The sequence below is a fragment of the Sinohyriopsis cumingii genome, chromosome 9, assembly GCF_028554795.1.
Source record: "Sinohyriopsis cumingii isolate HCF-2022 chromosome 9, ASM2855479v2, whole genome shotgun sequence".
Taxonomy (NCBI): Eukaryota; Metazoa; Mollusca; class Bivalvia; order Unionida; family Unionidae; genus Sinohyriopsis; species Sinohyriopsis cumingii.
The window spans coordinates 56023029-56311386 of NC_142969.1; the positions used below are offsets into that span (position 1 = coordinate 56023029).

Genomic DNA, 288358 nt, shown 5'->3' on the forward strand with positions numbered 1-288358 from the left:
TGAGCATCGATTTACCTTTTAAAATACGTAGTTCTTCCCCGTATGATGGATTAATTTCATGATATGATTGTCTATCCGTGACATAATCAGACTTTTTCGGTTCTGGTGGTATCGGTGTTATCGGTGGTGATATTTCAGGCCAACCCAGTACGGATCTTATCGTGGATTGATAAATATCAACGGCATAATCAGGCGAGTTTATTTCAATCGTCGAGGACAGGGTGGGTTCATGAACATTAATTGATATTTTTGATTCTTTTCCCGTTATTGATTTTATTCTACGCGCAAATTCCTCACTGATCTCTTCAATCTCGTAACTGCCGGTTGGTATTCCAACAACAACCCAGTCAGGTGTTCCATCGGGTTTGTTGTTGTTAGCAAATACAAGCGAATTATTTGCTGGTGTACCATTAAATGATTTTGATCTGATATTTGGCCAGCTGTAATATACTCGTAATTGTGCTAGTGCTATTTCTTTTACTGGAATTGCAGTGGGAAAATTAACACTAAATTCAGGATTAATTGAACTTACCGAGATCATCGTTATCTTTGGCGGAGTTGTGTTGGTCACGATCTGCTGGAGTAATTCTGTCATTATTGATACTTGTATCTTTAATACCTTCGTCGTATATTTTGGTTATCATTGAAAATTCGAAATCAGATATAATTCCATCACTGAGACTCGCTGATAACAACGAGGATAATTTCGAGTATGCTACCGTCGCTGTATGTAATTTTATTTTGTAATCGGATAATTTTTCGTTCGTACAAGTACATATTTTTTTTGTGATGATATTAAGCACACCTGCAATAGTTGTTGCTGCTGAAATACAAATAGTTACAGCTACTGGTGCCATCGTTGTCAACGCTGCTAATATGACACCGGTTCCAGCAACAACAGCGGATACTGAATAAGCAATCACATCAACGATAACCAATCGTCGTCGATATTTTTTTACTTTTACTGTATATTGATCGACTTGATCTTTTAGCGCCGCCTGCCATTCACGTGCTTGATTGTATCTGTAGTGTGCACCGTCCATATATATTTTTATGCAGTAACCAATTGAGGTGTTTCAGCTACAAATTCCAAACACCACCAGAAGGATGTTGCGGTTAATTTCTTATCATCTGCATCCAGAATAAATATTTCTTCGGTTCCGCTATTTAATACAACAGATACAACCCCGGAAAACCTGTCTGTGGAATGACGCCATGGAAACGTTGTAAATATTTCAAATTTTGCAGCACTAAACACAGACAGCCTGTACACACCAGTGACTGTTGCGGTATATTTGATAGTATTATTTTGCTGCGACCATGTTGCAAATCCCGATGATACCGTGCATACGATGTTTGTAATGTGCCCGGGAGTTATTCCAGCTGGAATTTTAATCAAATTTGTTTTGTTGACAATCTCAGGAATTCCCGCTACGACGTCTTGCTGTGTTTGTTTGATCGTGTCTAGGTTATTTTTGATATCAACGAGTTTCATGTCAATGGCGCGTGGAGTACCGAAGAATTTATCTATGGCATCATCGATTTTTTGAAAATTTCTTCGAAATCTTCCAAAAGCTCCTGCGTGAACGTCATACTCAGCCCGTAACGTGGATAATTTACCGTCTACGGTGCCATAGTTGACATCGACGTATTTTTTGTTGCTGCGTCTTCGTCAGATGTTGGATCTCTTAAAACTACTATTTTGTTCCCGTTCATGCTAAGTTCACCCATCATTGTGTCACCGGTGTTTCTCACGCGATTAGCAACACTTTTTGCAATTTCATCTCTGATGGTTTTAAGTGACATACTTGAATCTCTGATTCTACCACCGTCAGTAAACACGGGAATATTATCCGTAACTGCACCAAGTACTCGTCGAACTATATCATTCCATTTGATATTGCTGGTTTTTAGTTTACCATATCGATCTTGAAAAATAACAACTTCATCTGGGTCAACTCCAGCCAGGTTCATGATATCAGCGAGGTCATCCTTAGTCACATACTTCGACAGATCAACGTCGCCGAGCTTTTTCTTAACGCGTGAAGAAGATCTTCCGTAAATATCAACCATTATAATAAGACCCGTTGTTTAAAACGCCTTACGCGCAACAAATCGGTTGCTTGTATAATCGTGCACGACTTTATGTGGCGGCCTGGATGATTTTGATATAGCGTCGAGTACATTAATTACTTCACGGCCGCATATTGGCGGATCTGTCATTGTTTGTGTGGGTAGCGTTGAATACCAAACTTTGGAACCTCTGGTTGTTGCGTGGAGTGGTGCGACATACTTGATAAATTCAACAGGTGGAGCTAACCCGTACGAATCAAAATAAACAATTCCACGCGGGTCAACCGCGTATGATACCCAATGAGTACCGGGTCCGGAACGTTTGTCAAGATTAATAATACCTGTTTCTAGTTTGTTTGGTTGTTTCGGTAATTGATCTCGCATAAAAACACCTCTAAAGGCAGATATTTTTAATTTTTTAGCGGCATCAAGTAAATCAAAATTTGATGCTGGAACGTCTAACGAAGTGATCCTGGAAGCCTTAGGCCTCTCCCCCAACGAGATCCTGGCAATCTTAAGCCGCGCCCCTTTTTTTTGTATCCTTGCCCTGTTGCTTTCTTTAGTGCCATTTCAGCGGCTGTTCCAACAGCACCTAACGCGGCCGCTTTTGCTACGGCTGGAGCAGCCGCAGCTATTAATGCCGGAATGGCCGCAAGTAGTGGAAATATACCACCTGTTTTAACCATGTCTTTGATGGCGCTCGGGGAGAGATGAAATTGAACTCCAGTTTTTGATTCTAGAGCTTTATTGAAATGTTTAATCTGATTATTTGTCAACGATAATTTGTTTGGACCACCACTAATATGATCTCGTTTTAGTGATATTTTAGTTCCGCATTTGTTGGCGGTTTTTGATTGAAGCTTTTTTACCTGACCCGGGGTCAGAGTAACATTAACATGACTATACGACATTTTTATATAAATAATATTTTTCTAAATAACACGATTAAATATTTTCCACCGGTGCATCAACGACCCTCATTCGACCACTGCCACCTTCAAGTAACATGGCTTTGTCGCTAAGTATGACCGCGATCGCTCTGTAGAAGCCGGGAACAATTGGTGGACCGGGTATATCAGGAAGAGGGTTAGTAACATGAGCTCGAAAGTGTATATCAACAACAGATTGTTTGCATAAATCAAGATGTTCTAGTGAAAAATAATAAATCGGATATAGACCTGTAAAATCTAGTTGTGATATTTGCAAACCGGTATCTATATTTTGATCACGTCCCATGAATGACATTAAACGATGATATGCGCGCGCTACATGATTTTGAACAAAATTTAGTTGTATATCCTCGGCTGGTTCTTGATGTCCATTTATCCGTAAGGAAACTTCATTAACTCCAAGGTTATCAAATATCATATGTGAACGTTGTTGATCATTTATCCTAGCATTATCTTGTAGTGCAATAAAAATATGTCGTGGTGCAGAAACACCCTGTTGTGATGCTATATGCCATGTAAATAAACCATTAATATTGCTTTGAGCAGCATCTGTGGTTACTGTTAACCATGATAGCAATGATTTACCGCCTTGATCCATAAAAGATAGTAATTTTTGTTCCTCAGTAATAGATGGAGTCATTACTGGCATCCATAGTGAAAGTTTTGATATATTTACTTTACCAGCATCAGCAACACCAGCACCTCGCCAGATTGCATCATTATCATCACCTTTTCTTACGAGCACAATTGTGTGTTTAGCTCCAAAGATGACTTTTCTAACATTTCTGCAGAATCCAAAGATGTGAGATAATGGAATTGCACACGAAAAATTTCTATCATTTCCCGACAGCGCTGATCGGCGTGTTGCAAATCCCAGGTTGTAAGTCGCATTGACACTTTTTATAATATCAAAAGCAGCAGCTGGTCTGGCTGCGTGTTCAAAGTCAACTGTTTGTGGATCAGATGCAGTATTTTGTGGTGTCAGTAATTTAGTATACTGAACATGATCAGCGTTGTCAGTAATATCCTTGGCAAACATCATTGTTGGACCAGCTGATCTTGTAAAGTCGTCAGAATATCTCGCCAGACCAATTATTGTTGTAGCAACGTCGACATCATTCTGAATTGATTCAATATTTTTTCCATCAATCATGTATGTGGCGCCACTAAATAATGCCATAATCCCGTTGTTGACAAAACCAACACGCAAATTAGCAGCATATGCCGTATTAGCTACAACATCCGTTACAAGTCTACCTTCTACTTCAATAAACGCCTCAGCGGGCAAGAAATATCTACTTGTATCATGAACCTGTAATTCGATTCTCCCCCGCTGATTTGGTAGTCTTGCGTCATAAGAATAAAATTGATAATCACGTACCGACTCGTACTTAAGGACAGGTGCCTCCATATCAAATGCTGGGTCTGATTCGCGCCTGAACATTTTTATTATAGTTACCATTTTTCAAATGATGATCATCGTCGACGAAGACCGCTTCCTGCTATTAAATTTGCTGTTATATTTTTTTCTGCTTCTTCAGATATCGCCGCTAGTTTTTGATTTGCAGCCTGATTTATTATTTTACTAACATCTGCGGGCATCACCTCAGGACTTGGTAATTTTACTAGTGGTTGTTGTTTTCGTCGCAATAATCGTGCTAGTCTATCTTTGATCGCCGAGAACGCCTTACCAGCAACATTGACAATTGCACCAGGAGCTTTATCACGAACAATATCAATAGCCTTCATCGATAATTGTTTTGCAACAGGTGCTACTTTTGGAGCTATCCTCGTGAATAATCCCCGAATGACATCACCAAGTCCATTTCCGTAAATAACACTATAGATTGGTAATCGTGAGTTTACCGCTCTAACCTGTGTGGGTTTACGATGATTATCATGCACAATCATCTTATTTTATTTACCATTTATCTAACAACTAGTCATCAACGAGCTCATCAATAAGTTCTCGGTAAACGCCAATATCCATGATACCACCTTGAAATAGTCGCCGACAAATATCAGCTGCTTCATTGGTTATTTCTGGTGAATTATTTCCGGCACGTTTTCCTCCTATGAGAACTTCTAACCGTGATACGTCATTGATGATATTATCAGGACAAACAAAATTATTTTCTCCTGGCACTGCAGTCGGAAAACCACTTCCTACAGCGCCAGCAGGATCATCATCATCCCTTTCTGCCAACATCTGTTCTCTTTTTTCTGTTGGTTTCTTAAATAGTCTTAAGGGTGATCTTTTTGCTGATTTTTTAAGTAGCTCTTCAGCCTTTTTAAGTTCCGACTTCAATATTTGCTGCGACGAAGAAGATTGCTGTTGTTTTATTTGTTGCAGAGGTGGAGGAAGCTGATACTGGGAGGACTCTCCTTGTCCTAGTTGTTCCCGTCTCCCTCTAAGTCTATTTACTTCTTCATTAAATCTTTTAAATTCTTGACCTCTAGCTTGTTTTTTATTGTAATATACGCGATATATCCATTTAATGAAATCATCATTACTTATTTTTTCATGAGAGGGTTTTAAAAAATTAGATTTATTAGATATATTTTTTGATATCATCTCAGGTAATTTCTCTCTTTCAGTTTTTCTAATTTCCTCAACAACTCCTTCGTTAAATCTTGCAATTAATTTTAAGCTCTCTCCTCCTGATTTGGATTTAGATGCAAGTTTTTCTCTCACATCGGCGACTTCAGTACGAAGTTCTCCAATACCTTCAAGTATTTCCTCACCAACAGGTGGAGGTTGAGCCGCAGCTATGTCAGTTGGAAGGTCTCGTAAAATCTTCTTTGCCTGTTTAGTTCTTCTTGCTATTTTTTCTGATACCGGAAGAAGATCTTCTTTGATGACAGTTGCAACTTTCTCAGTGGCTGCAGTGACGGGTTTAAACAGTTTTTTAGTGTCTTCTTCATACTCAACTTTTGCTTCTTGCTGCGCTTGTAAATTTTTTCTAAATGAGTCTTTGACAGGAAGAAATTTTTTAATTGCTTCTAATCGTTCTCGAGCTGTTCTTGCAGTATGAGATTCTGGATGTATCATTTTATTATAACATAATAATTTAATTAATATCAGCAGAAGAGGAGCAGCAGAGAGGGTACCTACCAACGTTGGTCGTCAAAAAAATAAACAAGAAATAAATAAACACGTAGAGTACTTTATTTTTTCAGCTACTATTTCGAACTGAGGTTTCATTAGTACAATCGTCCATTACAGAAATAAAACATCTCAAGGAAAAGTTTATTTGTAAAATCTTGACCTTTCTACGAGATGATTTATTTGTTTGTTTTATTTGTTTTGTCGGAATTTTATGGTCTGTTCACCCTCTCTGCTGCTCTAGTTCAACAATTTTTTCTCTATCCTGTTAAAAAGGATTTGGGTCAGAGAAAAGATGGGCAACATCAAAGAAATATTAATCTTCTTCAGCTATTACAGTAGGATGTATAAGGAAAGCAAGCAAAATCACCATACTTGACTGAATCTTCTTGTCCACTGCTTGTAAATTCTTTGCTAGGAGACACTGCAATTGGTGCTTTCAAAGTGGCTTTAAGTGGGGTACAAGAAACAATTTCCTCCTTAGAATCTGAAATTACATTTCTTTCTTTCTGGAAGGATGAATCCTAGGTTATGCCTCCAAAGTCCTTTGAACTTTATGTTATGTTTGGTATGTTCAATATATTTTATTTTTATAAATAACACTGTCCATCCTACAGGTAGATAAGGCAAAAATGTTTCCTGTTGCCTGACCATCCCTGTTTCTTATTGCTGACCCTAAAACTTTTCCCCCCATGGTGAAAAAAAAACAAAAACAGAAAAATCACATTAGTATATATGTTTGGAGAACATAAAATCACCTCCCTACCCTAATTTTAAAACCAGAACAATAGGAAACACATTTTTGGGGGTCTAATATAGTTGCACAGATATAATGCAATGCACCCAACTAGAACTCACAGTTAACACTGTGATTGGACAAACACTAAGGTAAACCAATATGCACATCTTGATACAATAAAAATAACGTTTAAAGTATGGCAGAGTTCTGTCTGAGAGTGTAATCTTGGGGTTTTGCAGCAAACATGGTAGATGGATGGACATAATGATTCTAATCCACAATCTGGGTTCGAAATCAGTCATCAAATGATGAACTGTATGATATATGGTTTGTCATCACATGTATACAGTAACTGCTATACAAAAACTGAACATACAATATATTGATAACACATCCAATATGATAACTGAAGACTCTTTCCTCTAGTGGTAATGAACATACACTTCCATAATAAAATACATTAAATAATACATGATGATCTTGACAAAATTTTAGCTAAAGACAAATAAAATTGAAAACAAAGTGACAAAAGTACTCTACTAAATACAGTATGTTAAAAAGTACTCTTGGGATGCAGTTAATTAAACTGTTATGCTAAGAATATGTCAGATTAAGTGTCTGCCAAAAAGTGATGTCACTAAAATAATAATAACTGTATTCCCTCTATGAAGTGATGTAACAGAAGTATAAGCTTAACAAAACAATTTTTGTAAAAATTAAAATAAGCAAATAAGTATTTACCTCAAAACACTCATTCCCCTCATGTGCGCATGCACCTTGACTAAAATGATCCAAAAGTTTTCTAAAACATTCTTGTAAGTCACGCCGGCACAACTGCTTAAGTATGTTGACAGCTTAAGCTGATGGTACTGGTACTAAATAAATAAGAAATAATATTAGATTCATGTTGGTAAAACGCGTCCCCAATTATGACTAGAGACAAACAAATTCCAATTTCAAGTGAAAAAGTTTTAAAAGTTTCATAAATATTTGAAACAAATTGTAGGATTTGAAATTTTACAACGATCATATGTGTGTGTGCGTGTGTTTTGTAGAAAGTGGTGTCTTTATTTAACTCCCCCTTAACTGGGGTCTCATCACGCAAAGACAAAAGACCCCAGTTCTGAAAACCAGAAAAATAAAATCTACTATCCCTATTTTATTATAAAAGATAGTTATTAAAACTGAGCCCAATTTCATCTTTTACTTCGCTATGATCTCACACCGACAAAAAAGCGTACCGTCTTCTGACCACACAATTGGAAATCCCATCTTCGCGCATGCGTGTCTTTTGTTTCCGGCACCATGCTATGGGACTAGGCGAGAAGAAAATTTCGGTGCAGGTAAGTGCTTCGAAAGTCTTTTGTTAATACGCCTTCATTAAAAAATAATCTAACTATGTCTGCGTCATTTTTTTAATCAGGCTGATGCTCATTCAAGCCGAAGAAATTATATTTTGATATTGATTTTGAACGGTTCATACTTTTACCGGCTAAAAACATTTGCCGGGCGCAATATTATTTGAATTTGAATAGATTTCGTCGTTTTCGATCTGAAGAATAATAAAACATAATAAAAAAAGTGGTGGTCAGATATTTATTAATATTGCTTTTGCAGCAAAAGAAATGCTATATTATATGTTGTTCATACAAAGAGAACAGTCATAAATAAATTGTGTTTAAGTTTGTCTGTTAATAGCTATGGTGGCGCTCACCAGATAATATGTACTTTTGAGAGAGTGACGTATGTAAGGTGAAGTAGTTCGCATTTAAAACATGCACAGCGGAGAGAATGTTTGCATACCTCTATGCTACATTAATGTAATGTGGATGATATTTCTTTTGGATATTGTACTTTTGGAAATTTTACATGATTTAAGCACACTGCTAACTAAAATGACTGATCCCTTGTGTTAAAAGATCAGTATGAATTAGTCTAAAGTACACTATACATAGCAGCTATTAAAATAGGGAAAATGAATTTTGCCAGACTAGACAATACCAGCTTCTGAAAGTGCAATGAATGAATTACTAAATATATAAAATGTAAAAAAAGTTATTGGCTCTTTTTTTATACAATTTACCTCAGAAGTTGAGGAAGTGAAAATGACCAAGCAGAGCTAGCACTTTTTTGAAAGGTGCACATTTGAAGTAAGGCTAAGCTGTATACTCAATAACCCATAGTACACCCATCAATCATACACCAAAATAAAGGGAATTAAAGGTTCTTTGCATTATACCTAAGATATACAAGGTCTTTTTTAAATAACCAGTATAACCAGTGAGGAAAGCCGGGGACATTCTTTTTCTTTAAAATCCTAACCCTTATGCAAAATGCGAAAATGTATAGCGCCACCTATGCTCAAGCAAGGGGGAGATAACTCTAATATGCTTTTGAAAATTAACATTAGACCCAGAGATCAAAACAGGTCTTTTTTGCACCATACCCTGTGACCACGTGAACAAGTTTCCCATAGAATTCGGGGTATTTATGACATGCATTTTGCTTTTATTGGTGACCCCTTGAGCATATTGTCATTATGAGATTATTGAACTGAGCTTTCTTTTGAATGCTATATTGGTTTCATTGGTGACCCCATCTGCATATTGACATTGTGACATTATTCATGTTAGATTCCTTGTGACTTGTATATTGGTTGCACTTGCGATGCCATGAGGCTATTTTCATTTTGACATATAACTGAAGTCTGCTTACTTATGGTTTATGTACATTTTTATAGTTGACCCCATGAGGTTATTTTCATTTTTACATTACTGAATACTGATTATTTGTATATTTTGACCATTGGTGACACCATAAGCTTGTTTTCATTGTGACAAATTATTCATGTTTGATTCCTTGTGACTTGTATATTATTTTCATTTGTGGCAACATGAGGCTATTTTTTCATTGTGACATAATACTGAAGTCTGCTTACGTATGACTTGTGTATATTATCATTGTTGAGCACAGGAGCCTATTTCCACTGTGACATTTTTCCAACTTGTGCTCACCTGACATGTATATTATTTGTATTGGTGATGCATTGAGCTCATTTTCACTGCAACATATTATTCATGTTTGATTCCTTGTGACTTGTATATTGTTTTATTTGTGGCTACATGGGGCTATTTTAACTTTGACATATAACTGAAGTCAGATTGTGTCTTGTGTATTTTTTCATTTGTGAGCCAAGAGTTAATTTTCATTTTGAGATACTGCTTAAGTCTGGATAATCATGACTTCTGTTTTATTTTCATTGATGAAAGTAATCTTTGTTGGTGTTTTATATATATGTAACCTTTGTAAGGGAGAGGACCCTATGTAAAGTAAAAATTTGATGTTCCAAGCCTAGACTTACTTTGTACATGAAATAATGCCATGAATTGGTGCAGAAAAGAAATGGAAACAAGAAAAATAAAAAGAAAAAAGCAAATAAAAATAAGAAAAAATGTTTTCTTTCTAATTTTTTATGTGTCAGTGAACATGTTTTGTTAATGACACTGCCCTATTGAACATAAACCTATTTTGACTTATGACATTTCTCCAAGTACAAGTATATAAATGTACTGATCATGATCTTTTGGCAATGGATAGTACCGTTCTTAATTGTGCAATGGAACAAGATGAAATGTTTAAAATGCTATTTAGGAACAGTCCAAAGTTTGCTATGATTGACAATTATGTTCCATTCAATTTTAGTGATGTAAACGACACTGGCATTACAATGATGCCCTTTGGGTGTAAACCAGTTTAATTTCTTCTTCGTCTTCTCCTAACATGTCGTCGAAAATGACCAAATGGGTTTGACGGGAGTCAGAGACGATGCCGTCGTCTTTAGGAATGCCTTCCACAAACACGATGGAATCGCCTTGACTTTCTCGCAAGAGGCTGTACACCGATTGCCACTCTTTGTAACACCACACGATCCGCTGAGGTGGTCGATCGATCAAATGATGTTTATGTTCGATCAAACGTTTGACGAATTTGGTTTTGCCTGAACCGCTAGGTCCAGCAATGAGCATGTTAAAGGGATGGCGAAGATACAAAGCCTCCCAACTGGCACGATCTAAGTGTTCCTCGATGGCTTTGACAGTGGAGGAAGAGGGAGCAGAGACAGCAGAAGTAGCCATAGCGTCAGGAATGTCACTTGTGACACGAAAACAAACAAGACGAGAGTTTATATACTTTTTTCAGAACACGTTTATTGAATGTTTTAAACATGAATACGAAAGACAAAAATACATAAAAGCCAAAGGCTTAAGTACAACGATAAAAGGCACATGATAACCATCAACGTGGAATAGAAACAAGTGTCTGTACAACATGTTTTGGGTAAAGTTCTGACCAGTTCTATAGTGGGTAAGGTCACACAAGTGTCCTCCCGAAAGGGTCTTTCAGGGATGTCCACGACAGTCCTGTCCTGGGTGACGGGTTCTTCTGGCACCGTCACTAACACAGGTTGAAAAGCAACTTTTTTCTTTGGACGTTGAAAGGAAGGATCACAACTCTCGAGCATACTGGACCACTTCTTGGGTCCAAGCCTTAAAATCCCATTTTTTCCAGGCACGGACATCTGTCCACTGGGGGTGTAAGTCACAAGCTACACACACATCGTCATACAATTCTTGGGTAGCTAAAAGTTGACAAATCTTTTTTTCCCCGTAGAGGTTGAGAAGTATCCAGATGAAAACTTAAGGCTTTGAGCAAAAGGAGTCTCTCGTGAACATTTAAAGGCACCACTTTCATGTTGAATGGGTGGTAAATACTGTTCGTAAAGAGTCCACAAGGAATCGTCTGGTAAACGAAATCCCAGAAAACAAGTCACTAAGACACACACCACTTGTCGACCCAAATTGAATGGATACAGTTCTTGTAATAATCGATGGTAATGATCCACGGTTTGAATATGGTCATTGAGTTCCTTCCACGGAATCTGTTGGATTACATGCGATAAAAGTCGTGGCATGGCAGCCTGTTTTTATAGTCTCTTTGTTTCGGAAACAATACATGTACTTTCTAGCCAGAGATCTTCGTTCTCCAGTGGGGAATTTAAATGTTGCATCTGTAACTGAAACGTCAGACTTCGTTTAGAAGTTTCCTCTTATGCTAAGTAGATTCCACGTAAAATATGTCGGTAATCCTTTACCTTGTCTTCCTCAGTGTGTTGTACTAGGTGAATCTCGAAGTAACCAAAATGATCAACACGTGGATCATCGGGGGCCTGGAAGTATTGAACAAGGTCTGACCACTGAAACAATTTCTGACGAATAAGTTCTCTTATACCATTCATGTACCAGTGCTTAAAGATCTGATGACGTAACGGATGCAACTGTTCTTTACCTTTGACTTGTATTTTGGCCAGCTCTCGGTAAATGCATTCTCTCAACTCCACAGGCAAAGCACGAATGTTCTCTTGTAAAGTATCCATAAACAGGTCATACTAAATCCTCTTTTGTCTGACAGAAGAAATGTACCGTTTGCACAGACATGGTTTTACTTCAGTGCCAAATTTAAATCGTTTAGTCACTAATTTACACATTACAATTCGTTCAGAAGTTTCCTCTTTCACTAAGTTGACATTTTATAAAAGATGTCGGTAATTCGTTAACTCTTCCTCTGGAATTCGATGCAGTACGTTTACATTGTAGTAGATAGAATAGTCAATAACAGACCAATCCTTTTTAAAACCAGGGAGTTGTTGATCAATGTCTGTCCAATGGAACACTTTCAACTGAATCAGTCCTTTTATAGCATTCAGGTACCAGTGATTAAACATCCGGTGACGCAACGGATGCAATTGTTCTTTACGTTTGACTTGTATTTTGACCAGCTCGCAGTAAATGCGTTCTCTCAACTCCACAGGCAAAGCACGAATGTTCTCGTGTAAAGTATCCATGAACAGATTATGGTAAGTTACTTCAATGTCTCGGTCCCACTAAGGGTAAGTAATGACAGTTTGGTGACCATCGAGCATGTTCTACGTAGGCCGAATTTTGCGGTTCCCAGTGGTGAAGTGACACACCGCAACTGAAGCGCTTGACTTTCTCTCCTTCGCCCAAGTAGAAAAATCCGGCTCTGGCTAATTCTTCGGGGGTCGGGCCTCCCAGATACTCAGGCCATTTTCCTTTGAACGATTGAAGACGATTTTCAAAGTCGCAGTATTCCGACAAACGCACAGGAAACGTATATTTGTCTTTCACAGGTTCGTTTCGATGAGGGTTGAGTGACATGGGCAGGAGTTTGCTCAGGGCTGGATGACATCCGTAGGGGGGTAGACGTGAAGGTGAACATCCACCTTTAAAACAAAACCCAGTAAAATGTCCAAGAGGACGAGTGGCATCGCTTTCGCATCCCTCAGGTTTGATACACACAGCATCACTTTCCATGATAGGGGTAGTGAGAACAAAGTTCCCATGATGCTTTACGGCATCGCTAAGGTCACAACATACAGCATCATATCCATCGCAAGGCTCACAATCGCATTCCACTTCTGAAACCCCACACTTGAATTGTGCCTGTCTAAACTTGTTTTGTGTTTCTCTGAAAGTATTCATCTTGTTTGCTCGGTCTTGGTAGTCCCAATGAACTATTAATCTTGACCATAGCCCCTTTTTATACTAGTCGCAATGCAGTCTCAAGCTTGTACATCGTTCCTTTTTTATGCTTTTTATGTCTTGTTTTGGAAGGTACCGTCTCTAAGGTAACGTCATCATTGTACCGTAATGTCATGGGTGGAAAGGCCATAGAAAGGTAAGGGCAGTGCGGAGACCATCAAGTATGTTCCAGAATAGCTGAATCTTTATAGATACATAGATCCATTTGTAACTTCAGGCCACAAGCGAAACACTGTACTTCATATCCCAATCCTGACTCGGGTCCCAAGTAGACAAATCCTGTTCAAGCTAAAATATGCGAAGAAGGTAATCCTTTCCTATCCGTAGGCCATGCTTGAAACGTGTCCAATCGACGGGCACAATCACAATAGTCAGGCAAGAAAACTGGAAAATGGTAGGGTTTGAACTTGGAGTTCTCATCGGGTTTCTCACTCGATTCTTGCTGTGGCAAAGTCATCCTTCTGGTGGGTGGCTATCCGCTTACAACCAAAGTTTTATACCAACATGTCCATACGGCAAAGTGAAATGATTGGGAAGTCGCACTCGCTTCTGGTACACGATTTGATAGACTTTTTCCAAGGGTCGACTGACGATGTGGTGAGTGGGTAAACGTACAATCTTGTTCGGTTGATAGGTGGTCACTTTAAAATGTTCATCCTCTCCGGATTCCAAGGATTCTTTCAATACCCCAAAGTTGACCACACGACTGGTACGATATTTCAGAGTCAGTCCTTTCACTTTGCACGTCGTGTGCACTTCTCCTTGTGGGTCCCGGTATTCGTAGCCGTAATTTTTGGGACCGCCACTGACGAAACTTAGAATCTTGTCGTCGGGATGCTCGTCTGTCCAGGCTCCTAAACGGTCTCCTTCGATGTCAGGGTGCTGTTGACTCGGGTGATGGATGTAAATGCAACTGTCCATGTCAAAGTACAGGACGCGTTCCCCTAACAGTTCTAAAGCTTCGTACAATTTTAAGCGAGCATGAGCTGTCACGTAAGCCACAAAGATGACATTTCCAAAAGGGTCGTTTTGTACAAAGACCAGATCTTCTTCGTAATTGACCAAGATCAAATCCTCACGAACGATGTCCACGTGTTTCATGAATTTGGTTTTGTCGTGAATCATCTGGAAGTAGCGGGAAGGTTCGGTCAAATACTCCGTCTTGGGTAAACACGGGCGTTGTGCCATTTTACCCCACAAGCAATTTAACATCACTTTGGCAAACAATCGCCTGCCTTCGTTTTTCTCGATGTGGTCTAAAGAGATGCTTTCTTGTTCATAGTATTTCTCTTTGAAATGTATTTGGTCTTCAGGAATGTGACACCAGGAAGGATAGCCACTGGCATCTTGCTTCAGTTTCAAAAAGGCATCTACGTAGTCTGCGAAAGTGCCTTTCTGCGTGGGGTCACCCTTGTGGTATTGTTGTGTCTTGGGAAAGTGGCAAATTTCGTACACTTCTAACAGTTGGTATCCCATGTCCAGAGCTTTGAACAATTCCACGCTGACCCAGGTTCCCGTCAAGGCACGTTCTTCCTGGGTGTGCTGACAAGGCTGATCTTGGTTGCACGTTTCGGCACAAGTACGGCACAAAGGAAACATCAGTTTGCCTTGGCAATGGTTAGGTAACACGGGATGGTACAAGTCCATGGGCGGCAAAACTTTACACTTGATCAGGCCTTCGTATTGTCGAATGTTTTTCAGGTCAATGTGTTCCGTGAACAATTGTGGGTACCCTACAGGAAAGCGACAATATTTGCACACATAGGGATACAGCAAACACACGTCCAAGTATTTCATTTCTTCTCCTTTCTCTTCGTCGGCTTGGTACAGCAAACAGGTGGCATTGGTCCTTCCTCCGTACAAACTATCCCTTGGGTTTAGGGGGTCCACCCACTGGTAACTTTCCACGAGGCGTTTAAACTCGGGATCGGTTTTCAAACGGTGATCGTATTCGTGTTCCCACATTTCCACCACTTGGTATCCTTCCTGTTCTAACTTTAGGCGTCGCTGACAAGTGGCCTAATACAGGTCTTCCATGGTTCGTTGTAAAAACTGATTTTTACTGCCATGGTCAGGATAACAGACGGGACATCCGTGAAATAAGCAACCGTTAAACACGTACACGATCTTGGGGTTTTCTAAGTCCCAGCCATCGACCGAATGCGTTCCGACGGTCTTTTCGCCCCCTCCGTTGCGGGCATGCTGAATCCATTTGTCTTCCTTGTCGCACAAGTAATGTAACCAACGTAGGGCTTTGACCGAGTATTGACGTTTGACATAGTTGGTCGTTTGAGGACTGATGACAGCTACGGTGTTTTCAGGCATGAATCGTTGTCGATACACTAAGGAACACGCTTTGGCAATGATGCAAGCTTCTTTCAAAGGATCGACCCCTCCATGTTCCATGAACAGTTCTCGAAATTTTCCACAGCAATGTCGTAAAATGTCCACGTCGGAACGACTACTTTAACATTTCTTCCTAAAAGTCGAAAGGGTCCGAGGCGTGAGCCTGGTACCAAGCGTAGAAAGCTTCTTGTTGTTAGGTACGCATGTTTTCGGGGTTGTAATAGTGAGCCTCAGGTAAATGGGGTAGAACGCCGTGTTGATTGGCTTCCGTATTGAAAAAGTGTGGAAAGTACCCTTTAGCCATTTCTGTCATTCCAAACGTTTTAGGCATTCGACTCAAAGGCATGGCCAAGTAACTCATCAAATCTTTAAACTGTACTTGTCCCACTTGCATGAAAATGATTTTGGCTCCGTTCAAAGTGACTTTACGATGCTCGGTGCCTTGTTCCATATAGTATCTGAGAAGAAACTGTCCATCGTATCCGGAGAAATTATGAGCCGTCACCGTGGCATGACGATGACAATCTCCATAACGTTCGATGATCTCTTGGCTCCACGTCTTGTCGATGGGGTCTAAGACCCATCGGGCGAAATCGGCTAGCGTGTTCGGTCCCCGAAAGATTTTTTCACGTCCTACAGGAATCTTACTGCAGTGAGGGCAATGACTGAAGATAGGTTCTTGAAGCACTTCTCGCATGCTCGATGAGCCACGCAGAAATTAGGAATGTTAATGCCGGTCTCTTGCATACATTCAAAATCGAAAAAGATGAAATTGCCTTTCTTCTTGTGACCGTCCTCTTTCTCTGGTGGGGGCTGGTATTTTTGCACGTAGCATTGGTGTTCCAAGTCCACGATGTGGTGACAAATGTGACATTTTTTCTTTCCTGAACATACGTGTGCATTGGCCGTATTGGTACATATGCCTTGTCCACACGTAGGGCACAATCTCAGCAGTTGACAAGCACATTTCTGCTGTGAACCTTGCGTCTTCAGATGTTGTTGGTAACAGGCAGGGCTGACAAACATGCGCAGACAAGCAGGACAATGTACTCTTTCTTGTCCTTCGCTCAGACAGGGTGGAGGGGCCAAACATCCTGAGCATTTCAATCTGCAATGTTTGTGTTGCTCTCGATAATTATAACCATAGTCACATTTCTCACAGTAATAACCGTATCCCAGGAATGCAGTGATACTGGTAATGGTATCGAAATGGTCATCGTGATAATAGACATTAATGTATTTTCCATCCTTAAAGTCTTTCCCTCGAAACAACAGAGGTCCGCGCACATCTTGAGGGTGTACTTTCAAGGTGTAGAATGGAGCTAGGACATTTTGCAATGTTTGTATTTCAGGAATGCCACAGGGTGTGTCTTTGGACAGTCCGGCTTGTTGCAAGAGGAGTTCTGCTTCGTTTCGTTGTTTGGCTCGGTCCGATTGTCGAATAGTTTTCCAGGCTCTTTTCCATTCTGCCGTGTCGTTCTTGTTGGCATAGGTTCGTCCCACCACAATGGCTCGGGCTAAACACATCTGGTCTTGAGAATTGTGAATTTGGACGAGACTCTTTTTGGTGCTGCGAAGGTCGTTCACCAATAACACCTTATTGCATTGTCCGGTCCCTTGAGGAGGAGAGACGTGGGTCATGTCCAGTGTGGCTTTTCCATCGGTGATGTCAAACTGGTCATTAGATTGTTGCACGTGTTGAATCTTGTCCATGACTTTGGAAGCAGTCAATTCTGCGGGTCTGCTAAACTCGATCCAAACAGGGGATTTCAAACCGTCATGTTGTATGGAAAGTCTCAAGCGATCATCTTCTTTGGGTTGACATTGTCGCTTGAGTGCGGTGAGCAAAGAATCCCACACCCCAGTGATGAACCCTTCTGCTTTCTCTAACGGTACTTCAGCCTTGAAATCTTTAAACTTCACTGAGTATTTGTAAGCCGTGGTTCTAAATTTTCTAGAGGAGCGCTTTTCTGTCTCTCGAATGGAATAGTACTTTTCAGGGTTGACTAAGGGTGGTGAACTTTGTTTAGAGAGTTCGGATTCTGGTTCACTCATGTCCTCTTCAAAATCACTGGCATGGATTTGTGCCAAGACTTCAGTCCTGGTACGAGGCGATAGGTCACGTTTCTGCCTCTTACTTTCTTCTTCTTTCTTCTCGAATGAATAGGATCGTTTCATCTTGAGTGCAAACGTCAAATGACTCAAGTTTAAACACCATAGGCTAATTTATAGTCATGGCAGACCAGCGTATATAAAAGGGTGTGTGTCTTGTCCTTTCACTATTCATTTCACTCTCAAACCGAGCACAACGATGGAAGTGACTAGCCAAATCGAACGTTTCATCAGAGCTTTGCGAGGGGTCATTAGAAAATTCTCTTCAGACCAGCCGACGGACTACTCTCCTTCCTTTCAAGATAAAAGTCAAGATACTTGCTATATCTGTCAAAAGAAAGGGCATTGGTCTTCGGAGTGTCCAGACCGTCAAAAAAGAAAAACCGGCTAGAAAAGACAAAAGTCAAGATACCTGTTATTATTGTAAAGAAAAAGGACATTGGTCTCCAGATTGCCCAAAAAAGAAACAAGAGGAGTCAGAAGAAAAGAGGGATTCTTCAGAAGAAGAGAGGGATTCTTCGGAGGATGAAAGCAGCCATGTGAAGAAAAAGAAACAGGAGAAGAAAAGAAGGGAAGAAAGTGAGGAGGAAGAAGAGGAAAAGACTGTGACGGTGAAGAAATTGAAAAAACAGAGAGAGTAAACAATGAGATAGAAGAAGTCTATGAACTTTTTAAAGTGTTATGTTGTGAATTGTTAATTGGATTGTAACTATTGAGAAAAGAATACATTAATTATATAAGGTAAGTGTCTTTGAGTTTTGATTTTAAAATAAGAAGCTACACTCATGCACTCATATACACGTACTATAGGGGTTTTTTTTTTTTTTTTTTTTTTTGAGTTATTGGCAATTGAAAGTGTATCTCTTTTCGAGAGACGTGGGTGGCCCTGAAAAGGGCCTTTTTTGGTATAGGGGTGAGTTAAAGCAATCAACTTTAACTGCCTTAAGCCTTTGCCACGGCCAAGGCCTACTTCTGGACTGCGTACTGTTGATGATGATGATTTGGTTGAAATCACTAAGGGTGGTACGGTAGGCTTAGTCACAGGGTTGGCGTGTTTAGCTCGGGAAGGTCGTATTCTCTTCGGTCGTGATAAAGAAGTCTGATACATTTGTTTCAGACTTCTTAACTCCGCTAAAATGTCCAACAGTACCATGAGCATTTGATTTTCACCCTCTTGTTTCTTTGCTGCTGCTACTTCTTGTTTTTTTCTTACCTCTTCTTCTTGCTGCTGTTGCTGTAGGAGAAAAGCTTGTTCTGCTTCCTTTTGTCGTTGTATAAATTTCTCCAATTCTTCTTTCTGTCTCTGTCTAAAATTCTCCACTTGCGGTAATGAAGAAGGTGACGAAGCTTCCAGAACAAATTCTTGCGAGGTAAGAAAATCCACAAAATCCCAATTCACCTCTTCTGAAAGTAAGTCTGGGTTCCCTTGGACGGTCTCCACTGCTGGTGCACCCCAATGAATCGTTTTCTGAGTTTCCGTCATGTTGAATCACTGTCGCATAGATTGATTGCACACAGGCGCTAGCAAATCTATAAAGACCACGTGACGTCACAGACTGCTCTCTTCGGATTGGATGCGGGCTGACTGAATTTTGTAACGCGTGTTTGGATGGTCAATGAACTCAATCCGTTTCAATCCTTCCTCTACCTATAAATAAGTGCAGTTCACTGCATTGATTCACCTGTTCTCGGCGCCTCAAGATGTGAACCGATGTGCAATCTTCTACGCTTGTGTCTTCGATGATGTTCCGGACGGACATACCCATGTATGTCCGGTCCAAGTGGACAATTGTCCACAGGACAGACACCAGTCTGTGGATACATAGGATCTACGTAGAAAGACAAGGATGCCTCGAAAGAATCCTGATTTACGGTCCTACAGTGAGGCGCAGCCTAAGGACAAGAAGAAGACAAATGCGGTGCCCCTTATGTTAATGGATACATTAACATAAACCCAAAGGCCCTTTTCAGGGCCACCCACATTTCTCGAAAAGAGATTGACTTTCCATTGCCTACCCCATTTTTTTTATTTTTATTTATTTTTTTTTTTTTTAAAAAAATAGAGTGACCCAAGACTTTTTTCCCCATTGTTCAATTCCCCTTGAGGCTCAACAGTCATACCCTGTTTATTCCCATATTCCCATGTTCAATTCCCCTTGAGGCTAAACAGTCCCGCGATTTTTCGTCCATGTTAAATTTCCCCTGAGGCTAAACAGTCCCAGGGTAGTTAATGTTAAATTTCCATTGAGGCTAAACAGTCCCAGGGGGGGTCTGTAATGCTAATTCCCATTGAGGCTGAGTCGTCCCTATTCACTACTAAAGCGTGACATGACTGTCAAGGAAGCTTACGAAAACTGCATTATCAGCTAAGTGATATCAATGAAATACAATGGCTGCTCCGAAACTGATGTCATGATGACACTCAAAGACACTCTTTAGAGGTATATTGATACATGTAGACTAAATTTGAATCAGTAATTGTTGAATGTTAACACTTTAAGTCTCCATTTTCTCAGTTGTTGACTGTTCACATAATTTGCATACACTATTAATAACTACATGCACGAGACATATCTAATTAACAATTCCAATGAACTGGACATGGATTACTCTTAAGTTAATTTAAGTGCATGTTAATGTGGTCATGTAAGCTCATTTACTCTTATTAAATTAAATATTGCTTATAATTCTACATATTTAGTACTACTATATTGTAACCAGCCAGGTCTCCTGGGTTAGCTCGAACCAGCCTGAGAATTAAGAAATCTTTGTTTGCCTTTATTTAATTTCATGTTGGAGAAATCCGAAAATACATACATTCCAAATAATAACAAAAAATTCATAGCAGTTTATAACAGTTTATTGATGTGGTTATTGAAAGATTGACCTGTGTCAATCATGACAATTATTTTGTCATGACATTTTTTGTGTCTACAGGTGTTGGGACACTAAAAGTGTTGTTTTTATTTTGTACATGCATGTAATTCATGGGATGCAGAAAAAATACTTGTCTTTTCATGTCTCAAGATTTACAGCCATTATGGTAACCAACCAAAAAAAAGTAACATTTTCAGATATATATACTTTGGCCCATGTATGAGCTGCATAACCCCCAACCCTCTCCAGGCTTTTATTTTTTTCCAAAATTATTCTGCCTATGTACAAGTATATACAGTAGTTTAAATGTACTTTGCGCATTATACAGAGTGCTTGTCGTGAGTTGTGCTGCCAGTAGAAGTCTTGTGGTTCTTGTCATGACGATTCATTGTTCTAGACATAAATGGTTCTTAAACTAATTTTGATTGGCCTTGGAACAATCAATCTCACATAGTTTTGACCTTGCATTCATCAAGGAAGTTTTACAAATGCGTGTTTAAATAAAGGCTACCTAGTAAACTGCAAATGGTTCATCTTCATTGGGGAAAAACTGGATATTGACTGATTTTTAAAGTTTTGAAGTACTTCAGATTATTGGAGCTGGAGAAATGTTCATGGATATACCATTTGAGCCTGAAAATGATGTTGAATTTGAGTTTAATGTACTTTAGATGGACAAGAACAAACAGAATGCTGGTCAGTTCCCGATTCAGGGTGTCTTGAAATTACATGTACATGTAATGTTAGCAGGTTATGTATATTTGTTTGCTTGCTTTTCTTAATGATTATATATCATTGCATATCTGTATTTTGAATTTGTCCAAAATCAAGTTAATGCTGTACCTGACCTGTGACATTTATTTTTTAAACAACATGATACATAGATAATATTTCTCTAAGATCATAGATTAAATGTTCAGATCATTATCGATGGAAGTAGACGTTTTCTTGAATCAGAGTAAAGGACAATAGTTTTCCACTGGGAAATTCCTAAACTTGTGGACAACTTTAAATGTTTTTCTTAAAGAAAACTAGCCTACATCCTGGCTGTATTATTGTCTTAGCTTTTATATATTTTGTTTACTTGAAAAATTGTGCATATTTGCATTAACATCTGAAGCAAAATCGGTCTTATTGCTGTGTTCAGGTTTTAATTTGGTTAGATTTATTTCAAATTATTATTCACTGAAATTAATGCTCAATAATATTCTTGAACTTCAACATTAATTTGGAATTGTAGTGAATTCAGAGAACATTTTGGATTATATTACTGTGAAACATCAAAAGACTATTAGCACATCACCACACTCCAAGCCATAATCCAAGTTTCCTCTGACTTGGCACATCAACACATTCAGTATTGGAATTTATTTGGAATACCACCGGAATTCAATTGGAACTTCATACATTTGGATTTGTTTTAGATACTGTTCGAGATTTAATTCACAATATTGTAAGTTTCAAATTTTTTTGTTTAAATTTTACTTTGTATTCTAGGAAAATGAACTATTTGTTGAATTTGACACAACTTGTTGCTATTCACCTCGCTAGGCGCTCAGCATTAAGAAATCAGTGTTAGGACTGGTCAGCTCGATATAATTATGTGACTGGGTAGGACTGAAAAACTGTTAACCCTTTCATCACTAATTAACTTTGCTGGCATAGAGCCCTATACACATATTAAGTAACTCTGGACTTTTAAAGCAAAATAACCTGTGGATTTTGAAATAAAATAACTTTGCCAATTTTAAAGATATCTGGATGGATTAAGTATCAAAATAAAGGTTAAAAGTCAAATTGTATGACTAGTTCAACAAAATTTGTATATCTGTTATAACTGTTAAAATACAGTTGCAAACAGGTAACACAACAGGTAAAATGCACAAGCATTTTTTTATTTGCCTCATTACATGAACATTATTTTTTAAAACTTCATCTAAATCAAGGATTTGAAAGTATTCCAGAGCTTTTCTGGAGCCATCTGACACTCTGGTGGATCCAACTCTCCCAGAAAACTGAAATAAATCCTGTTGGTTTGTCCAGAACAAAAACGTGGAGTTCACACTGCCCCTGGTTCAAAACCTTCAAAGTCCTCTTCATTGTCATCACTGTCACCCACAAGCACATTCAAATGCCTCTCCAGATATTTTCTCTCATTTTCAATCAACTGTATTAGGTCACAACAGCGAAATATTTTGATAATTCATAATTTGACGCTTCATTCTCATCTTGCTTCAAACACCGCCATTTTGAATATAAATTCACCATTTGGAAAACATGCTCAAAAAGTGTCCTCTTGCTTCAAGATTTCAAGTTGTATTCAAGCTTAACTCATGAGATAATCCAAATATAATATCTCCATTACAGGAAGGAAGTTATTAGAGGCATCCCGAAATATATATAGTCGGGTACTATGACTGTAAAGAAGCACACTGCCCCAGACCAGTAAAGCAGTCCATAGGGTTTATGGACTTACTTCCCCTTGACCAGAAAACCGGTCTGCAGTGATGAAAGGGTTAAAGCTACATTAAAAAACCAAATCACACACACACACTTTTTACTTTTCGCTCTTTTTTATTACATAGTTTAAGACAATAGAGGCATAAGGGGCCATCCATTTAGTACGAACGCAAAAATCTGGCAAAGCTTGACCCCTCCCTGTACACATGCATACTTTTTTACATACCCACCCCTGCGTATGTACACTTGATGCAACCGCAAAACAACCCTCCCCTCCCCTCCCCCCCCGAATTCTATAGAATGGCGTATATTTAGTCCATGCAAAAACGATCAAGGATTAATAATATTAGCGTGTTTAATAAAACAGTCCACAGAATATCTGGCTGCATCAAAGAAATAAGCTGTGTAACTTTAAAACGTTTGTCTAGTGTCGGCTAAAATTCAAACGCCAACTGAACCCAATCGAACAGGTTACATATTAGACAAATCATTATTGAGGTTTCAAAACCACCCCCACCCCACCCCCGTTTCCTATGCGTACGTACATTATCAGTAGACCCCCCATACGCAGGTGTACGCATTTGGGTTAGCACCCCACCCCCACCATGCGTATGTACTAAATGGATGGCCCCTAACAGTAGAAAAAGCAGAATACCATGCATAATTAACCCTTTACCTCATAAGTATGGCTTTGTTGGCAGATAATATACATTTACCAAAGTTATACAGCGAAGTATGCTATAAATAGAACACCTATTATTTTGTAACCTACTTGACTTCATACACATAGGCCTACCAATTAATTTGTTATGACAAACGTTTGCCCAGAATACACATTTAAAGGGGCTGGGGGCATGTGATTTAAAATAAGTTATAGCCCAGTAAGTGCTATAGCCACCAGTTATGAAATCTTTAGAAATGTAGACTAGTCTATTATGCAGATAATTCTGGATTCTGACCATTAGAAGATTTTAAGTCCAGTTTGACTCTTTATTGGACCTTTGTTTTAGGCTGGCATGAGGAACCTTTCACCCAAAGAATGGGTCCGGTACTGGTGTGAAACGAGGCTGAATCAAGATGGGTTCGAAAAAAGATACGTATCCAGTTATGTTGGTGAGTAAATTTAAATTTACCTTGTATGTGACTAAAGACAAAATAATATAAAACTCCATGGGTCATTTAAGGCCGTTTGTGCTTTCAACACTAATAATGTGTCTTATCCATGTTCATGGTGATTGAGGTTTTGTGCAGCTGAGTCACCATTCTGGGGACCCCAGTTTTAAGCATGTGCATACATTATAGGCATTTGGGACCCCAATTATAAGAGTGTTACGGGACCCCATTTTCAGCTTTGTGTGTCTGGGATGATGGGACCCCAATTTCCAGTTTTAAAACTTTTTTATACATTTGGATTTGTGATCGAACTTTCAGCCCTATTCGGGATTTAAATCACAATATTGTACTTTTTTTCAATTTTCATTCTGTATTCTAGGGAAATAAACTATTTGTGCATACACGATATGCATTTGGGACCCCAATTTTAACTGGCGTTTATGGGACCCCAGCTTCAGCTTTGTGTGTCTGGGATGATGGGACCCCAATTTCCAGTTTTAAAACTTTTTTATACATTTGGATTTGTGATCGAACTTTCAGCCCTATTCGGGATTTAAATCACAATATTGTACTTTTTTTCAATTTTCATTCTGTATTCTAGGGAAATAAACTATTTGTGCATACACGATATGCATTTGGGACCCCAATTTTAACTGGCGTTTATGGGACCCCAGCTTCAGCTTTGTGTGTCTGGGATGATGGGACCCCAATTTCCAGTTTTAACACTTTTTTATACATTTGGATTTGTGATCAAACTTTTAGCACTATTCGGGATTTAAATCACAATATTGTACTTTTTTTTTCAATTTTCTTTTGGTATTCTAGGGAAATAAACTATTTGTGCATACACGATATGCATTAGGGACCCCAATTTTAACTGGCGTTTATGGGACCCCAGTTTCAGCTTTGTGCGTCTGGGATGATGAGACCCCAATTTCCAGTTTGAACACTTTTTGTTTTTTCTTTCTTAAATTATTGCTTGTGTTAAAGCAGTTACCTATTAAAAATGTCAACAAATGCCCAGGGCTGGTGACTATAAAATAATCACAAGCCCTGACTAAAATTCCACAAGCCCGGATTACAATTAAATGCCTGTCAAGTACGGATAGTTAATCTTTTAAACAACACAAAGCAACTGTTCAAAAAACAAGCACGTGCATATTATTGTCTGTCAGCCAATCTATTCCATTGATAAAATCATACTGAAAACCATATGTCAATTAACTAATTGGAAGGTTCAATTCAATGTGTCGAATATCTTAACATAAAGATGGTCTCCTATTTGATGGTACACACAGAAATGACATCATGAGCCAATAAATTGTTTGCCATATGTGTCCAGAATCAAATCCTCTCCCCCCCCTCCTTTTTTTTTTGCTGGCATGCTTCACAAAGAAAACTATCAAAGAAAGAGTTCTGAAATTTAGTTTTGCTTGCTTTGCTTCCTAAATAACCTTTGACATTTGGACACTATTCAAGCAACTGTAATAATCATGCTTTTCATTTTATGTATATGGGGTAAAATCTGACTTCAAAAGAAAAGTTGTTGCCATTCACAATGTCACGTTTACCCCGACCCAGAGTAGCCCCAGTTTGAAACATGTATAATCAAGGTAATTCTAACAAGCCATTGTTTGAGTTAAACATTGCCGCAGGCTACCACTAATCCATTACGTAAGATTGCCGTGGCTAGAAGTGGAGAGCCAGACCTAGGAGCTGCAAGGCCGCCAGATAGCCAATTATCACCTAGATGTGGAAACGTTTCTCCAGATCAAAAGAAGTTGCCCGAAGAAGTGGGAGTGTCTTATCTTCTTTTCCCTGCAGACAGACAGCCAGGTTGAACTGGCCACTAAGACGATTGGACAGGGTCACAGCGCCACCCAATCAGAATCGAGATAGGGGAGAGACCCTGATTTGGGTAGAATGATATCTCCATGTCTTCCAGCAAGAATTAGTTCGCTAGAATGTTTGCCCAGAGGAGGTTAGCCTAACTCCGAGTAGCCATTCGTTATTGGCGGGAATATCTTAGAACAGGAAATTCTAATAACAAACAGCTTCAAATAAGGAAGCTTTGAGGGACAGACCAGTTACAGTTTGGTCCCGCAATCTCAGACAGAGAGACGGAGGAAAGGAGAAGAAAGGAGAGAAGTCAGGAGAAGTTGAAGTCTAGGAGGAAAAGGGGAGAGAAGGGAGGAAGAGGAAATTGGAAGCGAAATTGGAGAAGATATTCGAGAGGGAAACGGAGTCGAAGGAGGTGTTGGAGGAACGGAAGGAAAAAAGGAATTAGCAGGAAAGAAAGAGATGAGTAGATGCAAGAACAGGAGGAAAATCGAACTCACACTGTAAATCACGGGATGAATTAGGCTGTCACTTGATCAAGGGAAAGACGGGTGATTGAGAGTTTATCGTTTTAAATTATCGAATTTATTAAATTGTTACTAATTGAATTTTATCTTCCTGTTCTCTATAATTTAGCCATCGGCATTGCTGACTGAGGGCTCAGAGCTGTAAATCTACCTCGTCACTAATTTAACTTTCTAACCCCACGAGCACGGGTGGAACTTTCATCATAATTTAATTAATATATATATTGGAAGAACCCCACCCCAATGCGTGCAAACGTCATACACAAATTAGTCAGTAATCTTTAATACAGTTTGCTTAAGCACCTGTTACCCAAAAAGCAGACCCAGCATTGATGTGAAACTGGGTTCAACCAAGATGTTTTCGAAACAAATATATATCTGGTTATGTTGGTGAGTAATTTAAATTTATCTTATAAGTGGCTGAGACAAAATAATATAAAACTCCAGGAGTCATTTAAGGCCTTGTGTTCTTTCAGCACTAATCATGTGCTTTATCCATTTTCATGGTGATCACTTTTGTTGCACTTGAGGCCTTTCATTCTGGGGACCCCCATTCTAAGTATGTGCAAACACTATATATGCATTTGGGACCCCAATTTTAAGTGTTGATGGGACCTCAGTTTCAGCCTTCTGTGTCTGGGATGATGGGACCCCATTTTCCAGTTGGAACACTTTTCACACGCATCTAGCATCTGTTTGATATACCTTTTTTAGGTTGTTCCATTTTGTGACCTTTTTTGCCTGTGCAAATTAGTACAGTGGGATCACCCACTAGTCTTCAAATGCACCACATTGGCTATTGTGAGCCAGTTAAGTAAATCATGCAATAGTGGTTCATACCTGACCTTTTTGTCTTTTAATTGCCTTATTTATTTAAACTGCCAGAAGGAGCTTTCCGTCAACTTCAGTCATGACTGCTTACCATTTATACATGCTACATGTAATGGGTATATGCTGAAGTATTTATTTTTGTTCTATTTTCGAAGATTACTTAAAATCATATTTTTTTAAACATAAAGTGTCAGGGGTTTTGGGAATAGAAATCCTGGTTTTAGCATGACATGCTATATTATGGCAGGTCAACATCTTAAAAATAAATTTCTACATTTCATCAGCATAATCGGAGCTTTGTCGTAAAATTAGAATTTTTTCAATAAGCCTGACGAGCTCCTCACTTATCTGAAATTAGAGAGGTTCCGGGTGTCAGGCTATCGGAGTTTTGAACTATGTATGACATCCTTACAAAATAATACTTCATTTTATTACACAAGATATATCCTCATAAAATTCTAGTTTTAAGCTTTGATTATTAGGAACACCTTTGCATGCTTATTTTAATTTTTAATTTATTGCTTTTGCCTTTTGCCCATTATAGGTTATGGTGTCTTTGCAAATGTGGCATTCAACAGAGGTGATTTTCTACTTGAGTATGTATGGGGAAAGGATTGACACATTAGAGGCTGAGAGAAGGGAGAAAAGATATAGCAGGAAACAACGAAATCATAAATACAATAGATTTTATCTCTTTGGCTTTAAATATCATCAGAAGACACATTAGTAAGTTTGAGCTAATATAATTATTATATATCTAAGATTTAATACAATTATCAGGGCTGAAACTGCAAGGTTTTGTGGGCTAAAAAGTCTACAATTAAAACCTCATGCAGCGAGTACAGAGAGAAATTCAAATAGAAGAAAATTTCTCATAACATCAAAAAATTCTCCATGTGAGAGTAAATTGTTCCTTGAATCATAACATAGCTTCAACCTTGAAATTGCATGATAATATGAGTGCTATATGTGGGAATATTTTTTTGTATTTATTATTTAGTGTTTAGCATAAAACAGGCTTTTTTTGTCTGTTTTTATGTTGCAAATGAGAAACGAATCAATGTACAAATTCCAATTTCTGCAATTAGTTTAGTGAAAGTTGTATTGCTAGCTGGAAATTTGAATGGAAACGGAACCTATAATCAGCAGTTAAGCTTTGATTCATTAGTGTTTGCTATAAACTGCCACACTGCAGACATTGTAGTGATATGACTGAAAAATTGTTAAAGCTACGTTTAAAATCCAAATCACACACACACACATTAGTGTTTGCTTACATTGAATACACGTTTTCACCAGCAGAGTTGCTCCATTAACCTGTGCAACCAATCAGGTGAAAGTGGCTTCTTCCCTGCATGCCGTTCAAAACATGGTATAGAGTAGAGGTCATATAAGACACAAAAAACAAATCCTTTCAGCCAAGTAAATTGTTTGGGAATTGTGTACTATTTGTTGTATATAACAGTTGCAATCCTTTAATTCAGTCTAAATTAGATTTTTGGGGGCATGTTTAAATTAACTGGCTGTGTGCATGATGTTGAACACCTTTCAAGTTACACTGAAAGTCTTTTTTTTTTTTTTGCAATTTTCTTACAGCTAAAATTTTTTTTACAATTTATTTATACATAATCCCCAAATTTAGCTGAACAAGAGTTACTGTCCTTTTTCACTCCTAGTAGATCTTCAGCACTTAACATTTTGCTCATACTGAGTTTAAAAAAAAAAGGAGAATAGCATCTAGTGGTACATTTGATTTTTAGTCGGAATTCAAAAGAACACTTTTTTCAGGACCGCTTTAATAAAAATGATTGAGTTCACAGACTGATTTCAGTTTATCAGGGATGTGGGTGTTTGCAATAATAGTTGTTGTTGTTGTAGGGTTTAACGCCATTTTTCAGCGTACGATAGGCTATACATGGCGGCCAGTATTAATGGTGGAGGAAGAACCCGGGAAATCCCTGGAAAGAACCACCAACCCTCGAGAAGCTACTGGCAAGCTTTCTCACATACCCACATTGGCCGAATCCGAGACTCGAACCCATGCAGACAGAGGTGAGATGGCAGTGATCCGTAACGGAGAGCGCTTTAGACCACTCGGCCACTCGGGGCCCCAAAATAGACCTCCTTCTCAACCAAATATTCAACTTGGAAGAAGAGATCATGGGCTTATTATCCCTGATGAATATTCAGATTTTCTCTAGATACATGCCATAGACTAAGAAAATTTTGTATTCATTCTGCAGTGTAGAAAATTGCCTATTAACACGGGAAAGGATGATAATGAAGTATTTTTACAGCCCATTCTGCATATATTAGGATTATTTAGGCAAATGCAGATGAAAGTGAGATAAAACTAAATTATAAGGACCATTCAGATGTTCTGAATTCAGTAAACAAACTCATCACCTTGCAGTGGTCCATAGCATCATTGAGGTGTAAAGCCCAACACTCAAAGACTTGCATTGTAAAGACATCTGCACCGAGACATAATTATGCACGTACTAAATTGAACTATTTCAATGCATTAAAGATCAGACAAAAGGCCACTAGTGTCTTGCAAATCTGTCCCTTAAAATTTGATGTAGACATGTGGGCATTGTAATTATAATTTAAGAACTTGTTATATGTCATGGGGTGGCTGGTATTCCCATCATCTCCTATTCAGCTCTAGGATCTAGGTTAATGTGACTTGACAGTTTTGTTTTAGTAGACAGCATGGACAGATCTTTGCTACGATTGTTGATCTATTTAAAGGATTGGAAGTTGCATTTTCTTTTACTTTAGTATAGATGCAACATCTACAAGAGGACACGTGTGCCAATTTGTGAATGATGCTGCAGACCACACAAAATCGTGTAATGCACGAATGAAATTGGAGGTGTACAATTCTTACCCAAGGCTTTGTCTCTTTGCAACAAGAAATATTGACAGTGGTGAGGAGATTAGATAGGACTATGGAGATGGAAAGAACTTGTACTGGCGGAATAAGGTAGCGCATTCATATTTATTTTATCCCCATCCCGCAAATCTTTGATATATATTAGGAAACTTCTTCAAAAGTTCATTATGTCTCTCTATAATTTCTTGATACAATTATGGCATTCCAATGCTGATCCCTTCAGTTATGACCCAGGGCCCTGTGGATGAGATGAGGGAAAGAAATTTAATGGCCGATGGTGGCAGAAATTCTAAAGTTATACTGGCTGCCAAGTATAGCCTATCTTATGCTGAGAAACAGCATTAAACCCCAAAGCAACAACACACCTTTCCTGATTGACTGACCTAAGTTTTACTTTTGTGTTTGCATGAAACAGGAAACATTTTTTAGTCTTATGAACATTACAAAAAGGAAACCAGATGTTTATAAATTAACATAGCTTCTCGGTGAGTGTTGCAGGTAGAATTTAAATTACAATGATCCCCCAGGGGGCTGAGTGGTCTAAAGTGCTCTCCTTTACTGATCCCTGCCACCACACCTCTGTCCACATGGGATCAAGTAACGACCTTGGCCAATGTGAGTCAGTGAGAAAGCTTTTCATTAGCTTCTCATGGGGTATGTGGTTCTTACAGCGGTTTTCCCAGGTTCCTCCTCTGCCAGTTATACTGGCCGCCATGTATAGTTTATCATGTGCTGAAAATGGCACTCACCCCCCCCCCCACCCCCCGATATCAAGAATGGTCCTTATTTTTAAGGTCACCATGGGATGTTTTAATTCATACCAATCATAATTTAATAGTAACAAGAAGAATTAAATAATGCAAGTCTGTCATTTGTATCTTATCTCATGAAAATTGTTTTGTCAGATATTATTGTGCCAGAAGAAGAAAATGGAGATATTGCAAAAGAAGAAATTAAAACAGGAAATGGGCCAACAGAGCAAGGGGAGATCTCAGATGAGCTTAAAGAGAATGCAGAAATTCCAGGTAAAATGTGATGATAATATAAAAATATTGACATTGATAATTTTTTAACTCATTGAATAGGATAGAACTTTGTGATGTCATGGTTAAGGGTTTGGCGATAGACATACTTGAAGATTGATCGGTAAAATCAGATGAGCAAATCATGGATTGCAGTTTTCATAATCTGTTATAAATGATTGTGGTAATATTGTTCCTTGGGATATACTGTTCAGATTTGCCATTATTTTTCAATGTGTACACAGCACAGAAGTGAAATTGATGTTAATTTTTTGCATTAAAAATGTAATTAAAAATATGTAGCTTCTGTCACTAGAATCAAACAATAGATTTGTTAGATATTGTTGACTGGATAAACTTCAAATAACATTAAAAGCTGATGACTTTAATAATGTGTGTAATGTGTTTCTATTTTTGTACACTATTATTTAATGAAATTTCTCCAGGGTATATATGTAGTTAAATACTTTCTCCATTTATCAATTTATGTTTATGTATAATTCAAAGTTACAAAAAGCGGGGCAGATGACATATCCAACAAAACAGCTAGTTTACACTTTATCAGCCCTAATTTCACGATCTATTTTTAAATAAATATGAACTTATAAAATTATTAGGATTTTTGTAATGTACAGCCATTACCAAAGTCTCTGTACTGAGAAGACGTTTGTGAAATGTCACATGCCTCTAATGCATGTATTGTTTTGGTAATGAGGATTGTTTGCTTCCATTCTATTGTACAGATGTTGTTTTGGGTCTAATGCCAATTTTCACTGCATGATACACTATACATGGCAGTCATTATAACTGCTTGAGGAAGAGCCCAAAAAACCCCTGGTAAGAACCACCAACTCACTGGAAGCAATTGACATTGGATGAACTTTAGACTCAAACCCACTCAGGTGAGATGGCAGTGATTGGTAAAGTTGAGTGCTTTAGACCCCAAGCCCCACTTTCATTCTGCATTTTGTTACGTAAAATAGAGAAGCTGCCAGGGTGCATGAGTGTGCAAAAAATTTGTGTGAATTTGAGCCCATAGAAAGCAGTGAAACGCAAGAACTCCCGCAAATTAGCTCAAGGGTCATGTGTATACCCAGCATGGTATAGAATTTTATTCATCTTTTAACCCTTGAAGCATTCCACAAAACATAAGTTGTGCTGCTGGTCAAGATCTTGTATGCATACTACAGTGTTGTTTTTCAGGTAGGTAACTATGGGCCACCTAGACAACCCCACATGGCAGACTATCAACATGGTTCATCATTAGGTGATGATTTACTTTCTGCAAATAGTGGCTGAAGTTGGGGATGATGACAATGATTTTGAAAGTTTGAAAAAAGTATTTCATTACAGAGAATGTGTTACTGGAAATGATGTCGAATACAAGACAAATGTACGTTTGGTTTGGTGTTGTCGGTTTTAACACCATTTCTAGCATATCATAGGCTATACATGGCAGTCAGTATATTTGGTGGAAGAATAACCACCAACCCATGGAAAGCTACTGCCAAGCTTTGTTACACACTCATGTTGGTCAAGCCAAAAGTTGAACCCATGTGGACAGATATAGGTGAGCTGTAAAGAGGAGCATTTAGGTCACTGAGCCATCTGGAGCTCCCAAGTCCATTGTACATGCTGGATGGGCAAAAACAGGTCGAATAATGGCCATTCCCACCTATACCGCAGTAATTGAAATTAAGTGTAGAAATGAATAATACCAAGCCTAGTTAAAATAAGGCAATTTAAAAGTAATGCACAATTTTTACTTCTTTTCTCAAGCAATTTAGCACTGAGTGATCTTGTGCTACATAAATATATAACACTTTAACCTTTTACCTCATAGAATGTATGGCTTTGTAGGCAGTTGATATACATGTACCTGAGTTACGCAGTGCAGTGTGCTATAAATAGAACATCTGTTACCTATTTGACTCCATACGTTCAACATCAGTTTTAACCATTTTCCAGTTTTGGTATACATCTATTATGTATAGAAAGATTTAAGAGTAAAATCTGATTGTTATAGTTGTATAATTATTTTTGACAATAATTTTTTATGTGCTTTTAGAGAACTTATTTACTGTCAAGCTTCTGAAGCCATGTAGCATACTGTACCTGCCATTTCTCATACTCTAAATTTATCTAAATTTATCAGTTCTTTGTCTATGTCTCCATCACTAAATGACCTGAAGCTGATAAATTATAAATACTCATTGATGCGTACATAAACATCAGTTCCCTTACCTGTGTTATTGAAGCTTCAATAGTCGTGATTCTGATTGTGCAAACTCCAGGAAGTACTGAACAAAATCTGAAGCTTCGGTTTTGGAGAGTTGAAAATCTGAGCCAGTTACTTTAAATATCAGATTAGGACTAGAGCTTAAACATCGACTATGTGATCTGACATAATGGTCATTCACATCAATGAATGTTGTATCTAATGGGAGGTTTCCCATGAAGGTGGCACTATGAAAACCAGCCCAAAATGGCTGCTGTTTACAGCAGGCAACCAAATGTGCTTCCATGAGAATGGTGTAGAGGTATCAAAACGGATCTATGTTGGTTGTTGTATTACTTACTGGTATTTTAAAACTCCTATCCAGTATTACTTTAATATTACCTTTTTGAGCAGATTCCCAACACCTGTGATGGTTAAAGTTTAAATAAATTAGTTTGTCCATGTAGTTAAACTTGTCCCCCAATTATCTTCTGCACATATTTGTTGTGGCATGTGTGGCACCAGTTGTAAAGGATATGAATCTTAGTTGCTGTTTCCTCTGGTTAGTAGAGCATCAGTCCCTTAGTGGAATTTTGTTTAAAGTTTTTCCTTAGTCTTATCAACATACTTATTTTGTTATCTCAAAAATCATCTTATATTTTTCAGTTCTTGAATCTAGAAAGATATGTACCAGCAATATACCAGTTGCAGTATCAACAAAGAGACATAAAAGCACCAAATCTAAAACTCTGCAAAGACCTTGGAAAAGTCAAGAAAGGAATGCTGTGCTCCAACACTTGCGTTGTTTCATCAGGCTGCTCAAACTGGCTTGGCAAGAAGATGTACTAAATGTTCTTGCAAAAAAAAAAAACATGCCTTGGATCAAGATGATGGCGAAATATTAAGGACTTTGTTTACTATAAGATACAAAGGGCCAAAATAAATATGAAGTTGTAATGTCATTTGCACAACAAGTAATTATTTGTCTTATAAGTTAAAAATGGCATTGTGCTTAGTTTTCACACATGCACACACATAAAAACTTGTCTTTTTAGCTTTACTTGAGTTTGCCTCAGGTCCATTATAAATTGTACCATACATCCTGTCTTCAAAAGCATTTGCCAAAGCACAGTTACAATTTAGCTCAGTATTATTTAATTCATTTATGCCATACAAATTTCAAACTAAACCTTGTTCTGTCGGCACAAACAGTTTTAATTTGGAAACAAAAAGTCATCAACAGCAAGTGCAATGTTAAAGAAATGCCTTTTTTAGTAGATGGAGTTGTCTCATATGCATGATTTTGATATGGATGCTAGCATAGTAACAAAGTTGGCACATACACGATACCAGCTGCTAAAATTAAGATAAAGGGTATGAGAATACAGTAAAGGAATTATCCGAATCATAAAAATGTAGTGCAGGTAGAATATAGAATTTAGCACCTTTTTTTTACATGCCAAACATTCCAAATTAATGCAGTTTAAACAAAATTATGCTTTGAAAATTCATAACTGCCATTTAAAATATCCATGCCTTGACTATATTTAAAAGAGCAAGCAATTTAGATATTAGTATTATCATCATCATTATTATTGCTATAGAAAAGATGAAGAACAATATGCATATGCATGCGGGAAAAAAATCAAAGTAGTAATTAAAATTTGAAGATTGCAGTAAAAATAATATTAAAATCAATGATGAATACAAAATAAAAATGGAAATAATAGTGTAAAACAATGGCTGATACGTTTATCACAATTTTAAAATTAAGATAATCAGATTTTTTAAAATATAGAAATTTTCAGAATTTATCAGACATTTACACTTGTATTTAGGAATTTGTATTTGCAACAAAAATTATAACAATAATATCTACTCAGATGAGTTTGATAATGAGCAAAATCCACACGTACTAATTAATTGATCTTGCATCTGATTTACTAAACTATTTCTTATCTGACCTTGATCAAACTTTAAACATTATTTATATCATAAAGATGTTTGATGTTGATAATGAGCGAGATGTATGCAACTTAATGAAGTGATTTGAGTTTAATAAATCCTCATTAATAGATGCTCTGCATATTGGCTGTCATAAGAAAACTTCCCAACGAAAATTATCGATTTATTCATCAATTTATAATTTCAAACCTGATTGTAACCAGTAGGTCCCTTCCATTGTTGACAATGTACTGTACTGTTGATACCAAAAAAGCATTCACCTTCATCTTCTGAAGATGACTGGTGGGTCATGTCAGTCAAACATAAAAGGCAGAAATTAACTTGTTGGCCTTATTTGCAGTATCGTATCATATGCGTCTCAGACATTTTATCAATAAAGTATGAAATCTGTGACAACACAAAATCGCTTGATATGGTAAATATTTAACATTGTGAGCAAAGATAAACAGTTGCATCATTTTTAATTATGTGTCATGTATTATTTATAATTTATATTGATTTGATAATTATTACAAATGATCTAAAAATAACATGACATTGTACAATGTTGTAGCTATAATAATGTGGCATGCAATATATGGGACAGTCAACAAGTAGCTAAACACAAACCAACATATATATATATATATATATATATATATATATATATATATATATATATATATATATATATATATCCTTTTCATTTCATGTTGCCGCACACTTTAATAATGGTTTCAATGCTTTACGTGATTTAGTATTTCAGCCTATTGATTCTGTATAGTTAATTCAGGGATGTAACGTCTGTTAAAGGAAACATTGGAATTTCAGTCTTAATGCAATATATCCAGGTCAAAATTGAAAAAAAAAATGTTTGACATTCATTAATAACTACATTCAAAATGTGTTTAGCATTGTCTTCTGTTTATATGTTTGTTTATAATGAGAATTTAACATGTTGATTACACTGTAACCCAAACTATATAATAATTTTTAGTTCCATAATACTGACAGTAATATAAATAAAGAAGTTTTCTTTAAAACATATAATTATGTTAAAATTTAAGTAAATTGCATATCATTTATTTATTAACTATGCTGATAAAAATATTCATATGATGTAGCTTTTATCACTTTTTCGTTTGTTCAAGTTATTCTGTATATTTAAACAATATTGAATTATTGTTAGATGCTTTTATACAAAGTGACATAATTCAAATTTCACTCTTTACATTCACATAGTTTAAAGAATGTAACATATTTGAAACCTACTAATTTGATATTGAGAGATAAATTTAAAATTAAAAAGATGGAACATAAAATATAGTGAACAATCTTCAGTATTGTATAAATCCAAAAGAAATTATAAATAATATTATACATAATAAAAAAGTAATAAAACAGTCGTCTCTATTCATAATGTCTACTTCACTTTTCAGTAGAGATATTTGTATCATTAGGGTCCAGTTTTAAGTACCTAAATCTCATTTATCCACACTATGTTCATTTTTGCAAGACACTTCTGCATTTAAGATTATTACAAGAACGTACGAGAACGATTTTAAGCTATAGCGTAATCTTGTCACGTCGTTTACATCACTGATCGCATAGAAAAAGAATGTACTTAATGACGCAAACAATAGTATTGAATTCAGTCTGAAGAAGCATAAAAATATATATAACAATTCAAACGAAGAGTGAAATGCAGATTTATTGCTGAATGAAGAAAGCTAATTAGTATCATAAACCTACCGCCAACTATGATTATGCTTCCGTGGCACAATTCCTTTCTCACCTTGCCTGGTTTACCCCAGTTCATCTTTACCTTTTTGTTTGCCTCTCCAACCACACTTAAACTTGTATCTTTTTCAAAGAAAATGCACGCAAACATGGTAATTATTTATGCAAAACCAAATTACAGTACGCTGTGTTGAACCAATAATGGCGCCAATGAGTTCAAATAAACAGGATGCTTGATATCGAATCTTCGCGGCTTGATAGGGTACATCATGGGTGACAAAATAATGGGATGTATAATTATAAATGTTATAATTTTTCAAAACACCCATCATTGTCTTTCCTGAGTGAAGGAACAATTGTCAAAATACAATGCATATACAGACCTGAATGAAACACATCTTTGGAAGAAAGAAAAAGGCGCACATGACATTGTCTATCAAAAAAAACCCCCAAAAAACTTGCTTGTTCCCTCTTGAACCCCCAGCAGCATCAACCGGTTATACTAAACACCGTACAGACGCAAATATAAACGGGGCTAAGACTGCACACAGACATATTAAACTGACCATAGTGGAACATATTTACAGTTGATACAAACTTTATAAAATAAATAATTAAGAATTATAAATGTTTGCCTTGTCAATAGATTGATCATTTTTTTTCTTCAAATATATATTTGCACTCAACATTGTAATGAAATATGAACAGTTAACAAATGTCGATTATATTTAAGTTTGTTAATTTGTCATTAGGATGTTTCCCCTTTTGATTCCGTTGCATCCTCAATTCAGTTATGTTTTTATATGTTTAAATACCGAGAAATTTCCAGTTTCAAACATCGCAGTTACACAAATACATGAAAAAGATAGTTATCCAGTTACTTATATACTTGCATTCACACCTCAGGATAGCTATAATTTATTGTAACATTCTTAAAGGCATGCGTCTGTCAAATTAGGTTAGTTAAACGATCGATTTGATACTCATTTGCTTATTACGTCGGCAAAGGAGATGATCGAATGCAATTTCTCCACAACAAAAGTTGTAATTATTTGAAAGTCACGATCAGACATACATTAATTTGTGCTCTTATTTTACTAAAAGGCCCTTTATTTACATACTTTAAAAGGAACATTTTTCAGCCGGTAAATTATTCGAGCTCGTATTTTTTATCAATATATGGGCTATATATGTTTGATATAGTTCTTATATGAATAAAGATCACTACACAAAACAGTCATGCTCAAAGGACTTTGTGCTGTGTTTGCCTAGCTTAGAAGAAGCTGGCATCTTCTGTGCACAACCTGGTGGATATTTTTGCACTGGAATTACACTTGTCTTAAACGGGACACCAACTACAGAAAAAGAGTAAGCTGGTTTGAGGAACTACCGGGGAGTTTGACAGCGATGAAAGGTATTGCCATAGCAGAATACACGGGGATGTAACACAAACTAGAACTAGGTCACGACAACTCCAAAGTGAACACCTAACCTTAAAAACGAACCGATCCGTTTGCATTTTGATCAAGTACAAAAGTTTTTTTAAATTTAATACTAAATCGTTTGAGATTACATTTATCACATAGTTTATATTATAACAGGAAAAGAGAGAAAAAAGAAGAAAATATTGCATTCATTCTGACTCACATGTTGCAAGTTTAATTTGTTGCACATAACAAATAGTCCCAAACTTGTGTCGAATTATTTGGCAGTTTTATAACCAATACAATTTAAAAGATGATTTTCTTTCACAAATTAGAATTTAAATAGCAATTGTCATTCATAATAAATGGAACACTTGACTCAGATAACAGTTTTTCAACACAGAATTTGTATGGAAGTTCAGTGTGTTGTCACATAGTTTGATTCATTTGATTTAGGCAATTGGTATAACAGTGTTGACAGCTAAGGTATGTCTTTTCACTACTGGAAGTTGTTGGATGTTTATGTGAAAGAATTATTACTGGATGAAGAAATTCCATATTTACTGTAATGTATTTGTGACCGGATATTTATTTTAGTTGATTTGGAACAGGATACAGTTGGAATTACTTCACGTAAGAAACATGAGATTGTTGGTGCTATTTTACCTTGTAAAATATTATGGTTTGGTAGGTGTAATATTCTGTCAGTTGGGAGACCAATTTTGTCCATATTCTTCTATGAACATAGTTGAGTTTATTTACTTCTGGAAGTTAATATTCAAACCACTCTTGTATATTTGGTAGATTCCATGTTAATGGAATACCACTACCAACCGACAACCCACACCATCCATGTTATCAATGGACCAGTATCCGTAGTGTTCTTGTCCTTGTTTGGGGTTTAGCACCATTTGTTTCAGTGCACGAGAGGCAATACATGGTGTAAGGAACCCCTGTGGGGCAAATTAATTAAATTCAGAAAGATCTGACGTTTTTTCCTATATTCCTTTGGGCAGTTGCTTAAAAAATGGCCTCCAAAATTTTGATAGTATTAGTAAAAACAAAAATTCCAAAAGTGTGGTTAAGAACATTTTTGCAAACGTGCAGCCAATTAGTAAAGATATTTCTGCCCAATAATTTCCTTGTCTTACTAGGATCAATCAGATTCACATAAAGTGATATGTTAACGTGTTGTAATATCAAAACTATTAAACTGCTCACACTATATACAAGTGTATAGACTGTGTGATATCAGTGCATATCAGAATTACATTTAGTAGATTATTTTTATATGCCTTCATTAAAAAAGCATATTATGTTGTCCTTCCAGTTTGATTTCCACACAACAACTTGAGTTGTGCATGATCTACTGTTAACACACTCAGTGGATGCCTTGCACATGTGACTGAAAAGTTATCGGCTTCTGCACAATAGAGTGAGCTCTACATCACATACCTGGATCAAATATCAGTCGTGGGGCCAAATGTTCAAAGGTCAGGGCCATAATGAGATGACTTTGAAAAGATAAGTGGTTTCTGCACAAACATATCAGGTATAAATCACAATCTTTATGAAATATTTGCTGATGGATTGCACTTTGGATAAGGCAGAAACATATAATTTGGGAATCGGTCAAGATCACTTAAAAGACGAAAAAAAAAAAAAAAGACTTGCACAGAAATTTAAGCCATCAGGCAAGCACCCTTTTTCAAATGTTGTGGACAACTTACATGTTGATTAAGAAAGAACGAATATTTATTGATTCCATAGTCGAAGGTCAAGGACAGTCTGACTGAAAAAGGAAAAATGGTTTTTGCATAATAACTATAGATTTAGACCACATGATTTGAACAAAATTTGTTTTGGGCTTGGATTTAAGGTATGGATGAGGCTTGTTGATATTGTGGTCTAAAGGTCAAAGGTTAAATTTGTTGTGGCTCAAAGAAAAACAAATTTGAAATACATACAGAACATGACACATTTTTAAGAATAAATACCATTTATACTCACTTTCAATCAAATTGCAAAGAACATAAATCCTGATCTGCCATAGCGTAGTGCACCTGCAGATCAGAGCCTGTTATTCTACAGATTACTCCTAACAAACTTAACAGACCCAGATATGCCAGCGCATTATATAGCAGCAGATCTGGGTCTGTACGGCTTGCAGTTGGACATAACTTACAAGTAAATATATATGGCAGGTACCATTTTCTGTATTACGGAACTGATGTACTTTCACTCAAATGCATATCTTTGATTAAATATCTGAAAGCTCGAATGCAAAATCTATCCAATAAAAGCTGGAGTATTCTTTTCCTTTAAGTAAAATTAATTCAGCTTTTTATGTTTAGCTCTAGACCAGAAGAGCTTATATAATTATATGTTATCTGTTGCCCAGCATCTGTCTCTCTGTCCATTAGCACAAGTTTGTTTTTGCCACAAGTCTTAAACTACTAAGAAGATTAACATGAAACTGAAGCAAACACATTCATCCTAAGATCTTGTTGGTCTTACGTGAAATGACGCTGCTCAGATATCCAACATGGGGAAGAGAGCAATCATCATCAAAGTCTTATTACGAATACTTCTCCTCAGTGTATGGTCATATTAGTATGCTTTTATTTCACAAAAAGACGTAGTACAATGTTAACTTGGTTCAAAAAAGAAATGGTGCCAATCTGAATGTCTTCGTGTGATGTTTAACTGGTGCTAATCGAAAATGGTACTGATCTGACATCCAACATGGCCAGAACAGCAGCCATCTTGAAAATCTTGAAAATGCTTCTCTTCCGCAAGGTTAAGTCATACCATCATGGGATTATCATCAGAATAATTGTTATGATGTCCAATTGGTCCTAAAGAACATTGTGCTGCCTGGACATTCAGTATGACCACTACAGTGGTCATCATGAAAATCTTGTTTCTGCTGTTCCACTTGAATAGATGGTGGTATCAACATGGGATTGCTACTTAAGTACTTATTATGATGTTTAGCTAGTACTCAATTAAAATAGCACTAGTCTGGCATCTGATATAGCCACCACATCAGCCATCTTGAAATTCTTGTTTTAGCTACGCCTTCTGAACATAAATCCTATTAGCATGGGGTTTTCATTGTAAGCCTTCTTATGGTGTGTAGCTGGTAGTAAATAATAAATTGTGCTGATCTTGGATCCAATATGGCTGCCACATTTACCACCTTGAAAATCTTGTTGCTTCTCCTCCTAAATGGAAAATCATATCAACATTGGGTTTTCACCAGTAGATTTATTACGATGTCTATTTGGTATTAGGTAAAAATGCTGCTGATCTGACATCCAGCATGGCCATCATGGCTGCCATTTTGTAAAATTTACATTTAAAGTCATATATACATAGGATTTTCACCAGAAAACTATTACGATATCTAGCTGATCCAGTGTGAAAATGGTGTCAATTTTACATCAAATAATGTTGTTACATTGAACATACTGAAAATACTGCCACTAATTGTACTGAATGTATGGTCATATCAACACAGGGTTTTAATCAAACGTTTTTGAAAGGAGTTTCGGAGATTTATCTTCTTTGTCCTGTCTTTGTTGAACAAATGAGAAGAATGAGTAAAAAAGATTAATCTGTACTTCATATCTGATATTCTTTCCGGGTTATTTTAAACTTTTGTTTTATTTTTTCCTACATTAAAAACTATTTATGTTCTTGAAATGTTTCATGGTCTCGGTAGAAAAAAATTCCCACGAAATAATGATGTTGTAAAGAACATTATATACGTGTGTGTGTGTGTGTGTGACATAATAATAGGACTGAAGCCGAAGAGTTCATTTATAGTTATCCAATTTACCATTCAGAATGCTTGTTCCTATCAATTTTCATTGTCTTTCTAATATGCTGTGTGTCCCCCAAATTAGGAGGGAGGGGGACACGATACCCTTGAGATCACATGTGCAACACTGCATGTGTATTTGTATTTAAAATTTATACTTGTTTCCTGGTTAAAAATTATAGGGAGTTATTTAAATATGTGGTCACTTGACTGATCATCTTTTGTAATGAGCCAGTGTAAAAAGTGATAACAGAAAGAAAAATACACATCTTCAAACAAGACTGAGTTTTGGATGATATTTAAAACAATAAGTTAGAATTAATCTAGGTGACTGAATTCAAGATAAAGTTGAATGTGAAACATTTTTATATACCAGGTGTTGTCGACTGAGGAATTAAAACTGCTGCATGTGTGTGGAACAGATGAGTACGGTACGGCTACTGAGACAGATGTCATTGATGAAAGACTGACACCTCAACAGATCTGTGACAAGGACAATGTCATCCATGAGAAAATCTACAGATGGTTTAACATTGACTTCGATTACTTTGTCAGAACCACAACAAAGCAACAAAAAGAGCATGAATCAGATTCTTCAAAGTTATCACTAATGCATCAGCCCATATAAGACACATTCACAAAACCACATACATGCTTTCTTCTGAGTTGGCAGAAAGGACAAAATGGATATGTTGTAGGGATGCACCAAGGCTGTAGATCCCAGACATTAATAAACCACATCAAAAGTGTTCATTCCCCGACTTGGACCAAAACACACAGTTTTGTATTTATCATATACTCCTCTTTTATACTTTCCAACTACAGTAAACTAGCAAATATAACGTCCAAGTGTAGCACGCACATTTGTATTACAAGCAGTTTTATATTGAGTGTGAAAATATATTAGAATACCCGTGGATGTGCACAACCCACATATTCTCGGGAAGACTAATAAACGACCAAAATCAGTGTTGACTTATTTTTGTTATAAATATATAATAAAATACTAGGGTATGGTGAGTCATCCTTTATGTTTACCATTGAATCCCTAAAATGTCTAAATTTCAATCCACATGCTGTGCTTGAGAAAAGGATATACTGCAGCAGAGCCATTTGAGCCAGACTCGTTGAATCAAAAATAGTATCCTCACCTTGAATCATCTCATTCCATGATTATGCCACATGCTTTATTTGTTAAATGTTGGAACAAAGTCATAGGTAGCCATTAATTCAAAATCAATAAAATAATCACCTACCCGTAAATAATCGCCAGCTGGCATGAACTACACACACACACACCCCCCACCCACCCCCCACCCCGATTTTGCAATAAACAATCGAATCAGTTAGGGTATGTCGGCTGGGGAATAACAATATTGGCTACTATTCGCAATCGATTTCATAAATGTGACATTCTTCAGGAAATTTATTCATCTAGCTCTGAAGCCGACTATGACAGCAAATTAGATGCATCATCACTAGTTTCAATTTTTAATGAAACATTCCTAGCTGAAGTTTTGTATATTTTTCAAGACTTCAAGTATGTTGAAATTCTAATTAACCAAATGTTTTACTCATTTTTTATATTATTGACATTGACATACTGCGCTGTAGAAGTTCATATTCTAAAATTATATTTAAGGAAGTTTAAGACTTTATTAAACACAACAACATTGCTGCTCTTCATAAATTAGTAAGTTATTAAATTGAAGATGCTGAATTTATTATGTTGTTATTGTTTTGTTATTATATTGTCTTTAAACTTTTAAAAAATTAGCTGAAACGTAAAACATAACAATATAATCAACTTTAGACTCATTTACTATTTCGAACTTAGTACGTTGTTTGAACTATGAGATGAGTATATTTCGTACTTGGTGCATTGTTTGAAATAGGAGATGAGTCTTTTAAAATAGTAATACAACTGCGTAATTTGAGTAAAACTCAAATGTTACAGGCAGACTTACATACCTATATGCAGGGGATGTTTGATAGGGAAAAACTTGTATAACCCGCTTGTTATATTTGCTAATTTATGGTATTTTTGCTTTGCTGTTTGAATGACGGTCAAAATAAAATGGAATTTATTAAATTCGATTCACTGTATTTTAAAATATATATGCACAAACGTAATAAAAAACAAACAAATAGTGAAAATCTGAACGTGTCTTATGGAAATATGGATTGAACAACACTATTAAATATCGGATCAAGCATGTATACCTTTTTCTCCTGTGTTTTGTCATTATTCTTAAAATTTTAAGTTCAAACCTCACTACAACTTCTTTCCTGTCTAATATTCTTGAAACATTTCAAATTTATGAATGAAGTTCAGACTCATGGCAAATAATTGAGTGGCTTCTTTACAAGTGACATGTGACTTTGTTTTATAGCCTGGTTCCATATTCATCCAATTTTTGAGCACACACTCAAACTCATACTTTGATTTCCAATAGCAAAGAAGCTGATTTACATAAATGGGGGTGGAAATTTGCGATTTATTCCGTTCAATAATAGAGATAAATATTGGTAGTAGTTTAATGAAAATAAGCATGTTGGAATCTAAAGAATCAGAACTTAATTTTCAGTATATATTTAAGGAGCTCAATGATTATGGAAGCAGGTTATATAAATGTGACGATACAGAATTTATTTAAATACATAACTAAAGTACTTACGTGACAATTCGTGTTCACCAGTATTTAGTGTTCATACGGGTTGTTGAAAAACTTTGAAGTGCTTGAATTATTAAGTGGCTACATCAAGGCCTAGAAAGTGCTTGAAGTTTTAGGTGGCAAAGTCAGGGTCTTGAAAGTGCATGAATATTTAGGTGGCAAACTCAAGGCCTTGAAAGAACTTTAATTTTTAGGTAGAAATATGAAGGCCTGAAAAGTGCTTAATTTTTAGTTGGAAACTTGCATCTAACAATTGTTTGAGAATGGTCAAACATCACTAGCATACTGTTCTGAAATGCTTGCAAAATCATGCTGTTTTTCTGCATTTTCTAAATGCACCGCTGCTAAATACATTTTAATTAGAGTGCAGGCAAGGATGATAAGTAATTCATTTATAATTAAGCCCTTGAATATCATTGCATGTATCGTGGAATTCCCTGGATTTCGTAGCTTCCAAGGTTTTATGAACCCCGATATTTGTTATGGTTAAGAACTGCAGTGATAGATAATGTCCATTCCTGTGCATAAAACGCGACCAGATGCAAACATCATAGACCAATATCTGCTAGTAGAGTGGCAGTCCCATTGAAGTCCCTTTGATGTACAATTTGATTAGTCAAGAACTGCAGTGATAAATGCTGTATATACCTGTGCATACGATTCAACCAGCTACATGCAGACTACACCCAGATCTGCCATTGTTTATACAAACAAACAAAAAAATAGTCAACAAATATATCTTCTCCTTTACATATTTTGTGAAGATAGATATTTTTGTATATAATTTAGCCTAAAACTTGAAATGTGCGAGTTTTTTGATTATGGTAATGACATGCAATGAAGTCTGCAATAATTAAAACAGCATCTGATATTTTCATTGAAAAAAATCATGCTATATATATAGACCCTGAAAATAATCATGTTGTATAAAGACCCTGAAAATAATCATACTGTACATAGAGCCTGGAAAAAATCATGATGTATATAGACCAACTAAAAATATGCTGTATATATACCATGGAAAAATCATACTTTATATGGACCCAGAAAAAAGATCATACCATACTCTGAAAATAAGTAATTTTATCAGATCTCTATTCCATTTGTCTTTCATTGTGTTCGTTTGTATGCAATTCATGACTGAATTTCATCTCTAATCTGATTTTTCATCTATGGTCTCGGAAATGCTTCGTCGTTTCTTTTCAGTTTCGCTATGGCAATGCATTTACTGATGTCAGAGTTTTCTTATTTAAAATTCTAAGTGTGCTTAAATGAATCAATTTTGCCAAATTAGTAACATAAATAAACAAATAAACTTCAAAAGGTTTTTTAACCAAATGGTCCATCAGGTAAAGGGTAGTATGGCAACCGAGACCCACTAACAATGAACCATCAGGGGCAGCAAGAGTGGCGATACAGATCAGGCACTAATATAAGTGCACGATCACGCGGGAAAGAAGAAGGCACAAGAAAAGAACTCCAGGAACAGAAAGAAAAACAAAAACAATTAAAGAAAAACAAGACAAGAACATCACAGCTAGATAAGAAACAAAGCAGCAGCAGATGCAAAGAAAATGAGGAGCAGGAAAGACAACGGAAATGTGATATTAAGAACATAAAAGAAGAGAACGAAAAGAAGGAAACAATACAGAGAAAGGAAAGCAGCGGTCATTGAGGGGAAAAGGCAATACAATTTAGGACAGATTAATAATGACAACATTCTGTACCTTGGTTCATTAAGCTACTGCATGATGTGCATATTTTACCCATCAAGAAACATGACTATGCATAATGTACCAAGTTTACCCATGAAGCTACATGTTTATGCATGCTGTACCAAATTTACCCATCAAGAAACAGGACTATGCATAATGTGCCAAGTTTACCCATCAAGCTACGTGATTATGCATGCTGTACCAAATTTACCCATCAAGCTACATGACTATGCATACTGTACCAAATTTACCCGTCGTCATATGACTATGCATGATGTATCAAGGTTAGCCGTTAAGTTGCATGACTATGCTTGATGTACCTTGTCTACTCAGTATGATACATGACTATACGAGCTGTGCATAGTTTACCCATTGTGCTACATGACTATGCGTGTTGAACATTGTCTACACATTAAGTTACATGACTATGCTTGATGTGTCTAGCTTACTGCAGATTTCCTCATTTTGAAGCCCCATTTTACTGAGAGTTAGATCAGGACACTTTTAAATGATTTAGGCATGATACAACATGTCTGTAATTTAAATTCTGAAGAATAAGAAATATATTTGAAAGATGGAAAGAAAGAGCGATGTAGGAAATGGAAGATAATGAACAAGAGATACAAATGTAGGAAATGAACTGCATTTCCAATGAATGTATTGCAACCATGTGTTCTTTTGACCTGCTCTATTTTCATTTATTTTTTTAGTATGTGATTTTAGTATAAAATTCAATTTACTACAATGAAGTTGTTTACAAAAATTGGTAGAGTATTAATTTTTTGTTTCATTAAAGTAAAGACAGTAGCATATGCAAAAGGCTGGTTTATATATATATATATATATATATATATATATATATATATATATATATATATATATATATATGTGTGTGTGTGTGTGTGTGTATGTGTGTGTGTGTGATAGAAACACTTCTGTAAGACCAGATATATGATTGACGACTCTATCTCTTTAACACTAGCCTTAACCCTAACCTCATAGCATACTTGCAATTCCTTGTAGCATTTTACATGTTTTAGATTAGACAAAAATTGCAATAAGGTAAACTTTAAAATAAGTAAGATGTTTTAAATACATGATTTGTGTTTACAATTATACCGTTAATTCTTCTGGTCCTACTTTTGAGCTGAAAGGTTTTTCATAAAGTCAAAACTTCATTGTAAAGGGCAAGGGTAAAATCCAATATGTTAAGGAAGGAAAAAATCATGATTGGCTATGTGCCAAGAGATTCAATTCAGGATTAACTGTACGGCTTCACTCCAAACTCAGACATCCTAATAATGAACTGCACCCTCTTATTTAACTTTTGTGGTTTCAATAAAGCATTTGCACAAGGAGGAAAAGTGTTTCAATAATTTAAGCTCATAATAGGCACAGGGTGAACACAGAGAATACACTGGTCAACAGTGAAATCATTACTGACTTGAAAAGGCCCTAATCTGTAGTATTTTGGTGTGCCGAACACGAATATAACCGTGAAAAATTTGTATTGGCTCTCGTTTTGAAGATATTCATATACCTCATTTTCTATGTTTCACTGTGTAAATTTCTCCAGTAGGACTGCAGCAACATCCGGAATAATGATGTAACATTGCATAATACCATCATGCTCACATCATCCACAGTTGATTGCATCATTTTCTGATGCAATGCAATACTAATGCCATGCGGCTGCTGAAGTAAGTTGACGTCAGCAGTGTACTATACATGTGTAGGCCTATTATACTAATGCCAGCGGCTGCTGAAGCTGACGTAAGCAGTGTACTATATAAAGCCCAATCAGATAGGTTCAGCATTTAAAATATTTTAGACGTTGTGCGAGACAGTTCAAACTACTGTTACATAAAACTTATTATTTTATCCATTTACGTACAATAAAGAACAGTAATGCCTCGAAAGTGTGTTAATACCGCGGACAATTTTTGCTATATTTGTGGGGAAGTGACATTTGCCAACCAGAAGAAAAGTATCAATTCTCAAGTGAAGAAGGCATATCATCTTTAATTCGGATGCAAGGTTGGTGACCAAGACAAGCCTTGGACTCCGCATATATGCTGTGCTACATGTACAACACAGCTTTCACAGTGGTTGAATTGCAAAAGGTCATCAATGCCGTTTGCAGTCCCAATGGTGTGGAGAGAGCCAAGCAACCACCTAAATGACTGTTACTTCTGCTTGGTTCCTCCTCTTTCCGGCGGAATAACGAAGCGAAAGAAGTCGAGAATAGTCTACCCAAACATTCCGTCTGCATTGAGACCAGTTCCACATGGTGAGGGACTTCCTATTCCAGAACCTCCAGCAGAATATTCTCTTGATTCATCTGACGAAGACAAAGGTGAGTCGACCTGTTCTTCTCCTGGTCCATCAGCATGCAGTGATCCAGATTTTCACTGTGGTGCATCATCAACCCCACACAGAATAACACAGGAAGAACTAAATGACCTGATTCGTGATTTGGACTTATCAAAGAACAAGGCAGAATTGCTAGGATCAAGACTCCAACAATGGAATCTTCTAGAAGAAGATGTCACAATTACTGCATATCGAAAGCGCCACCAGCAATTGGAGCCTTTCTTCAGAAAGGAAAGTAATCTGATATTCTGTTCCGATATTGAGGGCCTCATGAATGCTTTAAAAATCACTCATGACCCACAAGAATGGAGACTATTTGTGGACTCTTCGAAACTGAGTCTCAAGGCTGTGCTTTTGCACAATGGAAACATTCTTCCATCTATTCCAGTAGCGTATGCTGTCCACATGAAAGAGACATACGATAACTTAAGGCAGCTACTGAATTCCATTGAGTATAACAAGTACAGCTGGCACCTCTGTGGTGATTTGAAGGTAGTTGCCCTTTTAATGGGACTGCAGCAAGGATATACAAAATACATGTGTTTCTTATGCGAGTGGGATAGCCGAGCAAGGGAAATGCACTACATGAGGAAGGAATGGACTCACAGGCAGAATGTAGCCATTGGAGAGAAGAATATCCAACACCCAGCTCTGGTTGAGGCTCAGAAAATCTTGCTACCACCCCTTCACATCAAACTAGGTTTGATGAAGAACTTCGTGAAAGCCATTGACCGGACTTTGCCAGCATTCCGATACCTGCATGAAAAATTCCCTCGACTCAGCGAAGCAAAGATTAAAGAGGGAGTTTTTGTGGGTCCTCAGATTCGAGAGCTTTTCAAAGATGACCGGTTCAACAACTTGCTGGAAGGTGACGCGAAACAAGCATGGAATGCTTTTCGCCTAGTTTCTACAAACTTCCTCGGAAATGTTAGGGCAGAAAACTATAAGGAACTAGTAGAAGACATGTTGATGAAGTATAAGAAACTTGGCTGCAATATGTCTCTAAAGATTCACTTCCTTCATTCCCATTTGGATTTCTTTCCTAGCAACTGTGGTATTGTTAGTGATGAACACGGCGAACGTTTTCATCAAGATATCGCAACAATGGAACAAAGATACCAGGGAAAATGGTCCACTACAATGCTGGCTGACTACTGCTGGACACTCCTCAGAGATGCTCCCGAACAGCTGTACAAGAGACAGGCGAAGAAATCTAAGATGTAGTCAATGACTTGATTTTTTATAGGTAGGCTATTACAGTTGACCTTTTACTATTGGAATGCATTTCGTTATGTAAACATTAATTTCTTGCAGATTACAAAAAAACTAGAGCCAATTTTGCAATTTGACTGTCATATTCGTGTTCAGCACATAAAAATTGATAAGAATTGACTAATTTTATTTCAGTAACATGACTTTTGTAAAAATTTGTTGTCCAGTGATATTGTAATCATCCTTTATTCATGTGTATCAGCTTATAACATTTGTAAAATGTAGCAATACAAGTGACTGTAGATGTATATTTGATCTTCCTTTACGTCTCTCTTTCCTACTGTTTTTAACTTCTGATGCAATCAGGTGCAGGGGCGTGCCATGATGCCCTGTCCTATTTTGAGCCTCAGATACATTTTCTAAGAGTTTTATATTTACAGATGAAATGACACAACTAGTTTTAGGTAGCAACCGAACTTAAGTGTCATATTGGCAGTGGTGTAGAGAAATCGGTGAGATGGGGGCTGACTAGCAATGAAACCTCATTCCTAAAATTACAGATTGTCAATGATTTTGAATTTTGAAAGTTACATATATTACAAAATTGTTTGGATTGAAATATACAATGCATTAAAATCTGAAATACAGAACTAAAGTGTTATTTATTAATGTGTAGGCTATATTAAATATTAATATTGACAAGACCCCTTAATACCTGGGAAATGACAGGTTACATGAGGTTGTATGGTGAACATGATTCACTGCAAGTATCTTCCTGGTTCTCGTGACCCATACTATTTAGAACAAAGTCAAGGCAGCTAAAATGTGACAGACATACTTGAATGCCATTTTCATATATGACTTTTTTAAAAAACAAAATGGATTTGTAGTTATTTGAAATATATTTAGTTTGTTCAGTAATAATTTTACTTTCCTTGTAGGCTATAATGTATGTTAGATGTTTATGTCAGATAAGGATATAAGATGGAAATATTTCTACAAGGCCAGATATATGACGATGTATTATATTGACAACACACATGAGAGAAGAAAAATTGTAATGCCAATGCATTTTTCAGATACATAAAAATAGAAACGACTTGAACTTAGTAAAGATATTTAGTTTGTTAGCGCTATTTTATCATCGGTTTGAACTTAAAGATATTCAGTGTGTTAGTGCTAATTTAACATTTCCTTTCCAGGACTATTGTGTTAGAAGTTGCAGTCAAGATATGTGGGTATGGGATAGAAATGTTAAGGCCAGACATCTGATACACCAATCAATCTATTATTCTATCTATCTAATCAGACCTCATGCTATAGCATACTTGTAATTCTTTTCCACAATGTAGTATTTCATGCTAGGTTTCAAATTACAATATGACATAATTTAGAGTAAGATAAACATTGTAAATATCTGATCTGGGGTTTTACGATTTCTTCATAGATTATTCTGGTCCTAATCTTGTACTGACACATGTTCTATATTTGGGTCAAAACTTCAATGTAAAGAACAGATGTAAAATCTAATATTAGTACATGCAACTTAACATGTCCTTTGTTACGATAAGGAAGAAATAATGCATGGGTAGATACGTGACCAAAGGCTGAACTCAAAATTGACTATTTGCAATGTATACTGAACTGAGCGTCGACAAAACTAATTATTCAATGGTATTCTTTTAAAGTGGTAAAGTTTGAATATAGATTAATATACAACACCTGAGAAAGCTACATTCTTGAGTTTGACAAGTACCCTTAAGTCTGCCAAACTCGCATTATACAGCCAACAAGTCCCAGCTGTTCTAAGTTTGCACTATCTGGTTTAAACCAACAATAACTGGGTGGTTTGAGCTGAAACACAGACAACCTTGGATTGAATTGCTCACCCTTATCTAACCTTTGTGCAGTCAATAATGCATTGTCACAGGGATATAAAGTGCTTCAGTGATCCGAGCTCATACAAGACTCTTGTAGGTTAAATACTTCCATCCGAACACATGTGTCAGTTTTAAACTATGATCATCATTTCTTCATCTGCATCAAAAATCATAACACTTGTAAAATGCAAAAGAAAAACAAGAGACTGAAGAGAGTGATTAGATCTTCATTCATTTCTGTCTTTCCTAATCATTCTCTCTTCCAAAACAGAAGTGTGCAGGTGTGCACGATGATGATTGACCCTATTTGAAGCCTCTAATAAATTTTCTAAGTATAGAGAAGCACTTGCTAACACCTAACAATTAAAACAACCGCCCCATAAACCTCCCACATAGAAAAGAGAGTGCCATCGCCAAATAAAAAAAAGAAAAACAAAACTTGCCTACCCTTCCCCCACCCCCGCCCCTCGACCACACTATAAACACGTACTCATAGCATACTCCCAGTAAAACACACACGGTACATATACATCTATAAACTGATATACAGCACAATACATACCAAGCTTCCACTCCCACACCCCCTCCCCAAAAATGATAACAATCATAATAATAATAATAATAATACATTATCATGTAGGGCTTTTCATTCTGACTGAAGAAAGCCCGCTTAGAATACAACTTGCATGGTGGCTTTGACAGGACATCGATTGGTGTTGCTACAAACTCATGGCGCTGTAACACCCAGATTAAGGTCGCACAAATCAACAGCTGCTGGTAGCCAATACGATACGGTGAACCCTTGGAAAATCACATGTACGCACAGTACACGAAAACTAGTAACTTTCATAGAGTAGGAAAATTCACAACTCCGGACTATTCAACTTGGATGTGACTCTCAAATGTTTGTCGTTATGTTAGGGAGCGATCCGCGCAAAATAGGAGACTGGACATAGATTCTGAACAAACATATATAACTTAAGTTTCCTACTTGTGTACATTATCAGAGCCTTAGTCAGAAGAAGATAGACGACGACGTTCCGGATGCCCTAGTTTTATGTGGCTTGGTTGGGTGGCATGGAACAGCTGATTATCACAAAAAATTAAACAGCACGCAAATGCATGCAAGCTAACGAGTGGAGCATGCCTAACTGCAATATACAGCTATAATCCAACGAACGAACGAACTATATTCTTAACTACTTTAGTTTATTTGGAACAATAATGGTCACAGAAGGAGACAGTCACAATCGGAACTGATTCGGCTTTTGATGTAGTAATGTACCGGTAAAAGGATCAATAGTGCCCTCCACCAGCATCTTCGCTGAAAAAGGTTCCATTAACCCTACCTACACCTCGTGGATCTAACAGCTATATATGTGCTGTTCCAAGTGACATCTATTGGATTTCATTAATTGCCTCACTTAGTATTTAATGCCAGCTAACCAATAGCGCGATGCATTGTACATCGGCCGAAAAAGGTGGGGGCAATTGACCAAAAAAAGGATACTTTGTAAGTTTAACATCGAAAGTATGACAATTTACCAGAGGAAAACCATTGCAGGTCTATTTTGGTGAACGGTATTTGTGTCAAAACTGGAAAAGCGCTTTTTTAGCAGTCCATTTAAGTTGTGTGCTCCCCTTGTCTCGATCAAGAAGGAACAGTATTCAAATTTGAACAATTTAATTTTGATTGGATTCATTTGCTTGCCGCCGCTACCAATGTAATTCACAGACCCGAAACACATAAATATCTACTCGATATGCGAGGGTGTACATAAGGTTATCGGAAGCTTAGCTAGTGAAGATGCTCCACCAGAGGCGAATGATCAAATACTTTCGAGGTTAGTTGACAATCGAACGAAAATGGCCCGGAGATCGTCTTGCTGCAATGTCAATGGGAACGTCGGTCATTTTAGTTGAGAAAGAAACTGCGGAAGTAATTCGTCGCCATTAAGTGAACTGCTTTTATTCGCATAGAATAATAGGGTAGCGGAAGCAGACAGAATTACAGTCGAAATATTTTCGGCCTTTGGGGTTGTCCATAAAGGACGTCCGCAGATAATATGTTTTTCTACCCCTCCCCCTTGTCCGCTTTTGTCCGTATGAGGCTTACCTCCCATCCCCGGGCTGTGGATGTCCCCATCTAGCATTATACACTGCTTTATACCCTGGCAAAGGAATAGCTGGTGCTCTGAAAATACAACGCTCAATGATCTCATCACAACATGCAGCACAAAACAAAGAAAACAAAAATAAACAGAAAGTCTTTCTTTAAAAGAGTCTTTACTGAGGACATAGAAGTAAAGTTGTCATCTCACAGAAAGCTAAGTTCGATAGACTGTCAATGTCTTACTGCACTTCAACAAACACAGACTGTAGCCAGTCAAATAAGTTGCGAACAACTGGCAGACAATCATCACTGCTTTCACTTGCGGAAGTTCATGATGCAGTTGACATAATAGCGCTAATATATTTAGGCTCCACAGCGCCGACGTCTGCCACTTCAGCTTGTGTGCTCGCTAATGCATGCCTGTGAATACAGACATGACTGCGCTTCGCAGTCTGTGATGGAAAGTACAGGCCACACTGATTACAATCTCGATTCTGATATTAGCTGAAAATGTATAGATATTAAAAACTCTATTAAACAGTACGTTGCCTATGTCACTGATTAACACACACGTGTGCGGAATGCAGCTGGAGTCAATGATTTTAGATATACTGTGCGTAGCAGCAGTGTCTTTGTGGCTACTGCTGCCAGCCGCCTGTTTCAAGGGAGGCTGGCACTATCTCTGCAGTGGCATGGTCAGCCAGGGTCTTCATCACAGGCCAGCTACTACATTGTCTGAATTGAGAGCGTTATACAGGCCGTGGTGCATCTTACTTGGGTATGTGTATACTCGCTCAGATCCGCAGGGCCGATATTTTGGCCATGTAATCAACCTCAGGCACTGAGAGCCAGACCTATGCATTAATGCCAACCCATTCGCATATATTATGTGGCAAGAATCGTACAAATTGAAATTAACAAATAGTTTATACTTAGGGATCACCCATAAAGGACGTCAGCAAAACATACCGAAATACACGCAGAAGGTCTAAAGCAGCTGTTCAGCACAGAATATCTTAACAAAAATACTAGCTTGCGAACGTCCGCAAGGTTCTTTACACCCCCTCCCACCTTGTCCTCATTTGAACAAACCCCCCCTCCCCATCTTTGCAGACGTCCTTTATGAATGATCCCTTTGCTGTTATAGTAATGTAGTGCACTCCACCTGAGGCAAACCACACAAAACATGATACTGATGTGTATTCCTTCGACTACATCCGAAGTAATTTCACGATGTGACGGAAATGGACGAGCGATATTCCTATCGAACAGCACGACTACGTTTCTTATGAAGTTACTTCCCTTAGCTGGAAGTCATTCCGTTCAACTGATGCAACAATTACTGCGATGTCGTAATATTGGGCTCCAACTTGGAATACACCATTTCTCGAGACGTTCCACGCAAACACTTGGAATTCCAAATTGTTGCGCTCTTTCTCAATAAATTGCATGGTCGTTGGCTTCAACTTGAAATAACCGTTTCTAGAGAAATTGCGCGCAACAACTTGGAATTCCAAATTAATCGGTGTGTGTGTCATGGTATGTGTGTGTGTGTCTGTGTGTGTGTGTGTGTGTGTGGGTGGGTGTGTTCTGTACTTTGAAATTACATTTGGTATAAGAATAAAGACTCTTTAATCTTGTAAATTCTAAGTACTAGTCTGCTATCTATTTATTTTATATTAGTTTTCAAACTACTGATTGGTTCATTATATTATGAAACAATTTAATCTACAAGAACCTTTGTAAAAGATAAGTTGACAAAATACAATGAAAAATAATAAATAAAAGTTATGAAGAAGGGGAGTGGCAATGATTGACTTAAAAAGTGTCACTTGTTATCTCAAAATTACAGAAGACAAAATTTAAGTAGAAAATAAGAATTGTAAGGCAGTCTGTGGGATGGCGTTCCAACCAATGACTACCTATGTACGGGAAATATTAAAATAAAAAAAAAATAAAAATAAAATAAAATGATTTGCAATACGACATTGTCTTCGATGGTTGCTACAGCTACTATCAGTAGTGAATTCACTATTACAATTCAACTGTTGCCAATATTTATTTGGGTCGTTTATATTCTCTTCAGCTATGTTATAAAAATAGATTTGTCTCAAATTGCTCTGCACTTGATTTCTAACTTAAAATGTACCTTTGAAGAGCAACATAATTCATACGGTATGCTCACTGCAAGCCACGTATAATGCATTTATTAGATAAATTGATTGATGTTATCTAAACATATTTGTTATTATTATTTATTTGCGTAAATCAAAATGAATTTGATAGGCCTATACATTTTGATTCCAAACATAAAAAGTTAGTTTCAAAGTTTTAATTATTATTCAGCAATTGATTTTTTAATTAGGAAATTTAGAAAATTCATATTAATAGTCATTAATACACTTTATACTATATGTACTTTGATGACATTGTTCACAAGATAATGTCACAAGCTATCTTAAATTTTACTTGAAACTAATGAAAATAAGAAAAATATACTTACTTTATGCTTTAATTTCGCCAATTTTGCCGACGAATTGTTACAGATTCCTACAACATCTTGAAGTTTCCCATCCAGCAGATTAAATACATTATTGACAGAATCTTTGTCACGGATTTATTTGTCGTCTTATTGTTTGCGTAGTTTTCCTTACAGAAAGATACAAAAATATTTCTATCAATGTCTTTCATTGTTAACACTCTAATGAAACTGATGCTAAGTCAGCCGCTCAGCTTATTTATATCGGTTCACACGGTCAGGCAATTTCTCGAGAAAGAGCGCAACAATCGGGATTCAGAAATGTTGCGTTATTCCAAGTTGGATCCAAACAGTAACATCAAGTATTAACTGTTGATAAAAGTTCACATTTATTGATCTGCCTTGTGTGGTGCGGAGTTTGTAAACTGCAGTTCAGACACTGCTTGTCTGTTAGGATACTTAAACTGTGGGCTCTGGTAAAGTAGACCTGACTAGCTGTAAATATTGAGTGTTGGTTGCTGTCTTGGTCATACAAGTAAGTAATAGTTTGCTTCTTCAGTAATTTGTAATCCATTCTTTAAAAATCATAAAATAGCGGGCGTTGGTCATTTCCTATCCTATCTCAAGATTCATTTCAACTAATCCACACAATTAGGTCAGGTCCTATACAAAATCACATTTCTGGTGTTGGGGAACATATCCTAAAACACAATATGATAGTATCCTTGCTAAAACTATTTTCTATATAAAATTGAAGGTATTCTGTTAATCAACGCTTGTTACTCACCAGCAAATCCCACAATGCAACCATAAACGGCAAACATCCGCTTTCCCTTCTGTTTTTGACTTGGTAGATATGATAATTTTAAACATGTTATACCAAATTAGCTTATCTCTTATCACCATTGTCCTCATCATACGCAAAATATTTACCTGGCAGATGACAGAAATAAAGCACAACAAGTACTGATAAGGAATAGTCTAAGATTATTGCTCTCCACCCACCTCATTACCACTCTAAAAATAACTCGTTTTCCTCTATCTATATAGCCTTTTGTTAGCTGAATCATCAGCACCAGAACACATTATGGGCCCAAGAACCATACAGTTTCCTTGCGGTGTCTGAAACAAAGCCTGTAAATGGACAAAACCTTGTGTGAGTTGTGACTCATGCGTAGTATGGTATCAGTAGTGTATGGGTATGCCATATGCCGTGTTCAAAACCCTTCACAATGTAAGATGGGAATGTATTCAGTGTGGTATACCAAACTTATCCACTGGACTATTGGACACTTTTGTATTCGATACCAGTAACAGTTACCAGTGCCTTAGCGACAGTACCCAAGCAGACAGTGAGATAAGCTTTAACAACCCAACTGATACTTCATCTCCGCACAAGCAGAGAAGCACCTCTACAACACATGGTCCCACTGGAATTAGAACTGACTTGCCCATGAGAATCCTTGTCATTAACTGTCAATCTATAAACATGCCTGGAAAGAAGGGACTACTTGCAATATGATCTCCTCTACTAATGCCACCATTGTTATTGGTACGGAATCATGGCTAGATAACAACATAAATTCATGTGAAGTATTCCCAGCAAATTTCAGGTCCTACCGCAAAGATTGTCCAGAGAGATCACATGGTGGTGGGGGGTGGGGGTATTTGTCATAGTATCAGATCAGTATTCCAGCTGCGAGCCAGAAGAACTTAAGGCAGATAATACCTTTGAGTTAGTTTGGGCCAAAACCGAGGTGAAGGGGGCGTCAGACCTATACGTGGGTGACTTCTAAAAACCTCCGTCCTTGACCAAACAAAACTGCCTAGACCAGCTTCGCTCATGCCTTATACGAATCCCATGAGGTGCGCAGATATGGCTAGGAGGAGACTTCAGCCTGGCAGATATTGACTGGTAGAATGAGTGTCCACAAACAATGCCCAATGCCAACCGCTACTAAATATCATAAAGGACTAATTCCTGGATCAGGTTGTAGATGCAGCAAAACGTGTGACTGAATTTATTTCAAACCTTCTTGAACTATTCTTCACAAACAACAAAACACTAACCAGCAAGTGTGAGGTCATACCATGAATAGTTGACCATGAATCAGTTTGTATAGAGTCCAGCCTACAATAAATGAAAGTGAAGAAAGCAGCTCATAAGGTCGTCCAATACAAAAATGCATACTAGGGTCAAGTACTTAAATAATTAAAGTCATCACATGAATCATTCTTACATGAATCAGATAACCTTTCTGCAAATTGTTCAGAGGACATGTTTGAGGAGAACATCAAACGGTTAATGGGTACATTTATAGCTTCTAAGACCCGATCTGGAAACAAAACAATAAAGCCTTGGATAGACAAATCCATTAAAGCCCATCACAGAAAACGGAACGAATTGTTTGCAAGACAGAAAACAACAGGAAAACCAAACAGATTGGAAAGTATACAAAGATGCAAAAACAAGATTACAACACTTAGAACGGCAGGACTACTGAAGATATATTGAAAACTGGATAGAAATTGGAAATCCAAATCAATAATTACACCCAAACAAACAGAAGAGACTTTTGAACTACATTAAAACCTTACGTAGAGACAACTGTGGTGTGGCACCACTCAAAGAGCACGGGAAACTACATTCAGAGGCATCCGACAAGGCTAACATACTGAATCGTCAATACCAGTCAGTCTTCACACAAGAGGATATGAGTGATCTACCAAGCCTACATGGAGATCGTTAACCATCAATGCCTGACATCCAAGTTGCAGCATTCTTGAGGTATATTTATTAGAAGTGTCTCTCAACAGATTATGTTCCTGATGTGTGGAAAACAGCAAACGTTACAGCTATCTTCAAAAATGGCGAAAGATTCAATGCCAGCAATTATATACCTGTCTCCCTTGCACGTATCTGCTGTTAAATACTTGAACACATCATAGTCACCAACATGATGCAACATCTAGATCACTTCAACATTCTAACAGACCGCCAGCATGGTATACGTGTCAGAAGATGCTGTGAAACATAGCTCATAACCCTAGTGGATGAACTCGCCAAATCCTTAGAGTGAAGGAGTATGACCTTGCTATTCTTGATTTAGGTAAGGCTTTCGAGTGTGTCCCCCATGAAAGACTCCTCTGTATGTTGGACCACTATTGCATCAGGGGTAATACCCAGAAATGAATGAGAAATTTCCTGACAGACAGATCACAGAGAGTTATAGTAGATTGAGCGACATCAGACCCACGCACCGGTTGTTAGTGGGGAATCTCAAGAGAGTGTTGTGGTCCCATCCTCTTCATGGTGTTCATCAATGATCTACCTGAGAGTGTCAAATCCAATACAATACATTGTGCAGATGACAGTATAGTCTGCCGGGAAATAAATGCCTCCAAGGACTGTGAAACTCTTCAAGAAGACCTAACCCGACTGTCCCTCTGGGAAAAGAAAACTTGAGGTATGTCGTTCCACCCAGAAAATGCAGCATCCTAAGAGTTTGCAGGAAGAAATCACTAATCGTGTCCGAATATAAACTTAAGTGGCACAAGTTAACCAACGAGCAGGCAACAAAATATATGTGGGTGGAATTATTGATAGACCACTCTTGGAAAATGAACACAGACAAGATAGCGAATAAAGGGTTTCCTGGGTCGCAACCTCCAAATCAATAATGACGAAGTAAAAAGCATATTTCTCTCTGGTTCGACCAGGTCTTAAGTACTGCTCAATTGTGTGGAACCTACATAATAAAGACCTAATACATAAGATAGAGATGGTTCAGAGGAGAGCTGCTAGATTCACCACAAATAATTATTGTAACACTAGCAGTGTCAGTGCAATGTTGAAGGGACGAAAACGTAAACTGACTCTTTTACTTACTTCTGCCTTTCCTATCATTACTCTTCTATCATATCACTTCCGTCTTTACTTTATCTTTGACCATGCACAACCCGTTGCTTAATAGTCGAGTGCGACTTCGTTAACGTATTGATAGATAGATAGATAGATTATCGCTAATGTATGTTTGTGGGATTTTCACTTTTAATGTAGCTTTAACACATTTTCAGTCATATTACTGCAATGTCTGCAGTGTGGCAGTTTATTATGTCTAGTACTGGAGTATCATGATGCAAAATAGTCCTACAAAGTTAGACCTCGACCCTGATATTTATGTTTTGAGCATCGAGTTCTGACTGCCCAAATGACGGCCTGTGTAGCGTGTTCTGATGTCGATTAACATCGGAATGATAAGTCAGATTTTCAAGAAAATCCTACACTTGGCAAACCGTTTCGGCGCTTTTCTATAAATGAAAGTTATAATGTTTTATTCAGATTTTACCTATGCTAATATCTTTTTCCTAATCAATTAAATTCCTACACAAGCAAATGGAACAGTTTTCATGTTCAGTTGGCCTATATTTCAGTTGGCTGGAATGCGTTGGAAGCTGAGAATACCAAAACCGGTTTAAAGGATGGTGAGAATCTTGAATGAAACGAAGCTATCTAAACACTTTCTTCAGTATTAATATATTTGTATTCGTTTTGTTAAAGACGTATACTTCAACTTAACCCGATTAATGCTGAGCACCTGCCAAGGCAGCAGTACTCCCTTATCCGGGGCAGATGCTCTAACCTCATAGAAAACCTATTTGATATTGAGTGCCCTAAAAGTGATATAGTATAAGGATGATGACTAAATAAATACATGATCAGGGTCTACATTGTTTGACTACTGATTACTCCATACAAACTGTAGAAGCCAGATCTTGGCAGTTTGCAGTTGGATTGGTCTTATAAGCGAGTATATACAATATTTATTCCGAAATCAAATTTGAAGGTGAAGGATCCATTGAAACATTCAGGAATGTACAGTAAAACCTGACATTTAGAACATTAATACGTATCCAAGTATACTGCGGTGATCTCATTTGGTAGAGGTGAAAACTCTGTCTTTACCCTTCATAAATTCACTATGCACAAGACATTACTTTTGACATAGTGACTATACGATGTGTTTAAGCAATGTTCCTAAAGTAAAATAAAGTAAATAAACACACTGATTGTTTAAGTGTACTGGTTTAATTTTATTTTGAAATTGAGGTACACCCATCGGAAAAGAGAGATTCATTCACAAGTTTGAATGTGACACCCTTTATACGGGGACAACAAACCAAGCAAACTATAGCTGATCATATCACATTGTAAGGATTTTATACTTGTGTGACCTTATTTTAAATAGTGATATATATCATTAATGTTTATATACCTTTAACTGAACTTCAGCATGATTACCTTCTCTTTTATCTTGTATGACTTAATTTAGGATTATCTAGTAACTTGTTTAAAAGGTTCAATGTGTCATCATTGTTAACTTGTATGTGGTACTGTATAATCATAATAGTGCTGATATGCTGTAAACATACATACATACATACAAGCATGCATGCATGCCTGCATGCATACATACATATGCTTATAAATTATAAAAAATATAAAAAGGTTTTCATTTTTGCTAAGCTGCCCTATAATATTACATGTACATTTGTGGACTTAAACACTCACCTGTACCAATCACTGCTATATCACTGCTATCTGTGTGGGTTCGAGTCTCGGGTTTAGGCAATGTAGTTATATGAGGAAGCTTGCCAATGTGTTAGCTGTTTTCACTGAGGGTTTTCCCCAGTTCTTCCTCCATTAGTTGTATTGTCCGCCATATATAGTCTATCATATGCAGACAAATGTTGTTAAACCATAACATACATATACGAAGACTTAAAATTTAGGGATAAGTGACTAATCCTTTTGGAGAGAATAGGGAGAAGTATGAGATGACCAGGGAGAAGTGGGATAAATCCAATATGTATGTAAATACAATACGGTTGTCTGCTTTTGTTCTCTTATTTGAATCATGTATGTTTCTCCATATGCTTATTTGTATTTAACCTTGGTTTTAAGTAATACTATATGGTCAAGTAGAAAAATATCTTTGTTTATATATATATATATATATATATATATATATATACATTTTGTAAGTTTATACATGTATCTTATCCATATGCAGTGTATTCATACGTGAAAGTGTATATTTGGATATAGAGAGAGATATATGCAGTGTATTTTTGGTCATAATATTTGACATGAGCAAATTAGAAACGTTACATTGTTATTGATTTGAAATGATTTGATTAACTAGATTACACTATTGTAATTGTAAGTTGTAAAAATTCCTAATCAACTACCTTTAAAAAAGATATATTTGTTTATACTTTATAAAACTTGACTATAAAATGATAGTCAAAAAGATTTATATAATATTATTCAACAACCTGTTCATGGGAATTAATGCACAAGCATCTTCACGTCATTGATTCAAACCACATTGATCACTGATGTTATGGATGTGTAAACGTAACATTAACTTATACTTTATTGACATATCGTTCAGTATGCTGAAAGCATTCGTCCTTTGCTTCTGGAACAAATAATATGAGTCTGCTCTTCTATTTTTAGGCTTGCAAGATGAAGCTGTATACAGATGATGGGAATTTCCAGACTCTGAAAATTATAGTGGCTTCAGAGATCAGTGGTGTGGAACTGGAAATAGTCCACACAAAATCTGATGGTAGGATGATATTTCCCTGCTATAATAAGACACCATTTATGGCCAAAAGGGTCTGATAACACTGAGATTTCAAATATTTCAATTTATAATTAATGTCCGCCATTGCTTAATGTACACACTATTGGAAGGCATCTGTATAATATTTTATTGATTTCTAGAAAAGGGGTTGAATTTAAAGAATCTATTCCAGAACACAAATGCATGCTATATTCTAATACTTTGAGGCAGAAAAATCAGCAGGTGCAAAAATTGTGCGTTTTCTTTTGCAAGCAGAGATCGTTTTTTGTTCCGCCATTCCGAACCATTAAATGCTAGACATTACATCCATATACATTAATTAATTGCTTTGGGGATGATTTTGGCGTTATATATATATATATATATATATATATATATATATATATATATATATATATATATATATACAATTATTGCTTTTGGATCTCTTCAATAGTATCTAAGATGAGTTTGAAAGCAGAATAATTTGCAAATACTTGTAAGAAGTGTTGCCTAGAATAGCAGTACAGTAGTATAGGTATTGTTGCATATAGTTTATGTTTCGTTGCTAGGTATGAACTGACGCTGTTTAATACATTTTCTTGTCTTTTCTTAACTTTTAATCTTATCTTGTGTCATAACCAAATACATTCATTGATTTTTCTACATATAAGTTGAATGTGTTCATTACATTGCAAATGGTTTCATCAGTAAAGGCTTTTCTACTTACCCCTTTTTGTTCAATTCTTTACATTTACATTCTCACTGCTCAATTGACCTAAGTGGTTAGAGCGCCCGCCTCGGATGTGGGAGGCCACGGGTTGGAACCCAGGTTGGCTATTAAAGATGGTACTAGCAGCTGCCTTGCTTGGCGCTCAGCACTAAGAGGTTTGTGTTAGGACTGGTCAGCCGTTGTCATTACAATGTGAATGGCTGAGACATGATGCTACATGTCTGTGGCATGATGCTCCAGTGCTAGACATCACTATAAACTGCCACACTGCAGGCATCGTAGTGGTATGTCGGAAAAAATTGTGAAAGGTACATTCATAATCCAAATCACACACACTCACACATTTACATTTGTATTACTTTGCTTTGAATTTCGACCGTATTGTCATTATTGTAACGTTAAGTGCAAATACATACACACCTGATTATAAGTCGGGTTCATTGCAAACCACAAATACTCAGACCTATTATTGCATCAAGCACTAGTCGATGTGGGTCTATATAATTTGTCAAGGGTAATCGGTAGAACTAACAGTATTGACCATTGTCTGCCAGCACATTAGCTGATGGTGGATCTAGGTCTGTGTTATTTGCACTTGGACCAGACTTATAAGCAAGTATATATGGTATATATTGTTTCAACTATATGGTCTTAAACTAAGTAATGGAAAAGGATGAAAACCAGTACATTTTCCTAGAAAGAGAAAAAAATAAAATAAAATTACAGTATTGTGAATTAAATTCCACGTAGTCCTTAAAGTTCTGTTACAGGTCCAAAGCATACAGTATTCTGAATGAATTCCAGTGGTGCTCAGAATGAAGTTTAATCTTGAATGTGATGATGTACCAATAGTGTGGAATAGTGCTGATGTGCTTACAGTCTTGGTGTATGACAATGATATAATCCAAAATGTCTCTAAAAAACTTTACAATAATCTAAAAATTGTGATTTAGTCAAAAAGTATTAACAAGTACTTTGTAATTCCAATGAATAATTTAAATACATCCTCTCAAATTATAACTAAACACAACTAAAATATTGATTCCATTTCATATGTTAAATTATGTATGAATAATTCTAATATAATCAACCTTAATTTAAAAACCTACGACACAATAAGTGGACCAGGATGAGGGGCAAAAGTTCATTTCCAGAACATTCTAATTTATAAAAAGGGTAAGTTATTTAACTTAAAATTTATTAAGGAACATTGAAAATGACAGTTAGACCAGGATATCCTAAGGGGAAAACTAATGTCCTCCATTCAGGTCAAAGTATACAGGTGTACCTACAATTAATAACTTTAATACAGAATCTACAGTCATATACAAATATTAGCTATGTAAAATGTTGTTTTCAAAGAAGACATTAGTCAGGAAGGCTTACACCCCTGCATTCACTTATGGACAAAGGTTAATTACACACTACAATAAAACTAACTATAAATAACAATACATATTGTCACCATTACTTTTTGCAGACAGATTTCATTCAACTTAAATTCAAGTTGCTGTTTTCGTTTTTGCAGGTCATTACTACTTTAGGACTTATCTTTGTTTACTTCCATTCCAGTTCAGTTTTATTTTAAGTTTTAAGTTTGAAAATAAGCAGTCAATAGTTTTGTATTAATAATTTATATTTACACTCAATCCTCTCCCAAAACCTGCATCAAAAGCGCACACTATACAGCGTGTGAAATTTTGTGTATAGTTGCCAATCTCACCGGAATACATTTCTGTATGCAGTATATGTATTGATTCATACCAAATTCCCTCACTATAAGACACTTCATTATTCATGGATATATTCATGGATCCCATTTTATTATTCAGTACCAGAGTTATACATACAATTAAACCCGTTTGAACAATCACCTTCATAAAGCGGTCACCTGTTATCAATGCCCATTTAATATTCCCCCAGCTAATTTCCTATACAGAAGTCATGTGTCTAATAGTCACCTGTTTTCTGTGATCAGCGGTCATGTGTTTCCTTGCCAAATAATGGTTCCTCACCGGCTTGAACAGTCAACATTGATCACTCATTTTTAACATTTACCATATATACTAACGAGTCGAGTCAAACTGCAAACAGCAGAGATACTAATCTGCCAAAGCGTAATGCATCTGCAGATCAGGGTTTGTGTTGTTAATTCTACTGATTACTCTGAACAAACTACACAGACCCAGACCTGCCAGAGCATCATGCAATGGTAGATCTGGGTATGTGCAGTTTGCAGTTGGATTCATAAGTGAGTATATACAGTATTTATTCCGAAAACCATGTTGGGAGATCAGTGTGCATACATAGTTCACCAGTGTGCAATGGTCATTTTATTGTTTGCCAAGGGTGGTTTTAATTGACAGTTTTGACTGTAATTATGTCATTCATTATAAGATAAACTTCCGATAAAGACTTATAATGAGGGAGTGCTAGATAATGAGAAAAACATGGTTTTACTTTGAACAAATGTCAATGATTCGTACACCTTGCTTTAGAAGTGATTAATGCCATATTATTATTCACAGGTGGTGGGATAAATTTCAGAATTTTGATCCATCTCTTTGGTGTGAGCTTGTGGAATGTGGACACTTTGTTTTATATGAGAGAGAAAAGCATGAAAAGAATTTTGCTTTGTGATAAATGACTTGTAATTTCAGTTTAAAGTCTGCAGTGTTGCTGGAAATTTAGTTTTCTTCAGTTGAGGAGGAAGATCAGTTGTTGACATATTGTATGTGCAAATTTCATGTGCATGCTTGAGTTTCCTAATTATAACAAAGAAACAAACGAGAGTCCAACATTATAATGGTTTGACTGAAGTTTAACAGCATTGCATATTGTTCAGAATTTAAAGGAAAGTTCTCCTCGATATTTTCCCCATTGTTGAACCATCTCATAAAATATGAGATTTGTATGCAATAAGGAGGGTCTAAAAGCATTTATTTTTTTTTATTTTGACATCAGTATCACTGGGATTGATTTGTCTTTGAGATTACACAGCTAAATATTCCTTTTGTTTGACATTTCTCTTTCAGGAGATTGCTTGTTCTGCATGGAAATTTTCATTTTCGAAACTTAAGCAGTTGAATATTAAAGACAATAGGTGACATTTTTGTATCAATAAATTAATAGGTAGACCTTACGAACGTATTCCAACCTACTCTGTGACTATTTGTTTCTACCTTTCATTTCAAGAACAGTCAAAGATTGTGTACTTTGCGATATTTTAAGTACATTTGTAAGAGCACACCTAACAAGCAAACAAGTGTATGCTTCAGGCAGAACATGGTTTTCCTATTAGCAGTCAGAAATACATATGAATTCAATACATGTACGTACACTGTCTCTGGAGTTTGAGAATGGTAGAGTGATACACTGCCTTCCCTCCTTTAGAAATGTCCAAAGCCCTGGACAGGAACCTTATGGTAAATGCCAAACAGGTTGTATTTTTGTATGATTTAACGTTGGTGATGTAAATCTCAAGTATCTAAACATTCTCAGCTTTCCGAAACTTCATATTGAATGCATTTCTTCCACAGAACACTCAACAACAGTTCAGTATCTGAAGTTCCCCCAACTATAAATATGTGAAAAGTAATTTAAATGAATTCAAGTGTACATTGCACTTTTTCAACATTGTATCCATAATACTTCCTAGACGTCACTGATAAATTCTTCAGTTTGAACAGGGTTGGAATGTATCAGGGGTCATTGGGGTTAATAGTTACAGGAACTACAAGTTCACCATCCATTATAACCAGTATATGGAAGCCTGTGAAGTATCATCTTCATAACTTTTCTTCAATTATATTTTACTCAAAAATAAATTACAAGAAATTTTGTTTGTTTCATTTAAATCCAGAAGTTTACAAATTTAGGTTGATTGGTATGTGTATCTTGTCATGTTCTCTTGTATGAGGAAGAGAAATATAGGACTATATTTAGCTTACGTTTTTATACAGAACATGAACTTCAATATTGATAAACTATTCCCGCTGCCCAAAAAATCAAACAATATATTATAAATCAGATCATGAAATCAAACTAATATTATTATTTTTTCTTAAAGCTTGTACTTTTGTACAGGATTCAAAATATAAATAAAAGGTTATTATTCCCTACTGGTAATCTTTGTTTTTAAACAGTGTGTACATCATGGGGTTGCTGAACATCGGCAATAAATTATATTTCTAAAATCAAAAATAGTTGTTTACAGTATTTGTTTAGTTTTTTTATATTTTATTTTTCATTAGAGGACACTCACAGAATTGCAGTGCATGTACTGTACAAATTTGTTTCTCTGTATCAAGAACATCAAAGTACTTTGAGTCATTTCAGGTACATTTCCTGAGCATACATTGACATCAATTTTCATTAGATGTCTGCTTCAGACAGCACATGTTTTCCTAATGCTAATAGTGATCAGCAATAAATATCAGGTTAAGATCAGAAATAATTGTCAATCCAAGTAATAGGCGGTAAAAGACATGGGAATATATGTCTGCTGTCAATGAATTGTGAGACTTGTGGAGCAAACAAGTTTACCCTGTGTCTTCCCCTTTAAGCAGTAACCAAATACCTCAGAGAAGAATCACATATCCTAACTGATCGTGAAAGAATTTATATATATATATATATATATATATATATATATATATATATATATATATATATAGTGCAAATGAAAAGTGAATTAAAATCGGAGATTTTAAAATTTTATAAAAGATAAAATAACTTGCCCTTTGGAAATTTGAGCTTGAATCAATCATTTCCAAACAAGAACACAGTAAAGATAAAATGTTGCATATTTTGAGGAAATTATATTTTCCCAAGGTACATTATGATAGTAGAGTCATCTCATGAACTATATATAAATTAATGAAAACTGGATTGTTGGTAATGATTTATTTTGTACACACAATTGAATTATTCCCTAACAATTATTGTATCTTTTACTTAACAGTTGTCATCTAATCACCTTGAAATTGGCAATATCCATCAATATGTTGTTCTCTTTTAATTATCACATTACCAGCAGATCATAAACACTCCTTGTGGATGCTACATTATTGGTAAATTGATTGCACTTTGAGAAAAATCTTGTTGGAGGTTAATTGTTAGGCACATGTGCCCTTTTTTCTCCAAAAACACCTGTCAAAAACATCTCATAAATCATATTATTAACAATTAACACTTACTCACCTTAAAATCAGCAACATGCATCAAAACAATCTTTGACTAGCCGATCGTTTGGAGTCGGCAAACTCAAACTACACCATGCAAGGTTATTACATGGAAGTTGGCGAATCCTGAATATTTACAATTACTAGAATGACCATATAGCATAAGTTTAAGCAAATCCTGGATATGTACAATCACCATAATTACAATTTAGGATAAGTTAAAACAAATATATATTCCTTATTCGACAAAACTTGCTTTAATATAGTAAATATTCACATTGTCATGTATGCACAAGAAAATGCGAGACAGACATTGACAACAACATGGACATGTCGTAAGATAAATGAAAGGAATTGTGTCAAATTACATAAAAGAAGAATGCAGTAAATATAAATAAAAAATAAAGATGCTGATATGTGTACTGTGTAGAGGTTACGGGGTATACAACTCACAGAACATAAGAATTATGAACAGAACACTGCCATTTCCTCATTCTCTCTATCAGTTTTATTACTTGCCATCAGGAAAGTACCCTGGAAAATCTAGCTTGCCTGATCAGAGTTTGAGCTTGTCCAGTGAGTCAGGCAACTGGATTTTTAAATCCCAGTAAATGTTCGGCTAAAATTAGACCCTTGGTCTATTTTTACCCCACCCCTTCCTAAGGATTTAACTCAAGGAGCACATTTATTGATGGTGTTTGAGTTGAATAAAGTAGGATGGGACATGACCATGTGTTATTATTTTGCATGTGAAGATTCCTGCAACAGGTGTTACATGTATGATCTGATAATGTTATATCACCTATAATAACACTTTTATACCTAGCAATGTTAACATTGTGTACAGGCCATTACAGATAGTGTTTCATGAGACAAGGAAGGTGACTAATCTATCTATGTTTTATCAGAAAATAATATTACACCTGATGAACAGCAATTAGCCTCTCATACGTCAAAGAAAAGGAATGGAGATAATTGTTGTACTAGAAAACAACTCTTTTTCACTTTGAGATAATCCACCTGGAGGATGAAATTGATGTTTTGTATGTAATAGCATGTCTGTAATACGCATGTTCTTTCGCATGCAGGGATTTTTAAGAGGCCCTAAATGATTGGAAATTTTTAGGTACAATACAGTTTAAATATGCCCTATTCCAAAATGTTTACAATTCCAGAGTTTTACAGTTTGACATATTTTATTCCCAGGCTAACATACTGTCTATACTTACTTTTTAAGTCAAGTTGAACTTCAAGCAAAATAGACTCTGATCTGATGTCATATAATGTGCAGGTAGATCGATCAGGGTCTATGCTGTTGTTATTCTGATTAATCCAGACAAATTACAATAGACACATATCTGCTGGCACATTACTTATAAGCTAAGTATAAGCTGTATTCTTTTTAAGGGTGATATAGCTATTTCCATTCTCACTTACTAAAGCAAAATCATTGACATACAAGCCCTGATAAACATAATTTGACCGAAATGTTTAACATAAAAAACGTTTGAATGTTTTTATGAAATGATTGGTTCCTGGAAAATTTGTTGGATAAAAACAAATGCTAGATAAAAAAAGACTGGATCTTTCGGTGACCAACATCTTGAGGTTTATGTATATGGATAGAGAAGGAACTGTGAAATCTATTAAAGAGATGTTCAATATAGACATGAGTAAAAGGAAAAAAAAATGAAATTGTTTTATGAGGAAGATGCAAGATTGTGAAGGAAGAAAAGAAGAAAAGTAATTTTGAGTATAATAGATATGTGTAAAATATGATAAATAGAAGGGACATAGAAAGAAAGAACAACGCTGAACGAGTGTGGAGTGTGACATTTGTATGTGAATGTACGTGAAAATAAATATTAGCTGGTATAGATGCTTCAAATGTAATTATTCATTCCCAAAACTTCCATCATTATATGAGTAAAAGGTTTAAAACATTTTCATCTTTGTTTTGTTTAGTGATTTAATGGGCACAAACATTCTTTCTTTCCGTTAAGATATAATATAACTTTAATAGAACAAGAAAACGAAGTGACGTTGTGTAAGTAAATTCGAAAATACTAATGTGCATGCCAAGCAGTGCAATGCCATGGTTCTATTACAAGATGATCCACTCACCACAGTACTTGAGAAAAGAATATAATTTGCATCCATGTGCACAAATTAAAATAGTGTAGTCAGGAATCGAATTTATATCATCCCTTCTTAGACATATAGCTATTTCTTGCAGTTTTGTTTCTTTCCTTTAGTTTGTATTATTTAGGATAGTTTTTTTCTATGCTAAATGTCAAAGTTTTGGTTATGCATGTGTCACATATTTTGCTTATTTTTCTCTTTGAATTTCATTGCCCCCTGCAAAAGACCTTGTTTTTGTTTCTAAATGTAAGCTGATTTTCTTAAACTGTACTTTGGATTACTCAGGCAATAATATAATCCAGATAGTACTGAATGGTTATTATTTTTTATATCATTCAGTTAGTATAACTTTCATTTTCAGAGAAAGTAGTAACCCCTTTGAGCAGTTGCAAGGTGCCAGCATTGGAAGTGCACCCTGGGAAATTTATATTCTCACCCAATGAAGCAGCTAGGTAAGTGACAGTGAATAAAATAAAATCCTTCGTAAGAAATACCCACCCTTGTTTCAAGACCACACTGCTAAATCAATTCCAAATACAAATTTGAAAAAAGATTATTTTGCACATTCAACGTATCGTTTTAAAGACACCCTGGTTATAAGATCATTTATCTCCAGTCCCGTGAGTGGTCTTATTAGAAATGCTCTTTTTAGGAAGATTTTACAAAATATATTCAACTGTGCCATACAGTATTGGATAACATAATTCGTCGTATATTTTTAATATCATTATGAATTTTACAGTTAAAGTTTAAAGGACTATTGAGTTTAAAAAAATGTATAAAGAATGATACACATTACATGGCAAAATTGTCGACATCATCATAAACGGGAAAACATGGGTTATAACAAAATTGTACAATGTTCAACAATTAGAAGGAACTTCACAATTAAAGAATCTGATCAGAACATGTATTATGTTATGTAAATAGTATTGTTTGTTATAAATAAAACTTGAATTTCAGAAAATGTTCTAGAAATTAATCTTTTTTTTTTGAATCCGTGTAGATATTTGACAAATATGAGCTGGAAGGAGACTGACACCTCTGCATTAGACCAATGGTTGGAATGGGAAAGTTCTGTACTGTTGGTGAGGAACACTGGATACATTTGCTTTAAAAATGTTACCTCAACGTTTGGAATTAAATCACCAACTAATACATTTTTTGATAGGAAAAATATAAATGATTTTCCTTCAAGATCAGGGTTTGAGGACCTTTTTCCCATGGTGTCATAATGACAGTTTATCTATATAGCTGTACATATGTTTCATATAAGACTTGGTGCATGTTTGTAGTGGTCCGTCTTCACTAGCCAAGGGACATCGGTCAAGGATCGTCTGCATCACTCCATGTTGATATCTTCTCATCAATGAGAATTGCATATAAATATATTATAACTATACGTCTATTTGTAGTCTACACACTGGAAATACAACCAAGAATGTCAACATACATGAAAGGGCACCACCTACCTTCATAAGATGGAAACACCATCAAGTTCATATGTGTATCGATATGTATCATATTGCAGGTGTATCGTTTCACCCCTATCTAATTAGGTGAGGCCATTTCTTATACCTCCACAATATACTCGTTGTAGGGTGGAACTGCTACAATGCCAGTTTACTACTGGACTTGCAGGCTCAGTGGTATGTGAATCCTTCAAGAGAAGGCTCCTTGTATCAAACTCATAAAAATAAAATTCATTCTCAATGCTTTCCACATTTTGCTGGAAATATTCATGGATACGAACTATATGCATTTCCATGCTGGAAATATTCATGGATACGAACTATATGCATTTCCATTCTGTTCTAATGACACAGCCTGTTTTCATCCTAAAACCATGTTGCTGTCACTAGTCAAGTAACAATAACTATCTGTTCCCTCTCCATGATTGATCTGCCATGAGAAGCAAAGCTGCATTACCCTGCTGGCCTTTGCTACGGCTGAAGGCAGGAATGTAATATATAATCCCACAAACACTGGTCGCTTGCTGAAAAGGATTTATTCAATAGTGTATTTTTGAAATAACACAGGAGCATATAATAAGAGCTACTTAGATGAGCTTGGTCTTGAACGAATTGTCTCAATTGATGAAAGCACAACCTTTGATCCAGTCATGAATTTGCCACTTTCACTTGATTCAACTGGGAAACATTTGATGGTGAGATAAGAATCAAGTGCGAAATCCCTTGGGGGTCTCCTATGCACCTTTAGTAGAACAATGATGCATATACTGGATGATACAGGTAGAAGTAGGATACTCAGCATTTCCTCCTTATCTTACCTATTCTCCTAATAAGATGTGATCAGGTGACATATTAGATGGAAAAAGTAAATCATTTGGTAAATTATGTTTCCCCGATAATACTAACCTGATCAAATTTCAAATAATCTCACCCTCTCTTCTACACAGTGTCCATTAAGGTTTTGCTCAAATGAAAACTAGTTGGGCATAATGGTGACCACCTAGGGGTAGAAAGCAAAGATAACCAGCAAGAGATATTTACCATTGTCTATATAATATATATAGAGAGATAAACATTTATAATTGTTCTGGGAAGGCTGGATTCAGTCAGAAGTGGCAAAGTTTCCCTAATATGATGTAATCAGGTAAGAATTTTCGGAGAAACATAATTTTAAAAATCTGTTCTTTTTCTGAACATAGTGTTGTAATGAGTAAACAAGATAAAATCGGCTATATACGTTTGGTGACTGAAATCGGCTCCATACTTAAAAGGTCACATACAATCATTTTCTTTATATAGTGGAAACTTTTACCTGAGCAATTATGGGGTTTACCATCATCATACTGGTTTAGATTTTTGTTGTTCAGCAAATCACTATCCACATTTTAGAGCAAAATGTTCTGTCATTCTTCCTTCAAGTTTCAAGATGATTATGATATCACTAACTGCTTAGGCTTCTATGCATATATGAGTGGCTGATCAGGCCAGGTTTTGCTCTAAGCTGTTTGTGGCACACTGGATAGGAGATACTGTGCATATTGCCTCTGCAATTCACCTTAATTCAAAGTCTAGCTTTATTATGAACGAGACTTCGTGCCAGGTGGACCGATTCTTTGAAAGATCTTTCCACGTGAAAGTTCATTACCTAGATATGTGAATTTGTCCACTGCACCGAGGGCTTGGCCATTTACTGTGATAGGCTCTACGATATGCTTTTCTGATGCAGACTGGTGCATCACTTTTATCTTTTTCATATTGATTGCGAGAATTAAATTTTCAAAAGCTAAAGAGAAATGGATCCATACTCTATTGAATGTCAGACTCAAATCTGGCATTCAGGGCACAATTGTCGGCAGATAGGTGATCATGAAAAATCACTTCCCGTAACATAGTCTTTGACTGTAGTCTCCTCAGTTTGTAGACCTTAACATTTGTCCGATATATGATGTCAATCCCGGTATCATAGTCAAGGAAGGCGTCAGTAAGTATGGCGGTGAATATCTTGCTGAAGACGGTTGGCATAACACACAGCCTTGCTTGATTCCATTGATGATTGGGAATGGTTCAGATGACTCACCTTCATCCATGATACAAGCTTTCATGCCATCATGAAAATGCCAAATCATTATGATCATTTTTTCTTGGCAATCAAATGTAGCCATGATTTTTCAGTAGCCCCACTACTGACTGTGTGAAAGGATTTTGTCAGGTTAATGAATGTCATGCACTGGTTGAAATTCTGTTCCTGGCACTTGTCCTGAAGTAGTTGAGTTGCCAAACATGACTTTGGTCTTGAAGTCACGCTGACTCAGGCAGGAATCCGTATTCATTTTGATGCGTAAGGCAATTCAGCAGAATTGTGTCGTGGATTTTGACAGCTACAGACAATTGACAGCAATTAGGTGCCACAGTGATTGATGCCGGGTTGTCTATTACCTTATACAAGTTGACAATCGGTGTATCCTTTTACTTCATACGTTTCGTTCCTTGAGTCCAGATTGACTGGAAGAGTTCTGTCAGTTTCTGTGACATGTACAAGCCTATGGCTTTGTATACTTTGCTGGTTTAACATCTTCTTCAGGTGGTTTGCCTTTTGACAGCTGGTCAGTTTTTTTCTCGATATCAGTCAGCTCGGGAGGATCAGCAAGTGATGATTTCTGCATGGGGCATTTGATCAGTTGCCTTCACACTGATATAGGATTGTAGACTGAGGGTGTTATTGATGTGTTCTGCCCATCTTGTAGTATATTTTATTTGTCAGTGAACAGTGTGGTGTCCGCACTCAGTATTGGAGATGTTTCTGATGATGTAGATTGTCTTCAAAGTATCATAGTGGTTCTTCATTTCTTTCCTGTCTGGATAGGACTGAATCTCATCTGCGTTATTGCTGAGTCATGAGTCTTGCAACTTTCTCAATTTGCACTGCATATTACTCTTGATGTTGCAGAAGGCTGCCTTCTTATATGTTGATGTGCTGACTACTCAACAGATATTTAGTAGCTGTTTCACATTCAGTAGTCTTTGTATGACATCACAGTTCTGATCAGTCCAGTCTGGAAAACCTATTGTGGTTGGACCAAGTGTTGCGGATGCAGTTCAGTTTAGAAAACAGAAACCTGGAAGGATGCCCAATTTTCATCAACATTTCTGGAAGATTGCATCAATTTTTTCAAGTTTTCTACTCTTTCAATTTAGATACATTGGGCTTTTTGGGTTCCACTTTGTCTTGCGGTCATCGGCTAGGCCGAATCTAGATATTGAGCTTGGAGACTATGAGACTGTGGTCAGTCCAATGTTCTCACTTCTTATGGTCTTCTTTACTCAGACACGCTGATTATCTGTTCTCCTGACGATGACATAGTCAATGAGATGATTCTGCATGATGATCCTTGTGAACTTTATCATTGACATCACCAAGATTGATGAGCTTGTCTGCTTTTTTGACACTTCTATAATAAGAGACTCCATGTCTTTATTAAATGTGTTCTTCATCTCACCCGTGTTGGTAATGTTGGATGCACTGGCGATGATAATAGTTACATGACTTTTTTCAAAAAATTGGGGGACAATCTTTCCTGAAAGTGGGGATCTTGGATACATTAGTCTGTCATTTAAGCCTTTGGGAGGTTTGTGAGCTTACTGGCTAGCTGTTCTTCCTCAGCTAGGAGACCTTCGCTAGGGTATGGTATGTTCTTCTCTTTAGTCTATCTGCTGCTGTACTGCATATTCCAACGGTGGTGATTTGCCTCACCTTTGTTTTCCTGTTAGGATTTTGTCTGCTAACTTGCAATCCCCATCAGCCACGGTATGCTGACAAGAGCTAAGGTGCAGCAGGTAATGTTTAGGGCGCCTTTACTAGCCCCTTCATCATGCTACAGATGTGAACAATGTGATCGTAGAAAGGGCTGCTCAGTCCGCAAGGGTTGCCATGTTCCACTTCTGCTTTGATTGATTGAAAAATGACCCTAAGCTTGACTGCCAGTTTGCAAGTTTGCACCTACAATTGCTGCTTGCCCAATACCACAGGACTTGCACACAACTGGTGGTGGGAGGGAAGTGATGTCATGACTTGCACGCGAGCTGGATTTAAGAGCGGGAATGTTCTGCAGAGTCACCCTCACTCTTTCATCGAAACCTCTGCAGTGGAACGACAATTTTAAGATGGCCATCAGTTGTTACTGCACCTGAGCCTATACCCTGCAATGTACAAACACCTCTTACCATCTACCTGCACATCAAGATGTATAAATCTACTCTGAGTCAACATACACATATAGTACTGTCTAGCACTATTTACAGTAGCAGGCATAGCCCACCTGACAGCGAGGGCAAAACAAGCTATTTTGCAATTAGTTTGATGTCAGAGTACATACTGCTAGATTATGAAACTCAAAATTGATTTTGTACCATATTAATTCCAATACTGAATTTTCTTTATTGAAGTATATAGTAGTCATATATGTTATACACTTGGCTGTATTGTCTTGGTAAGAACTATGGATGATTTATATTTATATATTTAAGCAGTGTTTCATTGGACCCTGATAGTTAATATGAAACATCTAATGTACAGTCAGATATCTAAGGTGAAAAATCTCAGTATGAATCATCCTTGTATAAGTCTCAGTTGCAGCAAAAATAAGAATGTGCTGAAAATTCTAATTTACAATTTTGCCAATAATATTTTATGTGCAGCTGAAAACTATTAAAACATGTACACATCATAAGACAGTACAGAAAGCAATTGACATTCCTTATGCCTAATTATATCTTTATTCCCCATTTAATACTTTTCTTCAGATTGAAGTGTCCATATTTTAGAGACATACCACAAATTGCTGATTACTTCAGGAAGATATAGTTTAAACCTTGCCTTTATAATTTGACAGCCGACAGTGTTTCCATACTTGGTATCTTTGATTGGACAAGGAAAGAGAGATGAGAACCAGATGACATGTATCTATGGTTACCTGGAACATCTGGATACAGAGCTTAACGGCAGAAAAGTATTTTGTGGGGTGAGATTTCATCATGTTTTCTTTCTCAGTTTTACAATTGGATGTACCAAAGCGTTTGTTGTAAGCAGTGTTTATAGGTTACTGTATTTGTATGGGAAAATATTAATGAGTTTTTCGGATGGGAGTGCAGTACATCAATCCGACAAAACGAGTTCATATTTTCCAGTACAAATGCAGTAACCTTTTTATTATAAGCTCATTTTCTTTTTCTACAAAAGTCTTAATTATATAAACAAAATTACGCTAAAGGGAACAAAGTAACTGAATGTATACCGTGTTCCAAACTAAATATACAAGCGGATATTCATCATTACACAACAACAACATTATTAGTGCTCACAAAATAACTCAGATCACTCTGGTGGCCTAGTGTTTCGAGCATCCGACTCGCATGAGGGTGGTCGTGGGTTCGATCTCCGGCCGAGTCATACCAAAGACTTATAAAAATTGTACTAACAGCTGCCTCGCTTGGCGCTCAGCATTAAGAAGATAGTGATAGGATAATGTGACTGGGTGGGATATTATACTACATGTCTGCAGTATGATGCCCCAGTGTTAGACATCACTATAAACTGCCACACTGAAGACATCCTAGCGATATGACTGAAAAATTGTTAAAGCTACGTTAAAACTACAAATCGCATACACACACATAACTCCTCCAAGATAAATTTGAACTTAGTTGCGCGCTAGACATAACGTTCGAATGAAAATGGTGGATTTTGGATTATTTAAAATTTAAATTTGGAGTCGTATTGTGAATGAATGTGCATTGCAACAACTTTTCCATTTGTTCTGGAATGACCATATTTTGGTATTTTTGTCGATTCTTCGAAGTTTCGTGATTATGGACTAAATTTATCTGTGCCATTTCTACGTGAAGTGCATCGGATTTCAGCAGCGCGTTGACATATGTAAGTTTGTGTTTGTTCTGTCATTGAATGTTTGAAATCCTGATGTTGAAAAAATATGAAGTCTTTCAATTGCAATTATCAAAAAGACGATATGGAATATAATGTTTATTTCATTTTGAGTGCAGTAAGATAGATGTAATTGCACTTGGAATATAGTCGAAATTACAGTACAATTTCGAAATGTGTAATCAAGCTTTGAGAACCCATGACATGGCTCATGTAATTCGGATTTGCAGAACTAAGAAATTACATTTTGAGTAAATTCAGGATGTAAAACTGTAAGAATATTGTTTCCCATTCTTATTTCCAGCAAAACAAGACAGCGTATGCCTTGTCATCTGCGTGTTATTTGTAGGGACACAACAAATTTATGAAATCTGCGTGTATCGCTAGTCTAAATCCGATCCATTCTATCAAGAAAGTTAACACGGAATGTGGCAAAACAGCTAGTATGTGGCAGTCCACGAAACATCTGCTTTAGCTTAAAAATAAATTTAATCAACCAAAACGCAAAGCACCTACTACGTGAGTGTATATGATTTGTTTACAAAGTAGTTCCTAAGACACTGTAGGGCACACGTGAGTGCAATATGAAGTGCACGTGAGTGAAAAATCGTACAATACTGAACGATTCTGACAATGTAAAGTTAAAGACGAAAAAAAAGAGCATATAATAATTACCAATTACATAGTATGGTAATGTTTGGACATTTTCAGTTTAATTGTAGATCTTCTTTCTGTCAAAATATATATAAACATTGCCCTTCTAACTTTCAGGTCAATATTTATTAGAAACTGCTTGAGTTTATATGTCCGAAGTTTTAATATTTTAATTTGTTATACCCCACATCACAATACGTAATGAGAGGATGCAACTTGTTAAGTACTTTACCCACATCACAAAATAGATCATGATGGTGAATGTGATCTAGATTTCCTGATTTACTGGCTCAGGTCATGCTTTTGCAAATAGCTTATGTCCCGTTGTTTACAACCTGTATATGATGTTTGTACTGGGAATCATTAAACTTGATGAAGGAATGCATTATAAGGGGCACCGCACTCTCATCACAGAAGTAGGTAGCTGTGACACATGGTTAACACTTCACTTCACTTTGGTATTTACATGTTTGTGTTAGATTGTTGCGCAGTTCTGGTTATTGTCAGACATATTGGATCATGATACATTTCATGATAATAGATTAGTGATTTTTATATCATGATAATATAATATACATAAATAAACAAGTGGTACCTCGTTTTCAAAATAAACACTGCTTGTTTAATTGCTTAAAGACATTGTTGTATATGATGAATTGCCAAAACTAACAAAGATAGTATTCCTCTTCATTTTGTATTTCTTTTAAGTATTCAGTGACAATTGATCTTATACACTTAAATTACTTAAAACACGGGTATTGTCATCTGAAGAACACCAGGTGAATGACAGTAAGTGTGGAGGGAGCCTCTGCTTAAGAACCCAACATAATGCATTAGTAACATTGAGCAACCTCTGTCTGTTAATACCACATCTGTGCAACAGCAAAACACTCATCATCCTTCCTTTCTTTGCTTCATTTCTGCATTTAGCTCATGACCACATACGTTTTTGGCATTATGTTTGTATACCCTCTTACCTAGAATCATAAAACTCTGATTCATCTTGATAAGTAATGTGCCCTTTGTGCAGAAAGAGGTATCTGCGACCTATAATTAATATTTGAGTGACTTGGATACCTATCTGTTAGTGCGAAACGCTTACCATCAAAGTTAATGTGAGCTATATTTGTATGCTTACCAAAGTAGGTTAATTATTTGTGTTTAGCTTAGGACCAAAAAGCTTTTCGTTGCTGTATACAGTACAACGTAACCTACAGTCTAAGGTCCTTTATGAGAAGTACGGTTGGAAGTAGGAATACATACGTTTATTCAATGGAAAACTTACAGTATTAATGACAGTACACTATGTTTTGGTTCAAGGTCTATTTTAAAATGCTTGATGATGGGATGTGTGCTAATTTCTCAAATATTCCTATGAAATGAATTGACCCTGTTGGTTACCCTTAGCAATTTAATTATATTTATTGTAAATATAAATGACTGTGGGAATGAGATGAAGGGAAAGCATTTATTGCATATGGGTCCTCAGCTGTATGGACTAAACAGAGTGATTGCTGATGCATAAATTCTGCTTCTAGTGGTGTTCCAGCCAGCAAATTCCATCAAGTAAAATGTGGCTCATGGTGTTAAGCAATGATAATCTCTTTTGAAGAAGGTCTTGAAAATGTCACATGGCACAACATTTCATTGTCAAGACTTTAGTCTCAGTTTATGGAATAATAATTGATTCTTAGAATGGTTACTTGAGACTTCTAAAGTACAAGTCAATCTAGTCATGTAGGCACCTTTACTGAACTTAAATAAATACTACTTGTTCTAAATTTTAATACTAAAATAGTTGTAGCAACCTCTGTTCATTCCTGATTGTTGAGTAATATGCACCTTAGTGGTCAACACAAAACTTTCATTTGAAACATATAGATCACTATTGATTAGTATAATAGTAACCAGGCACTAAGCTGGGCCAAGCAAATCAGATATCAGATCGTTACCAGTAAAGGGAGTTCACATTTCATGACATTTCCGTTGCGACATAGAACTTTTGTTTTCAGCATTAGACTGACTCAGCTAAAAAAGTTGGCTCTGTACATTAACACTGAATTTGTCATATACATATCTCATGGCATTTTATAATAATATTCCAAGGAATATTGATTATCGAGTAAAAATAGCATAAATACTCACCCATTAAAGGTTTGTGTTACTGAATTCTCAAAATTACTCCTGTAGCTAAGGCAAGCTGTGTATTTGCCGATTACACCTGTTTATGGATTTTGTGGTTGCTACAAAAGTCAGATGCAGAGACCCATGGAAAAAATGATTACGTATGGAAACAAAAGGACCCTTTACCCAATCCAAAAATGTAATTTTGTCAAAACCATGAAATCTGATACCCAAAAAACTCAATAAATTCACAATAATTTCCTCAATTACCTGTTTTTTGTTTTTTTTTGTTGTTGCTGTAGCTGAGAATATCAATCTCAGGCATAGGAAGAAAAATAAATATTGATATCACGATCCCTCATTGTATCCTTAATGTTTCTAGGAAGAGGCACTTAACATTTGACTGATTAGAAAATGTCTGTGCCTAAGAGAAATGTGTATACTTATAATATATTACCATTGCTACATTTGAACGATACAGTTTATGTTTATAACTCAGTCATACAATATTTTACTTATTGATACTATAGTCATTTAGCAATTCTATGGAAGGAGAGTCAATGGGTCATCCCGCCATTCACTGAGTGGAACTGACTGTCAACATCCCACGTGTATATGAAAGATATTGACACAAATTTAGATTGAATTAATCAAGCTAATGGGTGTATTTTTGCACATACATGTTTAATTTTAAAAGGGAACGTAATTTAGTTATTTAATTGATGTGTTTAGATTGTTAACCTGGATGGACAATTTCAGAGAGTATTTTGACTAAGGTTACATGGTTAAAAATATTGAAAATATATTATGCTCTGTTCAGTTTCCTTCACATAATGGATAATTGTCTGTAAAGGACAAATGCATTATTCCCTCTAATACCCTTTATTGACAGGTGTTACTGTATCTTGAGCAAATTAGCTGTTGTCATCTCCGGACTTCACACGACTTGAATCACAAAAACATAATTAGAAAACTCCCACTTCCCGCCTTCCCAGTAAACCAAATTAGGCAGTATGAAGAACATACAAAATTTTTCTGATTTGAATCTTTTTTTCTTATGATCTCTATATGTATATTTTTATCTTTCATGTATATAAACATTTGGACATGAGTGAATCTCTAACCTGTACAAAAGTTAATATTTTTCCAGTAAACTGAATTAAAAGAATAATTAGAAATTTAAATTGTATTATGCATGATTGTTTTTGCCTGCTGTATTATATGAACAAGAGACTCGAGTAAAGTATAAATTATATCTGTACATGTATGATATATATATTATTTCTGTTTTTGATATTCTTACAGGATCAGGTTACGGCGGCAGATATTGTGCTGTGGTCATCTCTTTATGCAGTTCTAAATGGAAAATATTGTCTCGAAGGTAAAATTGTTTCAGTATTGAGATGGTTTTATTAAGTTTATAAATTAAATTTGCTGAGTCCTTTAAATTATTAACAAATAGTTTGTTTCACACAAACCATATGATAGATACTATTATGATATTGTCCATATGCTCATCAATCCATCCATCTATCCATACATTCCTATATACATATATATTGTGGGGATGGCATGTGCTTGGTGTAAGGAAGAGCCCAATTAATTTTAGAGCAAAATAGTAAAATGTCTAGTTCAGTGTGACTGAAGAAAAAAATAGTTTCCAAGCCAAAACTTAAGTTTTATACCATCTGCATTGACCAAACTTTGTTGATAGCTTGTACTTGTGGGGGAGGTGTGAAGAAGCCATTAGATTTTGCGGTCAAAAGGTCAAAGTTCATGTCACTATCGATGAAGGAATAATAATGGTTTCACAAGAATAACACAGTTCTAGATCACAGACAGAGCAAAACTTTGTTAATAGCTTGTGCTTTGAGCAAAGAAGACCGTTATCACCTTTTGGGTCAAAAGGACAGAGTCCAAGTTTACAGTGTCTCAAGGAAGAATTTTTGTCTCTTCATAATAACATTAGTTCATACCCTGACCATACTTTGTGGATCGCATACACTGGAGGTAAGTAGGACGCTTATTGATTTTAGCATGAAAAGTTAAGGTCACTGTGACTGATTGAAGAAAGGTAGATCCTGTGATAATATTTCAGGTATTTACATATGAAACTATGAAACAGGGTGCGGGCATATACTTTGCCATTCATTGTATGCGTGTTGCTCTTGTTAAATATATATTGTCAGTATTTAAATTACATTCTGTCATGAGAGACAAGCCTTTCTGCCTTTCCTCCATTGTCGCTCATAAACGTTGGTCTCTCAAGGTCATTAGCTATAAAACGAAATTTGACCTCTGCTGGGATAATACATCATGGATATTGTACAACGTCTGAGCTTGAGATTTGTGTTCAGCCAATCACAAGAAGTTTTACTTTCAAAATGACATTTTTCATTGGAAGATAAGTGGCATTTAAAGATGGTTATTTATGCTTACATCATTGCTGTTATAAGTATGTCAGACACTGGCATCATCCAAATATGTACCAACCGAGATGGCAGTAACTGGTAATGACGAGTGCTTTAGAACACTGTCATATCCAGGCCCTGTCATGGTACATTATTTTGTAGATCTAAAATGGCAGTGTGAAAACCATTACACTGCATTACTGTTGAGTGCATTTTACCCAGTCAGTCATTTAGAATTCAGGATAATTTCTTTGAAAATAGTAAGGTAAGTTATTATATTTGCTCCAATATAGTTGTTCTTCTCTGAGAACAGGATAGACCCGGATCTGCCATCCCATGATGAACTTGTGGCTTATGATCTATGCCATTATGCTCATGCTTTTCAGCAAGTTTCACAGACCCTTATCTGGTCAGCAGTTAAGCAGTGGATAATGTGTGGTCTTTGTTGTTAAGGTTGGGTGGGCGTGGATTAGTTATGAGTAAATTTAATAATATTTTTGGCTAGTAGAATTGAGCAGAGCTAGCAGAGTTAAGCTGAAATAATAGGGGCTTATGCTTAAGTTTGTAATGTGCCATATACTTTCAAATGCACAATGTAGGTTGGTGGCTGTTGGTCATGCCCATGTTAGAACAAAAGCAACACATGTCAGTAGCTTTTACCACATTAATGAAGGCGGTTAAAATTTCAGAAAGATTTTCATTAAAGTTGAATAAGTTTAAATTTATTGAACTTTATAAATTTGATGAATAAGTTTGTTCTAAAGATTTTCTTACTATTTATTTTGTATAGATAGTGAAAATGTAACTAGTTGACCCAGTTATTTTGACAAACTCTACTATAACCACCTAAACGTTACTAGACTAAATGTCATTAAGCAACACTTTGCATCTAATTGATAGTCATATTGACCCACTTAAACATCTGCTAAGCCAGAGTTGATCTGCGGACACCAACTGTGGCCAAGTGGGCTGATAAATATGAATATCCCAGGATTTTGATTTCGTTTTTGGTAAAGTGAAATAATATACAGATGTTTAGAAATTTTTGAGCTCGGTTTGCATTTCATGCTGAAAACAATTATGGACTAAAGGCTACTTTTTAATCATACTTATTTATATGTGCTATTTCTTATGTAGGATGGGAAAGTCAATATAAACATCTGCAGGCATGGAATTCCTATCTCACAAACCTTGAACCTTTTAAAGCAGCTGTCAAGTTTGTTTTGGGAGACAAAGATACTTCTGTGCTGAAGGTAAAACAGTATGTGATAAATGTGAATGATTAGTCAATTACTACACTATATGATAAATGTGCGTTATTAATTACTACACTATGGGATAAATGTGCATTGTTATAATACAAGTCACACAGTTCATGCGTGCGGTCTAAGTCACTTTATGCAGCTAAAGGTGTCATTTTGGAGAATTTGATAACACAAACTTTTATATGGCGTCTATTCACTTTATTTTGTGCCTTGTCCATCACAATTCCATTTAAGAATATTGTATAAATTCCTAGAGAAATGCACATTAGCAAACTTTATTGATAACGTATTTCATTTTTAGGCATAGTCAAGCAAGCGGGTTGATCTCATTTAAACTGGTTTTGTGCCTCGCTATGATGTTAGTGGGATCGTGCGTGTAGGTTGGGAAAAATTTGTACTACAAACGTAAATAGAGACGCGATAATGTCGTCATTTCTAAACAGCAGAAATAACAAGTCGGCTCACAAGTCCAATAAATCAGAGGCATTTATGGAACTTCGTATATATCTTCTGTATGGTATAGCATGTCTTTTATTTCAATTCGTACATAATACTTATTTTTCCCCTACAAATATGTTCTTTCATACAATCAAAAGACTAGAGACAAATCTATGAATTCAGATTTAGTTTAGATAAATGTTACATCATTCTAAATTATCAGTCCGAAAAGATGTCAATTGTACATGCAAAGAATAACAGTTATTGTAATTTATTCCTTTCCCGCATTTATAGTTGAACATCCATACAGGGGATGAAGACGCGCACGACTTCTTGCCCACCTAAGCATACATTGATTTCCCCTGCACTAGTAATAATTAAAACCAATATCGACTTTATTAACCCAAGTGTAATGCCGAACTGCCTTTGTACAAGTCTATAGCGATCGATAATTTTAGTCTGGATTTTTTAAAATGACATTTAATTTTTAGATCACTCAAAAATCACAATTGAATAAACTATGTTATAACTTAATTCCGATTAAATTTTTAAAATACAATTATTTTTTCAAACTTATAGCAGTAAATGCTCTTACATGACTCGTTTGACTTGTACTAATATCCGTTACTAAACTATGTGATGGATGTGAATTATTAACGAATTGTTAAAGTGATAAAAATACATTTGTATTCAAGTACTAAACTATGTGATGAATGTGCGTTGTTATTTAATTACTAAACTATGTGTTAAATGTGTATTATTAATCAGTTAGTAAACTATGTGATACATGTGCATTATTATTTAATTAACTAAAGTATGTGATGTGTATCATTAGTTAATGCCTTAGCGTAAATTATGCCATATTGCTGAATATTTCTTATACGCACTCCTTGGTAGGTGTTGCAGACTAGAAACCGAGTGGGTTTTAAGATTAAATGAATAACACAAACACAATGTGTGAAAGATGGAAATTTATGAAATGAATTAATAAAGAAAAATACATGATGTATAAATACAATGATTCTCTCACGCTCTCAACATACGATCGATCCAATCACTCTACACAAACATTCACACATTGAAAATAAACCACAAATATGAATTCAAAATGAAATACAGATCCAAGAAACCTTATTGACTGCAGATACGTTTCAAATAATATTATACACTGTAAGAGAGATTCACATAATCTCGAGTATGGACTACGATTAAGATTCAAATAATCTTAAGGTATTCAAATGTGTTTCAAATAATGTTATACACTGTATGTGAGATTCACACAATCTATTGGAATACAACTAAGATTCAAAATAATCTCATAAACATGAAAATGTACCCAATTGAAACAACAATTGGACCAAACATATGCTTCTTGACCCTTGTACAGTCGTACGATTCATAATCTGATGAACCGCACGGTTTAACCGAGTCCTTGGGTTCACCCACACTTTGATCGGCCGCTCGCACCTTTCACGGATCAACCACATGTACAGTCATACGTATACACACGTACAGACAGCATACATCACCCTTGAATTAGCTACGTCTACGTCCGTGGCTCCACCACATGTACAGACATACGTACATAGATACATATGTATCGACAGAATGCACCCCTAAATACTCTGGAAGCTCCAGACAGCTCTAAACAGATTCAGATAGCTCTAGACAGCTCTAGTCGGCTCTAGTCAGCTCTAATCATAGTCAGCTACAATAACACCAAACTGTCATAATAATGGGTTCTGTAAATATCTCTAGATATATGCTGATGCATTAATCTCTAATAGCAACTTGAAATTCAAAGTTCACAACGTTTCAAATCTGTGTTGTAATAAATACATTATTACACGATATGACATTACAAATTGAATAAGCTTTGCATATCAAATGAAATAAAAATTTAACACTTACCCCTGTGGCTGGAGAACACAATGGAGAGCGTACACTCCTTGAAGATATCCAAAACGACCAGTGCGTCGGTTAGAAATTGATCTTCCTTAAATCCATTGGAGAGTGAGCAATAGCCAGGGTAAAATACCCGTGCATATCATGCTTTTATTGCACCTCGTCGCAAGTAATTTCCGGCGAGATACATGTTGGTAAATATTGTGTGAACTACAGATTTAGATAAAAGTCGGCTGATGCTGTGTGGAAATTGTTTATTCTGGGAAAATGTTTTTTTTTTTTTTTTCAGATAGGAGGTGCATTGGTATCACTAGAGATATGATAGTCTAGTCACATCTTTTATGCCCATTTTCCTTATTTTTTGCAACTACTTTCATCCTATTCTATAAATTAAAGTAGCATGACATTAATCCTATTTGTTCACACGACTGTGCTTGAAAGTCTGAAGTGATGATACATTATTTTACATGATATAAGCATTTACCCTATATGTTTTTCTTCGCCATTGATTGTCTGTATCATTGTGTCCACATTGTAAGTAAGTAGCAAATATTTGCTAGTATAACCAGAAGATAATCACGACTGTTTTGCAAGTTCTTCATATTTTTTTATTTACTAACTATACAATGCCTTAATTTGATCCCTGAAACGTGTATATTTGTAGACTGTATACACTTGAGGAGTTTATGTTCAAGACTTTGTCTACCATTTAGGCCTTAGTAAAGCAATATTTGACAATAAGTTACATTTTTATTTTGACATTAAATCTACAAAAAATAGACATTTTCAACATAGGATTAATTAATAATTTTTGCATGTTATCCTTACGTAAAGGAAAATGAATGATGTATTGTCACTGACATTGTTGGTGGTACTTGCTAATTAAGGAACCAGTTTGATAACGAATGTCCAGATAATGGATAATAATACATTCACACAGAGAAACACTTTCATACTAGTTTTTCAATTTGTTTTCTCAGCTTGAATTTATGTATACTGTGATACATCACCGTCAAGTGCTCAAACATTTGTGTATTGCCATACTCACAATACAGCTTTAATTTTTGATATCCAGGCAATATCTGACATACCCATACAATACAACATCACAGAAAATATCACAATACCAATACATATTAGTGAATCATTACAACTCTGCTTATCTCCAATTATTTTGTTAATCTATGAATTGGAATAAACACTAAATATATGTTCAAACATGCTACAACAGTCACATGAATTTAACAGTCACTTCTGTAGAAATGGCATACACATACGGTCCATATACACATAAACTAATAAATATTAACCTGTTTATAGTGACCACCATTTTATAAGTTTAGTTTACCCTGACCTTTCCTACCCAGTGTCTGAATAAAGAAGATGTCGTGGGAAAGGTTCGGCCTATTTATGCAGGTCTCAGAAGTGGCCTGTTTTATTTGACATGATTTGTTTTTACAGCAATGGTGTGGCAGACTTTGTCATATCAAGATAATACAATTTAGTTGCTTTCTATATCAGGCTTCCCTTCTTGCCCAGCCGGTGCCACAGTTGGCAAAGGACATTGGTCAGTCGCCTATACAACAGGGACAGAAACTAGGAAGTGGGGCAGAAGAAGTACATGTAGGTTGAAATTGGGATATGCTGGAAGAAACTTGCCAAATGTTCTGTATTGAATATGATACTTTGTAAACACTTTAGATATATTGTCTTCCTTTTCTATTTTCTCCAGTACAAATTGCACATTTTGCAAAACTATCAAATACCTGTAGCATTTAGATATTTTATTTTCTTACCATATTTGTTTATTTTTGTTAGCATCATTTGGTTAATAAAGACATATATCCATGCATTCATAATGATTTAATACAACACAGTTAAATGTAGAAAAAAACCCCTAGACAATCATAATAATTGAAGATGCAACAGGTTAATATAGAAACACATATATACATTAATAATAATTGAATACACAACAGGTTAATATAGAAAAACCCACGGCCACCGAGGAGGAAATAGCAGAGGCTACTGCAGCATGGAAGGCTGGAAGAAGTTTATGTCCCAAACCCCGGATACGTAGACATCCTATGTATGTAATCTTTTTTCTTTTTTTAAAAAATACATGTTTACACTGAGATTTCCAATAACTTCTGTCAGTATTTGCTGCCAAGTTGTTGGTGTTGGGGAGAGGAAACTATAAAATAGTAAGGAAACACCAATCTTGCATGGGTAGATATGTGTTGCCTCCAGGAATTGAATCTGGTACCACAATAGTGCAAAACAATTATAATACCACAGCTCTTCTTCCTTTTAAATAAATAGATCGGCACATAGAGTTGAAAAATACATTTTAACTTTGTCAAAGATGTTAAGACATATTGATCAGAAGATTTCTTTTTCTATCATATGTCAATTTTATTTTAGAATGCCTACTATCTGTCTTGCAGTGTCTGATTATGCATAGATGCTGATTTATTCATTATAACTTACTGATCACAACTCAGAAGTTATGATGCTATAAATGACCTTATGTGGAAATTATATTCAGTAGCAGATGTCTTTGACAGAATTGCCTATCTCAGTTGTAAGGCAAATACAACTATAAGTATAAATCTGGTTGTTGGTTGACCATCCCTGTTTTCCCTTGCTTATCACAACACTTTTTTGGTAAAAAATAATTTAAATGTTTTTTTTTATAAAAGCCCTGAAATTGATTTTTACATCTAATTCTAACTGAGCCGCTTTTGACCGTTCTTGAAGCACCTAGTATATTATATATCATAATCGTTATATATATATATATAGTTTAGTTTTAAAACCAGTGCAACACATTTCTATTTGCCTAATCAGTATAAGATATCAAGTTTGGACCTCTTTGTCTGTGGTAAATAAAACGGAAATGAGAAAGTTACAAGAAACTGCTTTTTATACAAGAAGACAGCAGTCTGTTATTATGGACCCACTTGATCATATTACCCATTCATCGGTCTCCGTTTCGTTTTCACAAGACAACTTTCCTTTGTATCGTTGGGGTTTAAATAATTTTGTGTGAAATTTCTGCTTTTAGTCATCATTATCTTGCGTTACATGTGTTATGGACCCTGGTTGCTTATCATGATAGCATTTTGTTTATGCAGCTCATCTTTACGAAAGATTGCTAAATTTAAACCAAGTTTGGCATACAGCTCACCTTTACCAAAGATTGTTCAATTTCAACCACATTTGGCATACAACTTATCTTTAAAGATTATTGTAATTCAACCTAATTTAGCATACAACATTATCGGATGAAACCTTGAATGGCATAAAATGATAGCATTCTTCAAAATCATTTAAAAGAGTTGCGCCTTCCTGATTTCCCATCCATCGTTTAAACTTTTGTTTCTGCAGCTTAACATTATACAAATACTGTTAGAGTTCAACCAAATGTGGCATTTAGCTTTATATTGACTAAAACTTCGATGAGTTAAATTCCCAACATTACACAGCATCATTTATGGGAGTTATGTCTCCGTGTTGCCTGTCCTACTGATGGCGTTAGTTTTAAAAATTATTTTTCATCTTTTTTTTCAGCTTACCAGAAGAAGGTTCTCGAAATATTTTGATAACCAGTGCTCTTCCCTACGTCAATAATGTACCTCATCTTGGTAATATTATAGGTTGTGTTCTTAGCGCAGATGTCTTCTCAAGGTGGGTAACTATATCAACATGTATATAGAATTATATGTTTAAAGAATAATGTACAAATCATTCAGAGAGAATTATCTGGCTTTTAAAAATTGTATTATATTGTTTTTAGTTTATTTCATTTATTTATTACATTATTATTATCATTATTATTTTTTAAAGGGATCACTGCAAGGGACATTAATAGATTGTGATACTTTCTGTTTTTAGAGACATTCTTTACATCATGAAACAATATCAACATTAGAACTGGGTCATATTTATAGATAAGTTTCCAGCAATCATTTAGACTTAGCAAATATAATCACTGACCATTTAATGGTGAAATGTATTATAAAAGTGTCAATTTAAACGAAACACCTTATAATTGATAACATTACATAAATAGAGAATCTCAAATGGGTAGTGATTTAATACTGAATTTATGAAACGAAATGAATAATATCCAGATTTTGTGTGCTTTGGACTTTATCCAACGAGTTTAATACATTTAATATCAAAATCATTAGTCATTTGAGATTCTGTTTATCACACAGTTTTTATTATGAAAGAAAAAGCGATGAAGAAGATATAATTTCATTCCTCGCTTCATGCACATTTCATTTGTTGCACATAAAACGTAGTCCCAAATATTTGTTGATTTATCAGGCAGTTTTATAACCAATAACATTTAAAGCTGTTTTTTTTTACAAATTAAAATGCAAAGAGCAATTGTCTTTTATAATAAATGGGACACTTGACTCAGAGAACATAGTTTTTCAACACAGTATGTGTATGGAAGTACAGTGTGATATCACATAGTTTGATTCATTTGGTTTAGACAATCAGTTTAACACTGCTCAAATCTAAGGCATGTCTTTTTCACTACTGGAAGATGTTGGATGTTTATATGAAAGAATTATTACTGGATGAAGAAATTAAATATTGACTGTAATGTGTTTGTGACCAGATATTTATGTTAGTTGATTTGGTACAGGAGACAGTTGGAATTACATCACGTACGAAGCATGAGATTATTTGAGCTCTTTCACCATGTAAAAATATTGCGGTTTGATAGGTCTAATATTCTGCAGTTGCAATCTAATCTGTGTCCACATCCTTCTATGAACAGAATTGAGTTTATTTATTTCTGGAAGTTAACATTTAAACCACTCTTGTATATAGGGTAGATTCTATGTTACAGGATTGCCACTCTTAACACCCATCCCCCACCCATGCATGATGTCAATGAACCAGTACCCTTAGCTTTTCCTGTTGTTGTTCTTGTTCGTGTTCTCGTTTGGGGTTTAGCACAATTTTTTTCAGTGCATGATAGGCAATACATTGTGTAACGAACCCCTGTGGGGTAATTTCACCATATTCAGAAAGACCTGACTTATTTCCTAATTTCCTTTGGACAGTTGATTAAGAAAATGGCTACCAAAACTATATAGTATTAGTAAAAACAAAAAGTTCCAGAAGGTGTGGTAAAGACAATCTTTCCACAATTCAGTCAATCAGTAAAGAGAATTCTGCCCAAGAATTTCGTTCTTTATTTGGACCAATCAGAATCACATAAAATGATATATTAACACGTTGTAATATCAAAAATATTAAACTGCTCGTACTATATGTAAGTGTACAGATTTTGTGATAACAGTAGATATCAGAATTGCATTTAGTAGATTATTTTTTTATATAATACTTCATTTAGACGGCATATTTTGTTGTCCTTTTGTCTTGGTTTCCATACAATAATTTTAGTTGTCCATGATCTACTGATAAGAATCTTAATGGATGCCTTGCACTTGGGCGAAGGAAAAATCCTCTCAATTTTAGGGTCAGAAGGTCAAGGGTCAAGCTCATTGTGACTGAAAAATGAACGGCTTCCACACAATACCGTCAGCTCTACATCAATACCTGGATCAAATATGAATCTTGGGGTCAAAAGTTCAAAGGTGTTATGGTCATGGTGAGGTGATTTTAAAAAGATAAGTGGTTTCTGCACAAAAATATCAGGTATAAATCTTTTGAAATATTTATGGATGGCTTGCACTTTGGATAAATCAGAAACATGAACATTTTGGGATTTCAAGATCACTTAAAAGAAGAAAAATAGACTTGCACAGAAATGTAAGCCATCAAGCATGCACCTTTTACCAAATGTTGTGGACAGCTTACATGTTGAGTAAGAAAGAACGAATGTTTATTGATTCCATATTCGAAGGTCAAGGACAGTCTGACTGAAAAAAGAAAAATGGTTTTTGCATAATAACTATAGTTTTAGACCACATACCATGATCAAATTTATTTTTGGACTTGCACTTAAGGTATGGAAAAGGCTTGTTGCTTTTGTCTTCTAATGGTCAAAGGTTAAATTTATTGTGGCTCAAATAAAACAAAATTGAATTACATACAGAATATGATAAAGTTTTAAGCATAAATACCATTTATACTCACTTATAATTCGAGTCAGATTGCAAAGAACAAAAATCCTGATCTGCCATAGCATAATGCACCTGCAGATCAGAGCCTGTATTGTTATACAGACTACTCTTAAGAAACTGCACAGACCCCGGTTCGCCAACGCTTTATATAACAGCAGATCTGAGTCTGTACGGTTTGCAGTTGGACATAACTTACAAGGAAATATATATGGCAGGTACCATTTTCTGTATTACGGAATTGGTGGACTTTCAATCAAATGTATATCTTTGATTACATATCTGAAACCTCTAATGAAAAATCTATTTTATTAAAGTTTGAGTATTCTTTTAATTTAAGTAAAAATAATTCAACTTTATATGTTTAGTTCTAGACCAGAAGAGCTTAAGGAATTATATGTTACCAGTTGTCCAGCATATGTCTCTCTATCCATTAGCACAAGTTTGCATTCGCTACAGCTACTACTAAGAAGATTAACATGAACCTAAACAAAGACATTAATCCTAAGATCATGTTGGTCCTACAGGAAATGGTACTGCTCAGATATCCAACATGCGCAAGAGAGCAGTCATAATCAAAGTCTTATGAATTATTCTTCTCAGTGTATGGTCATATCAGTAGGGAGTTTTCACAAAAAGATTTAGTACGATGTTAAGTTGGTTCAATAAGGAAATGATGTCAGTCGGAATGCCAATATGGCCATCAGTGCAGCCATTTTGAAAATCTTGTTATTGCTTATCCTCTTGAATGGAAGGTCATATCATCGTGGGATTATCGCTATAATATTTATTTAGTATGTGCAGTAGTTTGTGCTAAATAGAAATTATGCCACCTGGATATCCACTATGACTGCCATCTTGAAAATCTTGTTATTTCTTCTTCACATGAATGGACGGTCATATCAACATCAAGTTTTTAATGAAAGACTTCTTGTGATGTGTAGTTGGTGCTAAACGAAAATGGTACTGATCAGAAATCCAATAATGCCAGAACGGGAGCCATCTTAGAAATCTTGATAATGCTCCTCTTCACCAAAGGAAAGTCATACCATCATGGGTTTATCACTAGAAGAATTGTTATGATGTCAAATTGTGCTTCCTGGACACCCAGTATGACCACTACAGTGGTCATCTTCAAAATCTTGTTACTGCTGCTCCACCTGAATGGATGGTGATATCAACATGGGAGTTCTATTTAAGGACTTATCATAATGTTTAGCTGGTCCTAAATGAAAATAGTTCCAATTTGACATCTGATATGGCCACAACAACAGCCATCTTGACATTTGTGTTTTAGCTACTCCTTCTGAACATAAATCATATCAGGATGGAGTTTTCATTAGAAGACTTCTTATTTTATCTTGCTGGGCTTAAACAAAAATTGTGCTGTTATTGGATCCAATATGGCAGCCACATTTACCATCTTGAAAATCTTGCTTCTCCTCCTAAATTTAAAATCATATCAACATAGGGTTTTCACCAAAGACTTATGATGTTGGTATTAAGTAACATCGGTGCTAATCTGACATCTGTTATGGCCACCATGGCTGCCATCTTGTATATTTTAATTGGAAAGTCATATAGACATAGGGTTTTCATCGGAAAACTGTTACCATATCTAGCTGATCCTGAGTGAACATGATGTCAGTTTTACATCAATTAATGCTATTACATTGAACGTACGGGAAATCTGGTCACTTATTCCTCTGAATGTATGATCATATCAACACAGGGTTTTACCCAAAAGTCTTTGACTTGTGTCTAGGAGAAATATCTTCTGTGCCCTGTTCTTCTTAAATAAATGAGAAGAATGAGTGAAAAATATTAACCTTTACTTCATATCTGGCATACTTTCAGGATTCTTTTTATACGTGTTTTATTTGATATTTTCTACATTGAAAACTGTTTTTTAGAAATGTTTAATGTTCCCGGTAAAAGTAAAATTCCCACGGAATAATAGTGTTCTTGTAAAGAAAATTTTATACATGTGTGTGTGTGTGTGTGCATGCATGTGTGTGACATAATTATGGTACTGAAGCCGAATAGTCCATTTATTATAATCCAATTTACCATTCAGAATTCTTGTTCCTTTCCAATTTTCAGTGACATTCTAAACTGGTGTATGCTCCCCAAATGTGGAGAGAGTTGTACACTGTGCCCTTGGGATCCTATGTGCAACACTGCATATGTATTTGTACAGAAAATGTATACTTGTTTCCAGGTTAAACATCATCGGGAGTTATTTAAATTTGTGGTCAATTGACTGTTCGTCTTATGTAATGAGCAAGAGCAAACAGATACAAGAAAAAGAAAAACATGCATATCCATGCAAGACTGAGTTTTGGATGATATGTAAAACAATTAACAAGTTAGAATTAAACTAGGTGATTGAGTTGAAGATAAATTTGAATGTGAAATATTTATATATACCAGGTATTGTCGACTGAGGAATTACAACTGCCTGTATGTATGTGGAACAGATGAGTACGGTACAGCTACTGAGACAAAGGCCATTGAGGAAGGACTGACACCTCAACAGATCTGTGACAAGTACAACGTCATCCATGAGGAAATCTACAGATGGTTCAACATTGACTTTGATTACTTTGGCAGAACCACAACAAAACAACAAACAGAGTATGAATCAGATTTTTCAGATGTTATCACTAATGCATCAGCCTATATAAGACACATTCACAAAACCGCATACATGATTTTCTGAGTTGGTAGAAAGAACAAGTTTGATATGTTGTAGTGATACATCAAGGCTATTAGGCCCAAACAAATTCATAAGCCTCACCAAAATAGATCATTCCCCGACTCAAAACAAAACACAACTACAGTTTTGTATTTATCACATACTCCTCTTTTATTCGTTTTAACTACATTAAATTAGCAAATATAACGTGTTAAAGTATAGCATGTACTCGTGTATTACAAGTAGTTTTTTATTGGGTGTGAAAAATATATTTGAGTACCCGTGGATGTACATACCCTCATATGTTCATGAATAATAATAAACGACCAAAATCAAAGTTGACTTCTTTTTGTTATAAATATAGAATATAATAAAATACTAGGAAATGGTGAGTCATCATATATGTTTACCACTGATTCCCTAGAATGTCCGAATTGCAATCCACATGCTTTGCTTGATAAAAGGATATTTTGCAGCAGAGCCATTTCAACCAGACTGGGTCAATTCAGAATTAATTTCCTCATCTTGAGTCGTCTAATTCCAGTAAAATGCCACGTGCTTTATTTGCTAACTGTTGAACAAAGCCATGTGTATCCATTCATTGAAAATCAATATATAATCACCTACCCGTAAATAATCGCCAGATGGCATGAACTACACACTTCCCGATTTTACAATAAACAATCTAATCAGTTAAGGTATGGCAGCTGGGGTAAGAGTAACACTGGCTAATATTTGTAATGGCTTTCATAAATGTGAAATTCTTCTGGAAGTTGACTCATCTAGTTCTGAATCCGACTATGACAGCAAATTAGACGCAGCATCACTAGTTTTAACCTTCAATGAAGCATTCCTAGCTGAAGCTGTGGTTGTTTTTCAAGACAGCAAGTATGTTAATATTCTAATTAACGAAAATGTTTTAACATTTTTCAATATTATTGACATTGACATACTGCGCTATAGAAGTTCATATTCTAAAATTATATTAAAGGAAGTTTAAGACTTTGTTGGTGTTATTGTTGTTGTAGGGTTTAACGCCATTTTTCAGCACAATATAGGCTATACGTGGCGGCCAGTATTAATGGTGGAGGAAGAAACCGGGAAAGCCCCGAAAAGAACCACCGACCCACGATAAGCTACCAACAAGCTTTCTCACATATCCACATTGGCCGAACCCGAGACTCGAACCCACGCAGACAGAGGTGAGATGGCAGTGATCCGTAACGATGAGCTCTTAAGCCCACTTGGCCACTCGGAGGCCCCCCAGTTTAAGACTTTAATAAACACAGCACAAATTGCATCTCTTCATAAATTAGTAAGCTATTATATTGAAGATATCGATTTTATTATGTTGATTTTGTTTGTTATTATATCATCTTTAAACATTGGAAACTTTATGTAACATGTAAAACATAACTATATAATCAACTTTAGACGCATGTACTATTTCGAACTTGGTGCATTGTTTGAAATAGGAGATGAGTATATTTCGTACTTAGTGCATTGTTTGAAATAGGAGATGAGTCTATTAAAATATTAATATAATGTCGTAATATGAGTAAAACTTAAATGATACAGGCATACGTACGTATCTGTATGCGGGGGATGTTTGATAGGGAAAAACTTGTATATATTTTCTTAAAATTTTAAGTTCAAACCTTGGTACCACTTCTTTCCTGTCTTATATTCTTTAAAAATTTCAAATTTATGCATGAAGTTCAGACTCATGGCATATAATTGAGTGGCTTCCTTACAAGTGACATGTGACTTTGTTTCGTAGCCTGGTTCCATATTAATCCAACTTCTGAGTGCATACTCAAACACATGCTTTGGTTTTCAATAGCAAAGAAGCTGATTTAAATAAATTTGATTTGAAAATTGTGATTTATTCGGTTCCATAATAGTGTTAAATATGGATAGTAGTTTAATGAAAATAAGTATCTTGGAATCTAAAGAATCGGAACTTAATTTTCAGTATGCACTTAAGTGAAAAATGAATATGGAAACTGGTTATATAAGGGTGACGATATAGAATTTACTTAAATACGTAACTAAAGTACTTACGTGATAACTCCTGTTCACCAGTACTTAGGGTTCATACAGGTTGTTGAAAACCTTTGAAGTTCTTGAATTATTAGGTGGCAAAATCAAGGCCTTGAAAGTGTTTTAATGTTTAGGTGGAAATATCAAGGCCTTGAAAGTGCTTGAATTTTTAGGTGGAAACATCAAGGCCTTGAAAGTGCTTGAATTATTAGGTGGCAAAATCAAGGCCTTGAAAGTGTTTGGATTTTTAGGTGACGAGGTCAAGTTCTTGAAAGTGCTTTAATGTTTAGGTGGAAATATCAATGCCTTGAATTTGTTCTAATGTTTAAGTGGAAATATCAAGGCCTTGAAAGTGCTTGAATTTTTAGGTGGCAAGGTCAAGTTCTTGAAAGTGCTTTAATGTTTAGGTGGAAATATCAAGAACTTGAAAGTGCTTTAATCTTTATTTAATCTTTAGGTGGAAAAATCAAAGCCTTGAAAGCGGTTTAAAGCCAACATATTAGCTGAAAATTGTTTTAGAACAGTGAAACATCACTTGCCTAATTTTCTGAGATACTTGAAAGCCATGCGGTTTATTTGTATTGATGAAAACAAATATGGAAAATTTTATAAATTCTATGCTAAATATATTTTACTTAGAGTGCAGGCAAGAAGAATGGGAAAATACTCTATAATTGAGCCCATAAAGATCGTTGCATGTGTCGTTTAATTTTCTGGATTTCGTAACTTCCAATGCTTTGTTAACCCTGATATTTGTTTTAGTTATGAACTGCATCGATAGCTAATGTACATTCCTGTGCATAAAACTCGACCATCTGTAAACATTATAGACCATGTCCTGCTAGCAGAGTGGCAGCCCCTTTGAAATCCCTTTGAGGGACAATTTGATTAGTCCAGAACTGCAGTGATATATGCTGCATATACCCGTGCATAAGAAGATTCAACCAGCTGAATGTAGAATACAACCATATCTGCCATTGCTTACATAAAAGTTATATATACAACAAAAAATGTTTTCCTATAAAAAATTTTAAAAAAATATTCATTTTTGTATATAATTAACCTAAAGCTTAAAATATGAGAATTTTTTGATTATCGTAATTACATGTAATGAAGTTGGCAACAATTAAAACACCATCTATTATTTTCATGGAAAAAATCATACTATATATAGACCCTGAAATAATGATACTGTATATATACCCTGCAAATAATCATACTGTATATAGACTCTGAAAAAATCATACTATATATAGACTCTGAAAATAATCATGCTGTATATAGACCCTTGAAAAAATCATACCGTATTTAGACCCTGAAAATAATCATACTGAACACTGACCCTAGTAAAAAGTATACCCTATATAGACCCCTAAAATAACCATACTGTATATAGACTTTGGAATTAATCATGCTGTATACGAATCCAGAAAAAATATGGCACTGTATATAGACCATGTCAAAAAAATCATATTGTATACAGACCCTGAACAAATAATGCAATATGTTGACCTAGCCAAAAAAAAAATCGTACTTTATCTGGACCCAGAAAAAAGCCATACCATGCCTTGAAAATACGTAATTTTACCAGATCTCTATTTCATCTGCCTTTGATTGTGTTCGTTTGTATGCAATTCATGTTTGAATTTCATCTATAATCTCATTTTTTATCGTTGGTCTCGGTAATGCATCCATCAGTTCTTTCCAGTTTCACAATGGCAGTGCATTTACTGACGTCAGAGTTTTCGTAAGAACCAAAAGACACCATTGAATTTATGATCAGTTTTAAATAAAATGTAACTGCAGTTACGGTAAATGTAAAAATAAAATTTGTAGGTTTTGTAGGATTGTTTTTTTTTCTTTCTTAATTTGGTTAGTTTAGAGACTACCACCAGTGATGATGTCATCACATTGTGATGTTTTTTTTTAATGTCCAGCCCAAGTAGAGCAATGTCATGTCATGTAAGGATGAAAAGTTGTCTGTCAGTGTAAAGATTCTGATCTTGGAATATGACGCGAAAGGGCTTTCAACCATGGAAATCTTGGCATTGGTTGAAAATAAAACGAATTCACATTTCATTCCATTTTCAATTATTATTCATCATTCTGCAGTCTGCATTCCATTTTCGTATCACTAATAAAATTACCCACTTCAGGGTGTCTGACAGATATTGCTATGTACTGTTAATTTAACTATTCTTACACCTTGTCCTTATATAAAACATAGTATTTGCAATCTTTTTTTAAAATCTTAATTGCTCCATTAACCCATACAGCATAAAATCGTAAAAGAATAAATTTATTTTTAATACAATTCATTGGATATTACAGCAACAAATATAACATGTTTGGTTGTACGATTTTTGTATGTCCACCATAAGGCAGATTGTAATATGTTGTGAAGTCCATCATTCTGTCTTGACCAATTTCCTCGATGATTCAATTTGTCCATAATCTACAACTATTAGATATTGTGAATGGCTTGGACTTGGGGTAAGGAGGAACCCTATCGATTTTGGAATCAAAAGGTCAATTGTCAGTGTGACTATGACTGAAAGAAGAGAAATCGGTTCTACATAATAACTCGCATTTTCTACCATGTACACTTACCATACGTTTTGGATGGCATCCATTATGGGTAAGAAAGAAGACAATTGATAATAAAGGTAAATGGTGAAGGTCATTGACTGGAACAATACCAATGGTTTCTGCAAAATATTAGTATTTCTACATTGCATACATGGGCAAAACCTGTGGATGGCTACTGCTTGAGGTAAGGAAGATGCCTATTGAAGCTATGGTTACAAGGTCAAGGGGACTGGAAACAGAAAATGGCTTCTGCACAATAACATTAGTTATGCATCACATACCTAGACCAAACCTGATAGATGACTTGCACTTGGGGTAGGAATAAGCCTATTGATTTGGGGGTCAAAAAGTTGGTCAGTCTCACTGACATGCAGAAGAAAATTTGTTTCTAAATTATAGCTTTGGTTCTAGATCACATATCTTGGCAAACGTTTGTGGAAGACTTGTTTAAGGTATAAAATGGTCTGTTGAATTGGGGGTTCAAAGGTCAAGGTCATTGTGGCTGAAAGAAATAAGGATTTCGCATAATAATGTTTATGCAAGAGTAAGTTCCTTGACCAAACCTTATAGTTGACTTGCACATGGGGTAATACAAAATTCAGAGTAAAGATCGTGGTAAGTCAAATAAGAAAATAATGGGTTTTGTTTATTACGTTTAGTTCAAGACGGCATGACCTAAGGGTGAGGTCATTGAGATTTGCTGGTCAGTAATCTCCAGAGTCAACCATACCATATTACAGTACTCTTTTATACAATTTATTAGTTTTCTAGGGTATGTTTTCTAATTTTCACTGCAGAATAGCCCAAGATATCTTCTGGCGACTATACAATCGAGATTTGATTCTTAAAGACAGCATCAATCAGTTACAGTGTGAGGCCTGTGACAGGTTTGTTTCAAAACTCGGTGCAGAGCTATTAATTCTCCTTTTTATTCATAAATGTACCAGTGTCATATAGGTTACTAAATATTGCATTATTTGAAGAATTAGGGACAGTAGTAGAGAGAGTTGGGGAAGAATTTACTCAGAAGAAGGAAAATTGAATTTCAGGAATAGTTTGATTAAATTGGCAGAAAATGCCGTAAATGATATTTTATTTGCAGGAATTGTACATTTTATTCATTCTCTTGAGAAGAATGTTAATATCGGATTCTCATTAATCGATAACCCGTTTTTTGGCAGATTGCACAAAATCAATAAAATGGACATATATAATTTTTGACCTTCTAATTTTTGACAGAAAATAATTGTTTTCAGAAACATATTATATTTATCAGCTGTATTTTAATGTCAAAAACTTAAAAGTTACAAAAGTATTTTTGTCCATGAATGTTGTATAATCTGTAGTAAACTTTTAAAAACGTTTCTGGTCCTCCATAGCACATGAAATTGTTTTGTCAACTTGATGAGAAAATTCTCTGAATCAGACAGGCAGGCTGTAGTTTAAAGAATGGTTATTCTTATACTATTAGTGTCATCTACTTATAAAACTGAGGTGGGATTTCTCTAACGTTTTTATTTTTATTTATGATGATAAACTAGCCATTTCTTATACAATATGCTTTTAGCATCTCAGTTTCCTTTAATATTTCAGATTTCTAGCCGACCGGTTTGTGGAGGGCACCTGTCCATTTTGTGCATTTGATGATGCCCGTGGAGACCAGTGTGATGCTTGTGGAAAACTCATCAATGCCATTGAACTGAAAAATCCCAGGTGCAAATTGTGTAGAAACTCTCCAGTTATCAAATCAACTCAGCACCTCTTCCTTGACCTCCCAAAAGTGAGTTAATTCCTAATGCAGCATTATAAATAATATAAAAATTAGTTGTATCAGAAATCTTTATAACCGCTATTGTTGACATAAACTATACTTAGAGCAGGTTAATATGGCTGAGATTTCATGCTACAGTTACAGAGATGTTTTTGTTAAATTGTAATGTGATCAGGTAATGTATTTTATGGAGAAAGAAATATTTCAATAAATTATGTTTCTCCGAGAATATTTACCTGATCACATCACAAAAACTGACTACCCACTTCTCCACAGTGTGAATATCCTTTAAAGTTTTTTTAAAAGGAAAAACTAGTTTAAACCAGGTATAATGGCAGCCACTAAGCAGACAGAAAGGGGAGTTAATCCGTAAGAGTTTGTGTCCTTTTGCTTCCCTGTGTTGTAATAATGCATAGACTGAAATATATTTTTCCTTCCTTCCAGGACGGAACGATTAGCCTCAGCAGAGAAAGTTATCGTAATGTAATGTATTTGGGCAAGTGTTATCAGAGAAACAAAATTTGTTAAAAACATTCCTTTCTTATTATATTCTTTATCCAAACCCTCACATCAGGTTGATGGTGATATGTTTGGTATGCCCCTGCCATATCTATCGAGTGAGTATACAATGTTACTTATGTCAATCTATTCTATCATAGATTTACGCATATTTATCCGTCTCATCATAAAGAGTTGCATCCAGACTGCACTGTTTCAGGAGTCTTCTATTTTGCAAGCAACTCCAGCAAACAATGCAAGTTTGAATGGAAAGAAATTGCACGAAAGAAATAATATTTATGCAGGTTTGATACGCTGGTACATGATAATTATAATAACAGTTTGTAAGAATGAACAGTCAGTCTCATTCTGTAAGACAGTATCTGGCAGCATTGTTTATATTTAAAACTGGAACACTCCAGAAATTAACCAGTGTACATGTAATTGTGCCAATATGGGTTTTGAAATTGCTACCACAAATCTGGGCCAGTAGCTTTCAAGTCATTAAATGGAGTGGATAGCTTTTTTATGTCAGAGTAATGACAGAGAGGAAAATATAAATTTCCTCTCTATAATGTTGGCAGCTGGTGAAAATGTACTGGACAGAAATGCTCCAGTTTAACTTGAAATGATGAAGAGGGGACTGCTGCTGAAGCAGGTGAACAATGCAGAGGAGATGTTCATGTTACTGTGGAAATGAGGATAATATCTCAATGAAAAAGTGCAGTTACAATACAAAGTTCCAATGAGCATGTACCTAAACAGTTTGATGGTTGAAATTAACCAAATAAAGGTGGTATGACATTCAATATGTAAGAAATCAAGAAAAATAAAACCCTTTACATCGGAGGGAGAAGGGAAAGAGAGAAAAAAGGAAACTGTTTACTCATAAACCCAATTAAATGGTAGGTTAGGAAAAAATAGTAGCAGTTTGATGTGTAACCCCGACCACAGTAAGCTGTTGCACACCCCTTCCCTCTTTGAGGGGGTTAGTGAATTTCCGAGATTTTAGTAAAATCCTTTATAAAAAAATCAGATTAAATTAAACCATTGGATCAGACCAGATTGGTTACATATGCGTGCCTTTGGGCAAGGCACTTTCTGCAATTGCCATGAACACTAAAACTCCTAATTGTAATGCTATGACATAAAACACCAAACCAGTCTAGACCATCATGTCGCATCATGTCACGTCACATAAAATCCCGAGAGAATATGTTTCTGCACAATAACCATTACGGGACTTAGTAGATTCAAAACCGAGTTATGGACTTTTGTTTGACTTGGAACATTGGCCTTAAGTTGCATCGTAATTGTGTTTACTCTAATAACTTTTTAAAGACTTTATGGAAAGAAAACAAATTTGGTACGAGGCTTTACATTATAATGATGTAGGTCACTTTCACTATATTTTCAAACAAATGTAATGGATTCTGTTTTTGACCTTAAGAAACTATACCCTTCAGTTGCATTATATTGCAGGGACATCCATGACATATTGACATATTTATTCTTTACCTTATATACAAAATCAGAAAACTCACCATTTCACTGCAGCACATAAATGCATGTCTTTTACAATGGAATGTAGAATGTAGTGAAAACTATCAATATGATCAGTTTAATTTCCTACATTCTTTGTTATTTCACCCCGTGTCTATATTGTTTCAGGCTGAGCCCACATTACAAGAACATCTGAATCGAGTGTTCAAAGAAGGAACATGGACATCCAATTCTAAACAAATTACCAATTCCTGGATACGTGATGGTCTGAAGCCCCGATGTATCAGCCGAGATCTGAAGTGGGGAACCCCTGTTCCTCTGGAGGGCTATACAGATAAGGTAAGAATTTGAGTTAGCTGTGTTTATGCCTATCATCCTGTTGTGATTACAAAAGATAACATTAAGCAGAACATACAATTCATAAGATATAGTATGTCATAGGTGGGAAATAAGTTACACCTCATAGCATATAGTATGTCATAGGTAGTAAATAAGATACAACTCATAGGATATTATGTCATAGGTAGTAAATAAGATACAACTCATAGGATATAGTATGTCATAGGTGGGAAATAAGATACAACTCATAGGATATAGTATGTCATAGGTAGTAAATAAGATACAACTCATAGGATATATTATGTCATAGGTAGTAAATAAGATACAACTCCTAGGATATATTATGTCATAGGTGGGAAATACGCAATAACTCATAGGATATAGTTTGTCATAGGTGGAAAACAACATTCAACTCATAGGATATAGTTTGTCATAGGTGGAAAACAGGGACTAGGATGCAGGATGATAGCCAGTTTTAGATGGGATAAATATAACTAATAATATATATAAAAATGTGCACAGCTTTAGAATAAGTTATCTTATATATGACTTTAACATATTTATGTAATGTTAATACAATCAGTTTCTTGTAATAGTAATGCAGAATGGATATGTATATTAACATAAAAGTCACACACAGGTATCATCATTTTCATTTGATTTTTTGCAGTCCACAAATAAAAGAATTTGTAAATGTTGTGGTTAAACATTATTTGTCATGTTATTTTTATGATTTTCCATACATTTTCATTTTTCTGTGAACATTCTTGTTGGAGTTACGTTTTTTTTGGTGTTCCATGTAGATGAGAGTAAAGCCTATTTAATTAAGGTTCTTTGAATTTTGAATCTCATGGTCTCTAGGGTCTGAAGAGTGTCCATGGTATCTGCATAACATGAATTACACACTTTTTACCAGCAGGTGTTATGTCTTGTATGTTAATAGCTTATGGGATGGCCTGTTCTCTGTCAGTCATCCGTCCGTACATTAACACAAGTTTGTTATTGCCACTCCTCATAAACTAATTGGAGGATTGCCATTACACTTTACACACATAGTCATCTTATGGTCTTGCTGGTCCTAATTATCACTATTCTTCTTGAATGGATGGTCCTATCAACAACTTCTCATGATGTTTACTTTGTACAAAATGAAAATGGTGCTAATTTGATGTCTAGCATGCCTGCCATGGTAGCCATCTTGAAAATCTTGTTTATTGCTGCTTCTTCTAATTGGAAAGTCATATTGACTTTATATTTTCACCAGAAGACTTCTTGTGATGTCTGATTGGTCTTAAATGAAAATGATGCAGGTCTGAAGTCTAATAGGAGATTCCTGTGAGGCCAAGTGGTCTCAAGCACTTTCTTTTATCGATCACTGCCATCTCACCTCTGTCAGTGTTGGTTCAAATCTCAGGCTTATGCCAATGTGGGAATGTGAGAAAGCTGGTCAGGAGCTCAATGTGGGTAACTGGTTCTTACCAGGTCTTTTCTAGGTTCTTACTCGACCATTCATACTGGCCACCATGTATGGTCGGTCATGTGCTGACAAATGGCATCAAACCAAAAGCAGCAGCATTTTTAATATGAAAATCGTGTTACCGCTACTCCTCCAGGAAGACTTCTTGTAATGTCTAGTTGGTCTTAATGAAAATGGTGCAACTCAAACAACTATTATCTTAAGAATCTTGATGTCACTACTCCTCCTGACTAGATGGATATGCCAGCATGGGATTGTGAAGAAAGACTTCTTATGATGTATAGTTTATCCTAGATGAAAATGGTGCCATTCAGACATCTAGTATATTCACAACAGTGACCATCTTAAAAATGATGCTGTGATTGCTTCTCAAATCAATGGTCATAGGTGAATGGGGTTTTCACTGAAAGATGACTTATGGTGCCTGATTGGTCCTAAATGAAGATAGATCTGATCTGAAATATATCCTCGTAAACTGTAGATGGAAATTCATGAACATTTCTGCTTGTTTCCTATTTACTAATCATTTTCAATAAGGGTGTCATATTTGGTTCGTGCTTTTGGCAGTTTTTCCCATTGCCTAAATGTGTCATGGGCTTGAAGGACCAGCAAACTTAAAAAGACCTAGGTCCTCCAGGACAGTTTGTGTCCCCCAGATTGATTTTTCTAATCCGTTCTTTATTTTAAGCTGGTCAAATGGACTTACTATTTTGATGTTTTTATTCACCCAACCAGAACATTATTGTTATTGGACAGGTAGACAAATGCTTATTTCATAACCTGGGTGGGGTGTGTGGATGGGTGGGTAAAATTTAAGATTTACAACAATTTTAAGTACGACGTTTCCAAACAGTTTTTGACCAAAGTTTACATATGCAGTCATTGCAGGAAGATGTGTTATTTACAGTTTAATCGTCACTAAAGCAAAGGGATGTAATTCATATCTCTTCTTAAAAACGCATTTTTTTTTTTCAGAGATTGATTAGATTCACAGTAAATAAATGAAGATGCTTAATTGTAAACATCACACTGGCACAGAAAGTGACTTACATTTATCCTGCAATAACACAACTATTTGCACAATCCAGAAAATAAATTACTCTAACTTTCAACCCTGGTGATAAAAATGGCCTCACTTTTGAATTTGACATGTTGACACTTTTTGACCCTGTAAGTGGAACTAACTGGAGTTACGAGTACAAGTGTATAAGAAATGATTGCATATCAGTTCACCTGATATTCCTTTATATAAACAATGTCTTTATCATGAAGCAAAGATTCAGTGTACGTAGATTGAACAGTCAGTGTGGAGATTCTCTAGTGACTGCTTTAGGCATGGATAAACCATTGTTTGGTTAGGAAACACCTGGCCAAGGAAGGCAGGTGATTACATACAGGACGGTTGTATAGAAAATTTGCCAGGGGGAAATTAGAATGGTTGTGAACACAGGTGACCGCTGAGTAAAGGTGACCATTAGAACAGGTTTGACTGTATGTGATAGGTGGAATTTTGACCACTGTCTGTGGCTGGGAATTTGTGATGGCAAGTCATCGTAGTTGATCTTTTGTTGTTTTTTTTACAGGTGTTCTATGTGTGGTTTGATGCTCCTATTGGATACATTTCAATCACTGCGAACTACACTGACCATTGGAAGAAATGGTGGAAAAATCCACAACAGGTTTGTAGAAAGTAACTTTTTATGTTTATAAAAATGGTAAGCTCATTCTTATTGTGTGGTGGTACCAAGTTTTCTGGAGCTTGTGGTCGCAGCAAACCACTGATTAAGGGCACAACGAGCAGTAATCGTTTGAAAACAATAGACCATTTACCTAATTCCATGAATGTAGGTACTGCAAAATTGTTATCTTCAACAAAACCACAACAATGCATGAAATAATAATATTGCAGACAGAACAATGAATATCCAGGATCTTTTGTCTGATGGAGCAGTAACTTTCAGTTGACCATCAGACCAGCTGCCAGCATGTATTCAACATCTCAAAACAGTTTTCTTTTTTAAAGTGATCTGAATTGTCTATCTCAAGATTCAGTGGTGAGATTGTAATCATTATGGAAGAATGTCTAATCGTTTTTAAAAGAGGAGCATACATTTTTACATTTTGATAATGTTGTTGCTCATAAAAATTAATTCCTCCACTGTTTTGTGAACTAACAAAAATTGCATTTATTTTTATGTTAATTCCTCTCCAGATTGAATCAATGTTTAAATAAATATTTTCATTTTATCTGGAAGAAGAAAAGTTCTTACACAAAGCATGAAGAACACACTAAGAGTTAAATAAGTTGTGATAATAGGAAATGAACCAGTAGATATTGAAAGGAGTGAAGGGATATATTATAAATTGTATCACATGGGGTTGAGTGCTGGTGAGCACAGTGGTAAGGGAAACATTTATCCATGCATTTGCAATCCCAAATTAAAAGTTAACATGACAACTATTAATTTGCACATGGCTATCTTTTAAAACTCCTCTTTTAATTAATTTAATGATTGTTTGCTTTCATCGAAAATTTATACAGGTGGAGCTGTATAACTTCCTTGGAAAAGACAACGTGCCATTTCACAGTGTTATCTTCCCTTGTACATTGCTGGGAGCAGATGACGGTTACACCATTGTAAAGCACATGATAGCTACAGGTTAGATATGTCTTTCTTAACATGTCCATTTCTCTTTTCTCTGTATCTTAGTCTTGTCCATTTGAATTATATCTCTCCCAGATTAATTGGACATATGTATTCACCATAAATGCAAGAGAGAGTGTGAACAAGTAGATTGCTACAAACATAATGTGTGTGCTAGTACTCATTTTCTGTGAGTACAAGTGAGAGAGAGGTAGAGAGAGTATACAAATAAAGACAGAGAGATATAAAATGCACATTTGTTGTAGAGTGCATGTTAGTTGGATGCAAGACAAAGCACATTTCTGGTGATAGCTGCGTAATCCAATTTGTTCTGTTTTGGGATTTTGTTTGCATATATTTCATAACACTCTTGATGTGTTTTCTTCATGCTTTAGATGAATCATTATGAAACTAAGACAAATCATTTAGCACAATTTTGCTTTTCTCTATGATCTTAGCCGCATTGTTACATTCATATACAATTTGGGTTAAAGTTTGTTTATTTGCTTATATTTTCTAACTCTCTTGATGGAGTTTCATCATGCTTTGAATATATCGTTATGGAGACAATTCATTATTTGCTTTCCCCTTTGGCATTAGAATCAAGGTCACAATATTAAATTGACATTAAGGTTTCTTTAAAGTTTTTTTTTAATGGCCACTTTTTTCTATATGACTAAATTAATTGTCTTCACACTTTGCATGGATCATTATGAATCTGAGAAAATTCATTCTGTAATATGCATGCTTGGCACTTTGACCTTGGGTTATGAGCAGTTCTAAATATTTATGCTGAGAGTGATGTTAAGGTCTTTTTTATATGCTTATATTTTCCAAGTTTGTGAAAGTTGGCGGGGATGCAATTGAACACATCTGACGGCCGTTAGTGTAACATATTTCGAGATTGACGTCCCCCCTCAATGGCCAGGAAGATTTAATTTAATTTGAGGTTGACAGAATGACTAAATTTATGTGAACACAATTTGTCTTGATATTAATGATTGGTTAGTTTGGAAAGAAAAATTATTTAGAAATCATAGGTATTTATTATAATAAATGATAGCAGGTAAATGAGAGAGCAATATCTGGAATGAAATATTCCATGGTAGATCTCATTTCAGGTTAACCAGATAATGTTTTCATGAGTTTTTTAACATGTGATAAAATGTTGATTACTAAATTGTATATTTTCATGTAAATTTTGAAAGGACAGTGCAGACCACAAAGTTGAAATGGCAAAAATGTTGAAACTACAAAGATTATCATTTTTATGGCATATAAGTGCATTATATACTATTATTGTCATTTGTACATTTAAAATGGTGACTGGTCCCCATATATGGACAAAGAAGGATACAGTGTATCCTGCCCTTGGCATCCTGTGTGCAGCACTGCACTGGTCACTTGAACCTTGGGATCTTGGGAGAAAGGCTTTTTTTTATGTCACAGTTGTAGACACATTTTGTTTGTGCTTATATTTCTATAACCCTTGGATGGATTTTCTTCATATTTTGAATCATTATGAAGCTAATACAGTTCCTTCTTTAGCATGCATTCTCATCCTTTTGATCTTGAATTCATGGTCACTTGTTTTACTTTAATATTTTGTCATTGGTTTGACATGTAGGAAATCCAGGTAAAATGTATATCAATATTTTGTTTTTTGTTTGTGATTGAGGGTTGTCCCTACCTGATTTTTGTCTTTAGATGTTTACTTGAATTTAAGTTCAGGACATAACCTTGTTTATGAGTAAGTGAATTTTTTCCTTAGAAATGATCAGTTCTGCAGAACATTCTGTTGTGTAATAGCTCAGGTGACAGTCTGTATAAATAGAGTATATGGGTAAACAAGTATTCATTCCTGTTTTATATCAGTCTTTGGGAATCTGTGATCAGAGTTTATAGTTATCTTCAGATATACTTTGATAGGAATTATTTGTTTAAATTATTGATTGGATTTGCAAAGTGCTTATTAACGTTTTGGACTAAAACACTACTTTGGGATTATTGAGAACTCATTCAAAAACATTCTGGATTGCATCATTGTGGCACATCAGGACATTCAAGATTATTGGCATTCCTTTTAAATATTCTATACTTTTGGACTTGTGTCAGGACATTTAAGAGTATTTGGGATTTAATTCATAATACTGTAAGTGTCTCTTACATTTTCAGTTTGTGACTTAGAGAATTAAGCTATTTGTTGAATTTGACTAATATTTTTTCTTTCTTCTTTTGATGTTACATTGTTTAAGACCTATAGTCATTACACAAAGCTTTCCTGTTTGAATATGAATAATGCAGATAGAGTGAAACCGGTCTTGAGAGGCTAGACACTCATTCAACCAATAAAATGTTTTCTCCTTAGAGAGGTGATCTTTCAATAAGGTTGTTATATTACATAATGCAGTATATCCTAGTATGAAATATCTTATTTTTTGTCAGATTTTACTCATCACAAGGTTAAGGAAACATCTGCAGAGATATCATTTCATCCATGCCAGGGTCAATTTTTTCTCCAAAGTGTGACTGTACCAGACATTTCATGCAAAACATAATTACTCTTCTCATAGAAACCTGATTCGTGCTTTAAAAAAGGCACTTCATGTATTGCATATTTTCAGAGTTCTTGAACTATGAGGATGGGAAGTTTTCCAAGAGCAGGGGCGCAGGTGTGTTTGGTGATCAGGCTAAAGACACAGGAATACCTGCTGATATCTACAGGTTCTACCTGTTGTATATCAGGCCAGAAACACAGGTAAGATTTATTACTATAATTGAATGATTGCTTAAAACAAGACAATTTCATTTGCTCAATGTCGTATTATTTATGTACAGTGAGAGTATTTATTCACCTACTGCAAAGTAAGGGAGCATATTGCTTTGCAGTTATTTGTTGTACATTTGCACATCTGTACTTCCATCCCAATTTTAGTTTAGAACAAAAACTATTGAATTCGGAGCCATTCAAGTTTTCACAGATACAAGATTTCAAATTGTTTAATTATTTTTTGTTTTACTTTTTGCAAATTGTCTTTTTACACAAAACCTTGTTAACATGATTGAGTCAAAACCACTTGAGGTATACAAAGTAAACTTTGCATTTTTATGCATATGTAGATAACCTATTCAGATTTTCATGTCAGTATAACAATTTTTAACACTTTTTCCTTTTTGAAAAACAAAATATTTCACTTATACCTTTTGGGTTTACAGGGTGGGCACACATGTTCTGAAAATTTGAATCTGGTAGTTTTGAAAAATGTCATGAAATAACTAAGCAGAAATTTTATGGGTTTTTTTTGGTGAAAATTTCCGAAATATTGGTAGAGAGATGTAAGTCACAGTGTTTTGATTTTATGCATGGTTAATAGGGTAAAATGCACAGTTGTTAAACCATGCTGGATGATAGGTATATAAATGTAACGGTCCAGAACTCTTTACATAATGATTCATGCTTCAAACATGCAACGGTTGACTTGATCTTTTCAAATTAAATTTCAGGATAGCAGCTTTAGTTGGGATGACTTTTTGTTGAAGAACAACACTGAACTTTTAAACAACCTTGGGAACTTTATCAACAGGTAGATAAGAAGAAATATCCCTAATTACCTTTTTCGATTGTTGTACCTGCCATCTTGTGACCAGATAAGAGGACAATGGTGACACATAGAGGGAGGAAAGGAAATGGAAATCCTTAAATATTATAAATTAAGGAATGAGTCAAAAAAATGTTTATTTCCTTTTTTCATAATCTTCATCACTTGAAGACTTTAGGTTATGTAAATTAGTTGTACATGCATTTAATCAATGTTCAAACAAAGCAGATTATCATATTATATTAAATTATGCTATATTGTAAACCTGTGTAAACATATGCTTCGCTTGGCGTTCAGCATTAAGAAGTTAGTATTATGACTGGTTGGCCTGGTATCATGATAATGTGATTGGGTAGGACATCATGCTACATGTCTGTGGCATGATGTCCCAAAGCCAGACATCACTGTAAACTGCCACACTTAAGATTATTTAAAGCTACGTTAAAAATCTAAATCACACACACACGTATCATATTAGTAAAATTAATTTGTAAAATAAGTAAATTAATAGACTTTTGGCTTCATTCTTCAATCCCAAAATGATTGTCACAGTACTGATATATTTAAGTTTACTTGGCTGAACCCACTTTTGCCATAATATCCCCACACTTAAGAGTTCACAGTGAGGATGTTGTAATTCCTTCAATCCGTCCATCCTTATCTCTGTCCATTGCTAAATCTCCTAAGCTGATAGACTGAGAGATTCTATGTATCTTATTCCTGTGGAAACCATCCATAGAAACGGTCCCATTTTGACTCCAACCCCTTGGAGGTGGTCAGAGGTTAAATGTAAGACATTACAATGACATTTCAGATGTTTTCATTTGCAATCATAAGAGAAAGACCTGCACGTGATGCATTTTGTTTTTCGGTCAAAACAGGAATACATGGATGTGATGGATTTTGTTTTTCGGTCAAAACAGGAATACATGCATGTAATGGATTTTGTGTCTGGGTCATAGCAGAAATACATGCATGTGATGGATTTTGTGTCTGGGTCAAAACAAGAAGACATGCATGTGGGATTTTGTGTGTGAGCATAACAGGCAGACAATAATATGATGGATTTTGTGTTTGTCATAGCAGGAAGACCTGCATGTGATGGCTTTAGTGTTTGGGTCAAAACAGGAAGACATGTATGTGATGGATTTTGTGTTTGGATCATAGCGGGAAGAGATGCATGTGGGCTTTTGTGTGGGTCTTAGCAGGAAGACATGCATGCGCAAGATTTTGTGTTTGGGTCAAAACAGGAAGACGTGCATGTGTTGGACCTTGTATTTCAGTCATAACAGGAAGACATGCATGTGATGGATTTTGTGTCATGGAAATAACAGGAAGATTTGCATGTGATGGATTTTGTGTCATGGAAATAACAGGAAGACATGCATGTGACGGATTTTGTGTCATGGAAATAACAGGAAGATTTGCATGTGATGGATTTTGTGTCATGGAAATAACAGGAAGACATGCAAGTGATGGATTTTGTGCCATGGAAATAACAGGAAGATTTGCATGTGATGGATTTTGTGTCATGGAAATAACAGGAAGATTTGCATGTGATGGATTTTGTGTCATGGAAATAACAGGAAGATTTGCATGTGATGGATTTTGTGTCATGGAAATAACAGGAAGATTTGCATGTGATGGATTTTGTGTCATGGAAATAACAGGAAGATTTGCATGTGATGGATTTTGTATTTGGGTCGAAACAGAAGACATGAATGTGGCACATTTTATGTGGTCATAACTGGAAGACATGTGATCGATTTTGTGTTTTTAGTCAAAACAGAAAAACATTCATGTGATGGATTTAGTCTATGGTTCATAGCATAAAGACCTGAATATAATGAATTTTGTATTTGGTTCAAAACAGGAAGACATGTATGTGATGAGATTTTGTATTTCGGTCATAACAGGAAGGGATACATGTGATGGATTTTGTGTTTTGGTCATAACAGGAAGACGTATATGTAATCTTGTGTTTTGGTCAAAAGAGGAAGACATGCATGTGATGGATTCTGTGCGTGGGTCATAACATGAAGACATGCATGTGATTGATTTTGTGTTTGGGTAACAGATGGTAGATACACATGTAATGGATTGTTTGTTTTTGTAAGGAAGACTTGCATGTGATGGATTTAGACTTGCATGGGATGGATGTTTTGTTTTTGTCAAAACTTGAAGACTTCCATGTGATGGATTTTGTGTTTGGGTCATAATAGGAAGATTTACATGTGATAGATTTTGTGTTTTGGTCAAAACAGGAAGGCATACATGGGGTGTATTTTGTGTGTGGGTCAGGTCAGGAAGGCTTAGATGTGTGATTTTGTGTGTGGTTCATGGCAGGAAGACCTGCATGTATTGGATTGTGTGTTTGGGTCATAGCAGGAAGACATACATATTGGAATTTGTACTTGGGTCATAGCAGGAAGACATGCATTTGGGATTTTGTGTCTGGGTCATAGCAGGAAGACTTGAATGTGATGGATTTAATGTGCGGGTCATAGCATGAAGACATTTTGTGTTTGGAAGATATACATCTGATGGATTTTGTGTTTGGATCAAAACAGGAAGACTGTCATGTGATGGATATAGTGTTTTGGTCATAACAGGAAGACTTGCATATGATGAATTTTGTGTTTGGATCATAACAGGAAGACCTGCATATGATGGATTTTGCGTTTTGGCCAAAACAGTAAGACATACATGTGATGGATTTAGTGTGTGGGTCAGTGCAGGCAGTCATTTTGTGTTTGTGTTTTATCAGGAAAACACATATTGAATGGATTTTGTGTTTGAGTCATAGCAGGAAGACATGCATATGATGGATTTAGTGTTTGGGTCATAACATGAAGACGTGAATGTGGGATTTTCTGTTTTGGTCATAACAGGAAGAATTGCATGTGATGGATTTTGTGTTTGTGTCATTGGAGTGGTTTTGTGCTCTTCTTTGGTTTGTCTTGGATTGACGTGTGCAGTAAATAGTGTGAAATAATGATGGCAATCATTGAATTTGCCTTTGTTGAAGGTTTATAAATCTTGATCTTTTTGGTTTTTTTTGTTTATACGTTCATTCATAAAGTCATTTGGATGATACTTTGACGCTAAACAGCCAATATTGTATCCACATGCTGTTATACATGCTTATCATTTTGACTGATTGATGGTTATATATCCCCACTCTTTTTGTCTGATACATTTCATTATTGGTTGAAAATGCTTTATTATGTTTTCTTCAGAGCCCTAAAGTTTGTGGACAGCAACTTTGAAGGCACAATTCAGCCAATGGATCTGACAGCTGAGGAATTCAACCTACTGGCCATGATCAATCGTGAGCTTCACACGTATATCGAGAATATGGAACAGGCAAAGTAAGAACAGATTTGAATTAATTTTCCTGTATAATGCAGGCCTAATTGCAAATGACATATTCCATTACAGTGAACTAGTAGATATGAGTATGTGCTGTTGTCTTTTCATCTGCTTTGAATCACACACTGTAAAATAAGGATAGCAAGCGAATACGAGACAAAGGCATACAGAGGTCTTCCAATATTATTGTAGCAAAAGCAAGCACATATATGTGTGAAAGAAAATGAATACCTGGGAAACAACCTTCATTTTTTGCAGACAACTGCTTTGTTTTTAATGATGAATTGCAACTGTTTATGTATTTACAGTATCTAGTTTTGTTACAGACTTTCTGCTTTACTGTCTCTTCCTTCTTTGCTTAATCATAATGAAATATACTGCAAACACACGATTTGTTCATTAGTTTATATATGTTATATACTGATGAATCAGAAGTAGTGAATGGGGATACCCTGGAGACAATGGGAATTACCATTACAGGACCCCTTGGGACAATCTGGAGACAATGGAAATTTAACATGGGAAAAAATCATGGGACAATCTGTGGATAATGGAAATTTAACATGAGGAAAAATCATGGGACAATCTGGCGACAATGTAAATTTAACATGGGAATAGATTGTGGGTCTGTTGAGCGACAAAATGGAACAGGGTCGGGACCCTATTTTAACAAGGTCCCGACCTGAGTGGTCTATGGAGAGGGAACAGGGGAGAGGGATAGAACAAACACACACACACACACACACACACACACACACACACACATATTAAATAAAAAAGATAGGGAATTGAAAGTCAATCTCTTTTCGAGAGATGCTGGTGGCCCTGAAAAGGGCCTTTGGGTTTATATATGCCCTTAACATGAAGGGCATCTGTGACTTCTTCTTGTCCTTAGGCTTCGTCTCACTGTAGGACCGTAAATCAGGACTCTTTTGAGGCATCCTTGCCTCTCCACGTAAATCCTACGTATCCACAGGTTGCTGGCGGTCCTATGGACAACTGTGCATTCGGATCGGACATACATCGGTATGGCCGTCCTGAACATCATTGTTGACACAAAGGTGGAAGATTCAACGTCAGTCCACATGCTGAGGTGACGAGAACAGGTAAATCAATGCAGTGAACTGCGTTTATTTATAGGTAGAGGAAGGATTGACATGGATTGAGTTCATTGACCAATCCAAACACGCGTTACAAAATTCAGTCAGCTCGCATCCAATCCGAAGAGAACAGTCTGTGACATCACGTGGTCTATATAGATTCGCTACCGCCTGTGTGCAGTCAATCGATGCGAGACAGTGATTCAACATGACAGAAACTCAGAAAACGATCCATTGGGGTGCACCAGCAGTGGAGACTACACAAGGGAACCCCGACTTACTTTCAGAAGAGGTACATTGGGATTTTGTGGATTTTCTTACCTCGTCACCTTCATTACCACACGTGGAGAATTTTAGACAGAGACAGAAAGAAGAATTGGAGAAATTTATACAACGACAAAAGGAAGCGGAACAAGCGTTTCTTTTACAGCAACAACAGCAAGAAGAGGTAAGAAAAAAAAACAACAACAACAAGAAGCAGCAGCAAAGAAACAAGAGGGTGAAAATCAAACGGTCACGGTACTGTTAGACATTTTAGCGGAGTTAAGAAGTCTGAAACAAATGTATCAGACTTCTTTATCACGACCGAAGAGAATACGACCTTCCCGAGCTAAACACGCCAACCCTGTGACTAAGCCTACCGTACCACCCTTAGTGATTTCAACCCAATCATCATCATCAGAAGTAGGCCTCGGCCGTGGCAAAGGCTTAAGGCAGTTAAAGTTGATTGCTTAAACTCACCCCTACACCAAAAACCAAAGGCCCTTTTCAGGTCCACCCACTTCTCTCGAAAAGAGATAGATTTTCAATTGCAAATAACTCGAAAAAAACAACAAAAAACCCCCATTTTACCCCTATAGGACGTGTATATGAGTGCGTGAGTGTAGCTTCTTATTTAAAATCAAAACTCAAAGACACTTACCTTATATAATTAATATATTCTTTTACCAATAGTTACAATCCAATTCACAATTCACAACAGAGCACTTTAAAAAGTACATTCACTTCTTCTGTCTCACTGTTTAGTCTCTCTGTTTTTTAAATTTCTTCACCGTCACAGTCTTTTCCTCCTCTTCCTCCTCACTTTCTTCCCTTCTTCTTTTCTTCTCCTGTTTCTTTTTCTTCACCTGTCTGCTATCTTCCTCCTCTTCTTGCTCTGAAGAATCCCTCTCTTCTTCTGACTCCTCTTGTTTCTTTTTTGGGCAATCTGGAGACCAATGTCCTTTTTCTTGACAATAATAACAGGTATCTTGACTTTTGTCTCTTTTAACCCCTGTTGTTTCTTTTTTGACTGTCTAGACACTGAAGACCAATGCCCTTTCTTCTGACAGATATAGCAAGTATCTTCACTTTTATCTCAAAAGGAAGGAGAGTAGTCCGTCGGCTAGTCTGAAGAAAATTTTCGGATGACCCCTCGCAAAGCTCTGATGAAACGTTCGATCTGTCTAGTCTCTTCCATCTTTGTGCTCGGTTTGAGAGTGAAATGAATAGTGAAAGGACAAGACACACACCCTTTTATATACGCTGGTTTGCTAGGACTATAAATTAGTCCATGGTGTTTAAACTTGAGTCATTTGACGTTTTGCTATCAAGATCAAACGATCCAGTTCATCTGAGAAGAAAGAAGAAGAAAGTAAGAGGCAGAAACGTGACCTATCGCCTCGTACCAGAGCTGAAGTCTTGGCACAAATTCATGCCAGTGATTTTGAAGAGGACATGAGTGAACCAGAATCCAAACCCTCTAAACAAAGTTCACCACCCTTAGTTAACCCTGAAAAGTACTATTCCATTCGAGAGACAGAAAAGCGTCCCTCTAGAAAATTTAGAACCACTGCTTACAAATACACGGTGAAGTTTAAAGATTTCAAGGCTGAAGTACAGTTAGAGAAAGCAGAAGGGTTCATCACCGGGGTGTGGGATTCTTTGCTCACCACACTCAAGCGACAATGTCAACCCAAAGAAGACGATCGCTTGAGACTCTCCATACAACACGACGGTTTGAAATCCCGTTTGGATCGAGTTTAGCACCCCAGCAGAATTGACCGCTTCCAAAGTCATGGACAAAATTCAACACGTACAACAATCCAATGACCAGTTTGACATCACCGATGGAAAAGCCACACTGGACATGACCCACGTCTCTCCTCCTCAAGGGACTGGACGCAAAAAGATGTTATTGGTGGACGAGCTTCGCAGCACCAAAACAAGCCTCGTCCGAATTCACAACCCTCAAGACCAGATGTGTTTAGCCAGGGCTATAGTGGTGGGACGAACCTATGCCAACAAAAACGACACGGTAGAATGGAAAAGAGCCTGGAAAACTATTCAAAAATCGGACCGAGCCAAACAACGAAGTGAAGTAGAACTCCTGTTGCAACAAGCCGACTTGCCCAAAGACAATCCCTGTGGCATTCCTGAAATGCAAAAATGGCAAGATGCCCTAGCTCCACGATACACTTTGAAAGTGTACCCTCAAGAAGTGCGCGGACCTCTGTTGTTTCGAGGAAAGGACTTTAAGGACGGAAAATACATTCATGTCTATTATCACGATGACCATTTCGATACCATTACCAGTATCACTGCATTCCTGGGATACGGTTATTACTGTGAGAAATGTGACTATGGTTATAACAATCGAGAGCAACACAAGCATTGCGGATCGAAATGCTTAGGATGTTTGGCCTCTCCACCCTGTCTAAGCGAAGGACCAGTGCATTGTCCAGCTTGTCTGCGCACGTTTGTCAGCCCTGCCTGTTACCAGCAACATCTCAAGACGCAAGGTTCACAGCAGAAATGCGCTTGTCAACTGCTGAGATTGTGCCCTACGTGTGGACAAGGCATACGTATCAACAGTGCCAAGGCACACGTATGTACAGGAAAGAAAAAATGTCACATTTGTCACCACATCGTGGACTTGGAACACCAATGCTACATGCAAAAATACCAACCCCCACCAGAGAAAGAGGACGGGCACAAGAAGAAAGGCAATTTCATCTTTTTTGATTTCGAATGTATCCAAGAGACCGGTATTCACATTCCTAATTTCTGCGTGGCTCATCGAGCGTGCGAGAAGTGCATTCAGGAACCTATCTTCAGTCATTGCCCTCACTGCAGCAAGATTCCCGGAGGGCGTGAAAAAATCTTTCGGGGACCGAACACGTTAGCCGATTTTGCACAATGGGTCTTAGACCCCATCGACAAGACGTGGAGCCAAGAGGACATCGAACGTTACGGAGATTGTCATCGTCATGCCACGGTGATGGCTCACAATTTCTCCGGATACGATGGACAGTTTCTTTTGAGATACTATACGGAACAAGGCACCGAGCGTCCTAAAGTGACTTTGAACGGAGCCAAAATCATTTTCATGCAAGTGGGACAAGTATAGTTTAAAGATTCGATGAGTTACTTGGCCATGCCTTTGAGCCGAATGCCTAAAACGTTTGGAATGACAGAAATGGCTAAAGGGTACTTTCCACACTTTTTCAATACGGAAGCCAATCAACACGGCGTTCTACCCCATTTACCTGAGGCTCACTATTACGACCCTGACAACATGCGTACCGAACAATGAGAAGCTTTCTACGCTTGGTACCAGGCTCACGCCTCGGACCCTTTCGACTTTCAGGAAGAAATGTTAAAGTATTGTCGTTCCGACATGGACATTTTACGACGTTGCTGTGGAAAATTTCGAGAACTGTTCATGGAACACGGAGGGGTCGATCCTTTGAAAGAAGCTTGCACCATTGCCAAAGCGTGTTCCTTAGTGTACCGGCAACGATTCATGCCTGAAAACATTGTGGCTGTCATCAGTCCTCAAACGACCAACTATGTCAAACGTCAATACTCGGTCAAAGCCCTACGCTGGTTACATTACTTGTGCGACAAGGAAGACAAATGGATTCAGCATGCCCGCAACGGAGGAGGCGAAAAGACCATCGGAACGCATTCGGTCGATGGCTGAGACTTAGAAAACCCCAAGATCATGTACGAGTTTAACGGTTGCTTATTTCATGGATGTCCCGTCTGTTACCCTGACCATGGCACAAAAAATCAGATTTTACAACGAACCATGGAAGACTTGTACCAGGACACTTATCAGCGACGCCTAAAGTTAGAACAGGAAGGATACCAAGTGGTGGAAATGTGGGAACACGAGTACGATCACCGTTTGAAAACCGATCTCGAATTTAAACGCGTCGTGGAAAGTTACCAGTTCATGGACCCGCTGAACCCGAGGGATAGTTTGTACGGAGCAAGGACCAATGCCACCTGTTTGCTGTACCAAGCCGACGAAGAGAAAGGAGAAGAAATCAAATACTTGGACGTATGTTCGCTGTATCCCTACGTGTGCAAATATTGTCGCTTTCCTGCAGGGTACCCACAATTGTTCACGGAACACATCGACCTGAAAAACATTCTACAATACGAAGGCTTGATCAAGTGCAAAGTTTTGCCTCCCACGGAATTGTACCATCCCGTGTTACCTTACCATCGTCAAGGCAAACTGATGTTTCCTTTGTGCCGTACTTGTGCCGAAACATGCAACCAAGATCAACCTTGCCAGCACACCCAGGAAGAACGTGCCTTGACGGGGACGTGGGTTAGCGTAGAATTGTTCAAAGCTCTGGACATGGGATATCAACTGTTAGAAGTGTACGAAATTTGTCACTTTCCCAAGACACAACAATACCACAAGGGTGACCCCACGCAGAAAGGCATTTTCGCAAACTACGTGGATGCCTTTTTGAAAGTGAAACAAGAAGCCAGTGGCTATCCTTCCTGGTGTCACACTCCCGAAGACCAAAAGACATTCAAAGAGAAATACTGGGCACAAGAAGGCATTACTTTAGATCACATCGAGAAAAACGAAGGCAGGCGATCGTTCGCCAATGTGATGTTAAATTGCTTGTGGGGTAAAATGGCACAACGTCCGTGTTTACCCAAGACGGAGTATTTAACAGAACCTTCCCGCTACTTTCAGATGATTCACGACAAAACCAAATTCATGAAACACGTGGACGTCGTTCGTGAGGATTTGATCTTAGTCAATTACGAAGAAGATCTGGACTTTGTACAAGACGACCCTTTTGGAAATGTCATCATTGCGGTTTACGTGACAGCTCATGCTCGCTTAAAATTATACGAAGCATTAGAACTGTTAGGGGAACGCGTCCTGTACTTTGACACGGACAGTTGCATTTACATCCATCACCCGAGTCAACAGCACCCTGACATCGACGGAGACCGTTTAGGAGCCTGGACAGACGAGCATCCCGACGACAAGATTCTAAGTTTCGTCAGTGGCGGTCCCAAAAATTACGGCTACGAATACCGGGACCCACAAGGAGAAGTGCACACGAAGTGTAAAGTGAAAGGATTGACTCTAAATTATCGTACCAGTCGAGTGGTCAACTTTGGGGTATTGAAAGAAGCCTTGCAATCTGGAGAGGATGGAAACTTTAAAGTGACCACTCACCAACGGAACAAGATTGTACGTTTACCCACTCACCACATCGTCAGTCGACCCTTGGAAAAAGTCTATCAGATCGTGTACCAGAAGCGAGTGCGACTTCCCAATCATTTCACCTTACCGTATGGACACGTCGGTATTGGTCTGTATATAAAAAGGAACCCTAGGCAAGATCGATAGTTCATTGTGACTACCAAGACCAAAGTGAACAAGATGAATACTTTCAGAGAAACTCAAAACGAGTTTAGAAAGGCACAATTCAAGTTTGGGGCTTCTGAATTGGAATGCGATTGTGAGCCTTGCGACTTTTCAACTTGTGTTAGTGACAGTACCAGAAGAACCCGTCACCCAGGACAGGACTGTCGTGGACATCCCTCAAAGACCCTTTCGGGAGGACACTTGTGTGACCTTACCCCCTATAGAACTGGTCAGAACATTACACAAAACATGTTGTACAGACACTTGTGTTTATTCCACGTTGATGGTTATCATGTGCCTTTTATCGTTGTACTTAAGCCTTAGGCTTTTATGTATTTTTGTCTTTCGTATTCATGTTTAAAACATTCAATAAACGTGTCCTGAAAAAAGTATATAAACTCTCGTCTTGTTTGTTTTCGTGTCACAAGTGACATTCCTAACACTATGGCTACCTCTGCTGTCTCTGCTCCCTCTTCCTCCACTGTCAAAGTCATCGACGAACACTTAGATCGTGCCAGTTGGGAGGCTTTGTATCTTCGCCATCCCTTTAACATGCTCATTGCTGGACCTAGCGGTTCAGGCAAAACCGAATTCGTCAAACGCTTGATCGAACATAAACATCATTTGATCTATCGTCCACCTCAACGCATCGTGTGGTGTTACAAAGAGTGGCAATCGGCGTACAGCCTCTTGCGAGAAAGTCAAGGCGATTCCATCGTGTTTGTGGAAGGCATTCCTAAAGAAGACGACGGCATCGTCTCTGACTCCCGTCAAACCCATTTGGTCTTTTTCGACATGTTAGGAGAAGACGAAGAAGAAATTAAACTGTGGTTCACGCGCAAAGGGCATCATCGTAATGCCAGTGTCTTTTACATCACTCAAAATTTGTTTCAACAAAGTAAAGTCCATCGCACCATCAGTCTCAATGCGCATTACGTGGTCTTGTTTAAAGGCTGACTCAGGCGTACGACGATGGCATTCAAACTCCACACGCCTATTTACTCGTCGATTTGAAACCTACGACCCCCGATGATTTGCGATTTCGTACCCACTTGTTTCACCACTGGTGCCAAGACAGAGGGCCTGTCCTGTACACGTCTCCGTCCTCGACTTAACTTCATTCCACAAAAAAAAATCTATAAAAACCTCAGACACATTTCGTCTGTCTCACACAACGTCAACATGACGTCCCTTCAGTCGCATCTTCCCGTCAAATTGATTCGTGCCTTGTATGGCATCAGTCGAGAAAAAAATCCACAAACACGAGCTTGTGTCTTAGAAGGTAGTCTCAGAGAAGTCTTGCGATGGTTCACGGTGACAGCACGTCAATTACTCCAAGGGATCATTTAGATTCCTCATCAAACCAAACGCTTTTTCGATCGAAACAAAGTCGCTTTGACCCAACTGGCCGATCCCCGCATCGACACTCAAACCAAAAAACAAATCATTCTGAAACCTGGAGGGAGCGGTACTCTAGGAGGGGTCATCATTCGCTCTCTCTTAAGATGGGATCCTAATGCCCCCAAAGTTCTCTCCAAGAAAAAAGTCAAACGAAGCTCCAAGAAGAAGAAAAAGACCAGGTCCCCAAGGAGAACTTCTCCAATGGCGGGACCCTCCTCTGACCAGACACCACCCCGGATAAAGAAAAGAAGACCCCAGAAAAAGAAACAGAGAAAAAGTCCCCAGAAAAAGAAAAGTCCACAGAAGAAAACTAGTCGCAAGAGAGGCACTTCGGCCAGGACGCAACCTTGCACTCGCAAACCACGACCTGCCACGGCGGTGACTGCGTCTCCGGCAGCCTCAAGTTCATCCACTTCTCCGTTGATGACACCAAGAACTGAAGAGTACTTGGAGACGTTGATCACACCAAGAACATCTCCGTTGATGACCCCAAGAACGTCCCCGGTAGCAGGACCCTCCAATTTAGTGGCAGTGGCTGCTGCTCACAAAGTACCTTCTCCCAAAATCAAAGTTCAAGAAAGATCGGGCATGTTACAAAGTTTATTGGATTTGTCCAAGCAAGAACTGGCTCGATTTAGTCCGTTACGTACCCCTGCACGACGTGTCATGCCTGTCCTGAAGTTGATACGACGTAAAGACAATCAGTGGCGACGCGTTCCAGTATAAAAAAGGTCTGTGACCAAGTAGGGTATCAGTGTTTTGGTGCTCCTGAAGATGTCACCCTCCAGAAAACATCCCTCTTCTAAACAACCCCAAGGAAAGAAAAGGAAAGGACTGCCACCACGTTTAGTCAAACATGGGGACATGTTATCTGTCCTGTCCAAAGCTTCTCCACCCCTACAAAAAAAACTCATTCAATCAACTTCCAAAGAGGTCATCGATACCGTTTGCTAATGTTGTTTGAACGTCTTGAAAGGCACGATCCCTTTGTCCAAACACCAAAAACAATGCTTAGGCAAACATCGTCACGTTCTTCGCCAAATGGTTCAAAAGAAAATTCCCTTTCGTCAAAAGAAGAAGATGTTGGTCCAACGTGGAGGAATTTTACCCCTCTTGTTAGGCCCATTGTTGAAAGGAGTCTTGGGAACCATGTTGGGAGGACTGGTGGGAGCATGATAAAAAGGCCTTCGGAAGTCCCAAGATCTCAGAATCGACCCTTGACAACCCCATGGAAGGACGAAAACTAGCTTTAGTGCCTTACAAACGATGGATGGAATACCATCGTTGGCAAGAACAACGCACCCCGCATTTACCTCCCAATCCCCATTTGAGCGAGATGTCCCAGTTACAACACGAATTGCAGTCCTTGATGGATCGCCAAGATTTGTCCGAAACAGAAAAATCGGAAAAGTACGGTCAACTCTTGCAACGACTACAACTCTTTCACCAGAAAGCTTTAGACGAAACAGCTCTACCCACTCTGAAAGATTTTAAGACCTTGATGAAAAGTCCAGCACCATCACCATTACCACCACCACTACCAGTGGCCAAGACAGAAAAAGAAGAAGAAGAAGGGTTTCAAACTCCACCAGAAAAAGTACGCAAGTTAACAACACCACCTACCTCCAGAATTGGATGGATTAAAAAGATGATGACCACGCCTTGTTCATCACAAGAGAAAAAGAAAGTGAAGACAGAAGTGAAGTCGGATTCGGCCAATGTGGATATGTGAGAAAGCTTGCCAGTAGCTTCTCGAGGGTCGGTGGTTCTTTCCGGGGATTTCCCGGTTTCTTCCTCCACCATAAATACTGGCCGCCATGTATAGCCTATCGCGTGCTGAAAAATGGCATTAAACCCTACAACAACAACAACAACAACAGAAGTGAAGACAGAAGTGAAACAAGAACCGATATCCCCTGTTCCGACATCCTCCTCTGCGACACCTATTGCTGGTCGCACACGCAAAGCATTGCAATCCAAAAAAGTACCCCAAGAGAAAAAGAGTAGCATCTTTCAAGAGTGGGTGCCTTATTAACACACAAACACAAAATGGAAAAAGTGTTAGCCAGCTTTTACTACGATCCCTCCCATCCTTCAGGTTATGCAGGAGTTCAAAAATTGTATTGTGCTGCGAAAATGCGACTGAAAAGTCTCCGTTTACCTCAAGTGCAACGATGGTTACAAGAACAAGCTACCTACACTTTACACAAACCCATTCGACACAAGTTTTCCAGACGTCGCACCCGAGTGGAAGGCATCGATCATCAATGTCAAGCCAATTTAGCCGATGTCTCTCATTTGGCCAGCTACAATCGTGGCTACAAATATTTCTTTTGTGTCATCGACTTCTTTTCCAAATTTGACTGGATCGTACCCTTGACTTCCAAATCGAGCAACGAGTTAGTGCGAGCTCTGCAACGAGTGTTGAAACAAAGCGGTCGTCACCCTCTTCGATGGCAAACGGACAAAGGCACCGCATTTCTGAACCAAGCTTTCCAAAAAGAATTAAAGAAACGTGACATTCATTTTTTTGCCACCGAGAATCCCGAAACCAAAGCCAGCATCGTGGAACGTTTTCAACGCACTTTGAAAGAACGCATGTGGAAATATTTTACGCATCACCACACTCTGAAGTACATCGACATCTTACCGCACCTGGTGCAAGCGTACAACCAATCTTACCATCGAAACATCGGACGTGCTTCGCAAGAAGTGACTCCCGAAAACGAAGTGTTGGTGTTTGAGCGCCTGTTTGGTATGTCCCCGACGAGGGCTGCCCCAAGAAAAGTTGAGTGTTGTCCGTAGGAGATTGGGTACGCATTGGCAAAACCAAACGCACTTTCGAGAAAGGTTACTTACCTAACTGGACGACCGAATTGTTTCGTGTCACTGGACGAGTGCGTGGCCGTCATCCTGCCGTCTATAAATTAGAAGACATGAACGGAGAAGTGTTCAAAGGAGCGTTTTATTTGCCCGAGTTACAACGTGTCACCAAACAAGAAGACGACGTGTACAACATCGAAAGCATTCTCGAACACAGAACCCATAAAGTGGGCAAACGACGTGTCAAAGAAGTCAAAGTACGTTGGAAAGGATATCCACCCAGTTTTGATTCTTGGATCGACGCTTCGCAAGTCATCGACTATAAAAAGAAGTGACCATCATGCCCTTTCACACAGACACAGCTACGTCGACCATTCCTTCACCTAGTTCTTCTCTGCAAGATTTACAGAAACAACCCTTGTGGGTGTGGTGTGGAGAACGTGTGCCTAAAACACAAATCGTCTTTTTCTGCCAAATCTTCGTGGTGTATTGTGTCATCGGGGCAGCCATCGCCAATTTAAGTTTGCAACAAGGAAACAAACAACTGTGGACCATTTTATTGAGCAGTTGCATCAGTTACCTGCTTCAAAATCCCTCCCTGAAATTCTCTTCCAACGGGAACCAGGGGAACCTTGTGTCCAGTGCCAGTGGCAGTCACCACTCCAACAACAACAATAACCCCATTTTGAGCGGAGACACGCCTCTGACGTCCATTAACCCCTCGGACAGCCACATAACTCTGGAATTATGAGTCACCAAAACCAATTTTACTTAACCTTACCCATTGACAGTTCCATGGAGGTGTTTCCCAAGAACACGTTGTGCTGTTACACGGCCAAATTACCTCAGATTATCCCATTAGATCGCGAAGCCCATTGGGAAGTGGCTTTAGTAGAAATCATTCACCCGGCCCAAGTCCAAAAAAAGTCAAAAAAAGTGTCACCATGAATACCACAAAGCAGCTCGTCGCTTCTTGATGAAATTTGACGGGAGTAAAATCGTCTCTATTTTATTTTGTCCTGAATTGTTTGACATGTTGGGCGGAGACATGGACATGAGAAAGGCCATGCTCAAGAAAAACGAATTACCAATCATTTACGACAACGAGTCTTTCAGCAAGTTATTTCGTGCCCCGGTAGAACTGAACCAAAGACTGAATTTGATGTTTGTGTACTCCGATGTGGTGGAGTATAATGTGGTAGGACACACCTCTGTACCGTTACTGCGTGTCATTCCTTTCAAAGTGGATTCTGCCACGGTCACTGACGAGGAAGGTGGAAACACTTCCACGTTCACCGCGAATTTGTACATCCTCACTATTTGCCTGTCAGCAAGTCTTATTTGGACACGGTCAACATTGCTATAACAGGAGATCTGGGACAAAATATTCCATTCACCAAAGGAAAAGTCACGGTGAAACTCCATTTTCGAAAACGGTTCTCTCACGAGTTGTAAGTCATGTATCCAGTGTACCGAGGGGTTGCTCGACAGCGAGGACACGGTTTAGGAGATATGCTGAAATCGGCCTTTCGTTCGGTGGCCCCGGTGTTGAAACCGATGGTGACACGCGGATTGCACGCCTTGAAAGCTGCGGCACTGACACAAGGCAAAGAATTTCTCCAAAATGTCATCATTGACAAACAAAACCCCAAAGAAGCCTTCATGAGGGCAGGCAAAAATGTCTTGCTGCAAACGGGTAAAGACTTTTTGGGCCGACGAGACACACCTATAAATGCCCTGCACGCTACCGAGTCAAGCATTCAGCAAGGACAAGGCAGAAAGAGACGACGAAGAAAATACCCTTTCACAAGACTTCACACGTCTAAAGCTAGAAAAGCAAAGAAAAGAAGAACCGTTCGAGACTTAGACGTTTTCGATTATTGAGAAAGAGAAAAAATGATGCACCGAGAGTCTTGCGCCTGTTCCAAGTCGGAACTGGATCTGTTTGCCATGCCCCCCACCATGATGACCATGCAAGAATCCCAGTGGGTAGAATTTCATCCCGTCTCCTCTTTGACGGATTCCGCTCCCATCGAGTTTGAAATCAAAGGACAACCCGAAGATTACATCGATCTGAATAGCAGTTACCTGTATTTGAAAGTGAAAGTGATCAAAACGGACAACACCAATCCAGGAGGCGATGCTAGAGTAGCTCCTGTCAACAATTTCATGCATTCCTTGTTCAGTGAAGTGGACTTGTACTTGAATAACAAACTGGTCAGCAGCAGCATGGATACTTACCTATATCGTGCCTACCTGGAAAATCTCTTGACGTATGGAAAAGAAGCCAAGAATACTCATCTGGATGCTTGCGTGGTATGGAAACCTGACACGGCAGGTGTAGGCACGTTTAGCGACACAGTCCTGACAGAAGATGACAATCCTCACAATGTTGGGTTTAACGACCGTCGTAAGAAAATTCTACAGGGGCGAATTTTAGAACTGATGGATCGTTTGCATTTGGACATGTGGTTACAAGAAAAGTATTTGCTGAACGGGGTGGATATTCGTCTGAGTCTGAATCGTAGCAGTGCCGCTTTCCATTTGATGGCCCATGCCAATGAATACGAAACTATCATTCAAGAAGCCCGACTTTACGTGCGTCGTGTGGAAGTGTTACCTAAAGTGGGAAACGACGTCAGTCAGACGTTGAGCAGAACGACCGCCAAGTATCCGATACGACGCGTAGAAGTGAAAACGTTCACCATTCCCGCTGGACAGCGATCTATGATCGAAGATCATTTGTTCCAAGGACAGTTACCCAAACGTTTGATTGTTGGTATCTTCAGGAATTCAGCCTTCAACGGAACCCACGATCAAAATCCTTTTGAGTTTCAACATTACAATGTGTCCAAGATCGAAGTCAGTCGCGACGGCAAGACCTTGTGTACCCGACCCTTTGAGCCCAACTTTGGTGTCGCGAAGAATTATTTGAGATCGTACTTGTCCCTGTACGAAGTCACCGGACAGTTAGGAACCAACACCAGTCACGGTATTTCGTACGACGATTATGCAGGAGGCTTCGCTTTGTGTGGTTTTGATTTGACTCCAGACCAAGGCAGCGACGAGGGACATTTCCACCCTATAAAATCGGGTCAGATTCGTGTGGAACTTCAGTTTGCAAATCCACCTCCAGATCACACAGTGAACGTCATCCTGTATGCAGAATTTGACAATACCATAGAAATCAACAGTTTGAGAGAAGTCATTCTAGACTATTAGAAGCCATGGAAGACTGTTATCCCTCTTTGCCTAGTGGAGAAACTTTGAAGATGGAATGTGAGGAGACCGGGGAAGAAGAATCTCAAGACAAGGACGAAGAAGTTATCATCATGAAGTCAAGATGGCCAGAACAAGAAGCCCATTTAGTCTCCTGTTTTGCCAAACACTTGGTCGAAAAAATGACGGAATTGATCAAGAAAGATTGCTATGGATGTCAAAACGATCATCCCAGTCAAATTCAACACGATAAATACCTAATGCTGAGTCAAGAAGAAAAATTGAACGAGTATCTGGACGAATCTTGGAGTCTCATTTCGGACGAAGTCGTGTTGCATCAGTGGCATAAAGACTTGCGTGAACATTCTTGTCCACCATTAACCACTCAAGAGATCCATCGTATCGAAGCTCTCCTGAATCAGAGTGGGGAGACGACGCGAACAAACGGTTATTTGTCAGACATTTTCAAGCAAAAAGTCAGGATCGAATTGATCACTTATTATTACCTGTGAAGAAGAAGAAGAAAAAAACCACACAAAACATGGATACCTGGGAACTTTATTACCTTTTGAACCACAGTTCGTACACGGCTTCTTGGAATCCTGTCGTCTGTGCTAAAGATGAACTCCCTCATCGCAAACCTCAAGACCATCTAGCTTATGTCATCAACACGGACGACAGTCATCTCCCAGGAACCCACTGGGTAGCCGTCTACTTTCCTCAAGAAGGATGTGTGGAATATTTTGATTCGTATGGATTGCCTCCTTTGGAAGACGATATCATTGACTTTATGAGAAGAAATGCTCAGACTACCCGATTCAATAATGTGAAATTATAAGGCACAGATTCCTTGGTGTGCGGACAATACTGTGTGTATTTTCTGCATCATCGCAGCCTGGGCTATTCCTTAGAACATTTAGTGACTCATTTTGATCCTCGTTCTTCTTCTAGAAACGATGTGAAAGTAGATCGATGGTTTTGTGACCATTATGCTTATCTTTTGTCTCAAGCTAGGAAACGTAGTGTCCATCAATGGCCTAATGACTTCCAACAGTGGAAATCACAATTTCATTCACAACGTTGTCAGCCCTGTCCAAAATAATGTGTAAATTGAAAAAAAAATGATTCTGATTTGAAAAAAATGTTTGATGTTATATTGTTGGATTATTGTTAAAAATGTTAGTTGTTGGTTAGTGTTAAGTGATTTTTGAATAAAAAATGTTGTGTTTTGAAAAAAATGCCTTTGTCTTTTGTTTGGCTACAGAAATGTTGATTCATGCTCTTTGACTTCTCTCTATCTCTCTCATGACACTCATTGATCGTTCCGGCTCGAAAACCGTAGAGGGATGTTTTCCTTCACGTCCGCGCTTTGACTTTAAGAACCGGGGCAGTTTCCAGTCTAACCATCCATTGTCGACTCATCCTCCTACGAAGATGTGCTCCAAACTAGCTAAGCTAAACGAAGCCTACGTGAATTTGCATAGGGTCAGACACAGTCTGATACCGAAGCCTGAAGAGATAGAGAATGTGAGAATGCTAAAAGTCACTGAAGACCTGATAGAAGAGCTCTTCAGAGAAGAAGTGAACAGGGAGAAAGAAGAATGGACAGTGAAGTACAGACTTCAGAGACAGCAGCAGCAGCAGCAGCAACCTGAACCTGAGAGAGGCTTTGTCGATTGTCGTATCGACACCAAAGAGTTCTTCTTCTCTTTCAGAAGAAGCAGACCTATCGCCAGAAAGTCTATCCTCAGAGGACGTCACATTCTTAGAAACTAAAAGATTGCCATAGCAAACAAAAAAAAACAAACAAACAGCCCTTTTCAGTGCTACCCAATACTCTAGAAAAGAAATAACAATCGATTTGCCAGTGTGTGTATGTAGAGTAGTGTGAATATAAACACTGACTCTTTTGTGGTGTGCGTGTATGTGTTTGTGTATATGATTGTGTGTTTGTAAGTGCTCACGTACGTTTGTGTGGATAGTAGATTATGATGATCTTTTTTTGGTGTTTCAGAGTAGATTTGGGGTTTGATTGGATTGCTTTGCGTATCTGGATAGTATATTATTTGTTTAATAAAATTTTTTAGAATAGTGATGGGTAGTATAAAAAAGTAAGTGAGTGTTTCTTTTAGGTCCGCGCGTTTGTTTGGTTATGATCTAGGCAAGATCAATTTTGTTTTAGGGGGATTTTTTCCATCACGTCCGCGCTTTCAGTATAAATTAAAAATCGTTAGGCTGTCTAGCTACCCTTGTTGATTGATCAACACCACCAGAATGTACACCAGACTAGCTAAACTGCTTGAACTTCATGTACACCTGGAATATGCCAGGCGTATAGTGAATGAGCTGGCTGCAGAGGCCATCGTAGAAGAGGGAAGGATGAAAGAGGAGGAGAGAAGAAACAAAGAAGAGGAGGAGAGAAGAAACAAATAAGAGGAAGAAAAGGAGGGAGGAAATTTCAGAATCCCAGAGACAGAAGATTGGGGTTCTGAAGCCACTTATCCCGCCTCTGCTCTCCCCCAAAAAAGAGTGAAAAGAGACTGGGGAAGAAGATGTGTGTGTGGTGCCAGGCCTGGAAGGTGCCATCATTAACCAGGTGTCACTGGAGTTAAAAAACAAACAGCCCTTTTCAGGGCTACCCAAACCTCTAGAAAAGAAATAGTAATCCATTTGCCAATGTGTGTATGTAGAGTAGTGTGAATATAAACACTGACTCTTTTTTCCTACTGTGAGTGTATGAGTTTATATGTTTGAGTGTGTGTTTGTGTGTGTGTGTGTGTGTGTGTGTGTGTGTGTGTGTGTGTGTGTAAGCGCTCAGGTACGTTTGTGTGGATAGTAGATTATTGGGTTATGTAAGAGCTTAAGTTGGTTCGTGTGAGATCAGGGTTTCATTTTAATGCTTTGCGTGTGTGGATAGTAGATTCGGGGTTTGTTTAATGCTGTTTCACGTATGTGGATAGTAGATCATATGAAATGAGAAAAGTAGGGGATGTTTTCCTTCACGTCCGCGCGTTTTAAGTGATAATCGAGGTAATATCAATTTTGTTTTAGGGGATATTTTCCTTCACGTATGCGCTTTAATTATAAGAACCCACAAGGTTTGATGTTCGAACCATTCTACGGAATAATTAAAACGAAGATGTTGGTTGCAAGTGAGTTGTTCAACAACTTGGTACATATATACAATTGGATAATGGATGGTATCTATGTAGTGGAGAGACTAGAAAAAGAATGGAAGATAGCAGAGTATCTGGACTACGCTAAATGCCTAAACGTAGCAAAAGAAGTGATAGCAGAAATGATAGAAGAATAGGAAAAGAGATTGAGAAGTATGATAAATCACACCTATGTCAGAGTGGGAAGCCTAAAGGAAGCACTTGACAATGCAAGCAAAATCAGGTGCTTTCTTGAAAATATGTCACATGGAACAGAGTGCTCTTTTGTGGAGAGAGGTCAGGACAGACTGAAGAAAGGAGAGGAGTTGATGAGAAAAGTGATGGAGGTAGAGGTAAAGAAGATTAAAGAGAGATTGAATAAAGAAAGAAAAGATCAGGAAAACAAAAAGAAACAGGCAGATTTTGAGATGCTCAATCAGAATTGGATCAAAGTCCAGGAAAAATTTAGAGCCTTGGGCCATTCAGTCTGGATGCCAGAGGAGAAAAAGAAGAAGAAGGGAATAATGGAAAAAGTGAGGACTTGGTGGAAGAAGTGGAGGAGTTAGAAGAAGAAGAAGAAGAAACCCAAAGGCCCTTTTCAGGGCCACTCATAGGTCTCGAAAAGAGATTGACTTTCAATTGCCTACCCTTTTTTTATTTAATATGTGTGTGTGTGTGTGTTGTGTGTGTGTGTTCTATCACTCTCCCCTGTTCCCTTTCCATAGACCCCTCAGGTCGGGACCTTATTAAAATAGGGTCCCGACCCTGTTCCATTTTGTCGCTCAACAGACCCACAATCTATTCCCATGTTAAATTTACATTGTCCTCAGATTGTCCCATGATTTTTCTCCATGTTAAATTTCCATTGTCTCCAGATTGTCCCAAGGGGTCCTGTAATGGTAATTCCCATTGTCTCCAGGGTATATCCATTCATACTATCAGGACAATAGTTGAAGTATCTAATATACTGATGAAGCCGATCGATATTTGAAGTAATGTACTGATGAATCAAATCAATAGTTGAAATATGTAATATACTGATGATTCAAGTCAATAGTTGATGTATGTGATATACTGATGATTCAGGATAATAGTTGAAATATGTAATATACTGATGAATCAGGACAACAGTTGAAATATGTAATATACTGATGAATCAGGACAACAGTTGAAAGATGCAATATTCTGATGAATCAGTTCAATATTTGAAGTATGCGATATACTGATGAATCAGGACAATAGTTGAAATATGTAATATACTGACGAATCAGGACAACAGTTGAAATATGTAATATTCTCATGAAAAAGTTCAATAGTTGAAGTATGTGATATACTGATGAATCAGGTCAATAGTTGATTAATATAATCAGTGATTTAATAGGCAGAAAAAATGGAATCTCATGAAAACCATGTCAGATTATTTTATGAAATTTTTAATAATATTTCATTTTTAGAATGCACTACTACTGCGGTTTGAGTAGGTTATATTTTCTCACATTTCAAGCATTCAATCTGAAGTTTAAGTGTCCACCTTGACTAAATTTCGGTTTCATAATAAAATTAGTAAATGCTTGACTTTTAGGTATATGGATAATGTTCACAAGGAAATAACAGAAATTAATTTACTACTCATTCTACAGGTTAAGGGACTCCATACGGAACATCCTTAACATCTCAAGACTTGGTAACCAGTACATGCAGGAATACAAGCCATGGGTGTTAATTAAAGGGACTGAAGAAGACAGGTATGTAGGAATACAAACCATGAGTGCTGACTAAAGGGAGTTAAACATACGGGTATGTAGGAATACAAGCCATGGGTGTTAATTAAAGGGACCGAAGAAGACAGGTATGTAGAAATACAAACCATGAGTGCTGACTAAAGGGAGTTAAACATACGGGTATGTAGGAATACAAGCCATGGGTGCTAATTGAAGGGAGTGAATAATACATGTATGTATGAATATAAGCCATGGATGATGATTAAAGGGGGTGAAGAAAACATATATGCAGGAATACAAGCTGTGGGTGCTGATTAAGGGGGTAAATAAAATGGGTATATAAAAATAGCAACAATGGGTGCTGATTAAAGGGCATAAAGAATACAGGTAAGCAAGAATATAAGCCATGGTGCTGATTAAAGGGAGTGAAGAATACAGATATGTAGGAATATAAAATGCGTGCTGACTGAAGGGAGTGGAGACAGATTTTTAGGAATGCAAATCATTGGTGATGATTAAAGCCAATCAAGAGGACAGGTATGTCGGATACAAGTCATGGGTGCTGATTAAATTGAGTGAGGAGGACAGGTATTTAGGATGCAAGTTATAGGTTCTGATTAAAGGGAGTGAGGAGGACAGGTATGTAGGTTTAAATATCGTTAAATGTTTCGGTGAATGCTGTAATGTTTTACATTTGTCCATCGATGGCAATCCGTCCATCCCCATGCCATCTTCAGCTTCCTAGATTTAAACAAACTGGCTATTTTATATCAAGTTGTCTGCACGGTAACTTGAGGTTTGTGGTATTACCAGCCTACCAATTTACTGCATTATATTTCCTTGTGGTACATACCGCGGTACTTTCTGACTGTACCATTACTTCAGTAGTTTCTTTCAGTTAGGAATGTACAGAAATTTCTGAGTGATGATGTTACGAAATTAATACTCTCAGCGGCAAGTTTTTGTTTTACATGACAAAATAACTCGTATTAATTTTTCACAAAGCAGTAGTGTTTAACACAAATTAATTTTAAATATTACAAATATGATTATATTGATAATCCTTTGATCACCTGTTTGACATGTGCAATGTATGCCAGTGTGGTGGCCAAATCGGATCTTGTTAAAGATTATATGTTCAAATCCAAATTGTAAAAAATAGGTGTCAGTTGTTATTCATTTTCTAGCATATGGTAATGTGTTAAGGATATGTACTCCTTTGTGAGACTCCAAATCATCCTAAGATTTTCAAGGGAGAAGTTGCATTCTGTTTGAATTGTACATAATTTATCAATTTCACTAAATATTTTCTCTTTTATTGATTCAGGGTGTTTTAAGTATAGTGTCCCTCACTGATACATATCTTGCCAGGGTGTTGGCATCTCACTCAACGTTTCACTGCCTATTATATCAAAAGTATTGTTTCGATGTGAGCAATTCCAATTTGTATCAACAAGATCTCTAATGTCATCACAGTGTATTTTACTGGGTGTCACCTATACTGCTAACTTAATCAAGTCACTGTAGTTACAGGCTTTAGATTACACCTTGTACAACAATTATCATACACGTAGTAAATTCATCTACTATAAGGTACTGAGCATTCAATTGGGCAGGGCTGCGATTTTCTTTTGAGCTGGGATATACTATTTTCTTCAATATTTTTTTCTTCCAATGATAGTATGAATGTTATATTGTGTTATTTTGATATATATGAGAGCAAGATATTTTTCCAGCTATTGACAGGTGGAATTTTCTCTAAAATAATATCAGGACCCTGTCCCAGAACATTAAATTGTTGGTCCCTAATATAATTATGTTATACCATGGTAGGTATCAAAGAATGTTCATAAATACCATGGTACAAGATTTTCATGGTACCCAGCTCTAATGGTAACCATGTGAAAGATATGATCTTTGGATCCTTCGCACTGGTTTCCAGTATTATCAATAGCGTTATTAATGCTGGGGTCCAAAGGTTAGGTCACTGACTGAAAGAATAAAACTAATTGGTTTCTCCATAATAAACTGAGTTCTTCACTTTCTGAAGTTATGGCTTGCACTTTGGTTAAGGACCCTATTAATTTCAGAATCAAAAAGTTAATGGTTCGGTTCACTGTCAATGAAATAAGAATTCTCATTTTTGCACAATAGCTTTACTTTTAGACAACATACCTTGAGCCAAGTTAATGGAGAGCTGGCACTTAAGGTATTGAAGAGGCTTGTTTATTATGGGTTCAAAAGATCAATGGTCATGGAAGTCCTAACTTGTACAAAAATTGGTTTTGCAGAATAACGTTTGTTGTAAAGTATCTTTATTGATCAAACTTTTTGGATATCTTGCACTTATAGTAATAAAGAAACTTAAAATGTCTGGAGTTTAAAAGTCCGAGGTCATGGGCAATGTTGCTCAAATAAGTAAATAATGGTCATTGAGACCAGCTCGTCAGTAATTTCCCAAATTAACCATACCCTACTAATAGTTGAATATACTACCATTACAAATTGATTGGGCATGTACTTTGCTATTAAAGGTTCCATTGCAAAATTGTGTTTGAACGTCTTGCAGAAATTATTTTTTTCCTTTGTTTCCATCACACTCAGCTGTCCTACGTGTCTGATGACGCTAGTTGTGCAGCCCATGGTCACTATGCATTTGGCTCATGAGTCCAAAGCTGGATGCACACAGGATGTTACAGAATGAGTATGGTAGGTCTGTAGACATGATGGTCTGGGTTGCTGCAATGTGCCGTTTTTCTCTCAAGGCTGTGAGTCGTTGGCTGTGGTCATCCTACACCAGTTCGCGACGAGTGTGTACCAGGTAGACAGGTCCTTGGCTGAGACCTCAAGCTCGCTGGGTTTGATTCCACACCATTTCCGCTTACACTTAAAGTTGTCTTGGTACCTTTTCCTGGGGCATCCTCGTTTCTGTTTTCCTTGCTTGAGCTCACCGTAGAAAAACTGTTTTTGTAGTATGGTCTCCTCTATCCGAATGACATGGCCAGACCATCAAAGCTAGTCTTTCAGCAGCAATGCCTCAATGGTACTAACACTGGCCCTGTTGATGACTTCTATGTTGTACAACTTGTCTTACCATCAGACGTGCATGATTGACAATAGTGAGCACACGCAGAATAGATTGAGCTGCTTCATATGCCTGCAGTATACGGTCTGGGTTTCACAGGCTTAGAGCAAGGATGTAAGGAATACAGCGTTATATATTTTGAGTTTGGTGGGAATCCAAAATGTCTTTTTGCCGCAGGATTCTGACATGAAGTCTTCCTAGGGCTTGGCTTGCTTTCCAGATCCAGCTGTATTTTCCTTGTCCAGCAAACCATCTGACGATATTGTGCGTCCAAGGTACGTAAAGCTCTCCACGTTCTTCAGCTGTCTCTCCTCAATCTGGATGGTGGGTTGTGTTGGGTTTGTGTAAGGAGCTGGATGAAAGAATACCTCTTTTTTTATCTAGGTTTATTGTCCGATCCGACAGCCTCGATGCCTCATAGAACTTATTCAAAGTGGTCTGTAGGTGGCTTTCCTTGTGTGCCATAAGTGCTCAATCATCTACAAACAGCTTCGAGAGGCAATGTTTCCATTGTCTTTGTTCTTGCAATGAGCTGATAGCAATCAAACAGGGATCCATCAAGGCAATACTTGATGTAGATTCCAATGCCTAGGTCCTTCACGGCATGGAGTAGGACTTGGTTGAAGAAAAGGTTGAACAGCATATGAACAAGCATACAGCCCTGCTTCACTCTGGTGAAGACTCCAAAGTGCCCTCCGTTCTCGCTATTGGCCAAGACCTCTCCTGTCATGTCGTCATTGAACAGCTGGATAAAGGTGGTGAACTTTCTAGGTCAGCCATTTTTCCAAGGAGAAACTACAGGGCTTCTCTATTTACAGAGCTGACAGCCTTGCTGAGGTCCATAAACACTGTATGTGCTGTTCCATGCATTTCTCCTCTATTTGCCTCCCACTGAAGATCACGTTGACTGTGCTGCGGCCTGGAAGGAATCAACACTGTGGTTCAGGTAGCAGTTTCACTGAAATGATTACAACAGGTCTGTTCAGGATGGTGTGACAAGAATCTTTCCTGCAATGGAGAGCAGAGAGATTCCTTTATAGCTGTAGCAGTAAGCTCTAGCACATTTATTATTGTACAGTGAGATGATAGTGACATCTCGTAGATCAGCAGGCATATCATCCTTGTACCAGATGCTGATGAGGATGTAATGGAAAGCTGCAAATGCTTCTGTGCCAGCAGCCTTGAATATCTCTGCAGGATTCAATCTTTAAGTGGTGCTATGCCACAGTTCATCTGTTCAATGGCCTTCCACACTTCCTCCTCAGATGGGGGCAACTCCAACTCTTCACAAACTGGTCTTTGATGGATTTGTTACACTGTTGCTCTATTGACAGTAGATCAGTGATTGAGAAGCTAACTAAAATGTTCCTTTCATCTTTCTTTAATCCCTTCGATGTTTTTGAATGTTATTATGCCATCTCCTGAGAGTAGATGGTGTGGATCCTAATCTGGAAGGACCATGAATAGCTTTAATGGCACTATAGAACATTTTGGAGTTTTTCATATCAGTATATTGTTGGATTTCTTCATGGCTCACTTTGCTGTTTCGATCACCATCTCTTTGAACTGGGTCCATAGCCTCCAGTACTGTATCATTCACATTTTAAAAAAAAAAAAAAAAAAAAAAAAAAAAAAAGAGACCAGTGAAATTAGCTTGCTAAAGCAAAATTAATAAAACAATATGCAGAAGGTAATGGTTATTGGTATCTAAATTTCAATTAGATATTGGTTTGATTTAGTCCTTTATCATGTTCTCAAAAACTGACAAATCGGATTTAGTTCTAAATAGGATCCATTGTACATTTATTGAAAAGATGACACTGCAACAATCATTGACTCTATTTGCAGGTGTAAAGCAGGCACTGTGTGCAGCTTATGTGCCAACATTGGATGCCTTCTCTCAGTGCTGCTTCAACCATACATGCCAGATGTTAGCAGAACCATACAGGAGCAGCTGAATGCACCACAGGAATGTTATTTCATCTATAAGGACTTTGTCTGCCATTTACCTTCAGGGCACAAGATGGGAAAGGTAAGAGCTATTGTTGTATACAATATATGTTCACTGATAAGTTCAGTCCAACTACAAAGACCCAGATCTGCCATCGCATAATGCACCGGCAGACCTGGGTCTGTGCAGTGTTTTGTAAATATTAATTAAAAGCCATATTTTGAAGCTGGCTTTCCTGGTGTACCTCTTTTCATCCTCATGGAAAGAGTGAACACAAAAGCTAACTTAGCCAGAAACCTACAAATATAAAAATCAGACTTACATTCCCCAAGTTAGGATATAAATCTAGACATAAAACATGTACAAATTCTGAAATTAGACATGAATTCCGTTTTGTGCTCAGTTTCATGACTATATGGCATGTACAAAGAAGAATGGTTTGAAGTTGGAAATATCATCAGAACAATCATTTGATCCAGTTGACATGAACATTATGCTATAGATCTTGACATTGTATAATAAAAGTCATTCATGCCCCATGACCCACACTTGACAGTGGTGTGATCCATTTGCAATATTCTGCATTCACCAATTACATTATTTGAGTCCATTGATTTCTTAAATATTATTCTTTTACAGCCTTTTCCACTCTTCCAAAAGATTGAACCTGCAGTAATAGAGGAATTGAAAAAGAAATTTTCAGGGCCACCAGGCCCTGCACCTTCAAAAGATGAAGCTAATAAGGTAAGACATGTAGAGCTTGTGTTATATGTGATCCCAATAAAATATGAAATTAATATAGATGGACATTCACCAAAATTAAGTTTTTCACAGATTAATTTTTCTTAAGCAAAGATTATTGTCTGGTGATATTTTGAGCCAAATGATTATACACTCAAATATTTCCATAAAAATAAAAGTTGCACGTTTGGGGAAATCTGTCAACGGTGTGCTGCACGAATCTTTTTAGTCAAGTTCGTACCCATATTCCACACAGTCTGCAACATTTTAATATATAGTAGAAATGAACCCAAAGATAGTCTGTTTGCATTTTGAATCAGTTCACTTGTGTTACCTCAGTTAAATCATCTAACATAATGTACTTAAGTCAAAGAATATTTTGTCATCTCTTACACTCTAGCACTCTGCCAATATCATAGGTATGATTATTGCCTCTCTTCTATGGTATCCTCAGTAAGGGTTTAAAGGTCATATATGCACGAATTTCAATTATAGTAATATTTCATGTAATTATTTTGGCATAATTGCTTTTAAACTGCCTTTACTGTGTACCATGTAGGTTGAAATGGAACAGCTGTCAAATTTTATGTGATAAAATGTCTACACTGGAATATATTATATTAATTTTTGATAGTTTTATAGTGCAATAATTCATTTTTACATTAAAATTTTTGTATTCCTACAGTAGTAATTGTAGCATGATATGAAATGTAAAAGAAACTATACTACAATTAAGCTAGATATTCAACTGAAATACCAGTACATTGACTGGTATGGACAATTTAAATACAGTATACAGACTGGTATGGAAAATTGAAATACCAGAACATAGACTGGTTTTGGAAAATTGAAATACCAGTACATAGACTGGTATGCACAAATTGAAATACCAGCATATAGATTGGTATGGAAAATTTAAATACTGATACATAAACCGGTATGCAACATTGAAATACCAGTACAGAAACTAATATGGAAAATTTAAAGCAGGTCCTGTATATACATGTAGATACCTTGTTTAATTTTGGATGTTGAATGTAAAATTATTACTTTGTAAACTTATTGTAATATTGACAATATTTGCATTATTAATATTGATGATTTATTAGGCAACTTGCACAATCAGTTCAGTAACACTGATGTTTTTCATTGCCCAATAGTTTCAAAAAAGCTTCATACAGCCTATTAAAATAAACAAACAATTGGGACTCTTTTCTTTGTTTATGGTTTAACTATTTCCATTTGCCTCAAGTAGTGGCTGTCATATTAAATCTATTCCAGTATAATTCTGTTACCCAGTATTTTCAACGGGCCACGAGTGGCCGAGTGGTCTAAACTGCCCACCGTTCCGGATCACTGCCATCTCACCTCTATCTGCGCGGGTTCGAATCCAAGGCTCTGCTAGCGTGGATACGTGGGAAAGCCTGCCAGTAGCTTCTAGTGGGTCGGTGGTTCTTCCCTGGGTTTTCCATGGTTCTTCCTCCATCATTTATACTGGCCGCCATGTATAGCCCATCTTGTGCTGAAAAATGGCGTTAAACCCTATAACAACAACAATAACAACCCAGTATTTTGAATTAGTCTACATCAACACTGATGAGTCTCAACTGTATATTCTCAACTACAAGTCAATGTACAACTGCAAGTAAAATAGACCCTGATCTGTCATTGCATAATGTGCTGGCAGATCAGGGTTATGATGTTTGTTTTGCTGACTACTCCTAAAAGACTATAAGTGCATTATGCAGTGGCAGATCTGGGTCTGTGCAGTTTACAGTTTGATTCGTTGTTGTTGTTGTTGTTGTTGTATGGAAAGGGCATTCTCATTCTGTCCAACAATTCCACTGTGTTGAATTATTTTAGACACCAAGGGTAAACCAAGTCTTCAGACATTTTCATTATTGCTTGGGATTGTATAAGATGGTGTCTTGAGTGACAAATCCACCTGCAAGTTCATCATATTCCTGACCGACTAAATGTATTACCAGACTCACCATCCCAGAAGAATCAACTAATTCAAAACAGTGAGTTGCCTCAACCCTTGATTTTCACTCACATATGTGGCCACCGGGATTAATCTATGGTGAATCTATTTGTTGGAACCTTTCTCCCACAAATCCCGGACTCGAAGACATGGGCGGTCGATGGACTTTCCAAAAATTTAGAATGGTTTAGATGCGAATGCTTACCCACCAACATATCTGATTCTGAAGGCGATACACAAACCAAACGATTCAGAGTGTCATTTCGTCATGATTCTTCCACTCAAGTGAGAAAACAATTGTGGATGAATGACATATCTCTAGCAGCAGAAATATCCAAGAAAATAGTGACATTTTGTCGTCTGGTCATGCAGACACAATGCTAGGCTTTCCATCCCAATACGGATTTGTTTAATCTGCATGTTAGGATAATATTAAAAAAGTCCTCAATAACATATATTTTTCAAGTGATGGAAAGAATAGCTTAAGTGAGATGGCCCTACAATTTGAAAGTGTACAAAGAAAAGTGGAGAATTTACTAACTTCGCCACGTTTTTGCCTCCGAGATCTTGCATGCCAAAAGGCTCAGCTAGACCTGAGTGGATATTTTTACCACAAGACAACAGGTTATTTTCTCGGGTCATTCAGCAGTTTCTTGAAGATTCGTTTCATGACTTCCGCTTGATTTGTTTTGGTGCAGTAACGTTTCTTGAAGCTATTCCCCAGCATGTGGTGCCGATTCTCCATCTTGGTTATCTTTTCAGAACCTGCCTCACATACCTTAGGAAAGCAGAGGTGGTCTCTCTATCGTAAGGAGATGTAAATCACTCACCTCTTGCCTGTCTCCTAAAGTTATTATGATCACATAATATGCATGAAGAAGAAGCCAATTTTAAATAAAATATGTTTCGTCACCAATACTTACCCAATCGTAAAACACACACATCCTTCCAGCCTCCTTACAGTTACATAGATAATGTGCACTCTACTCCAGTAGTAATTGACGTATTTAAGGGATTTGGAACCTATTCAAATATCAAGGGGGATCACTCTAACTGATGTTTTTGTGCGCAGATAACCTATAGCTTGTTTTAAGCAGGAGGGCTGGGTGCGCAATGTAGGTAGTTCTGCATGCGCATTACGGTCGTGGTAGTATTATAAAAGAAATTTATTTTGCTACTAAGAAAACGGTCTCTCACCAATGTTAAATATCACTTAACACAGATGGAAGATACATGTGTCTCACTGCTATTGCTGATGGGAAGATGCATAGAGATACCTGAGTGTATTATATTGTTTCAATTTGCTATAATTTACAAGTGTTGTATATTATTTTGTGTTTAGAAATCCCAGGGGAAGACTACAGAGACTGTTGGCCCAGCTAGTACTGCAAGTCCTGAGGAGATTGAAAAACTCACAGCAGAAGTCACGGAACATTTGAATTATACATAGTTGTAGGCAAGTTCATGAAAACTAAGCACTTGGATTTGTATTTCATTGTTCAGTGATTTGGAATTAGATTTGCATTGAGTTCTTGGTTAGGATTTGAATTTATGTCATTTTTCTGAGACTGCTACTCTTAGACTCACTTAAATTGACATTTATATTTGTCTGTTTGTGTTTTAAAGAAAATGCAAATTCTAAAAAAATGCATACCATATAAATTTACTGTATTTTTGTTGTGCAGTCTGATCGTACTACTTTTGGCAGTTTGCATGGTCCATATTCTACAGTAGTGCATTCCCAGTTTGTATATGTGTATTTCATTTGATCAAACCTTTGATAACAACACTTTGCCTTTTATCTGTTCGACGTGCGTTTTCGATTATAAATGGTGAACAAGCCTTGTGCCCTAAAATTTCAAACGTTTCCTAGGTCTATCAAAGCCTCTTAAAGACTGATTTAAAACAATCTATGCATAGTAAATTATACTAAAAGAGTATTCATTGTAGTGGACACTTAAACACTCAACTTTGTAGGGACATGTACATTTCATTTAAAACTCACTTAAGTCTGTTGTTTCTTGTTAAGTTGATATTGACCTATACAGCATTTCCACAAATAAAAATTGACATAAAGACTTGCAAATTTTAAATGTTGTTAAATTGCTGTATAGAGAAATGTATACAACCTTGTAGCATTGCTATCAATATGGTAACTATGCACAGAAGGATATTATACATTTGTTGACTTTTGAAGAGATCAGTATTATTTTATAGACTTAAGGTGAGGTTGATAATGGGTTTAGACCCATAAAAGCACATATTGACCTCCTCAACAGTTTATAATTGTTATCATATAATAAAGAAGGGTTTCCACAGAAAACAAATTAGACTGAAGAGGACCCCCTTCTAAGAAAAGTCCATTTTCCACAGAATTTTTCCAGTATAATATTTTCGAGATGTATGTCATGCAAACCATCCTGGAACAAAAGATAAAGAAACTTAGTTAATTAGTTAAAAAAAACGAATTATCTAGTTCACGCAATGTTTGAAATTTTTATGACATTGATATCAAATTCTAAAGTTAAGGCATGCCAGCACCACCATTCCTTATTAACATAGTTTAACCCTTGTATGAGAAAGACTTTGAGTAATATTGCAAAATAGAGTTTAGTTTTGTTTACTGCAGACAAAGCAACAATATAGTTTTACATGATACACAAATATTACAGTACCATATGATTGATGATGTCATTTTTTAGCTATCTGAACCAGAATTATCTCTTTAACCTGTGGAAAGAAAATGTAATTACCACTTTAATCCATGAGAATCAAATGTAGGAGTTGCTTTTTGTAAAAAAAAATTCCAGTTGGTGCTATCAACATAAATTATTTCTAGGATTTGACTGTGTTCCTTTACTTTCAAAAAAATTCAAAATCTACTAAATGAACTTTGGCATCTATTCTTAATATAGTTATCGCTACCTTTGTCACTCTGTTCATGTTTTCAGACGGTTTCCATTGTTTCAAAACATAATCTTTTTTATTGACAACTTGTCTGACAAGTTACTTTAATTTAGCATTTGCCACTGTTGTTTATGTACTTAGGGTCTAGCAAAAATGTAAATTACAAACACTTTATGGAACAAGTTTCTGCTACCAAGATTCGGAATAGTGTTATGTTGGTAGTCATGCGATCATTATTTAACTATTAGGAAGACTGACATTGTATTACTAATATATTATTAATCTTGACTACCTCTCGTGAAGTCTTTGGAATTTGTTCTGAGGTCAGTTTTCAATTATTGTTTAAAGCAATATGTGCAGTCATATAAAAAAAAATACATAAAGGATCTAAAAATGGTTTTGTGCAACCTTGAAATGCCCTTGAAATGGAAAAGTTGCTTTGAAAACTCCTTCAGTATTTTGAAAAACTTCAAATTTTTCACAAACCTAGTTGAATTGATCTGAGGGTTTGTGAAGTGTTGGAAACTGAATAAAATATATCACTTTTTATAGTTACAATTATAAAATTTCCAAACATAAAAGATTAAATTGTATAAATCTGCGTGGCACAAATGAATGAGACATTCCATGACTAGCTAATAGATGTAGTAGCATAACATCCCTTTCCCTTGAGGTGAGCTAATTAATTTTGTTTTTTCCCCGTCATCTTTTGAACCTATTCTTGCAGTAATAATGAAAATACCAAGTGGAAAAAGTTCAAAATCCATATTAAAAAATACTCCTTGAAAACATTTGGCAGCCCTTGAAAAGAGATTGAAAAGTGTTGGGAAAAAACCGCTTATGATTGTATAATCATATGCAGCACAAAACATATAAATTCGTGTTGGCACACCAACAAAGTTACTCTGGTTTTTATCATCCATACCCTTTCACAAGTTCTGCGATATTGTTAGGTAGGCCTTTCATACATATAACTGTGGTTGCGTGTATATGTATATATTTATATCTATCTATCTATCTATATACACACACACACACACACACACACACACATATATATATATATATATATATATATATATATATATATATATATATATATATATATATATATATATATAATTGAAACTCTGGCCAATGATAACCAAACAATTCTAGATATAGTATGGCGTACTTTGTAAATATTGTCCACGTTCCTGGTAATAGGGCAACAGGGGAGGAAATCTGCTTGGGTCATGTCATGGAAAGTATACCTGCCTTTCCTCTAACCATTTATATTTACATACAGTTGCAGGGCAAGCAAGAGTGGGTACTGGTGCATGAACACAACAAAAGTGCATGGTATATCTTACCTCCCCCATCTCAGGACCGGCACTGTGTCACTTCTTTTAAAACTTGTTTAATACTCACTACTAAACATAAACATTAGCTGCAGCCTATGAAAATGTGAATTCATAAGTGTGCCCAACATATGTCAGGTGGGTCATTTGCCATTTTAGATACATAGTACATGGGCACAAGATGGAAACTATTGAGATATATGTACATGAAAATTTAATTTATGTGTGTGACCACTGTTTGCACCAGGGAACATTTCTTTAACCCAGGGTCTTAGCCATAACCTATAGCATAACATATTGTACATATGTAGGACTCGAAAAGATGAATGATATTAAAGGCCCAAAAACAGAGTTCAGCATGCACTTATTTCTTATTTTCTTCCATTCAATGAAAATACTTGCATTTATAGTGATTAATGATTATCTTAAGGCGCTGAAACATCACTATATCTACTTTTAGCTTGATTATAGTTGTTCAAAATGCATACTTTGTAATACTTGCATACAGTTTATTCTTCCATGTAAGTCGAGTCAAAATGCAAACAGTTAAGATGATGATCTGCAGTAGTACCATGCATCAGCAAATTATGGTCTATGTTGTTTGTTCTACTGACTAATCGTAACAAACTGCATAGACCCAAATCTGCTTGTGCATTATGCTGTGGCAGATCTGGGTTTGTGCAGTTTGCTGTTGGACTTATCTTATAAGTGAGTACATAAGGTATGTATTACAACAATTGTAAGAACAATGTTTCAAGGGACAAGAAAAACCATGCCTCATACAGTGATAAGCTGAACAAACACAATTCAGAAATGAAATATAGGTCTCCGTAAAATAGTTTCATTGTGATGGTGCTCTAATAATACATTTTTATGCTCAAACTGATTGGTCAATGGTTGGAATATAGCGCGTCAGATTTCATAATTTCTTTGCTGTGTTGTGCATGAGGATATTTTAATGTCCTTTGGACTGATCTCTTTAAGGGCAATAAGATGAGGGAGTTGAAGAAAAGCTAAGCAGATCAATCCGTTATTGATGTTGAAGGTGCTAAGCTTGTGGAGTTAAAGAAAAAACTGACCCTGATACAGGGGTCAAACCCAAAGTATAGTACCGGAGAAAAGGAAGAAAATACATATTTTAGTCCTGTTGTCAATTTACGATTTACTATTTTTGAACCAACAGGCATAGCGGTAAAAAGGAACCGTTATATCATGTTTCATAATGTAATTTGATTAATTTTAATGTGAAATTTGATTAGTCAAAATTGTTATGACAAACAAAATCAGGATCATAGTAGTAGGTTTGATTTATTCGATGTTTTATACATTTAAACCCCAAGTTAGGGAGCCTTTGGTAACTTGTAGTGCTTGCAAGCCAAAATAAAGTATGGGCTATGAGATCATCTATCCACATTTTCTTTTGCATCATTTCGTCTCCTTACATGAATATAATATGAACACTTATCGAAAGGATGGTAAACATAAGTTCATTGAAAACTTTCTCAGAGGAAGAATTATTGAAATTTTACAGACATTTTATCACATGGTAGTACTATCTATGCCAGCTTGTAAGTCGAGTTTAAATGGCAAACAACACAGGCCTGAAGTGCCGTCATATAAGGTATCAGCAGATAAGAATTTGTGTTGTTTGTTCTACTAATTACTCCTAATAAACTGAACAGACCCAGATAGGTTGGCCCATTATACAAGAGCAGATCTGGGTGCAGTGTGCAGTTGGACTCAACTTATAAGCAAGTAAATACAGTAACCTTTCTTTTCAGATTATTTAATTTAAATATGCACATGAAATTTCACTTTCTTTAGTAATCTTTACTGAACTGATGTAAAGTGTTGCACAGTAAAGATGTACCATATTTATCAGTTTGCCCTTTTTTGCTATAATCATGTATGCTTGGCAGTTGTTGTAGTCATTCTATTATGCAGTATAGCTGAATAAAACATGTTTGTGTCAGCATTTTAATTGGAATTTATTAATATTAGTTTTTAATGCCTCTTTTTAAATTGCTGAAATAAAAAGTGTTGTTTAACCAAAACTCTTGAATTGTTCAGTGAGATTTTTGCCAAATGAGGGTCTGAGGCTTTCACAATTGTATTGGCTGATGATGTGACATAATGAACAGATGACTTTGTGTTTTGCTTAAACAATGATTGTTGCATTGGCTGATTGAGTCATGCTGAGTCAATTGAATCATGCCTCCTGTGTATGATTAGCAAAAAGAACTCTAAGTATATCCTTATACTCTTACAATAGACATTTGGCTTAAATAATCATAGAGAGTATACCTAGTTAAGTTTGAGAACAAGAAATGGCACAGTAGATTTGCTTGTACAAACTTTGACTAAAGTATATTGGTAACATTGATACATAACATAGTGGTCAGATCCTCGTATTGCGGGTATCTCAGATATTAACAAAATAAATTAGAAATGATCATAAGACAGGTATGACTCCACTGCAGGTTAAATAAAATATCTTAGAAACTGTGGTTTTATTTGTATTATTTTTTTTAAAAATGGCTATTACATGATTATAATCTAATTAGATCATTTACACTTGCATACAAGACTTCAATAGTTTACTTCATGTGCATGTTTGGCCAATTGTGCTATCAAACTTTTTTCCCGAAATTTGTAGGCAAAAAATTTGAAAATGTATTTAAAAAAGTACAAGATTTGGATATTCAAGGACATAGGGATGTACAGATATATAGCACCAATAGAACATTCCCTTTCTGCTATTTAGGTCGAGGCATATACAAAATCTCTAAACTTCAATGGGTTGTAATCACATATCAAACCTGGGACCAAAGAGATGCAGTGCAGGTGTCCTTGTGCTTTGCTATATAGACCCAATGTACCATGATTGGGCACAAGTAAACAAGCATTACCCTTGTTTATGGATGAATGGTGGACTATTTTAATGTGGGTAAGAGAAGAAAAACAAAACTGAAAAGAGATTTGACAATGAAGGAATGTTAAAACATTTCAAAACACTTTATTACTTAATAAATAGGAAAATATAGACTTATAGGAGCCCCGAGTGGCCGAGTGGCCTGAAAAGTTCTCCGTTACGGTTCACTGACATCTCACCTCTGTCTGCGTGGGTTCGAGTCTAGGATTCGGCCAATGTGGATATGTGAGAAAGCTTGCCATTAGCTTCTCGTGGGTCGGTGGTTCTTCCCGAGGTTTTCCCGGGTTTTTCATCCACCAATAATACTGTCCGCCATGAACAGCCTATCTGGTGGTGAGAAATGGCATTAAAACCCCACAACAACAACAACATAATTCTAAATTAAACTTAAAACCGACTTAAAAGAATGAAAAATGTTAATTTTGATTTTGACCAAAACAATTTATACAATATTACTATATGTGTAAATGTTGTTCCCAGATATGCAAGGAATTCATCTTTTGCTTGCTTTGGCATACAGTTAATGTCATTATAACTGTTTATATGCAATACACAATGTTCTGTGAAACACTTGTTTACATTTAGTTATCTTTCAGTAAACATCTAGATTGCAATAAATAATAATTTTAGGTTTAAAGCATTTCTTGGAGGTTAATCAAAAACAGTGTCCAGTGTGACCCATAAATATACAGTGCACTGTATTTATGCGGTAAAAATGCTTATACTGTATTTTTTAAAATTATATTTCATGTTCATGAACATTACTATTGCAAGTTAGTGGATTTTTATTGCAGGATACTGATTTATGTATAACGTTGTACATAGGGTAGGGCAAATAAAATTAAACTAGATGAATGACTACCAGTTTACTCACGTAAATATGACACTTTTTCTCCTGCATCCCTTAACTTTCTCATGACTCAGATGAATTTATAGTCAAAGTATAAAGTGCACAACTCTTCTCAAAATGGTGCAATTGCAAGAGTAGTTACATTCAATATATTTTACTTAACATTACATTCAGCTTTAGCTGAAAGTGGCAGTAACAAAAAAAAATTGGCAGAGTAGAGTGATCTGTGATGACCATATTATTTAAAAAGTTTCATGGCAATCCATCAAAAACTGCAGGACTAGTTGTGTTTACAAGTGCCTAATTTACGTTGTGATTACTATACACCGCTGGTATAACGGTATAACAGAAAATGATATTGATTTCACACTTCAGATTCATATTTTGACAGATCGTTATATTGACCTTTGATAATGCTTAATCTGTCTGCATACACACTACTGTAAACTTATTTTTTTGTCATTCATGTTTGCATGCAGCACTACGATGACCTTTAAAATCATGGCTTATGGAAACTTTCACCCACTGCAGTTTTCTGCTTTATAAACTATTATATTCAACATAGATATTTAGAAAGATATTCCATCCTATTAATTTTTTTAATCTTAAATAAAAATTCATTCAATAATAAATGAATATTTGCAAAAATCAGGTAACATAACTATCGCAAAGTTGCATTGAAAGAACTGGAGGAATGAGAATGGTTCAAAATCAGTCGTATTAACTATACATTTGCTTTTTAATGAATGTAACGGGAGTTATTCTGAATCATTATTATGCTCATGTAATGCAATATAAAAGGGACTTTTTGTTCCTTGTTATTTGTTTGTGTTCTTTTTCCTTCATGCAACTGTTGCATTGAATGGAAGTGTTCATTTATATGGCTTTTTGTCTGACCTGTAAATATTAAGAGAAATAAATCGCATTTCTGCCAGCAACATTGTTATCAACATTGTTTAAGGTATCTTGTTAAAACTTTTGAATGTCAGATGTCTTTTGTATTAGTAACTTGCTGTATTCAAATAAAACTTTTGGGTAAAGTTTGTGCTCTGACTTGCCAGGAGCTTCTGTCTCTCCTTCATAAGAAGAATTCTGATAGCATCAACTTTCTACAAGGATTTTGAATGGTATGTGCCTTCCCCAGCAAAAACTTTGGGATATTACTGTATGTCAAATAATGACACTCAAAAGTAAGATATTGCATTGCATTAAACCCATATGTTTGAGATTCTTATTATTTTCCATATCTTAACTCATATATTCACTCTATTATGTTAATATTCACTCTATCATGTTAATGTTCACTCGTATGTTATCAAGGATCAGAGGTTGTGGACAACAGTATAAGATGTTCTAAAGTTGTGTGTATTTTCACCAAACCCTACTATTACAGTTTGATTTCCATTTTAAACTTTATGGACCTAAAATTTCTTGAACTAGGATCTTGTTTAATACATACCTGTTATGAGTGGGAGGTCACTTGGTCCGGATTTTATGAATGCGCCAACTGGAAAGTTATGTTTCGGTGCCTAACCCATACGGTAGTGAAATAAGTGAAATTCATATTTGAATTCCAGTATTCTACTGTTTATGACTGAGTGGTGAAAAATGCTATGTCAAAATTAAAGGGATAGTTAATAGTTAAAACTTGATGTGAGACTGCCATAATCCAAATCATGCTGAGCGATTTAATTTTATCAACCTTTTTGCCTGATATGTCAATCAGGTAAAGAATACTAGTTAATAGATTCTGTGTTGGGGTTACATTATTTGTTTATCGGCAAGTTTCAGTTGTATGGGGAGAAAAATAATGTAACCCTGTGACTGGGATTTCATTGTCTTGGTACAAACAAAGACATTAATAATTTGACTTGCCCAGTTTTGTCCAATAAAATTAAAATAACCCTATATTTTTGCAATATAGTTAGCAGATTCAGTGCATATTATTGTTTTTCAATACCATGCATTAATATGAATATGTTAATGGAGGAATTGGGGTGACCTTTGTAGCCTGTATGTCTGGAAATTGTTTTCTATTATCGATTATTCCACACAGCATCTCAGATTTTATCCCGCTTGTAGGTCAGTACATTTTGTGGTCAGCATCATTAAATGTAGCCAAAAATACATAATGTATTTCACATGAAGGATTGAAAATGAATTAGGTACTTTTAGATACATTTAATGATGCTGACCTGAAAATTTACTGAATTACATATAGGATAAAATTCGCCATGCTGTATGAAATGAACTGTAGTTTCTAGCATAATAATGAATAGCTTAACTTCATATGCGTGTGTGTATCTATCACACTTAAAATGTTTTGTATCATGTGTTATCAAAGTTGGAGAGACCTTACCTTTCTTTATGAATAATTTTTTTTTGTTGTATATCTTTGTTGTTGGTTGTTTTAATAAAGATAACTATCAGGCACAACAGAAGACAACAAGGGTTTCTTCTTTTTAAAAGTAGTTCCTAGCATATATACACCATGACTGAGATGACCAAGCGAAGAATAATATAATCTGGTTTGGACCGAGACAAGGAAATCCTAGTCATCGGGTTATACAAATAATATAACCCCATGACTGGAATTTCCTTGTCTTCGTATTAACACTGACATGGATTATTTTTCTCACCCAGATTTTTCCAAGTAAATTAAAATAACCCTGCACCCTTGCAATTTAGTTAGAAGAGTCAAAACACAGTATTCATCGGGTACTATTATTGCTTCTCTACATAAATATAATCAGGTTTTGTACTCTTTTATGAAAATCTAAATAATTATCTAAGTTGAATCCAGCTATATATGCCGCTCTTTGAAAAGAAAAAAAAAATACTTGAAAAAAGTTATCATTGTTATGTGTTGGAAGTATTGCACAATGAGCTTCTCACATGTTTTTGTTCATAATCTGCAGTAAGACGAATATGTCAATGTAGGAAATGTTGTGACCTGTCGACCCTAAGTACACAAGTTCTACGCATGAGAAAATAGAAACATAAATTCATTTTATGTTATTACTGTATTCTCACATTTATTAGATGGATGACATATGAAATTGACAATAAATAATTAATGTCTTTTTATATAGTCAAGTTTTAACTTTCATCAGTTCAAATTTGGAAAACGTTATATGGTAGGCAACGGTACGATTCTGTGCAGTACATTATGAATATGCCTACAGGGTACAGTTCTAACGAAATGTATAGTGACATCAGGAAATTTCTGGTTTGTGACTTTATTGGAAATTTACATTTGCACTCCTGGAAATATGGCAAATGTGGATATCACTAGTGTAATAATACGCTGCATGGAAATCTATATGGAAGAGCATGTGGACTGATGAATGAACCGCTCTGGTTAGTAAGCGCATGAGTTTTCATTTGCAATTGCATTATTATATTTAATTCAACTGGAGCATATTGCTGGTGGTCAACAAAGAAGAAACGAGTTTGACATAACACATTTCTGGTGCGTGCGTCTTTGCAGTATCACTTGAGAGAGTATGGTTTTGAGTGGCCAGTGATGTGTATTGCTTGTCTATGGAGCTCTATCAAATAACTCGACTTGTGTGTGTGTATATGTGTGTGTGTCAAAATGTTTTGTATGGTGTTATCATAATTGCAGAAACCATGAAGTGCTTTATGAGTGAATTTCTTTTTGTTATATATATGTTGTTGTTTTTGTTGGATTTAAAACAACATCATCAGGCACAGCCGAATACATTATACGTTTCATTTTTAAAAGTATTACCTAGTGCGTAGACACCATGACTGTGACGACCAGTCTGAGATAACCAGACAGAGACAGAAAAAGTATGGTTCACAAAACTAGTAGACTTCTCTGTCGCATAGGTGAGAAAAGACCGGTGAGTTTAGCTAAACAGATTTCTCTGTCATATGGGTGAGAAATATGTTGACATGCCTGCCATAACGTGGAAGAAATTTTGTAAAGATTTCTACCCTTCTGTCTGTCTGTTATCAATTTCATTTCTACACCATAACTCGAGTTGTCCACCATCTTTAGTTACCAAACTTTGTAGATGATTTACACTTGGAGTTAGAAAGAACATTATCAATTCTGGCATAAAAACGTCAAAAGTCAGGATCACAGTGAAAAAGGAGAAAAATGTGACAAAGGAAAAAAAGGAAAATATGATTTTTGCCGAATAACCTAAGATTTAAGATCGGAGACTGGACCAAACTTTTTATAGATGGTTTGCACTTGGGGCAAGGTAGAAGCCTATTTATTTTGTGGTCAAAAGATTCAAGTCACTGCCTGAAAGACGAACAAATGTGTAATGTTTGTGTTTTATAATGACAGGCAAAGACCATTTTCTACAGGTAGATGTTTATTCCACGACTGCTTTTTTTGTTTTCCAATTGTCTTTATAAACCGTTTTGCTTTGCAATTGGCTTTAGGAAATAAAGGTTGATTTTCCTATTATTGAATCCCATGTATACTGCAAACCTTGCAAATTCCAGTCTGTTAAATGGGGGTTCCATTATCCAGTTTCACAACTTTGGTATTGAAAACATTGAAAATATCTTTTCATTTTGTCAGACGACAGCTTTTGCTGATGTGGAGTTCATAATTTAAACGACTGGATATCTTGAGTAGTTGTCAACAAGTGCCATTAAGTAGATTCCAAATTGAAGAAGTACACTGATGTCCTTGCTTATTTGGCGCCAATGGTTGGCGGTTACAACTGTCATTTTTAGCAGTCCACCATTTACTATGACGTTGCCGCAAGGCCTGGTATACAACTTTTATAGAAATTCATCTTCTTGTATGTGATTACCAGGAAACCATACTTTCTCACAATTTTGTTTTGACTTACCCCAGATGACCACCATTGGCCAGTTATGTTACTCTGTCTTGTTGCCTTTTGGTATTACTAGTTTCCTGAAAACACAGTAGGACAGCACCATTTGTAACTGGAGCAATCGTGAGTTCATGTCAAATTCCTGACAATTTCTCCAGGATGCTGTTTTGTTTGTATGAATGTTTCCACTTTCCAGTCTCTATCGATTTGATAACCTCTTTAACATCCTGGTCCTCTAAAGTAGTCAAATGTTTACTGCATTTAGTTCCAGCCTCGGGATGTCATCCAATGTAATGTGCTCCATTTGTTTTACCTTGCATGTAAACCACTTTGAAATTGTATACTTGTAATTGGAATTTCCAACTCTCTATTCTTGCAGGGGTCGTGAGTTTGGAGAACACCACTGCAATGTAGACATATACTGTACATTTCTCTATCCATAGTGTGATGTTTCTTTCACATTGTACCACTTCGTTGAGCAAACATATATTAATGCACATCGTAATTTAATTAGGATTCTTGGGTTTGGTTGCTACAACAGTTTGAGAAACCAACGGAGTTGGCCCTTCTACCTTCTTGATAATATTCAATTTTTCAAGTCTTTCCGGCTGTATTTCAACTTCTCATCTGAATTTTTAATGGCGTCTGTTCGTGGGCTTGTGTAACAGGGACTACATTATCATCTATGTGAACGTGCATCATTTAATTTTCCAATTCCATTGAAGATATATGTGAAATTCTTGCATAGTGCTTCAGATTTGCTATTCAGTTTAACACAGATTCTTTGAATTATGTGTAAGTGCAATTCTTTCATAGGTCAATAGATTTCCGAAATTTACTTTTGGTTACGTAGAATGGGGCAGTTGTGAGCTTAGCTTTAGTCTCAGTCTTGGCTTGAAATTTCCCAGCTATAAATAATAAGGTCACTGATTTATAGGCAGATATATTTGTATCTGTTTTCTGCAGTTTGAGCTCGTGCTTCATCTTCGCATAATGTATTTTTTCTATGACATTATTGATTGATCCTGTGGCAGTCAGTAGCCCTCTCTAATGTTTCATCTAATTCTAGTATTGTTTGCAGCTGTTCTGTTCTTCATTTATCTTGTTGACTTTCTGGTTCATTAACTTTGTATTCTCTTTTGAGCCAAGATCTACAAACCTTTGCAACATGTTTTTTTTATTCCTGTAAAAATGGCATTGTTTCCTTTTCGCAGAGCACTGTCCATCTTTGTGTGGATACTGGCCAACAGAGTTTCTGTATATTTGGTTTCAGTATTGTTGTTATTTGCTGCCTTTTGCTTTCTCCACGAAGCATGTCTTGCTTTCGTAATGACATTTTGTTCATCCATTTATTATTGTGTTGGCATTATCTATTTCCTGCGCTTTTTATTTTTTTTCCTTGCCTGTCAAAAAGTTCCAGAGCTCAGCACATGTAAGAAGACACGCCAGGTCCATCTCTTCAGGACGTGTATTACATCAAAGACGTGTTGACAAACATCCTTGAATTGCTTGTGGCCTTACTTCTTTATCAAATCAGCATACTTGTTGTAGCTTGGTGAGGAATTTCTCACTTTGTTGTTTGTCTTGATGAAATTTGTAGATTTCCAATAGGTGGTTCTTCACTGATGCAAAGTAGATTGACAGCTTTTATATTGCAGTTGGGTAATTATCACCTCTCTTGGAGGGTTTCGAAAATATCATGTACTTTCTCTACGGCATAATGTAAAAGCAGCGCACACAAACGTTTTGTGTATTTTATGTCCATTTCAATCAGAAGGTCATCAAGCAATTTTTACCCACCTCTTCCATTGGAAATCACGTGTCTATTATTGGACTCCAGATTACAAGCAATTAGGCAAATTTGCTAGCATTATAAGAGGTGAAGACTTTCTTCAAATGTACAACACAGTAGCAAGCCTGTAATAATCATCTTAGTAGAATGAGACAATGTCATTATGATGTCTGAGGTTTGTAATGAGAGGCAAAACCCTGTTTCTACAGATAAATGTTTACTCCATGCCATTTACATTATGACTGACTCACTTGTCAGATCTACATCTAGCATCATATATATCAGCCTTATCTCTTGTATTTTGGTTGCTGAACTAGCAAAGGAAAAGTTTATATCACCATATAACTCTTCTTCTAGAGAACTACAAATGGTGCTTGCATATTAGCTTTAGTTCCAGAGAGAATACCTTGATCAAAGTTTGCGTACATATTGCACACGGAGTATGCAAGAGGCTTTTAATTTTGGGGTTTAAGGTCAAGGTCATTGTGGCTTATTGTTTGTATTTTCATTAAATAATGACTACATCAAAAATATTATGACATAATGGTTGTGCAGATTTTATTGTTAGTCTACTATTTTGAAGTAATCGACTTGTACAAACAATAACAGTTTATCAGTGACTTGTTTTTGTACGTTAATAAATATATCAAGAAAGCTTTTCGTAATATGCCATCAGTTAGCTAAATCTGAATGAACGATCAATGCTCCTTTATTATGTGACTTTATTCATGGTTTGTTTAGCTTTGCTCTAAAAATGTTTTGTTACCCAAACAATCTTTTGATATCTCTGATAATCAACCTTAAATATTTCTTTTAAAAATCGTGTGTAGTAATTCATATGTTATGACCTGTTAGCCTCATACACTTGAATATCTTTATTCAGTTGATGTCATACGCTGGTTCTGAGACACGGATTTAAGTGAACCACCAGAGAAGCCAACACTACAGTTAAACGCTAATGATTGCCTGCTTGATGACAAATGGTAGGATAAGGAGGTTCATGTGTTGACAAGGAATGGATCAAAGGCAGTGCCGTACTAAGAGTAAATGAACCCTGGGGCGACGACAAAAGGCCAATTGGCTTTGGCGCCCAAAGACCTCTGCCGCTGTAGTTTTGTCGGCCCAAGACCTGTGGCGCCCGGGGCGACAGCCCCACCGTCCGCCCTATCCCCCCCCCCCGGTTAGTACGCTTTTGACCAAAGGGAAATCTTCAAGTGCTTTCATATTCAGCGCTGTTTGCATTCGATGCATTAATTACATTATGCATCCATGACCAATATAGCTGTAGTAAATATGAAATTAGAATACGGGGACGCCAACCATTGGAGATGAGGCATTCTCCAGTCTGGAATCAAACTAGAACAAAGATTTTATAATTTCACTGCATTATCACATTTACACGATTTCACTGTGGATCTTCTTTCTTCTCTGAATTAGATGTTGATCTTCGTGCAGACAGTCTGTATGATTTCATTTCGTGATTGGTTGGTAAGAAAGGATTCCAGAACATTTCCTGTAATAATGGCCAGATTACAGTAGCAGGAAACTTACAGAATGTCATATGAGCGTTTGTGTGATTTGGAGTTTTAACGTAGTTTTAACAATTTTCCAGTCATATCGCTACGATGTCTGCAGTATGGCAGTTGATAGTGATGTCTAACACTGGGGCAGTTACATGTCCCACCCAGTCACATTATCCTGACACTAGGACGACCAGTCCAAACACTAACCTCTTAATGCTAAACGCCATTTTATAAGTCTTTGGTATGACTCAACGGGGGTTCTAACCCGAGACCTCCCGCATCCGAGACTGACGCACTGACCACTTAGGCCACAGGAGTGGTCTCATAACCTCTAAATCCACCACCCCACCTCCCAACGGGCGATAAAATATATTTCCGTCCAAATAACCTATAGGTACGCAACTCTTAAAGATCTATAATCGGTGGCGACCGGTATTCCTGCTGTAACCAGTTTAAACTGTCGTTTCCAACTGTGCTTCTGAAGAATAGATTGAAATTTATATTTAATTTTGACTCTTCAACATTTATTTTCAGCAGTATAGCTAATTATAAGGTTGATATACCTGGTGTAAATATTTCCCGGAGTCACATACGTTTTCACTGGTGCAATTATATAGCTCTTTTAAATGACGGTATATTCACAATTGTTTGTGGTATGCAGTTTCCTTTTCTTTTCACTTTAATTACAGAGAAGTGTGATCGAGTGCTAATGCTTTAAAGTCGTGGATGATACCCTCCTGAAGTGACTGACCGGTACAGAATGTACTTCCTCACACTAATAGAGCGTGTGAGCAATATTGTGCAAAGAGGTTTGGCCCAACGTCTTCAAAGAACAATTCAAGTGCGCTAGATAAAGGGCACACTTTCAAATCTTCCGTTCATGACGTATTAAGCGTTTATCAGAGTTCGGAATTGTTTACCTTTATTACGGGAATATCGATATGCTGCACTACTCCCCCCTCCCACGAAGATACATACAAGTGCGCTAACTATCACGGTTACGTCAGATCCACTCAAAGCAGCGCCAAAAGATTCCATTCAAGACATATTGGAATCGCTTATGATACTCATAAAACAGCAAGCACCCTGATCTAGAATATCGAAGAGCTAGTCAGACGGAGTTTTATCGCATTATATAGACCACTGGACATAAGTTCTATCCCGCACATGCATATTATTAGGAACCTTGAAGCCTGGCGTGCGAGATTACCGTCAGACTTTGCCGGCCGACCAGGCCAGCAATTATATATCTGCAATATCCCGTCTCGGCTGTCAATCAACTGGTACTGTCGTCCAGATAACCAGTATACGGTTTCACTAGTCTTGAATTTTAGTCGAACAGTACGTCGCTCGTCATTTCCCATAACTACAACGTCAAATCCGCAACAGAGCAGTCTGACCGACAAACCGGATAGACCAGTACATGGTGAACTGGCATTGCATTTGGAGCCATCTGGATCAGCCAAAGCGACCGCGCCGAGCCCGCATATTGCAGCACGGTCCAAGCTCCGTGCTGGACATGACTCGGTCGGCTACATTCCTGCTATATTCTATTAAACGCCACCAAGAAGCAATATTGCGCACGTTCGCCGTCGTTTCCCTCTATCTGAGAAAACAGACGGCACTGCCATTGCCCTTATGTTCTTCGTGTAAACCCCTATCTCTACGCTATTCCGTCTGGAGGCGTAGGAGAGTAGGGATGAAGGGTAATTCTCAGCAACAACGGCAACCTTCTCGTGGCCATGCGACTTGTAGACAGCCATATGCACCTCCTCCCCCAAACCTGTAGACAACCGTCTATCACTTGCCGTCCCTCCCGCCTTATGGCTATCCTCCGTCTGTTAAGCCAGATATGGGTCGACCAATTTACGAAAAACTATTGGATTCTCTTAGTCGTTTCATAGAGGTTCTCGTTGTTCATCCAGCAAGCTTCATGAATGAGATCCTAAGGGATCCATCCAAGTTGTACTTTCTACAGGGGACAATTTTCTTGCAAAGAGGACTGTGGAAGTAGCCTGAAAACCGAACTATCCAGGTTTATATTCCAGACTATTTGTGGTTACGAACAGACATGGAAAATTGAGACCTGTCGTAGACTTTTGCAGACTCAATCAGCTTATTACTGCTCCGAACTTCATGATTGAGACGATATTTTGTCCGTCTGTTTGCGCGACTTGACACATACTGGATTAGCCTCGATTTATATGACACCAATTTATATTGGCCTATTCACAAGATATCCTGGAAATATCTTCGCTTCTTCTACATGATTACATCTGGTCTAGATAATCATGACACATCGATGACGTCATCATCTCCAACGACACCTGGAAATTCTTTGATAGAACCAATGATGCAAATTTGACACTTGATTTAAATAAAACTTAATTTTGTCAAGATCAGTACAACGCAGATGATGCGATTTTTGAGTATAGCTAGATATCATCGGACATCTTGCTCCAGTTTTTAGATAATTGCTGAACCCGTGACTAATTGGTTAAGTAAAAAAAATATATTGGTCTAACAATTTCGGGAGGCTTTTGATAAATTAAAGACCGTGCTTGAGAGTTCATCAATTCTTTCATCTTCAAACGTCTAGGACTATCTGGGATTTAATTCTAAATATTGTACTTTTTTAAAAAAAACTTTTACTTTGTATTCTATGGAAATAAATTATTTTTTGATTTTAAAAAAAAAACTTTTTTCCCGCTCTTTTCTGTTCTTTAGTTTAAAGAATACGGTCTGGAACAGTGTGATGATCTAAATAGACTGAATTATTGCCCTTCAAAGGTATGATTATCAACAAATATTGATAGAACAGAATAATGAAATCTTACACGACCTTTATGACTTGCATTATAGTACTGACACATTCGATTCATAATACAATGTGGCAAATTTAAACTATTTCATGCTCGTATTTTTTTAATACTTTGTCTGACGTGTAGCCTAGTCGCAAGAAATCTTTCCTTTTTACAGATAACTTATTGGATTGAGGCTGTTATCTTTATATTGAGACTGCAGCAAAGAATCTCAGCACATAAGTATTGACTATTATCAGAGCCTACCGGAATTGTCCATGCAAGTGCGAAGCGTATTTCTGGTTACTCAACATTATTTACGAACATGCAATCACTATGAAAGACCTGGTACCCCTGATAAAAAGGAGAAACACGCAGTCAAATCATTTCATTGCTTGATCATCCACCATTAAATCTATATAATTAAAAAAAAACTAGCGTAGGAAGGACGCCATCGTTTCTAGAACATTCGGGAACTCGACTTAATTTGGATCTGTACCAGTAAACTGAATCAAGTGCGCCCAATCAGTCAACTTCATGGTTTTCTAGACACTCACCATTTTGTTTGGAATATCTTTACTTTCTTGTGCAATGAGGAGTCGGGGGATATTTTCGTAAATCAAATAAATGTAGGTTATGGGTATGTATGTACTGTTCTTTTAACAATGGACAGTAGGCATATAATTGGAAATATGGTGTTTCGGGCTAGTGTTGATCTTAAAATTGATCTGAGGCATGCACGCATTTCACAGTATATGGACAAAGAAAGCAATTAATTTTACCATATACTCTCTACATTTGTTTCTCAGTACTTAACTTTCAACTGTGGACGAATCAATTAAAATTATATGTTAATCTAAAATACCTTCAAAGATGACTTCACGGTGAAACTCTTGTCATAGGTTCAGCAGTAGTTTTTTGAGAAGCTGGACTGTAAACAAACCAAATGCAATGGAATACAGATTTCACTTCCGGAGCATTAACAAGACCTTATTACTCAGTGTACACTGTCGCCGAAACACACACAGACATCCACACCATAAGTTCATATTCTAAAGAATAAACACTTACCTTGAAATCTATAACAAGAATGCCTAAATCAATCTCTGGTATCACCGCCTAAAGGAGACAGGAATAAGTGCTCTAAAGATAGACTGGGAATACATTGAGGGGTACTGAACCAGAACTATTAATTGTGTTCTGATTCCTAACAGGCCAATTTTGTATAGCCAATATTAGTCAAACTGTTATATTTGCCTGCCACACCTATTTCAACTTTATACATGAAGTATTTTTTGCGTTTCCTTGCAAACAAGACATGTGACAGATATCATAAATTGCGTAGAACTGGTGTACCACAGGGTGCAAGTTTTCGTTAAAGTGCTTTGAAGAAACCAAAATTTAATTTGATATATCTTCCTTAATGAGGCCTGTATGAAAATATGTTTAAAATCTAAAAATATTGATCAATTAAATTGTAATGGAAATTTTAATAAACATTTAAATTTGGAAAGATACATTTTATTAAAAATTAAATTTTCATACAAGTTTGAAGATTCGATTCATCAAATTTTAGACAGCAAAGTTGACTAATGAATGATATTTCAAACAAATGGTAGCTTGGGTATGTACAAGTTACAATATTGCTCCCAGGGGTAGTGAAGCAAGATAGCTAACTTAGATTTTGTCAGCTAATTGCAATATGCCTCTCCAGATACATTAAGTACACACTAAAGAAACAATGATAGGTGCTATGTTCCACATTTGTCCTGTCATTTACTTAGGCAGTTGTTCTTATAAATAATAGCGCAATCAAATTTAAAGTTTTGATGGGACCACTACCAAGTTTTATTGCAAAAATGCATTCAATTTTAATGTCGATAGCTACAAAAGGCGACAATATGATAGGAAAATACAGTTCCGGGAAATCTCTACCTTAATGGACAATGGTGCCAATTTATCTCATGAAGTCCTAAGCCATGTCATTGATTTGCTGTATATCAGTGTGGTGATATGAACTAATATTGGTCACTTATGGCAGTACACTGCACATTTCCTTATGAAACTTGCATTCACCACCGGTCTACTAGAGAGCTTCCTAACTGCTCGAACTTTAAGACTTTGTTCAAGATGCCAGGCTTGACCTTAAATGGTATAACATGTTGCACTTAATTATATAAACAGTAACATTTTGGTAAATGAAGGCAAAATGTGTTAGATATGTACATTTCAAAATAACATTAAGGTTGCAAGAACGGGGGAAAATATTTAACTTGCCAGAGTGACACTCTGAAGTGTAAAGCAATAGGCATGAATTAAAGCGATACATTCATCCCAACAATGTATCAGGTTTCTATAAGCATATTTAGCCAGTTACAGGCTAAACAACTCATTAAGTAGACTACATATCATAACGTTTAAATCAATGTTGGGACATTGAGGTTTGTTCCTTGGTGCAAACATTAATTCATACAAGTACACAGGAAAGTCGAGTGACAATGTACTCAGTAAATATATTACTATAAGAAATCGTATTCATGAGGGAAATTTGGATATTGCAAGTGAATAGAGCCAAATGTTGCCATACAGATCAGCTAAAGGTACCAATAGATCCTATATCATCAACTAAATGTGAAATTCTGATCCTCAAAACTTGTAAACAAGAATGAATATTGGCATATGTGGGACATCTGCAATGTAATTGTTAAGATCAAATGTGCAAACATACTTCAAATGATATGTTTGAACATATTTAGGGTATTTTTAAGAGTGTTAGTTACCAATTATTAAGTTCAATGATTCAATGGAATCAGACATAAGCTGATGCCACAATACCGGTATCTGTCAAAGTACCAAATTGAAATATGTTACAACACAAAAGCATAGTCATGATGATAATAGCATTTTGGGATATTATAAGTAAACACAGCCAGATATGTACCTTACAGATTTATTTTAGGTACAGTGACAGCGCATATCATCTATCGAATGTATTATTTGGATCCCAAACATTATAAATTATATGGATATCTGCTCATGTGGGATATGTAACCATGTTAATATCAGCTGTATATAGTTACATTTAAATGATCTGTTTGAATATCGATTGCATAATTTTTAGAGTGTCAGTTAAAAATGTTATTAATGATTAATAATGCATAAAGCAAAATAACTCGTTAGAATTCCTATAATATATATAGGCCACAATACCGCACTACATCAATGAAAACCTTAACCAAATTGAACAATAAAATGAAATGCATATTGCGTTCAAATAATATCATTTGACTGTTTTCTTACATACAAGGGTAGATATAGCTGGAGAAAGTTCATTTTATCCCTTTGACCCGATTTTCATTCTCTGACAGATTAAAATGATCTATTAGAGAACTTGAAAAGGTTCTAGTGTAAATTTTGTGTCTCTGTCCTCTTATTAAATACCTTATGACTATGTTTATAAACAATTATTGGAAGCTCTATAAACAGGTATGTGTTACTCAGGAAATTACCTCATAATAGACACATATATTAACTGTTTGGACCCCAACACAATAGTTTGAATGTCCTAAAGGCACAATATCAAATATAATTTTGTCTTCGTGTATTTTAAATGAAGGCCTCATTTTGACTTACAAACATATTTCCTTTGACACAATTTGACAAATAGCCATCATTGCATCTTGTATCTGGTGTAGGAATACATATATCTACTGTTACCTAACATCATTCCCAAAAAATATTAGATATGTGCATTTTGGGGAGCAAAATTTTAATTTAATTTTAAAAAGAAAATTCATTTAAATTAAAAAAATAAGTTTTAATTTTATATTTGTTCTTATATTTTGTAGGTCAATATTCATAACATATTACAATTTCACGCGTCTGTCGTTAATAATAAAGATGTGATGCCAATTAAAACTTTAATCAATACTGCACTCAATATCATCCAGGACACAATTAATTGTACCATATATTCGCTACATTTGTTTCTCACTACTGAACTTTTCACTGTGTGACAATCAACACAAATTATATGTTAATCTAAAATACCTTCAAAGATAACTTTACTGAGTAGTTCATGTCATAAGTTGACCGTCATATTTTGGAGAGGATGGACTGTAAAGAAACCCGCAGTGCAATGGAACACAGATTAACTTCATGATCATCACCAATACATTATTACTCAGTGTACACTGTCGCCGAAACATACACAGACAACCACAACAAAAACACTCATTTAAAAGAATAACCAATTCCCTTTAAAACCATACCAAGAATGCCTAAATCTAACTTTTGTATCACCACCAAATGGATAGAGGAAATAAATGCTCTAAAAATAGACTGCGACTGCATTGGTGGGTACTGAACCGGAACATTAAACGTGGTCTGAATCCTAACAGGCCAATTTTGTATTATGGCCAAATTTAGTCAAACTTTTATATTTGAATGCCACAACATTTTACCTGAAGTCTTTTTAAATTTCCTTGCAAACAAGACATTTGACAGCTGTTAGAAAGTGTGTATTGCTGGTGATCCACTGGGTGCAAGTTTCCGTCCAACTCCTGTTGAGAAACAAAGACTAAATTTGCTACATCTTCCTTTATTATAGGAATTTTTCAGTGAAGTAAAAACCTTATTGTAACACAAGATAAGGCCTGACTGAACGTTTTCTGCAATTAAGAAAGTTGATAAATTAAATTTATTGGAAATTTAAATAAACATTTGAATTGTAAAAACTAATTTTTATAATAAAAAAAATGTTCATACAAGTTCTAAAAGACAATATGACAAGTTTTAGATAGCAAAGTTGACTAATGAATGTTATTTCAAACAAATGGGAGTATGGGACTGTACACCTGATAACATTTTTTCCGTGGGGTAGTGAAACAGGATAGCTCACAATGATTTTGGAAGCTAACAACGAGAGGGTGCTATGTTCCACATTTATTGTCTCCGGTTCTAAGGCATTTGTTTGTATAACTAATAGCGCACTCAAATTTAAAGTTCTGATGCGACCACTATCAAGTTTTATATACAAAATGGATTCAATTTCAATGTGGATAATCACAAAAGGCGACAATGCGATAGGAAAATATAGTTTCAGGGAGGCTTTACCTTACTGAACAATGGTGCCAATCTCTCTCACGAATACGTAAGCCATATCTTTGAGGTGCTATATATGAGTGTAGTGTTATGAACTAATCTAGGTTACTTATGAACATAGAACACAATTAATTTTACTATATGTTCTCTACATTTGTTCCTATGGTGCAGGAATATATACAGACTGAAAACATTTAATATCATTTCGAAAAATATTACATATGAACTTTGCGGGGGGTGGGGTGATTTTTTATAATTGTTTTTTATTTTCTTTTAAATTTCATTAAAATTTTTAAAATCAAAATTACTTTTTTACTTTTAATTTTATTATTTTATAGTTTCAAAGTCAATATACAAAATATATTCAAATTACATGTGTCTTTCATTGATAATACAGATTTTATACCAATTTAAAATTTACTTCAATACTGCACTGACAGGACAAGGAACACAATTAATTTTACTATATGTTGTCTACATTTGTTTCTCAGTACTGACATTTCGACTGTGTGACAATCAATGCAAATCATATGTCAATCTAAAATACCTTCAAAGATGACTTCACGGTGAAGTTCTTGTCTAAGGTTGACCTGCTCTTTTTTGAGATGCTGGACTGTCAACAGAGCAGCATGTAAACAGAACACATATTTCACTTCCAAATCATCACCAAGGCCTTATTACTCACTGTGCACTGTCGCCGAAATACACACAGACAACAACACCCCGAGCTCATATTATCAAGAATAAACAATTACATTTAAGTCCCTTCCAAAAATGTATAAATAAAACTCTTCCATCACCACCAAAATGAGAGAGGAAAAATGTTCTAAAAATATACTAGAACTACATTTGTGGGTATTGAACTGGAAGTACTAATTTTGACCCGATTCCTGACAGGCCCCACTTTTGACGCCAATTTTAGTCGAACTTGTATATTTGCTTGCTACACCTATTTCAACTTTATACATGGAGTCTTTCTGAATTTCCCTGCAAACAAAACATGTGACACCTGTCAGAAAGTATGTAGTGCTGGTGTTCCACAGGGTGCAATCTTTGGTCCAAGTGCTCTTGAGAAACCAAAACTAAATTTGCTATATCTTCCTTAATTATAGGAATTTTTCAATGCAGTAAAAACCTATTTGTAATATATGATAAAACCTGTCTGATAGTTTGTTGAAAATTACAAATATTGATAAATTAAATTTTAATGGCATTTTAAATAAACATTTAAATTTTAAAAACTAAGTTTTATTGAAAACTTAAATTTTCATACAAGTTTTAAAACTCAGTTTGACAAATTTTAGAAAGAAAATTTGACTAAATAATGGTATTTAAAACAAATGGTAGTTTGGGTCTGTACAACTGATAACATTTTTCCCAGGGGTAGTGAAGCAACACAGCTCATAGTGATTTTGGCAGAAAAGAGCAATATGCCTGTCCAGATGCATATAGGTGTACACACTAAAGAAACAATGACAGGTACTATGTTCCATATTTATTGTGTACTTAGGCAGTTGTTTCCATAACTAATAGCACATTCAGATTTAAAGTTCTGATGGGACCACTACCATGTTTTATAGCAAAAATGCATTCCGTTTCAATGTCGATAGCTACAAAAGGTGACAATGGGATAGGAAAATAGTTCCTAGGGAGGCTCTACCTTACTGAAAAATGGTGCTGATCTCTCTCGTGAAGACCTGAGCCATGTTGTTGAGGTGCTATATATCAGTGTGGTGATATGAACTAATCTTGGTCACTTATGGCAGTACACTGCACATGCCCTTATGTCAAATAGATAAAACATTTCTTTCTGCATTGAGTGAGCCCGAAATCTTGTCTTTTGCAATGAGTTAATATGCCGAAGTTTGAAATGAAGATTCCACGATAATTGGTCTCCTGGAGTAAAATTGTAGCTATGGCTCATCTCATGTTTACGTTAGGTTAGTGATAATCGGTTGTTACATTACTTATTTTCAACGAACGTTTAATTTAGGATGCATTAAATGGAAACTATTTGCACAGCTCTTATAAATTATGTTTCTAATACCGTTGCTGTTTCTGAACATTATTTGGGGATGCAACTTTACGTGGAGAATGCAATACGCATTGCACAATAAATAGCCATACGCATGAATACACAACCTGACCGAAAGTTTTTCTATTTTGTGTTGTTTTATTTTGATATTTACTGTCAATTTAATTACTCTAACCAGTTATTCATTAGTTTATAGTTTCAAACCCCGGTCTATATGCCAATTTCAGTATTTAAAGATTCGATGGGCGTTTTGCAGCCCACCACCCCTCTAAATTCACGGTAATAGTGCTTGTTAGTAATCATTACTGGTTTATTAATGATTTTGCAGTGAGTATGATATATAGGAAATATAGAATGCCCTTGTCCCAAATTGTTCCTACAATAGTTAAAATAATGTTCAAGCCCTTAAGAAAATGAAAACATGTGAATATCGACATAAACATCATAAGTGCATAAATTCATTTTTCAACAAAACTCAAATGATACTTTAAACAAGTTTGATAAAAATTAATATGTACTAATTCCATACAATTGAAATAAATTTTGAGCATAAATTGTCTTTCAGATGTGTATGTACACCTAGTGTTCCTAGAAGGTGATATCCTGTTTGAAGACTCGAGTCATCCCATTCCAAACTGGCCATTTCAGTCTTTGGAAAGTTTGCTCAAGCTTGATCCACCTGTGTCATCTGAAAATTTGGATTATTTTTAGAATCTTGTCTGTCAATTCATCATAGTTTGGTCACGTTTTGTTATAGGCTTTTTCAGGCACTTTTGTTGGGGAAATCATTTCTATGTTTGTAGACCTTGTGTCAGAGTGAACAAGACTAGTATCTGAACATTTGTCATGTTTTTTTTTTTGTTGTATTCTTAATATTTTTTATTCTAGCAAATTGTTTTGGTATTTTTGTAGAGGAACAAAAGTTAATAATAGTTGCTTTTATACATATATGTGCATATGTTTAAGATTGTAACTGGCAGCCGCAGATATTTTTACCTTGTGAAAACTACAAGATTGTAAAGTGTTATACACCATACTGCATTGTACAGTACTTGGCAGACATTTTCTAATTGGAATTGAGTGAACTGGCACATGCATCTTGTCATGCTTTTAATAAGAAAAATATGTATAATGGTTTTTATTATTCAAAGAAAAAATATAAAATTTCAAGAAAAGTTGGACCCCGATTTTTGGGGATTAATTCCCCTTAAAATTCTGAGAAAACTGAAATAATTTTTCAGTTAAATATATAGGAAATGTTAATATTTTTGAAACAAGCTTTTGGTGTATTATTGTTTAGACCACATGTAGATCACTTTGAAACAGAGATTACTTTGATTAAAAGCGTCTTTATATTTCCTGGTGATAGACAATCGCACATAGCATAGAAAGAAAAGCGCAAACGGGGAGTGGATAATACGACCCAGTTACTTTAAATAGCAGATTTTGGGCTGATCTCAAACAGCGACCACGTGATCTGACGTAATGTTTATTCACACCAATAAATGTAGTACCTAATTGGGGGGGGGGGGGTCGCCGAAGATGGCGTTACGAAAACCTGCTCAAAATGGCGGATTTAAAGCGCAGGGGTCGAAAGGAACCTCCATGAGAATGGTGAAGAGGCGTCAAAAGGCGCTTCCATGCGAATCGGATAGAGGCCTCCAAAGGAGATTCCATGACAATGTAGTAGAGGCGTCCAAAGGCGCTTACATGATGTAAAGGGTTAAACTATTTAAAATGGTATTTTAATAGACCAATCTACGCATTCCCCAAGTAGATTGAATAGTTATGTCCCTTTGCAATAATTCAACTGTCACCATGGAAAACATAAATGATTTTTAGAAGCTCTTCGTGAGTATACATTAACATGATCAGAACTGTACACATGTTTGTCACAGTTTATGTTCACTGTAAAAAGTGACCATATTTTTGTATATTTTCGCATATTTCAAAATTATTTTGTTTTGAATCATTGGAATCAACATCCTGGCCTCCTTCCCAAAATCTGGAAAAAAATGTTCACTGTGAAACAAAGTAATTTTGGATAATTTTTAGCCCCACCAATCGTTAATATGAAACAAATTTAACTGTTTAATCAGCTACCATAATACCAATTAAGTTTGCATAATAAAACTATATTCCGTTTTCAACATAAGAAGCATGAAATAGAATATTATTACAAAAATACGATTTGATTCATTAGAAGTAAAGCGTTGTTACATAATTCACGTATGTTGGAGAATCCCAATGCGTACATGGTCTAAGCAAGGGGGTTATCATGAAGAAATGGTCTGCTTCTAGTCTTCCATTTCACTTAACCTGCCCCAAAAGGTGTTCTTTACATTGCCTTGCATTAATTTCATGACATTATCTGAAACTTGTTTTATTTAAGTGCAATGGAATAATTAAAAAATAAAATGTTGACTTCTGTGTCAATCTTTCACTTCAAATTGGATAGTATTAAGATAAGAAATGAAGTCGTATGTTCTGTATTTAATTTTAGTGCTAATTTCATGATCACCACTACTCAGAATCAACATTGTTAGCTATGAAATTCATGTCAAGAATTCATACCGAAAACAAAAGAGAGCAAAACTGAATTTTTGTGACCTATTATGAAGCATCAGTAGAAATAGATTGTTATATTACTAACAACATTAACCATCCTGTCAAATAGTTCACTGCATAAACAAATGAAATGATGACCTCTCCTATGGCAGATGGTGCTAATTTTAGAATATATCCTACTTTCAAGATTCACATTTCATATTATAAAATATGTCATCCGTGGTGAAGTTAAAACTAAAAAGCATTAATATTTATTAAAAAAAACTTTCAATAATATTTCTTCATCATTTTAATACTCTCACACGAATATATACAAAAATACTAGTCAATTGCGACTATTTTAAACTTGTTATACCGACTTCACCCTATTTTCTCCAATTTAAGCAATTCTGGCTTGAGACGTAATTTCATCCAGATATTATGATTAAATACATTACAACCTATTCCAAGCTTTTAATGATTAATAAGATTTCTGGTAAGGAAAAGGTAAAATTATGGTTCCAATTTAATTGCTGCTGCTGTTGTTGTTGTTGCTGCTGTTGTTGTAGGGTTTAACGCCATATGTCAGGACAAGACAGGCTATACACGGCGGCCAGTATAAAAGGGTGGATGAAGAACCCGGGAAAACCCGGGAAAACCCGGGAAAGAACCACCGACCCAGGAGAAGCTACTGGCAAGCTATCTCTCATACCCACATTGGCCAATAACGAGACACTAACCCACGCAGACAGAGGTGAGATGGTAGTGATCAATAACTTTAGACCACTCGGCTACTCGGGGCCCCTCAAATCTAGTAACATATGTAACAAATATTAATAAAGTGTTGGGAATATTGAGGAAAGCAAGATTTACTAACTTTCCATAGAGATATTTCAATAGAAAATTCTCGACTTGGAAATATATTTTAGTATGTTATTATTTATAAATATAGTTTGTTGACAAGATGAACAGTCTGGAAGGATTTTATTCACTATCAAGGACAAAATGATAAAAACTAAGTCAATCACGTGCTCAGTTCTATAAATTTAAATGTTTGTCAATTGTTTTGCACCTCAATTTATGAATACATGAGTTTATGTTTTTTCAGTTATAACTACTATACCATTTAGCATATCTACCACTGGGAAGAATTGACAGAGAGTGGAAGCAATGGTATTTTACCTCCAGTATAATACGTGCTTAAGAGAAAAACGTAGGGATAATGCAAAATAAAATCACCCATATTTTGAAGATGCTGAGGAAACCGATTTTTCACCTCCTTCTTTTAAAATCGTTGTTGTTGTTGTCGTTGTTGTAGTTGTAGGGTTTAACGCCATATTTCAGCACAAGATAGGCTATACATGACGGCCAGTATTAAAGGAGGAGGAAGAACCCGGGAAAGATTTTTCACCTCCTTCTTTTAAAATCGTTGTTGTTGTTGTCGTTGTTGTAGTTGTAGGGTTTAACGCCATATTTCAGCACAAGATAGGCTATACATGACGGCCAGTATTAAAGGAGGAGGAAGAACCCGGGAAATCCCCAGAAAGAACCACCGATCCTGGAGAAGCTACTGGCAAGCTTTATTAGATACCCACACTGGCCGAATCCGAGACTCGAACCTACGCAGACAGAGGTGAGATGGCTCCGTAACGGAGAGCGCTTTAGACTACTCGGTCACTCGGGGCCGCTTTTAAAATCGTAAAAGAAAAATATTGTAAATATATCCATTTATCAAAAGACTTGTTATTCGTGAATGAATCACATTTTGAATGAACATTTCCCCTGATACCCTCCTGACCTGTGGTATGGTCGCAAATGTCGGCCATATTAGCAACATTGGCAGTCAATGAGGTTTAAAGGGCAAATACGATTAATCTTGACTAAGACTAAGACTGGCTTCGGCAACTTTGTTCATCAATACAAGAACTAGGCCTCAACATCGCGATTGTGTTTAAAAGAACTCAGTGCCTAGGATATAGTCGCTAGTATGTGCCATGAAGTGCATGGCACGGTGTGTCAGTAGTTACTTCTTGAGCTCGAATATCGACATATGGGTTAATTTTAATGACTTTTCTGTTATAAAGTCAAGATAATTTACCACTTTGCAAATATAACATCTAGGAAGTCCCAATGCACTGACAAAGAACAATGTCCACCCTGTAAAGACAGTATAACTCACCTTCTCGTATCCCGACAACCCTGTACACGGCGGTATTAACATGGTATGACCCTTATGGGACTGATAGATTATATTCATAATTATTTAATTTAAAGACAGGCAAGTTTTAATTTATGTTTCTATTAAATATTTAATAATTATGTGAAGCGAAATAATATTAAACTATTCTTGTCATTCATTTGTTTCAATGTGTGAACAAACATTTCTTTATGAACTAAAATGGGCTATCTTTCACAGTGGAACATTCCAATCGGCTGTCCAATCACAAAGTATATGAAATATCACGTGACATACTGGGTATTTATAAGGTCTGACAAAGAAGAGGAACTGCCTCTTTTCTTTTTATACGTGATTGTTGAATTGAACAGTAAAGAGCTATGGCAAATGAATTTGGAAACAGAATGAATGGGGAATTCCTTTTCACATCAGAATCAGTTGGAGAGGGGTCACCCAGGTAATGACATACACTGTTCATGCTCCTAGATTATGATGGATATGATGATGTTTGGTCACGTACGTTTGTTTACATCTTACTAAGTGGAGTATTCGTTCCTTCTTAATAACGTCACAGGCAGTGACACTATACCATGTACATATTGTAACGACCATGCACAGCTAATTATTTTTATTGTCATCTGCCCAATGTTTAAACATTATTTCTTGGTATGGTAGATACACAGGTGTTATTATAACTTGCTATTATTATAATTATAAAAGCGAAATTTGTACAAGTCGTGTATGTGCATTTGCTCGTCTTAAATCTAAAATATTTTAAAATTTACTACCATGTTTGATTAACCGAAGTCTATCCTAATTTATTGAATGCATTTGTACCTAAACTGTCAAGAAACTTCCAGACGAAAATTGTCGGTCGCTGTTGACTTATACAATAGTGGAAAGGTTCAAACCAGGTTATTAAAAAGAGCACGTCTAGTCTAATCGTCACAATATGGAGTAGTACGAATTTGTTGATCAACGTGCGTAGCTTTCATCGTACATCACAGTTCGCGACATTCAATCCGGATTGTACTGGAGTACACCTGTAGGTCTATCTCGTCCAAAATTTCCACGTATTTTAAGATCGATTTTGCCGTAGGTACTTTTGGGCCTGTAAATAATGACCTTCCAAAGGAATATGGATATATGAGGATTCAAATATGGTGAATAAATGCAATTTAAAAAGGTATGTAGAATCAAATTTGTAAAAAAAAAAGGACACCCATTACTAAAATGATCTATATTGAACGCATACACGCCCTTCGTTGTCTTTAGTATAATATTGTGACTGTTATCGTAGTTGTACTCAAGATATTTGAAAAATGCATTTTCTAGCAGCAATGTTAACTTTTTTGCAATCTGCCATGGTCTCTTTATTACATATTTATACATTTAGTTGCTTCATAATCTCTAGGCCTAAGACATCATGCCAGGAGCTAACCATAATTTGACATTTAAAACTGACATATAGTTGTAATGTCAATCAGTTGGAGATCGGCATTTTTCGTGTATAAAAGTAGGAATTTGCAAACATGTAAAAGTTTTAAACAATCTTGTTATGCCACATTAAACTAAATAAACAGTGTGATGTTCATTTTTTTTATATAAATAAAACATAGTGAAAACACGTTTCTCCATGTTACTAGAAACACGGAAATACGCTCAAAAACAAAAATACACAAATTTTGTATCCAAATACTCATGAAGATACGGGCATTATGAGTTGCATGTGTTGGAATAATAATAAAAAGGCAAAATAAACTTTGAATTACGTGATTTTTATAGGAATTATTAACATCAAATTCGCTTAAATCAATGTTTATTTTATTTAGTACTATTACGAAAACGATTACAACTCATAATATCAGGGCGGATACTGACATCTATGCACCTAAGATATGTAAATAATTGTGTATTTCGATGTATATTTCGGTTTTGGGGCATATTTCAGTGCTTCTAGTAACAGTGTTTTTCATAGGAAAAGGAATTTTGAATAAAATCGTCCCTGATTGTACATAAAAATTCGTGTCGCTTTTACTCCTAATTAAAAGTATTCTCGAGGCAAATCAAAGAATTATAATGCATTTTATTCATGTTTCAATTTCACGTGCACTTGTACCGAAAAATGGTGGGGCCCCGAGTGGCCCAGTGGTCTAAAGCGTTCGCCGTTACGGATCACTGCCATCTCACCTCTGTCTGCGCCGGTTCGAGTCTCAGATTCAGCCAATGTAGATATGTGAGAAAGCATGCCAGTAGCTTCTCGTGGGTCGGTGGTTCTTTCTGGGGTTTTCCCGGTTTCTTCCTCCACCATTAATACTGGCCGCCATATATGGCCTACCGTGTGCTGAAAAATGGCGTTAAACCCCACAACAACAACAACAACAACCGAAAAATGGTAGTAAATTAAAAATCCAGATAACAGTTGACTACACTCCTTGCAATGGTGAACGGGTTAATTAATATGTATTATTAAGCTGGCAATTAAATCTATTAAAATTGCATATATGGTGATTGAAAAGTTGTGTAACTGTTTTGCAGTTTGTTTATTTTGTTCAAAAGTTGACATTCATTTGTAAGGCAACATTTTTTAGCCTTAAATATGACGTCACTACATGTACTACTTTTGCCATATTGGCAATGCAATGGTTTTGATTCCAAGTCTGACCCACTTCGTGCAAAACTCGATTTCTGACAAAGCTGTATCAGTTGCAAATATAAAATTTCTTAATAAAGGTTTAAAATGTTTTTTCTTCTAAAATGTACGTGTTGAGTGTGACTTTGGCGAATTATGAGGTTTCATATTTAATTTGACGGTTTCATTGTAAGTTTACTCGCGTAAAATCATTCTCAAAAAGTATAATAAGTCCAGACACTCCCGGTTTCGAGGCTACAATTTTGCAGATACCGGCATTTCCATGAATGAAATTGTCACGCAATGCATGGTGCAAAAACAAAAAGAAACAACAATCTGTTTTGGACTCTTGGTCCAATGTTATTTTCTTAAAGCTGGATAAAGCCCCTTATCCCCCACTTGAACATAGCTAGTTGTCACTGTTATTTTTGCATCACCAGATGATAATAAATTGGTGTTGCAAGTCCTCTGTATAATTTACTAATTTTTTCTCGAAGAGTTTAGAAGATGTCCAATTATGCATTATCTGTCCATTAGCACAAATGTCTTCTCACAACTCATTTTAAGCTACCTGTATGGTTGCCTTGAAATTTCACACACACACACACACACACACACACACACACACACACACACATTCAATTCCAAGTCTGCCTGCTCCTAAATTAAAACAAAGTGCTTCATAACCTTCCAATATGGCCATCACTTTAACCTTTTCGTAAATCATGTTGTTGTTTTTACTTCTGGATGGATGGTCTTATCATCACGGGGTTTCACCAGAAGACATTTTATGACAACTTGATCTTGATGAAACTGGAGCATTTCTGACATCCAATATATCCATTGTGGCAGCCATGATGAAGATCTATTCGTTACTGCTAATAAATCGATGGTAATATCAATATGGGGTTTTCACTAAGGTCTGAAATGTCTATCTAGTTGGTCTTAATTTTAAACGGTCCTGAATTAACATCCAATATGCCACCATAGTGGTCATTATCAATATATCGTGCTACTTCTGATGAAGGGTCATCAGTTGGCCGAGTGGTCTAAAGACCTCAACTTCACCATCATTGCCATCTTACCTCTGTCCACGTGGGTTCAAGTCTTGGGATATGTGTGAAAGCTGCCAGTAGCTTCCCATTGACTGGTAGTTCTTACCGGGGTTTTCCAGGGTTCTTCCACCCACTTATTCTGGCTGCCGCATATAACCTATCTTACACTGAGAAATGGCACTAAACCCCAAAAGCAATACCTTTTTATGAATTGATGGTCATATGGAATATGGTGTATCTCACAAATATTTTGTAATACATTATATATTGGGTTAAAAAATAACATGGTTTTGAGTTTACAGCTGAGACAACAAATCTTTTTATTGATGCAGAATATGAATCTGGTTCCTATCGGTGTTAATGAAATCCCAAGTTAAATATATTATTGATTATCAGCGAAAAAATATTTTCATGTCTTTTTGCAATATTGTTCCATAGGCGGAGAGAGTTGAAACCATTTAAAAATAAGTCAACAAATTTCAGAAAAATTCTTAAACCATTAATGATATCTAAGCGACTCATCTTTTTTTTAAATGAAGCATTTAATATACGACTCACATATGCTAATTTCATAGTTAATAAAATAATTAATTCATAAAATAATTAGTTGCTTGTGACCATATAAACAGTCCACTGAAGGAAACAATGATATACTAGCCAAAATAAATTCCATGGAATTCAAGATATTTATTTTTAACAGAAGAGTGTTCAAACAATCTGTGTTTCTGAGGTGTTTCCTTCTCCATATAACCCTACGAGCGTACACGTACATATCCTGAAGTCCCCTCCACAATTTATTCCACTACAATTTTAGCTACATGGTTTTCAGATGTCTTGCCACTCCTCATGTTTCTAGTATTTTGTCTCTTACACCCATCTTTATTATCTCATCCTGTCTAGGATATATATATATATATATATATATATATATATATATATATATATATATATATATATCACACACACACACACACACACACACACAATCACCGACTTCTTCTACATGGAGAATATGGTTGGCTAATTCTTATTAAATAAAGGACGGGGAGAGGGGAGATATCTAATCATAAACAGCGTCTTCAACCTTGTAAAGATTTAAAATCCCTTTGGTCCTTTTCAAAGAAAATATTTTTAAAAATTGAAGTCCGTGAAGGAGGATGGGTTGAGCTCACAGGTTTACTTCCCTTTTCTATGGTAATCATTGCATACACACACCTTTCATATAAACATTTGCTAGACTTGCTCAACTAAGAAAAGGCGGATGATACTAATTTTATGTAAGTAAATTCAATGACAATGAGTTATGTTTTCAGAAATTAGACTTTTACATTTGGTTGAGATAATAATATTGAGTGTGAATCTGGATTCATTTAGCTTGAATATTCAATCACAAACTAAACACTCAGGAGCCAAAATACTTCTTTTTCGAATGTATTACAAATCATTATCTTCGATGGAAATTGTTTCCAATTTATCATTGCAGCGCGCGTTCAAATTGAAATTCCTCAACATCTTTAATATCGCCTACCGACTCTGCGTTTGCAGAAAAGTAGAAATATTTTCAATATGGAGGGATCTAATAAGCAAATTCTTAAGCTCGAAAATATAATCCAGATGATTTTTTAGTGCGTTCCTTTACAAATGCGCATGAATCCCACAATTGTAATCTTGAATAGACCCAGCTTCATGTGGCCACTTTCCGTAACATTTTCCGCTCCAATTTGTGTTCTCAACAACTTTTTCAGACAAAATATGTGAGTAGTGAAAGGGGTCACCCTAGGGACAATGGGAATTACCATTAAAAACACCCTTGGGTCACTCTGGGGACTATGTAAATTTAACATCCTGGGTCACTCTAGGGACAATGGAAATTTAACATGGGTAAAAAAACCCTGGGTCACTCTGGGGACAAGGGAATTTATCATTGGAGAAAGGAAATATCCATGCTAGGGACATTCTAGGGACAAAGGCATTCGAACAATGGAAATTTAACATGGGAGATATTGCTGGGTCACTCTAGGGACAATGGGAATTGAACATGGGGAATAGAGTTTGGGCTTGTCTAGGGACAAGGGGAATTGAACATGGGGAATAGAGTTTGGGCCTGTATAGGGACAAGGGGAGTTGAACATGGGATTTTTTTTTTTAAAAAAAAAATTTAAAAAGTGGTAGGCAATGGAAAGTCAATCTCTTTTCGAGAAATGTGGGTGGCCCTGAAAAGGGCCTTTAGTTTCATCAACATCTTCCTCTTTTATTTCCTCCACTTCTGTAGCCATCTTCTAACTTTTGCCATCATTCCTTTCTTCTTCTTTTCTGTTTCCGGTATCCAGTCCGGGTGACCCATGGCTCGGAACTTCTGTTGGATTTTTATCCAGTTAGCGTTCAGTTTCTCTAGTTCTTCCTTTTTCTTTCTATTTTCTTCTTCTTTTCTATCTTTTGCCCACCTGTCCTTTATTTTCTCCACTTCTTCATCTATCACCTTTCTCATCTTTTCTTCCCCTTTTTTCAATCTTTCAACACTCCTTTTGACAAAGGGCCACTCTGACCTTTTTTCTATCTCTTCCAGAAACCTTCTTACTTCTTCTACCTTCTCCAGGGCCTCTTTTAATGTTCCCACTCTGACATAAGGGGGATTTATTAGCCCTCTCAGTCTCTTCACTTCTTCTTCAATTAATCCTTCTATCATCTCCCTGGCTAATTTTAGTTCGTTCACATAGTGCACACTGGTTCTTAACCTCCAATCTCTTTCAATCCTTTCAACTCCATATTCACCATCCACCATCCAAAAATAAACATGCCTTAAATCACTGAACAGTTGGGACACTTCCATCTTCTTTTTTATTCTTTGTAGAATGGTTTGAACATCAAACCTTGTGGGTTCTTATAGTGAAAGCGCGGACGTGAAGGAAAACATCCCCTACTTTTCTCATTTTATATAATATACTATCCACATAAGTGAAGCAACATTTAACAAGCCCCAAATCTACTATTTACACACGCAAAGCATTAAAACTAAATCCATAATCTACTATCCACACAATCGTACGTGAGCGGTTACAAAACCCAAACTATACTCTCCATATACGCTAAGAAACAATAAACAAACCCATAATCTACTATTCACACAATCGTACGTGAGCGGTTACAAACACAAACACAAACACACAAACACATACCCTCACACTATGAAAAAAGAGTCAGTGTTTATATTCACACTACTCTACCTACACACATTGGCAAATCGATTGTTATTTCTTTTCTAGAGTATTGGGTAGCCCTGAAAAGGGCTGTTTGTTTTTGAACTCCATGACACCTGGTTAATGATGGCACCTTCCAGGCCTGGCACCACACAAACATCTTCTTCCCCAGTCTCTTTTCACTCGTTTTGGGGGAAGAGCAGAGGCGGGATAAGTGGCTTCAGAATGCCAATTTTCTGTCTCTGGGATTCTGAAATTTCCTCTCTCCTCTTCTTTGTTTCTTCTCTCCTCCTCTTCTTTGTTTCTTCTCTCCTCCTCTTTCATCCTTCCCTCCTCTACTAGGGCCTCTGCAGCCAGCTCATTCACTATATGCCTGGCATATTCCAGGTGTACATGAAGTTCAAGAAGTTTTGCTAGTCTGGTGTTCATTCTGGTGGTGATGATCAGTCAACAAGGGTAGCTAGACTGCCCAGCGAGTTTCAATTTATAGTGAAAGCGCGGACGTGAAGGAAAACATCCCCTAAAACAAAATTGATCTTACCTAGATCATAACCAAAACAACGCGCGGACCTAAAAGAAACACTCACTCACTTTTTTATACTACCCATTCCTATTCTAAAAAAAAATTTCATTAATCACTTCAATAGACTATTCACATACTCAAATCAATCAAACCCCAAATCTACTCTCCCCACACCTCAAACACCAAAAAAAAAACATGATCTTAATCTACTATCCACACCAACGTACGTGAGCACTTACAAACACACAATCCTATACACAAACACATACCCTCTCACTATAAAAAAGAGTTAGTGTTTATATTCACACTACTCTACCTACACACATTGGCAAATCGATTGTTATTTCTTTTCTAGAGTATTGGGGTAGCCCTGAAAAGGGCTGGGTTTTTTTGGGGGGGAGGGTTGGGGGTTTTTTTTGTTTGCTATGGCAATCTTTTAGTTTTTAAGAATGCTACGTCCTCTGAGGATAGACTTTCTGACGATAGGTCTGCTTCTTCGGAAAGAGAAGAAGAACTCTTTGGTGTCGATACGACAATCGACAACGCCTCTCTCAGGTTCAGGTTCCTGCTGCTGCTGTTGCTGCTGCTGTTGTTGTTGTTGCTGCTGCCTCTGAAGTCTGTACTTCTCTGTCCATTCTTCTTTCTCCCTGTTCACTTCTTCTCTGAAGAGCTCTTCTATCAGGTCTTCGTGACTTTTAGCATTCTCACATTCTCTATCTCTTCAGGCTTCGGTATCAGACTGTGTCTGACCCTATGCAAATTCACGTAGGCTTCGTTTAGCTTAGCTAGTTTGGAGCACATTTTCGTAGGAGGATGAGTCGACAATGGATGGTTAGACTGGAAACTGCCCCGGTTCTTAAAGTCAAAGCGCGGACGTGAAGGAAAACATCCCTCTACGGTTTTTTTTTTTCGAGCCGCAACGTTCAATGAGTGTCATGAGAAGGATAGTAAGAAGTCAAAAGAGCATAAATCAACATTCTTATAGCCAAACAAAAGACAAAGGCATTTTTTTTTCAAAACACAACATTTTTTATTCAAAATCACTAAACACTGACCAACAACTCTAACATTTTTTAACAATAATCCAACCATATAACATCAAACATTTTTTCAAATGACAAACAATTTTTTTTCAATTCATACTCTACTTTAAACAAGGCTGACAACGTTGTGAATGAAATTGTGATTTCCACTGTTGGAAGTCATTAGGCCATTGATGGACACTACGTTTCCTAGCTTGAGACAAAAGATAAGCATAATGGTCACAAAACCATCGATCTACTTTCACATCGTTTCTAGAAGAAGAACGAGGATCAAAATGAGTCACTAAATGTTCTAAGGAATAGCCCAGGCTGCGATGATGCAGAAAATACACACAGTACTGTCCGCACACCAAGGAATCTGTGCCTTGTAATTTCACATTATTGAATCGGGTAGTCTGAGCATTTCTTCTCATAAAGTCGATGATATCGTCTTCCAAAGGGGGCAATCCGTACGAATCGAAATATTCCACACATCCTTCTTGAGGAAAGTAGACGGCTACCCAGTGGGTTCCTGGGAGATGACTGTCGTCCGTGTCGATGACATAAGCTTGATGGTCTTCAGGTTTCCGATGAGGGAGTTCATCTTTAGCACAGACGACAGGATTCCAAGAAGCCGTGTACGAACTGTGGTTCAAAAGGTAATAAAATTCCCAGGTATCCATGTTTTGTGTGGTTTTTTTTCTTCTTCACAGGTAATGATAAGTGATCAATTCGATCCTGACTTTTTGCTTGAAAATGTCTGACAAATAACCGTTTCTTCGTTTCGTCTCCTCACTCTGATTCAGGAGAGCTTCGATACGATGGATCTCTTGAATGGTTAATGGTGGACAAGAATGTTCACGCAAGTCTTTATACCACTGATGCCACACGACTTCGTCCGAGATGAGACTCCAAGCTTCGTCCAGATACTCGTCCAATTTTTCTTCTTGTCTCAGCATCAGGCATTTATCGTGTTGCATTTGACTGGGATGATCGTTTTGACATCCATAGCAATCTTTCTTGATCAATTCCGTCATTTTTTCCACCAATTGTTTGGGAAAACAGGAGACTAAATGGGCTTCTTGTTCTAGCCATCTCGACTTCATCATAACTTCGTCGTCTTTGTCTTGAGATTCTTTTTCCACGGTCTCCTCACATTCCATGTCTAAAGTTTCTCCACTAGGTAAAGAGGGATAACAGTCTTCCATGGCTTCTAATAATCTAGAATGACTTCTCTCAAACTGTTGATTTCTATGGCATTATCGAATTCTGCATACAGGATGACGTTCACTGTCTCTTTCAGTGGTTCTGTAAACTGAAGTTCCACACGAATCTGGCCGGATTTTATAGGGTGAAAATGTCCCTCGTCGCTGCCCTGGTCTGGAGTGAAATCAAATGCCCACAAAGCATAACCTCCTGCATAATCCTCGTACGTAATGCCGTGACTGGTGTTGGTCCCTAACTGTCCGGTGGGTTCGTACAGGGACAAGTACGATGTCAAGTAATTCATCTTTGTGGGATCAAAGTCAGGTTCGAAAGGTCGGGTACACAAGGTCTTGCCATCGCGACTGACTTCGATTTTCTTCACGCTGAAGTGATGAGAGTTGAAAGGAATTTTAGTGAAGGCTCCGTTGAAGGCTTTATTCTCGACCATACCAAGTATTAAACGCTTGGGTAACTGTCCTTGAAACAGATGATCTTCGATCATGGATTGATGGTTAGCGGGAATGGTGAACGTTTTCACTTCCACGCGTCGTATGGGATACTTGGCGGTCGTTCTGCTCAACGTTTGACTGATGTCGTTTCCCACTTTAGGTAACACTTCCACGCGTCGTACGTAGAGTTTGGCCTCCTCGATTTGGCTTTTGGGATTGCCAGCAGCAGTATCAGCCAACAAATGGAAAGCGGCACTGCTACGATTAAGTCTCAAGCGAACATTTACCCCGTTCAGCAAATATTTCTCTTGCAACCACATGTCCAAATGCAAACGATCCATCAGTTCTAAACTCTTCTTATTTAAGATTTTGCTTCGTCTTTCCACAAAGGCGTCATTGTCTTTATCTATTTCGTCAAACTCCTTCGCTTCGTCAGGTTCCCATAGCACACAAGCATTGAGATGAGTATTCTTGGCATCTATTCCGTACGTCAAGAGATTTTCCAGGTAGGCACGATAAGGGTAAGTATCCATGCTGCCGCTGACCAGTTTGCTATTCAAGTACAAGTCCACTGAGCTGAACAATGAATGCATGAAATTGTTGACGGGAGCTATATTCTCAGTGTCTTCTACTCCACCATCATCCTTATCTAGAACTTTGACTTTCAGGTACAAGTAACTGCTATTCAGATCGATGTAATCTTCGGGCTGTCCGTTGATTTCAAACTCGATTGGAGCGGAATCGGTCAATGAGGAGACGGGGTGAAATTCCACCCATTGGGATTCTTGCATCGTCATCATGGTAGGGGGCATGGCAAAGAGATCCAGTTCCGACTTGGAACAGGCGCATGACTCTCGGTGCATCATTTTTTTTTTGTTGCTGTTTCTCAATAATCTAAAACGTCTAAGTCTCGAACGGTTCTTCTTTTCTTGGTCTTTCTAGCTTTAGACGTGTGAAGTCTGGTGAAAGGGTGTTTTCTTCGTCGTCTCTTTCTGCCTTGTCCTTGCTGAATGCTTGACTCGGTAGCGTGCAGGGCATTTATAGGTGTGTATCGTTGGCCCAAAAGGTCTTTACCCGTTTGTAGCAAGACATTTTTGCCTGCCCTCATGAAGGCTTCTTTGAGGTTTTGTTTGTCGATGATGACATTTTGGAGAAATTCTTTGCCTTGTGTCAGTGCCGCATCTTTCAAGGCGTGCAATCCGCGTGTCACCATCGGTTTCAACACCGGAGCCACCGAACGAAAGGCCGATTTCAACATATCTCCTAAACCGTGTCCTCGCTGTCGAGCAACCCCTCGGTACACTGGATACATGACTTACGAATCGTGAGAGAACCGTTTTCGAAAATGGAGTTTCACCGTGACTTTTCCCTTGGTGAATGGAATATTTTGTCCCAAATCTCCTTTTATAGCAATGTTGACCGTGTCCAAATACGACTTGCTGACAGGCAAATAATGAGGATGTACAAATTCGCGGTGGACGTGGTAAGTGTTTCCACCTTCCTCGTCAGTGACCGTGGCAGAATTTACTTTGAAAGGAATTTCACCCAGTAACGGCACGGAGGTGAGTCCCACCACGTTGTACTCCACCACATCGGAGTACACAAAGATCAAATTCAGTCCCTGGTTCAGTTCTACCGGGAAACGAAAATACCTTGCAAAATGCCCGTTGTTGTCAATCTGTGCTTTCTCTATCTTTTTGGTCTTTTTATCCGTGACCAAATTGAGGTCTCCACCCAAAATGTCATACAATTCAGGGCAAAATTTAATACGTATACTTTTTTCCTCACTTTCAAATTTGATGAGTAGACGGTGAGACAGTTTGTGGTACTCAATGGTGACACGTTTTCTTAGTCCGGTCAGAACTTTGTCAAATGTTGCATAGAATTTGTCAGCGATGGCCTCCACCAGATGTTGACCACTAAAATAATGGCCTGAGTTAATTTTAAGGTGATAAACGTAAAAAGGAGGAGAAGTGTCACTGCTGCTGCGGGGTAATGGGTTCTTCGCAAGAAATGATATGTGTTGAAGAGTGCTCGTCATTGTTTGCTGTACTGTTGGGTCCAGAATTTCGACGTCAAAAGTGTTTTGAGTTTCAGTGATGTTTTTGATTTGTGTTGGGTGAATCATTTCTACCAAAGCCACTTCCCAATGGGCTTCGTGATCTAATGGGTAAGGTTAAGTAAAATTGGTTTTGATGACTCATAATTCCAGAGTTCTGTGGCTGTCCGAGGGGTTACTGGATGTCAGAGGCGTGTCTCCGCCCAAAATGGGGTTGTTGTTGTTGTTCGAGTGGTGACTGGCACTGGCACTGGACACAAGGTTCCCGTGGATCCCGTTCGAGGAGGATTTCAGGGAGGGATTGGGAAGCAGGTAACCGATGCAACTGCTCAATAAAATGGTCCACAATTGTTTGTCTCCTTGTTGCAAACTCAAATTGGCAATGGCTGCCCCGATGACACAATACACCACGAAGATTTGGCAGAAAAAGACGATTTGCGTTGTTGGCACACGTTCTCCGCACCACACCCACAAAGGTTGTTTTTGTAAATCTTGCAGAGAAGAACTAGGTGAAGGAGTGGTCGACGTAGCTGCGTCTGTCTGAAAGGGCATGATGGTCACTTCTTTTTATAGTCGATGACTTGCGAAGCGTCGATCCAAGAATCAAAACTGGGTGGATATCCTTTCCAACGTACTTTGACTTCTTTGACACGTCGTTTGCCCACTTTACGGGTTCTGCGTTCGAGAATGCTTTCGAGGTCGTACACGTCGTCTTCTTTTTTGGTGACACGTTGTAACTCGGGCAAATAAAAAGTTCCTTTGAGCACTTCTCCGTTCATGTCTTCCAATTTATAGACGGCAGGTTGACGGCCATGCACTCGTCCAGTGACACGAAACAATTCGGTCGTCCAGTTAGGTAAGTAACCTTTGTCGAAAGTGCGTTTGGTTTTGCCAATGCGCACCCAATCTCCTACGGCCAACTCTCCACTTTTCTTGGGGACAGCCCTCGTCAGGGACGTACCAAACAGGCGCTCAAACACCAACACTTCGTTCTCGGGAGTCACTTCTTGCGGGGCACGTCCGATGCTTCGATGGTAAGATTGGTTGTACGCTTGCACCAGATGCGGTAAGATGTCGATGTACTTCAGAGTGTGGTGATGCGTAAAATATTTCCACATGCGTTCTTTTAAAGTGCGTTGCAAACGTTCCACGGTGCTAGCTTTGGTTTCGGGATTCTCGGTGGTAAAAAAATGAATGTCACGTTTCTTTAATTCTTTTTGGAAAGCTTGGTTCAGAAATTCGGTGCCTTTGTCCGTTTGCCATCGAAGAGGGTGACGACCGCTTTGTTTCAACACTCGTTGCAGGGCTCGCACTAACTCGCTGCTCGATTTGGAAGTCAAGGGTACGACCCAGGCAAATTTGGAAAAGACGTCGATGACACAAAACAAATATTTGTAGCCACGATTGTAGCTGGCCAAATGAGAGACATCGGCTAAATCGGCTTGCCATTGATGATCGATGCCTTCCACTCGGGTGCGACTTCTGGCAAACTTGCGTCGAATGGGTTTGTGTAAAGTGTAGGTAGCTTGTTCTTGTAACCATCGTTGCACTTGAGGTAAACGGAGACTTTTCAGTCGAGTTTTGGCAGCACGATACAATTTTTGAACTCCTGCGTAACCTGCAGGATGGGAGGGATCGTAGTAAATGCTGGCTAAACTTTTTCCATTTTTTTGTGTTTGTGTGTTAATAAGACACCCACTCTTGGAGGATGCTACTCTTTTTCTCTTGGGGTATTTTCTTGGATTGCAATGCTTTGCGTGTGCGACCGGCAATAGGTGTTGAAGAGGAGGATGTCTGAGCGGGGGATATCGGTTCTTGTTTCACTTCTGTCTTCACTTCTGTCTTCACTTTCATTTTCTCTTGTGATGAAGAAAGGGTGGCCATCATCTTTTTAATCCATCCAATTTTGGAAGTAGGTGGTGTTGTTAACTTGCGTACTTTTTCTGGTGGAGTTTGAAACCCTTCTTGTTCTTCTTCTTCTTCTCCTTTTTCTGTCTTGGTCACTGGTAGTGGTGGTACTGGTACTGGTGATGGTGCTGGACTTTACATCAAGGTCTTAAAATCTTTCAGAGTGGGTAGAGCTGTTTCGTCTAAAGCTTTCTGGTGAATGAGTTGCTGTCGTTGCAAGAGTTGACCGTACTTTTGCGATTTTTTTGTTTCGGACAAATCTTGGCGATCCATCAAGGACTGCAATTCGTGTTGTAAATGGGACATCTCGCTCAAATAGGGATTGGGAGGTAAATGCGGGGTGCGTTGTTCTTGCCAACGATGGTATTCCATCCATCGTTTGTAAGGAACTAAAGCTAGTTTTCGTCCTTCCATGGGTTTGTCAGGGGTCGATTCTAAGATCTTGGGACTTCCGAGGGCCTTTTTATCTTGCTCCCACCAGTCCTCCCAACATGGTTCCCAAGACTCCTTTCAGTAAGGGACCTAACAAGAGGGGTAAAATGCCTCCACGTTGGACCAACATCTTCTTCTTTTGACGAAGGGGAATTTTCTTTTGAACCATTCGGCGAAGAACGTGACGATGTTTGCCTAAGCATTGTTTCTGGTGTTTGGACAAAGGGATCGTGCCTTTCAAGACGTTCAAACAGCATTCGCACACGGTATCGATGACCTCTTTGGAGGCTGATTGAATGAGTTTTTTCGTAGAGGTGGAGAAGCTTAGGACAGGACAGATAACATGTCCCCATGTTTGACTAAACGAGGAGGCAGTCCTTTCCTTTTCTTTCCTTGGGGTTGTTTAGAAGAGGGATGTTTTCTGGAGGGTGACATCTTTGAGTCTTCAGGAGCACCAAAAACACTGATACCCTACTTGGTCACACACCTTTTTTATACTGGAACGCGTCGCCACTGATTGTCTTTACGTCGTATCAACTTCAGGACAGGCATGACACGTCGTGCAGGGGTACGTAACGGACTAAATCGAGCCAGTTCTTGCTTGGACAAATCCAGTAAACTTTGTAACATGCCCGATCTTTCTTGAACTTTGATTTTGGGCGAAGGTACATTGTGAGGAGCAGCCACTGCCACTAAATTGAGGGTCCTGCCGCTGGGAAAGTTCTTCTTGGGGTCATCAACGGAGAAGTTCTTGGTGTGATCAACGTCTCCAAGTACTCTTCAGTTCTTGGTGTCATCAACGGAGAAGTGGTTGAACTTGAGGCTGCCGGAGACACGGTCACCGCCGTGGCAGGTCGCGGTTTGCGAGTGTAAAGTTGCGTCCTGGCCGAAGTGCCTCTCTTGCGACTAGTTTTCTTCTGTGGACTTTTCTTTTTCTGGGGGCTTCTTTTCTTTTTCCGGGGTTTGTCTGGTAAGAGGAGGGTCCCGCCACTGGAGAAGTTCTCCTTGGGGACCTGGTCTTTTTCTTCTTCTTCTTGGAGCTTCGTTTGACTTTTTTCTTGGGGAGAAGTTTGGGGGCATTAGGATCCCATCTTAAGAGAGAGCGAATGATGACCCCTCCTAGAGTACCGCTCCCTCCAGGTTTCAAAATGATTTGTTTTTTTTTTGGTTTGAGTGTCGATGGGGGAATCGGCCAGTTGGGTCAAAGAGACTTTGTTTCGATCAAAAAAGCGTTTGGTTTGATGAGGAATCTGAATGATTCCTTGGAGTAATTGACGTGCCGTCACCGTGAACCATTGTAAGACTTCTTTGAGACTAGCTTCTAAGACACGAGCTCGTGATTGTGGATTTTTTTCTCGACTGATGCCATACAAGGCACGAATCAATTTGACGGGAAGATGCGACTGAAGGGACGTCATGTTGACGTTGTGTGTGAGACAGACGAAAAGGGTCTGAGATTTTTATAGATTTTTTTGTGGAGTGAAATTAAGTCGAGGACGGAGACGTGTACAGGACAGGTCCTCCGTCTTGGCACCAGTGGTGAAACAAGTGGGTACGAAATCGCAAATCGTCGGGGGTCGCAGGTTTCAAATCGACGAGTAAAAAGGCGTGTGGAGTTTGAGTGGCATCGTCGTACGCCTGAATCAGCCAAGGCGTTCCTAACTGTTTGGCTAAGACTTGCACTTGCGATTTATCTCGAGGGCTTTTAAACAAGACCACGTAATGTGCATTGAGACTGATGGTACGATGAGCTTTACTTTGTTGAAACAAATTTTGGGTGATGTAAACGACACTGGCATTACGGTGATGCCCTTTGCGCGTGAACCACAGTTTAATTTCTTCTTCGTCTTCTCCTAACATATCGTCGAAAATGACCAAATGGGTTTGACGGGAGTCAGAGACGATGCCGTCGTCTTCTTTAGGAATGCCTTCCACAAACACGATGGAATCGCCTTGACTTTCTCGCAAGTGGCTGTACGCCGATTGCCACTCTTTGTAACACCACACGATCCGCTGAGGTGGTCGATCGATCAAATGATGTTTATGTTCGATCAAACGTTTGACGAATTCGGTTTTGCCTGAACCGCTAGGTCCGGCAATGAGCATGTTAAAGGGATGGCGAAGATACAAAGCCTCCCAACTGGCACGATCTAAGTGTTCGTCGATGACTTTGACAGCGGAGGAAGAGGGAGCAGAGACAGCAGAGGTAGCCATAGTGTTAGGAATGTCACTTGTGACACAAAAACAAACAAGACGAGAGTTTATATACTTTTTTCAGAACACGTTTATTGAATGTTTTAAACATGAATATGAAAGACAAAAAAAATACATAAAAGCCAAAGGCTTAAGTACAACGATGAAAGGCACATGATAACGATCAACGTGGAATAAACACAAGTGTCTGTACAACATGTTTTGGGTAATGTTCTGACCAGCTCTATAGGGGGTAAGGTCACACAAGTGTCCTCCCGAAAGGGTCCACGACAGTCCTGTCCTGGGTGACGGGTTCTTCTGGTACTGTCACTAACACAGGTTGAAAAGTCGCAAGGCTCACAATCGCATTCCAATTCAGAAGCCCCAAACTTGAATTGTGCCTGTCTAAACTTGTTTTGTGTTTCTCTGAAAGTATTCATCTTGTTCGCTAAGTCTTGGTAGTCACAATGAACTATCGATCTTGCCTAGGGTTCCTTTTTATATACAGACTAATACCGACGTGTCCATACGGTAAGGTGAAATGATTGGGAAGTCGCACTCGCTTCTGGTACACGATTTGATAGACTTTTTCCAGGGGTCGACTGACGATGTGGTGAGTGGGTAAACGTACAATCTTGTTCGGTTGATAGGTGGTCACTTTAAAGTGTTCATCCTCTCCCGATTGCAAGGCTTCTTTCAATACCCCAAAGTTCACCACACGACTGGTACGATAATTCAGAATCAATCCTTTCACTTTACACGTCGTGTGCACTTCTCCTTGTGGGTCCCGGTATTCGTAGCCGTAATTTTTGGGACCGCCACTGACGAAACTTAGAATCTTGTCGTCGGGATGCTCGTCTGTCCAGGCTCCTAAACGGTCTCCTTCGATGTCAGGGTACTGTTGACTCGGGTGATGGATGTAAATGCAACTGTCCGTGTCAAAGTACAGGACACGTTCCCCTAACAGTTCTAAAGCTTCGTACAATTTTAAGCGAGCATGAGCTGTCACGTAAGCCGCAATGATGACATTTCCAAAGGGGTCGTCTTGTACAAAGTCCAGATCTTCTTCGTAATTGACCAAGATCAAATCCTCGCGAGCGACGTCCACGTGTTTCATGTATTTGGTTTTGTCGTGAATCATCTGGAAGTAGCGGGAAGGTTCTGTCAAATATTCCGTCTTGGGTAAACACGGTCGTTGTGCCATTTTACCCCACAAGCAATTTAACATCACTTTGGCAAACGATCGCCTGCCTTCGTTTGTCTCGATGTGGTCTAAAGAGATTCCTTCTTGTTCATAGTATTTCTCTTTGAATGTCTTTTCGTTTTCGGAAGTGTGACACCAGGAAGGATAGCCGCTGGCTTCTTGTTTCAGTTTCAAAAAGGCATCCACGTAGTTTGCGAAAATGCCTTTCTGACTGGGGTCACCCTTGTGGTATTGTTGTGTCTTGGGAAAGTGGCAAATTTCGTACACTTCTAACAGTTGGTATCCCATGTCCAGAGCTTTGAACAATTCTACGCTGACGCACGTCCCCGTCAAGGCCCGTTCTTCCTGGGTGTGCTGACAAGGTTGGTCTTGGTTGCACGTTTCGGCACAAGTACGGCACAAAGGAAACATCAGTTTGCCTTGGCAATGGTGAGGTAAGACGGGATGGTACAAGTCCGTGGGAGGCAAAACTTTACACTTGATCAAGCCATCGTATTGTCGAATGTTTTTCAGGTCGATGTATTCCGTCAGTAATTGCGGGTGCCCTGCAGGAAAGTGACAATATTTGCACACGTAGGAATACAGCGAACACACGTCCAAGTATTTGATTTCTTCTCCTTTCTCTTTGTCGGCTTGGTACAGCAAACAGGTGGCATTGGTCCTTCCTCCGTACAAACTATCCCTCGGGTTCAGTGGGTCCATGAACTGGTAACTTTCCACGAGGCGTTTAAATTCGGGATCGGTTTTCATACGATGATCGTATTCGTGTTCCCACATTTCCACCACTTGGTATCCTTCCTGTTCCAACTTTTGGCGTCACTGACAAGTGTCCTGGTACAAGTCTTCCATGGTTCGTTGTAAAAACTGATTTTTAGTGCTACGATCAGGGTAACAGACGGGACATCCGTGAAATAAGCAACCGTTAAGCTCGTACACGATCTTGGGGTTTTCTAAGTCTCAGCCATCGACCGAATACGTTCCGATGGTCCTTTCACCCCATCCTTTGCGGGCATGCTGAATCCACTTGTCTTCCTTGTCGCACAAGTAATGTAACCAACGTAGGGCTTTGACCGAGTATTGACGTTTGACAAAGTGGGTCGTTTGAGGACTGATGACAGCCACGGTGTTTTCAGGCATGAATCGTTGTCGATACACTAAGGAACACGCTTTGGCAATGGTGCAAGCTTCTTTCAAAGGATCGACCCCTCCGTGTTCCATGAACAGTTCTCGAAATTTTCCACAGCAACGTCGTAAAATGTCCACGTCGGAACGACAATACTTTAACATTTCTTCCTGAAAGTCGAAAGGGTCCGAGGCGTGAGCCTGGTACCAAGCGTAGAAAGCTTCTCGTTGTTCGGTACGCATGTTGTCGGGGTCGTAATAGTGAGCCTCAGGCAAATGGGGTAGAACGCCGTGTTGATTGGCTTCCGTATTGAAAAAGTGTGGAAAGTACCCTTTAGCCATTTCTGTCATTCCAAACGTTTTAGGCATTCGACTCAAAGGCATGGCCAAATAATTCATCGAATCTTTAAACTATACTTGTCCCACTTGCATGAAAATGATTTTGGCTCCGTTCAAAGTGACTTTAGGACGTTCGGTGCCTTGTTCCGTATAGTATCTCAAAAGAAACTGTCCATCGTATCCGGAGAAATTGTGAGCCATCACTGTGGCATGACGATGACAATCTCCGTAACGTTCGATGTCCTCTTGGCTCCACGTCTTGTCGATGGGGTCTAAGACCCATTGGGCAAAATCGGCTAACGTGTTCGGTCCTCGAAAGATTTTTTCACGCCCTCCGGGAATCTTACTGCAGTGAGGGCAATGACTAAAGATAGGTTCTTGAATGCACTTCTCGCACGCTCGATGAGCCACGCAGAAATTAGGAATGTGAATGCCGGTCTCTTGCATGCATTCGAAATCGAAAAAGATGAAATTGCCTTTCTTCTTGTGACCGTCCTCTTTCTCTAGTGGGGGTTGGTATTTTTGCACGTTGCATTCGTGTTCCAAGTTCACTATGTGATGAAAATGTGACATTTTTTTTTCCTGAACATACGTGTGCCTTGATATTATTGGTACGTAGGCCTTGTCCACACGTAGGGCACAATCTCAGGAGTTGACAAGCACATTTCTGCTGTGAACCTTGCGTCTTCAGATGTTGTTGGTAACAGGCAGGGCTGACAAACGTGCGCAGACAAGCAGGACAATGTACTCTTTCTTGTCCTTCGCTCAGACAGGGTGGAGAGGCCAAACATCCTGAGCATTTCAATCCACAATGTTTGTGTTGTTCTCGATTTTTATGGCCATAGTCACATTTCTCACAATAATAAACATATCCCAGGAATCCAGTAATACTGGTAATGGTATCGAAATGGTCATCGTGATGATAAAGGTGAATGTATTTTCCATCCTTAAAGTCTTTCCCTCGAAACAACAGAGGTCCGCGCATTTCTTTAGGGTGCACTTTCAAGGTGTAGAATGGAGCTAGGACATCTTGCAATTTTTGCATCTCAGGAATGCCACAAGGTGTGTCTTTGGACAGTCCGGCTTGTTGTAACAGGAGTTCTGCTTCATTTCGTTGTTTGGCTCGGTCCGATTTTCGAATAGTCTCCCAGGCTCTTTTCCATTCTACCGTGTCGTTCTTGTTGGCATAGGTTCGTCCCACCACGATGGCTCGGGCTAAACACATCTGGTCTTGAGAATTGTGAATTCGGACGAGACTTGTTTTGGTGTTGCGAAGGTCGTCCACCAATAAGACCATTTTGCGTCCAGTCCCTTGAGGAGGAGAGACGTGGGCCATTTGCAGTGTGGCTTTACCATCGGTGATGTCAAACTGATCATTAGATTGTTGTACGTGTTGAATCTTGTCCATGACTTTGGAAGGGTTTAGTTATGCGGGTCTGCTAAACTCGATCCAAACAGGGGATTTCAAGCTGTCGTGATCTATGGATAGTGTCAAGCGATCGTCTTCTTTGGGTTGACATTGTCGCTTGAGTGCGGTGAGCAAAGAATCCCACATCTCGGTGATAAACCCTTCTGCTTTCTCCAACGGTACGTCGGACTTGAAATCTTTAAACTTCACTGTGTAGGTGTAAGCCGTGGTTCTAAATTTTCTAGAGGAGCGCTATTCCGTCTCTCGAATGGAATAGTACTTTTCAGGGCTGACTTAGGGTGGTGAACTTTGTTTAGAGGGTTCGGATTCTGGTTCACTCATGTCCTCTTCAAAATCACTGGCATGAATTTGTGCCAAGACTTCAGCTCTGGTACGAGGCGATAGATCACGTTTCTGCCTCTTACTTTCTTCTTCTTTCTTCTCGAATGAATAGGATCGTTTCATCTTGAGTGCAAAACGTCAAATGACTCAAGTTTAAACACCATAAACTAATTTATAGTCATGGCAAACCAGCGTATATAAAAGGGTGTGTGTCTTGTCCTTTCACTATTCATTTCACTCTCAAACCGAGGACAACGATGGAAGAGACTACCCAGATGGAACGTTTCATCAGAGCTTTGCGAGGGGTCATTAGAAAATTCTCTTCAGACCAGCCGACGGACTACTCTCCTTCCTTTCGAGATAAAAGTCAAGATACTTGCTATATCTGTCACAAGAAAGGGCATTGGTCTTCAGAGTGTCCAGACCGTCAAAAAAGGAAAAAAAACAGGGGCTAGAAAATACAAAAGTCAAGATACCTGTTATTATTGTCAAGAAAAAGGACATTGGTCTCCAGATTGCCCAAAAAAGAAACAAGAGGAGTCAGAAGAAAAGAGGGATTCTTCAAAAGAAGAGAGAGATTCTTCAGAGGAAGAAAGCAGCCAGGTGAAGAAAAAGAAACAGGAGAAGAAAAGAAGAAGTGAAGAAAGTGAGGAGGAAGAGGAGGAAAAGAATGACGGTGAAGAAATTGAAAAAAAAGAGAGAGTAAAAAAAGAAACAGAAGAAGTGAATGTAATTTATAAAGTGTTCTGTTGTAAATTGTGAATTGGATTGTAACTATGGAGAAAAGAATACATTAATTATATAAGGTAAGTGTCTTTGAGTTTTGATTTTAAATAAGAAGCTTCACTCACGCACTCATACACAGACACGTTCTATATGGGTAAAATGGGTTTTTTTTGTTGATTTTTGAGTTATTGGCAAATTGAAAGGCTATCTCTTTTCGAGAGACGTGGGTGGCCCTGAAAAGGGCCTTTTTTGGTGTAGGGGTGAGTTTAAGCAATCAACTTTAACTGCTTTAAGCCTTTGCCGCGGCCGAGGCCTACTTCTGATGATGATGATTGGGTTGAAATCACTAAGGGTGGTACGGTAGGCTTAGTCACAGGGTTGGCGTGTTTAACTCGGGAAGGTCGTATTCTCTTCGGTCGTGATAAAGAAGTCTGATACATTTGTTTCAGACTTCTTAACTCCGCTAAAATGTCCAACAGTACCGTGGCCATTTGATTTTCACCCTCTTGTTTCTTTGCTGATACTTCTTCTTGTTGTTGTTTTTTTCTTACCTCTTCTTGTTGCTGTTGCTGTTGCTGTAGGAGAAAAGCTTGTTCCGCTTCCTTTTGTCGTTGCATAAATTTCTCCAATTCTTCTTTCTGTCTCTGTCTAAAATTCTCCACTTGCGGTAATGAAGAATGAGACGAAGGTTCCGGAACAAATTCTTGCGAGGTAAGAAAATCCACAAAATCCCAATGTACCTCTTCTAAAAGTAAGTCCGGGTTCCCTTGGGCGGTTTCCACTGCTGGTGCACCCCAGTGAATCGTTTTCTGAGTTTCCGTCATGTTGAATGACTGTCGCATAGATTGACTGCACACAGGCGCTAGCGAATCTATATAGACCACGTGACGTCACAGACTGCTCTCTTCGGATTGGATGCGGGCTGACTGAATTTTGTCACGCGTGTTTGGATTGGTCAATGAACTCAATCCGTTTCAATCCTTCCTCTCCCTATAAATAAGCGCAGTTCAGCGCAATCACTCACCTGTTCTCGGAGCCTCAAGATGTGGACCGACGTTCAATCTTCCACCCTTGTGTCAACAATGATGTTCAGGACGGACATACCCATGTATGTCCGGTCCAAGTGGACTGTTGTCGATAGGACAGATACTAGTCTATGGATGAGAAGAGTTTCCATAGAAAGACAAGGATGCCTCAAGAGAGTACTTGTGTATGGACCTGCAGTTAGAAGGAGTTTAAGAAGAAGATGTGACAGATGCCGTCTATGTTAATATTAACATAAAACCAAAGGCCCTTTTCAGGGCCACCCACATTTCTCGAAAAGAGATTGACTTTCCATTGCCTACCACTTTTTTAAAAATTTTTTTATAAAAAAAAATCCCATGTTCAATTCCCCTTGTCCCCTATACAGGCCCAAACTCTATTCCCCATGTTCAATTCCCCTTGTCCCTAGACAAGCCCAAACTCTATTCCCCATGTTCAATTCCCATTGTCCCTAGAGTGACCCAGCAATATCTCCCATGTTAAATTTCCATTGTTCGAATGCCTTTGTCCCTAGAATGTCCCTAGCATGAATATTTCCTTTCTCCAATGTTAAATTCCCTTGTCCCCAGAGTGACCCAGGGCTTTTTACCCATGTTAAATTTCCATTGTCCCCCTAGTGACCCAGGGTGGTTAATGTTAAATTTACATAGTCCCCAGAGTGACCCAAGGGTGTTTTTAATGGTAATTCCCATTGTCCCTAGGGTGACCCCTTTCATGACTTATGTGATCAAATCAGTGATGCAATCCTTGATGCACATCTGAAGCAGGATCCAAATGCTAAGGTCGCTTGTGAGGCAGCGGCCAAAACCGGCATGATTATGGTGTTTGGTGAAATTACCTCCAAAGCTTATGTGGACTATCAATCAGTTATCCGAAATACCATCAAAGAGATTGGATATGATGATTCCAGAAAAGGTGAGTAAAGTTAATAAGAATCGGTTGTTTAACCGGTTTTCATTTTACCAGTAATGTTTGAACACAAATACTATCGGTCTTAAAATATGTTCATGATGCCCAAAGATCTGTGTCAAGTTGTGTTAACCCTTAAATTGCTATGTAGTTATGTAACAAAAGATTCCTTGGTGCTGAATAACTCGAGGGATTATTTTTTTTAAAAAATTTAATGGCAGTAATACAATATATATCACTACTGCCCTGCTTATATTCTGAGATCTCAAGTCCCTTCATTCGAGTGCAGAATTCCAACCTTCCATTATATGGAATGTTATAGAAATATAGAACATGTTGAACCCATAACCAGTCTGACTACACGTCATTAGCTCATGCAGGATTCTCTTCCTCATGGGAGGTTGTAACTGTGAGCTCAGACAAGGGGACTTTGTATCTTGGAAGAGACGTGGGTGGCCCTGAAAAGGGCCTTTTTTGGTGTAGGGGTGAGTTTAAGCAATCAACTTTAACTGCTTTAAGCCTTTGCCGCGGCCGAGGCCTACTTCTGATGATGATGATTGGGTTGAAATCACTAAGGGTGGTACGGTAGGCTTAGTCACAGGGTTGGCGTGTTTAACTCGGGAAGGTCGTATTCTCTTCGGTCGTGATAAAGAAGTCTGATACATTTGTTTCAGACTTCTTAACTCCGCTAAAATGTCCAACAGTACCGTGGCCATTTGATTTTCACCCTCTTGTTTCTTTGCTGATACTTCTTCTTGTTGTTGTTTTTTTCTTACCTCTTCTTGTTGCTGTTGCTGTTGCTGTAGGAGAAAAGCTTGTTCCGCTTCCTTTTGTCGTTGCATAAATTTCTCCAATTCTTCTTTCTGTCTCTGTCTAAAATTCTCCACTTGCGGTAATGAAGAATGAGACGAAGGTTCCGGAACAAATTCTTGCGAGGTAAGAAAATCCACAAAATCCCAATGTACCTCTTCTAAAAGTAAGTCCGGGTTCCCTTGGGCGGTTTCCACTGCTGGTGCACCCCAGTGAATCGTTTTCTGAGTTTCCGTCATGTTGAATGACTGTCGCATAGATTGACTGCACACAGGCGCTAGCGAATCTATATAGACCACGTGACGTCACAGACTGCTCTCTTCGGATTGGATGCGGGCTGACTGAATTTTGTCACGCGTGTTTGGATTGGTCAATGAACTCAATCCGTTTCAATCCTTCCTCTCCCTATAAATAAGCGCAGTTCAGCGCAATCACTCACCTGTTCTCGGAGCCTCAAGATGTGGACCGACGTTCAATCTTCCACCCTTGTGTCAACAATGATGTTCAGGACGGACATACCCATGTATGTCCGGTCCAAGTGGACTGTTGTCGATAGGACAGATACTAGTCTATGGATGAGAAGAGTTTCCATAGAAAGACAAGGATGCCTCAAGAGAGTACTTGTGTATGGACCTGCAGTTAGAAGGAGTTTAAGAAGAAGATGTGACAGATGCCGTCTATGTTAATATTAACATAAAACCAAAGGCCCTTTTCAGGGCCACCCACATTTCTCGAAAAGAGATTGACTTTCCATTGCCTACCACTTTTTTTAAAATTTTTTTATAAAAAAAAATCCCATGTTCAATTCCCCTTGTCCCCTATACAGGCCCAAACTCTATTCCCCATGTTCAATTCCCCTTGTCCCTAGACAAGCCCAAACTCTATTCCCCATGTTCAATTCCCATTGTCCCTAGAGTGACCCAACAATATCTCCCATGTTAAATTTCCATTGTTCGAATGCCTTTGTCCCTAGAATGTCCCTAGCATGAATATTTCCTTTCTCCAATGTTAAATTCCCTTGTCCCCAGAGTGACCCAGGGCTTTTTACCCATGTTAAATTTCCATTGTCCCCCTAGTGACCCAGGGTGGTTAATGTTAAATTTACATAGTCCCCAGAGTGACCCAAGGGTGTTTTTAATGGTAATTCCCATTGTCCCTAGGGTGACCCCTTTCATGACTTATGTGATCAAATCAGTGATGCAATCCTTGATGCACATCTGAAGCAGGATCCAAATGCTAAGGTCGCTTGTGAGGCAGCGGCCAAAACCGGCATGATTATGGTGTTTGGTGAAATTACCTCCAAAGCTTATGTGGACTATCAATCAGTTATCCGAAATACCATCAAAGAGATTGGATATGATGATTCCAGAAAAGGTGAGTAAAGTTAATAAGAATCGGTTGTTTAACCGGTTTTCATTTTACCAGTAATGTTTGAACACAAATACTATCGGTCTTAAAATATGTTCATGATGCCCAAAGATCTGTGTCAAGTTGTGTTAACCCTTAAATTGCTATGTAGTTATGTAACAAAAGATTCCTTGGTGCTGAATAACTCGAGGGATTATTTTTTTAAAAAAATTTAATGGCAGTAATACAATATATATCACTACTGCCCTGCTTATATTCTGAGATCTCAAGTCCCTTCATTCGAGTGCAGAATTCCAACCTTCCATTATATGGAATGTTATAGAAATATAGAACATGTTGAACCCATAACCAGTCTGACTACACGTCATTAGCTCATGCAGGATTCTCTTCCTCATGGGAGGTTGTAACTGTGAGCTCAGACAAGGGGACTTTGTATCTTGGAAGAGACGTGGGTGGCCCTGAAAAGGGCCTTTTTTGGTGTAGGGGTGAGTTTAAGCAATCAACTTTAACTGCTTTAAGCCTTTGCCGCGGCCGAGGCCTACTTCTGATGATGATGATTGGGTTGAAATCACTAAGGGTGGTACGGTAGGCTTAGTCACAGGGTTGGCGTGTTTAACTCGGGAAGGTCGTATTCTCTTCGGTCGTGATAAAGAAGTCTGATACATTTGTTTCAGACTTCTTAACTCCGCTAAAATGTCCAACAGTACCGTGGCCATTTGATTTTCACCCTCTTGTTTCTTTGCTGATACTTCTTCTTGTTGTTGTTTTTTTCTTACCTCTTCTTGTTGCTGTTGCTGTTGCTGTAGGAGAAAAGCTTGTTCCGCTTCCTTTTGTCGTTGCATAAATTTCTCCAATTCTTCTTTCTGTCTCTGTCTAAAATTCTCCACTTGCGTTAATGAAGAATGAGACGAAGGTTCCGGAACAAATTCTTGCGAGGTAAGAAAATCCACAAAATCCCAATGTACCTCTTCTAAAAGTAAGTCCGGGTTCCCTTGGGCGGTTTCCACTGCTGGTGCACCCCAGTGAATCGTTTTCTGAGTTTCCGTCATGTTGAATGACTGTCGCATAGATTGACTGCACACAGGCGCTAGCGAATCTATATAGACCACGTGACGTCACAGACTGCTCTCTTCGGATTGGATGCGGGCTGACTGAATTTTGTCACGCGTGTTTGGATTGGTCAATGAACTCAATCCGTTTCAATCCTTCCTCTCCCTATAAATAAGCGCAGTTCAGCGCAATCACTCACCTGTTCTCGGAGCCTCAAGATGTGGACCGACGTTCAATCTTCCACCCTTGTGTCAACAATGATGTTCAGGACGGACATACCCATGTATGTCCGGTCCAAGTGGACTGTTGTCGATAGGACAGATACTAGTCTATGGATGAGAAGAGTTTCCATAGAAAGACAAGGATGCCTCAAGAGAGTACTTGTGTATGGACCTGCAGTTAGAAGGAGTTTAAGAAGAAGATGTGACAGATGCCGTCTATGTTAATATTAACATAAAACCAAAGGCCCTTTTCAGGGCCACCCACATTTCTCGAAAAGAGATTGACTTTCCATTGCCTACCACTTTTTTTAAAAAATTTTTATAAAAAAAAATCCCATGTTCAATTCCCCTTGTCCCCTATACAGGCCCAAACTCTATTCCCCATGTTCAATTCCCCTTGTCCCTAGACAAGCCCAAACTCTATTCCCCATGTTCAATTCCCATTGTCCCTAGAGTGACCCAGCAATATCTCCCATGTTAAATTTCCATTGTTCGAATGCCTTTGTCCCTAGAATGTCCCTAGCATGAATATTTCCTTTCTCCAATGTTAAATTCCCTTGTCCCCAGAGTGACCCAGGGCTTTTTACCCATGTTAAATTTCCATTGTCCCCCTAGTGACCCAGGGTGGTTAATGTTAAATTTACATAGTCCCCAGAGTGACCCAAGGGTGTTTTTAATGGTAATTCCCATTGTCCCTAGGGTGACCCCTTTCATGACTTATGTGATCAAATCAGTGATGCAATCCTTGATGCACATCTGAAGCAGGATCCAAATGCTAAGGTCGCTTGTGAGGCAGCGGCCAAAACCGGCATGATTATGGTGTTTGGTGAAATTACCTCCAAAGCTTATGTGGACTATCAATCAGTTATCCGAAATACCATCAAAGAGATTGGATATGATGATTCCAGAAAAGGTGAGTAAAGTTAATAAGAATCGGTTGTTTAACCGGTTTTCATTTTACCAGTAATGTTTGAACACAAATACTATCGGTCTTAAAATATGTTCATGATGCCCAAAGATCTGTGTCAAGTTGTGTTAACCCTTAAATTGCTATGTAGTTATGTAACAAAAGATTCCTTGGTGCTGAATAACTCGAGGGATTATTTTTTTAAAAAAATTTAATGGCAGTAATACAATATATATCACTACTGCCCTGCTTATATTCTGAGATCTCAAGTCCCTTCATTCGAGTGCAGAATTCCAACCTTCCATTATATGGAATGTTATAGAAATATAGAACATGTTGAACCCATAACCAGTCTGACTACACGTCATTAGCTCATGCAGGATTCTCTTCCTCATGGGAGGTTGTAACTGTGAGCTCAGACAAGGGGACTTTGTATCTTGGAAGAGACGTGGGTGGCCCTGAAAAGGGCCTTTTTTGGTGTAGGGGTGAGTTTAAGCAATCAACTTTAACTGCTTTAAGCCTTTGCCGCGGCCGAGGCCTACTTCTGATGATGATGATTGGGTTGAAATCACTAAGGCTGGTACGGTAGGCTTAGTCACAGGGTTGGCGTGTTTAACTCGGGAAGGTCGTATTCTCTTCGGTCGTGATAAAGAAGTCTGATACATTTGTTTCAGACTTCTTAACTCCGCTAAAATGTCCAACAGTACCGTGGCCATTTGATTTTCACCCTCTTGTTTCTTTGCTGATACTTCTTCTTGTTGTTGTTTTTTTCTTACCTCTTCTTGTTGCTGTTGCTGTTGCTGTAGGAGAAAAGCTTGTTCCGCTTCCTTTTGTCGTTGCATAAATTTCTCCAATTCTTCTTTCTGTCTCTGTCTAAAATTCTCCACTTGCGTTAATGAAGAATGAGACGAAGGTTCCGGAACAAATTCTTGCGAGGTAAGAAAATCCACAAAATCCCAATGTACCTCTTCTAAAAGTAAGTCCGGGTTCCCTTGGGCGGTTTCCACTGCTGGTGCACCCCAGTGAATCGTTTTCTGAGTTTCCGTCATGTTGAATGACTGTCGCATAGATTGACTGCACACAGGCGCTAGCGAATCTATATAGACCACGTGACGTCACAGACTGCTCTCTTCGGATTGGATGCGGGCTGACTGAATTTTGTCACGCGTGTTTGGATTGGTCAATGAACTCAATCCGTTTCAATCCTTCCTCTCCCTATAAATAAGCGCAGTTCAGCGCAATCACTCACCTGTTCTCGGAGCCTCAAGATGTGGACCGACGTTCAATCTTCCACCCTTGTGTCAACAATGATGTTCAGGACGGACATACCCATGTATGTCCGGTCCAAGTGGACTGTTGTCGATAGGACAGATACTAGTCTATGGATGAGAAGAGTTTCCATAGAAAGACAAGGATGCCTCAAGAGAGTACTTGTGTATGGACCTGCAGTTAGAAGGAGTTTAAGAAGAAGATGTGACAGATGCCGTCTATGTTAATATTAACATAAAACCAAAGGCCCTTTTCAGGGCCACCCACATTTCTCGAAAAGAGATTGACTTTCCATTGCCTACCACTTTTTTTAAAATTTTTTTATAAAAAAAAATCCCATGTTCAATTCCCCTTGTCCCCTATACAGGCCCAAACTCTATTCCCCATGTTCAATTCCCCTTGTCCCTAGACAAGCCCAAACTCTATTCCCCATGTTCAATTCCCATTGTCCCTAGAGTGACCCAGCAATATCTCCCATGTTAAATTTCCATTGTTCGAATGCCTTTGTCCCTAGAATGTCCCTAGCATGAATATTTCCTTTCTCCAATGTTAAATTCCCTTGTCCCCAGAGTGACCCAGGGCTTTTTACCCATGTTAAATTTCCATTGTCCCCCTAGTGACCCAGGGTGGTTAATGTTAAATTTACATAGTCCCCAGAGTGACCCAAGGGTGTTTTTAATGGTAATTCCCATTGTCCCTAGGGTGACCCCTTTCATGACTTATGTGATCAAATCAGTGATGCAATCCTTGATGCACATCTGAAGCAGGATCCAAATGCTAAGGTCGCTTGTGAGGCAGCGGCCAAAACCGGCATGATTATGGTGTTTGGTGAAATTACCTCCAAAGCTTATGTGGACTATCAATCAGTTATCCGAAATACCATCAAAGAGATTGGATATGATGATTCCAGAAAAGGTGAGTAAAGTTAATAAGAATCGGTTGTTTAACCGGTTTTCATTTTACCAGTAATGTTTGAACACAAATACTATCGGTCTTAAAATATGTTCATGATGCCCAAAGATCTGTGTCAAGTTGTGTTAACCCTTAAATTGCTATGTAGTTATGTAACAAAAGATTCCTTGGTGCTGAATAACTCGAGGGATTATTTTTTTAAAAAAATTTAATGGCAGTAATACAATATATATCACTACTGCCCTGCTTATATTCTGAGATCTCAAGTCCCTTCATTCGAGTGCAGAATTCCAACCTTCCATTATATGGAATGTTATAGAAATATAGAACATGTTGAACCCATAACCAGTCTGACTACACGTCATTAGCTCATGCAGGATTCTCTTCCTCATGGGAGGTTGTAACTGTGAGCTCAGACAAGGGGACTTTGTATCTTGGAAGAGACGTGGGTGGCCCTGAAAAGGGCCTTTTTTGGTGTAGGGGTGAGTTTAAGCAATCAACTTTAACTGCTTTAAGCCTTTGCCGCGGCCGAGGCCTACTTCTGATGATGATGATTGGGTTGAAATCACTAAGGGTGGTACGGTAGGCTTAGTCACAGGGTTGGCGTGTTTAACTCGGGAAGGTCGTATTCTCTTCGGTCGTGATAAAGAAGTCTGATACATTTGTTTCAGACTTCTTAACTCCGCTAAAATGTCCAACAGTACCGTGGCCATTTGATTTTCACCCTCTTGTTTCTTTGCTGATACTTCTTCTTGTTGTTGTTTTTTTCTTACCTCTTCTTGTTGCTGTTGCTGTTGCTGTAGGAGAAAAGCTTGTTCCGCTTCCTTTTGTCGTTGCATAAATTTCTCCAATTCTTCTTTCTGTCTCTGTCTAAAATTCTCCACTTGCGGTAATGAAGAATGAGACGAAGGTTCCGGAACAAATTCTTGCGAGGTAAGAAAATCCACAAAATCCCAATGTACCTCTTCTAAAAGTAAGTCCGGGTTCCCTTGGGCGGTTTCCACTGCTGGTGCACCCCAGTGAATCGTTTTCTGAGTTTCCGTCATGTTGAATGACTGTCGCATAGATTGACTGCACACAGGCGCTAGCGAATCTATATAGACCACGTGACGTCACAGACTGCTCTCTTCGGATTGGATGCGGGCTGACTGAATTTTGTCACGCGTGTTTGGATTGGTCAATGAACTCAATCCGTTTCAATCCTTCCTCTCCCTATAAATAAGCGCAGTTCAGCGCAATCACTCACCTGTTCTCGGAGCCTCAAGATGTGGACCGACGTTCAATCTTCCACCCTTGTGTCAACAATGATGTTCAGGACGGACATACCCATGTATGTCCGGTCCAAGTGGACTGTTGTCGATAGGACAGATACTAGTCTATGGATGAGAAGAGTTTCCATAGAAAGACAAGGATGCCTCAAGAGAGTACTTGTGTATGGACCTGCAGTTAGAAGGAGTTTAAGAAGAAGATGTGACAGATGCCGTCTATGTTAATATTAACATAAAACCAAAGGCCCTTTTCAGGGCCACCCACATTTCTCGAAAAGAGATTGACTTTCCATTGCCTACCACTTTTTTTAAAAAATTTTTATAAAAAAAAATCCCATGTTCAATTCCCCTTGTCCCCTATACAGGCCCAAACTCTATTCCCCATGTTCAATTCCCCTTGTCCCTAGACAAGCCCAAACTCTATTCCCCATGTTCAATTCCCATTGTCCCTAGAGTGACCCAGCAATATCTCCCATGTTAAATTTCCATTGTTCGAATGCCTTTGTCCCTAGAATGTCCCTAGCATGAATATTTCCTTTCTCCAATGTTAAATTCCCTTGTCCCCAGAGTGACCCAGGGCTTTTTACCCATGTTAAATTTCCATTGTCCCCCTAGTGACCCAGGGTGGTTAATGTTAAATTTACATAGTCCCCAGAGTGACCCAAGGGTGTTTTTAATGGTAATTCCCATTGTCCCTAGGGTGACCCCTTTCATGACTTATGTGATCAAATCAGTGATGCAATCCTTGATGCACATCTGAAGCAGGATCCAAATGCTAAGGTCGCTTGTGAGGCAGCGGCCAAAACCGGCATGATTATGGTGTTTGGTGAAATTACCTCCAAAGCTTATGTGGACTATCAATCAGTTATCCGAAATACCATCAAAGAGATTGGATATGATGATTCCAGAAAAGGTGAGTAAAGTTAATAAGAATCGGTTGTTTAACCGGTTTTCATTTTACCAGTAATGTTTGAACACAAATACTATCGGTCTTAAAATATGTTCATGATGCCCAAAGATCTGTGTCAAGTTGTGTTAACCCTTAAATTGCTATGTAGTTATGTAACAAAAGATTCCTTGGTGCTGAATAACTCGAGGGATTATTTTTTTAAAAAAATTTAATGGCAGTAATACAATATATATCACTACTGCCCTGCTTATATTCTGAGATCTCAAGTCCCTTCATTCGAGTGCAGAATTCCAACCTTCCATTATATGGAATGTTATAGAAATATAGAACATGTTGAACCCATAACCAGTCTGACTACACGTCATTAGCTCATGCAGGATTCTCTTCCTCATGGGAGGTTGTAACTGTGAGCTCAGACAAGGGGACTTTGTATCTTGGAAGAGACGTGGGTGGCCCTGAAAAGGGCCTTTTTTGGTGTAGGGGTGAGTTTAAGCAATCAACTTTAACTGCTTTAAGCCTTTGCCGCGGCCGAGGCCTACTTCTGATGATGATGATTGGGTTGAAATCACTAAGGGTGGTACGGTAGGCTTAGTCACAGGGTTGGCGTGTTTAACTCGGGAAGGTCGTATTCTCTTCGGTCGTGATAAAGAAGTCTGATACATTTGTTTCAGACTTCTTAACTCCGCTAAAATGTCCAACAGTACCGTGGCCATTTGATTTTCACCCTCTTGTTTCTTTGCTGATACTTCTTCTTGTTGTTGTTTTTTTCTTACCTCTTCTTGTTGCTGTTGCTGTTGCTGTAGGAGAAAAGCTTGTTCCGCTTCCTTTTGTCGTTGCATAAATTTCTCCAATTCTTCTTTCTGTCTCTGTCTAAAATTCTCCACTTGCGTTAATGAAGAATGAGACGAAGGTTCCGGAACAAATTCTTGCGAGGTAAGAAAATCCACAAAATCCCAATGTACCTCTTCTAAAAGTAAGTCCGGGTTCCCTTGGGCGGTTTCCACTGCTGGTGCACCCCAGTGAATCGTTTTCTGAGTTTCCGTCATGTTGAATGACTGTCGCATAGATTGACTGCACACAGGCGCTAGCGAATCTATATAGACCACGTGACGTCACAGACTGCTCTCTTCGGATTGGATGCGGGCTGACTGAATTTTGTCACGCGTGTTTGGATTGGTCAATGAACTCAATCCGTTTCAATCCTTCCTCTCCCTATAAATAAGCGCAGTTCAGCGCAATCACTCACCTGTTCTCGGAGCCTCAAGATGTGGACCGACGTTCAATCTTCCACCCTTGTGTCAACAATGATGTTCAGGACGGACATACCCATGTATGTCCGGTCCAAGTGGACTGTTGTCGATAGGACAGATACTAGTCTATGGATGAGAAGAGTTTCCATAGAAAGACAAGGATGCCTCAAGAGAGTACTTGTGTATGGACCTGCAGTTAGAAGGAGTTTAAGAAGAAGATGTGACAGATGCCGTCTATGTTAATATTAACATAAAACCAAAGGCCCTTTTCAGGGCCACCCACATTTCTCGAAAAGAGATTGACTTTCCATTGCCTACCACTTTTTTAAAAAATTTTTTATAAAAAAAAATCCCATGTTCAATTCCCCTTGTCCCCTATACAGGCCCAAACTCTATTCCCCATGTTCAATTCCCCTTGTCCCTAGACAAGCCCAAACTCTATTCCCCATGTTCAATTCCCATTGTCCCTAGAGTGACCCAGCAATATCTCCCATGTTAAATTTCCATTGTTCGAATGCCTTTGTCCCTAGAATGTCCCTAGCATGAATATTTCCTTTCTCCAATGTTAAATTCCCTTGTCCCCAGAGTGACCCAGGGCTTTTTACCCATGTTAAATTTCCATTGTCCCCCTAGTGACCCAGGGTGGTTAATGTTAAATTTACATAGTCCCCAGAGTGACCCAAGGGTGTTTTTAATGGTAATTCCCATTGTCCCTAGGGTGACCCCTTTCATGACTTATGTGATCAAATCAGTGATGCAATCCTTGATGCACATCTGAAGCAGGATCCAAATGCTAAGGTCGCTTGTGAGGCAGCGGCCAAAACCGGCATGATTATGGTGTTTGGTGAAATTACCTCCAAAGCTTATGTGGACTATCAATCAGTTATCCGAAATACCATCAAAGAGATTGGATATGATGATTCCAGAAAAGGTGAGTAAAGTTAATAAGAATCGGTTGTTTAACCGGTTTTCATTTTACCAGTAATGTTTGAACACAAATACTATCGGTCTTAAAATATGTTCATGATGCCCAAAGATCTGTGTCAAGTTGTGTTAACCCTTAAATTGCTATGTAGTTATGTAACAAAAGATTCCTTGGTGCTGAATAACTCGAGGGATTATTTTTTTTAAAAAATTTAATGGCAGTAATACAATATATATCACTACTGCCCTGCTTATATTCTGAGATCTCAAGTCCCTTCATTCGAGTGCAGAATTCCAACCTTCCATTATATGGAATGTTATAGAAATATAGAACATGTTGAACCCATAACCAGTCTGACTACACGTCATTAGCTCATGCAGGATTCTCTTCCTCATGGGAGGTTGTAACTGTGAGCTCAGACAAGGGGACTTTGTATCTTGGAAGAGACGTGGGTGGCCCTGAAAAGGGCCTTTTTTGGTGTAGGGGTGAGTTTAAGCAATCAACTTTAACTGCTTTAAGCCTTTGCCGCGGCCGAGGCCTACTTCTGATGATGATGATTGGGTTGAAATCACTAAGGGTGGTACGGTAGGCTTAGTCACAGGGTTGGCGTGTTTAACTCGGGAAGGTCGTATTCTCTTCGGTCGTGATAAAGAAGTCTGATACATTTGTTTCAGACTTCTTAACTCCGCTAAAATGTCCAACAGTACCGTGGCCATTTGATTTTCACCCTCTTGTTTCTTTGCTGATACTTCTTCTTGTTGTTGTTTTTTTCTTACCTCTTCTTGTTGCTGTTGCTGTTGCTGTAGGAGAAAAGCTTGTTCCGCTTCCTTTTGTCGTTGCATAAATTTCTCCAATTCTTCTTTCTGTCTCTGTCTAAAATTCTCCACTTGCGGTAATGAAGAATGAGACGAAGGTTCCGGAACAAATTCTTGCGAGGTAAGAAAATCCACAAAATCCCAATGTACCTCTTCTAAAAGTAAGTCCGGGTTCCCTTGGGCGGTTTCCACTGCTGGTGCACCCCAGTGAATCGTTTTCTGAGTTTCCGTCATGTTGAATGACTGTCGCATAGATTGACTGCACACAGGCGCTAGCGAATCTATATAGACCACGTGACGTCACAGACTGCTCTCTTCGGATTGGATGCGGGCTGACTGAATTTTGTCACGCGTGTTTGGATTGGTCAATGAACTCAATCCGTTTCAATCCTTCCTCTCCCTATAAATAAGCGCAGTTCAGCGCAATCACTCACCTGTTCTCGGAGCCTCAAGATGTGGACCGACGTTCAATCTTCCACCCTTGTGTCAACAATGATGTTCAGGACGGACATACCCATGTATGTCCGGTCCAAGTGGACTGTTGTCGATAGGACAGATACTAGTCTATGGATGAGAAGAGTTTCCATAGAAAGACAAGGATGCCTCAAGAGAGTACTTGTGTATGGACCTGCAGTTAGAAGGCGTTTAAGAAGAAGATGTGACAGATGCCGTCTATGTTAATATTAACATAAAACCAAAGGCCCTTTTCAGGGCCACCCACATTTCTCGAAAAGAGATTGACTTTCCATTGCCTACCACTTTTTTAAAAATTTTTTTATAAAAAAAAATCCCATGTTCAATTCCCCTTGTCCCCTATACAGGCCCAAACTCTATTCCCCATGTTCAATTCCCCTTGTCCCTAGACAAGCCCAAACTCTATTCCCCATGTTCAATTCCCATTGTCCCTAGAGTGACCCAGCAATATCTCCCATGTTAAATTTCCATTGTTCGAATGCCTTTGTCCCTAGAATGTCCCTAGCATGAATATTTCCTTTCTCCAATGTTAAATTCCCTTGTCCCCAGAGTGACCCAGGGCTTTTTACCCATGTTAAATTTCCATTGTCCCCCTAGTGACCCAGGGTGGTTAATGTTAAATTTACATAGTCCCCAGAGTGACCCAAGGGTGTTTTTAATGGTAATTCCCATTGTCCCTAGGGTGACCCCTTTCATGACTTATGTGATCAAATCAGTGATGCAATCCTTGATGCACATCTGAAGCAGGATCCAAATGCTAAGGTCGCTTGTGAGGCAGCGGCCAAAACCGGCATGATTATGGTGTTTGGTGAAATTACCTCCAAAGCTTATGTGGACTATCAATCAGTTATCCGAAATACCATCAAAGAGATTGGATATGATGATTCCAGAAAAGGTGAGTAAAGTTAATAAGAATCGGTTGTTTAACCGGTTTTCATTTTACCAGTAATGTTTGAACACAAATACTATCGGTCTTAAAATATGTTCATGATGCCCAAAGATCTGTGTCAAGTTGTGTTAACCCTTAAATTGCTATGTAGTTATGTAACAAAAGATTCCTTGGTGCTGAATAACTCGAGGGATTATTTTTTTTAAAAAATTTAATGGCAGTAATACAATATATATCACTACTGCCCTGCTTATATTCTGAGATCTCAAGTCCCTTCATTCGAGTGCAGAATTCCAACCTTCCATTATATGGAATGTTATAGAAATATAGAACATGTTGAACCCATAACCAGTCTGACTACACGTCATTAGCTCATGCAGGATTCTCTTCCTCATGGGAGGTTGTAACTGTGAGCTCAGACAAGGGGACTTTGTATCTTGGAAGAGACGTGGGTGGCCCTGAAAAGGGCCTTTTTTGGTGTAGGGGTGAGTTTAAGCAATCAACTTTAACTGCTTTAAGCCTTTGCCGCGGCCGAGGCCTACTTCTGATGATGATGATTGGGTTGAAATCACTAAGGGTGGTACGGTAGGCTTAGTCACAGGGTTGGCGTGTTTAACTCGGGAAGGTCGTATTCTCTTCGGTCGTGATAAAGAAGTCTGATACATTTGTTTCAGACTTCTTAACTCCGCTAAAATGTCCAACAGTACCGTGGCCATTTGATTTTCACCCTCTTGTTTCTTTGCTGATACTTCTTCTTGTTGTTGTTTTTTTCTTACCTCTTCTTGTTGCTGTTGCTGTTGCTGTAGGAGAAAAGCTTGTTCCGCTTCCTTTTGTCGTTGCATAAATTTCTCCAATTCTTCTTTCTGTCTCTGTCTAAAATTCTCCACTTGCGGTAATGAAGAATGAGACGAAGGTTCCGGAACAAATTCTTGCGAGGTAAGAAAATCCACAAAATCCCAATGTACCTCTTCTAAAAGTAAGTCCGGGTTCCCTTGGGCGGTTTCCACTGCTGGTGCACCCCAGTGAATCGTTTTCTGAGTTTCCGTCATGTTGAATGACTGTCGCATAGATTGACTGCACACAGGCGCTAGCGAATCTATATAGACCACGTGACGTCACAGACTGCTCTCTTCGGATTGGATGCGGGCTGACTGAATTTTGTCACGCGTGTTTGGATTGGTCAATGAACTCAATCCGTTTCAATCCTTCCTCTCCCTATAAATAAGCGCAGTTCAGCGCAATCACTCACCTGTTCTCGGAGCCTCAAGATGTGGACCGACGTTCAATCTTCCACCCTTGTGTCAACAATGATGTTCAGGACGGACATACCCATGTATGTCCGGTCCAAGTGGACTGTTGTCGATAGGACAGATACTAGTCTATGGATGAGAAGAGTTTCCATAGAAAGACAAGGATGCCTCAAGAGAGTACTTGTGTATGGACCTGCAGTTAGAAGGCGTTTAAGAAGAAGATGTGACAGATGCCGTCTATGTTAATATTAACATAAAACCAAAGGCCCTTTTCAGGGCCACCCACATTTCTCGAAAAGAGATTGACTTTCCATTGCCTACCACTTTTTTAAAAAATTTTTTATAAAAAAAAATCCCATGTTCAATTCCCCTTGTCCCCTATACAGGCCCAAACTCTATTCCCCATGTTCAATTCCCCTTGTCCCTAGACAAGCCCAAACTCTATTCCCCATGTTCAATTCCCATTGTCCCTAGAGTGACCCAGCAATATCTCCCATGTTAAATTTCCATTGTTCGAATGCCTTTGTCCCTAGAATGTCCCTAGCATGAATATTTCCTTTCTCCAATGTTAAATTCCCTTGTCCCCAGAGTGACCCAGGGCTTTTTACCCATGTTAAATTTCCATTGTCCCCCTAGTGACCCAGGGTGGTTAATGTTAAATTTACATAGTCCCCAGAGTGACCCAAGGGTGTTTTTAATGGTAATTCCCATTGTCCCTAGGGTGACCCCTTTCATGACTTATGTGATCAAATCAGTGATGCAATCCTTGATGCACATCTGAAGCAGGATCCAAATGCTAAGGTCGCTTGTGAGGCAGCGGCCAAAACCGGCATGATTATGGTGTTTGGTGAAATTACCTCCAAAGCTTATGTGGACTATCAATCAGTTATCCGAAATACCATCAAAGAGATTGGATATGATGATTCCAGAAAAGGTGAGTAAAGTTAATAAGAATCGGTTGTTTAACCGGTTTTCATTTTACCAGTAATGTTTGAACACAAATACTATCGGTCTTAAAATATGTTCATGATGCCCAAAGATCTGTGTCAAGTTGTGTTAACCCTTAAATTGCTATGTAGTTATGTAACAAAAGATTCCTTGGTGCTGAATAACTCGAGGGATTATTTTTTTAAAAAATTTAATGGCAGTAATACAATATATATCACTACTGCCCTGCTTATATTCTGAGATCTCAAGTCCCTTCATTCGAGTGCAGAATTCCAACCTTCCATTATATGGAATGTTATAGAAATATAGAACATGTTGAACCCATAACCAGTCTGACTACACGTCATTAGCTCATGCAGGATTCTCTTCCTCATGGGAGGTTGTAACTGTGAGCTCAGACAAGGGGACTTTGTATCTTGGAAGAGACGTGGGTGGCCCTGAAAAGGGCCTTTTTTGGTGTAGGGGTGAGTTTAAGCAATCAACTTTAACTGCTTTAAGCCTTTGCCGCGGCCGAGGCCTACTTCTGATGATGATGATTGGGTTGAAATCACTAAGGGTGGTACGGTAGGCTTAGTCACAGGGTTGGCGTGTTTAACTCGGGAAGGTCGTATTCTCTTCGGTCGTGATAAAGAAGTCTGATACATTTGTTTCAGACTTCTTAACTCCGCTAAAATGTCCAACAGTACCGTGGCCATTTGATTTTCACCCTCTTGTTTCTTTGCTGATACTTCTTCTTGTTGTTGTTTTTTTCTTACCTCTTCTTGTTGCTGTTGCTGTTGCTGTAGGAGAAAAGCTTGTTCCGCTTCCTTTTGTCGTTGCATAAATTTCTCCAATTCTTCTTTCTGTCTCTGTCTAAAATTCTCCACTTGCGGTAATGAAGAATGAGACGAAGGTTCCGGAACAAATTCTTGCGAGGTAAGAAAATCCACAAAATCCCAATGTACCTCTTCTAAAAGTAAGTCCGGGTTCCCTTGGGCGGTTTCCACTGCTGGTGCACCCCAGTGAATCGTTTTCTGAGTTTCCGTCATGTTGAATGACTGTCGCATAGATTGACTGCACACAGGCGCTAGCGAATCTATATAGACCACGTGACGTCACAGACTGCTCTCTTCGGATTGGATGCGGGCTGACTGAATTTTGTCACGCGTGTTTGGATTGGTCAATGAACTCAATCCGTTTCAATCCTTCCTCTCCCTATAAATAAGCGCAGTTCAGCGCAATCACTCACCTGTTCTCGGAGCCTCAAGATGTGGACCGACGTTCAATCTTCCACCCTTGTGTCAACAATGATGTTCAGGACGGACATACCCATGTATGTCCGGTCCAAGTGGACTGTTGTCGATAGGACAGATACTAGTCTATGGATGAGAAGAGTTTCCATAGAAAGACAAGGATGCCTCAAGAGAGTACTTGTGTATGGACCTGCAGTTAGAAGGCGTTTAAGAAGAAGATGTGACAGATGCCGTCTATGTTAATATTAACATAAAACCAAAGGCCCTTTTCAGGGCCACCCACATTTCTCGAAAAGAGATTGACTTTCCATTGCCTACCACTTTTTTAAAAAATTTTTTATAAAAAAAAATCCCATGTTCAATTCCCCTTGTCCCCTATACAGGCCCAAACTCTATTCCCCATGTTCAATTCCCCTTGTCCCTAGACAAGCCCAAACTCTATTCCCCATGTTCAATTCCCATTGTCCCTAGAGTGACCCAGCAATATCTCCCATGTTAAATTTCCATTGTTCGAATGCCTTTGTCCCTAGAATGTCCCTAGCATGAATATTTCCTTTCTCCAATGTTAAATTCCCTTGTCCCCAGAGTGACCCAGGGCTTTTTACCCATGTTAAATTTCCATTGTCCCCCTAGTGACCCAGGGTGGTTAATGTTAAATTTACATAGTCCCCAGAGTGACCCAAGGGTGTTTTTAATGGTAATTCCCATTGTCCCTAGGGTGACCCCTTTCATGACTTATGTGATCAAATCAGTGATGCAATCCTTGATGCACATCTGAAGCAGGATCCAAATGCTAAGGTCGCTTGTGAGGCAGCGGCCAAAACCGGCATGATTATGGTGTTTGGTGAAATTACCTCCAAAGCTTATGTGGACTATCAATCAGTTATCCGAAATACCATCAAAGAGATTGGATATGATGATTCCAGAAAAGGTGAGTAAAGTTAATAAGAATCGGTTGTTTAACCGGTTTTCATTTTACCAGTAATGTTTGAACACAAATACTATCGGTCTTAAAATATGTTCATGATGCCCAAAGATCTGTGTCAAGTTGTGTTAACCCTTAAATTGCTATGTAGTTATGTAACAAAAGATTCCTTGGTGCTGAATAACTCGAGGGATTATTTTTTTTAAAAAATTTAATGGCAGTAATACAATATATATCACTACTGCCCTGCTTATATTCTGAGATCTCAAGTCCCTTCATTCGAGTGCAGAATTCCAACCTTCCATTATATGGAATGTTATAGAAATATAGAACATGTTGAACCCATAACCAGTCTGACTACACGTCATTAGCTCATGCAGGATTCTCTTCCTCATGGGAGGTTGTAACTGTGAGCTCAGACAAGGGGACTTTGTATCTTGGAAGAGACGTGGGTGGCCCTGAAAAGGGCCTTTTTTGGTGTAGGGGTGAGTTTAAGCAATCAACTTTAACTGCTTTAAGCCTTTGCCGCGGCCGAGGCCTACTTCTGATGATGATGATTGGGTTGAAATCACTAAGGGTGGTACGGTAGGCTTAGTCACAGGGTTGGCGTGTTTAACTCGGGAAGGTCGTATTCTCTTCGGTCGTGATAAAGAAGTCTGATACATTTGTTTCAGACTTCTTAACTCCGCTAAAATGTCCAACAGTACCGTGGCCATTTGATTTTCACCCTCTTGTTTCTTTGCTGATACTTCTTCTTGTTGTTGTTTTTTTCTTACCTCTTCTTGTTGCTGTTGCTGTTGCTGTAGGAGAAAAGCTTGTTCCGCTTCCTTTTGTCGTTGCATAAATTTCTCCAATTCTTCTTTCTGTCTCTGTCTAAAATTCTCCACTTGCGGTAATGAAGAATGAGACGAAGGTTCCGGAACAAATTCTTGCGAGGTAAGAAAATCCACAAAATCCCAATGTACCTCTTCTAAAAGTAAGTCCGGGTTCCCTTGGGCGGTTTCCACTGCTGGTGCACCCCAGTGAATCGTTTTCTGAGTTTCCGTCATGTTGAATGACTGTCGCATAGATTGACTGCACACAGGCGCTAGCGAATCTATATAGACCACGTGACGTCACAGACTGCTCTCTTCGGATTGGATGCGGGCTGACTGAATTTTGTCACGCGTGTTTGGATTGGTCAATGAACTCAATCCGTTTCAATCCTTCCTCTCCCTATAAATAAGCGCAGTTCAGCGCAATCACTCACCTGTTCTCGGAGCCTCAAGATGTGGACCGACGTTCAATCTTCCACCCTTGTGTCAACAATGATGTTCAGGACGGACATACCCATGTATGTCCGGTCCAAGTGGACTGTTGTCGATAGGACAGATACTAGTCTATGGATGAGAAGAGTTTCCATAGAAAGACAAGGATGCCTCAAGAGAGTACTTGTGTATGGACCTGCAGTTAGAAGGAGTTTAAGAAGAAGATGTGACAGATGCCGTCTATGTTAATATTAACATAAAACCAAAGGCCCTTTTCAGGGCCACCCACATTTCTCGAAAAGAGATTGACTTTCCATTGCCTACCACTTTTTTAAAAAAATTTTTATAAAAAAAAATCCCATGTTCAATTCCCCTTGTCCCCTATACAGGCCCAAACTCTATTCCCCATGTTCAATTCCCCTTGTCCCTAGACAAGCCCAAACTCTATTCCCCATGTTCAATTCCCATTGTCCCTAGAGTGACCCAGCAATATCTCCCATGTTAAATTTCCATTGTTCGAATGCCTTTGTCCCTAGAATGTCCCTAGCATGAATATTTCCTTTCTCCAATGTTAAATTCCCTTGTCCCCAGAGTGACCCAGGGCTTTTTACCCATGTTAAATTTCCATTGTCCCCCTAGTGACCCAGGGTGGTTAATGTTAAATTTACATAGTCCCCAGAGTGACCCAAGGGTGTTTTTAATGGTAATTCCCATTGTCCCTAGGGTGACCCCTTTCATGACTTATGTGATCAAATCAGTGATGCAATCCTTGATGCACATCTGAAGCAGGATCCAAATGCTAAGGTCGCTTGTGAGGCAGCGGCCAAAACCGGCATGATTATGGTGTTTGGTGAAATTACCTCCAAAGCTTATGTGGACTATCAATCAGTTATCCGAAATACCATCAAAGAGATTGGATATGATGATTCCAGAAAAGGTGAGTAAAGTTAATAAGAATCGGTTGTTTAACCGGTTTTCATTTTACCAGTAATGTTTGAACACAAATACTATCGGTCTTAAAATATGTTCATGATGCCCAAAGATCTGTGTCAAGTTGTGTTAACCCTTAAATTGCTATGTAGTTATGTAACAAAAGATTCCTTGGTGCTGAATAACTCGAGGGATTATTTTTTTTAAAAAATTTAATGGCAGTAATACAATATATATCACTACTGCCCTGCTTATATTCTGAGATCTCAAGTCCCTTCATTCGAGTGCAGAATTCCAACCTTCCATTATATGGAATGTTATAGAAATATAGAACATGTTGAACCCATAACCAGTCTGACTACACGTCATTAGCTCATGCAGGATTCTCTTCCTCATGGGAGGTTGTAACTGTGAGCTCAGACAAGGGGACTTTGTATCTTGGAAGAGACGTGGGTGGCCCTGAAAAGGGCCTTTTTTGGTGTAGGGGTGAGTTTAAGCAATCAACTTTAACTGCTTTAAGCCTTTGCCGCGGCCGAGGCCTACTTCTGATGATGATGATTGGGTTGAAATCACTAAGGGTGGTACGGTAGGCTTAGTCACAGGGTTGGCGTGTTTAACTCGGGAAGGTCGTATTCTCTTCGGTCGTGATAAAGAAGTCTGATACATTTGTTTCAGACTTCTTAACTCCGCTAAAATGTCCAACAGTACCGTGGCCATTTGATTTTCACCCTCTTGTTTCTTTGCTGATACTTCTTCTTGTTGTTGTTTTTTTCTTACCTCTTCTTGTTGCTGTTGCTGTTGCTGTAGGAGAAAAGCTTGTTCCGCTTCCTTTTGTCGTTGCATAAATTTCTCCAATTCTTCTTTCTGTCTCTGTCTAAAATTCTCCACTTGCGGTAATGAAGAATGAGACGAAGGTTCCGGAACAAATTCTTGCGAGGTAAGAAAATCCACAAAATCCCAATGTACCTCTTCTAAAAGTAAGTCCGGGTTCCCTTGGGCGGTTTCCACTGCTGGTGCACCCCAGTGAATCGTTTTCTGAGTTTCCGTCATGTTGAATGACTGTCGCATAGATTGACTGCACACAGGCGCTAGCGAATCTATATAGACCACGTGACGTCACAGACTGCTCTCTTCGGATTGGATGCGGGCTGACTGAATTTTGTCACGCGTGTTTGGATTGGTCAATGAACTCAATCCGTTTCAATCCTTCCTCTCCCTATAAATAAGCGCAGTTCAGCGCAATCACTCACCTGTTCTCGGAGGCTCAAGATGTGGACCGACGTTCAATCTTCCACCCTTGTGTCAACAATGATGTTCAGGACGGACATACCCATGTATGTCCGGTCCAAGTGGACTGTTGTCGATAGGACAGATACTAGTCTATGGATGAGAAGAGTTTCCATAGAAAGACAAGGATGCCTCAAGAGAGTACTTGTGTATGGACCTGCAGTTAGAAGGAGTTTAAGAAGAAGATGTGACAGATGCCGTCTATGTTAATATTAACATAAAACCAAAGGCCCTTTTCAGGGCCACCCACATTTCTCGAAAAGAGATTGACTTTCCATTGCCTACCACTTTTTTAAAAATTTTTTTATAAAAAAAAATCCCATGTTCAATTCCCCTTGTCCCCTATACAGGCCCAAACTCTATTCCCCATGTTCAATTCCCCTTGTCCCTAGACAAGCCCAAACTCTATTCCCCATGTTCAATTCCCATTGTCCCTAGAGTGACCCAGCAATATCTCCCATGTTAAATTTCCATTGTTCGAATGCCTTTGTCCCTAGAATGTCCCTAGCATGAATATTTCCTTTCTCCAATGTTAAATTCCCTTGTCCCCAGAGTGACCCAGGGCTTTTTACCCATGTTAAATTTCCATTGTCCCCCTAGTGACCCAGGGTGGTTAATGTTAAATTTACATAGTCCCCAGAGTGACCCAAGGGTGTTTTTAATGGTAATTCCCATTGTCCCTAGGGTGACCCCTTTCATGACTTATGTGATCAAATCAGTGATGCAATCCTTGATGCACATCTGAAGCAGGATCCAAATGCTAAGGTCGCTTGTGAGGCAGCGGCCAAAACCGGCATGATTATGGTGTTTGGTGAAATTACCTCCAAAGCTTATGTGGACTATCAATCAGTTATCCGAAATACCATCAAAGAGATTGGATATGATGATTCCAGAAAAGGTGAGTAAAGTTAATAAGAATCGGTTGTTTAACCGGTTTTCATTTTACCAGTAATGTTTGAACACAAATACTATCGGTCTTAAAATATGTTCATGATGCCCAAAGATCTGTGTCAAGTTGTGTTAACCCTTAAATTGCTATGTAGTTATGTAACAAAAGATTCCTTGGTGCTGAATAACTCGAGGGATTATTTTTTTTTAAAAATTTAATGGCAGTAATACAATATATATCACTACTGCCCTGCTTATATTCTGAGATCTCAAGTCCCTTCATTCGAGTGCAGAATTCCAACCTTCCATTATATGGAATGTTATAGAAATATAGAACATGTTGAACCCATAACCAGTCTGACTACACGTCATTAGCTCATGCAGGATTCTCTTCCTCATGGGAGGTTGTAACTGTGAGCTCAGACAAGGGGACTTTGTATCTTGGAAGAGACGTGGGTGGCCCTGAAAAGGGCCTTTTTTGGTGTAGGGGTGAGTTTAAGCAATCAACTTTAACTGCTTTAAGCCTTTGCCGCGGCCGAGGCCTACTTCTGATGATGATGATTGGGTTGAAATCACTAAGGGTGGTACGGTAGGCTTAGTCACAGGGTTGGCGTGTTTAACTCGGGAAGGTCGTATTCTCTTCGGTCGTGATAAAGAAGTCTGATACATTTGTTTCAGACTTCTTAACTCCGCTAAAATGTCCAACAGTACCGTGGCCATTTGATTTTCACCCTCTTGTTTCTTTGCTGATACTTCTTCTTGTTGTTGTTTTTTTCTTACCTCTTCTTGTTGCTGTTGCTGTTGCTGTAGGAGAAAAGCTTGTTCCGCTTCCTTTTGTCGTTGCATAAATTTCTCCAATTCTTCTTTCTGTCTCTGTCTAAAATTCTCCACTTGCGGTAATGAAGAATGAGACGAAGGTTCCGGAACAAATTCTTGCGAGGTAAGAAAATCCACAAAATCCCAATGTACCTCTTCTAAAAGTAAGTCCGGGTTCCCTTGGGCGGTTTCCACTGCTGGTGCACCCCAGTGAATCGTTTTCTGAGTTTCCGTCATGTTGAATGACTGTCGCATAGATTGACTGCACACAGGCGCTAGCGAATCTATATAGACCACGTGACGTCACAGACTGCTCTCTTCGGATTGGATGCGGGCTGACTGAATTTTGTCACGCGTGTTTGGATTGGTCAATGAACTCAATCCGTTTCAATCCTTCCTCTCCCTATAAATAAGCGCAGTTCAGCGCAATCACTCACCTGTTCTCGGAGCCTCAAGATGTGGACCGACGTTCAATCTTCCACCCTTGTGTCAACAATGATGTTCAGGACGGACATACCCATGTATGTCCGGTCCAAGTGGACTGTTGTCGATAGGACAGATACTAGTCTATGGATGAGAAGAGTTTCCATAGAAAGACAAGGATGCCTCAAGAGAGTACTTGTGTATGGACCTGCAGTTAGAAGGAGTTTAAGAAGAAGATGTGACAGATGCCGTCTATGTTAATATTAACATAAAACCAAAGGCCCTTTTCAGGGCCACCCACATTTCTCGAAAAGAGATTGACTTTCCATTGCCTATCACTTTTTTTAAAATTTTTTTATAAAAAAAAATCCCATGTTCAATTCCCCTTGTCCCCTATACAGGCCCAAACTCTATTCCCCATGTTCAATTCCCCTTGTCCCTAGACAAGCCCAAACTCTATTCCCCATGTTCAATTCCCATTGTCCCTAGAGTGACCCAGCAATATCTCCCATGTTAAATTTCCATTGTTCGAATGCCTTTGTCCCTAGAATGTCCCTAGCATGAATATTTCCTTTCTCCAATGTTAAATTCCCTTGTCCCCAGAGTGACCCAGGGCTTTTTACCCATGTTAAATTTCCATTGTCCCCCTAGTGACCCAGGGTGGTTAATGTTAAATTTACATAGTCCCCAGAGTGACCCAAGGGTGTTTTTAATGGTAATTCCCATTGTCCCTAGGGTGACCCCTTTCATGACTTATGTGATCAAATCAGTGATGCAATCCTTGATGCACATCTGAAGCAGGATCCAAATGCTAAGGTCGCTTGTGAGGCAGCGGCCAAAACCGGCATGATTATGGTGTTTGGTGAAATTACCTCCAAAGCTTATGTGGACTATCAATCAGTTATCCGAAATACCATCAAAGAGATTGGATATGATGATTCCAGAAAAGGTGAGTAAAGTTAATAAGAATCGGTTGTTTAACCGGTTTTCATTTTACCAGTAATGTTTGAACACAAATACTATCGGTCTTAAAATATGTTCATGATGCCCAAAGATCTGTGTCAAGTTGTGTTAACCCTTAAATTGCTATGTAGTTATGTAACAAAAGATTCCTTGGTGCTGAATAACTCGAGGGATTATTTTTTTAAAAAAATTTAATGGCAGTAATACAATATATATCACTACTGCCCTGCTTATATTCTGAGATCTCAAGTCCCTTCATTCGAGTGCAGAATTCCAACCTTCCATTATATGGAATGTTATAGAAATATAGAACATGTTGAACCCATAACCAGTCTGACTACACGTCATTAGCTCATGCAGGATTCTCTTCCTCATGGGAGGTTGTAACTGTGAGCTCAGACAAGGGGACTTTGTATCTTGGAAGAGACGTGGGTGGCCCTGAAAAGGGCCTTTTTTGGTGTAGGGGTGAGTTTAAGCAATCAACTTTAACTGCTTTAAGCCTTTGCCGCGGCCGAGGCCTACTTCTGATGATGATGATTGGGTTGAAATCACTAAGGGTGGTACGGTAGGCTTAGTCACAGGGTTGGCGTGTTTAACTCGGGAAGGTCGTATTCTCTTCGGTCGTGATAAAGAAGTCTGATACATTTGTTTCAGACTTCTTAACTCCGCTAAAATGTCCAACAGTACCGTGGCCATTTGATTTTCACCCTCTTGTTTCTTTGCTGATACTTCTTCTTGTTGTTGTTTTTTTCTTACCTCTTCTTGTTGCTGTTGCTGTTGCTGTAGGAGAAAAGCTTGTTCCGCTTCCTTTTGTCGTTGCATAAATTTCTCCAATTCTTCTTTCTGTCTCTGTCTAAAATTCTCCACTTGCGGTAATGAAGAATGAGACGAAGGTTCCGGAACAAATTCTTGCGAGGTAAGAAAATCCACAAAATCCCAATGTACCTCTTCTAAAAGTAAGTCCGGGTTCCCTTGGGCGGTTTCCACTGCTGGTGCACCCCAGTGAATCGTTTTCTGAGTTTCCGTCATGTTGAATGACTGTCGCATAGATTGACTGCACACAGGCGCTAGCGAATCTATATAGACCACGTGACGTCACAGACTGCTCTCTTCGGATTGGATGCGGGCTGACTGAATTTTGTCACGCGTGTTTGGATTGGTCAATGAACTCAATCCGTTTCAATCCTTCCTCTCCCTATAAATAAGCGCAGTTCAGCGCAATCACTCACCTGTTCTCGGAGCCTCAAGATGTGGACCGACGTTCAATCTTCCACCCTTGTGTCAACAATGATGTTCAGGACGGACATACCCATGTATGTCCGGTCCAAGTGGACTGTTGTCGATAGGACAGATACTAGTCTATGGATGAGAAGAGTTTCCATAGAAAGACAAGGATGCCTCAAGAGAGTACTTGTGTATGGACCTGCAGTTAGAAGGAGTTTAAGAAGAAGATGTGACAGATGCCGTCTATGTTAATATTAACATAAAACCAAAGGCCCTTTTCAGGGCCACCCACATTTCTCGAAAAGAGATTGACTTTCCATTGCCTACCACTTTTTTTAAAAATTTTTTATAAAAAAAAATCCCATGTTCAATTCCCCTTGTCCCCTATACAGGCCCAAACTCTATTCCCCATGTTCAATTCCCCTTGTCCCTAGACAAGCCCAAACTCTATTCCCCATGTTCAATTCCCATTGTCCCTAGAGTGACCCAGCAATATCTCCCATGTTAAATTTCCATTGTTCGAATGCCTTTGTCCCTAGAATGTCCCTAGCATGAATATTTCCTTTCTCCAATGTTAAATTCCCTTGTCCCCAGAGTGACCCAGGGCTTTTTACCCATGTTAAATTTCCATTGTCCCCCTAGTGACCCAGGGTGGTTAATGTTAAATTTACATAGTCCCCAGAGTGACCCAAGGGTGTTTTTAATGGTAATTCCCATTGTCCCTAGGGTGACCCCTTTCATGACTTATGTGATCAAATCAGTGATGCAATCCTTGATGCACATCTGAAGCAGGATCCAAATGCTAAGGTCGCTTGTGAGGCAGCGGCCAAAACCGGCATGATTATGGTGTTTGGTGAAATTACCTCCAAAGCTTATGTGGACTATCAATCAGTTATCCGAAATACCATCAAAGAGATTGGATATGATGATTCCAGAAAAGGTGAGTAAAGTTAATAAGAATCGGTTGTTTAACCGGTTTTCATTTTACCAGTAATGTTTGAACACAAATACTATCGGTCTTAAAATATGTTCATGATGCCCAAAGATCTGTGTCAAGTTGTGTTAACCCTTAAATTGCTATGTAGTTATGTAACAAAAGATTCCTTGGTGCTGAATAACTCGAGGGATTATTTTTTTTTAAAAATTTAATGGCAGTAATACAATATATATCACTACTGCCCTGCTTATATTCTGAGATCTCAAGTCCCTTCATTCGAGTGCAGAATTCCAACCTTCCATTATATGGAATGTTATAGAAATATAGAACATGTTGAACCCATAACCAGTCTGACTACACGTCATTAGCTCATGCAGGATTCTCTTCCTCATGGGAGGTTGTAACTGTGAGCTCAGACAAGGGGACTTTGTATCTTGGAAGAGACGTGGGTGGCCCTGAAAAGGGCCTTTTTTGGTGTAGGGGTGAGTTTAAGCAATCAACTTTAACTGCTTTAAGCCTTTGCCGCGGCCGAGGCCTACTAATGATGATGATGATTGGGTTGAAATCACTAAGGGTGGTACGGTAGGCTTAGTCACAGGGTTGGCGTGTTTAACTCGGGAAGGTCGTATTCTCTTCGGTCGTGATAAAGAAGTCTGATACATTTGTTTCAGACTTCTTAACTCCGCTAAAATGTCCAACAGTACCGTGGCCATTTGATTTTCACCCTCTTGTTTCTTTGCTGATACTTCTTCTTGTTGTTGTTTTTTTCTTACCTCTTCTTGTTGCTGTTGCTGTTGCTGTAGGAGAAAAGCTTGTTCCGCTTCCTTTTGTCGTTGCATAAATTTCTCCAATTCTTCTTTCTGTCTCTGTCTAAAATTCTCCACTTGCGGTAATGAAGAATGAGACGAAGGTTCCGGAACAAATTCTTGCGAGGTAAGAAAATCCACAAAATCCCAATGTACCTCTTCTAAAAGTAAGTCCGGGTTCCCTTGGGCGGTTTCCACTGCTGGTGCACCCCAGTGAATCGTTTTCTGAGTTTCCGTCATGTTGAATGACTGTCGCATAGATTGACTGCACACAGGCGCTAGCGAATCTATATAGACCACGTGACGTCACAGACTGCTCTCTTCGGATTGGATGCGGGCTGACTGAATTTTGTCACGCGTGTTTGGATTGGTCAATGAACTCAATCCGTTTCAATCCTTCCTCTCCCTATAAATAAGCGCAGTTCAGCGCAATCACTCACCTGTTCTCGGAGCCTCAAGATGTGGACCGACGTTCAATCTTCCACCCTTGTGTCAACAATGATGTTCAGGACGGACATACCCATGTATGTCCGGTCCAAGTGGACTGTTGTCGATAGGACAGATACTAGTCTATGGATGAGAAGAGTTTCCATAGAAAGACAAGGATGCCTCAAGAGAGTACTTGTGTATGGACCTGCAGTTAGAAGGAGTTTAAGAAGAAGATGTGACAGATGCCGTCTATGTTAATATTAACATAAAACCAAAGGCCCTTTTCAGGGCCACCCACATTTCTCGAAAAGAGATTGACTTTCCATTGCCTATCACTTTTTTTAAAATTTTTTTATAAAAAAAAATCCCATGTTCAATTCCCCTTGTCCCCTATACAGGCCCAAACTCTATTCCCCATGTTCAATTCCCCTTGTCCCTAGACAAGCCCAAACTCTATTCCCCATGTTCAATTCCCATTGTCCCTAGAGTGACCCAGCAATATCTCCCATGTTAAATTTCCATTGTTCGAATGCCTTTGTCCCTAGAATGTCCCTAGCATGAATATTTCCTTTCTCCAATGTTAAATTCCCTTGTCCCCAGAGTGACCCAGGGCTTTTTACCCATGTTAAATTTCCATTGTCCCCCTAGTGACCCAGGGTGGTTAATGTTAAATTTACATAGTCCCCAGAGTGACCCAAGGGTGTTTTTAATGGTAATTCCCATTGTCCCTAGGGTGACCCCTTTCATGACTTATGTGATCAAATCAGTGATGCAATCCTTGATGCACATCTGAAGCAGGATCCAAATGCTAAGGTCGCTTGTGAGGCAGCGGCCAAAACCGGCATGATTATGGTGTTTGGTGAAATTACCTCCAAAGCTTATGTGGACTATCAATCAGTTATCCGAAATACCATCAAAGAGATTGGATATGATGATTCCAGAAAAGGTGAGTAAAGTTAATAAGAATCGGTTGTTTAACCGGTTTTCATTTTACCAGTAATGTTTGAACACAAATACTATCGGTCTTAAAATATGTTCATGATGCCCAAAGATCTGTGTCAAGTTGTGTTAACCCTTAAATTGCTATGTAGTTATGTAACAAAAGATTCCTTGGTGCTGAATAACTCGAGGGATTATTTTTTTTAAAAAATTTAATGGCAGTAATACAATATATATCACTACTGCCCTGCTTATATTCTGAGATCTCAAGTCCCTTCATTCGAGTGCAGAATTCCAACCTTCCATTATATGGAATGTTATAGAAATATAGAACATGTTGAACCCATAACCAGTCTGACTACACGTCATTAGCTCATGCAGGATTCTCTTCCTCATGGGAGGTTGTAACTGTGAGCTCAGACAAGGGGACTTTGTATCTTGGAAGAGACGTGGGTGGCCCTGAAAAGGGCCTTTTTTGGTGTAGGGGTGAGTTTAAGCAATCAACTTTAACTGCTTTAAGCCTTTGCCGCGGCCGAGGCCTACTAATGATGATGATGATTGGGTTGAAATCACTAAGGGTGGTACGGTAGGCTTAGTCACAGGGTTGGCGTGTTTAACTCGGGAAGGTCGTATTCTCTTCGGTCGTGATAAAGAAGTCTGATACATTTGTTTCAGACTTCTTAACTCCGCTAAAATGTCCAACAGTACCGTGGCCATTTGATTTTCACCCTCTTGTTTCTTTGCTGATACTTCTTCTTGTTGTTGTTTTTTTCTTACCTCTTCTTGTTGCTGTTGCTGTTGCTGTAGGAGAAAAGCTTGTTCCGCTTCCTTTTGTCGTTGCATAAATTTCTCCAATTCTTCTTTCTGTCTCTGTCTAAAATTCTCCACTTGCGGTAATGAAGAATGAGACGAAGGTTCCGGAACAAATTCTTGCGAGGTAAGAAAATCCACAAAATCCCAATGTACCTCTTCTAAAAGTAAGTCCGGGTTCCCTTGGGCGGTTTCCACTGCTGGTGCACCCCAGTGAATCGTTTTCTGAGTTTCCGTCATGTTGAATGACTGTCGCATAGATTGACTGCACACAGGCGCTAGCGAATCTATATAGACCACGTGACGTCACAGACTGCTCTCTTCGGATTGGATGCGGGCTGACTGAATTTTGTCACGCGTGTTTGGATTGGTCAATGAACTCAATCCGTTTCAATCCTTCCTCTCCCTATAAATAAGCGCAGTTCAGCGCAATCACTCACCTGTTCTCGGAGCCTCAAGATGTGGACCGACGTTCAATCTTCCACCCTTGTGTCAACAATGATGTTCAGGACGGACATACCCATGTATGTCCGGTCCAAGTGGACTGTTGTCGATAGGACAGATACTAGTCTATGGATGAGAAGAGTTTCCATAGAAAGACAAGGATGCCTCAAGAGAGTACTTGTGTATGGACCTGCAGTTAGAAGGAGTTTAAGAAGAAGATGTGACAGATGCCGTCTATGTTAATATTAACATAAAACCAAAGGCCCTTTTCAGGGCCACCCACATTTCTCGAAAAGAGATTGACTTTCCATTGCCTACCACTTTTTTTAAAATTTTTTTATAAAAAAAAATCCCATGTTCAATTCCCCTTGTCCCCTATACAGGCCCAAACTCTATTCCCCATGTTCAATTCCCCTTGTCCCTAGACAAGCCCAAACTCTATTCCCCATGTTCAATTCCCATTGTCCCTAGAGTGACCCAGCAATATCTCCCATGTTAAATTTCCATTGTTCGAATGCCTTTGTCCCTAGAATGTCCCTAGCATGAATATTTCCTTTCTCCAATGTTAAATTCCCTTGTCCCCAGAGTGACCCAGGGCTTTTTACCCATGTTAAATTTCCATTGTCCCCCTAGTGACCCAGGGTGGTTAATGTTAAATTTACATAGTCCCCAGAGTGACCCAAGGGTGTTTTTAATGGTAATTCCCATTGTCCCTAGGGTGACCCCTTTCATGACTTATGTGATCAAATCAGTGATGCAATCCTTGATGCACATCTGAAGCAGGATCCAAATGCTAAGGTCGCTTGTGAGGCAGCGGCCAAAACCGGCATGATTATGGTGTTTGGTGAAATTACCTCCAAAGCTTATGTGGACTATCAATCAGTTATCCGAAATACCATCAAAGAGATTGGATATGATGATTCCAGAAAAGGTGAGTAAAGCTAATAAGAATCGGTTGTTTAACCGGTTTTCATTTTACCAGTAATGTTTGAACACAAATACTATCGGTCTTAAAATATGTTCATGATGCCCAAAGATCTGTGTCAAGTTGTGTTAACCCTTAAATTGCTATGTAGTTATGTAACAAAAGATTCCTTGGTGCTGAATAACTCGAGGGATTATTTTTTTTTAAAAATTTAATGGCAGTAATACAATATATATCACTACTGCCCTGCTTATATTCTGAGATCTCAAGTCCCTTCATTCGAGTGCAGAATTCCAACCTTCCATTATATGGAATGTTATAGAAATATAGAACATGTTGAACCCATAACCAGTCTGACTACACGTCATTAGCTCATGCAGGATTCTCTTCCTCATGGGAGGTTGTAACTGTGAGCTCAGACAAGGGGACTTTGTATCTTGGAAGGTAAGCAAGGCGGGTAAGTATCACATTATTCAAATTAGTTTTACACCTTTCAGAAATTATATATTTCACATGGATTACATTGTCTTTATTTTAATATCCACCTAATAGAAACACAACACCTATATGAAAAATGATTGCTGAAGTCTGAACTTTATTACAAGGATAGAGTCATCTATAACTTGATCATATGTACACTGACATGGACAAATACAGGTGAAATTACAAATTATCTTTGTATTTCATTTATTTTTATTCCTTTATAATGAAAATGTTCAAATATGTTTTAAACATGCATCGTTGTTGTAGACAATCTCTCATGCAAAATGTTGCAGATGTCCTTGATTATTGTGGTATATGTTTATCATCTTGTGTTTTTGCTTATAATATCAGGAAATATATCTCTTCTAATTTTTGCTGAAGTTTGGGGCTAATTACGTACTAGCCTTTCCCTTTCTGCAGCGAATTAGACTTTATGTTCACCTGTATATGGATGAAATTTTCCTGTACAATAACAAATGAAAATAAAGCAACAAGGTCTCTTTGGACAGATGATTGATGAACTTTCATCCGAGGATGACGTAATGCAGAAAAATGAGAATAATTTTACATTAAAGATACAAATACAAAATAGCTAGTGATGTTTGTTGTAAGTATGATTGCAAGATTTTAATGGAATTATGTATGCTAATTCTTTATACAACTGGCCGTTTTTGTTCTCTGCCGACACCTCCACCAACTACTTTTAATTTTTCTTTTACAGCTTGAGCTATTGTAAATATGTTCCTTTGAGAAGGTATTAAAAGGAATCGATATGTGCCTCATAGAAGGTTAATGTTCACTAGTAATATAACCAATTTGCGTACATCCCGTCACACATCAACCATCTTGATGTTTAGATATTTTCCTCTGTAGCAGACATATCTGAATACATAAGCCAACTCGACGGTTTATGTGCAGCCGAAGTAATATATTTGATCTCCAATGCTGGTCTGTGACATGCAGTCACCAAATTCAATCCATTTTCAAGCCTAACTCAAATTAAATGTAAACCACATTCCAGATGTAGATTATGTATGAATTTATCAAATGTAAGCTTATGATATTTATTCTCATTACATCTACCTTAAAAAATAAAAGTATGTAGAAATATGAAACTATCCAGCGTGACCTAAAAGTAGTGTTTTTTTATTTGTCATCTTTATAGTTTCACTGATCATAAAAATTTGAGAATATTTTACAGAGGAAGAAAATTGAGAATATTTTACATAAGGATAGTGTAAGAACTAATTTGTCCATCATATATCTACATGTACTTTCATAAGTTTATATTGATAGGAATTGTATATGAACTATTTGCAAGAAAACAGATTGGTTTCTTTAATTTGAAACTTTGCCTTGCAGATTATTTATAGTAATTGTGAAGTTAGGTATCACACCAGTCTGTACCTTTACAGAAAATGGCACCGGATAAGGTTTGACTTCTGGATGAAAATACTTAGAGCAGATGGGTCCTTTTAAACTTCAAGAACTGTCTGATCAGTAAAAGGACAAATCAATACCGCTTTACAAAATTTACAATTTGTTTACAAGAATATGAGAGCGATGCAATAGAAGACTTAGACTGAGCAATTTGTCATGCCCATTGCAGAAATTGTGGACTTCACAATCATTTGATAAAAGTTAGACCTGTAGACTAGTCAAAGTAAGTGTTGAATATAATTGTTTTTAGTGTTTTGTGTTTGTATTTTGGTCCTAATCCACAGTGAATTTGCCCATGTTTGCTAAGTATTTTATACTGCAGCTCCAGCTTAGTAGTAAAATAAATGTACATTATTCATTAAATATACTGTAATAATGGCGTGTAATATTATCTATAAAGTCTGAGCCTCCAAAACGTAGGGTTACTAAGATTAGTAATAGTAATATATATATTACACCTTTAATGTTCAAATTTTGCCTTTTTGACATTTGTATTAGCACAAATTACACTTCTAACTCCCTCGGGTTTATGGTGGATCTGGTTGATATCACAAACTGTGCAGTGAAATTATTTACAAAATTTGTGCTCCAAGCCCATGGTCATAACTAATGCCATAACAATTTAACTTTCTTTTGTGTTGGGCTTCCCGTTTATCATGCAGCTGTCGTGAATCTAATCACAACAGTAGTTTTAAAAATCTCCCAAAACAATGTTAGACGTTTGTGAATTGAAAACATCTTTAACAAATCCATTCCTTCTACAGAGTAAAATCAACGAAATGTTTGAATCTTCTCAAAGCTGTATGTCTCAGTATACATATAGTTTGAAAGACGGAGACTAAGTTGTACTAATTTGTAGCTGTAGATGCAACACCTTACGGAACGATCTCAAGCCTGTTGCCAAATAAAGCATCCATTTGTGCTGTGCACAGATCTTCTAATTGCATTAAACATTTCCCTAGGAAAACAAAATATTTCATTTTGTATGATTTCCTTTCCATATTAAAAGCCATGCTAAATATTAAATCCAATAACCCATTAAAATAACAGATATTACCGAAAAATGTTATTCTCGTACAATCTGTGTAAAAATAAGCTGTGTTGTTGACAGCCTAATCACAATGACATAAAGGAGATTGAACGGGTCGATAAAGCAGCCAACGTAGACCTACATCCACACATTTTGGAATGGAAAATAACATGTATTGAATTATCGTATCAATCAGCATGTGCCATACTTGTCAAAATATGTCGAATGAAACCTCCACCCACAAACTTCAGAACATAAACCCACTTTTGAAGAATGGCATGTCTCGTATAGATTAAGTAGGAGAGATGATGTAGTACTGCCAGTTGCATTTCAGACTTGCATACCCGACTTATGAACGATGAACCTTGACCACAATATTTCCTGCCAGCATGCCAACTGACAGTGGATCACATTCTCATTTAGTATAAATTTTCATCATGTGAGAAATATGTATTTTGACAAGAAATGATTGTAAAAAAATATTTTATAAAGATTATTCATATTGTACCTATTTATATTAATTTTATATTCTTTATACAGAATTTGAATATCTTCGTTTTGTTTGTGTATCTTGTACATAACTTGAAATTTACTTGGAAGGCTGTATCGTCCAAACTTTGTGTCTAATTTTTATTTTTACATTTTTCAAATTCAACCTTTTGTTGGATATACATGTCCACTTTTGTGGTAATATACCATAAAACACCTACTACACACATATATGTACGTAGCGTTGTCAGTCAAGTCTGCCCCATTTTGTTTCTGTTCCGCATATACATTTATTTGATCCTTGATCAGGTGCAAGAAATCTCTGAAAAGTAATTACCTTAAATAGGTTTGGCTTGGTATTATCCATGGGACTAAATAGAGGGAAATTCAGCCAACTGACTGCATACACATCATACTTGTATTTAACACACTTTACGGGCGAGAAGTCACTCACTGGAATTTCCATTAACCTTTCACCAGCTCAAATTATCTTATTGTCTTAAAAGCTTTCAAATCATTATGATCATGACTATCATCAAGCAGTGTTTGCCAAATCAAATCATCGTTGTGTTGCGGGTCTGTCATTGTGTTGTTCAGATATCATTGATTTAATCATCCTTTATAAAACTTTGCTAAACGCATGGTAAAATTGTGACGAATAGTTGTTCCAGGGTCCAATGTACCAGTCGAATTATGTTTTACAACCAATTATGAAAAGATTAAGTATTTGGATGTGTAAATAGTTGCTTGCCTGAAAAACAGCATGCCTCAACAAGCACCTTAAGAATTAAAGCAATAAGTTACCATTCATGATATATGGCATGTGTAACTTGCATGCTTTTGCATTTCCTGCGCATTGAAGTTTTTAATTTAAAAAAAAAACAACAACAAAAAAAACAAACAAACAAAAGAAAACATTTTTTTCTACCTGATGCAGGATTTGACTATAAAACATGCAATGTTCTTGTTGGCCTTGGGGAGCAAAGTCTAGATATAGCCCAGGGTGTTCATGTTGATAAAAAGGACGAGGAAATTGGTGCTGGAGATCGGGTAAGAACCACATTATCAATAATATGTACAGCAATTTGTATGTACTGAATACTGATGTAGAAGAAAATTGTGTGTTAGTACATACATTATTAATCTAAATTGATGTGCTGCCAGGGTTCTTAGGATGCCAAAAGTCTTATGTGCGGACGCGAGTAAAGAGAAAATTACCTGAGCAGCTGTATCTTAGACTTGTACCAATACTATATTGTTTTAGTGCAAACAGTCTGGGAAGACTTTACCATTCCGAAGTACATTGAGCAGGTAGAGCATGGAAAGACATTAGAATGTATAAATGCGCCGAACCTGAATTATCAGAGAAAAGTTTGTAGATGACGTTTACGGTTTAGTCTTCCAAATTATATGCAGATTAAAATGAGGTAAAATGTATGCAGTGCAGATGAACGTTTGAAGTCAGAAACAGGTCAAAGGTTGCTAAATGAAATGTGTTCAAGCTCGAATAAAATAGTAGTTCCCTAGTTTGATTATTGACTCCATGCAATGACTTTCGGAGTTGGAGAGGATAGAGTGTGTGTTATGGTAACATATACCTGTAACAGAGAGTTTCTTGTAAACACATCTTGATTTCACTGAATATTATTTCTTTCTTGGTGATATGGCAGGGTTTGATGTTCGGGTATGCCACAGATGAGACTGAGGAATGCATGCCTCTCACAGTGGTTCTGTCTCACCAGCTGAATGCCAAGATTGCCCAGTTGAGAAAGAGTGGAGAGTTGCTTTGGGCCAGACCTGACTCCAAAACACAGGTACTAAAGACATTACATTGACAAACATAGATCCATGATGATATTATTCAGTGTTTATGTATTTCTTTGTTTTCGATTTTGAAGAGAGCAGGTTCCAATATTTAATCGTAAAAGCAATTGGATTGTAATGCACATATTGCAAAAGCATCACGGCACAAGATTAACACATATACTAGTAACACCCAACCATGTTACAGTTTTACCAACACCAACGCAGCAACATTGCAGTATATGTCATGTGTTGCCTATGTCACACAATGTTAACAACTAACTAAATAACTTACCACATTTACCAGGTATTAGTGTTCACAGTAATTGGAATAATGATATTTAAATTCATGATATTGGCTGTTGATATTGCACGTGTAAATGTCATAAGTTGCATCAATTACTGTTGAGCAACCACAATCAGGTAACATCATATTGTTTCAGAATTGTTATAAAAGTGTTGCATTTGGTGTTTGCATCGTTTTATCAGTTTTTACTCAACAAATAGTATCTATTGTTTAGTCCCTGTCTGCAATGTTTTGTTTTTCAGACCTTGGTGCAATTTGCATGAACCGTAAAGTAATCTGTTGATCTGTTGACACTAATAATTAGCAAAGCTCTTCAACCATTGCACTCAGTTAGAACCTATTTTGTATGTAAATTGACTGTTACATCCGCATTTTAATGATTTAAACTGTTTGGGTCCAATTCTGTTAGATTCCCTGCCCTTTCTCCATTTGTATTAAATCTCCACTACATCAGCTCCTTGTAACCTTTCATAGCTCACAAACCATACAGTATATTCTGATGCAAATTTTCGTGTACATAGTTTCCTATCCAAATGTTTGTTTTCCAGCACAGTTTTCTTTTGCTGAGCTGGGAAGTACTGTATATACTTTCAGAAATCGGTTTTAAAAAATGTCTATTACATATGGTTGTTACAGTTGCTTCTTTATACCAAAAGGCAACTTCTGGGCTGGAACATTCTACATTCACAATGCCCAGAACAAGGTCGAATCGGGGCTCAACATGTTGGAGTTTGCACGATGCTTGCCCAATGACAAATCGGTAAGTTAAGATAGTTTTAATGCTTTTTCTTTGGCAAGTTATACACTCTGCAGATTTGACCACTGCGTCTGTATATTGACAGATATATAGAAAGATAGATTGATACACTTGAAATGGTCCAGAGGAAAAAAAAGATGTTTGCAATGAATATCCATTTTTAAACAATCTAGCAATGAAAACATTCAAGGTGTGTGTTAATCAGACAAGTTGCAGTGTCAGTGTTGGACAACTGTTAGTGTAACATTGTTTTACGTTAATGTCACCCTGTGATGAGAAATATCTAAGTTGTTTAGGGTAAAATGATGACAAGATATTACATTGATGCAAATATACAATTTGTCATTTAATATTTCGAAATCTTTCGTCACTAATTCTCGTAAATCGATGGCTTTAGTTGCATGGTGTCCGGTTGGTACTACATGACAAAGATGCCAGTCTGACAAACAATATGGTCAGCTGGTTGGCCATCCAGACATTCTTGTTCTTGCACTACGGACCTCAAACAAAAGTTACCATGGTTGCCATTTTAAAGCATGGTCATGTTGATGTGGTTTTAATAAAAACTTTATTACTATGTGAAGTTGGTACTTGATGAAATGATATCAATGTGGTCTTAGACTTTAATAAACCTTGTAAAAGCTACTGCTTTGGAATGGTTGACTTTGCCGACAATTTTTTAAAAATACTTCCTTCTTCCGGTATGTATTTTTTCTTGAAATAAAAATGATGTCATTTGAACCTCCTACATGGCTGCTTTGCTGACAATACTGAAAATATTTGTTGACAGCTCTTCCAGTACAGATGGTTGAAACAGCTTTAGTTTTTCATTAAAACACTACAGCAATATGTAAGAAGTTCTAATGAAACCTCTGACCACAACACGGCACTGTAGCCATCTCATAAAATCTTGTTACAACTGAATCAATTTATTTTTCAAAGCCTGTTTTGTGGATATATGCAATTGTATGTTCACCAATGGTTGCCCAGTTGGAATGTATGAATCATTAGCCCAAACACGCAGAATGACATTGAAGGGTAAAATGCAGTGGGGTTCATACAAAAATAGAACATGGTGTAAATATTGCTCACAACATACATTTCAGGTTCGGTTGTTTTGCAAAATGACTTTAAAACAGCTCAATTGTACACCATGTCACACACGGCCATGTAAACAACAATTTATTTGCCTCCTTTTCAGGTGACAGTTGAATACAGATGTACGAATGGAGCATACATTCCCATTCGTGTCCACACTGTGGTGATATCTGTTCAGCATGATGAAAACATCACTTTAGAAGACTTGCGCGAGGAATTGATGGAGAAAGTTGTTAAACCAGTAATCCCAGAAAAGTACAGAGATGAAAACACCATCTACCATCTTCAGCCTTCTGGGAAATTTGTCATCGGTGGACCACAGGTAGATTTATACTCGTACAGATGCATGTGATAATTCAATTCATGCATTTATAAAAGAACGATGCAGTTGAAAGAGTTCAGCTTATGGATTAGAAAAATTATCAAGTCCTTTGGAAATAAATATAATCCCATGGTCGACCACTTTTTTTAAAATATATATTCTACATTTTACGTCTTTTGAATGCAATATATTCATGTGGTGGAGCATGAAATAATTACAGATAAGCAATAATGGCTTTTAAGTGTCAGGAGAGTTGTTTAATTTCAAGCGGGCATGGTCCTCAATGTACCTTTAAAAATGTATCTTATTTTAAAAGAATTGTTTGGAAAAATTGTTATAAAATGTATTTATTTTCGAAATGTGAGCTGTATGATATAAATGTTGGCAAATATATCAACCAAATGCGCAGTTTTTTCCACTGTTATTTCCAATAATGGTCATCGTCTTGGATCCCTCTGAGAGGTCGGTCAGTGATTATTGGTAATTGTAGTAGCACCAGTCAGTTTAATTTTGTAAATTTCCACAAGATCATTGTTCATTTCATCACCTGTCCCAAACCTCCCTACACTATAATCGTTTAAGTGTCACTTTTGTTTCCAGCAATACACCAGCACCAGTGTTCGTGTAGGCTGTACTTTATGATGCAATTGTTATCAAGCAATGCTTACAAAATTATAATGACGAATACTGGTTTTCTTGTGTGGGAAATGCACAGCTAAGTTTAAACGGGGACTTCCATATTTAACCTTCAATATCTTGGACAAATTGGATAATGAGCAATATTCGGGCATATAAATAAGGTGATCGTATACCGGTTTGCTGAGGTTGTTACAAATCTTGAGGCTCTATTTTTAATCTGATTTTGATCAAACTTGAAATGTCTGTTTATGTCATCAAGATCTTATACAAGTGTGATAATAAGCAATATCCATGTATATTAATACAGTGATCTTGCAACTGACTGGCTGAGCCTGTTACTACCCTGGAAGACATTTTTGCTCCAAAATGTCGTCAAATTTGGGATGCAATCGTTCCCCTCTTAAACGGCCACTCACTTGTACTGTCAGAATCGTATGACACCAACGAGTTTGTGTCTAAATTGACCTCTCAAGAAAAGTCACCCCTCTAATTTGACCAGCAGCCAGCATATTGGTGAAAAAATGTTAAATGTACGCTTAGTAGCGGTCACATATTATTTTAATACATATCCAGAACCAGTAGTCACTTTGTTATGTAAGTAGTCCGATTATCGTTACCAGTGCATATTTCTGATGTAAGTTGTTTGTTACTGAAAGAAGTGTTGGCTAAAGTAAACATGTACCACAAAGGTTAGTATTGTATAATGAACACCGAAATTTGCGGGAAATGGGGACAAAGTGCTGTGATAGAGTTATGGGCTTCACATGGATTGAGTTGTTTTCTTTGATTACGAAGTTACGTAACTGTCAAGATCATGACATGGTCAGCATAGGTAATATATAGATTTTGTGGATTAACACAGATAGAGAAATTAACCTTGAACAAAACAGAACACCAGACAAAACCGAAAAATCATGTGGTAGTACATGTCTCACTTCAGTTATAAACAAGGCATTTTGTCGACTCTACAAATGTTTTATCTGCATAAATAAATTGCATTACTGGAGAATTAGCAGCTTAGGAATAAACTGTTACAAAATTTTAACATAGCATAACATCATCAGATAATTAATACTTGAGAAGAAAAAGTCAAAGTTATTAAGTTGACAACAACATATAGAGTTCAAGAGTTATTGCCAAACAATCTTCTGTCACGAAGACTAGAATAAACAACGTTGTAACATATAAGGATACTATTCTGCAGCAATAAAAAAAAATGGATGGAAAGAGATTTATTGTAAATGATAAGCAATATATGTACCAAGATTTTAATGTTTTTTAATGGTTTTGCAATGTGCATGTCAAAAATATCCCTGTCGCATTTCACGTTTAAGAATTAGAACTATTTATGTATTTTTGCTTGAAATAAGTCTGTTCGTAAGACAAGAAGGACCATTTTATTATTAACACTACTTTTAAATTACGATTTAAATGCTTTGAATTTGTAGCTTTCTTACTGCAAACACGTACATCAACCACATATATGTACTTTTCACAAACACAGTACAATCTGGAAAGGCCACACGTCTTATACGGCCACTTTCCCAGTGCAGAACGGGTGGCCTTATAAGAGGTGGACCATTGTATATTTGTAACCCAAGGTTCTTGGACAGTTTCAACAATATGCCTGAGCCATAAATTATTGTGAGATGATCATTCACGTGATTGGTCGAACTTGTTACCAGACTGGAAGGTATAATTTTGATTGTTGACAAACTGTGAATATGTTGTTTTGTCTTGATCTTGGGCAGTTTCGAAAGTAAGCAGGATCAATAAAGTTTGAAGTGATTTTGATTTTTGACCTGTTTGGTTATTAACAAGATAGTACATATATCTCATATCGAATTGCTTTTATGTTTGGCTTTCAGATCGCTGTTTGTCAGATGCGTGATCTCGTTTGGTGGAGGATTATTTTGAAACTTCGCACACATTATGCTTTTCACCAGAAGTTGTACCTTTTGGCCAAACATTTTATGACCTATTTGTTCAGGTATAGACTTGTTTCCTTGATCGATATAGGTGGCATGCAAGGGAAGAAGTCGTGTATTTGTGAACTTATTGTTTATCATTAATCTTGTCACATGTATGTCGTTTAATAAACCCTGTAGGGAATACGTAACTTAACTCAGCAATTTTTATTCTGACGAACTGGTAAACCCTACACATGCATGAGATAGCATAACTACGATTGCACTTTCCAACACTTACAGCAGAGTCGACATCAACATTTCTTGTACAGATTTCCAGAGAAGCACTTTTTTGAAGCACGTTTTGGAGATGAGTGGAACCATGATACATTTAATTTGTCTTATAGGGTGATGCTGGTTTGACTGGTAGGAAAATCATTGTTGTCACATATGGAGGCTGGGGAGCACATGGTGGTGGTGCTTTCTCTGGAAAAGATTACACCAAAGTGGACCGTTCTGCAGGGTATGCAGGTCGCTGGGTTGCCAAGTCACTGGTCAAGGCTGGACTATGCAAGAGGGTCCTCGTTCAGGTAGATCGACTGCAATATAATTTCTAATAGATCATCCACATCACATTTGATATCACAACAGCAAGGGTTGATCGTGATACTCGAACCAAAATAGTCCGTTAAAACAGATTTCCTGACATAACTAATTTCTTGTTTAAGGAAACTATTCTTGTCAAACCAAACTGGACGAATATTGGTTTTAAAATTCTACATATGATGTCCTACCACGACTAGATGTTAATCATATTTTTATATTTATCTGTCTGCATGCCACACCTTTAAGTCAATCATCTTAAAACTAATGTTATAACTAATCATCCAGAGAAGAAATTCGTATGACACAGTTGTTTCACTAATATTCTTATAATTTGTATAATGGCTTGTTGGTTGTAAAGAACAGGGTGCCAATCTTGTATCCAATATGGCGGTCATCTTGAAAGTTTTGTTGTCACTACACCACATGCGTGGGTGAGCATATCATCATGAGGTTTTCACGAAAAACTTCTACTTGATCCTGAATGAAGCTAATATTCTATGGCAGCCACATAGAAATCTGGAAAATTCCATTATTACTACTCTTGAATGGATGGTCATATCAGCTTGGGCTTTTGACTAAAAGAACTTGTAAAGATACCTAATTGATTCGAAATAAAAATGGTACCAATTTGATGTCCTGTATGGCCTACAGCAGCCAACTTCAATATCTTCAAATTAGTGCTACTCCTGAATAGTCACATTCTGATGGGGTTTTCATTAGAAAACCTCTTGTAATGTTTAGTTGGTCCAAAATGAAAAGGCTGCTACATGCACATCTAATATCACTCCCATTGCTGCCATGTTCAAGAATTTTGTATTGCTATCCCTGAATGGATGGCCATGTTATCGTGGGTTTACTGGTGAAAGACTTATTGTGTCTTGTTGGTTCTAAATAAAAATGGTGCCACTCACACCGCCAAAATAGCCACCACAGTGACCACCTTGAAAATAGTCACTATATTTCCTGAAGAAAAATGACTATCAGCATGGGTTTTCATGAAAGTATTGCTACGTTGTATGTTTATTGTAAATGTGAATGGTACAAATATGCCACCATCTGTAAAATCTTGTTGATATTTCTAGATTTCTGGTCAATACCATACTGTTGAACTGATGTCCAATACGGCCACAATGGCATCAGTCTGGAAAATCTTGTTATTACTCCTTCATAACAGAATGCAATGTCATCAGACTTCTAAATTAAAATGGTGAATTTGAATTTTAAAGGTCACATTGTTGCGGGTGGATAATAATTATTTAACCCTGCAAAATTCCTGATTACCTGACTTTTTATAAACCAAGTGGACAGCTTCCCATCTCCAGCTGTCCTATCAGCATTGCAGAAAAGAAAACGATATAGTAATGAACTGTGTTCCTCTTGAGTCACTCTGCATTAATAAACTATTTTTAAAGTCATATTCCTTTATTTGTTGTGCCTAGCCACTCTTCGAATATCAAATATTACACCGCCGGTTTCATTTGCAGCTTTCCTATGCCATTGGAATTGCTGAACCACTGTCAATAACTGTGTTCAGCTATGGTACGTCAAAGAAGTCAGAGAAAGAACTGCTTGACATCGTGAAAGCAAACTTCGATTTGAGACCTGGAAAAATTATCAAGTAATTTTGAAATACATACAGACTTTTCATGGGTTAGTATGTTTGTTGTACTTCTTAAAAATTGGAATGAGCATTATGTGCATGGTATGCACTGATATTACTTAATCGTCCTCGGTTGTTGAAGCTGAAGTATTGAATTTTTCTGCTGTTTTTTTTTAAAGTAATTTTGATCATGTATGCAAAGAAACATGCGATATGAGTCGGAAATGAGCAGTCAAATAACACCAATTATTGACTTATCTTCAAGCATTTTGTTATTTTTAATTTATCTTGAAAGCTGGCCTTTTGAAAGATACAAGGATTTGACATTGGCTTATTTTCAGCAATAATCTGTCTTTGCTTGTCAAGGATTGTTTTTACCTGGCAAGCGCATGTACAGTTCTCAGTGACTGACTTGCTGATAAGCCTACTGCAGCATTTGCCAACAGTAAATAATCTGGCCCAAGATGTGACAGGCATATTTTACTTGACCCATAAATATCAACATTTTCTTATCTTAGCAGCTAAGATATATTTACAATTTTGAAGTATTTGGGTTTTATATGGGCTGATTTAGTGTAAATTAAAATTTGGGACAAAATTATTTTGGTTTTCTAAGTAGTGGGGTTTTCAGTTAAGGGTTTTTGTATGGCATGGGTTTTCTTTTTTTTTCATTATATATTACATTTACCACTATTTTTATGACAGAAATGATTTCGCTATTATTAATTGTAATTTGATTTTTCACCCTGTGTAGAAAATGGTTTCACGAATGTTATGGAAACAGAGTACAATATTCATCGCAAATCGGCTACATTAGTTATAGAGATAGATTGACACGGAGCTGTGCCATGACACGTGATAAACTATATTGAAAACATTTGTCTACTTCAGGGAGGAGATTCATGTCATATCTTGTCTTAATCTGCTCACCCTTTAGCTAGTGCAAGTACGTGCATCTTTAAAATGGCATTCTTGTCTTCAGTTTATAAAAATTAATTGCAAAATAGCACTATTTATAAACACTCGGGCCTACTTTTTCCATAAGTAGTTTTTGAAAGCAACACCTTATATACGTTTTATTGTATCATTTTTTAGTATTGTATATATTTCATGGATTCATGATACCCTCAGAGTATTCTTCTATATTTTACATTGATGCATGTTTGATTTTGCTCTTATATATACCACATGATGCTATAAATAATGTTTTTGATGATATTACATTAGAGAATACTGAGAGTGATATATATATATATATATATATATATATATATATATATATATATATATATATATATATATATATGTTACACATTCATGACAAATGCACTTTATAATGAATTCCATTTATACTATATATCCAAGGGAACATCTAATAAAATGGTCAATAAAGCCAATAATGATCCAATTTTTCATATTGTTATATATATTTAACGTTATCTTATTAGTCGATAGTCTTCTCTTTCTCGGGCCTGTGTCTTATTTCATGTAACGGCATGCATACACACAAAAATATTCTTAGATCACAAGATAATTGATTCACATGCATTGACAGACGTTGCAGTTTTGCTTGAAGGATTCATATTTCATTGGAAGATGAACACTTAGAGGGATTAGTGGTCTGTCCAGAGCATACTAGAAGTATACATTATCCTTTCATTTTCTTGTATTCCCACCCTCTCTAGACTGCTTCATAGTCCTAAGGGTTAGGGCGTCTCTCTGGGATGCAGGAGGATGTGGGTTCGAAAAGCAGCCAAGTCATACCAAAGACTTATGAAAATGGTGCTTTCAATTGCCTAGATTAGCACTCAGAACTGGTCAGACTGGTATAAGGATAGTGTAGCTGGGTGGGACATGATGCTACATGTCTGTGACATGATGCCCCAGTGCTAGAAATTACTAAAAACTGCCACACTGCAGACATTGTAAGAGCATGATTGAAAAATTGTTAAAGCTATGTTAAAAGTCCCGGTCACAAAAAGTCCCACCCTCTCTGGCAAGTTCAAGATCAATTAAATTTTTTCAAAAAATATTTTAACAGGAAATGCTGCAATGAAAATAGATGTTTGTGAGCGCTGTAATAGTTTAATATATGGTATCTTATTTTGTGCTTTTTCACAACCACTTTTTATACCTGTCACACGTCAAGTGTTATGCTGTGACATTGTCAGTCTTTCCACATGTCCATCCATTATTGTAATACTGGAGAAATTTTCATGAAACTTTGCATATATCATTAGCAGACTTTGTTGCCACATGCCTCAAGGTTATGGTCATGGCAAGAGAAAATGTAATTGTATGACTTGTACACTGGTTCAGAGTATAGATCGTGAACCACTTAAGATATTTTAATGCAACTTTGCTCATGAAAATACTGTGATTAACTGGGGTTTCAAAATTCCATACACATGCACCTGTCTCACTGTCAAGGTTGCATCAAGGGGCCCCTGTTGTCCAAGGGCTGCAGTTCGCTTGCCCTTACAGATCACTGACATCTCACCTCAGTATGCGAAGGTTCCAATATTGGCTCAAGTAGCTTATTGTTGGTGTATGGTTGTTGGTAGTCTTCCCTTGTTCTTTCTGCACCAGTTCCTGGCTACCGTATATATTATAAGGACAAATTTAAATCTGTGAGCAAGAATACATAACAGCATGTGGGATCCAGCAGTTTACCACTTGATCATTAAAGATGTAATTATGTGGCAAATCAGAACATTTCAAAGATGGGAACAAAATTGAATGCATTTAAGGAAAGTAAATTAAAGAAATTTGTGTATAAAGCAAGGAATGAAGCAGATGTAAAAGAGTTTTCTTCTTGCACTCCTAGGGAGACTAGATGCAAGGCAAGTTGGAGGCTATGGCTGACAGTAGGTTGTGGGTAGAGGTCACGTAAATATAATAATGGTTGGTTGGTGCGTGTGATAGCCATGTCAGTGGAAAAGCAGAGGTTATTAGTCTGGCTCAATGGGAAGTTTTGATATGATATAATGCCTGCATATTAAAAATGGTGCAAGAAACAACAAGTGTGCTTGGCTTACACTATGCATCAAAGAGATATTTGTGAAAAGCTGGAATGAGTATTGTGGTGCACATGCAGAAAAGCCTGCAAAATAATGTAGGGTTTATCCATGTTGGAAGTGTAGTACGTGAACAGATACCAATTACAGAATATGTGCAAGTTGCAGTTGTAACCATGCAGCAAGAAAGAAGAGGCTAGATATTTGGACACTTAATTCTTATAATAAAGTTCTTTCTGAAATGTAAGGAAATCAAACCCCACAGAGTTAGGATGAACATAGATGTTAAATCATAATGTCTACTATCATGCATTTGAATAAGTTGCTTACCCAAAGTGAGTATGTTAATACATTGTTGCCTGGTTGAACAGTTGGTCCATGTAGGAAAATGTTGTACCTGTCAGGCAAAAAGTATATGATGATGATGTAGATCTTAGCATCGTTAAAGCAGAAGCAAATTTTGGAAATGAGGCCATTGTTTTATTGCGAACAAGCAAAATAAAGATGCTGATTAATACAGCTAATGTCATTATACACTTGCATTTAAGAAACCATGATGGGTCAGGATAGGCATTAGATAGATACAAAGTGCTTGACCTACAAGGGTTGCAGTACTACCCGCTTTGTAGCAAGAACAACATCCCAACACCAAAGTGCGTACAACTATGGTCCATTATTCATTTGAAGAACAAGGACAACCTATACTTGGAGTGTGTCATTCTGTCTTCTCTATACCTAGCAGATGATCAATTCAGAGGAGGACTGTTGGATAAACTACAGATGTAGAAATTCGAGATGCATCAGTGCCTTGATTGATAGTCTCCAGATGGAATCACTGGGTCCAGGTAAACCTATGCATAGGTGACCTTGCTATTGAAGATAGTGAACATCCTAGTCAATATATCCAGTGTAAAATCTCTAAACCTAGCATCTAGCCAAACCAGATCAAATCACATCACGAAGTTCGGACAAATAACATCAGCAAAAAATTGAAGTTCAGTTTCCTTCCCCTTACACACAATAAGAATATGGAACATAGTTGCAGAAGCTAACGACTTGGTATGTCGCAAACAAGAGCTTTTCAGCATCAATCGGTATTTACAAGCAGGACGGATTGAGTCTCAGGGCTACGATAGTTGAGGTACATTTATCTCCTTGCCACCACAACAGCGAGATTGGGCAGAATATAAATAATCGATAACTTAGATTGTCACTTTCACTTATTTGTATGCTTCATACTGTTACTCCTCTTTATGTCCCTTCAGTACTGTTTTCCTTTTATCTTGACCAATTACCCATTGTTTAATAGTCAATTGTGACTGCATAAACGTAGATATAGATATATAGACATAATGTTATAAAGCCAGGCAGCTAGGCAATCTCAACTTTGCCGGCATTGACTTTCCTGTGAAGGTTAGCGATATTTAACAATCTGATCACCTTAACAATACTGTCACAGTTAATGTTTTTGACTGGAAAAAGGGCATATACTCACTATGCACAAATGAGTCTCAAAACACAGGGCAATATTCGAGACGACTAAATAGAGCTGCTATATTTGGACACAGAAACTAAGCTGCCTAGTACGACATCACAACAATCACAATTAGTAAAAGCATGTCTGCCGCCAGTGCCTCAACGTCTTCATTCAAGCATACCTATTGGAAGCTCACACCAAAGACTGCAGTGTTATAAGCAAAAATCTCCAGCTTATATCCTTAGACATCTTAAAACTTGTTGACAGAAAGCCGAATAAGGCATTTTGATCACAACAAGGCCCAGTGAACGCCATCTCAGAACAACCGATATATGAAACACAAATGTATTATCATTTTCATAGCAGCTGTAAAGATCGAACTTAGTCACAATCACTACCTAGATTCCCTTCAAGAGAAAATATTTGGTCACTCCATGACCGCCATACCCAACGACCACCACAAAATGGGGATGCACTCCATAGAGAAAAGCCTTATTCCGCTGAACACCAAAATGTGGATTGCACAAGATAATAGTACAATGAGAGCATATGGCCACTACCACACCTGACCAGACCAACCTGTATGGTCGGAGGAGTACCTCAACCAACTCTTCGGCTATGGCTATGGATAAGAATACATTTTTGGTGGGAACTGAGTGACTTCAGGCACAATATGTTGTTTCTTACAACTAAAGGCTTTACGTGGAGAACCACTACATGAACAATGCTAAATATATGGCTGACCTGGGATGTCAAACTGTTAGCAAGGGTGAACGCAATGAGCTAGTACAAAAGGGTCGGTAACACAGTGCACATAGGTACCACACTACAGTATTTAAGAGCTGGCGTAACCGACGTAACTCGCGCCGCATTTTAATAAATTGCATCGAAGAGGTTGTTTTACCTCTGAGCTGTGTTTCCTCACTTTCTGGCAGCCACAACAGATGCACTTGAGGTCTTTATCATCTCTAATATTTCCTGGGCGTGCTGGTACCTAAAGTACCGCTCGTCTAGACTATGGATAACCCTATCCACAATGCCCTGTGCATGATGATAACAGGCGTTGCACCGCTCACAAGAAAGCTGTATTTTGCCAAGAGTTGCGACAAGCGCTCATAAATTCCAAGGTATAACCAAAGGTAATTCGCTAATACTCAAATATGGTAATCCTCTTCTGCTGGAATATCTTTCATGGTCATTGAAATGTGTGCTCCTCATGGTATGTCGCAGACATGGACTGTCACGAGTTTCGTCGTACCTTTTATAAGACAATGTCCACAACCCACAACCCACCGCTTCTCTATCATAGACCTGACCAGCACAGGGCCAGTAAGATGTCGAGCTGGCCCTGATAAGGTGTGGATTGTGTCAAAATCAAGTCTCTCTTCGTCTTACTAAAACTATCCACTTACCAAAAGATAAAGCGCGAAAGAGAAGACACGGATAATTCAGGTGTACACGGCCTGTTGCAATGAGCTGCACGATTTGCAAATCGACCATCAGCTCACAAAGACTGGCATGCAAGTTAGAGAACAGCGTTTCACCTTTAAACCGTGGTCACCGATGAAGCCATTGCCGGTGGCAAAATACTCCAATGATGAAACAATTGAGGTCAGAGGCGTCAAGTAGATGGTCAAAGATAGAGTGTTGAAACCTCATCTGCTTTGAAAAGGCTGTCCAAACAACTCCTGGATTGGACAATAATTACTTGGACTCCATTTGGAAAATAAAATTCTATATGTTCTAAATACCTAATGTTCAAATCATGTATCCTTGTAATGGATGATCATGCTTTACAGCTGACGTTACCATATTGCCAAGTGAACTAATAGTATGGCCTTCGGTTTGGCTCACTAATCATATTTGTAAATGAATTATGCATACAATAGAGAAATAGTTCTTAAAACATCTTAAGATTTGATCAATGTGTGCACACAAATAAACAAAAAGCAAATCTTTAAACTTGTATGCCACACATGCAAGCGAATTGGTGGTACTCATATGTAACTTGTGTACTCTTACGGCTTTTGCCTGTATTATTTTTAGCCAGTTCTATTCACACACCAGAACACAACCGTTTTTGCCTGATTCAGGTGCTAATGCAAAACTTATTTTACTTGTAACTGAAGTATACATACTTGTTCCTGATGCTGAGGCCCACTGTGTAGACAGTAGAGCTGTTTGTCATCAAATCAAATGGAAGACAACAGTATACAGTTGAAGAAAATGATATATACCCAGTACCATTTAGAGTTATCTTAAACAAAATGTCACAATGCACACTGATATAAGTATTGAAAATGCACAAGATTATTCTCTAAGCCAAGCCCTGGACAAGTGGTTTTAGAAAATGCATTTGTTCCACCTACATTTTAACTTAACCCACAAGTTCAGTCTCTTGCCTAAATTCAATCATATGCATGCATTTATTCCATAAAACACAAAGAAATTATGTACCAGATCATTTTCATTACTGGGTTAAAGAGTGCAATCACTTTATTGATTTTGTTTCCATTTCATTCTCATTTATTATAAAATGACATTTCTTAGTGGAGTGCTAGCAACTGTAACTTGAGGAATATTTTGTACATGCTGGCCTAAGTGTCATGAATATGTGCTAGACTTTGCTTTATTAGGTATACAACTATCATGAGACTTGCTTGATTAAATTCTGAATTTGTAAGTTACAAGTCCACTGATAGAATTTAAAATCTGTGACAGTTTATGATCTTTTTTTGCAGTAACTGCAAATAATTTTGCCTCCATAGTCAATGAATTCAAGCCATTAACAATTGTCAAACTATTGTGGCTGAAAATGTGATTGTCTCTTAGTATTTTTCTTATCTGATAATACTGCCGCCACAGAGTCTGGATTATGTCTCTGAAGAAATAGTTAATCTAGACTCTGTTGCAGTCTTATATTTACTAAGTTCACTTTCATGAATTTTCTTTCTTTGAATCATCCTTATCTCATACCTTGCGAAAATAATTTACTTAACAATATTTATTCTAATAGAAAAGATCACATCACTTGACAACTCCTCCTACTAAAGTAATCATGGCATACATTTTATCTTTGAAATTCAAATATTGCCCGCTCCTTGATTAGTATAACTATTTCATGCTGCACATTGAAGGTAATTCTATGCATAATCAGTTTAAAAAAAATAAAGACTCAATGCTATCATTTAATCACTGCATACAGGAAACAGACACTTGTGTCTGTAAAGTGCCTTTCATTGGATTACTTTGGTTTATTAAAACCTAACAGCGATCCACTCGGGATTTTCTAGGGTAGATACAGAGAATATAATATGGTCATTCAAAACACTGTCAATACATCAGACCAGATTGTTTTTATTATTATTTAGCCAAAATAACTTAGTGAAGTCAGATGGCAAACATGAGGACGGTGATAGGTTATGTGGAATTTGCATTGAATCATCTGATCCCAGATGATTTGATACAATGTCACTGGCTGTGGCAATCATCAAGTACATTTGCAAGGCACCATAAGACTTATCAAGACTTATCAAGATACCATAAGCTGGAAAGAAGAAAAAAAAAAGATGACCCAAAGACAATTCCTGCAAATTTGTGCAAGATCGATTCCACAGATTACAGATGAAAACTTTACTATATTTAGCTTGAAGATATTAATAAATTCTGGATTACTTCCTCCAGTCTGCTACAGTAATTCCTGCCCATTACACTCACAATCCTTGCATTATTTTGTGTGGGCCACAATATTTTAATTGATGCAGCTGATGCTACATTCTTCAGTTCAGGGTTGATTCAGACATAGCAATGTCCCTTTGGGATGTGTGCATAAATAAAGAATGCCTGTCCCTTCATTACCACACTTGTTGAATGTATCGTGTCTCTCTGACAACTGTACCTTGTGGAAAAGAATTTTATAAACAAGCTGGACATACAATATTGCTAGAAATATACTCAGACCTGAGACTGTATAAAAGACTGCTTACTTGTGAGGCATTATCAGTGCTAGGGCTTGAGGTAATAACTTGCTATATGTAAGGGGCCTTATGATTTAAATTAAATTGAAACTGTAAGAAAACAAAAGGATCAAATGCAATAAACTTTTGTTTTCCATCATTTGGTATATTACAGTGCCATGAATGGTCATTTCTTTGATCTGTTTAATCTCTAGCCAATTTTAAGTCATCATCACTAACCAAGTCTCTAAATGAATTATTGGCATATTTAGCTAATATGGTGTCTACTGTTCCATTACATCATTGATTGTTTAGCTTGCTTGTATGGAGCTTAACACCACTTGTGAGGACATTATAGGCTTTACATGGCAGCCAGCATATTTCTTGGAGGAAATCAACACACATAACGCTACCGGCAAGCTTTCTCATATACATACATTGGTTGGACTAGAGAGAGTTGATTAGTTTGAGTGAAGTGTGTGCCTAGACCATTCTGTAACCCAGGGCCCCATGATTGAATATAGCTTAAATAAATTAACCCAATCAAATTCCTTGCTGCATTTAAATCATAAAATCCAATATACAAAGTGACACATGTCTCAAGTAAGATTTTCCAATTTGTATATTTTTTGCAACTTTTAATTCTGAGTTGATGCATGTGGATGTGGAAATTCAGTTACTGAATACTTAGCTACTTATATAAGGAGCTCTCACATTGGTAAAAGCATGCAATTGGGATTTTATTTGCAAGAGGGCAATTAATTGTTCAAAATACTGTTTTCGCTAACTACATATGCCAAGGGTTGATGTATAAAAAAGAGGATCAATAAATCCTAGCTGGTGAATATAATTTTATCAAAACTTGGTAGAAAGCGAGAAGGCCTTTTAATTTTATACTGGAGTTTAATTAAGGAAACAACTATAATAGCATTAGGGGTCTATGAGTAAAAAGCACATGTAGGACCAACTAGACATCAAAACCATATGCAGAGTTCCATTTACGGCCAATTAGACATCAAATAGGTCATCTAGTGAAAGCACAATGACAAAATGACCAGCCATCTAGGAGAAGTAGCAATGAAAGGGCTTTCCAGATGCTAATTTAAACAGCCCTATTGGATGTTAGATTTGCACTATTTTTATTAACGTCCACCTAGACATAAGAAGTCTTTCACTGATATGACGATTCATTTAGGAGAAGTAGTTATAACAAGATTTTCAGGATGGCAATGTTGGTGGCTTTATATAATGTCTGTTCAGCACCATAATTCTCATTCAGGACCTGCTAGACATCAACATAAGTATTTTGTACACGTGTTGACACGCTGACAGAATTATCCATTCAGAAGTAGCGATAAAAGAGTTTCTTAATATGGCCACTGTAGCAACCACATTGTATGTGTGAGTGGCACAATCTTTTGTTTTGTTCCAGCTATTTTTACACAAATATCATATTTAAAGATAACATGAATTCATACAAGATCTTGTCGGTTTATTTCATAACAGATTTTTCCCCCATATTAACATAATCTTTGGAGGACATTTATACATTATATTTCTAGAAATTCTAACTTTTCATATTGCCAAAAACTATTAAAATCACAACAGAAAGTGTTATGCTATATCTTTATTCAGCATTGAAAAATAGTTATGAACTCTTAAAGGTTTTTCCCCTATATTGACTTAATTTAATGAAGATTTTCATACTATACCCTTTCCATTGAATTTATTTGTTCTAACATGGCGTAAAAAGTGTATGTTATAATAACCAATTTTTACATTGCCTTTACCATCGCAGAAATCTATATTGTCAATTTCCAAGTAAAGAATGACCAATAAAATCAATGGACAGTTAATATTCACTTCAGGGCCACAGACCTGAGGCAAATATGTCATTGTTAAATCAAACATTTGTATTGTGTTTCCTTTGACCTAAATATATATATACTTGCTGTTACTGTAAACGAATGCTGGCTGTAAACGAATGCTGGTGACCCAATTGATAACATAAGGATTTCAAAACAAGTGTGAGGAAATGAAAAACATGGCCAAAAAATGCATACTAAGGTTCTACTTTGTAATTAGTATGTACTTCTAGCCAGCAGGGACTGGGGTAAACAAACCTCGTAAAATGCCGATCTGAGCCTTGTATCCACCAGACGGGTTGGGGTGAACTGACATTTTTTGGGGTTTTAAGGGTCAGTCTTTAAAATTGAGGCCTTAAAAATGTTGAGATCTTAATATTAAAAACGACAATTCGAGCCTTGTATCCTCTGCTGATCCATATGTCCACAGGTGTCCAAATAAAAAGGGATGGTGGTGCAAGGGGCAAGCTTGTCGATGTGTTATAAAATAACTGACTTATCATTGGTGTGGTGACAGGTGATGTGTAATTAAATCACTGTTGTAACATGAATAATGAGTAAGTCTCCACTATGGAATTTCATACAGCTAAACTAGCTCAACAACTAGAGGCAATTAAGAAATATATCCACGTTTGATTCTGACAAATAGCAGCTACAACAGCATCAGGAAGCTCGAGTGGCATTTACAGAATGTAAAGAGCAGTTATATAGATTAATTTTTAGGGACATGTTTGGATGTTGCCCTCAAGCTGGAGCAGTCGATGGGTATATAAATCGCCATGGTCGGATTTTACCCTCAAGCTGGGGTAATCGATAGTCTTATCCAAGGTCCGGGTTTTACTCAAGCTTCATGTGCAAGTTTTTGTGCATGTCCATGCCCTTGCACAAAACACAGTTACACGTTTTTTATATAGATATTTTTCAGTTGTAGACAGGAATAATAAGTATTTGCGAGTGTTTGAATGGAATGGGTTCATTATGAATCGAGTGGCACTACATTTCAAGAGCAAAATTGGATTGAAATGCAAGAACTGCAGTACTGAATTAGTGTCGGTTCAGGATCGTAGAATGGAATTGTGTGTGTGATTGGATTTTTAACGTAGTTTGAATAATTTTTCAGTCATATTCCTACGATGTCTGCAAGTGGCAGTTTATAGTGATGTCTAGCACTGGGGCATCATGCTGCAGACATGTAGCATAATGTCGCACCCAGTCACATTATCCTGACACCATGCCGACCAGTCCTAACACTAACCTCTTAATGCTAAGCGTCTAGCGAGGCAGCTGTTAATACCATTTTTGTAAGTCTTTGGTATGACTTGGCCGGGGTTCGAACCCACGATCTCCTGCTTCTGAGGTGGACGCTCTAACCACTAGGACACCGGAGCGGTCGGAATGGAATTGTAACAATTACAACGGAAGCAATTTGTGTTATGCTTGTTGGGGCATTCCTCACTGATGGCTGTCAGTGACATCATCACGTGAATGTGTAACAGCCACATTTTGTAAGAACAAGGTGTAGTTGGTGAACAGGACAGCCACTTTTCTGCCATTTCTCCTGGCATCATATCATATGATCTTCCCTCATTTTCCTCCATTTACATGTATTCAGCCATGAAAGCAATGAAGACCTGGAGAGATTTAATAAAAATTGTAATTGAACTTGCTTTCATAATAGTCTGTGGGAGGGGTCCTCAATAATGTTGCAACAATATTGCCATAAGATTGTGGCAACGTTGTCATATAACCTTGTGGCAATGTGATGTGGTGAACTTGCTGAAATGCTGTATAATGTTATTTAAAAAATCTTCCTACAACATACTCACAACATATAAAACCTATATACAAATCTGATAAAAGCTTCTTGTGTTTCTGAAACACATATTCCCTACTGGTGGCAAGAATGTCCAAATCTACATTACAAAAATGAAAACATTACCATCCATGTAAGAGTTGCGAAAGCATGAAATCCTCTTGTTGGGTGGTTTTACTAACAGGCTTTACAGCAGGGCCTTCCATTAGATTTAAATGTGGCAGGTAAGTTTACAAAGTAGGGCGGGGGGTTGGGGGATAATTAATTTTGTTTAAAGTGGCATGATGTAAGGTAAAAGTAGATGGGCTGATAAGGAATCATCTGAATTTACAGACTGAAGGTTCAGACATTTGTTTTTAGGAGACAAAAAGGAAAGAAGGAAACAATACAAAATATATTTTAATATCACTTTAATATTCATTTTCAAGATTTAATTAAGATTATGAAATAGAATCAGTCTCCAACTCCAATGTAAAGTTTATCTGTTACTTCTTCTGTAATGCTTAAATAAAGTCGTATCATCTCAGCACTACCTACATATGCAAAAGTCATGTTAACTAGCACTATGAAAATTTATGAAATTTTCTTCACTGCACTTGTGATTCTCTTAATATCATTAAGCCAAGATGCAAGGTAACTTTGCACTTACTTGTCATTTCAGGCAAGTGGATGGTGCAATCAATTTGTGCAAAGATGAATTTATTTTGTCCAAATATTTCATGTGAATAAAAATTCCAAATGGAAGCACTTGTCCAATCAGACAAGATATATGTAAATTGTAATTAGCTGTACTCAAGCTCTGATAGTCCTGGGCAATAGGATAAGCTGATTTTTTTTATCAATTTAGAGATGCATCCGCTTTGCAAATACCATGCTTTAAAATACGAAATTGAATCCAGTAATAATGAAATAAGAGTCATTTGGATAACCTTGTATTTTATCCTTCTGCATTGGTTGGGTGCGTATTTGAGGGTATCCGATATGGCCTCTTCCATTCCATTTGCTTTTGCGATGCCATTATTTTTCAAGAAAGCTTCTGCAAGAGTAATACAATGTTTTAAAATAAGTTTCACAACAAAGGATGCATTGTATTTTTCTAAATGCCAGCAATAATCAAAGGAATACTTTTTAAACATGTACTTTGAAATGTGGTCTCAAGTTACTTTATCAATTCATTTAAAAATCTCTAGCAAGTGATACAAAAAACAGACAATTTAAATCAAGCCATACTTACTTATCCAAACTTGACATATCACGAGCTCTTGAAATGCTTTTTTCCCTTTACGTCTCTTTAGCTATACTCTGGCCAGTCTTTTTGTTCCAAGCTTTTTAATCATCTGGCAGACGTTATCCCCAATTGTATACCTGCCAAGGGAACTCAAGTAGCATATCTGAAAATAATAATAATAATAATAATAATAATAATAATAATAATAATATTTTTTTTTTTGATTTTGATATTATTATTATTATTAGTATTTCATGACCAATGTGACAAAATATGCTTGTATATATTTCTTTCTTACCATGGTTTTGGAAGCAAATTTATTTTCTCAAACTTGAAAAAATTTGATAACATTAAATACTCAACACAATGTACTAACAGCAATTATAAAACAAATTAACCACCGTGAATCTGTTAACATCATAAATGACACTGCTCAAAGACTGAATTAAAATAGCCCAAAAATATGTAATAGTGTATATGTAGTAAAACACCTGTTACATGTTCATCCCTAAACATGTTTTGGACTACATTCGGAAGACAAAACAGCTGACCACTACATGTTTACCCCACCCGCAAAAATACTTATTCAGGCGCCCCAGAACTTGCATAATGCATATTGAGGTTCACAACATCAAATAAAGGTTATAACAGTTTTTTTAATAGAAAATAAGGTCCCCATTTACCATCTTCTTGGAGAGTTTGGGATTCTCCTTAAACATCTGACAAAGGTCCTCTAGTTCCTCCACTGAATCACATGGCATTGCAAGAATTTATTCTCTTTATTCTGTGTCTGGGCCTTGTGTATGAACTAAACCTTTCCCTAGGAGGCCCAGCTGCTCCTGCAAATTCTCAACATTTGTGTCCAGTTTCATAAGTACACTGAACTGCAAATCTGTAAGAGATCTGTGATGAACTTAGTTTTGAAAGATCAAGACCATTATTATTAACTCCTTATAAAAATCTGTACAGTGAACATTGGTTTATCAATGAAAAATATTTATGGAATGAAATACATGGTTTTGGTCCAATGTATTTGAAAATAAATAAAACTTTTCCCTGTAATCCTTTATTCTTTTATTCCCTGGACATGTTGTTTCACTGCTGGTGTCTGTAAAGTTTGCAATCATTGTAGATGGTTTAGGCGTCTGACTTACAGATAACAATGATATACCTAAGAAAGGAAAATAAAAAACCCATTGGAATGATGAACAGAATCAGACACATCAATGAAAAAATTGCATTGTTTATTTGCACAACTAAATCTTGAACAGTATGTTTTATGACAATGTTCAGAAATAACAGTATCTAAGCTACAAGAGCTTGTGTTTTCATGTCATAATCTTCCATTTTCCAAACAAATTTTGATGTTGACTCAATGTGTATGACCTTAGCATTGAACACTAACATTCAAAATGTCTACAAGATGACATGACTATTATCAACTGAAGTGACAACAAACTAATTAGTTTTACGTGCATTGAACATAGGCATTTTTAAATGCTACAAAATGTGTTTTTAGTTTACTGCCACAAATTACCCAACATTTTGTCAAACATAAAACAGTTCTACTACCTTAGATGAGAATTAATTCAAGAATACAGTGCATAATTGACTTGCTCATATTTAGAGAGCACCAAATGAAATAAGATATTATATAAAAGTCAACAACACCTGTAGTATTTGTTTAATCATTTTATAATGTACATTTTTTTCCATCCTCAATACTTACTACTTTTAGAGGAACTGGCAGATATAAATCTTTATGTTCTCTGCTCCAGAGGTGATGGGGATGGTGATGGTGTTGTCCTTCTGGATGCAGCTAAATGTATAAAAATAATCACTAGTCCTTAATTGCAGTAAAAAAGAAACAAAGAAATCAGCCTGGATTTTTGGCATGTAAACAAAATGCATGCTGGTCGCAATGACAACTGTACATAAGGCAGTGACAAAATATATCATAAAATGCATTCATTTTGAACAAAACATCTAATCTCATATATACAGCATCATGAGTAAGTAAGTACTCTTAAACACATCTTATTAAACAGACATAAAAATAGAAGACCAGATAAACTAAATAGAACATAGCAGCAGGAAAAGAGGAAATCTTGGAGTCTGCAAAATGCTCTACATTTCAGGGGGGTTTTGGATGAGATGGCTGACCGGAAAGGTTTCCACTTGAGATTTTCATCTTTTTTCAGTTCTTGTTCCTCATTTTCATCTGAAATACTAATGAGAACTTGGAAATACTGTACGAGTTATTGAATACATTGACTCCGTGTGACATAGAGGGTTTGCAGAACAATCGCTAGCAATATTCACCACCTTTAAATCAAGCTGGTGAATTTTCACAATGAAATGCATCCGAATGCAGGGAATAATCCTGGATTAAAGAAAAAATAGTGCACAGAAATGTGCAATAAATTAGTCAAGCTCCAGACAAAACAAAGATATGATTTATCTCTGATTCATAATGACTTTTCTTGTGCTACACATTTTACCAATGCAAATTACATTGAATTTTGTAAATTGAATGATACAAATAAGATATGTATATCAAAAGATTACTAATCTTCAGCTTTCCAATTAATGCTAAACACAAGTATCAAGTCATGTATTTAGTCTCTCACCACCAATAAATGCATTATTAAGTAATCATCCTATATTTACCATCCTGATGAAGATTGCACCAAAGTCATGTGAACTTGATCCAATTCCAACATCACTGCTGCTTGAGTGCTTAGATCCAGTATTGCCTATACTAACTGATGTTATTAATACCTCTCTCTCATCAAGGGAATTCCCATCATTTTTCTAAAGTGCCATTGTAAAACCTCTGCTGAAGAAACCAACACTAGACCATAACGATTTAAAGAACTACCTCCCGGTTTCTAATCTCCCATTCATATCAACAATCTTAGAAAAGGTTGTTTTATCCCAGTTTGTATTTCATCTGAATTAAAAACAGTCTTTTTAGCAATATGCGATCTGCATATCGCCCTTGCCACAGTACTGAAACTACTCTTCTAAAAGTAGTTAATTAAAGATTACAGTCCTCACCCTCCTTGATATGTCTGCAGCATTTGACAAAATAGACCACGATATATTACGTCACTGTCTCCAGCATGTATTTGGCATTCATGATACAGCTTTACTGTGGTTCAAGTCCTACTTGGTCAACAGGACACAAATTGTGTCTGCAAATGGAATACACTCCAGCCCAGTTGATCTATGTTGTGGTGTTCCACAGGGGTCTGTTCTTGGACCTGTTCTCTTCATTCCATACACTCAGCTGCTCTCAAGTGTCATATATCATCATCCAGTGTCTTAACAAAATTGTATGCTGATGACACCCAAATATACAAATCTAGTCACCCAACTGAAGTTGATGCTACAATCCAAGATGTAGAGAGGTGCATTTCTGATCTGAAATCATGGATGACATGTAACAAGCTGCAGACGAATGATGATAAAACTGAGGCCATTCTGATCACAACACAAAGAGTTTCTCATTCACATCATTTACATCATACAATAAATGTCAGCAACATCAACATTAAATTCACACAATCAGTATGAAACCTAGGTGTTACTCTGGACAGTACTCTCACATCACACCAAGATGTCATGAACATATGCAAGGCTGCATATCTTGAGCTGAGACACATCAGCTCTATTCACAAATATCTTTCAGTTGATGCCACTAAACACTTGTGTGTTCATTAGTACTTTCAAGACTGGACTATTGTAACTCAATTATGTCTGGTTCATCTCAATATCTACTCCAGAAACTTCAGAAAGTTCCAAACATAGCTGCTTGGATCATACTTAGAGTACCACAATCAGAGCACACCTCCCCGCTGCTCTGTACCCTACACTAGCTATCCATTCGATCCAGAATCAAACACAAAATTGTTTCTCTCTGCTACATTTCACTGACGGACTCTAGTCCAACATACCTATCCGACCTCACCTATGTGTATACACCAGCAAGATACTTACGCTCCTCTTCCGACAATCATATATTCATTATTATCACTATGAAAACAAAGTCATATGGACAGCGTTCTTTTGCATACCAGGGCCCAGCAACGTGGAATGAATTGCCCACTGAACTTAGACACAAAGGCACAGTGATCCTATTCAAGTGTGCTCTCAAAACTCACTTATTCCGACTGCAAAAAAACAACAACTTTGCTACCTTAACTATTCTCAGCATCTTTTTTATGTTTTCTAATTTCATGGTGTTTGTTTTTGGAATCATATCATTATATATGTTTTTTGATGTTATAGGTGTTGCCTAATGTTGTAAAGCGCTTAGAGCTTCTAAAGATTAGGCGCTATACAAAATCCTCATTATTATTATTATTATTACTATTATATCTAGCTTGGATGAATATTTTTAAGATCAGTGGCCATAACTAAAACAATTGGATTTTGTTTTATGATCATAAAAGTATGTTGGACACCATCCATGATGTACAATGCTGTCTGACATTTCTGCGCACCTAGGGTTTCCATCTCCAATACTGAAGCAAATTGCATACTGAATTTGACCGCTTGACGAAATTAAATAAAGCAATGCTTACCATTTGAAAAGAGGCAATTTTCACTAGAATATTCTATTCCAAATAATAATAATTTTGGACACAGGGGATACCACCCCCATGTTTTCCTGACTTTCGACATGTTGGCCTATTCTGTGCACAGCTTTGAAAAGATGTAATGTTTAATCATCGAGCTATATAAATGAAATACATTTACTGTAGACTGTTTCTGTCAGCAGTTAAGTTGACTAATTAGGTCAGGTTTATAGCTAGTTTTACAAACTTCAATGTAGAATGCCAATAAATTTAAAGATATATTTTTGCAAACAAAAGTGATGTTGTAAAAAAATTAGTAAAGTTTAACATTTTATAAAAAAAAATAGGCTATTACGTGGAAGAGAAATAACAATGAATAGGATGCAATGTGTTTACGTCTTGTTGATGGGGAAAAAATACTAAAGAATTTAGAAACAGACTATACGCCAGGGAATTTCTTATGAATTTATGTTCTAGCGACAAGTTCACATATTGGGTAGCAGACGATTTTGTACGTGTGGGACAACTTCTTGCAAAATTGGAAACTTGGATTAAAATGCAGTATTGTTTTAAGGTATATATTTCCATCTTTTATATAATGTATTGTATGATTATAAAAGATGCATAGTTAATCGGAATTTCTGGGTTAGAGATTCAAGAAGGTCATGGAGTGGGTCTACATGTTGACTAATAAATTACTATTTGATCCCCTAGGTGATATTTCAATTCTAAATTAAAACCAATAATTCTTAATGTATAACCATAAATGCGACAGCCTGGTGAAGAGGCAAAAGTGGAGATACTAAACTTCCGTATAGCCTCAGCAAATGTAAACTGAATAAATAAGGAAAAAAGAATTAAACTAAACAACAAGAGAAAATATGATATGATTTTCATACAATAAACACGTAATAAGTTCACTAAAGCAATAATAACTGTATGTGAGGAAAAATTAAATGGGGTTATAATTGTGAATGATCATAAAGGAGAAGATGGAAGGGGAGGGGTATCTACTTTTATCAAGAATAAAAAGGGAGTAACTTGGGAGCAAAAAAACGAGGGAAACTTTTTTGCGGGAAGATTGATACATATTGTGATAGAGGACACTCATTTTAAAAATGTATAAATACCTGCTAATAAAAACAAACATCAACAATTCACTGAAAACCTGTTTAAATATTTATAAAAGAATTCAATGGAAAACCTCATATTAGGAGGGGATTTTAATTCGGTGGGGTATAAAATAGACAGGGTGGGTGAACTTCCTACATTTTCACTAAACATAATTTAATAAATATATACAGAAGGTTAAATTTGCTCAGGATGGATTTTACCTATAATTAAAATGACAACCAAGGTAGTAGACTAGATAAGCTTAATTGCACAAATTATGAGCACAATATTTACAAAAGTGCAGGGATCACATAAATAAAATATCTGATCATACATTAATTTAACTAGAAATAAATACAGAAAATAAACATAAATGGGGTAAAAGGCATTGAAAATTGAACAATAAAATCCTGGAGGAAAAAGACTTTACTGAAGAAATCAGGGAAGAAATAGAAAGTTTTACAAACAAAGGGAATAGAGATAATAAACAAATGGGACAAATTAAAAACCACTTTCATAAAGAAAGTGATTAGATGCTCTGCAATAAGGAGAGAGAACCAGAACATGGAAAAAGAGCCAATTAAAAGGTAATTAGAGAAAGTAAATATAGGGGAAATGGGAAAAACACTTAAAGGGAAACTTGACAAAATACTTGATGAGGAAAATCAGGGTATATAAATAAGAGCAAGAAAATAAACGGGAGCATATAAAAAGCCGAAGGATTATATAAAAGGAGGAATTATGAAGTGGCGGGAGAAAAATATATGGACAAATTAAAAGATAATGGGAGTAAAGTAATATCGGGGTAAAAGAAATCTTAGAATAAATTAAAGAATTTTACAGCAACCTATATACATCACAAACGATTGAAGATAAAACTATAGGTGATTACTTAGAGGGGATAAAGTGCAAGATGATATCGTCAGAACATAAAAGCCTATGTGATGATTTCATCTCCATAGATGAAATTAAATAGAGCATAAGCCAATTACCAAAAGTAAAATCCCCAAGTGGAGATGGACTCACCGCAGAATTCTGTCAAAAGTTCCAAGGTGAGTTGTCGCCCATCCTAGAACGGTTATACTACAACATACTACTGAGAAATGAGACAATGTCTAAAACAATGTTGTTGTTGTTGTTGTTGTTGTTGTGGGGTTTAACGCCATTGTTCAGCACACGATAGGCTATGTATGGCGGCCAGTATTAATGGTGGAGGAAGAACCCGGGAAAACCCAGGGAAGAACCACCAAGCCACGAGAAGCTACTAGCAAGCTTTCTCATATACCCACATTGGTCGAATCCTAGACTAAACAATGAGGAAAGGGATCATAACATTAATCTATAAAGGGAAAGGGGATAGGGAAGACCTTAAAAACTGGAGGGCCATCTCTCTTCTAAATACTGACTACAAAATTTTAAGTAAAATATTAGCTGAGAGAATTAGAAAAGGAATGGATAAAAGAATTAATCAAACATGCGGGGCAAAATGGCGGTGCATATAAAACAACATATTGAGCATAAGAACTATAATATATTATTTACAGGAAGCAGGTCTGAAAGGTGCTATGGTACTTTTCGACCAGGAAAAAGCATTTGACAGACTAGAACAAAAAGTATTGGAGAAATTTGGATTTGGAATTAATTTCCAAAAAATGGACTAAAATCATGTATAACAAAATAAGTGCAAGAGTACAGGTAAATGACGCTAACACTGGGAAATCTGACATTGAGGAAAGGCTGCCCACTATCAATGCTATTATATGCAATAGCGATTGAAATTCTAAGCATAAAAAAGACTTAACATAAATATATAGAAGTTATTAAAATCCCAAATATAAGGGACGAAATAAAAATGTTACAACATGAAGATGATTGCACAAACTTTATAAAGGACCCAAATTCCTTCAAACATCTAAGAAATGAATTTGAAATTTTTTTAAAACTTCAGGGACTAAAATTAATCATGCAAGAACCTAAATACTTAAAATATGGATCTGGTGGGGAAATCATCCAGGATTACCCCAACATGTGATCAAGGATCGAGTAAAAGCCTTAGGAACTTGTTTTGGAAAAGGAGAAGAAATGGAAAACTAAAAAGTTATGAAAAAACAAATAGCGGGTAATGTAAATACCTGGGCACTAAGGCCACTATATTTAATGGAACGGGCCCAAGTGGCCAAGACATATATGTATTCCAATATTAATTTTATTTTAAAATCCACTGACATAGAAAATTCAATATTACATAGAATAGACAATAAGATTATTAACTATATATGGGGTTATGAGACCCATTATATAGACAGAGAAACCATATATAGAGCAAAGGATTGGGGGGGGGGGGGCTAACACTACCTAGTCATATCATAATTAAATGTGCAAATATCTTGAATATAATAAAGAAAATTAACACGGAACCAAAATCACTGTGGGAGGGCGTATACATTTATTGGTTTGGGATTTAAATGAGGAATAGGGGTATATTTACAAAAAATACAGGTTAACTAAGAAACTAGAGGTTCCAATAAAATTAAAATGTATAAAGGACGTATTAGGTAAATAAAGAGACAAGAAAGAAATATGGGAACAGGATACTAAAAGGACGTACAACTGGATAAGGGAGGATATCACCACACGTATACAATGCAAAATGGATCAGGAACACATAGCAGTAAATTGGGATAGGGCTTGGGGGCACTGGTCAAAACTAAGCTTCCTGAAAATACTAAGCCTCTGCTAATAGGACATGCATAATGCGTGGCTAACGGGAGAGGTAGCCATTAAGAGACACATGATTAGAATATTGCCAAAATGTCTGCTATTTAAACAGGCAAGCTTCAGCAAGTACCACATAATGGTACAGTGTGACAAAAGGAAAGAAGAAAGAATAAAACTGATAATGGAAATGAGCAAGAAAGAGAGCTACTGGAGGAACATATTATATTTAGACTGGAACTTTGATAAGAAAACTCTATATAAAATCAGGGATTATATTACAAGTACCATGTTAGCCTGTGGACAGGTTATCACAACTGGACGATAGCCTGACCTTTACAACAAGAAAACCAGGGAGGGGAGGTGGGAAAGGGGCTTCAGTTTGCCGCCCATGTATGGGCTTGTCCAACCAAGTCCGAGATGGAGTCCTAGCCTCACCTCTCATCCCAGGAAAACAAGAAATGAATCAAAAACCAGATAAGAGCCAGGGTGGGGATCTGGTTTATCTCCCGTTTACGGGAGTTGTACCATCAAGCACGGGCTGGATCCTAAACCTCATCTTCCACCTCATCGAGGAAAATAAAAATAAAAATAATTAGACTTTTTTAAAACCTCTCCGGTGCCTCCGAACTACTCAATCAGGAAAACTAACATGCTAATCAACAAATATAGAATATGAGTTTCTCTGAGCATGATGCCACTAAATTTTAATATCTTTCTTCTCCTTTTTTCTTCTCTTGTTCTCTATACTCTCTGACTAGTAAAAGGGACAAGGGTCCAGCATGCTGGCAAAGTATAAGACATAGACTCTACAGAGCTAAGTCACAAGGTGCCATGCAAAGTCTGTAGCAGAGCCTCTGAAAAAAAAAATATATGGACTTGGACATAAAGTACATGGACAAAGGTATTTTATTCTTCAAACCAACAATATATGATAATCCCTTATAAAATTAGGGACAATAACCTTTTTTAAACCCTTTTGAAACTTTTTAGGTAATTAGGAGAAATAAATGAAAGAGAAGGCCTAGCCCCATTCAGGAGAAACGTAACAAAATAAAACAAATGTTGACCCTCCTTACGATACAGCCTGCCTCATTTTAATAGATAATATATTAATACGAGAAGCGACACAGCATGAACACCCACATAAAACACTAGGTTTTCCTTTGAGTAACAAATTAGCCACTGTTTACTTGCCAAAATTCTGAATTGAAATTAATATATATATATAATCTGGAATAAAGAGGAATACTTAGACAAACCAAAGGGAAATTAATTTGATATAGAGGCTGCCCTTACACATATATCTATAGCATACACACAGTATAGCAAAATACACATAGCAAACACAGGACATATGGGACCTCTAGCAAAGGTCACTGATAACTTTTGGGGAAGGAATTTTGAGCTAGGTGAATGAAACCTGGCTCGGATGAACAACCCTATAGATAACACTAAGGTGAATAAATACATACCCTATCAAAAATGTAACTTGAATAAAGTTTTGATCAAAATTCTTTTTTTTATATAAAAAAACAAACTACACACCTTTGGGGGAAACACATAAAACACTTTTTATCGGCAAGTAGTGGGGATCATCTGGCTGGTGCCCCTCCCCCCCCCCAAAAAAAACTAAAAAAATAACTGAAAGCATGAAAGTAATAAGAGCTTTCAGATTGTTACAAATGATGTCGATTTAAAACAATATTGAAGAAATTATGCTTCCAGAACACAAATCCAAAACCATTAAAGATATCTTTGAATTTTCATGACATATATAAGTGATACAAAACTGGATGTGCCTTTCTCAATTCATTGTTGTTCACTTTCAATATTTCTAACGTTTTGTCTGGTGATATCCATCTGCTGTTTAATTGTCCTCGGAGCAAAACTCTAAAACTATTCACAAACGCTTTATCAGATTTAATACTTTTATTTTACTTGCAACATGTATGTGCCTTTTGCTGTCAACAAGTCTCCATTTGTTATATTTTATACATTGTTCTGTCCATGAATCATCCACCATACATAGTTTCATTTGTAAAGAACATTGTAATGCCAATCATTTCTCTGTTAAGTTTGGATATGAATGTTTTATGTATGAATATGAGACCAATCACTGTGTCCTAGCGGACATTTCGGGATGTGGAGTACTTCTCAATTTTTATTTTGTTGATTTTTATTCTCTTTACACCTCCTTTATAGTGGAATAAAGTTGGGTAATATGGTGGTAGGAGCCAATAAAATTAATGAGACTTGAGGGTGAGGTGGATATGTCATTTTTAAAGGAACAGGTAGAAAGTGTGTTCTGCATAACATTTTTTCCTTACTCTTTGACTTGTTAGCAGTTTCAAAAAGCAATTAGTGTTCGATAATTCGCTGATAAGTAGCCATATGTGTTTAAAAACTACATATGACTAATATTGGCTGATATGTATTAACACCATCCAAGAGGATTCAGCTATTTATGCTGCCTAATATGCAACATTGTTGGATATCAATAAGTCAGCCAAATGGATTCAGTTATGTTGAGGTAGTTACTTTGTGTTTGCATGACAGAAATCACTGTATAACTGTGTAAAGCAAAATGGCAGACAAGATGTGCTTCACATTAAGACACAAATATCTAACTTATAATCCAAAATACATTATTTTATTAAGCAATGTAATTATTGTTAGGTTCTTTAACTGTATTGGTCATAGAGGTTATGTCTGTCCATTGTTCATCTGCCTTTTAGAATTAATTATCAAAACTCCCAAACGTCTTAAAGGAAACTTTACACATGCATTCAACCCATACTCTAGTTGGTCCTAGATGAAAATGGTGCTGCTCAGACATCCAAGTAGGACACCAGTGACCCTCTTGAAAATCGTTTTGTTTCTGCTCAATCAATGGTCAGATCAACAAGGAGTTTTGACGAAAAGGCCTGTTAATGGTGCCTATTTGGTTCTAAATAAAAATGGTGCCAATCTGACATCCAGCATGGCCACTATACCATCTTGACAGTCTTGTTATTGCTTGCTCCTTGCTTGATGGTCATATCAGCATGGGATTTCATTAAAAGTCCTATGAGGTAAAGTTGGCCCCAAATGAAATGGTGCCAATTTGACATCAGATACGGTCACCACAACATCCTTTGCGAAATTATTTATTGTATGCCCGCCGCAGACACCATATTAAAAATCTTGTGACATCTAGTTGGTACTAAACGAAAATGGCAACAATCTTGAAAATTAATTATTGCCACACACCCATGGAAAGTCAAATGTTATTGTGTTCACCAGAAGACTAATTATGATGTTTATTTGGTCATGAATGAAAATGGTGTCTATCTCAAATACGACTGACACAATGTGCATATTGAAAATCTTGTAATTAATTCCTGATGGAATGGTTATATCAAAATGTAGTGTCCACCAAAATACTAAAAATGCTGTATATTGTGTACTAAATGAAAATGGTACCAATCTTGCATCACAAATGGCTGTCATAGTGCCTTATTTGAAAATCTTTTCACTTAAGAAATTGTATTTAAGGTTTCAGCACATTCTTTTCAGACAGTAGAGTAATGACCGGTATAATGCCCTCAACTTTAATATCACAGAATGGTCCCTTTGATATTTTAACATGTTGTATGCCCCATCACAGTATATAGTTATATGCATGTTTTTTTTAACATGTCTGCACATCACTATACGGTGCTGATTAAAAGATGCATATAAAATGAGAAGAATCATTGCTTTTGATCAACTTTCAGATATACATATCTCTATTAATTAAATACAGTGCATTTGATTGGCAGAGCTTATCATTGCTCTCTGGAAGCAATCGGATTTTGATCAGGATGGGATTATAGGTTTGTGTCACTAAACTCTTGGATAATATCAAAAGTGAAATCAGATCCATACATGTTAATAATGTGATTAGTTGATCTTGTTGCCATTCTTGAAGCCATATCTTCTGGTGATTTTAGCCAAACTTCAAATATAGATAATATTAATGAGACACATTGCACCCGATTGGTTTGGCATATTACCTGTCTTGATCTGGAGGCTATAATTATCATGCAATTTCTATGCAACATGGTAACTGAGTTTGTAATTTCTGCAGAATTAAAACAAACTGTTTGGCGATATAATACATGTTGAGTTATGTGAACATAGGAGTCCAACTCATGTGATGCATGTGGCAGTCCTTTTGAAAATATGCATTTATGCGTTTTAATTAATTCTTATTCCATTTTTCTGTAATGATTTGTAATTTTCTTGTATCTACTACAATATGTAATTATCTTATTAAACAATATAATTACATCCATGTCATAAGAATAGTATTAGTGTCATGTAATAAATGTTTTAGATTTTTGTATCCAATTATTAAACAGTTCTCACTCATGCAGATTGTGACCTTAATAATTTTATCTCTTTAACACCCCCCTTCAGAAAAAAAAGGTTGGCTTATTTGAAAGGATTTGTTCCTACCTTTGCTTTTTGTAGGTGTTGCAATTTTTATCTTAGGTGAACTGACTGAAAAATTGTTAAAGTTACATTAAAAATCCAAATCACACACAATTTTTCTACCTTTACTAATACTGGCTACATATCAAAAGAGCTAGTGGGATGGTCTGTTGTCTATCACAAGTTTGTCTTGTATGACTCCTAAACTACTTGGAGGACTGCCATAAAATTTTATACACACATTTATTCCATGGTCTGGTAGGTCTTAAATGAAAATGTTGCATCAGCCATCTTAAAAACCTTTCAAAATTAATGGTAATATCAATATGATGTTTTCAATAAAGACTTCTTATGATGCGTACATGGAGCTGGTCCTAAATAAAAATGTTGCCCAGCTGCTGTCCAATCTGGCCTACACGATAGTCACCAGGAACATCTTGTTATTGCTGAGTGGTCATATCAGCATGAGGTTTTCACTTAGAAGCCTCTAGTCATTTCTAGATGGTCTTAAATATAAATGGTGTCGACCTGACATCCAATATGGTCACCATGGCAACCATCATACAAATCTTGCTATCAAAATTATACTCAAACAGGAAGTCATATTGATGTGGCACTTTAAGCAGAAGTCAGACTTCTTAAGATGTCCAGTTGGTCCTACATGTGTCAATTAAAATGGTACCAATCTGAGCAGCAGAGAGGGCGATCAGACCACTTAAGGGAGTTGTCACCCTTGTGTTTGGACCAAAAAAAAATAGTGACCCTTCATAGAGGTCAATACCACATCTACGATTATTGTTTGTCCCAAACAGAATTGTAGACGCCCCCTCTCTGCTGCTATTCATGTTGTAAAAGAAATTTTTACCACCATATCAAGTTTGATGAATATTTCTCAACACGTTCTTTTCATCTGAATCATGGGAATCTTCATCTGAATCATGGGAATCTTCATCTGAATCATGGGAATCTTTTGTTTTGTTCTTCAAGTAATATTCAAGTTCTGATGGTGGTTTTTCTATTTTTGGATTTATATTCTTTCTGTGTTTCTAATATATCATCAAACTTCTGTATCGATCTCCACCGCAATTTTTGCAAATCTGATATAATCCTCTAACGCCGTTGTTACAACCAACACAACTTCGTGGACCAGCATGAGAATTTTTCTTCATAATTATGTTTTTTACAATATTCTCCACGACATTTTTCATCACATTTGTTAGTGGTTCCTTGACGCAGCCACGCACAGTTGTTCGTTATATGAATGATATCTTTTTAATTAAATTTATTAATTTATCCAAATATTTTATCAGGACCCACACGATATCTTGTTCTTGGATCATGTAAATTTATTGTTATAAATCCATGTGGAGTTGCTTGCGCTCGTGAGAAGAAATTTTTGAATTTAATTATATCCATGTCACCACCACACCAAGTCTGATGAATATTTCTAAGTGTGTGTGTGTCTACGCCATTAAACACAACTAAAATGTTGCAGTTGTCTCTAATCACCTTCGGAATTTGTGTGTATCGTTGAGTAACATAGATCACGTCTGTATTTTTATGTCTACCTCGGGAAAATATTCTGGCTGGATTTGATTGTTTATCTAGCATCACATCGTCGTATACAACTAAATTATTAATAAATCCGTCTATGGAATCTACGGATGGTGCTTCATCAATATCGGTTATAAACTCTATAACATCATTACCCTCATCCAGTAATCGCGCGTTTTCATTGAAATCTTTAAGTACATCATAACATCGTTGATCATTAGCGGATGGTGCTACTAAATACAATTTATCCCATTTCAACCATCTCATTATCAGATTAAGTAATAACTGCGTCTTACCCGATCCAGATGGTCCTATGATAATCATTCTGATGGAATTTGGTAATGCAGGGTGGTGTTTAACTGGCTCTCGTTTTCTTGTTGCTGAGAAATCAATTATATCCATATATATTATGTCATGAATTTATATTGCTTACGCTGTAGATTTAAAACTCCAACTACTGATTTAGCTACGGTTACAACAAAAAATAAAAAAATAGCGTATGGTGGAAAATGTTCTGTATGTGGTAGAAAGAAATTTTCGTTTTTACCTAATAAGCGCGGTGGTGATATTGCTAATTTGATGTCAAAGTTTCCAGGTGCTCCATGGGCTAAATACAGCGGAGAAAAACATCTACCGGGATATAATTATTGCGGTCCTGGTACCAGACTTGATATCAGGCTCGATAATCAAGATCAACCAAAACCAGGCGAGGAACCAATAAACGCTATTGATCGAGCTTGTCACGCTCATGATGTAGCTTATAAAAGTAAAAATCTACAAGATAGACATATTGCAGATGTGAAATTAATTCACGCGTTAAATTCCATAAAAAATAAAAATATTAGAGAATCATTAGCTAATTGGTTAGTAAGATCCGCGATGAAAGGTAAATTAGCGCTTGGGGCTGGTAATTAATAATGGAATCGATTTATTATTCACCAAGAGGATACTGGAGAGGTAAAGCAGCAATTGGTAAACTTGCTGATGCAGCAGCGGTTAAACATTCTACTGCTAAAACGTGGTTATCCAAACAAGCAATATGGCAAATTTATCTACCACCACCGAAACGAATTCAGTACGCGTATTTCGATGTCAGTGTTCCTAATGAAGTTCATCAAGCTGATATTCTGTTTTTACCGCATGATACTGTGCGTAGAAAAACATACAAATACGCGTTAACCGTAGTTCATGTTGCAAGTAGATATAAAGAAGCAGAGCCGCTATCAGCGAAAACATCATCTGAAGTAGCCGATGCGTTTGAACGAATTTATCAACGAGGACCATTACGATGGCCACAGCTACTACAGGTTGATCCTGGTAAGGAATTTCTTGGTCCAGTATCATCGTTGATGAAACAACATAATACCAAAATACGACGAGGTCATACTGCAATTCATCGTGATCAGGCAATTGTTGAGCGATTTAATCGAACACTCGCTGAGCGGTTAATTGGATATCAATATGCGAGGGAATTTATTCAAGATAAAAGATCTCGCGAGTGGGTTGCAAGATTACCAAGCGTGATAGCTGCATTAAATAATGAGATTACACGAGCCAACATGAAACCCATTAATGCAATTACAAAAAAAATATACCAACACAACGAAAAGATGTTGAAAAACAAAAAATATTGGGTGATGTTACAGTTAGATATTTATATGAGCCTGGTGAACTTGAAGGTGGTAGCGCGAGAGCGACTGATCCTATTTGGAGTGTTACCACACACAAAATATCCACCGTGACAAGATCCTCAGGTAGACCTGCAATCTACAGATTAGATTCGGCTGCTCCTCAACGTGGATTTACACGTGAACAACTACAAATAATCCACGCGGATACACAACTACCACCGCGATCACTTAACTAGCACTAGCGCCTCTACGTCGATTACACTCAAGACAGGTCAACATGGTATTTTCTCGTGTATGACCGCGACTATTATCTTTTCTATCTACGGTAAATTGTCTTGAATCATTACTCGAATACCTCCACAGCATTATACAATTGCAACTTGTGCAATGATTATTCTGCTGCTGTTTTAACTCAATAATAAATTCAACATCAAGATCAAAGTCACGTTTATTTTTTTTATCAGATTGTTTGTATCCGATTAATTTTTTTCTTATTATATCATCATCGATGACGTTAAATTTATCAACGATTTCAGGAATTATAATTCTACGTAATTGAGATATTTTTCTGACCCTCGATACCGCTAAATAAACTAAATTTGACCACTCGATGCGATCGTCTACAATCCAGACTCGTGTATCAGAAATAGTTAATCCCTGAGACGAGTGGATCGTCATGGCGTATCCCAACACCCATGGAGATTTGTCAGCGCGTAATGCATCTTCGACCACACCGATATCAACGGCGACAATATCATTTAATACGAGATTCTGTTTTTCAGTCTGTCCTGGAATATCAACATTAATATTCTGTTTTCGTGTATCTGATGGTCTATAACACAACGGTATGGGTAATTCTGGGTATTTTTCTTTATGTAGTTGAAATAACCGTTGTTGTAAATCGTCTCTGATTATTTTTCTACTTGCTACGATCAAATCGTTGGGTCTCCATAAATTTAAAAAATCACTCATTGAGGTCTCTGAGATCACTCCACGTATTATTTCACACTGAATTTTGTTTGATTGTAATCTGATTAATTTTTTAAACTCCTTTAAATTTGCATCGAGAGCTCTATGATCATCATCTATTTCTTCGTAATAATCAACGAAATTTTTTAACCGATCATGTGGAGATGGTCCAACAAAAGGCGGCGGTTGACCATGATCGCCACACATTATTATAGCGGTATTTTTCGTCAACAACCAATCAAGAAACGTTTTCAATGTATCCAATGACACCGTACATATCTCATCCCAAATAATTATTTTAGGTATATATTTTTCTCCCATTCGTTCAGGAGTCCATGTATCCCCGCGCCATCGAAAGAAACTATGATATGTGCACGATTGTACTTGCCGCTGTTTCATCTCGCGCGCAAGTCTATGTGTGGGTGTCAGCACGGTCATATCTGAATTTCTAAAAACATTAATCGCTCGAGTCGTTTTGCCGCATCCACCAGGTCCATTGAGATATACTGTCTTATATCTAGTTATTGGATCACTCAATGATGGCGCTTTCGACATTTCTGATATTTTATTACCCTTACGATAAAAATCTCTCATTGCAACATCTGCTGATTCTGTATAATTGTGTAATAATTCTTTTTTTATTCTCCACGAACCCCATCGTTCATCATTACTTGTAAATTTCATAACAGATTCTAAATATTTACTTGAAATATAAAACGAATCTGTTGCGACTCTGACTGCGGTCTCAGGAAATCTATTAATCTTCGATAATGAATTTATGGAAACATAAGCCAACATGGAAGATCTTAGATGAGTATACTGTGGGGAAACGTCATTTATGTAACTAACGATCGTACCCAATTTTGTTCCGTCGGATAAATAAACACTTTCTCGATTTACAAATATTATAAAATCGTACTCGGCATTCATCTAGAATTAATCGTGCGTGATGTCTTTTATGATCATATGCACCACCTTGAGTAAATTTACCTATAATTTTTCTACCGAGATCTTTTGCGGTTTTGAGTTTATTCTCGAGAATTTTAGGAATATCATCTTCGGAAACATCAGGATATTTTTCCTTAAACTCGCTAATAACTTCAGAATCTGACATGGGCAACCAAACTTTCGTCTGTGCATAATATGATATAATCGCCTCACTGACCACCAACGATGTCAGTATCGCATAATCTAGCATATATCGTAATAAAACTATAGGTGCCCAACGTTTTTCACAAAAATGTCTACCAAACCAAACATAACAAATCTTGTGAAGATTTTCGTTAAACTCGAATGATTCAATACAGGCGAATCCAGTCAGATCAAAATCAGGTAATGGTCCATTAATTGCCACTCGCGTCATCTCGTTTGTTGGGTGACCAAATCTTTTAAAGTATACAGAACAATCTCCGTATCCTAGAAAACTTCCTGGATAACATGCAACCATATCAACCGAAATAACATCATTGTAATTGTATTTGGTATTCCATAATCCGCCATGTCCGTATTCGACGCAACTTGCGCATACGTCCTCGAGTAAATCAAATCGTGTTGGTTTCCATGAATTTCTTTCTCTAGCAAAATGAGCCGCAACAGATGGAACGGTAAAACAATTAGTTAGTAATTTGTCAGTATTTTCCGCGTGCTTGCACTCTAAAAACTTCTCCGTGAGATTTTTCATCTCGTCATGGAGGGATTCTGTTCGATATATTTCACCATTTGGTCTGACAAACTGATCAAATTCAGCTTCCTCATTACTTTTAAATAACCATACCGATATAGGATCGTTTTTACTTATTTCGTTGATAAAATCAAACATACTCATATCTGAGGGGTAAAATCTAACAGTTCGATCACGTGGAAATATTGTTACTGCGCTAGTCCATGCATGCGCGTTATGATCAATAATATTTATTGGAGTTCCTTTCGATTTATATTTCGATTCGTACAGTACCTCTCCCGTTATTGTCGCTACGGTTATTGGAAATTTTAATAGTTTTCCTAGTTCAGCAACATCTTTTATTGTAGCACCGGTATCCTTAACTGAATCAGCCCACGAGTTTATTTTTTCACGCCTTAAATCAGTTAATCCATTTCCACGCATCGCGTTTGTAAAGTGTTCTATTACTCGTTCGGCTACACAATTTAACCTTGAAAATTTCATCGGCGCTAGTTTATCAACGTTGGGTTTTTTATTTATCTCATAGATTCCATAAATAACCGCTGTTACAGGATACACTCGCTCATAATACGGTTTGTCAATACCCGTCAGTAGACCCGGTCTGGAATTTTTACTTAATATGAGTTTTATTATTGCCAAGGACAGGATCATATTTGTCACGAATAATCCAACTACCTGTTTCTGTTAATACAATAAATTTTACTCTAAAGAAATATTTTTGATTGCCCTCATACTCAGCGATGTAGTTAATGATAGTTGCCGCTCGCTTGTCATTCATTGTGGCGTCCTTGACAGTATTGCGTATAATCTTGAACGTTGACCATGTATGAGATGCACCATCCGTGTAAAATTCTTTCTTGGCGTCGTGAATTTTCGAGATCAAACTTTTATTTTTCGGATCAACCAAATCTCGCACTGGCAAGTCTGGAGATAATCTGTCGAGGTTGAATTTATATTTAACAGGCCTAGTTTGGGATAATCTCTCAAACTCGTTCATATAATTAAAACAAATATTTAAAATGAAAAATATTATATATACAATGTCTCAATGCAAATGGTTGATGATCGGCTCAGTAAATCGATGCAACAAATCCTGCAGAAAGGAATTTTGTTGGATGCACTCACAAAGCATACGACGAGGAAGTCTAGGACCAATACCATGTCTGCGGTGTGGTATTGGAGTGCGAGGAAAAACAGGATTATGTGGAAAGTGCGGTGGAAAACGGTTCAGAGAACTTAAAAGATATTATGACAAAAAAAATAATAATGGTGAAAACGCTATAAAATCCGTGGAGGATTATATATCAAGATTTCAGACAAACAATGATTTAAACAAATAATATTATTATAATGGAGCAAAATAAATTTGTCCCAAATCCTGTCATAACAAACTATGAATCAGATATTAATGGTGTCATCAGACACTGCAGGTTAAAAAAAACCAGTTGGTTATATTACTAATGCTGGTTATCTAATGTTCACATACAATGGAGAAAAGAAACATTATCATAGATTTACGTATGAATGTCATAATGGGATAATCAATGACGGTCTTGTTATTGATCATATTGATGGGAATCCTCAAAATAATAGTTTATCCAACCTTCGAGTTGTCACACGAAGCGTGAAGTCTGCATGTGGTAATACAGGAAGATGTAAAACAATCGGAAAGAGGGCGGTAAATTCCACAAACACAGAAACTGGCGAAGTAATTATTTTTCGTTCGATGCATTCAGCTGCGAAATATTTTGATATTACCGCGCATTCAGTACAAAAAGTAGCAGAAAATATATATAAAACCCCTTTCTCGAAAAAATATAAGCAGAAAATTATCTTCCGATATCAATAATTATCATTACCACCTCGAATTAATTTTTTTAATTTATGTCACAAAATTTCCCCCATGCACTACTTATTTTTGACTCATGAAAGGGAGGTAATTTTATGATCCTCGTATATGGTCATAATTATCTACGGTTTCTAACTTACAAAAATATGCAGTTCGTGTATTTTTTTGTTCTATTCGTGAAAAATTTAGAACAACATAGCATATATATTACATCTAAACTACAGAAAACCGACATTTATATGCCAGCTTACTGAATGTAGAATACAGCGTCTAGTATGTATCGATTGTGGCGGGTTAATTTTAGATCTGCAGTACAGGGATCCTGCATGCATTTACTCGATTACAGAAATACATGTATATAGTGTTTGGAATTAAAAATCAATTGCATTTTCCTTGTTCAGAGCAAAATATATTTGTATATGTATGTGTGTGCGTATGTGTGATTATGTATTTGTGTGCGTATGTGTGGTTACTTTTATTTTATCGAGTAATATTAACAACTAAATACTCCCTTGACCATTGTTCATGGATACAGATTTACGAGTGGGAAATCTCGTAATATATATTTCTCCATAGAACAGATATAGAGAGGATTAAAAATCTCGTATAGTCATAGGAAGGATGAAAACATCTAACAGTTATATTATAGGAAGGATGAAAACATCTAACAGTTATATTATAGGAAGGATGAAAACATCGAACAGTTATATTATAGGAAGGATGAAAACATCTAACAGTTAGATGGCGTGGTATAGTAAATAGGAAATTCCTTAATCCAGCTTTTATAAATCTAACTTGTTTGGTGAAAACGTATTTCTTGAATTCAGAATTGTATTGGTTCCTTAGCTATATATTAACTTCCGAAACATATGTTTGTAACAAGGTTCGATGGCTCAATCAGTATGGTATTGGACTGTGACGCTCGCGGTCCAGGATGGAATCCCCATGGCTGACAATTTGTCGGTGGTGCGCATAATTGCGATTTTTATAATAATGGGGGAACCGCAAAACCCCCCGCTCAGCAAAATTCAACCACAATATTGACCGGTGGTTGATACATATTTTCGTATCACCCACGGGATTAATTATTGTGGGTGGGATTTTGCTGAGCGTATATGTTTGTACCGTCCTTCATTCATTGTATATATACATTTCCTTAGTTAAGTTATATGTTTGTGCCGTCCAATGCATAATCTGAGCTCGCTAATACACTCGATAGGGGCTCGTCATTCATAATCTGAGCTCGCTAATACACTCGATAGGGGCTCTTCATTCATTGTATATATTGTACTGTCCTTGAAACATCCCGACGAACTCGCTAAAGACTTGATAGGGGTTCTATAGGGATAAAAAAAAATTTTATTTTAAAGATTTATATATTACATAATGAACCATGAAAATATCAATGATGTAATTGTTGCTATTAAAAAATTGAAAAAAGATGGAATTAATATATCCGATGAACTAAATCCTGAAAAAATAGTTTCTGATTTTGAGATTTTACAAGAACGTAAAAACCAGGGAACACACACACACTATCATCTGAATACAAGCTCATGAAACGGATTCAGGCGGCAATGTTTCAGTCGCTAGCTACCGTAAAAGATAATCAGGTGAAGGAATTCGTTCCTCTCTCTGCCGCAGTAGAAAGAATTAGATCGCTGTTATCCCACGAGTACGAGGCAAAGAAAACGATTAGTACTCGTATAAGACAATTAAAAAAAATTATGTTAGCGAGTAACCCCGTTACTGGTGAAACGATCCAAAATAACCCCGTTACTGGTAAAACGATCCGAAGTAATAATGAAAATGAAAGTTTTGGTAACTGGGGTCCCTGTCAACGCTGACCACGTGCAGATCTTTGATGGGCTAGAATTATGTAAAATGATCAAATTTTCAGAAGAAAAAAAATATTTTATTTTTTTTTCTGAAATATCTTTTTGCAAGGCTGATTAATTTGTACCAAACACACAATCTTATTAATTTGTACCAATCACCATATCAGTAATAAAAAAATATTTTATTTATTTTGAAATATTATTTTTTTTTAAGTTGATCTAATTTAATACAGCAGTAAGTCTGATCTCTGTTACAAATGTTCTTCTAACTGTTAAGAAATCCTCGTGTCCGTGTTTTCAAGTGTATAAAAACACTCACGTGCTGGTACATTACATAATAATTAAGATTTCACATACAGATTTATCACAAATTCTTCTCCACGTATGTCAATTAAGCGATTAAGGTGGTCTGTGAGTTTAAAATTTATTCGTGTTAACATATTATTGTGACACCGCAGATATACAGGATTAGTTGGTTCTTGCACGATTAAACTTCCGGGGGGAACTTGTGGTGTAAATGTGTATAGGATGTATCCTTGTTGAGCCTGATTTGATCTTCCGAGATCTATTTGATAGCTGCTATCGACTACGTCACAAACCAGATTGACCACGATTGTCGGTGTTATATTAACGATTTCCGGAGATACGTGTCTCCCACCGCCATGTGGATCATTATCATATCTAAGAATGGTTGGATGTGGTGCTAGTTTTTTCCACGCATCGAGTATTTTCGGAAAAAACTCATCAATGACATCATTGACAGATTTTCTTAATTTATCTGGATTATAATCAGGAAACTTGAATGTTACAATGTCAGCTTCGGATATTTTGTACTTGGCTGCGAAACCCTTCTATGATTGCCCGATGATTCAAAAACCAGGTTTATGATTCCATTATGAAAATATTCAATAGTATCAGCTATATTATTTAAAATTTCTACTCGTTTAATAATTTTTTCACGCGTAGATGTCAAATTAGACAAATATTCTCGAAAACTATCACGTAAATTGTCTAGTTGTTCTTCGTGATCTGAATTTATGACATGAATGACATTACTGATATTTATGTCATAAAATGAATTACCACCATCAACGTTGTGTAAGAGCCAGTAATACTCACCAGTTCGCTCGACACGAAATTGATGCCGTTTATCCCATACACGTTTTTCTATGTTCCACCAGAAACTTGTATAATTCATTTTAATATTATGATGAAAACTTTTCGATGATGTAAAATCATCCCGAGTTGATTCTGGTAGTCCTTCATACACCGGGGTAATTTCAGGCCAACCTAGTACGGATCTGATTGAAGATTTATAAATATCAACGACGTAATCGGGAGAATGTATTTCAACCGTCGAGGACAGGGTCGGTTCATGAACATTAATTGATATTTTTGCTTCTTTTCCGGTTATTGATTTTATTCTACGCTGAAATTCCTCATTGATTTGTTCGATCTCATAACTGCCAGTTGGTATTCCAACAACAACCCAGTCAGGTGTTCCATCGGGTTTATTTTTACTAGCAAATACAAGCGAATTATTTGCTGGTGTACCATGAAATGATTCTGATCTGATATTTGGCCAGCTGTAATATACTCGTAATTGCGCTAGTGCTATTTCTTTTACTGGAATTGCAGTAGGAAAATTAACACTAAATTCAGGATTAGACGAACTTACCGAGATCATCGTTATCTTTGGCGGAGTTGTGTTGGTCACGATCTGCTGGAGTAATTCTGTCATTATTAATACTTGTATCTTTAATACCGATACCTTCGTCGTATATTTTAGTCATCATTGAAAATTCGAAATCAGATATAATTCCATCACTAAGACTCGCTGATAACAACGAGGATAATTTCGAGTATGCTACCGTCGCTGTGTGTAATTTTATTATGTAATCGGATAATTTTTCGTTCGTGCAAGTACATATTGTTTTGGCGATGATATTAAGCACACCTGCAATAGTTGTTGCTGCTGAAATACAAATAGTTACAGCTGCTGGTGCCATCATTGTCAACGCTGATAATATTACACCGGTTCCAGCAACAACAGCGGATACTGAACAAACAATCACATCAACGATAACTAATCGTCGTCGATATTTTTTTACTTTTACTGTATATTGATCGACTTGATCTTTTAACGCCGCCTGCCATTCACGTGCTTGATTGTACCTGTATTGTGCACCGTCCATATATATTTTTATGCAGTAACCAATTGAGGTGTTTCAGCTACAAATTCCAAACACCACCAGTAAGATGTTGCGGTTAATTTCTCATCAGCTGCTTCCAGAATAAAAATTTCTTCAGTTCCGCTATTTAATATAACAGATACAACCCCGGAAAACCTATTGGTTGAATGACGCCATGGAAACGTTTTAAATATTTCAAATTTTGTAGCACTGAACACGGACAACCTGTACACGCCAGTTACTGTTGCGGTATATTTGATAGTTTTATTTTGCTGTGACCATGTTGCAAAACCCGATGATACCGTGTATACGATGTTTGTGATATGCCCGGGAGTTATTCCAGCTGGAATTTTAATCAAATTGGTTTTGTTGACGATCTCAGGAATTCCCGCTATGATGTCTTGCTGTGTTTGTTTGATCGTGTCTAGGTTAGTTTTGATATCAACGAGTTTTATATCAATGGCGTGCGGAGTGCCAAAGAATTTATCAATGGATTCGTCTGTTTTTTGAAAATTTCTTCGAAATCTTGCAAAAGCGCCCACGTGAACATCATACTCGGCCCGCAGCGTGGATAGTTTTCCATCCACGTTGTCGACGTATTTTTTTGTTGCTGCGTCTTCGTCAGATGTTGGATCTCTTAAAACTACTATTTTATTTCCGTTCATGCTGAGTTCACCCGTCATTATGTCGCCGGTGTTTTTCACGCAATTAGCAACGCTTCTTGCAATTTCATTTCTAATTGTTGCTAATGATACACTTGAATCTCTGATTTTGCAGCTGTCAGTAAACACGGGAATATTATCCGTGACCGCACCGAGTACTCGTCGAACTATATCATTCCATTTGATATTGCTTGTTTTTAGTTTACCATATCGATCTTGAAAAATAACAACTTCATCTGGGTCAACTCCAGCCAGGTTCATGATATCAGCGAGATCATCTTTAGTCGCATACTTCGACAGATCAACGTCGGATTGTATTTTCTTACTGGTAGAAGATCTTCTTCCGTAAATATCAACCATTATAATAAGACCTGTTGTTTAAAACGCTTTACGCGCAACGAATCGGTTACTTGTATAATCATGCACAACTTTGTGTGGTGGTTTGGATGATCTTGATATAGCGTCGAGTACATTAATTACTTCACGGCCACATATTGGCGGATCTGTCATTGTTTGTGTGGGTAGCGTTGAATACCAAACTTTATAACCAGAGGTTCTTGCGTGAAGTGGTGCGACATACTTGATAAATTCAACAGGTGGAGCTAACCCGTACGAATCAAAATAAACGATTCCACGTGGATCAACCGCGTATGATACCCAATGAGTACCGGGTCCTGAATTCGAGTCTAGATTAATAATATCTGTTTCGAGTTTGTTTGGTTGTTTCGGTAATTGATCTCGCATAAAAACACCTCTAAAAGCTTTTATTTTTAATTTTTTAGCAGCATCAAGTAAATCAAAATTTGATGCTGGAACGTCTAACCTGGAAGCCTTAGACCTCTCCCCCAGCGAGATCCCGGTAATCTTAGACCGCGTCCCTTTTTTTTGTATCCATTTCCTGTTGCTTTCTTTAGAGCCATTCCAGCAGCTGTTCCAACAGCACCTAACGCGGCTGCTTTTGCTACGGTTGGAGCAGCAGCAGCTATTAACGCTGGAATAGCCATAAGAAGTGGAAATATACCACCTATTTTAACCATGTCTTTGATGGCGCTCGGGGAATGATGAAATTGAACTCCAGTTTTTGATTCCTGGGCTTTATTGAAATGTTTAATCTGATTATTTGTCAACGATAATTTGTTTGGACCACCACTAATCTGATCTCGTTTTAGTGATATTTTAGTTCCGCATTTGTTGGCGGTTTTTGATTGAAGCTTTTTTACCTGACCAGGAGTCAGAGTAACATTAACATGACTATAAGACATTTTATATATAAATAATATTTTTCTGAATAATTAAAGATTTTCCACTGGTGCATCAACGACTCTCCTTCGACCACTACCACCTTCAAGTAACATGGCTTTATCGCTAAGTATGACCGCGATTGCTCTGTAGAAGCCGCGAACAAGTGGTGGACCAGCTATATCAAGAGGAGGTCTAGTAACACGAGCTCGAAAGTGTATATCAACGACAGATTGCTTGGATAAATCAAGATGCTCCAGCGAAAAATAATAAATCGGATATAAAGTTCTGAAATCTAGTTGTGATATTTGCAAACCGGTATCCACATTTTGATCACGTCCCATAAATGACATCAAACGATGATATGCACGCGCTACATGATTTTGATCAAAATTTAACAATATATCCTCAGCCAGTTCTTGATGTCCATTTATCCGCAAGGAAACTTCATTAACTCCAAGGTTATCAAATATCATATGTGAATGTCTTTGATTATTCATCCGAGCATTATCTTGCAGCGCAATAAAAATATGTCGTGGTGAAGAAACACCCTGTTGTGATGCTATATGCCATGTAAATAAACCATTAACATTGCTTTGAGCAGCATCTGTGGTTACTGTTAACCATGATATCAATGATTTACCGCCTGATCCATAAAAGATAGTAATTTTTGTTCTTCAGTAATTGATGGTGTTATTACTGGCATCCACAATGAAAGTTTTGTTATATTTACTTTACCAGCATCAGCATCACCAGCAACACCAGCACCTCGCCAGATTGCATCATTATCATTACCCTTTCTTACGAGTACAATTGTGTGTTTAGCTCCAGAGATTACCTTTCTAACATTTCTGCAAAATCCAAAGATGTGAGATAATGGAATTGCACATGAAAAATTTCTTCTATCTCCCGACAACGCTGCTCGGCGTGTTGCAAATCCTAGGTTGAAAGTCGGGGCAATACCCTTTATGATTTCAAAATCACCCCCTGGTCTAGTTTCACGATCGGGGTTGGCATCTTCTGCCTGATTAGCAACAGAAGTATTCTGTGGTGTGAGTAACTTGATATACTGATTATGGTTGGCGTTGTCGGTGGTATCCTTAGCAAACATCATTGCTGGACCGGCCGATCTTATAAAGTCGTCAGAATATCTCGCTAGACCAATTATTGTTGTAGCAACATCAACATCCTTCTGAATTGATTCAATATTTTTCCCATCAATCATGTATGTGGCGCTATCAAACAGTGCCATAATTCCGTTGTTGACAAAACCAACTCATGCATTGGCAGCATATGCCGTATCATCCCCCTTTACAAGTTCACCTTCTACTTCAATAAACGCCTCAGCGGGCAAAAAATATCTACTTGTATCATGAACCTGTAATTCGATTCTCACTCGCTGATCTGGTTGTTTTGCGTCATAGGAATAAAATTGATAATCATGTACCGATTCATCTTTGAGGACCGGTGTATCCATGTCAAATGCTGGGTCGGATATGCGTTTAAACATTTTATTGTAATTATCATTTTTCCAAATGATGATCATCGTCGACGAAGACCGCTTCCTGCTATTAAATTTGCTGTTATATTTTTTTCTGCTTCTTCAGATAATTCCGCTAGTTTTTGATTTGCAGCCTGATTTATTATTTTACTGACATTTGCTGGCATAACCTCAGTACTTGCCAGTTTCACCGGTGGTTGTTGTTTTCGTCGCAGTAATCGTGCTAGTCTTTCTTTGATCGCCGAGAACGCCTTACCAGCAACATTGACAATTGCACCAGGAGCTTTATCACGAACAGCCTCAATAGCCTTCATACCTAATTGTTTTGCAATCGGTATTGCTTTTGGAGCCATCCTTCTAAATAGACCCTGAATAACATCACCAAGTCCATCTCCGTAAATAACCCTATGGATTGGTAATCGTGAGTTTACCGCTCTGACCTGTACAGATTTGCGATGATTATTATGTATGATCATCTTATTTTTATTTACCATTTATCTAACAACTAGTCATCAGCAAGTTCATCAATAAGTTCTCGGTAAACGCCGATATCCATGATACAAACCTTGAAATAATCGCCGACAAATATCAGCTGCTTCATTAATTATTTCTGGTGAATTATTTCCGGCACATTTTCCTCCTATGAGAACTTCTAACCGTGACACGTCATTGATGATATTATCAGGACATAAACCAGATCCTGTTTTAGGTTCATCTTGAGGTGTTTTAAGTACTGGTGGTTGCATTACCGGAGTAAGTTCAGTGATGACCGGGCTGTGTTAGGTGAGTCACTTCTTCGAAATCCATGTGGTGAATCTATCGGTGCAAATGTCATTTCTGGCGCAGGTATTATTTTACGTAAAGATGGAGGAAGTTTCCGCCGGAAGGGTTGTTCTAGTCTCTCTGTACGAAGTATTTCTACTTTTTCATGAAGATTTTTATATTTCGAATCATCATTTCTAGCTTGTCCTTTATTTGCATGTATGTGATATATCCATTTAATAAAATTATCATCTTTTGTTTTTTCATGAAGGGGGTTTAAAACAGCAGATTTGTCAGATATATAATCTAATATTTTTTCGGGTAATTTTTCTATTTCAGTATTTCTAATTTCTTCAACAACCCCTTCCTTAAATTTTGCAATTAATTTTATATTTTCCTTTACTGGCTTGAATTTAGGTGCATGTTCTTTTTGTACGTCGGTGAATTCAGTACGAAGTTTTCCAATTTCTTCAAGTATTTCCTCACCAACAGATGGAGGCTGAGCCGCAGCTATTTCCCTAGCTATGCCAGGTGGAAGATCTCGTAAAATCTTCTTTGTCTGTTTAGTTCTTCTTGCTATTTGTTTTGATACCGGAAGAAGATCCTCTTTGATGACAGTTGTAACTTTCTCAGTAGCTGCAGTGACGGGCTTAAACAGTTTTTTAGTTTCTTCTTCATACTCAACTTGTGCTTCTTGCTGCGCTTGCAGATTTTTTCTGAATGAGTCTCTGACAGGAAGAAATTTTTTCATTGCTTCTAATCGTTCTCGAGCTATTCTTGCAGTATGAGATTCCGAATGTACCATTATTTTTTAATATAACAATCTTTTAATTATTATCAGCAGAAGAGGTGTAAATTTAATTAAAAAGATATCATTCATATAATGAACAACTGTGCGTGGCTGCGTCAAGGAACCACTAACAAATGTGATGAAAAATGTCGTGGAGAATATTGTAAAAAACATAATTATCTTATGAAGAAAAATCCTCATGCTGGTCCACGAAGTTGTGTTGGTTGTAACAACGGCGTTAGAGGATTATATCAGATTTGCAAAAATTGCGGTGGAGATCGATACAGAAGCTTGATGATATATTAGAAACACAGAAAGAATATAAATCCAAAAATAGAAAAACCACCATTAGAACTTGAATATTACTTGAAGAACAAAACAAAAGATTCCCATGATTCAGATGAAGATTCCCATGATTCAGATGAAGATTCCCATGACTCAGATGAAAAGAACGCGTTGAGAAATATTCATCAAACTTGATATGGTGGTAAAAATTTCTTTTACAACATGAATAGCAGCAGAGAGGGGGCGTCTACAATTCTGTTTGGGACAAACAATAATCGTAGATGTGGTATTGACCTCTATGAAGGGTCACTTTTTTTTTTGGTCCAAACACAAGGGTGACAACTCCCTTAAGTGGTCTGATTGCCCTCTCTGCTGCTATCTGACATCTGATATTTGTATCTACTACAATATACGACTATCTTATTAAACAGTATTATATCAAATATGTCATAAGAATATTATTAGTCTGACTTTCACAGCAGACATCTTGAAAGTCTTATCTCTAGCCCACTCAGAATTGATGTCTATATCAACAAAGGTTTCCAGAAACAGACTTCCAATGATACCTGGATGGTCCTAAATAAAAAAGTGCCAGTTTTGCATCCAACGCGGCTACCGCCACTGACGTACTTAAAAATCTCATCACTGCACCCCATGAATGCATGATCATTATGACATGAGATTTTCCCTAAATGACTTTTAATGATGCATACTTTGTCATAAATAAAAATAGTACTATGCTGACATCGAATATGTGCATCACAGCAGCCAAATGTAATTTGAAAATCTTGTTTTGGGTGAAGAATACTGAAGATGGATCAACATTCAACCATAAAATGAAAGACATAGTCTTGTCTTTTCGCAAAGTAGTGCATGTGGTGTCAATGAAGACCCATATGATTGTTTTTAATGTTTAAATAACTTAAGTAGATTTTAAGATATACCATAAAGTCGATATTTTGCTGACTCTCTGGTAAACTCTACACATGCATACTTGAATGAACTACATGGACAGTGATGAAACTTGGTATGGCTATTTACCTTTATGAGTAATTGAATCTTGATACACAATTAGATCAGTGACCCATTTTCAAGGTCTAGTCAAATTCTGTTTGACAACTCCGTTTCAATAACATCATTGCGTGTACATTCTTGAAATGGTTACTTTGAACTTGATGAATGGGCCCCGAGTGGCAGAGTGGTCAAAAGCACTCTCCGTCACGGATCACTGCCATCTCACCTCTGTCTGCGTGGATTCGAGTCTCGGGCTCGGCCAATGTGGATATGTGAGGAAGCTTGCAGGTAACTTCTCGTGGGTCGATGGTTCTTTCCAGGGTTTTCCCGGGTTCTCCCTCCACCATTAATACTGGCCGCCATGTATAGCCTATCTTGTGCTGAAAATGGCGTTAAACCCTATAACAACAACAACAACATCAACTTGATGACAGAAGCCTACTTTTCAAAGTCCAGTCAGGAGCCGATCCAGACATTGTTGCGGTGGGGAGGGGGGCACCTACGAGTAGGCAAGGGCAAGTCGGATGGAACCCAAACTCATCCAAGCCTCCAGATGCACTAACATTTAAAGCTTTTTGGGATTATAATTTAAACCAGTGATCTAGAAATAAAACTTGCCTTTAGAAAATGTTCATGGCATCATTTTACAAAACAATATAAGCCTATTATTTTCGTAAGTTTTATGTATAACAATCGTACATGATTATGGGTGTTTCACTAATGAGAATTATGAATATTTTTTTCTTACATCGTTACATAGCTTTACGACAAGTCCCACACTGGCAGTTTGATATGCGCCTTCAACTTCAAATATATACCAGACAGTGAGTCTTCTCTAACAAAGATATTTTCAATTATATTTATTAATGGTCTCTGTAAAATTAATTCTGTTTAACATTAATATATGTTGAAACATGAATGAACAGTGCATTTGTGTCTAGTTTGGTCTAACAATGTAATTAACTGAATCAAAAGTGAAATTAGAACCAAGCTGAAACTCTCTTCTTCATATTGCCATTAAATACGTTCAGAAGGTTGTGACTGAAGCAAATGACTGCCTAACAGGTTGCATTTACCTTCTCATTTATAATGGTGGACTCTGCTGGTTTCTCATTGGAAATGTCAGCATGAGGGCCTTCAAGTATGTTCCTGTATTTGAAAGACATAAAAGTCTATAAATATTACGGTGATATTAGATAAACATTTTGATATAGATAAATACAGAAGCAAGATACATTTTTAATATTCATCTGCTACTAGCTTGCCAATCTGTCTATGCACACACAGTGTTACAGTTTTCCCTTTAGGCAGAAAAGGCAGCTGCTCAGGGCAGAAAAATTCATTGGCAGCAGATTTTTAAAGCACACAGTTCTGGATTTGTTTACAAAATGTATTTATTTTGCTTATAAAAAGACTCTAGTTACAATTTTTAAGGTATTTCAAGGGCATAAAGGTCTTCTTTACAGGTTCCACTTTTAAGGGTCTGTTTTGGGCAGGGTAGAGGTGGCATAACATCAAGACATTGCCAAGGTGTGACAAAATCAAAGATCTATCACACACACAATAAATATTTGTGTGTGTGATTTGGATTTTTAACATAGCTTTAACACTTTTCCAGTGATATAATTACCATGTATGCAGTGCGGCAGTTAATTGTGATGTCAAGCAATGGGGCATAATGCTACATACGTGTAGCATCATGTCCCATCCAGTTACATTAACCTGACACCAAACCAACCAGTCCCAAACACTAACCTCTTGCTGCTAACATACCATTATTACAAGTCTTTGGTATCACTCAGCCAGGGTTTAAACCCATGACCTCCCACATCCAAGGAAGATACTCTAACCACTCATGCGAAGTCTGTAGCAGAGCCTCTGAAAAAAAAAATATATGGAATTGGACATAAAGTACATGGACAAAGGTATTTTATTCTTCAAACCAACAATATATGATAATCCCTTATAAAATTAGGGACAATAACCTTTTTTAAACCCTTTTGAAACTTTTTAGGTAATTAGGATAAATAAATGAAAGAGAAGGCCTAGCCCTATTCAGGAGAAACGTAACAGAATAAAACAAATGTTGACCCTTCTTACGATACAGCCTGCCTCATTTTAATAGATAATATATTAATATGAGAAGTGACACAGCATGAACACCCACATAAAACACTAGGTTTTCCTTTGAGTAACAAATTAGCCACTGTTTACTTGCCAAAATTCTGAATTGAAATTAATATATATATATAATCTGGAATAAAGAGGAATACTTAGACAAACCAAAGGGAAATTAATTTGATATAGAGGCTGCCCTTACACATATATCTATAGCATACACACAGTATAGCAAAATACACATAGCAAACACAGGACATATGGGACCTCTAGCAAAGGTCACTGATAACTTTTGGGGAAGGAATTTTGAGCTAGGTGAATGAAACCTGGCTCGGATGAACAACCCTATAGATAACACCAAGGTCAATAAATACATACCCTATCAAAAATGTAACTTGAATAAAGTTTTGGTCAAAATTCTTTTTTTATATAAAAAACAAACTACACACCTTTGGGGGAAACACATAAAACACATCTGCACAAGGGTAAATTTTACAGATGTGCGCCTTTTCCATAAATTTCCTGTTATTTTAATGTGCATCATCCACTGCTCGTATTTAATATCTTTTTTTATTTCAGCATTTATTATACTGGTAAGTCTGAGAAAGGTCACAATAATGCAATTCCTAAACTAATGTGTAGATTTGAACACAACTACAATACAGTATTAGTTTTTTATGACTATTAGCAAAGTGTTAATTGATTAAGAAAATCCGGTTGTATCGAAGAGTAATTGTTCTCTACATTATTAGACACAACCATGAAACACTGTAACAAATGCCAGTTTAAGCTGCGACTAAATATGTATGCTTGTTATTACAATTACACTCACCAACATTAAATCCTTCATTGTAAGCTTTTTGATTTTTTTAAAAACAATTCTGAGACTCTATTGAAAAAAATGAATATAGTAAAACCCGTATGCAGCAAATATTTGTAACAGTGTCATTTTCTTTTTCAAAATTCAGTGAT

The 288358-nt window shown here is 37.3% G+C and overlaps 2 protein-coding genes across 4 annotated transcripts; both read left to right on the forward strand.

Moving 5' to 3' along the window:
- Positions 1–6419: 6419 nt before the first annotated feature.
- Positions 6420–38649, forward strand: LOC149791865 (uncharacterized). Of its 2 annotated transcripts, none has more exons than XM_089970364.1 (4): positions 6420–8211; positions 24291–24393; positions 31395–31514; positions 34396–38649. In XM_089970364.1, the coding sequence occupies exons 1-4, from the start codon at positions 8149–8151 to the stop codon at positions 34632–34634; spliced, it is 525 nt and encodes a 174-aa protein (XP_089826490.1). In that variant the 5' UTR covers positions 6420–8148; the 3' UTR covers positions 34635–38649. The 2 variants fall into 2 exon arrangements, with proteins under 2 accessions (XP_089826490.1, XP_089826491.1); XM_089970365.1 differs by lacking the exon at positions 6420–8211 and adding an exon at positions 8238–9352.
- Positions 38650–57453: 18804 nt separating this feature from the next.
- Positions 57454–172035, forward strand: LOC149791866 (methionine--tRNA ligase, cytoplasmic-like). Of its 2 annotated transcripts, XM_089970367.1 has the most exons (24): positions 57454–57645; positions 63634–63745; positions 72162–72252; positions 72807–72888; positions 78162–78290; positions 83294–83369; positions 85537–85652; positions 89529–89630; positions 89987–90096; positions 91581–91697; positions 96551–96754; positions 102245–102334; positions 103041–103227; positions 105388–105558; positions 108619–108714; positions 109578–109695; positions 112305–112438; positions 113185–113264; positions 116519–116650; positions 135661–135765; positions 140675–140858; positions 141417–141521; positions 144845–144958; positions 170177–172035. In XM_089970367.1, the coding sequence occupies exons 2-23, from the start codon at positions 63643–63645 to the stop codon at positions 144950–144952; spliced, it is 2640 nt and encodes an 879-aa protein (XP_089826493.1). In that variant the 5' UTR covers positions 57454–57645; positions 63634–63642; the 3' UTR covers positions 144953–144958; positions 170177–172035. The 2 variants fall into 2 exon arrangements, with proteins under 2 accessions (XP_089826493.1, XP_089826492.1); XM_089970366.1 differs by lacking the exon at positions 170177–172035 and having other exon boundaries at positions 144845–154614.
- The last annotated feature ends 116323 nt before the right edge of the window (positions 172036–288358 follow it).

Excerpts from the sequence above, each read along its gene's own strand:
- LOC149791866 (XM_089970367.1), top strand. The coding sequence starts at position 63,643 with ATGAAGCTGTATACAGATGATGGGAATTTCCAGACTCTGAAAATTATA. Across the intron at positions 89,631-89,986 it reads GTGGGGCAGAAGAAGTACAT|GTTAATATAGAAAAACCCAC; the intron begins GTAGGTTGAAAT and ends AATACACAACAG. Across the intron at positions 90,097-91,580 it reads CGGATACGTAGACATCCTAT|CTTACCAGAAGAAGGTTCTC; the intron begins GTATGTAATCTT and ends CTTTTTTTTCAG.
- LOC149791865 (XM_089970364.1), top strand. The coding sequence starts at position 8,149 with ATGCGTGTCTTTTGTTTCCGGCACCATGCTATGGGACTAGGCGAGAAG. Across the intron at positions 8,212-24,290 it reads AGAAGAAAATTTCGGTGCAG|GCTGGCATGAGGAACCTTTC; the intron begins GTAAGTGCTTCG and ends CCTTTGTTTTAG. Across the intron at positions 24,394-31,394 it reads ATACGTATCCAGTTATGTTG|ATATTATTGTGCCAGAAGAA; the intron begins GTGAGTAAATTT and ends TTGTTTTGTCAG.